We start from the raw sequence: 288,358 nt of genomic DNA on the forward strand, positions 1-288,358 counted from the left end.
TTAGAAAGAAAGAAAGAAAGAAAGAAAGAGAGAGAGAGAGAGAGAGAAAGGAAGGAAGGAAGGAGAAAGAAAGAAAGAGAGAAAGGAAAGAAAGAAGGAAAACAAGAAAAAAGGAAGAAAAAGAATTTTTGAGCTTTTCATTTTGAAGGTTGCCTTTTGTTTTGTTTTGTGTTTTTTAATTTAATTTTATTTTATTTGTGAACATACTGTACAGAGGAGTTACAATTACATGGGCAGGATAATGCGTACGAAGGTTGCCTTTTGTTATCAATTTTTTTTTTTTTTTGGGTCCGGTCATGGGCCTACACTCTGGGCCTGGGCACTGTCCCTCAGCTCTTCAGCTCAAGGCTAGCACTCTACCACTTGAGCCACAGCGCCACTTCTGGCTTTTTTCTTTTTGCTTATGTGGTGCTGAGGAATCGAACCCAGGGCCTCATGCATGCAAGGCAAGCACTCTACCACTGAGCCACCTTCCCAGCCTTGTTATCAATTTTTTGATACAGATTATGTAGCCCAGGAAATCTCTATATAGCCTAAGTTGGCCTCAAACTCCTGTCTCAGCTTCCCAAGTTCTAGGATTGCAAGTGTAAACCACCATAACTACTTCTAAGAATAGTTTCTTTTTCAAAATTTCTGTTTAATAAAGTTCTTATTCATGTCCTTCACTGTCTTCTTTAATTTGATCAACTGTTTATCTATCTACATTCCTCTGGTTCTATTGAGCATTCAAAGTATCACTTTTGAAATTTTTTTTAAATCCTGCATCTTTAAAATTTTGGAATCTATTAGTAGGGAATTATGAACCTTTGGAGGCGTTATATTACCTTTCTTTTTCTCTTTTACATTTATTAGTGCTAGCCTTGAGCAAAAGAAACTCAGGGACAGTACTCACACACTGAAATCAAGCTAGACTGGCACAAAAGAGAACATTGATTGTGTTTCTATGTTGAGATTTGTGCATCTGTTGTGATGGATGTATTTTTCACTCTTATATGAGAGTCTTCTGGGAAAGTCTTTCTCTTGACAATGTGTTTTAGAGTACTGATTATAGAATGTTGAGTTCATTTCCAACTGGATTTATAGTGTACATTAGCTTTTTCAGCTGTGAGTAGTGGTTTTGATCTAGTGTATTCCATATTGGCACGGGGCAGCCCCTTTGCTTGTAGGTTGCACTTAAGCAGGTTCTATCTGGTGATTCGGGTGGGTGTAGTAGATAGTATTGGATGAGCATCCTCTGTGGTTTCCTTTCCAGTGGGAATCGAAGACCTGTGAGGCAGCAGGCAGGCAGTTTCCACACACACTTTTGATACTGGTTGTTTCTTGAAGCCAGCTCTGATAGTGGTTACTCCAATTGTACTTGTTAGGTTTGCCTGGGAAAGGTGTCCATTTTCTCCATGCCAGTCTGCACATAGGCTTCCCCGTCCCGCTTTGTTTTCCATGCAGGACTACACATGCCTGTCCCCAGAAGTCTCCACCCAGCACCTATGTTACCTAGGTGACATGGACACCTGTGGGCCTCCCCTTTCTCTGAGGTCACATCCTGGACCATCATGGGAGGTTCTCAGACTCTGAGGTCATATGTCCACAACCCCCGTGGCCACTCCTAGACCCCTTCTATGTGCACTTCCATTGTATGAGGGCCAGCAGTTCGGAATAAACTTTTCTTTTTCTGCCTGAAGACCACGTGGCAGTTTCCTATTGGCAAATGTTACAGTTACTGACAGGCTTGAAGCTTTTTTTTTTTTTTTTTTTTTTTTGGTGGAGGTGGCGGTGGGGGTGGGGGTGGGTTGAGGGGGAGGTGTCATTCACAGGGCTTGAATTCAGGGTCTGGGTGTGGTCCCTCAGCTTTTCTGCTCAAGGCGAGTGCTCTCTACCACTCTGAGCCACAGTGTCACTTCTGGTTTTCTGGTGGTTAATTGGAGATAAAAGTCTTTTGGACTTTCTTGGCCAAGCTGGCTTTGAACCACGATCTTCAGATTGCAGCCTCCGGTGTAGTTAGGATTACAGGCAGTAGCCATTGGCCCCTGGCTTCAGACAAAAGCTCTTATCTCAGTTCTCTTTCCTTACTTCTCTTTCTTTCTCTTTGACAGTACTGAAGTTTGAACTCAGGGTCTTGTGTTTGCAAGGCCAATCTATCACTTGAGCCATGCCTTCTGACCCTATCTTCTGTTAAAACACCAATGCAGTTGCTTGTGTTTCACGGAGAGGTAGGGAGCCAGCTCCCCTTCGGGGCACTCACATTGCCTTAAGAGTAATGTGTGATCTGACAGTGTGCACCAAAAAGCCAGAAGTAGGGCTGTGGTTTGAGAAGTAGAACACTGGACTTGAGCAAAAATGCTCAGGGACAAAGCCTAGGCCCTGAGTTCAAGTCCCAGGACTGGCATACATATACAAAAAAGCCAGTGAATGATGCCTATAATTCTAGCTGTAATTCTGGATTCCTCAGAAGACTGAAATCTGAGAATCATGGTTTGAAGTCAGCTGGAACTCATGAAAGTCTTTGGAAGTCTAATTTCCAACTTGCCACCAAAAAGCCAGAAGTGGAAGGCTCAAGTGGGAGAGTGCCAGCCTTGAATGAAAAACTTCAGGGACAGCACCAGGGCCTGAGTTCAAGACCCAGTACCAGAACAGAATGCTGGGGGAGGAGGGGAAAGGCCCAAACGAAAGAAGACAAAAGTGATTTTCCATTTCAAAATCTCTCACGGAGATTCAGGGTGCAAAGAACTTTTTTTTTTTTTTTTTTTTTTTGTCTATCGTGGGGCTTGAACTCTGGGCTTGGGCACTGTCCCTCAGCTCTTCAGCTCAAAGTGAGCGCTCTACCACTTGAGCCACAGCGCCACTTCTTGCTTTTTCTGTTTATGTGGTACTGAGGAATGGAACCCAGGGCTTCATGCATCTAGGCAAGCACTCTACCACTAAGCCACATACCCAGCCCAAGAACATTCTATGATCCTTTCAACACAAATTAATGTATTAACTAGATAAGGCCTCATAGAAACTAAACTGTTAAGTTACGTTCTGAGGTTTACAATGGATACATGAAACTACATTTTACTGAATCCTTTTATAAAAGGCTTGTGACACAAGGACAGTTAATATGAAAACAAACTTTGTTTTCCTGGTAACAGAAAACTTTAATTGACTAATGGGTGGATAATAAAGTGCTGAGATTTAAAACACTTGTCTTTTTGGTCTTTCTTCTTGGACTTACAATAGTTTTCTATAGAAAACTATTAAATATGGAAAGCCAAGCTAGCCAGCACTTTGGAAACTGGGATGAGTATATCTCAAGTTTGAGACCAGCCTGGGCTACATGTTAAGATGCTGTCTCAAAAAAGGAAAAAATAAGGAAAACACCAAATCAACAACAAAGATCCTATAAAAGATGAAAGATTGAAACAACCAAATAAAATAATTTAGCACTTGCACATTAAAGCTAAGTGTAAAGAATATGGTTTTAGTCCCAGAATTAGGGAGGTAGAGGAAGAGAGATCCTGTTTGAGGTCAGTCTGGGGTACATAACAAGACTCTTAAAAAAAAAAAAAATCTCTAACAACAAAACAGCAAACCTAATCTCTTGGGCATTAAAAACCAAAGAGGTTGCAGATACAGCTAAAGGTGTAGAATGTAATTAACATGTGCAAAGCCCTGAGTTCCATTCCCAGCATGACAACCAATCAAAGTGATAAAAAATACTTACCATTTATGTAACAGTACAAATAACTTGGACAGAAATGCAAATGGGCTTATGGGAACAAAAAACCTTCTATTAGTAGTAATCAAAGAAATATAAGCTAAAATATAAACTTTTTTTAACTTACCAATCAAGTTTTGTTTTTGTTTTTGTTTAAATCCTAAGTCCCAGTCTCATCAGAGACATGGGAAAGGTAGTTTCATGTGCTCCTGTAATGGAACAAAATAATTTTTACTGCCCTCAAAATTTGAACACATATGCATATATAGTGATATACGTATATGATATATTTATAAACATTTTACATGTTTAAATAGCTCCAAACAGAAATGTCACTGTTCAACAACTAGGTATTAACAAATTATATCTATGATTCTTTTTTTTGGAAGGTTGTGGGGCTTGAACTCTGGGCCTGGGTGCTGTCTTTTTGCTTTTCAGCTCAAGGCAACTGCTGTAGCACTTGAGCCACAGTGTCACTTCTGGTTTTCTAATGGTTAATTGGAGATAAGAATCTCAGGGTCTTTCCTGCCCAAGCTGGCTTTGAACTGCCAATCCTCAGATCTCAGCCTCCTGAGTAGATAGGATTACAGGTGTGAGCCACTGGTACCCAGCTTCTGTGATTCTTTTAATGACATGAAAATATGATAATGAAAGTAGGTGACAAAATAGTATCCAGTATCTCTTCTTATAATATAAATTTGCACATGCAGAGGAAGTGGACAGTTATCTCTGAATGTTAGCATTGTGGGGTTTTACTTCGTGCTTTTTCTCCTAGCCTGATTTAAAAAAAAATAATATGCATCTTTTTTTTTTTTTTAACTAAGAACATTTTTATTTTAAACTCAAGGTATTACTTTTCCTGTCAGTTTGGCAGATTGTTGTTTTTTTTTTAAACAATGCATGGCATTGATAAAGATTTGAGGATAAACAGGCATACACAAATGAATACTGTAGTGGGTAGTAAAATTTATTGCTAATACCTTCAATGTAAAGTTGACAGCTAAAAGAAAAATTCTTAAGAACTGAGAAAGCTGCCAGGTGCAGGTAGCTAACACCTGTAATCCTAGCTAGTCAGAAGGCTGAGGTCTGAGGATCATGTTTGAAAACTATTCTAGGCAAGAAAGTCCCTGAGACCCTTATCTGCAATTAACTACCAAAAAGAACTGGAAATGGTGCTGTGGTCAAGTGTAGAGCACTAGCTTTGAGTAAAAAACCTAGGGACAGTGCCCAGGCCCTGAGTCCAAATCCTAGAAAAGACTAAGTAAATAATACAAACAGAAAGCAGAGTACTGGGTGTGTGGAACTTGGCCTGGCAATCCAGGGTCCTGACTTTAATTCTCAGCCCCTGACTTAAACATTAAAAAAAGTATTTCAGATCTAGAAGTTAAGGGACTAGAGATAGATACAAGGGCATATTTAAATCTAAATGTTCATTTTTTTCTTTAGTATATGAGTAAATTTTCATCTTTATGAGCCAATAGTATCCAAAGCTGCAGGATTTTTGATATAATACATTACGAATCATATAATACTTAAAAACATATTAATTTTCTAGGGCATAACAAATTACCACAACTTAGAGGTGGGAATTTAGCTCAGTGATTATAGTATAGTATAATATGCATGAGAAAGGCCATGGGTTTTATCCCCAACATTGGAAAACAAAAGAAAAAAAAAAAACAAAGAAAAAAACCCCCACAGACTGTGTTGAAACAACAGGAATTTATTCTTTCACAGTTCAGGCCGGAAGTCAAAAATCAAGGCATTAGTAGGTTTCCTGTGGAGACTGAAGGATAATGGTGCCTCTCTCCCAGCTGCAGCTGGTGGCTGCCAATCCTTGGTGTTCCTTAGCTTGGAGCAGCTCCATCACTCAAATCTCTGCCTCCTTTGTCACATGGCCTTCTTCCCTGTGTTTGTGGTTCCTGTCCTCTTCTCATAAGGACACCCGTCGTTGGATTTAGGGTCAGTCTAACCTAGTATGACAATTTAATGATAAACACCACAGGCCCTAAAGTTCAAAATAAGATCACATTCTGAGGTTCCTTGTTGACAAGGTTCTGGACACTACTGAACCCATGATGTGTATACAGCATGCATGTAACAAAAGACTGGCCATATGTACCAGCAGTGTTTATCTCTGGGTGGGTTTATAGATGATTTAAGTATTGTTGTGCTTTTCTGAATTTTAAAATAGCTTATGTACTGGAGTTGCATTTATAGAGAGACTAACTTCTAAATTTATTGTATAAGATGAATATTGTATAGTCAAAAATCAGTCTTCCTTCTTGTAACTCACAAAATACCACATACATCATTTTATATTTACATAAAATATATTTTCTCAAAAACATCCAACATAGTCAATTTTTCCTCCAGCCTTAGAATAGACTAGTGTTTCTCTGGGTGGGTCCTAGATGAAGCAGTTGGCTTGTGTTTATGTGTTGTTGCTGTATTTTTTTTTGTACAAAATATAAAAAAAGGCTTTCTTAGCATAAATGTCTAGTTGAATGTATTCAATGAAATAAAATGTAATGTTTGACATGAAGTAGAGACTAGATTGAGAAATTGGGATTTAACAATTAGGGCTCCATAAAAGAATTTTACTTCTTTACAAACATCTATATTAATGGGCCAAAAATTAAATTGAAAAGTTGGCAACACTGAAAATACTACCGTGCATATCATATCAGTCAATTGCTGTCTCTTAAATTCTTCTGGCAGATAATACACATAAACTGACATGTTGAATTAAAACCCCTTTTTACAACTATCTAAAGATAAAAATAAATTTAAATTAAATAACACTCTGTTTGGGTATGGTGATACATGCCTGTTATCTCTGCTCTTAAGAATCTGAGGCAGGAGGAGCCTGAGTTTGAGCCCAGGATGGGATACAAGACCTTATTTCACAAACAAAAAAACACCTTCTAAAATATACTTTCCTTTGAAAGATTTATGACTATGGTTTCATAAATGGAGTAAGAAGTTATATAAAAAATTCAGTTTAAAAAGTCTTGTCATGTACAGAGGCTGACATCATGGGTAGTCAAAGAATATGTTTAATAAAAAATAATTAAACTTCAATTTGCTCTATAGAACATCATAGAAAGTAATTTAATAAATTACAAATGACTTTAAAGACGTTTGCTCAACTACAGAAAGCAAATTCAGACTACACAAAACACAACTGGTAAATATTGCAAATGTCCAAAAGAAAAATTGGACTAAGACTTAAATCATGAAACCTGAACAAGGGCTATAAATACAAGGCAATAACAGCTATAAGTCTTTTAGTAACTACCAACACATACTTGGATATCCTTTCAACTCACTTTAGTTTTATGTAATTCTATTGATTCTTTTCTCTTTATAACCCTTAACTTTACACAACCTTATCTGCATGTTATTTTTCTTAGCTGATATACCTGAACAACTTTCCCCCCCATCAATACTACAAAGAAATGCCTTGAAACCCAAGAGAATGTTTAAGTTAACATTAGCCTTAATGCTTTGAAAACTGTAATTGCCTTATTACATATAAAGAGAATTACTAGGATGTTAACCAAATTCATTTGATTATAATTAGGAAAATACTTTATCTCATAGATTTGCTATAAATTAGACTTTAGTGATAAGATCTAGGATTTTTTTTCCTTTTTCTTTTTAATTGAGGGAAGAAAGGAATAAAGATCATGTGGGTAGAACTAGAGGAAGAAAGGGAAATATGAATGGTGCTGAAATACTCCATTGGCAAACTAAGTTAACTGGGTTGAAAAACTTTGGCTATCTCATAGGTGTGTTCTAGTTAAATGAAAGTGCAATACTGCAAAGGGAAGATACTAGAATGTAATATATCATTTCCATGATGGATGATTACTACCCACTTCTCCTGGATGGGCATTATAGTGACTATTGCTAAGATGTTGCATAAAGGACTATCAATTCAAATTACTATTTTGGGAAAATACAAAAATCAATACAATCCCAATGGAACTTATATAATTTTGTAAATACATATAACACTGTATCTCTAATAAAGGGCTATTTATTTTACATATAGAAACAAAATTTACTGGTAAAGGTCTTGGAAAACCTAATACAATTGCTTAATTCATGACAAAACAGTTCTATCAAAACATATTGAAGGGTTTTTTGTTTTTCCTGTTTCCTAAAGGAGAGAATTGAGGTATCCCCCTCCTTGCAAACTTCATCACTGACTGATTTGGGTACCAGGAAAATGCGAAAATTCATCTCTCCTTCAATTGTAAATAATTTTTGTTTAATTCAGTTATGATTGCTTTCAATGAAGGTGAGTCTGGACCTCTACCTGTCAGAATAATAGCAGCTTTAGCAGGAAAAATTGTACTGAAATCAAATACCAGACAAATACCAGATTTTACATGGTAAAGGATTCTAAGAAATCGATCAGAAGCTTTGAAGTTCATTTTTGTAGTTTATAGGTATAGCTTTTTGAGATAATTCAAAGTGCATCTTCAAAATGGGTAGCGCAGTATATTAACTATAAACTGATAACCCAACACTGATTCAGGGCAACATTTAATCTGCTTACACCTAGAAACTCAAAATGAATTCAGACTATGCACACTACTTTACCACTATTATCGTTATTTTGGAATATTTCCATGACATTAAAACACAAAATAGAAATCTGCACAAATAAAGTGAACAAACAATTTCTTTTACATGAAGTATGCTGTGTTGAAAGTTCTTATCAGTGGCATTTCATGAGTTTGCCCTTTCTGAACCCTGGAAAAAGACATTTCTCATCTGAGACATAATTATTTTTAATAGGAGGCCAAACTTTGAAAAGTTACATCTATGCCTATAGGGTGCCAAAGTTACATGACACAAGATTATTGTATGACTTAATTTTACTGAGTTTAAATGAAGCTCAGCAAAAAACAAGTCATATTCTTTGCCAGATTAATGATATATGTGTTTAAAAAACCCCTGAAAACAAGTACAGAATTAGAAATGAATGTAAACTTCCTAAACTAACTCAGCTGAGGTAACAGGTAGCCAGTTAAATTGGCTGATTGGGAAACTTATTTCTTCTTTAAAACATACTTGTACCTGAATTGGAAACATCAGCAGTGCATCACAACACTAGAGCATTTTCATGTAATTAAAGCAATGGATGGTGATGTAGATTCTACAGCTTTCATGACATTCATTAGCTGCCCAAATTATTGCTGAGTTTTGATCTGTAAATGATAGGTGTCAAGGAGGCTGTAAAACTATACTCAAAATTAAATCAGTAATATGCATAAAGTATTCTGTGTTCACTGCAAATATATTAAATATACAACTCTTATTGAGCATAATTTTCATAAAATTAACCCCCAACAAAATTATAATGCCTTTTGTTGTAATTTTATACCATTATGTATTTGATAGTACATACGAGTTCAGAAACTTATGAATCTTAAGAAATATTACATGCAAAATGTCTCTGAAAGCAGTTTGCACTTCTAAACAAATAACTGAAATGTTCCATCAGTAACTTATTGATGCACTCAACACTGGGATATTTACAATTAATAATTAAAGAAAAATCTGAAAATCAGTTCATAATTTAAGTGCAGTCTGGAAATCAGTCTTCATTACTAGAATCGGAATCCTCCGAGGACGATGATGTACTATCCGACCCTGATGAAGCATCTGCTTTCTCTGAACCCTCATCTGTGCTGTTTTCATTGAGAGGACTAGGTTCAGGTCCCCCCTTGCCTTCCTGATCTTTAACTCTGGAATCTTCTTCTTTTTCTTCTACAGACTTAGACAAGCCTAAGTCACTGTTTTTGTTTTTCTGTACATCAAAATTATTAGACTGGGACAAGGTTGGAATATGAAGATTAAGGCCTGGAGTGAGAAGCATCCCTGGGTAAAGTATATTAGATAGTAATAGTGGGTTAAGAGCTAAAGGGTTGGTAGCTGCAGCTGTATTTAATGCAGTAGTAGATGACGTTGAAGGAGAACTTGACACAGAGTTTTCTCCACCATTCTCTGGATTTTGGCTCTCTGTCCTTTCTTTTTTTAATTCTAGCTCCTTGGAAACATTTCCCTTTTTTTCTTCTGCCCCAGATTCTGCAGATTTTGTCAGGAGTCCTCCCATGCCCAACAGATTTGGTAATCCAGCCATTCCTGACAGCAGCATGGGGAACATAGCAGCCATGTTTTTACTATCTCCTCCTGAAGAAAGGCCAGCAGGCATTCCCATAAGCCCAGCAGTAACTTGCAGTGACTGCAAGTTTTGCAGGTTTTGTTGTAAGGCCTGAAGAGTTGTTAGATCCACACCTGGGAGTAATCCATTGGTTAACAAAGGATTGCCTGTAACATTGGTGGCAGATACAGCTGCTGCTGCTGCTGCTGCTGCTGCGGTGGCCTTTGCAATTCCACTTTTAGGTCGTCTCCCTCGCCGGCTCACTTCCTCTCTTACAACAGGACCGGTGAGAATGCGTTCATACATACTTTCTGGAAGAAACCCCTAGAGGAAAGAAAAAAAAAAATACACTTATGCACACAAACGAATATATTAATTTTTATTATCTACATGAAAATAAAATCAATATTAGCTTACTGTACCATAAGCCTATTAAAACACATAATTATTTGTAAACATATTCTGTATATCAAATAATTACGAAAGAGATAACTTTATTTCTTTTTTTCCGGCTGGTCATGGGCTGAACTCTGGGCTTAAGCACTGTCCCGCAGCTCTTCAGCTCAAGGATAGCGCTCTACCACTTGAACCACAGCACCACTTCCAGCCTTTTCTGTTTATGTGGTACTGAGGAATCGAACCCAGGGCCTCATGCATGCAAGACAAGCACTCTACCACTAAGTTACCTTCCCAGCTCATAGCTTAATTTTTATTCTACATTGTTACTTGAAACAGTTCATCTACCTCCCATTTCTCATAGGAAAAGATAGTAGAGAGAGAGGCCATATTGTAAAGTCTAAGTTTGTAAAATAGAAAACATAAGGTGTATGATGATTTTTCTTTTCTTTTTTTTTTTTGTCGGTCGTGGGTCTTGAACTCTGGGCCTGGGTGCTGTCCCTCAGCTCTTCAGCTCAAGGCGAGCGCTCTACCACTTGAGCTACTGCGCCACTTCCGGTTTTCTGGTGATTTATTGGAGATAGGAGTCTCACGGTCTTTACTGCCCGGGCTGGCTTTGAACCACGATCCTTAGATCTCAGCCTCCTGAGTAGCTAGGATTACAGGCGTGAGCCACTAGCGCCCGGCTGTATGATGATTTTTCAAAGGTACTTTTATAACCCTTTCATGTTTTATATCACCATTTGTTACAGAAGACAAAAGAAGTGGCCCCTTTAATCTGAAAGAATAGTTTAAAAAAATCATTGAAAGTAAGACTAAAATGGATTCAAAGTTGAAAAAGAGCTGGGTGCCGGTTGCTCAGGCCTGTAATCCTAGGTTGAGATCAGAGGATCATGGTTCAAAGCCAGCCCGGGCAGATCTGTAAGAGTCTAATCTCCAATTAACCACCAGAAAACTGGAAGTGGCATTGTGGCTCAAATGGTAGAGCAATCACCTTGAGCTGAAGAGCCCAGAGTTCAAGCCCCATGACCACCACGACCACCAACAAAAAAGTTGTCTTCTCATTTTTTGCTACTATACCATGATATACCATAAATATTAATTTTTAAAATGATAAAAAGTAGTATTTGTGAAATACTCACAGATTGTCTAACCACATCTCCCCATTCAGGAGCTACTCCATATTCTGAATTTTCTTTTAAGAATCTACATAAATCTTTCAAAGGGGGAGCAAAAGCACCTCCAACCTAAAAAAAAAAAAGATTTAACATATTATTCAATGTGAAATTATTTTTAATTCTGTGCTGTAACAGTTTAAAGTGCATATTTTTGAAGTACCTTCAGCAATATTTACAATTATGTTGGAAAAGACCATTACAATCCATATAGACTACTGGTATAGGATAAAAATATATGTTGTGTAAATTTTTAAGTAAATGTTTTAAGTAGAATAAGTCGACCACTAAGATGAAGAACTATCACTTATTTTGCTGAATGGGCAAGAGAACCTAATTAAGAGTGTGCCATTTAAAGTCAGATTAACTAGCTATGGAAATATGAATAAATCAAAGCCTTGAGCTATCACTTGGCTAATTCATTCCCAGCTGGTGCTCTATTCCACTTCCAGCTTTCCTGCCCAGGCTGACTCAAGCATCAAGTAGCTAGGATCACAGGCATGAGCTGCTGGCACTCAGTTATGTCCTGTTAAATTGATTTAGACATGTAGGCATTATACTACCTATTAGTGTTATCCAATATTCCTTGTATTTCTTACTTGGTCTTGCCAATTTCTATTAGACTCTGCTTTTTATTAGGCTTCAGTTTCAAATTGGTAGGTTGATTATTTTAGCTAGTAACTCATCAATTCAAAGCCTGTATCTTAGAGACTCAAGACAAAACTTCTACAAATCAAAGAAAATGAGCAAGACTCTGAGACAATAAAAAGAAAAAATAAAATTTAGAATAAATGGAACAAAAAAGCCCCAAACTATTCCATTTTCTTAAAACTGGCTAAGACAAATTCAATCCTCATATTAATAATATGAGTTTTGGGTATAAAATGAAGTGCAAAGACTGTAACACAAGAATGTTAGTAAATTCTTTTTTAGCACTGCTGCTTTCACTTTGAAATACTAATAAGAGCTGAATAAACAATATCTATAAAACTGTAAGAAATAAGTTAACTTAAAGGAGCTCATGTAGAAAACTATTTTAAAATATTACTTTAAAAAGTTTTTTTTTTTCTAATTCCAATGCTTCTAATGAGAAACAGGGAAACAGGGGAAAAAGTAATGTATTTTTGTCCTAGCCATGAAAACATTAAGTTCAGAGCCAAACAGAACCAGGGAATAAATACAACTAATGTAAAATAACCAAGCCTGTGTGGGGAAGATCTCTTCTTTATCCTGAAGCCATCTTTCCTTTCTTTAATTTTGTTGCTTGCTTATCAGAATAAATTTATCAAAAGTACATTTTCAAAAGTATAATCACTAAGAAACTAAACCTCACAAAAATCAATAACTCAATAAACAAGCAAAAGAGCTAAATAGAGACTTCTAAAAACTAAAAATGGCCAATACATCCGTACCAATAAAGGAAATGTAAATCAAAACAACACTGAGATTCAATCTCATTCCAGTAAGATTGGCCAATATAAAGAATACAAATAATAACCAGTGCTGGTGGTAATACAGAGAAAAATGAATCCTATTATATTGTTGATGGGAATGTAAACTTCTCTGGAAAGTGGCTTGGAGATTCCTCAAGGAAATAAACATAAGCAGGGTGCTGGTGGCTCTTGCCTATACTCCTAGCTACTCAGGATGCTGAGATCTGAGGATCTGTTTGAAGCCAGTCTGGGCAGAAAAAGTTCCAGTGAGACTCTTATCTCCAATTAACCACTCAAAACCTGGAAGTTGTGCTGTGACTCAAAGAACACTAGAGCTCAGTTATAGTGCCCAGGTCCTGAGTTCAAGCCCCAAAACTGACTAAAAAAAGAAAGAAAATAAACAAGTGATACTACTCTAGGGCATTTACCCAGAATATTACGTATCACAAGTCGGAACACGGTCAACACATACATACTGCACTATTCATGATAGCCAAGTTAAGGAAACAGCCCAAACCTTGAAGGTAGAGATGGGAGGGGGATTTGGTAGAGAACAAAGGAAGGCATGACCTTGATCAAGATACATTCTAGTTAAAACCTGCCAAACAAAATTGTAACCTCTTCAAAAAGCTACTTAATAATAATTTTTGGTCAGTTTTTAAAAGTATATTACAAGTCTTCTATCATTTACTTGATGAGTTCAGAAGAGATGTGAATTGATACATCAAATTATTTGATGAATCAAATACTAAGCCATATTTGATTCAGAATAGGTTTTAGAAAGACCTCCATCAGTAAAACAAAGAAAGAAGCACAGGAGTACTATTAGTATAAACAGTACTTTTGTTTAGATATTTTATTTCCATCTATCAGAAAATTATGTACTATATAGTTTTTGGTAAACAAAACACATTAAGACCATATGACATAATATTGTGCCAATAAAATATAATTTATGTATGGGAATGGTATCCGCTTAAATCAGACTTCCTTTGCACTGTAGATATTTTGGATTGGTAGTGTAGGGGCCATCTTAAATACTGTAGAAAGTTTGGCAGTATCTGTGGCCTCTACTCAAAGTGCAAGTAGTATTCTCCTGGTGTCTACCGACTCTCTGTACTTGCTGGAAACCAAAGTCTTCAGGCATTATTCAAAACTGCAAAGGGAAAACTGGACCTGTATAGAATTGCTGCCTTAGATGTAGGGCCCTTGTGCAGTTCACAACTTTAGGCAATAGCATTACTTGGGCAGTGATGTTGACTGACCTGCCTATTTTTTACTAGCTTATCCAATAGAATAGAATTTTAAATCACACCACAGAAAATTATCCTGCAAAGCTAGGTGCCACTGGTGCATGCCTATAATCCTAGCTACTCAGGAGGCTGATATCTAAGGACTGCTGTTTGAAGTTAGCCCAGGCAGAAAAGTCCTTGAGACTTTTTTTTTTTTGGGTCCGGTCGTGGGGCCTGAACTCTGGGCCTGGGCACTGTCCCTCAGCTCTTCAGCTCAAGGCTAGCGCTCTACCACTTGAACCACAGCACCACTTCCTGCTTTTTTCTTTTTGCTTATGTGGTGCTGAGGAATTGAAACCAGGGCCTCATGCATGCAAGGCAAGCATTCTACCACTGAGCCACCTTCCCAGCCCTCCTTGAGATTCTTATCTCCAATTAACTACCAAAAAGCTGGAAGTAGAGGGGTGTCTCAAGTGAAGAATGCTATCTTTGAGTAAAAAAATCTCAGCAACAGTGTTCGGGCCCTGAGCTCAAGTCTGAGGACTGGCACACACACATCTATTTGTTAGGTTCAACCCCCTTTCTGATTTGTTAGAGTGAAACTGAAATTGTTAGATTTGCAGAGTGAAACTGAGTTCTAGATATTAACAAAAAGTACATAAATACCTTTCTGGCATTTCTTCTGTTAATCAGCTGAACACGTTCTTCTCCAGTGAGGCTATTAATATCAAGTTTATTGGGATTTCTACAACGATGCCTTTTTTGTTTAGGCCTTCCCTCATGTAGTTGCATTTTCTAAAGTATATGAACAAAGAAACAGGTTTAAATTTTTTGCTTATGTAAAACTATTAAAACATCACATGTAAGTTGTTCCAAGTAACTTAATTCAATATGATATATAGTCATTATCCCTTAGTATTCAACCTTTAAAAAAATAAAAAAAAATTATGCTAGGCTTCAGTAGCTCACTCCTATAATTCTAGCTATTCAGGAGGCTAAGATCAGGGGATAGCCATTCAAAGCCAGTCTGGGCAGATAAAACTGACACTCTCCAATTAACCAGCAAAATGCTGGAAGTAAAGGTATGGAGCAAGTGATAGAGTGAAAAAGCCAAGTGAGAGTGAGGGAATGAGTTCAAACTCCAGGACTTGTACAAAAAAAAATACATATACAGTACACACACACACACACACACACACACACACACACACACACACACACACACACTTAATTTTTAACAAAAAGCATTACATGAGTTTTTCTCCAAATTATATATTTGAAAAATTATTCAAGAGCAATGTAAGGATCACTAACTATGGTCTTCTATGAAAGCAGGATCCTTCATATAATGTCTGAGATCTAAGAAATCATTAATATAAAGGATCCTTAGAAAAGGAGATGTTATCTTATTACTACTATTATTTATTTTTATTTATTGCAGTACTAAGGAATGAACTCAAGAACCTCAGATTTACAGGCAATCTACCACTTGAACAATTACTCCAGTTCTTTTTTTTTAAAATTTTGCCAGTACCAGGTCTTGAACTCAGAACCTGGGTGTTCTCCCTGAACTTTTTTAGCTCAAGGCTAGTGCTCCCTCTATCACTTGAACCACAGTACCACTTCCAACTTTTTTTTTGGTAATTTATTGGAGATAAAAGTCTCCACAGATCTTTTGGCTTTGAAACTCAATCCTCAGAGCTCAGCCTCCTGAATAGCTAGGATTACAGGCGTGACCACCAGTGCCTGGCTATACTGAGTATTTTTGAGATATGGTCTTGCTTTATGGCCAGGCCAGTCTAGACTTCAATCATTCTACTTGTGCTTCCTTGTGTTGCTGAGGATGACAGGGACATACCATTGTGCTTCCCCTGTAGGTGGGATAACAGGCATGTGTCACTATTTCTTGCCATTAGTTGAGATGTAGCCTTGTAAACTTTTATGACCTGGCTGGTCTTGAACTGCTGTTAATTCTTGATTTCTGCTTCGCAGGTAGCTAAGATTCAAAGCTTGAGCCATCACATCTAGTATACTTTGCAACAAATGCTAACTTTTAAATGGGATTTTCAAGTCCTAATAAACTTATCTAATAAACTAAATTGTTTATTTGTACTGAAATGATGGATAACAAAAACTTGAAAAATGTCTTTTATAGCCAGGTATTGGGGGTGCATACCTGTAATCCCAGTGCTCAACAGGCTAAGACAGCCTCGGTTATATAGTGAGACCCTGGTTCAACAACAACACAAAAATTCCTTTTGCAGTACTAGGAGGAAAGTTTGAGAATTCCTCACAGACTACAGTATAAATGGCATAAGAGCAAGGACTTAAAGCTGCTCACTACTCTAGCTTCAGCCTCTAAATCATATGGCTTTGGATTATTAAACTGTCAATTGTTTCAATTTCATTATCTGTATAACAGTTCTAACAGTACCATCCTAATAAAGCTTTTAGCAAATGAGATAATGGATGTGAAGTGTTAAGAAATAGTGACAGGTGTATACATTTTTATTTAGCATTTTCTATGATCATTATTTGAAAATAAATGCCTTCAGATAAAACCTTTGAAATTTTGTCCTCCCTCAACCAACATTGGCTCTAACATTATATTCTATGTTATCAATAAATCTTACATTAAATAATTAATTCTGAATTCACTTCCCCAACATGCACTGCTAGGGCTTGCACATGGCTAAGCAAATGCTCTACCAATTGAGTTATAGTCCTAGCCCTATTAAAAGACAGAATGGAAAATGCTACAATGTATCATAGGAAAGATGCAAATAGAAGATAAGTGGATGAGAATTTATGCTTTGTTATTATACATTTGACAGACTATTGAAACAAAATATACAAAGCTTTTTAAGGCATAGCTTACAGGAATAAAAGCTCCTAAATCTTCCACATAACCTGGGTGCTCTTTAAGCCATTTTTCCAAATCCTTTCTCTTCGGTGCATCATCTCCTGCAAGTCTTGTTCCATCTTTAAGATTAATAACAGGAACTGGACTTTCTGTATCTGGAATTCTTTGAGGTTGAGTATAGGATAGGGCTGGATTTAGTCCTGGGGAAATCTGTGAGGTGGTTAAGCTTAAAGTAACCTGTACAAAAAGAGCAAATGATATTCTTATTTCCATGCTTTATCATTTCAATTTTAGTTCAATAGAGTGATCCTGTAAAAAAATTTAAGTGTGACATGATTGTTTACCATTTAATAATACGGTAGCAGTATTTCAATAGCAATGGCCACATATTTACATGATTTTTAACAGCTATGTAGCATTTCATTACTTGGGAATAATCAACTTGTTTAACCAACCTTCCTAATAAAAAACTTTATATAGCTGGGTGCCAGTGGCTCATGCCTGTAAACTTAGCTACTAAGGAGGCTGAGATCTGAGGATTGGCAGTTCAAAGCCAGCCCAGGCAGTGAGACTTTTATCTCCAAAAAACCACCAGAAAACTGGAAGTAGTGCTGTAGCTCAAGTGGGAGAGCGCTAGCCTTGAGCTGAAGAGAGCTCATGGACAGTGCCCAGGCCCAGAGTTCAAACCCCATGGCTGACAAAAACAAAAAACAAAAAAACAAAAACAAAAACAAAGAAAAAAAGAAAAAAAAAACTTTATGTGTGTGTACATATCGTGTAATATTCAGCTAAACTTCAGCCTGGGCGCTGTTCCTGAGCCTCTTTGTGCTCAAGGCTAGTGCTCTACCAGTTGAGCCACAGTGCTACTTCCAGTTTTTGAGTGGTTAACTGAAGATAAGAGTCTCACAGGGACTTTTGTGCCAGTGCTGGCTTCGGTGATCCTTAGATCTCAGCCTACTGAGTAGCTAGAATTACAGGAATGAGCCACTGGTGCACAATTCATTGCTCTTCTTAAAACCCTAAACACCTTGACCAAAAGAAACTCAGGGACAATGACCAGGGACAATGCCCCAAGCCTGGGGCATGAACACACACACACACACACACACACACACACACACACACACATACACACACACACACACACACACACACACACACACACCCCAGTATGATACACACACACACACACACCCCAGTATGATACACACACACACACACACCCCAGTATGATACACACACACACATACACACACCCCAGTATGATACACACACACACGCGCGCGCACACACACAACCCAGTATGATACACACACACATGTGCGCACACACACACACACCCCAGTATGATACACACACACACCCCAGTATGATACACACACACACACACACACAGTATGATTATTTGCTAGAGACTGGGGATCAGTAATTTTTAAGTATTACTTACATGATTAGGTGGTTTGTTCTTGTTAAAAAACATGATGTCGACACCTTCTACATTCTTCCTCCTTCCTCGTCTTTTCTTGACCAGAGGCTGGTTATCTAGTATTATTCCATTGGCACCAGATGTTGACTGAATGGAGGTACCTAATCAAATATTTTAAAATAAGGATTAAAGTTTATTCTTCAGCAAACATTGCTAGGCTATGCCATCCTTAAGCTACTATTTCAGGTATTTTCTGAAATGAGCTGCTTAGATTTGTCTTTATTTATAAGCTATGAAATTTTCCTTTCCTTCATCAAAATATATCATCTTTACCCAACACTTTCAGACAAATTCAAGCATTAATAGCTTAAGAATAAAAACGAACATGTGAAAGAAAAGGAAGAATGTCAATGTAGGCCAATTCTAGATTGTGAACACCTAAGTTTTATTTTTTATTTTTGATTGTTCATGGACCTTGAATCAGGGCATGGGTGCTAACCCTGAGCTTTTGTGCTCAAGGCTATCACTCTACCATGCTGAGCCACAGCTCAATGATTTTTTGGCAGTTGATTAGAGATTAGAGTCTCATGGACTTTCCTGCCCAGGCTGGCTCTGAACTGTGATCCATAGATCTCAGCCTCCTTAGCAGTTAGAATTATGAGGCACCAGTGTCCAGTTTAAATTTTTAATATCTGCTTTAATTTTTAATAACAGAAAATTGAATCAGTTATCAATTCAAGATAACACCTATAATAAAGCCTTATTTTCCCAAATTATAGGAATTCCCCATAAAATGCACATATACAGTAGGCGATTTGAAATGTTTCTAAGAATTTCATGGCAAATCAGACTAAGTTTTTCATTTTATGGATAAAGTATAAAGGAAATTTAATTCATTTATCTGCTTTAATTGAAAACCAGCATTTTGAGGAGAGCATGTTATGTAGTGGTCCACATGGTAGACCCAGTTAAGGTTGAACATCTCTCTCAATACTTTTAGAAGGACATAAAGAATAATTAGACAAAAAATATAAACAATGCTGAACATATTTTTTATGCCTCCAGAGACACAGCACAAATTTGTTATTCAGTAAATATTTGTTGATTCAAATCAATTCATGTTTAGAAGAAATATAGTACCAAAGGAAGATATGTTCTTTGCTTTCAAAAATGTCAAGTTTATTATGCAGCCTTAAGACAAAGTTAATTCTGTACTGTTTTCAAAGGCAGAATGTCAAATGTAGACAATCACATGCAGCATGAAAAATTTACAAACAAGAAAATATCTACCAAACAATGAAAAGGGATATTTGAAATAGGAACTTTGTTCCTATTAGAATTGCATGAAGATGACAGGTGGTTTTGTGTGTGTGTGTGTGTGTGTGTGTGTGTGTGTGTGTGTGTGTGTGTGTGTGTGTGTGTGTGTGTGTGTGTGTGTGTGTGTGTGTGTGTGTGTGTGTGTGTGTGTGTGTGTGTGTGTGTGTGTGTGTGTGTGTGTGTGTGTGTGGTGTGTGCGGTAGTACTGTATTGGGGTTTGAAATAATAGCAAACTTGAGGTTGCTATTACTGGCAGGCAGGCAGGCAGGCAATCTATCACTTGTGTCATGCCACCAGTCCTTTTTATGTTTTAGTTATTTTTCAGATGTGCTTTATTTGGGGCCCTAGAACCATGATCCTCCTATCTTTGGCATCCTGTATGGCTGGGACCACAGGCGCATACCACCAAGCAGCTTGGCTGTTGGCTGAGAAGTGGGGGGAGGGTCTAAACATATTGGCTGAGAAGGAGAGTCTAATTTTTTGCTCAGATTATTTTTGCAACTCTATCGTCCTGGATCACTGCCTCTTGAGTAGTCATAAATAATTCCTATATCCTATAGTTTGCTGAAATATATTACTTTTGTTTTCATACCTTTTTGTGGGGGAAGGGGTAGTAATGGGCTTTGAATTAAGGGTGTTGTTCTTACTTAGGAGGTACTCTACTATTTAAGCCACATCCCTAGTCTTTTTGCTTTTGTTATTTGGTGAGCAAGATCTTGTTTTTTGCCTGGTGGTCTGGATTGTTAATCCTATTATACTTACTCCTACATAGCTGTGATGAAGGTAAGCATCATTAACCCAGCTTTTGATTAACTGAGAAGGGATTTCACATACTTTTTGCCCAGGCCTTGAACCTCAATCCTTTGGAATTCAGTTTCTCAAGTAACTAGGATTATAGGCGTGAGGCACTATATCTGGAATGGAGTACACTATTTCTAAAGTCATTCTGTACTTCCAATTACATAGAAACCAATCACAATTGGCTTTAATTTAGGTGTTTGCTTTTTAAAAAAATTATTTATTCATGAAAGGGATATTCTTTTTTTTTTGTTGTTGTTGGTATCAGTCGTCGTCGCAGGGCTTGAACTCTGGGCCTGGGTGCTGTCCTTCAGCTCTTCAGCTCAAGGCTAGTGCTCTACTACTTGAGCCACAGCACCACTTCTTGCTTTTTCTGTTTATGTGGTGCTTAGCAATCGAACCCAGGATCTCATGCATGCAAAGCAAGCACTCTACCACTGAGCCACCTTCCCAGCCCTAGGTGTTTGCTTTTAAATTCAAATACTTTCATGTTGAAATGCTATCTGAACTTTATATATGTAAAAGATACTTGATAAAAAGATGTCATCACCTAAGTATTCAAGCCCTCCAAACCAAACTGCCCATCATAAGATTTTGAGGTTCCAATAAATATTTATTAATATTTGAAATATTCTTGATTATGAACTTAAAGAGAAGCCTCAATATTAGCTGGCTCAAGCTAGGCACTGGTGTCTCATGCCTGTAATCCTAGCTACTCAGAGGGCTGAGATCTGAGGATCACCATTTGAAAAATTCCGGAAAAAAAGCCAATCAGAAAACAGTGGCACTATGGCTCAAGTGGTAGAGCGCTAGCCTTGAGCTGAAGAGCTTAGGGACAGCGCCCAGGCCCAAAATTCAAGCCCCACGACTACCACCACCACCACCAACAAATTAGCTGGCTCACACCTATAATTCTTGCTATTCAAAAGTTTGGGATCTATAGAACTGTAGTTCAAGACCCTGGGCATATGCTAGATTTTATCTTCAAAATAACCAGCTAAGGGCAGTGCTGGGGATTGAATTCACTACTAAGAGTGCTAGCACTAGCAAGTACAACGCCCTCAGTTCAAACCTCAGTACAAAAATAAAAAAGTCAGACACTGGTGACTCAAATTTGTAACCCTAGCTACTTAGGAAATTGAGGTCTGAGGATGATGGGTCGAAGTCCGGCCAGGCAGACAAATCTGAGAGACTCTTATCTCCAATTTACCAGCAAAATACTGAAAGTAGAGCTGTGGCTCAAGGGTAGAGTTTAGCCTTGAGCAAAAAAGTTAAGTAAGAGCATGAGGCCCTGAGTTCAAGCCCAATATTTTACACACGCACACACACACACACACACAAACGTGTGCGCACACACACGCACATGCAGTTTCATTAGTAAAACAAAATGAATTTTAACCAATGTATATAGAGCAGGATTTAGCACATAGAGAAGTACTTCACAATAAGACAATTATTACTTGCATATTCACCTGACAGAGGCATAGATTTTGGAAAATTGATCAGGCTTGTCTCTGATGCACTTTGAAGCTCCCGCAGTCGGGTGAGGTACTGTTGTTGCCCCAGAGCACCATCTTCACTATCAAATGGTCTTTTCTGAGCAAGCCCCTGCTTCTGAAATGTCAACTTCAAACCACCTTCCTGTTCAAAAGATCATTAAGGCAAAAAAATGTTAACAGTAACTTGTGCAGGACACTGAGAGAATTTTTTCACTTAGAAATGGTGAAGTAAAATCCCCTAAAACATTAATGAAGTTCTTTTTCTTGTTCATAAATCAAGAGAATAAAAGACTTAGTCAATATCTATAATGCATACTAAACATTTAGCTTTAATTAAAAATTTCTAGGTACCATCTACCCTTTTCTGAGTAAAGTTTTCATGTGACTATTGCACTGTAACATTTTCAGCTTCAGATGTATATCTCTAGGTTCATTATTCATATGGTATTTTAAAGGATACTATCTACATTTTAGATACTAATTAACCTTCAAAGATCATATTAAGATAAACAGTAGAGCATGCTAAGTGTTTCAAAGAGAAAGTACACTGACATACCATATAAATGTCAAATACAAGAATGAAAACAGTAAGAAATTGTCACACTTTTTAAGAAAGCAGCTTGGTCAGCAGAAGAACAATTTTCAGAAATGTAAGGAGAGAAACAGTTAATGATGATTCCTCTAGTAGAATATTCAAATGTAATAACCTGGATATCAAAAAAAAAATTAATGCCAATACCAGGAGACAAGTATGTGAAGGAAGAAGAATAAGAGCAGGCAGCCATTTGCAGGAAAAGCATGCTGCACACCGCAATCGCAATCAGGCCCTAGGGCAATAAAAATACACATACGTCTTTGATTTTCACTGTAAACTCCTTTTCTCGTACATGCTTCTTCACCTTTGACATTTGTGTTGACTGGTCTTGTTCTTCTTTGACACCAGCACCTGGGGGAGTGGGAACACTGGGCTCACTATATTCTGTAGCTGCTCCAGGGCTGTCCAGCAGTTTTGTGGTATAGAAAGAAGCCACTGTGTTAGCATCATAACTTCTTCTAGCTGAAGGCCACTTCCCTTTAAGAACTGTTTGACAAATACTGTCCAACCTGTTGATCATTACCCGATCCTAGAAAAGCAAGGAATACCAAAGTATAGTTTTAATAATAAGGCCATACTTTTGGACATTAAATAGCCAAGAGCCTTTGAACCTGGTTTAACAGTGTATAAAATCTCTCACATATACTATAACACAGTCTCTCACTATAATTTTTTATTCAAATATAAATTCCTGTTGAAGTTTGAAAAATATAACATACAGATATTTTTTAAAATTTGGTTTTAGAATAGAGGCTCTTCATCTTAACAATACAAAAATATATGACAAGAACACAGTCTCTTCTATATTTAATATGCCAACCTCATTTCTAAAGAGAAGTATATTAGCATTAATATGTTAGTATTAATATACTAGGTTAGTCACATAGTTGGAGAACTGCATTAATTCTTAGTTGTTCCTACCACTAAATGTACAGGTACTTAAATGGGCTTTTAGTTTTGTTTTTGGTAGATCACAGCTAGCTAACCTAAATTTCTTCAGAGAGACTGAATTGAAAGTACCTATTTCATATAGAAGTACTTGAACATTAACTTGAATATAAAGATTTATTTTTTATTTGAAACAATTTAAGCTTATACATTTAAGTACAACTAATTTAATGGACAGTAATAGTTCATATACTTATACTGTAGCACCAATACATCAGACTACATTCTACTATGTTTTCCCCATAAAAGAATATCTACCACCAAATTACACACACACACACACGCACTAAAAATGATGAGTCCCAACAACCGATTATTCTTTCACCTTTGGCCAATATGAGGCTGCCAGCATGTATCCACCTTGTAAGAGGTAAGCAGACTCTGGAGTCCCGTTGTTAGCTTGGAAACTATCCTGGGTCTCATCCTGTGTAGTGCTCAGTGATGCAACACTTTCTTCATCATAAGCTTTCATGTGAGGAGTACCTTCTGCTAAGAACAATTAGAACCACTTTTAAAAGACCACATAACAATTTATATACACTTCAAATTTATCTGGAAATACATGTTAATGAAAAATTTCACCTAGAATACAATAAAGTAACCATTATTTTATTTTTTAAATTTTATTTATTTATTTTTGTCGGTTGTGGGGCTTGAACTCTGGGTGCTGTCCTTGCGCTCTTCAGCTCAAGGAGAGCACTCTATGGCTTGAGCCACAGCGCCACTTCCGGTTTTCTAGTGGTTTATTGGAGATAAGAGTCTCCCGGACTTTCCTGCCCGGGCTGGCTTTGAACTGTGATCCTCAGACCTCAGCCTCCTGAACAGCTAGGATTACAGGTGTGAGCCACTGGCGCCCGGCTAGTAACCATTATTTTAAAATGAATCCTAGTTGGTACAATTTATCTGAATTAGGAGTAATGTAATACCTGATAGAAGACCATAATACTCTTCATGAAGTAGCTCTTAGAAATGGGCATGTTTTTACTTTGTTCATGTAATTGTAACCCCTCTATACAGTATTTTCACAATTAAAAAAAAAAAGAAAAAAAAAAAAAGAAATGGGCATGTTTATATAGGATGTGGTGGCTCAAATCCATAATCTCAACTAGTAGGAGTTGGAGATTAGGAAGATCACAGCTCAAAGCCACCCCAGGCAAGAAAGATAGCTCAAGTCCTTGCCCAGGCAAAAGCTGGGCTGGGCAAGGTAGTACAACATTGGTCATCCCAGATACATAGAAAATATGAATAAGTAAGAAGAAAGCAATTGAGGCAAGCTGGGCATGAACACAGGACTCTATCCACAAAATAAAAGCAAAAAGAACATGGTTCACGTGGGAGCATGTTAGAAAGAACAAGATCCTTCACCTTGTCCCGGAATCATAAAAAAATAAAACTGGACAACCCTGAAAGTAATGACTTGGGAGTTGTTACAAGAGTTTCTGGCTCTTGTGGGTTATGATGCACCATGCTTGAGGCTTACTTATTTTATTTCCTTATTCCTGAATTGTTGGCCTACTGTAATAATACTTTGGAGAAGACAATTTAACGTACTCTGTGATAAGCTGTACAAGTTCAATCATCTCTTCTTTGAGAAGATAGGTATCAGGTATGGCCTAGGTTACTCTTCCTTATCTATTTAAGAGTCCTGGCAATAACAATATTATCTTTTTTGTCACCTGCAGGGATTGAATTCAGGGCCTGGGTAGTGTCTCTGAGTCTGTCTTCAAGGCTAGTGCTCTACCACTCTGCCACAGTACCACTTATGGTTTTTGAGTGGTTAATTAGAAATAAGAGTCTCACAGGATTTTTCTGCCCAGGTTAGTTTTGAACCTTGATCCTCTGAGTAGCTAGGATTGTAAGTGTGACCTACCAATGCCTAGCAACAATATTATCTTTTATTTGTTCACTAATCAACTTTTTCTAAGGAAAAACAGTACTAGATTTAATACAACCATAAAGAAATAAATCTGTTGAATAAAATTTGAAATTATATTTGGGATTTGACTTACATATTTTGTAAAGCATAGGACCAGAGAATATGTAATTCTAGTTTTTTTTTTTTTTCTGCCGTGGGGCTTGAACTCTGGGCATGGGCACTGTCCCTGTGCTCTTCAGCTCAAGGTGAGCACTCTACCTCTTGAGCTACAGAGCCACTTCCGGTTTTCTAGTGGTTTATTGGAGATAAAGAGTCTCACAGACTTTCCTGCCTGGGCTGGCTTTGAACAGTGGTCCTCAGATCTCAGCCTCCTGAGTAGCTAGGGTTACAGGCATGAGCCACTGGTACCCAGCTTCTAGTATCAATAGTTCTTTGCTAAGAAAATCTGAAGGCATAAAATTTAAATTAACAGTTTTAAGCATGTTTAAGTTATATGAATTAAGTTCTTTTTACTTTCATTTAAAAAGCTGTCATAAAAATAGCAAATTAGGGCTGGGATGTAGCTCAGTGGCAAAGTGCTTGCCTAGCAAGTGCAACATCCTGGGTTCGATCCCCAGTACCAAAAAAAGACAGGACAAAAAAAAATAGCAAATTACTTTAAGCTTATACCTCGCTTTTGGACTTCCTCTTCTTCACTGTCACTTTCTTCTGATGAAGAAGAAGAAGATGATGACGATGATGATGAGGAGGAGGAAGATGAAGATGCTGAAGAACAAGATGAGGATGAAGAAGAACTAGAGCCTGATCGAGAATGGGAACAAGAAGAGGAGGAAGACGAAGAAGATGATGATCTGGAAGAACAGGATGATCTCTCAGACTCAGAGTCAGAATCAGAACTAGACTCTGACCCTCTTTTGTGGATTCTCTGTTTCTTAGAAGCTGGGTTTGGAGTTAGAGGTTCTGTTCTGGCTGAAACCATGCGTCTGTCTGTTTCACCTTTTCCACCAGATTTCTGGTCTTCAGCAGCCTGTGACAAAATTCCATTCTTTGGACTTACAGGCTCAGACTTTATTATTGTCCTGGTATCCACAGAAGACATAGATTCTTCTTCAGAAGAAGGAGGCTCTTCTTTAACGTTTTCATTTTTCACTTTTATATCCTCTAGAATACCTTTAGCATCTAGGAGCCTAGGCAGAGAGGTAAGAGAAGAAGCAGAAAGTGCTACTTGATATTGCTGTAAAAGTGGGGTAGAAGTTCTTGAATGCGCCATCTTACTTTGACTGTAGTTCCTTTGAGCTGCCATAAAGGAGAGTTCAGGATCACGAAGAATGTGATAGTCTGTTCGGCTCACCCCATGTTTAGCAGCACCAATAAGCAAATCCCTATCATGAAGGCCACATTCCCACCAGACTGGTAAATCTGGATTTGGATGGCAGAGCTTCAAGCGTTCAAACAACTGTGGATGTCGAAGGGCTTGTTCCCGTACTTTTCTTAGAAGTTCAATGCGATACAAAGTCCTCGAAGCACGTTCTTCTGTGATTGGTTGGATAAAAATATTTGGATCCACCAATTCTACATTGAAACAAGAACAAAAACATTAACCTCAAAAATATCTTATTAGACTCGGCTAGATGCAAGAATGGCCTTGAGTGCAAACCCTAGAATTGGCCAAATGAAATAAAACAAAAGCCCACCTTTATTAAGGATTTAAAACAATAAAACTTCTAAAATACAGAATCAGAATCATGGTACAATTTCCAGAATTTTCTTTTATTTTTCTTTACAAGTGCTAGACAAACACTACTATCACTGATTTATCCTCACAGCAGAATTTTTTTTAATGTGTTTGCCTGAAAAATGTTTTCTAAAAAAATTACTAAAAATTATGAAATAACACTAATCTCCATAAAATATGTAAAACACATTATCTATGGGTACACTAACAGTTTTCTTAATCAGAGAATACACTTGTTTGAACTCATAAATACAAATTAGAAGAATTAAAAGACACCTAATGAACAATCGTAATTTTGCACATTTCTTATTGTGCAGTTACTTACAGCACTGTAGTAAAATTCATAGGGGCATCTGGGAGTCTCTTAAATTTTGAGAGAAATACAAGATATCTGCCAAATAACACAATTCCTACCAGTTGGAAGTAGTTCAATTTCAACATTAGCTCATGCTACAGTAGTGTGCGTGTGTGTGTGTGTCTGTGTGTGTGTGTGTTCTGGGGCTTGAACTCTGGTCCTGGGTGCTGTTGCTCAGCTCTTCAGATCAAGGCTAATGCTCTACCACTTGACCCACAGCACCACGTCCAGTTTTCTGGTAGTTTACTGGAGATAAGATTCTCACAGACTTTCCTGTCTGGGCTGGCTTTGAATCGTGATCCTCGGATCTCAGCCTCCTGAGTAGCTAGGATAACAGGCGTGAGCCACCAGCACTGGGCTTGGAATTTAGTTTCTTTAGATCTTATTTTAGTAGGAGCATTAAGAAACAAGGGATATTTAAGCATAGTTTATAATTCTTAAAATAGGGAAATTATAAATTTTAGTAACTTTTGTGACTTAAAACTAGGATAAAAAAATTATACATACCATCTTTGGAAGGAAGACGACAAACCCGCCGACACATCGAAACAAATGAGTACAAATATTTTTCCAAACTATCATCAGTTTTCTTGTGTAGTCGGGCCATCGCTCGAAATTTTGTCCAATCAAATCGGCCTCTGTTAGGGTCAAAAACTACTCCAAATGTAGATACAACTCTATAAAAATCAGCTTCTTCTCTTCTTGTCCATCTATTTTGAATCAGATCAAAGAAAAAGCACTTTGGTCACTGATTTATTAAAACATTTCTAGCACCTAACATTTTAAAGAGATAAATCAGGGTTTTGCCTTGTAAATATTATTTTAGAATTCTAGTTGGCTGATCTATCCACTGTAATTTTTTGAGCACATATTTGTTGCACATTTACAGAGAAAATAAGTATAAGATAAAAAGAAGACCCTGCCTTGCAAGGAAAATAATATAATTTTGGGAACATTAATAGTAACATTTCCTGTTGCATGTTTTATAGAAACAAAAAATTTTAGGAAAGTACAGAAGACGGAGGCTCAATTCATACTCTAGTAACAACAAAAACATTACAGTAGCATTTTACAGAGTTAGATGGACAAGGCTAAGATTGGGAAAAAGCTAGGAGAAAGAATGAGCAAAGTATGGGCTGGGAAGGAAGATGGCTCAGTGGTAGAGTGCTTGCCTTGCATGCCTGAGGCCCTGGGTTCGATTCCTCAGCACCACATAAGCAAAATGAAAAAAGCCGGAAGTGGCGCTGTGGCTCAAGTGGTAGAGTGCTAGCCTTGACCTGAAGAACTGAGGGGCAGCACCCAGGCCTAGAGTTCAGGCCCCACAACTGGACCCCCCCCAAAAAAAAAATTTAAATTAAAAAAAAAAAAAAGAATGAGCAAAGTAGTAAGCACTCTGCATTTTGACAGAGGCCAGAGAATATTCCAGCTTGACAAGAATATGGCTCATACTGGGGATAAAGTGATAGCTGGAATCAAATTATGAAATATGTTTGCTAAAAATAATCTCTTTCAAATAAAATCTTATACTATAGTAAAAGTTATAGGCCTCTAAATCATAATATGTTCATTTATAGAACAATTTCTTTGCTCAACTCATTGAATTGCTGTCTTAATGAGTAAAAGTGTAGTGGAAAGACTTTTAAAAATGTTACTTGAGGGCTGGGAAGGTGGCTCAGTGGTAGAGCGCTTGCCTTGCATGCCCTGGGTTCCATTCCTCAGCACCACATAAGCAAAAAGAAAAAAGCCGGAAGTGGCGCTGTGGCTCAAGTGGTAGAGCGCTAGCCTTGAGCTGAAGAGCTGAGGGACAGCGCCCAGGCCCAGAGTTCAGGCCCCATGACCGCACCCAAAAAAAAAAAAAAAAAAAAAAAAAAAGTTACTTGAGGGGCTGAGAAGGTGGCTCAGTGGTAGAGTGTTTGCTTTTCATGCATGAGGCCCTGGGTTTGATTCCTCAGCACCATATAAGCACAAAAAGCCAGAAGTGGCACTTGTGGCACAAGTGGTAGAGCACTAGCCTTGAGCTGAAGAGCTGAGGGACAGCGCCCAGGCTCACAGTTCACAACTGACCAAAAGAAAAAAAAAAAGTATGTAATAAAATAGTGTTTTAAAAAAATGTTACTGGGCCATTTAAATCAGTCCTATATTAAAAGAAGTTTAATGTAATAATGACACAAAAACACCTGAGGAGCCAATCAAGTCATGTGAACTTTAGGCCTGGGTCTAAAAATAGAAATGAAGCTGGTTGCCGGTGGCCTATAATTGTAGCTACTCAGGAGGCTGAGAGCTGAGGATCGCGGTTCAAAGCTAGCCAGGGCACGGGGCTGGGAAAGTGGCTCAGTGTTAGAGTGCTTGCCTTGCATGCATGAGGCCCTGGGTTCGATTCCTCTGCGCCACATAAGCAGAAAAAGCTGGAAGTGGCGCTGTGGCTCAAGCGGTAGAGCGCTAGCCTTGAGCTGAAGAGCTGAGGGACAGCGCCCAGGCCCAGAGTTAAGGCCCGACGACCGGCAAAAACAAAAAACAAAAAACAAAAAAAAACAAAGCTAGCCAGGGCAGGAAAGTCTGTGAGAGTAGTGGCACTGTGGCTCAAGTGGTAGAGTGCTCTACTTGAGCTGAATGGCTCATGGACAGCACCCAGGCCCAGAGTTCAATTCCCATGACTGACAAAAAGAAAACAACAACAACAACAACACAGACTAAATATAAAACAGGACTAGTAACTATAGGGTACAACAATCTTTATCAGCTGTAGCACAATTCTGAATATTTAACTGTATGGATTTATGTGCATATATGTACAAACATTTTGCTTTGATCAATTAGCACAACACTCCTATCTGATGGCTTTTAGAATGAGCAAATACACTTCGATACTTTATATTAAAAGTTAAATGCTATTGTCTTACCTCTGCTGCCTCTCTATCTTGGCTGCCATTTTAGGACTAAGAGTAGTTTCTTCACAAATAGGCTGAGTCACGCTGGCAGGCACTGAGAAGGTTGGTTGTATCTGCTGGATTTGTCTGTTTTTATTAGTTCGCTGATAGGCAGTGATGAGACGTCTCAGTCTTGTGGTTAATGCTGACTGAGTAGGCCAATAAATTTTATCCCCTTCCATCACTTGACCATCTGTATTTAAATAAACTCATGTCAGTAGCAATGATATATAGTACATATGTATTATATACAGATAGATGCTAATAGATACTATACAACATTTTCAAAAGTAGAAAAATTTCTCTACATTTAGAAAAAATTTTTTACCTGGGTATGCTAACTCCCACTGGTAATCTCAGCTACTTAGAAACTGAAAAATCAATAGGATCATATTTCAAAGCCAGCATGGCAAAAAAAGCTAGTGAATCTCTTATTTCAACTAACAAGCTTGGAATGGGTATATCTTGTTCCCTCCTACAGAAGACCACAGTAGTAGAATCCCAGTCCAGGACTGCCCCGAGGGGGGGAAATGAGAATTTTTCTCTACAAAAAACTTACAATAAACTTAGAACCAGTACAAGTGAGCAAATGCAATACAAAAAAAAAAAAAACAAAACAGTATTATCTAAGTTAAGGTTATCTCATATACCCAGGAAATAAAACTCTTTGATTTCAAAATCTAATTTAGCAAACCAGTTTGAAAATATTCAATAGCCTAACTTAAATAAAAGCTGAACTGAAATTCATGAAAAATTGAATACTATAAATTCTTTCAATCCAAGCCTTCTGCATTGAATCTCCACTTAGATAAAATGAAAATACTTTTAGTTATAAGACAATGCTATGGCTTTTAAGTTTTTTTTTTGTTTGTTTGTTTTTTTGGGGTGTGCTGGTCCTGGGGTTTGAACTCAGGGACCAGGTGCTATTGCTCAGTTTGAGGATTATAGCTAGTATTCTACCATTTGAGGCACAGCTCAACTTCTGACTTTCTTGGTGATTAATTGGAGATAAAAGCCTCCTAGACTTTCCTGCTTGGGTTGGAAATCAATCTGCAATCCTGATATCTCAGCCTTCTGAGTAGCTAGGATTCTAAGTGTAAGCCTAGCTATAAGGGGCCTAGCTGGCTTTTAAATTTTTAGTCACCTAATAAAGTGCAAGATCTAACTCTTTGCTTCCAATGTGTACTAAGTACTATAACTACATAAACTAGAATCAAGCTGTCCCTCCTGAGTGTCAGGAAGGGATGCTGTATCCAGCAAGTTTAGTATCAAAAGGAAGTAACAGCAGATCTCATTCAAAAAGCTGTGTACAAAATAAGTCATAGCAAATGGTTCCTAGTGTACATTTGGAAGTAATAAGAATCTGAATATACTGTACTGTTTTAATGATGAAATCTCAGATGTAATTATAAATTAAATCATTAAAGTTATCTAAATCTCTATTATATGAGATTGTAATAGCTGCAAGTATTGTTGAAATTCTTAAGTAGTATGCTCTAAGAGGATTCTAACTATATTCAATTAAAAATACAGTTATATTACAAATACTATAAAAGTATATCATGAGAATATGAATTTAAAAATACAAAAATAATACTTACCTCCATCTGCTATAACGAGATCTCCAGGTGAGGAAACATCATCCTTAAAAAAATATAGAAAGGATGAAATTTGTTACAAGGTAATTGAGATAAAAATAAGGGGAAAAAAAAAAAAGGAAAACCAAATGTCAATATAATAGAGAACTTCTTTAAAAACTGAATTTATTCCCCCTGTACTATGAATCAACCCTAGGGGCTCAATCAGTTAAATATCCAGGCCAGGAATAGAATTTTTAATAATTTTAGCAAAAATAAAACTTGTAATTTTGTTTTCAAGTCTCACTTTAACATTTCCCTACTATAGCTCACACTTAAAACCTGTCACTATTTACTTAAATTATTTTCTTTTCAATAATTACAATAGTCAGTTTGTTTTCCTTACCCCTCTTCTGGTATTGTTTTTTTTCAGTTTCCCATAAAACAAGGCTCAGATAATTGGTAACTTGTGAATCTCTCTCTGTCTTCTCTTTTTGGTATTGGTCCTGGATGTTGAACTCAGGGCCTCAGTGCTGTCCCTGAGCTTTTGTGTTCAAGGCTAGTGCTATACCACTTCAGCCACAGATCCACTTTCATCTTTTTGGTGGTTAATTGAAGAGTCTCATGGACTTTCCTGCCTGGGCTGGATTCAACTATAATCTTCAGATGTCAGCCTTCTAAATAACTCAAAGAATAGGCTTGAGCCATCAGCATCCACTTCCCCTAGTCTTTATTTTTGGTTGGTCGTGGGGCTTGAACTCTGGGCTTGGGCGCTGTCCCTGCACTCTTCAGCTCAAGGTGAGCGCTCTACCGCTTGAGCCACAGTGCCACTTCTGGTTTTCTAGTGGTTTTTATTGGAAATTAGAGTCTCAGGGACTTTCCTGCCTGGGGTGGCTTTGAACCACGATCCTCAGATCTCAGCCTCCTGAGTAGCTAGGATTACAGGTGTGAGCCACTGGTGCCTGGCTTCCCCTAGTTTTTTAAAATAACCTTTTCCTTCTTTCCCGCCCCGCCCTGGTTTTAGCTTAAAATTTTTTAATAATTAAAAATTTATAGTAAATTATCAAAATCTTTAGAATATTTTTTGTTGTATGTTAACAATTATTCATAGTACTTTATCCATACATTTAAAGTTTTTGGATATTCATTTTTATTAAGGGTTTCATTTAAACAAGCTATATAACTAGTCCAGTGTCTCCCTCTTGTTATGGTACAACATATTTTTGGCTTAAGAGATCTTTGAGCATGCATTCAAAAGAATTAAACCATAAGCTCAAGAGAAGTCAATACTGTGGCTAGAATTTCTTTTTCTTTTTCTTTTGGTCGGTTGTGGAGCTTGAACTCTGGGCCTGGGCGCTGTCTCTCAGCTCTTCAGCTCAAGGCGAGCGCTCTACCACTTGAGCTACAGGCTGTGGCTAGAATTTCTCAGGGAGACATTCTTCTTTTCCAGCCAGAGCCCAAACTGAGAAAATATCCTTGCTGTTTTCTATCATTGTCGGAGAATATTGCCCTTTGAATGTACTACTTTCATACTTAAGGCAATTTCATTAGCCAGCCACTGGTGTAAGCCCTGGCTCTTAATGTCACATGTAAGCCCTTAGCTACCCACCTAATTGAAGTATCATCTGAGTCTTATTTGTATAAGTATTTCAAATTTTATTTTGTTGTTAGTCATGGGGCTTAACCTCTGGGCCTAGGCATTGTCACTGAGTTCTTTTACTCAATCACAGTGCCACTTCTGGTTTTCCGGTGGTTAATTGGAGAAAAGAAGAGTCTGGCCTTTCCTGCCTGAGCTAGCTTTGAACTAAAATCCTCAGATCTCAGCCTCTTGAGTAGGTGGGATTACCGGTGTGAGCCACCAGCGCCCCACTCAAAAATTCTTAATTTCGCCGGGCGCTGGTGGCTCACGCCTGTAATCCTAGCTACTCAGGAGGCTGAGATCTGAGGATCGCGGTTCAAAGCCAGCCCGGGCAGGAGAGACCGTGAGACTCCTATCTCCAATAAACCACCAGAAAACCGGAAGTGGCGCTGTAGCTCAAGTGGTAGAGCGCTCGCCTTGAGCTGAAGAGCTGAGGGACAGCGCCCAGGCCCGGAGTTCAAGCCCCATGACCGACAAAAAAAAAAAAAAAAAAAAAAAATTCTTAATTTCTTTAAAGAACCTTTTCCATAGAGATTTTAGGTTTTACCCAATTTTTGTTCTTACTAAAAAGTTTATATAGTACATATATACTATATATACAGTATATTTATACATTCTATAGGGTAGTTATATAAAAAAAATTAAAATAGAGGGAAGAGACCTAGAGGAATTCCAAGCTGCTACACTATAGGTGTAAGTATAGCTGCATTCCCTATAGTTGTATACCTTTACTATTTATTTATCTCTCTGATTGGGAAATTTCTCTAGACACTGTGTTTCTTAGCTTAAGTATAGCATGTGGGCAAATCCAAAATTTATCTACATTTCATCTTGTCTAGGGAAGGGATCAAACTTAGAATGAAATGGTAATTGCTCTGTACAAAACATTAATAACAAACAAAACCCTCGGAATGAACTTGTTGGCTCAAGTTAATCACTGATTTAATCTTTTGAACAGAAAAATTATGTACATGGAAAACAGTTGAAGGAAAACCAGGCAAAGGAAAGCAAACAAGAAATATCTAAAATTCAGTATTTAAATAACCTAATCCAAAACATACCTCTATATCATCTTTAAAGATGGCAGGAGCAGGTTTATATTCTGGATCTTCAACATCTCTGTTAAAATACCAACAAATGCTTTGATTATTGTAATGGAAATAGGAACACATAACAATAAAATAGTAAACAAATAAATGAAATCTCACCAAATAAAAAAATAAAAGCTGAAATCTGCATGAAAGCTACACAGGGTAAATAAAAAGAAAGTTCTAATTTACTCTTATTTCAAGTTCAATTTCAATTGTGCTATTAACACTAAAGGTATTTTGTATTCCTTTTTTTTGTGAGATTACACAAGGCTTTATGACATGTATAATGATACCACGTTTCTCTTAAACTATAATATTGTTGTCTTTCTTTTTCCCTATTATTTTATGGTCTAAATGAAGCAATATACTTCTATTGGAGTAAAAAAATAAGACTGGTTAAAAGAAGAGGTATGAGCCAGGTGCTGGTACTCATGCCTGTAATCCTAGCTACTTAGGAGGCTAAGATCTGAAGATTGAGGTTCAAAGCCAGTTTGGGCAGAAAAGTCCATGAGACTTTATGCCTGAAGTGGCACTGTGGCTTAAATGGTAGAGCATGAGCCTTAAGCAGAAGCAGCTCAGGAATAGCACCAAAGCCTTGTGTTCAAGCCTCAAGACTGGCAAAAGAAAGAAAGAAAGAAGAAAGAAAGAAAGAAAGAAAGAAAGAAAGAAAGAAAGAAAGAAAGAAAGAAAGAAAGAAAGAAAGAAAGAAAGAAAGAAAGAAAGAAGGAAAGAAAGAAGGAAAGAAAGAAGGAAAGAAAGAAAGAAAGAGAAAGAAGGAAAGAAAGAAGGAAAGAAAGAAGGAAAGAAAGAAGGAAAAAAGGAAGGAAGGAAGGAAGGAAGGAAGGAAGGAAGGAAGGAAGGAAGGAAGGAAGAACAGGTATGAGGAAGTGGTGTTTAGGGGCAGATCACATGACTAGCATGCATATGGCCAAGATTCAAACCTCAATATGTAAACACTAACTTCTTAGTGTCTAATCAGATTTTCTATAATGTAAACTAGGTTTCTCTTATTTCTATACCATTTGAAGGTAACTGTCACTTACAAAGACTATTCCCATTCTGAATAGCAAAGATGCAGGAAGAACTTGTAATTGACAGGTACATACCCATCCATATAATCATTTGCTCTCTGTTCTGCAGCCACTGCTTTGTCATCAGGTTTTCCCACTCTTTCCAAGAAGCATAATGCTGGGTCTGCTCGAATAGTGTTATATTTTTCATAACCTGAAAGGATCACCAATTACAGGAGCAAAAGGATAAAAGAAGAAAGGTGTGTAAATTAAGCATTCCTTATATGTATGATATTCTTGGTCTAAAGGAACCACATATTTAAATTTTATAGGTTAGCTGTGTTTTTTAGAAATTATCAGAAACATTACCTGACCTGGTAATATTTATAAAACCTTAGATAAAATGTGTCTGATAGGAAGAAAGAATAAGTAAGTCATATACACATGAATATATTTCATATATATATGAATTTCCTAAGAAGAAATTATATGAGACTTATATCCCAGGAGAGAAGCAGGCAACATAGAACACCCTCTCATCAGGAAATGTAATGAATAACAGACTCTGATATTTTATACTTTTAATACTGTGTATATAACAAGGTATTACTGTAATAAGACTTTAAGTAAATGAACAGAGGAGAAACTGAATTACACTCCACATAAACAGGGATCCAGTCTAACTTACTTCTTACTTACCGTGTTTAAATACTCCGATAAGGAGTGACTTGTCAGCATCAAAGTCCCACCAATCAGCAGGAACTTCTGAATGATCTGGTTCTGGTACCCAAACATCAATGTCACTTTAAAAAACATTATAATATATGACATTATGAATGATTAGAAACAGGTATTTTTAATAAAGAAATTAGAATTTTAATTCATTGATTTTTCCCATTTCCCAGAGATACTATCAATTAAAATTGTGAAACAATGAAACAGTAAAACAACAAGAAACCCATAACTACTACTGTTAGCTCAATAGAGGAAATGAGTTCAACAATTTTAATATAATTAAGTTCCAACAATTTTAATATATAAGAAATCATATATCTCCTGCAAATAATTTATAGGCAAAGGGTTTTATTGTAAAGTTATGTCAGCAAACATGACAAAACTATGTGGTTGAAATATTTTGTTTTCTAGATTAGAAGACTGAGACTCTAAAAAGGTAAATAAATTGCTTTATATCCCAAAACAAGTTATATTTCTACTAGACTACTTTTGCTAATAACACTGAAAGGTTTTAATTTATAATTTGATTAAAACATGAAGTGCTACTTGTAATTTATGTATCAAAAAACATGTTACAAATGATAAGAGTATTAAAAACTGTAATAATAATAAATCCATCATGTTTTGGCAATTTGATTGCTTTCATGAGTAAGAGATGGAGTCTCTTAGGCTATTCTGAATGGAATGGAGATCCTCCACTTGTAGCCTCTTGAGTAGCTAGCTTTACAGGTGTCAGCCACTGATTCCCAGCTTATTTTACTTACTTTTACTTTTTTTTTGTTGTTGTTGGTTGTGGAGCTTGAACTCTGGGCCTGGTGCCATCCCTCAGCTCTTCAGCTCAAGGCTAGCGCTCTACCACTTGAGACACAACGCCATTTCCAGCTTTTTCAGCTTATGTGGTGCTGAGGAATCGAACCCAGGGCCTCATGCATGCAAGGCAAGCACTCTGCCACTGAGCCACCTTCCCAGCCCCATTACTTTTACTTTTCTTTCTTTCTTTTTTTTTTTTTTGGGGGGGGAGTCCGGTCATGGGGCCTGAACTCTGGGCCTGGGTGCTGTCCCTCAGCTCTTCAGCTTTAGGTGTGGTACTGAGGAATCGAACCCAGGGCCTCGAGCATGCAAGGCAAGTGCTCTACCACTGAGCCACCTTCCCAGCCCCTGCTTTTACTTTTAATTCATTTATATGAACATGTTAATTGTATAAATGGATCACTGTTTTTCTACATATGCATATAATATAGTTTATGTTTACTCCTTTGATCACATTCCTATCTTGCCTCATTTTCACATAGTTTCAATGTTTTACTGTCCTATTTTCACACATGTATGTAATGTACTTTGAACATATTCACACTATATCCACTCTCTACTTTCATCTAGCTCCTTCTACAGATATTTAACCCCCTTGCCCCAACAATCCCTTTTGACATCCATGCCAATTTTTTAAAATGTCTACATGTACAATGTGATTTTGTCTGGCAATTTTATTAACACAATAATCCCCAACTCGATTTATTTTACTGTGAACAACATAATGTCTTATTTATGACTGTAATAGTTGTATACATCTACCACATTTTCTTTATCAGTTCATCAGTTTACATTATAGTTAGACTCAATGAGTAACTTGATTATTGTGAATAGTGCTGCTACAAACATGAGTGTAAGGTATTTCAAATACATGCTGATTTAACACTCTTTCAGATGTATGCCCATGAATGGAATAGCTGTATCTTGTGATAGTTCCATTTTCAGCTTTATGGTTGGTCTTTTTTTTAGGTATTTCCATAGTGATTTTCATGGTGGCTGTACACTAACTTACGTTCCCACCAGCAGCATACAAGGGAGGCTCTGCATCTCCTTTTACCCTCACATACTTGCTAGTATTTGTTGTTTTTGGTTTTCTTGATGGCAGCCATTCTGACTGAGGTGAGATGGACTCTCAATGTTATTTTATCTGCACTACCTTTATGGCTAAAGATTTTGAACTAAAAGGTTTATTTCATAACCACAATGATTTAAAACACTTTTACTTTAACCTAATACATAACTAACTAATATTTGACAATGACTAGTAAATGAGTAGTATTAATTAATTGCAGGTGTAAATGACCACACTGACCTAAATTACCACACTGACCTATAGCACTTTCTTTTTTCTTTTTTTGGTCAGGTGTGGGGCTGGATCAGGGTCTGGGCATTGTCCCTGAGCTTTTTCACGCTATGATTTTGCGCCACAGCTCCACTTTTGGTTTTCTGGGGTTAAATTGAAATAACAGTCTCATAGACTTTCTTCCCAGATTGGCTTCAAACTCTGACCCTCAGGCTCCTGAAAGCTAGGATTATAGGCATGAGCCAATAGTGCCTGGCACCTTCGTTACACTCTTCAAGGAATTTGTGAGACTTTAAGTGAATACTCAATTATACAAAACTTTATTTTGAAACAAAGTTGCAAATAAAATTTGTTTTAGCTTAGTATAGAAAAAGAAAAAAATGATTTTCCTGTAATGTGGCAAAAACTGGAAAACAGTGGTACTAAAGGAGATTGCTTTTCCTTATGTGTATTAACTGTATGAGAGATAATGTGATAGTTCAATGTATGTAATAATTTTGAGAATATTCAACCTCTCTAGATACATAGGTGGGGTACGTGTGTATAATTACTAACTTGAATTTCAGGCTTGCAAAGCATGGTAAAGGTACCATTTGAGCAATATCCCTACTCTGGATATTGATGTTTGACAGAGTTCCCAACTGGTTCTAAACAAAATTTTAGGACTAGATGGTAATGGAAATAAGAAAGAACACTAGTATAGGAAATTAAAGTGGAAAAAGTGGGTTGGAAGTTCCCCATGCCAACCATCAGGTGTCACTCTACTCCAGAACTGTGACTATCTGAGGTAGGCAGCTCCTGTTTATAAAGAATCAATCAGTATATATTCAACTGGGAAAAAGGGATTCAAAAGGGAATAAGGAATTCAGTTTGTGAATAGAGTCTTGGAACACAGAGTGTAGATTGAATATTAAGAGAAATTGGACATGAAGATGATAATGGCTAATGGTAAGAGAACACAATGACAAAGTTACAGAACTATGAGAAGTACACACATTATGTTTGAAGAAGTGAATTCCTTCCTATTTAAGAAGCAGCGCTGTGGCTAGTGATGGCAAGATGAATGACTATAACAGACTATGGCTGCAATGAAGAGAAGGAATATGATGGTGGAAAAAGCCAAAAGATAAAGATGATGGGATCCTATGGGATCACTGTAATAGGAGGGGACAAAAAGAATCAATATAAGAATTTAAGTTTTAGATTTCAAGGTAGAAAGCTGAAAGAATTTTTGTGTGTCTGTGTGCGCATGTCCCAGCCCTGGAATTTGAACTCTGGGGCCTCAGCGCTCTTCCTGAGCTTTTGAATTCAAGGCTACCACTCTACCACTTGAGCCACAGCTCTACTTGCAGCTTTTTTTTGGAGTGGGGAGGGGAGGTGGATAGCTGGAGATAAGCATTTCTCGGACTTTCCTTTCCATAATCCTCAGCTATCAGCCTCCTGAGTAGCTAGGATTACAGGTGTGAGCCACAGGTGCCCAGCAAGATAATTTCTTTTTGATAGTTTCATTAGATTTTCTCTGCAAAAAGAGAAGGAATATCACATTCTGAGAATAAACTGTTGAGTACTATGTTAAGTCATGCACAAATAAGAGGTTTAAAATGGATGTTACAGCTGGGCAATCTTGACTCAGGCCTACCTAGGAGGCTGAGATTTGAGGACTGAAGTTCAAGGCCAGGCTAGGCCAGGCCAGGCAGGAAAAACCATGAAACTCATATCCAGAAGTGGAGCTCTGGCTCAACTGCTAAAGTACTAGCCTTGAATAAAAAAAAAAAAAGCTCAAAGACAGAGATCAAGCACCAGGACTGGTATAAAAACAACAACAACAAAAAATAACCTGGAAGCTACAGAGAAAAGAAGATAAATCTGATACAAACTACTTGTGTAAGAACATGACAGAAGATTAACCTGGAAACAGAAAGTTCCTCATGGCTTTGGCCTGGTACCCCTGGCATACAGCGGAGTGTAGTTCTGTTTGCCTATTTCCTATTCATTGTTACTATAAACTCCCTAAGTATAATTGTGTTTGTCTTTCAAACCACTGTTTCACAGAGCCCAGTGCTTAATCAGTACTGTAAACTGTTTCTGGACATGGAGATATAAATCAATAGTAGAATTCTTGCCCTGGGTTAGATCACTAGCACCACCACCCAAAAAAACAAAAAACAAAAAGATAAAGGTAATGGAGAATGGGAGGAAAGTGGTTCAGTTACTGCATTTGTGCCTGCTTTAATGATATTAAGGTTAGACATCCCTCAATTATATGGCACCATTGTAGTTACATCATGACTTTCAGTGATAAAGCCAAAGGCAAGTACAATAGAAGAAGGCAATTAACTGGCCAGGGTAAATTCTCTATAATTGGGAAATTTTCTTTCTTGTCAATTTCACTGAATTAAAGAGCTATTTACTAAACAATTTTTTTTCTGATCATATAGTTGTTGCCTTATCATGTTATTGGAAAATATAAACATTATTTACCTTGCATCAACTCCATCAAATACTTTCTGACACTCACTTCCAATAACTTCTTGCTTCAGATAATATAGCATCCTCACACGAAGCAAAACCCTGAAAGAATAAAGGAGCTGGGAATGTGGCTTATAGGAAGAGTGCTTGCCTTGCATGCATGAAGCCCTGGGTTCAATTCCTCAGTACCACATAAACAGAAAAGGCCAGAAGTGGCACTGTGGCTCAAGCGATAGAGTGCTAAGTGAGCAAAAGAAGCCAGGGACAGTGCCTAAGCCCTGAGTTCAATCCCCAGGACTGGCAAAACAAGAATAAGTATATCATCCCTTAGAAAAAATAAACATGGGGTGAAAATTACGTAGAAATATCTGTACAGATGATTTTTCAGGGGAGGGCAGTAATGGAATATGAACTCAGGCTCTTAAACATGCAAGGTAGGTGCTGTATTATTTGAGCCATGACTCCCACATTTTTTTCTTTTAGTTATTTCTCCCAAAGGCTCTCACTTTTGCATGGACTGGCCTCAAACTTTGATCCTACCTATACCTCTTGCATGGCTAAGATGACAGGTATAACATTTTTACACAATCTTTTTCTCAATCTTCACCATCATCATTAGTTAATAACCAAGGATGATAAAATGAGCTGATATGGAGGCCAGTGTTATTTGTTGGTGAAAATGATAATAGGGAAGCAAGATTGCTGAGAAATATGCTATAAAAATAAGATTGGTATTAGTCTTATATCTCACATGAAGATTAATAAACTCAGAAAGGTGAATCTTAAAACAACTGTGTTAAAAATACTCTACTACCTACTTATTACAGTGGTGTTTTATATGTTTTTTGTAGCCTTCATCTTGAAGTAGTTGCTCAGGATTGTATTTTCGAAGCCAGTCTGCTTTTTGTATGTCAAATGAGCTTGTTTGAGTTTTTACTTTCTTCCCTTTCCGACCCCTGGGCACAGGAGCTGACAGGCCTGTTAAAATGAGAAATGCATGTAAAAGAGGAGTAATTGTATAAAGAGCTGAAATTTGAAAGCTTTTTATAATCCAAGAAATCTATGGAGACTTCTTCGAGTTTGTGCAAATTATAGAGATATCTTTAAAATAGTAATGGTAATGATAAATATTGCAAAAATTCTACAAATACCTAACAGTTCTGTGTCTTAAATAAGAGTAATCATTGTGATTTTGTTTGTAGTCTTATCAAACGTTTCCCCATTTTACTTTTGCTGTCCTTGTTGTTATTATTATTATTTTTGTCGACCGTAGGGTTTGAACTCTGGGCACTGTCCCTCAGCTCTTCAGATCAAGGCTAGTGCTCTACCACTTGAGCCACAGCACCACTTCTGGTTTTCTGAGTGGTTTATTGGAGGTAAGAGTCTCAAGGACTTTCCTGCCTGGGCTGGCTTTGAACAGCAATCTTTAGATCTCAGTCTCCTGAGTAGCTAGGATTACAGGTATAAGCCACTGGCACTGAGCTTCCCCTTGTTATTGAAAGATACAGATCATGTCAACTAAAGTAATTTCATTTCTTTGACATTTTTCTTGTGAAATACTTTAAAAAGTATTCCTTAGCTGGGTGCCAGCTGCTCACATCAGTAATCCTAGCTCCTTAAGAGGCTGAGATCTGAGGATTCTTGCTCAGAGCCAGCCTGGGTAAGAAAGACTACGAGACTCCTATCTCCAAGTAACCACCAAAAAGCCAAAAACAGAGCTGTAGATCAAGTATAGATCACTAGAATAGAACGAAAAGCTCAAGGACAGCACTCAGCCTCTAAGTGCAAACCACAGGACAGGCACACACACACACACACACACACACACACACACACACACACACACACACACACACACACACACACACACACACACACACACACACACACACACACACACACACACACACACACACACACACACACACACACACACACACACACACACACACACACACAATTTTTTTTTGAAACACACACACACACACACACACACACACACACACACACAATTTTTTTTTGAAAATTTCCTGGCTATCCTAGTTATATATCCCATCTTTCTTCAGTTTTTCTGTGAAGTAAAAAGTTACATATCACTGAAGTCCCTGTATAAGTCTCTCAATGTAATTTACTCATTCCATCAGACAGATCTGCACTAAGAAATTTGGTTTCATTCAATACATGACTTTCTACATTATTTTCAGATTTTTACATTACACATGTAATCCTATAATTTATTTATTGGTCTTAATACTTATTGGATTTGTTCATAGCTGACCTGAGGTTTTAGTTCATCCCATTTTCTTGGTGTTACTTTACTGCATGGCTGTTATTTACTTATCTTCATGGTGTTTCAATTGTTTCATTGGTCATTCTTTTTTTTGGGTCCGGTCGTGGGGCCTGAACTCTGGGCCTGGGCACTGTCCCTCAGCTCTTCAGCCTTGAAGCCTCTTCAGGCTCTACCACTTGAGCCACAGCGCCACTTCTGGCTTTTTTCTTTTTGCTTATGTGGTACTGAGGAATTGAACCCAGGGCCTCATGCATGCAAGGCAAGCGCTCTAGCACTGAGCCACCTTCCCAGCCCCTCATTAGTCATTCTTTACAATTACTATTGTCGTTTTGACTACCGCTTCCAATTTTTACTTTGTTTTCCTTACCATATTATAGCATGTGAAATTGATAAATAGAACCAATAAATGGATTATTTTTCCTAATAATTTTGGAAGGTTTATATTGTGTTATCTTTTCATAAATTTTGCTTTTATATTTTAAGACTGTTCAGTTAGACACATGTAAATCTATGTTATGCATTTTCATTTCAATTATTAGGTAATGTCCCTTTTATCCCAACTAATTCTTTCCATTCTAAAGCTGACTTTGTGGTACAATGTTAATATTACTAAAACATTGGTATTTGTAATATTAGATTTTATTGATGTGTAATTGTTACTGAATCTTCTTTAGTGTCTCCTACCATCTCGTTAAAGTATCAAACTATTGATTTTTCTCTTATAATTTTTATTTTTTGGCTCTCGTCCCAGGGCTTGAAGTTAGGGCTTGGCCACTGTCCTAGAGCATTTGTGATTGGTCCATAATTTTTTTTTAACAGATAAAGCTATAATGTGCTTACATACACTTATTCTCATCAAATTTTCCCTCAATCATCCTCTCTGTATTTTTACAATGATATAAATTGTTCTGTATTTAACTTATCTTCACTCTTACTGACTTAGAAACTACATAATACACATTTTAAAATATACAAACTTAATTTTCCTAATAAAATTTCTATTTTATATTTCAAACAATTTTCTCAAATTCATCATTTAATCCTTTTATTTCTTTCTCAGTTCTGCTATAATTATTATGTGTAGGCTTGAGCTTTCTTTTTATAGACTCTTACTCTTTCAAAGTCACAGTATAATGACTTTACAGACATCAAAGCAAATTCAAAGTATTATTTTGCCCATGGTAACATTGTTTCATTGTAATATTGTTCATTTTATTTTACTTGTCCTGTCTTTTAATTATCTTTTTTTGGGGGGCGGGGGAAGGGGTTTGCTGGTCCAGGGAATTGAATAGAACCTGGGTGCTTTTGTGCTTAAGATTAGCATTCTACCACTTGAGTCACAGCTCTATGTCTAGTGTTTTGGTGATAAATTGGAGGTAAGAGTCTCATAGGCTTTCCTGACTGGGCTGGCTTTGAACCTTTATTCTCAGATCTCTAAAACCTTCTGAATAGCTAGATTACAGGCATAAGCCACCAGCATCCAGCTTGAATTATCTTTAAGAAGCTATTTAAAGGTCTTTCAATTATCAAGCTCATTTTAAGAGTTTATTTTATCTTTATCCTGTATTTCATGTTATTTTTCCCAGATGTCTTAAAATCTTTGGTCATGTTTTAAAATAATAATAACAAAGCTAATGGGTAGCCTGCAAAAGACAGGGCCTGTGACTGTGGCATCACTCAAGAATGACTGGATAGGATTTTTTCCCCTATTATTTTTAGGTTTTCAGTAGGTCAGACTTACCAGATAAGATTCCTTAGTTTTCTTCTTTAAATAAATTGACTACACATTTGTTTAACATCCTGTAGTAGCTCTATATCAAACACCAATCGTACAAATAAATCTTCTATTTTAGCCTCTCTCCAGAGAATACACTTTAGACATCGTTCCTGTGAAGAGCTGAAGAGGTATTTAGGGACGTAACCCCTTTTTAAGCAGCTTTTAATTGCAGACCCTAACTTTTCACTTATAGAGGCAAGACTTCTTGAGTCTTTTGAGAAATCTGTGAAGCAAATTAGTGTTGGTTTTTCTTTTTCTTTGCCTTTTCCATAGCTGAACCAAGATTCAGCACTCTCTCAGAACAAACCTGTTAGCTTTCAGCTTCTATAATTCTGTTATTTTCATTCTCAGTCTTCTTGTTTTTGAGGATTTATTTTGAAATTATAGGATATAGAGCTGGGCACTGGTGATTCTCATGCCTGTAACCCTAGTTAGGATCGAGGCTGAAAGCCAGCCTGGGCAGGAAAGTGAGGGCTCTTTTTATTTCCAATTAACCACCAAAAAGCAAGTGGAGCTATGGCTCAACTGGTAGAGTACTAGCCTTCAGCTAAGGTTGGTGCTCAGGCTCTTAGTTCAAACACCAAGACAGGCACAAAAATAAAAAATAAAATAAGCATATACAAAAGTAGATGAAACAGTAGGAATATAACTCTCTGATACAAAATTATCAATCCCATATCCAAAATTATCTACCAACATCAAACTTTGTTTCATCTATACTTTTTTCTCAATTTCCTATTATGTTATGAAATAAATGGAAGACATTAGAAATTTCCTACTAGTTATTTTTAGTTTCTATTTTAGTTTTTACACTCTAAAAAAACTTTTAAAAATGCAATCAGTATTTAAATGCACAGTTTTCTAATGACAACAATGAAAATCTTCCCCCAGGCTGTTTGTTTCAATCAGGATCTAAGTAAAGCCTCAAAAGTGTAGTTGGGGGGCTGGGAAGGTGGCTCAGTGGTAGAGTGCTTGCCTTGCATGCATGAGGCCCTGGGTTTGATTCCTCAGCACCACACAAGCAGAAAAAGCCAGAAGTGGCGCTGTGGCTCAAGTGGTAGAGCACTGGCCTTGAGCTGAAGAGCTCAGGGACAACACCCAGGCCCCAAGTTCTGGCCCTATGACTGGAAAAAAAAAAGTGTAGTTGGTGATGACTCTAAACTCTTCAATGTTACAGCAGGGTTACATTTTTGGTATTATTAAATGTTTTGGGCTAGACAGATCTTTATTATGAGAGACTATATGCACTGTTGCCTCTGCTCACCAGAAGCCAGTATCATGGTAAAAGTTGAGACACACCGTACAGGTTGTAGGATTAAGGTATTAGATAATCTCCACTGGTTTATAGACAGCCTACTCACACAATTCATTTGTTGAAGCCATATCTTTATTTTTTCTATGAGTTATCAAGCTTAATGTCTTCATTTTCTCTTCTATTCTATAAATGGACATTTAACAAAGAATGAAATCGTGTTTGTGCTAATTCTTTTTTCTTTACACAAAAGCCAGTTTGCTATGTTAATTTGTCTCCTATTAAGACACTACCACTGACCACTCATTTAAGATATATGCTTTCTGTTGTGCTTCATCTCAGTATATAACATATAATTATTATCACTTCACAGCATTTGGTTCAATGTGTAATTATTATTATTATTTTTTTGCTTATGTGGTGCTAAGGAATCGAACCCAGGGCCTCAAGTATGCAAGGCAAGCACTCTACCACTGAGCCACCTTCCTAGCCCGTGTGTGTGTAATTATTTTTTACATTCTGTCTACCTGTCTAGAATATAAAGTTTATGAACATGGGAAACTCTTCTGATTTGTTTTTTTCCCAGTGATTGTGCAAGACATACCTAACAGTCACTCACTGAATTTCCTTTATTTAACAAAATGGCAACAAATTTAATGGCATAGCAATAGTTTGTATAGTAAATAAAAGTATACTACAATATAATTATAAAATTCTGTTAACAAAGCTATAGATAAAAATTGCAGGACAGAACTGAAAATGGTATAGTCACTTAGGATAGCAAACTGAAGACATTAGAAAAAGTTAAGATGTATACTGATGTTCCTCAAAGTCTAATATTTTATAATATTTGAGGAACATGTTAAAAGGCAGATTCTGACTCAGTAAGGATGAGGCCTTTCCAGGAATGTTCCAGGAGATAATACTGATTTACCAGCTACATTAAGGTACTAAAAACGTGCACTTACACTTCAATAATTCGATTTTTGGATGAACAGTGAGTTAGTGGCGTTTGAATTCAGGGCCTCAAGATTGCTAGGCAGATGGTCTACTGCTAAGCCATGCTTTCAAGCATTTATTTAGAAATAGGGATGATTTCCTTTCCAGGCACATGCCTGAATCAAGATATTGTTTAAGGTTTCCACCTTGGTTGAATGACAAGTATGTATCACAACTATTCTGCCTAAAGCTGGTCTAAAACCTTGATGGTCTCAATCCCAGCCTCCCAAAGATCTAGGAATATAGATGTGAAGCACTGGGGCTCATCTACCTTTTGAAACATACATTACTGAAAGATTTATTCAATGGACAAGAAGGAATATGCCAAGTTTTTACTCAATCGTAAAAAAATGTGTGTGTGTGCATGCGTGCGTGCGTGCATGTGTTTGTGTGTGCTGGTTCTGGGGCATGAACTCCAGGCTTATGTCCCAGAGCATTTTTTTTTTTTGGTCTTTTCTTTTTTGGTACTGGGGATCGAACCCAGGACGTTGCACTTGCTAGGCAAGCGCTTTGCCACTGAGCTACATCCCAGCCCCCCAGAGCATTTTTGCATAAGGCTAGCACTCTACCATGTAAGACACAGCTCTACTTCTTGCTTTCTGTGGTTAGTTGAACGTAAGGGTCTTATGGACCAGGGGCTGGGAAGGTGGCTCAGTGGTAGAGTGCTTGCCTTGCATGCATGAAGCCCTGGGTTCGATTCTTCAGCACCACATAAACAGAAAAAGCCGGAAGTGGCGCTGTGGCTCAAGTGGTAGAGCACTAGCCTTGAGCTGAAGAGCTGAGGGACAGTGCCCAGGCCCAGAGTTCAGGCCCACACCGACAAAAAAAAAAAAAAAAAAAAAAAAAAAAAAAAGGGTCTTATGGACTTGCCTGCCCTCAGAGCTTAGCCTCCTGAGTAGCTAGGATTTCGGGCATGAGCCACCAGCACCTGGCTTGAATCTTATTTTTAATTGCATAAAATTGGAAACTTAAACACATCATTAAAGAAGATGCTAACTGAATTGCGCTATGGAATAATAAGCACAAGCAAAAGAATGATATCAAGCTATTTTAACATACGTGAAAAGACCTTGAAGGTATACTATAAAAAGAACAATTTGAAAAAATGACACATAAAACCTAATGCACCAAACACAACACTAGTGTGTGTGTGTGTGTGTGTGTAAAATTTTTTTTTTTTCCCTTGACAGGTCAGTCATGGGGCTTGAATTCAGGGCTTGGGCCATAAGCTCTCAGTTCAAGGCTAGTGCTCTATGACTTTGTTCCACAGCACCATTTCTGGTTTGCTGGTGGTTAATTGGAGCTAAGAGCCTCATGGATTTCCTGAATAAGCTGGCTTTGAACCATGAGCCTCAGATCTTAGCCTTCTGAGTAGCTAGGATTACAGACATGAACCACCAGTGCCTAGCTTACACTAGTGTTTTATAAAGCTGAAATTTGAGGATAGAGAAGACTATGTTTAACACCAGCTGAAGTGCTACAACAGTTTATAGAAGAGTAGTATTGCCTACATAATCAAAAAAGTTTATTAAAAGAAAACAAAAGCATGCTCTTACCTAGATGATTTTGTAGCTCACGTGTCTGTCCATCTTCAGTTGGTGTAATGAGATCCCAGATGAAACCTTTAATTTTTTCATCTCCTCGGTAATGAACGAGACAATATGCTAAAAGAGCTCGGCAAATTATTTCTACATCATGCTCATTTAGCTGCCTTTTAAAACGTCCATGAGAAAGAATCTCTCTCCATCGGCCCCATCTGTTTAAGGAAAGTATATTCACATTAATTTTAGGCATGTTTGGGACAAAAAAAAAAGTAACTCATGGACAAAAAACATGAAAAACTAAAAAAAAATTTTATTTGCTAATATTTTCCCGAATATCTGTAAAGATTTTCTAGTATATTTTATTTTATGTACTTTGTACTAGAAAATACCAAAATTTGAGAAGCAAATGATTAACTTTAGTGATACACGATTTAAAAACTAAAAACAGTTTGCCATTCTGTTATTAAATGTATGTTAAACATAGAAATAATAGAATACTTTAAAGTAGATTTAGTAAAGGCTTTCAAATGGTAAAGCACTTGCCTACCTATGCAAAGTGTACAGTTCAAGGTTCCAGTAACAACAAAAAAACAAAAGAACAAAAAAATTTCATTTTGGGCTAGGAAGGTGGCTCAGTGGTAGAGCACTTGCCTTGTATGCATGAGGCCCTGGGTTCTATTCCTCAGCACTACATAAGCAAAAAGAAAAAAGCCGGAAGTGGCGCTGTGGCTCAAGTGGTAAAGCGCTAGCCTTGAGCTGAAGAGCTGAGGGACGGCACCCAGGCTCAGAGTTCAGGCCCCACAACAGGACCCCTCCCCCCAAAAAATTCATTTTATGAAATAGAAGAAACCCCAAAAGTCGTATGAAACAATAAAGACCCCAAATAGCAAAAACAATTCTTAGCAGAAAGAACAGTACTGGAGGAATATCAATACCAAATTTCAAACTCTACTACAAAGCTGTAGTAATCAAAACAGTTTGGTACTGTCACAAAAACAGACCTAAAGACCAAATGGAATAGAACTGAAGACCTGGAATGAACCCACAGACCGTAGCCACCTAATCTTCAATAAGGGAAGAAAGACAGCCTCTTCAGTAAATGGTGCTAGCAAAATTGGTTAAACACCTGTAGAAAACTAAAGTTAGATCCTTAGATATCACCCTGCATCAGAATCAACTCCAAATGGATCAAAGACCTCCGAGTCAAAGCATACCCCTTGAGGAGGGAACAGGACAAACTTTAGGGCTCCTTGGCACAGGCCGAAATTTTCTTAATAAAGACCCAGAAACATAACAAATCAAAGAAAGGTTGGATAAATGGGATTGCATGAAACTGCAGAGCTTCTGCATGGCAAAGGACATAGCTAGCAAGATCAATAGAAAGCCCATGGATTGGGAGAAGATCTTCACTAGCCATACAATGGATAAAGGTCTCATACCTAAAAATACTTAGAACTCAATAAATTAAATCCCTGAACAAAACATCCTCAAAGAAATAACTGCCCAATTACTAAGTGGAATAAATACTTAAAAAGAAACTTCTCTGGGGCTGGGAAGGTGGCTCAGTGGTAGAGCGCTTGCCTTGCATGCTCGAGGCTCTGGGTTCAATTCCTCAGCACCACATAAGAAAAAAGCCGGAAGTGGCGCTGTGGCTCAAGTGGTAGAGCGCTAGCCTTGAGCTGAAGAGCTGAGGGACAGTGCCCAGGCCCAGAGTTCAGGCCCCATGACCGGACCCAAAAAAAAAAAGAAAGAAAAAAAAAGAAACTTCTCTGAAGAGGAAATAAGAATGGCCAATAGACACATGAAGAAGTGCTCAACTTCTCTAGCCATAAAAGAAATGCAAATCAAGACAACATTGAGATTCCACCTCACCCCAGTTAGAATGGCTATAATCAATAACTCTAATAACAACAAATGTTGGAGGGGATGTGGCCAAAAGGGAACCCTACTGCATTGTTGGTGGGAGTGTAAACTTGGTCAACCACTTTGGAAAGTAGTATGGAGGTTCCTCAAAAGACTCCATCTAGAGCTCCCCTATGACCCAGAAATCCTACTTTTGGGCATTTACTCGAATGATCACAAACAAGGCTATACTAAAGCTACCAGTACAACTATGTTTATTGTAGCATTATTCACCATAGTTAAGATATGGAACCAACCCAGAAGCCCCTCAGTAGATGAATGGATCAAGAAAATGTGAGATATATATAATATATATATATGTATATACATACATACATGTGCATATACATACATACATATATATCTATATCTATATGAATTCTATGCCTCCATCAGAAAGGATGACACTACCATGTTAGGAAATGGAAAGAACTGGAAAAATTATATTAAGTGAAGTAAGCCAGGCCCAAAGAAACATAGGTCCCATGATTTCCCTTATTTGCAATAACAACTATGTCTAGGACAAGCAGAAAAGGTCAAAAGCTATGTAAATATGACCCTGTAAGATGATGCTAAGCGAAATGAACCCCAAGATAGAGAAACAAGTGGTTTTATCTTTCTTGCTGTTGTTTATAATGTACCATGTGATTTTTTTTTTCCTTTTCTTTTCTGCCGGTCGTGGGGCCTGAACTCTAGCCCTGGGCACTGTACCTCAGCTCTTCAGCTCAAGGCTAGCACTCGACCACTTGCGCCACAGCGCCACTTCCGGCTTTTTCTGCTTATGTGGTACTGAGGAATTGAACCCAGGGCCTCATGCATGCAAGGCAAGCACTCTACCACTGAGCCACTTTCCCAGACCTTCTTTGTTTCTATTTTATGTTCTTCCCCCCTGGTATAACCCGTTTTCACTGTATTTGATTCTGGTGCCCTGATTTTTGTATATACATTTTTCTAATTTGGGGAACGGAAGGGAAATAACAAAATGCTGAAATAAGGACATAGATTGACCCACTGTAACAATGAGATGTACAAGACACTATGTTGAAAACGAACTTTACAACTTGCAGGGGGGAGAGGAGGAGTTGGGAAGATGGGGAGGGAAGGGATGGTAGGGGAAAAACAAAGGAGGAGTCAACAATGCAATAATGAAATATATTCATTAAATTACTCATGTAACTGTAACTTCTTTGTACAATATTTTTACAATAAAAATATATACAAAAAATTTTATTTTAATAAAGGGGGCAAAAATAATTGAAGTATCTTACATGCATGTATGGAAAACTCACAACAAAACCACTTCCTTTGCACTAGTCATATATGCTAATAAAAATAATTTAGACAACCCAAAAGGTACATTTTGGTGATCCTAATAAGACTAGAAATCATAAAAAAATTGTAATTTCCTATAAATTTGTATACCACACCTTATAATAAAAATAAAAAAGTATTTTACCCATAAACTAGCAGGTTTTTCTCTACTCTAAAGCATTCAGTTCTTCCATAGCCACTGGAGCGATCACAGGGTCTCCGAAGTTTAGGTTTTTCATCTCCTTCACTTTCAGCTTCAGATAATTCAGCCAATTCATCTTTTGTGGCACTAAAGGGTCTTGTTTGCTTCCTAATTCTTGGAGTGTCAATAACCAAGCTATTCTGTAAAATTTGATATTATGCTATTACTTGATGGTCATTTTATAACTTTGCTTACAATAAGTTACATTTTCATCTTTCAAGCCAAACAAATAAAATTAGAGACAAAGTAATAAGAATAAAAATTATTACTAAGTTCTATCACACAAATCAAGTATGTTAAAATTTGTTTCTTTTTTTTTTTCTTTGTGAGTTGTGGTACTTGAACTCTGGGCCTGGGTGCTGTCCCTGAGCTCTTTAGCTAAAGGCTGATGTTCTACCACTTGAGCCACAGCTCCACTTCTGGTTTTCTGGTGGCTAATTGGAAATGAGCCTCACGGACATTCCTGCCCATGCTGGCTTTGAACTGAGATCTTCAGATCCCAGCCTCCTGAGTAATTAGGATTACAGGCACCTGGCTAATATTCCTTTAAACTGGCTAATATTCCTTAAAAGTACTATTACCACAATGTATAATTTTATGTTATATGCCTTCTAATTTATTTTACCCATTTAATTCATATTATAATTTAGACTTTTCAGTTTGAACATTCTGCTCTAAATGAGGTAAGTGATCTAAGTTCATCCTAAAGATAAACACAAAAGGAAAATAACCAGAAAATGAAGCATGGTTAAAAAGTCATGAATTTTATAAATTTAAAAACATATACTAGTTTTCTCCAGGAGTTCACTTGCAGGAGGTATGGCTTAACAATAGAGCACTTGCCTAGTAGATGCAAGGCCTTGAGTTCAAACTTCAGTACCAAGTTTAAATGACTAAAAATAATTTAGGTTAGACTACCTTTTAACTATACTGTGAATCTTTTCTAAGTTAAATCCCATTTTAAGAGCTTTAGACACAAACATGAGTAAGATAGAACCTGCTAAAAAGGAATCCATTCACTGAGAGTCAGGAAAATGTGTATGTGTAAAAGCGAGGGGAAGCAATTCAGTATGAAATATTTTACAATGGAAGAAAGATAGAAAAGAAAAGCAAAGATAACATTAGGTAAACATAAATAACATTAGAAAAATTAGATAACATAGAAAACATTGGAAAAAAATTCTTGAAGTACAATTTAGCTAGGCAGCTGAGGATAAACAGCATCATGAGATAATAAAGGGCGAGGCCAGAAATGTCATTAGATTTTTAGCAATCTTTGAAAGCCTAGAACAAGAGGGAAATCATTTGAAGATCCTGTGGTACCACTGTATGTAACATGCATAATATTAATATGTTTTATTATATGCAAGTAGCCTTTGCCAGATTTCTCTACAGTTAATATATATTTATGTATTTTGAGATGACAGAAATACGTTTCTCCATAAATCTATATAGATATTGGAGGATCTTATATTGTGTGATTACAATGGTGAATTAATGGTATTCTTTATAATTGTTCATTCCTTCTACATTTATTAATTTGAGTTCTTCTATAAGGAAGAGGTGGCCTTTTCCCCATCATAATATCTTTAGCAGTACTGGCATTTGATCTCAGGGTCTTTAGTGCACTATTCTCTGGTACAGTGCTTGCTGGGCTGGTATTCTACCACTTGAGCCATCCTTTCCCAATTTCTTAACTGAAACAAAACAATCAATTCTTTTTTGTGGCTTGAACTCACGGCTTTTTTGCTCAAGACTAGTGCTCTACCACTTTTAACCACAGAGCCACTTCCAGTTTTCTGGCAGTTAACTGGACATTAGAGTCCCACAGACTTTCTTGCCCAATCTGGCTTTGAACCACAATCCTCAGATCTCAGCCTCCTGAGTAGCTAAGATTATAGGCATGAGCCACTGGTACTGAGCTTAACTTATACGTTTTATATTCAACTAATTAACTTTCATATATACATCTGCTATAAATAGTCAAGTATGTTACACTTTCATTTTATGTATTATATAATTCTCAGTTAACTACATAAACATAACATGTACTGCACTTGTGATTTGTTTTCAATAATTTAGAATGTTTCCTCACAAAATAGGTTATCATCAATTGTGATGCTTTGATTAAAAAAATTTGAAACTTTTAATTACAATTTAGTGTTTACTTAGTATATAGTATTATGATGCTCCCCCAATATACCCTTTTGATATTGATCTTTTCTCATTCTTTTTTTTTTTTTTGTCGGTCGTGGGGCTTGAACTCTGGTCCTGGGCGCTGTCCCTCAGCTCTTCAGCTCAAGGCGAGCGCTCTACCACTTGAGCTACAGCGCCACTTCCGGTTTTCTGGTGGTTTATTGGAGATAGGAGTCTCACGGCCTCTCCTGCCCGGGCTGGCTTTGAACCGCGATCCTCAGATCTCAGCCTCCTGAGTAGCTAGGATTACAGGCGTGAGCCACCAGCGCCCGGCTAAACTCTTTTTTTTTTTTGGGGGGGGGGTGTCCGGTCGTGGGGCCTGAACTCTGGGCCCGGGTGCTGTCCCTCAGCTCTTCAGCTCAAGGCTAGCGCTCTACCACTTGAGCCACAGCACCACTTCCGGCTTTTTTCTTTTTGTTTATGTGGTGCTGAGGAATCGAACCCAGGGCCTCAGGCATGCAAGGCAAGCACTCTACCACTGAGCCATCTTCCCAGCCCCTCTTTTCTCATTCTTATCCTATGGTTTGCTCTGTGTCTTTCAAATTACTGTTGACTCAAAGAATTTTCTTTTTGTCTTCATATTGTTCCCTCTCATCATTTAAATCTCAACACAAAGATCTCCTCAGAGCAACCTCTGTGCACTACTTTTATCTGTCATTCTCCATCTCATTATTTCTTTCACTCTCTGAAATTATCTTACCTATTGATTAAATGCTGTCTTTCCCATTGGGATATAAGTCTGTAATACTTTGTCTTCTTACATTAGCTAAAATATGACATTTGGTGCTTGGATCACTTTTTGATGGATCCACAGTATAAATGATTATGAATGTCTTTGTAGACCCAATACATACATGAAAAAACACAGACCACATTATACGTATTGTTTTGTATGCATGCATAACACTGTTGTTATTCCTAATTAAAAGACTTATAGTTTAGGGGGTGGGAAGGTGGCTCAGTACATGCATGAGGCCCTGGTTCGATTTCTCAGCACCACATATGCAGAAAAAGTCACAAGTGGTGTTATGGCTCAAGTGGTAGAGTGCTAGCCTTGAACTGAAGAGCTGAGATACAATGCCCAAGCCTAGAGTTCAGGCCCCACGACACACACACACACACACACACACACACACACACACACACACACACACACACACGCACGCGCGCACGCGCGCACGCGCGCACGCACGCACGCACACACTTTAAAAACTATATGAAGAAAAAGAAAGATCCCATTCATCAATACTTACTAAGCAGTATGAATAATATCATACTAAATAACATTTTGACAGTAAGTGATGATGACAAAAATATTTCTTATAATGTTACTTATCTAGATGTTGTTTTGATAGTAGGTCAAAGTCATAAACATTAATTCCCATAAAGCTCCTAGACAGTCATCCTTGTAAGTGAACAATTATGGTATTATCAAATCTATGAGTTTTGCTTTGGTCCTTTCTTCTTGAGCTCCAATGAAGTTATAAAAGAAACAGTTTAGAAATCTATTTTCTTGATTGCCTTTCATCTTTTTTTGTATTGTACTGGATCATCTTAAATGGGTGCTGACACCATTTAACCTTATTTGTCAACCTGATTAGAATGAGAAGCACCTAGTAGATTATTGAAACACTTCAATGGCTATGTCTATGAGGGTATTTCTGCAGAGAATTAACTAAGGGAGGAAGATTCCCATTTCCTGAATATGAGTGGTATCCATGTAAGTTCTTTAGTGGTATAAAGGGGAAAAAAAAGAGATAGTCCAGTCATTTTCTCTCTTCATTTTCTGACCACCATGATGTGAGATGCACTGTCATACTCTGGTCACCATGATGTACAAAAGCCACAAGTTAAAATAAATAATTCAACTACTTAAGGTGTTTTTTGCAAGTATTTGGTCACAATGATAATACAACTCATTAACAGACACTAATTAAACAACAACAAAAAAAGAACAGGAAAAGAAAAGTAACATACGATTTGAAGACAAGATAAGCTGTTGTAATTATAATAATATAGATTACATACAAAAGTTATAACCTATTGTAACAGACATCAGAAGTATTGAATTGAACAATGGCTAAAACAGAATGTAATTATCCTTCAATCTCATTTCTACATATTTATGTATAAATTAATTTCAAGACTTCCTAATTGAGTATCTTAAACATCGTTAAGAATATTGGTGAAATATCCCCCAAAGCAATTGTTTTAGAGGGAAATACTTACTCTGCCACTGAGGGTATCTATATCAATTTCTGCTTTCTTAGCCCATTTTTGCCAGAAATTGGGATCATCCAAGGAAATATCTGTCCTGTTTCCAGATGCCACAAAACTTGCCTGAAATACAGGAGTTTTCCAAAATGAAAGGGAAAATATAAAAATGTATTTAAAATGTTACCTCTTCATATTTGCTATACTTTTTATCAAATTCAAATTTAGCATACACACAAAAAATGTAAAAATCTAGTTGACTGAAATATAACTCAAATTATGTCAGGTAAAGACTAACTAATGCTCCCAAACAGTCTAGAATTTTAGTGGGGAGTAAATTATTAGTACTGCTGTTTAACTCTCAGGCTTTCTCTCATACTTTCCTTTCAGCAAGGAAACAACACAGGACAGAAACAGACTTTCTAAAAATGACTATATATACATTAAGAAATTAAGGTACAAGCCAGGCACTGGTGGTGCATGTCAGTAATCCTAGCTAATCAAGAGGCTGAGATCTGAGGATCATAGTTTAAAGCCTGCCAGAACAGAAAGCCTCTGAGACTCTTATTTCCAATTAACTACCCAAAAGAAATGGAAGTGAAGCTGTTGCTCAAGTGGTAGAGTGCTATCCTTGAGCAAAAGGAGCTGGACAGTGCCCAGATCCTAAGTTTAAGTCCCAGAAACACACTCCTAAAAAACATAGAAAAAAAGAAACTAACATACAAGAAGATTTTCAAAAGTCTACCTATAGCATACAGCTCATTTTCTAGCATATATCCTACTATATTTCCATTAAATTTTCAGATAGACATGTCACCTGAAGAAAACAATACAGTTTCTAGGAAATGAAAAAAAAAAGAATCATTGTGTGTATAAAATTCTCTTCTTGGAACTAGAGATGTAACTCAGTAGTACAACACTTATTTAGCAAGTACAAGTCCCAAAGTCCTGGGGCTTGAATTCAGGGTCTGGGCACTGTCCCTGAGGTTCTTTTGCTCAAGGCACTCTACCACCACTTGAGCCACAGTGTGTATATATTACTGAGGAACTGAACCCAGCGCTTCATGAATGTAAGGCAAGCACTCTACCACTAAGCCACCTTCCTAGCTCACAATAACCATTTAAAAAAATTTTTCCTTTACAACAAACTTTTTATCTAAAAAATTTAAAAACTGAAGAAAACCTAGAGGAAAAACAGAAGAAAATATGAAGTCTTTTAGCTGAAACTTTTGATATCACACTGACTATATACTTGATGGGCTAATAACCATTATTGACAACTTATGTCACTAATAAGCCATCCCAAAGAAAAGTCATATAAATGCCATATAAAAAGGAAAAAAAAAAACAAGAAAGATAAATAATGCTAAAAAAAAAAAAAAAGACTATCAAGCCTTACTAGTCTTTGAAGGAGAGATAAGCGTAGTGGTACACTTGGGAAGTTCACAGAGGAGAACTTTGGATCTAAAGCCAGCGTGGACCTATGTAGTCTCCAGACCACCTGGGATACAAAAATGATTTTTGCTGGTGCTGGTAGCTCACACCCATAATCGTTGTTATTCAGGAGGCTAAGATCTACAGACCTTGTTTCAAAGCCAGCTGGGGCAGGAAAGTTTGTGATACTCTTATCTCCAATAAACTACTCAGAAAAAGCCAGAAGTGGCATTGTGGCTCAAATGGTTGAGCTCTAACCTTGAGGGAAAAAAAAAAAAAAAAAAAAAAAAAAGCTCAGGGACGGAGCCTAGGCCCTGAGTTCAAGTCCCAGGACCCACGCATCCAACTCCCACTCAACACATGATTTTAAAAAGTACAACTGATACAAGACTTTAGAATAATGCCTATTGAAAATCAAGGTTAAAAAAAAATCTTCATTTAAAGAGCTATCTTGATAGAAAGCAGTGGTGGCTCATACTTGTAATTCTTGCTGCATAAGAGGCAGAGATTATAAGGATCTTGGTTAAAGGCCAGCCCATCCCGATCTCAACCAATAAAAACCTGCATATGGTTCTATACACCTGTAATCTTACTTAGTTCATAGAAAGTATAAATAGGATCACAGTCCAGGTCAGTCCAGGCAAAAATGAGAATCTATTTAAAAAATTAAATATAAACAAAAAAAGCTAAGTGTGTACCAACCTTGCAAATCTAAGAAGTGAAAGGCCCTTAGTTCAAACCTTAGAACCATGAAAAAAACAAAAATTTCATGAAGCCTTAAAACACAGAAAATGACACATTAAAAGAGAATAAAACTGTTAAAAAAACAAACCAATCATTTGTGATATTCAAGGTAACTGAAAACCTAAGCATAGAATAGTAATAAAGAGTTATGTATTATATTATTTGAAATTTGAATATCATATTTTAAGAAACTCTTTAGTGACACTATGGTGTGTTGATATGATAACTGAGATTTACTTTAAAAAAGTATGAAAGATGGCTAGTAATGAAACCAGTTTAGCATGAGTTGATAATATTGAAGCTGGATGATGAGTACCTAAGTTATAGCTTTCTGTCTGTACTTCTAGTTTGAAGCTTATAAAATGTACACAAATCAAAATTCTAAATGTTTCTCCCTGAACTTTAACTTTCTGTTTTCATTGTTGCTAAGTGCAACAACAAATTCATTCATTCAATCTAGATTTCCAGTGAGATTGGGCTTTATAGGTGCTTGTATAAAGCAAGTGGTAAATATTGTATGTTTAAAAATGTGTCTGTGCACAGTAAACCTATAGAACAGAAGTAACAATAATTAACATTTTAATCAAATGAATTTAGACCCCTTTTTCTCTTCTACTACACTCTAGTTTTAATATTAGGAAACCATTCAAAAATTTTATTTCATTCAAACAATGAATTTGACAAGCAAAATTACAACATCATCTCTGGAACCCTACATTGTGTTATGTAGCAAAAAAGGGATTTTGAAAGTATGATTAAGGATGCTCGAATTAGCTTGCATCATCCAAGGAGGCCCTTAGAAGGAGTTTAGTGGGAGATTTGATTATAGAAGAAGCATAGCACATCACAGAACAGAATCAGATATTGGATAAACTGAGGCAAAAAGCCAAGGAATGCAGGGAATGCTAGGAACTGGAACAAGTAAAACATCTTCTCTCCTGGATTCTCCAGAATGGACCATGTTGCAGCACTTTGATCTTAACTGTGTCAGATCCAGGGTTGGAATTCTCATGTTCAAAACTGTGATCGAACAATTTATGTTGTTATAAGCACTAAATTTGTAGAACTTGTTAGAGTACTGAGGTTTGAACTGAAGTGCTTATTTTGTTTGGCAGTCAATCTACAATGTGCCTGGAGCCCCTTTTCAAATGGGGTCTTGTTTTTTTTGTCTGAACTGACCACAAACCCTTTCTGTACCACACCCATTGTTTATTGATTGATATGGAATCCTGTGAACTTCTAATCCCAAACTGGCCAGGAACAGCCATCCTTTTGATATCAACCTCCCATGTAGCTGGATGACAGGCAAATGCTAAGATGCCTAGCTATTGCTTATAGAGGGGGGAGTCTCATGGACTTATTGCACAGGTTGGACTTGAAATTACATCCTCCATCTCTGTCCCCAACACAGCTAGTATCACAGACATGAAGCAGTGGTGCCTAACTCAATAAGACATCTTTTTCACCTATTGCAAAAACTCATATGCAACTTGAAAGAACAAAGGCTAACGTTGATAAAACAAAAATCAGATATCCATTATCTGTAAAAAAATCAAGTTTATCCAAAATACCTGAGACCATTTCTAGTCAGATTTGAAATTTTTTACATTTTCCAATATTTTCCCAGACTTTACTGGGCTAATTATTCCTCATTGAAAATCATAAATTAGAAATCCTTTTAAATTTAGAACTGTTTGGACTGTTCCTGAGTTTCAGATTTTGGAGCACTCCAGATTTCTTATAGTCAAGAGTGGAGAGACTAAACTTCCATATAACATTTCATTAAACAGGTGAGGCACAAACATCTAACAATGAAGAGACTTCATTTTGTTCTCAGAAGTAAACTGTAACAACTAAGGACACATATTTTCAAATCCTCATCAATATTCAAGAACCATGAAAAGGTCATTGAATTAATTTTATAAGTTTATTTTGTAGTTTCCTCTAATATAGATCTTCTGATATTTCACCAACATCCTAAATAACTATTTCATGTGAATTAGAGAACATGTAATATGAAAAGCCACAAACACAAAAGTCATTGCAAGATATTTCATTAGAGTGCACAATCATTATTCTGCTATCACTTAACAGTCCGTAAATGAAATAATATGTGAAGAAATTAAATTTCATGATTAAAATTTTTGCATTCATTAAGAGAATGATAAATCTATGTTCATATATTTGTGGTTTTATTTGAATTTTTTTTTTTGGTATGGTGTATGGGATTGCCTATAGGTAGGACTCTTACCACTTAAACTATACCTCCAGCCCTTTCATTTTTATTTTATTTTGAGAAAAGATCTTGCTAAATTTAATAGGGTTGGCCTTTAAACTCTCAAACTCCTTGCCTCTACTGTTAGTTACTCTTCAGAAGCTAGAATTATAGATGCAAATCACCACCTAGCTTTTTTTTTTATTGGGGAGAGGTCGGGGGGAAGGTTGTTGGATGTCGAGCTTGAATTTAGGTCCTGTATATCTGAGCTATTTTGCTCAATATTAGTGCTCTACCACTTTGAGCCACAGCTCCACTTCCTGTGTTTTGGTAGTTACCGGAAGATAAATGTTTCCTGGACTTTTCTGCCTGGGCTGACTTTGAACTGTGATCCTCAGATTGTAGCCTCCTGAATAGCTAGGTTTACAGGGGTGAGTCACTTGCACCCAGCTGATAAATTTTTTTATAAAATTGAAAAAATTTAAACTTCTAAATAAAGATGCTTTTGTTAACTGACATTAACATTTTTAAGAAGATTTACAAGATTCTGAAGGAATAATGCCTTTTGAAATGAACTGCTGATGGTGTTAAGATATTATCAAGAACAGATTTATCAATTGCTTCTAAACTTTAAATTGTAACATACCAGTTCCTTCTTTTCCCTCTCTATCTTCTGGTTTTTAGGGATTGAAAGTTAGGATCTTCTGCTTGTTTGGCTCACATATTGCCACTTGAGTCACTCCTCCAGTCTTGCTTTTGTTGGTTATTTTGGAGATGGAGTCTTAGGGACTTTTCTGTCCTGGCTGGCTTTAAACTGAAATCCTCTTATTCTTGGTCTCCCAGGTTGCATGAGCCATATGTAATGGGCTCCAAATTATTTTTGCATTTGACCAATAATTAAATGCACTTACTATTCTTTAGAGAAGAGTCTTAAATGAGTTTTAAAAATCCATCATTTTATAACAAAGTAATAGGAACATAATAGATGCCAGAGAAAGAGCTTTCTGAATATGAATTGAAATTCAATAAGGCTTTGTATGATAAATTCAATTCAGCAGTTCAACTCTTATGAGCCCTCCCTCCCTCACTCCCTGGTTATACTGTGTGTTGAACGCAGGGCCTCTAGCTTTCTAGGCAGGTGTTCTATTTTTTTTGGTCAGTCGTGGGGCTTGAACTCTGAGCCTGGGCGCTGTCCCTCAGCTCTTCAGCTCAAGGTGAGCGCTCTACCACTTGAGCTACAGCGCCACTTCCGGTTTTCTGGTGGTTTACTGGAGATAGGAGTCTCACGGTCTCTCCTGCCCGGGCTGGCTTTGAACCACGATCCTCAGATCTCAGCCTCCTGAGTAGCTAGGATTACAGGCATGAGCCACCAGCGCCTGGCTATAGGCAGGTGTTCTATTGAGTCACACACCAAGCTCTTTTTGCTTTGATTATATTTGGGATAGAATCTCACAGTTTAACCCAGGGCCTGTCTAAACCCTTCATTATTCTCCTTTTTATGTTTCCCATGAAGGTAGGAAAAAAGGTAAGTGCCACTCAGTTACTGGATAAGATGGGATCTTACTTAATATTTTACTCAGGCTGGCCTCAACCTGAGACTTCCCTTGATTTCTGCTTTAAGTAGTTATACTTTTTTTTTTTGAGGCAGTGTCTCTCAGTGTACAGCCTTAGCTAGCCTCAAACTCATGATCCCGCTACCTCAGCCTCCTGACTTGTATCTCCAACTAACCAGCAAAGAGAGAGAAGTGGAATTGTGGCTCATGTGGTAGAGTGCTAGCCTTGAGTTTAAAAGCTATTCAAACTAGAATCTTCAACAAGTCATCCTGAGCACTGCACAAATTTCTAAATGTTCAGTGATTCAAGAAGGACTCTACTAGCTGGGTTCAACAATCATTACTTCCTACACATATTTCTTTTTTCTTTTTTCTTTTTTTTTTTTTTTTTTTTTGTCGGTCGTGGGGCTTGAACTCTGGGCCTGGGCGCTGTCCCTCAGCTCTTCAGCTCAAGGCGAGCGCTCTACCACTTGAGCTACAGCGCCACTTCCGGTTTTCTGGTGGTTTATTGGAGATAGGAGTCTCACGGTCTCTCCTGCCCGGGCTGGCTTTGAACCGCGATCCTCAGATCTCAGCCTCCTGAGTAGCTAGGATTACAGGCGTGAGCCACCAGCGCCCGGCCCTACACATATTTCTTTAATAATCTTCCTGAGTCCAGATTTGCATTTTCCAATTTGTTCACCTAATGGCTGCTTAAATTAAATTATGTCACACAATGTCTTTCAAAAACTGGATTACAACTTTCCAAATATTTTTAGTTTCTGGTCTATCTAATTCATCTCACATATTTAACATGTCAATGCCATATTTTAAAATCCTATAGTTTCATAGTATATGATTAATTTATGAAGGCTTGTATTCACTCCACCCCCCCATAATTCCTTTAAGACTTAACTCAACTATTGTTTTCTCTGTAAAAGCTTTCATTACTTTTGTTCTGCTTGGTATGTACTTGATATATTTCCTATTTTTGCTCAGCAGCTATAGCCCTTTAGTTTGAATATTTCTAGCATTTAGTAAAATGTCCAACAAAAATTCATTAGGTTGCTGAATGAGATCAAGACAAAATTTTCTATGTGAAGGCCAATTCCATTACTTTTGTTGTAGCACTTGAACGGTATTACTTTAATACAAGGCTCCTCAAGTAGTAAATAAAGATGTTGAGTGGAAGCTGAAATGGAGATGGGAATGGAAGAAAACTGTAGTAGAAAGTAAGCTCTCCACATTTCTATAAGGAATTTCTGTGAATCAGTGCAGCTATATAAAATATGGCAAGCTGGGCACTGGTGGCTCACACCTGTAATCCTAGCTAATCAGGAGGCTGAGCTCTGAGGATCACAGTTCAAAGCCAGCCTGGGTGGGAAAGTCTGTGAGACTCTTATCTTCAATAAATCACTTGAAAACTGGAAGTGGCGCTGTGGCTCAAGCGATAGAGCGCTCGCCTTGAGCTGAAGAGCGCAAGGACAGCACCCAAGCCCAGAGTTCAAGCCCCACGACCAACCAACCAAATAAATAAATAAAATAAAATAAAATAAAATAAAATAAAATATGGCAATAAAATCTCTTCAGATGAGAAGATACAGGTTTATCATATCTCTACTGAAAATAATACAAAAACATTAAACTCTAATATTTTTCCTCCAAATACATTAATACTTATTCTCCAGACAGAAATTCCATTGTACACTTTCTAAATTATAGTTTAGTATTTCAAATTAAATTGGAAATCCTTTTTCTTCCTTTAGGCTCTTTAAATAATTAAAGATAATGTAAGATGATTTAACCACCCCTACATATTACTTACATTTTCCTCTGCCTCCAGTATATATCCTTTAGTTTCTAAATTCCTTTGATTTCAAATGCTTTACTCTGATTAATATGTAGAGCTATTTCTAGTTATCACATTTATTCCATTTCACTAGGATCAGAAGAGCACATGTGAAATTTCATAAAAGATCAGAAAAAATGAAGGAAAAGAATATATTTTCTATTATTTTTTAGCTAATTTATCATGTTAAAGATAGAAAAAATTAAAAAATTTTAGTAATGAAGATGTGACCTTTACTGCTATAAATTCATAAACTAGTACTCACTGTTACCTTGGCAAATGTTGACCCACGACCTTCTGACTCAATAGTAATAGTTTTTGTACGGCGTAATAAAATCTGATCAATGTCCTCTTCACAGAATTTGGAGCCTTCGTCTTCCTCCTCCATAATGGCACCATAAGCACCTCTTCTAAGCAAATCTTCTATTTCCTTTTTAGAAAGCTGCTGAATCTAAAATCAAAAAATTAATAATAATGATATTAACAATTGTTATTTTCAAAGTTCAGAATGAGAAAGTACCAAAAACATGACATTTCATGTTTACATTACTTTTGGGTTTGAGATGAATTTAAGAGAGAATTTACTGCAATATTACATTGAAATTGATTACTTTTCCTGGATATCTTAAAAATATGAATTACAAATCTGCCTGAAATGGCTTAAATTAAATGATAGCCTAAGGGAGCAGGAAATCTTTTAAATTCTTTAGTATTAAGACTCAATATTAGACAAAATATGATGGGGGAGGAGGGAAACACACAATTCATAATAATACAAAACCAACATATAACATTTTTAAAACTCTGCAAAATGTTTATAAAAATAACGTAGAAAATTTTACAAATTCAGATTTGTTATGCCATGATACAAATGTCCTACAAAGACAGCAAATCGTTTCTGTATTCAAAACATATTCTTAGAATTTATAGCTCTATAGCTCTGAGGTATTCTTAGGAATTAACTAACTAGCTCTATTCTCTAAATGCCTTTTTGAACAAACCAATGTCTTTAGTGTTCCTCTTTGAACAAAATGTAATGATAGAATACTAGAGATAAAACTGAGCATAAAGATAAAAATAACAGAACAAAAAACCCTAAAGTGAAAAGAAGGATACATACACCACCAACATTACTTTCTCTTCCACTCATGCTCTGTAGCACAGCTTTATCAAGGCCAAGTTTCAGACTGGCCCGGTCAAACATCTCTCTCTCATAGGAGTTACGAGTTACTAATCTGTAGACTTTAACTGCTTTGTCCTGACCAATTCTGTGGCAACGAGCTTGGGCCTAGGGATAAAAGAGAAGTTATACAATAATTTTTCCCACAAAAGGTATTTATTAGTGAACTAAATATACATATGTATATATTTATATGTATGCATAATACAACTGTGTGAAAATCTGTACACACATTTGCTAAAGACTTAAAAGCTCTACCACTGGAGACATGCCTCCAGCCCTAATTTTTTTTTTTTTTTTTTGGGTCCGGTTCTGGGGCCTGAACTCTGGGCCTGGGCACTGTCCCTCAGCTCTTCAGCTCAAGGCTAGCACTCCACCACTTGAGTCACAGCACAACTTCCGGCTTTTTTCCTTTTGCTTATATGGTGCTGAGGAATCGAACCCAGGGCCTCATGCATGCAAGGCAAGCACTCTACCACTGAGCCAACTTCCCAGCCCCTCCAGCCCTAATTTTTGTTGGTTAATTATAGGTGGAGTCTTGAGGACTTTTCTGCCTGGGCTGGCTGAAATCCTTGAGGTCAATTTTTTTTTCCCTACAGTAAGGGTCTTGTTGTATAGTCCATGCCAGCCTATGTACCTCAGAATATGTACCCCTTGCTATGTATTTCCAGCTAGCCTCAAACTTGTTATAATAGTCTTCCAAGTGCTAGTACTACAGGCTATCATGCCTGAATATGATCAGCTTTAAAAGTCTTTGAGTCCAAACTTAAATTACCAAGGTTTTCTGTATTTCAGGATCTTTTCAATCTATTTATGTTTCAGCTGGGTACCACTGAAATCGGAACAAAATCAAAGACGACTAACTATGGAGATCTAAGTTTTATTTAAATGGAAAAAAAACATGTCATGTACACATTAGAAGTGGACACATGAGATAATGGAGCTTTATATTTTTCCTACTACATTTAATTCTGAATCACAAGTCGTGTACACATTGTGTATATACTAGGGCTTGAACTCAAGGACTCTTACTCTGTTCAGCTTTTTCTCTGACTAGTACTTCTACCATTTGAGCTCTCCTTCCAACTTTGGCTTTTTCTGGTTAACTTAAGCACTTAAAATTTGTCTTCCTGGACTAGCTTTTCTCTGCTCTCAGCCTCTTAAGTAATTAACATTATAGGTGTGGGTAACTGGCACCCAGCCACATACATTTTCATATTCAACTCTTTGTTGAATACATTTTTATAATAGATGAAAGGTATTATTACCAAATGCCTTAATTGTATACATTAATACATGATGACCAGATAAAATTTTGATAAACAAATACTCATTTTAATGAAATTATAATTCTGGCTGTTTTTGCCAGTTCTGGGGCTTGAACTCAGGGCTTGGACCCTGTCTCTGAGCTTCTTTTGCTCAAGGATAATACTCTACCACTTGAACCACAGTGCTACTTCCAGCTTTTTCCATTTACGTGGTACTAAGGAATCAAATGCAGGACTTTATACATGCTAGGCATTCTACCATTAAACCACATTCTTATCCCCTAATTCTGATTCTTTAATTTCATTTATCAGTAAGTTATTGTAAGACCTTGGGTCTCTCAAGTTTCTATAACTTTTTGAAGGTTTATTTGCAGTGCTGGAGACTGAACCAAATACCTCACATTTTAAAGAATAGAAACACCTACTCAACTATGTATACCATTGTATAAGTTAACATATTTCATGTAGACTTTTTTTTTTTTTTGGGTCAGTCGTGAGGCTTGAACACTGGGCCTGGGTGCAATCCCTGAGCTCTTCAGCTCAAGCTAGCGCTCTACCACTTGAGCCACAATGCCACTTCCAACACATATTTTATTTTATTTTATTTTATTTTCCAACACATATTTTAAAATATATTTTATTATGTATAATAGTCAATGTTAATTTCGCTAGCTTTGGTTGGAATAGATATTTCTAAGGGAAATAAAAGTAAATTTCCAGGGACTGGGAAGGTGGCTCAGTGGTAGAGTGCTTGCCTTGCATGCCTGAGGCCTCAGCACCATATAAGCAAAAAGAAAAAAAGCCGGAAGTGGCGCTGTGGCTCAAGTGGTAGAGCGCTAGCCTTCAGCTGAAGAGCTGAGGGACAACGCCCAGGCCCAGAGTTCAGGCCCCATGACCGGACCCCCCCCCAAAAAAAAAGTAAATTTCCAAAAATAGTTATGTGAACAATTACATTCCTTGTTATACAATGCATTTATTACCTGAAGGTCATTTTGAGGATTCCAATCAGAATCAAAAATTATACATGTATCAGCTGCAGTTAAGTTGATGCCCAGCCCACCAGCTCGGGTACAAAGGAGAAAAACAAATCGATCTGAATCAGGTTTACTAAATCGATCTATTGCAGCTTGTCGGAGATTCCCTCTGACTCTTCCATCAATTCGCTCATATAAATATCTATTGAAATGAGATGAAATAAATTTAAATAGGTGAATATAATGTAAATGAAGACAGAGTTAATCAATGCCAATTTTCTAGCAACATATGGTCAGTATAAAATTAAAAGCATGATTATCCCAATTATTTTCTAAGGTTCTATAATTCTTGGTATTAGTACTAAGGAGGAAACATAAAGTGATATAAATACAAAATATTTGTATTCTTGGCTGAAAAGTAGAATAGCCACTTTGGGAAGTTGGAATGACAACTATCCTGCCAATCTCATCATCTCATCAAGATCCCTGCATTGCTAGATTATATTCCACTCTACCATGCCAGGCTTGTAGGTTCAAATGAGGCTTAAATAACTTTTTGCCTGAACTAGCTTTCAAGTTGCAATCTTCCCTTACAGTCTCCTTCTGAATAGCGGGAATTAGAGGTGTGACTACTGTACCAGACATACCCCAATACACACCTTTTACTGAGGACTGAACACAGGGCCTCTGGCAAGTGAGACAAAGTCCCTATCAGGTCAGTGGTCTCTGCTACTTTTTCTTGTTGAGTTTCCTTGTAAAGGTAGTTCAGATTATCCTGGAATTCATTTGTTAGCCAAAACAGGCCTCAAACTCACAATCTTGCTTCAGCTGCTCAAGTGTGGGGATTACATGTATGAATTACCATGTACAGCTTTATGGAAGACTTTGCATTTTGAAGATGGTTGCCTAAAATATAAGCTCATGCAAGGTCTCACTATGATAGCATTCACAAATCAAGTAGGTCTCATTCCTATAGTGAAACAACATGCATCAAACTTAATAACACACTCAATATAACTGGTAATTCAGTGAGTTGTGGAGACTATATTTACCTTTTATGTATGAGATAGTCTTCCAGGATATCAAGGCAGCGAACCATCTGAGAGAAGATGAGTACTTTATGACCTCCTGCTTTCATTTTGGGAAGCAATTTGTCAATTAAAACCAATTTACCAGCAGATTGGATCATTGCTTGAAGGTGAAAATCAGAAGCAGCTGGATTATATGTATCTCTAAATTCACCAAGTATTTTTTCCTCGGCACCTGTGACAGAAATAAGAGACAATAGGAGCAATGTAACAACTGCAGATGGGGCTGGGAAGTTGGCTCAGTGGTAGAGCGCTTGCTTTGCATGCCTGAGGCCCTGGGTTTGATTCCTCAGCACCACATAAACAAAAAGAGAAAAGCCGGAAGTGGTGCTGTGACTCAAGTGGTAGAGCGCTAGCCTTGAGCTGAAGAGCTGAGGGACTGTGTCCAGGCCTAGAGTTCAGGCTCCACAACTGGACCACTCCCCCCCAAAAAAAACAACAACAAACAACTGCAGATAATTCCCAAATGCTTTAATATATATCAGAGTAAGTATTCCTTATGATACTGATGACAATTTACTGATGACAAATACATTGCTTTTATAGCAATTGAAGACTTAATCTCTACCAACACTAGATTGGTAATTCTACAGAAGACAAATATGATGTTAGAATCTTTTACTTTTCCAGATACCTGAAGTAACATCTGGTATAAATTTCTGTGTGCTAAATGTTTAGGGCATGATAAGAAGGAATTAATAAAATTGTGGTCTTAATATATAGATACAATTATCTAATTAAAATACAAATATCTAATCTCTAAATATCAACCATTAGCACTGATAACTGAAGGCTGCTCATAACTAAGCTTTCAGAAAATCTACATCTGAATTAAGAGCCTCTTAGTGTTCTTTTCCTCAGCCTTTCTATCATACTAGAAATAATGTTAGTTCTAGCTTTTCTAGAATACTAAAATCTAGTAGAAAGGTTCTTGGGTAAAGTGGCTGAGGAGTCCAATAGAGTGAATGGAAAGACCTAAACACTATAAAGACAGAACACTGGCAGAGAACCTGAAATGATCTTAGGAAGTATTACTAGCACAAAACTGCTAATAGGAAGCCAGGCACTGATGGCTTCTACATGTCATTCTACCTATTCAGGAAGCTGAGATATGAGAATCGTTGTTTGAAGCCAGCCTGGCAGGAAAGTCTGTGACACTCTTATTTCCAATAAACTACTTAGAAAAAGTCAGAGAGGCACTGTGGCTCAAGTGGTAGAGCGCTTGCCTTGACACAAAGAAGTTCGGGGACAGTACCTAGCCTTTGGGCTACAGGGAGGGCAAAAAACAAACAACAACAACAAAAACACCCCAAACAAACAACAACTAATATTAATAGGAGGATACTGACAGGAAACAAGGTAATAAGTAAATGTCAAAATTCAAAAAAAAAAAAATGCTTTTGCTACCTTCTTCCCTGAGGAGAATTAAATTAAAGGAGAATTCCACTCTAAGACATTGTAAAACCCTGGTAGTCTTAAAAGAGTAGAATGAAGGTTTTCACAAGCACAACAGTGATGTTTTGATTATTTATTCACATTACTAGTTTAAAGAAAAAAAAATTGTTGCAACTTGTTTTAATTACCTTTAATAAGATATGGATGATTACAGCATTTCCTGAGCTCCATCATGGTATTGACCAAGTTAGGTACATTAGTTTGTCCTACTCCTTTGGATAAAAATGAAAAGTTCTTCTCCAAAATAGCCCTGTAGTATTTCTTTTGTATGTTAGTAAGCTCAACTTCAATGATGGTTTCTTCCTTAGGTGCTAATTTCTTTTCTACATCTTCCTTTAATCGCCTCAACATCATTGGTTTCAGAATGGCCTGAAGTTTCTGCACCTGAAAAAAAAAGGTGATGGAAACATACAGTAATAATATACACATTCCTTGTTCCTTGATGATGACAATGATAATAATAATAACAACAACTACAATGAAGGATTTGATATGCAATAGGATACCTGTTCCTCTGTTTTAAGATCTCCAAATTCTTGCAAAAATGTTGATTCAGAAGGAAACCTTAAAGGTTCAAGAAAATGAAGAAGACTGAATAGTTCTTCAACTGTATTTTGGAGAGGAGTGCCAGTCAAAAGGACCTTGTGTTCCTATAGAAACCAAGAACAATTATATCAAATACAAAGGTACTAAAACTAGATAGAAGCTGATTTAAGTTACCAAATGTTCATTGTTTAAAAATCAAGTATTGCCAGGGGGATAGCTTGAGGCCCTGAGTTCAAGTCCCAGTACCAGAACACAGAAAGTTTTTATAATCTTGTAAAGATCTCAATTTCTATTATATACTTAACCTAGCCAAGCCTGTAAAAATCCCCAATTTTTTATGAAATATATTGTAAATGTTCTTAAAGAAACAAAGGTTTTTAAGAACCAAAAGACACAGAAGTGGAGCAGTGGCTCAAATGGTAGAATGCTAACCTTGAGCAAAAATGCTCAGGGAGCCCGGAACCCATGACTTACACCTGTAATCCCAGCAACTCAGGCTGAGATCTGAAGATCTCGGTTCAAAGACAATCTGGGCAGGAAAGTTGTCAGACTTTTATCTCCAATTAACCACAAGAAAACTACAAGTGGCATTGTGGCGCAAAATGGCAGAGTGCTGGCTTTGAGCAAAAAAGCTCAGGAACAGCATCCAGGCTCTGAGTTCAATCCCCAGAACCAAACAAAAAAGAAAAGCCCAAGGACAGTGCCCTGGTCCTAAGTTCAAGTCCTAGGACAAGAGAGACAAAAAATAGAACGAAAAGAGAGTTTCTCTATTTTGCATTCAAATATTATTACTATGAAAATTTGTGCTCACTCTGCGCAATGCGGATGATCAGACATTTAAGTTTTCAGAGCACAACAAGCTATCAAATGACTAAAGTGATAATCTACAAATATAAAACACTAAACAAAATAGTCTTTTAAAGTAGAACAGACTGAAATTAAACATCCTAAAGGGAAATAAAGAGTATTTTAAGAGTACCACAAATTATCATTTGCAAGTTGGCTTCACAATACATTATGTTCCCAAACTATATAAATACATATTGGTGAATCTGTACATATGCATACAATAGTAAGTAGTACTAGAAAGATAAACACTGAATTTTAAAACGTAGTTAGAATTCAAACTGGGTGTCAATATAGATGATGAGGGATTAAAAGGAACACTTTAATCATTTATTGCATTTATGTATTAAGCTTATTTCTTTGAGTACAAATATAGAAATTACATGATCTTAATTAAAAAATTGAATTTTTATTTACAAAATAAAATTTGTTTAAAAATTGAATTTTAAAAGAATCAAACTAACAAGATGATGACTAAGAAATTTCAAAATCAATCATGGTAAGTGCAGAGCTATTTAGGAACTTTTATTTCTATATCTCTATTTAGACCTAAATAATATCATTTTGATATAAGGACTTTTTATTAAAGAATTTGTAGGATTAAAACTTAAGAAATTATTTACTTTCCAGTAGTACAATTCTACACATTTTTTTGGAAATGTTAGTCAAGGTCTTCTTAGAAAATTATGAATTTTTCCCCTTAATAAAATTTGAAAGATCAATTAACACACTCAATTATATTTATATAGTACTCAAATATATTTATACACTGACTATTCTCATTTTTACAGTACTGGGGTTTTTTTTTGTTTGGTTTTGGGGATTTTTTTGTGCTAGTACTAGGGTATGAACTCAGGGTCAGGACACTTTCTTTTAGCTTTTTAACTCAAGGCTGATGCTCTACCATTTGAGCCATACCTTACTTCTGGCCTTTTGCTGTTTAACTAAAGGTACAAGTCTCACAGATGTTGCTATCCAGGCTGGCTTTGAACTATAATCCTCAGATCTCAGCCTAGGATGATAGGTATGAGCCTCCAGCTCCTGGTTCAGTTCTGGAAACTTTAGGGATTCATGCTTGTTTAGCCAAAAGCTCTCCTACTTAAGATATGTCTCTAGTCTTCTATACTTAAAATTAATATATAATTTATTATTTAGTATAGTTACAAATTTTTACACTTTAAATACTATAAATATAAACTAAATAAATTAGATATGTAAACTAAATTAATTCAAAAATTAGTTACTTACCAGATTCATGAGTTTCAAGCCTTCCAGTAGTTTACAATTTTTATTTTTTAACCTGTGTGCTTCATCAATTATCACACATCGCCATTCAATGGCATTAAGCTCACCACAGCCCCCAAGAATCATTTCAAATGTGGTGATGATAGCTTGGAATCTGTAAGCTCCTCGTATGATACGCCCCTAGAAATAACAACACACAGCTAGAATATACTTGAACTTTTTAGTCCTGCAAAATGACATAAAATGGCATAAAAGCACATTGGCATTTTATATAAATTATTTCCTACTGAAAATTTTACATAAATGTAGACACAATGAAATTTGTTGTATTTTCAGTCATCTTGTCAAAAGAAACATGGATATATCTTTATATTATTGTAAATTATATTCAAATAAATATTATTGGTAAAATGTGTCAGAAAAATATTAAGATTTGGGCTGGGAAGGTGGCTTAGTGGTAGAGTGCTTGTCTGGCATTCATGAAGCCCTGGGTTCAATTTCCTCAGTACCACTTACACAGAAAAAGCTGGAGGTGGCGCTGTGGCTCAAGTGGTAGAGTGCTAGCTTTGAGCAAAAGATCTGGGACAATGCCCAGACTCTGATTTCAAGCCCCAGGGCTGGCCAATAAATAAATAAATAAATAATAATTTACATCAATAAATGGGTATTTAAATACAAATATTTAATACTTCAATCCATGCATTCATACTTCGAATGATAAAAAAGTAATGAATATCAAACTAATGGTCCAAATAATTTGTACAGGTAACATTTTGTAAGTATCTTTATGCCTGACTGTTCTAGTTGCTAGTGACAGAGCAGTTACCAAAAAAAAAAAAAAAAGACACTAGTAATTATCTGTTAAACTAACAATTTGATTACATGGATACAGAATATAGTCAATAAAAAACCAGTTTTGACTTAGTATGGAATAAGAATATGACATCAAATGAAGGTTGAAATAAAAGTATAAGGTCAGATGTGACCATTGCAATGTTACATATGGTGGTTGAAAGAACATTTTTGAGAAGTGACACATGAGCCATGACCTGAAGATGATGGAAACATGGTGATATCCAGAAACTTAGAACACATCTTCTTAGTAAAAGAGGCAAGTAAGAGGGTGCTAAGATAGGAGTATCTTTGATAACATTCAGATTAACATCAAGAATCCAGTGATTGAAACTTAGTGATTGGGGAAGAAAGGATCAGGCAGACAGTATAAGAACTTGAATGCTATATAATAAAGGCTTTTGGCTCTCAATTGATCAAGAAGCTAAAAAAATCTGAAAAGAATCCCTTTGGCTGTTGTGGTGGCACAGTCTGGAAAGGCCAAGGATGTCATAATATTGCAAGCTAAAAGTCATCATGAGCTGTGGCCAATTATAGATATATTTTGAGGTAGTTACATGGTGGGTGTGGAGTGAGAAGACTCAGATTTGACTCTCAAATCTTTAGCCTAAACGATTTAGAGTTACTGTTTACTCACATGAGAAAATTCATGAATTTTGTATATGTTATACTGAAATCTCTAGTAGATATAATTGGAGTAGTTAAGTATGTATTTAGAAACTACTCTGAAATTCAGAAAAAAGTTCAGACTTGGTGATATCTGTGAGTAAATGGGCACAGATACAAGACACTGTTAGGAATGATCCCTGGGTCATGCCATAGTTCAGATGAGTCAAAAATGACAACGATCTGGGAAAGGAAGCTTGACAAGAAAAACATGATAATATAAGAAAACATCAAGTTTATTAACAAATTAGATTATTAAAATGAGAATGACAATATAAACTATGAGGTATTGATAGAAAATGTTAAAAATTGTGTGCTTTGATTTACTTTTTTGTTCTTTAAATTAGTTTATATTGGCTACTTAAGTTCAATACTAGCTCCATTACTAAGAGAGGTATAAAGTATAAATCTATGGCATTTGCAAAACTTAAAATCAGGACTCCAGTGGGGCAGACTTATTAATCTTAGTTTTGCTCTATAATTTTAGGGCAATCTAGATTTTTTTTTTTTGTCGGTTGTGGGGCTTGAACTCTGGGCTGAACGCTGTCCCTCAGCTCTTCAGCTCAAGGCTAGCACTCTGCTACTTGAGCCAAAGCACCCCTCCGGTTTTCTAAGTGGTTTATTGGAGATAAGAGTCTCATGGACTTTCCTGCCTGGACTGGCTTTGAACCACGAACCTCAGATCTTAGCCTCCTGAGTAGCTAGGGTTATAGGCATGAGCTACTGGTGCCTGGCCCAATCTAGATAATTTTATCTCACTGTTCTATCATGTGTAAAGTGGGTATATATCTGTTTTATATTAACATTATAAAGATTAAATGGAAGAACATATGTCAACTATTTAGAAGAATGACTTGAAAATAGTACTCAATAAATGTCTGTCTATTACTGTTATTATTTTTGCTGATTTTCTCCAAGCACCTGGAAAATTTTAGCAGCTGGTTTACTGCTGGTTTTTCCCCACCTGATCATTGGGCTTGAACTCAGGGCCTGGGAGCTGTCCCTGAGATGAATTGCACTCAAAGCTAGCACTTTACCACTTGATCCACATTGCCACCTCCAGCTTTTTCTGAGTAGTGTACTGGAGATAAAAGTCAGAGACATTTCTGCCTGGGCTGGCTTTGAACCGCAATCCTCAGATCTCAGCATCCTGAGTAGCTAGAATTACAGGCATCAGCCATCCGCACCTGTCTATTACTACTGATTTTTGTTTTATTTTATTTATTTTGGCAGTCCTGGGGCTTGAACTTAGGGCCTGAGCACTATCCCTGAGCTTCTATTGCTTAAGGTTAGCACTCTACCATTTGAGCCATAGTGGCACTTCCAGCTTTTTCTGTTTATGTGGTACTTAGGAATCGAACTCAGGGCTTCATGCATGCTAGGCAAGCATTCTAACACTAAGCCACATTTCCAGCCCCTATAACTACTGATTTTTAAGTTGAACAATAACTTGAAAAAGGCAGAAGGAAATATGCAGTTAATTTGCATTAAATTTTATTTGCAAGACAAACCTAAAAATTATGTCTACAATTGCAATGCATATCTATTCTTCTCATTGCATGAAATACCTTATATTTTTGAAATGCAAAACCTCTGCAGTAATATCTTAGAAGCTACAACATATACCATAAAAATACATTTAGGATATATATATATATATATATATATATATATAAAATTATTACTCAGTTCATTACACAAGAGTACATCTGCTTTGAGCTATAATATTTATAAGAAATTATGATATCTATTAAAATAATAATTTTGCTTTAATATTACATACATTTACAATTAAGAATGAAAAACCACTATGGGATCAAATCAAATTGCAACCTTAGATGTCATAAACTCCAATTATGCTAAGATAGTAGTTTTCAATATATCTGAGGAATAATTTAAAGGATTATATAGATGTTTAATTTCATGCACCTGCAGTTGTTCTAGCTTTGGAAGCAGGAGGGAAAATGTGGTCACAGAAACAAAATTAGTTCAATCAAAGTTGGCCTCATATAGGGAGAAAAATGCATTGTAATTCATATGCAAAAGCAGAAAGCCTATGAGATTCTCCAACTTGTTTCTAATGTATCAGATTACCTAGCCATATGCTGCATTATTTTAAAATAGAACAATGAAACAATGAGTCAACACACACACACACACACACACACACACACGCTAATGAGGTAGAATGACAGAAAACAAACCTCATCTAAATAAAAGAGTAAAATTCAGTGTGAATTGGAAGTGGTTTGTTTTTACTTTGTTTCTCATTCTTTTTGATGTTTATCAAAAAATTTTTAACATTCAAGTCTGCAATTTAGACCTTTGTGTTTTCTAGCCTTAAGTTCCTGTAATAGATCAGCTCTTGGATAAATGGAAAAAGCCCCTCTTAAAAGGTTAACTGGCTAACACAAAATAGAAAATGTTCTCCCATAACACAAGAAAATAGAAAACCATCATATCATTAGAGTAGCTAAGCCTAATAGGAACCGCTGAAAGAATGCTAAGATCATTATACAAAACTAAACAAATGATCCCAAAATTAATTAATCGTTTCTTCTTTTTTCAGCACTGGAGACCAGGACATTCTGCAGATTAGGCAATCATTCTATGCTTGAGCTATACCCTCAGCTCACAAACCAAAAAAAAAAAAATCACTGAACACAAAATGCACTAAAAATAAAAAAGAACCTATGTTTTCTCACTTCAATAGCCATTAAAATCCATAGTTTGCTTAAAAACTAAATGTTAAATGTAGGGGTGAAAGAAGCTAGAAATGGTCACAGAGACACATTTCTAGAAATAAAACCAGTGAGTATTTAAAGGCAGCAAAAATTACACTTGCCAAAAATTAAAATTACAATAATAAATCAGCATACTGTTAGAGAACTTCAGCATTAAAATTTACTCACTGTTCTTTTAGCTACTGAAATCTAATGAAATATAAATAAAAGCACATAATCTATCATTTAAGTATGAAGTTAAAAATCTATCTTAAATTTAAAGTAATTGGTATGCAATGCTTATCTTTATCAGCCCTGATCTTTTTTTTTTTTTTTTTTTTTGGGTCCGGTCGTGGGCCTGAAATCTGGGCCTGGGCGCTGTTCCTCAGCTCTTTAGCTCAAGGCTAGCGCTCTACCACTTGAGCCACAGCGCCACTTCCAGGTTTTTCTCCCTGCTTATGTGGTGCTGAGGAATTGAACCCAGGGCCTCATGCATGCAAGGCAAGCACTCTACCACTGAGCCACCTTCCCAGCCCAAGCCTTGATCTTTTAAACAAGTAAAATCATTAATACCATACCTGTGAATCCCTGAAGTACATCTCATATTGCTGTATCATCTGTCTGCTTATCAGGCTCCCGTGATAAACCACAACATTAATATCAGTCCACGTACGAAATTCTCTCTCCCAGTTTGCAATGGTAGAAAGAGGTGCAATAATCAGGAAAGGTCCTTTTAAGCCAGTCAGAAGGATTTCATGGAGGAATGTAATTGATTGAATGGTTTTCCCAAGACCCATTTCATCTGCTAAAATGCAGTTTCGCCTGAAATAAACAAATATCCATGTACACATTGGGTTTTTCTGTAAACTACAATGTTTTTAAAGACATACAAAATAAACAAAGATCCAATTAAAATGTTTGCATTTATAAAACAAAAGTTGCTGAAGTGCAGAGTAAGATAAAACTATAAGTTTATTATGATCCTGTAGAGGGAAAACTAAAGATTTTTGTAGCTCCAAATAAAGATATGGCACATTAAGTATTTGATTTTTTTAAAAAAAAGGGTAAAAAGGCAATGGTAAAATAAATATTATTTATTCAGGAAGCATTTATTAAATACCTTCTATTATCTCAGGACAGTATGAGAAGATGGGATACAAAAGAAATAGAACATGTTCTCTGCCTTCCAGGGGAGCTTGTATCTATTAGAGAAGCAGACATGCAAATACATAAATAAATAATCATGCTTTGTGCTATTGTAGAAGCACAAATACACTATTGGTTTTCTACCTTGGCTGTGCATTAGAAGAGCCTACAGAGCTTGAAAAAAAAAATAGCTAACCAGGTCTCTCCCCTATTTTCTGATTTAATGTGTATGAATTAAGATAAAATAAATTATAATTTTTAAATAAACTTTACAGATGGTTATGATATGTGGCTTGAGAAGAAGAATCATAATGAAATTCATTATGGATATTGAGAGAAGTAAGTAAAAAACTGACTAGAATAAATGAGAGAATAACTCTTCAGTCAAGTTCAGTTATGAGATGGATTCTGCCAAAGGACAAAGCAAAGATGCAAAAGGGTAAAAATCATGTCCAACTGGGGGAACAAAAGCCTGATTAACCTTGTGAGGAGAGAAAGGTGAAGAGAGATGAGATTAACTTAGGAAGTAGGCACGATAAGTTGAAAAGGGTAGATACCATTTTTTTAAGCGCAACTGGAAGCACTGACAAATCTTAAAAATAAATGCAATAAAGTTTGTATGTTAAGCTTTATCCTGTCACTACTATGCAAGGTAAAGGGTGAGATGACTAGATAGAAATGATTAATTGGTAATTAATGATTATACTGAAGGAAAGAGAAGTTGTGGACATTTGGACTGATAGGGAAGGAGTAAAAAGACAGAACTTAAGTCAGAGTTAATCCTGAGTTCGAATGAATTGGCCATAGTCACCGACTTGATGTATGGAGTGGAGGACGACAGATTTCAGTTTGGGTAACTAAATAAACTGTATTATTAACCAGGATGGAAAATATGGAGGAAGGGCAAGTTTGATATAGAAGAAAAGGAAACTGGTAAGATTAATTTCAAATCTTCCATGTTTAAAGAATTGCTAAGGCAGAAATTCAAATACTAAGAGGCAAAATGAAATATGGGCCCAGAGATCAAAAATCTTACTTAGAGATAACAAGTATAGAACCATTTACATATTATTAGGAAGTGAAGGAATGTATGCAGTGTAGACAATATACATGAGGGGAAACAAACATAATCTGAGACCTAAAGGTTAAAACCTGGTGTAAGAAAAAGTGACTTTTAAATAGGATCCTATTTAAAATAGGATCCTACAGATACTGAACAGTCACAAAAGTACTGTAGAGCTTGGAGAATCATAGTGGAAACTGTTAGTAGTTAGAGTAAGGAGGAAGTTTAAAAGAGGAAGGAGGGGTAATTCCTCTCCAATAAAACAGTGTAAATTAGAGCTAAAGAATATAGTAAGGAATGGAAAATTAAGTTTAATATGAGAGAACAAAATTCAGACTGCAACAGGTTCAAAAACAATTAGAGATGAAAAAATGGTGAGAGCTACTACAAGCTACTGTACCTAGAAATTTCCTTAAGAAATTACAAAGAGAACCTGAGGTAACTAGAAGGAAAAGCTGAGGCACAAATTAATTTTCTATTTTCATTTTATAGACAGGTTAACTCCATTTGCTTGCTAACTGAAGAGATAGTAACAATCTTTAATAATGGTTTGAAGACATATAAAAGAGAAGAATGGCTGGAGATGTGGTTCAGCAGTTGAACAACTAACCAGCAAGCATCAGGTCCTGAGTTCAAACACCAGTATTGCCAAAAAAAAAAAAAAAAAAAACCCATAAAAAGAAGACAGGGAGTAAATGAAGAATAAGCAGTAGTAGTGGTAACTGAATTCAGTGAAGCTCTGAAAGACAGAACAAGACGAATATATCAAGAATCCAAGAGACAGTTGGGATCTAGTGATTCATGCTACAATATTAACTACTCAGAAGACTGAGATATAAGGATTGAATTTTGAAGCCAGCCTAAGCAGCAAAGTCCAGGAGACTCTAATCTACAATTAACCATCAAAAGTCAGAAGTGGAGACTTGGCTCAAGTGGTAGAATACAAATAAGAGTGAAAAGGCTGAGTAAGGGTTCAAAATCTACATCACTGAATTCAAGACCCTAAACCAGTACGGGGGGGAAAAAAAAAACACAGACAGAAAGACAAAAAGGAAGGAAGGAAGGAAGCGAGGAATCATGATGAAGCTCATTACATAACACCTAATATATACAAGTCCCTGAATTCAATCCCTATCAGGAAAAAGAAAAAAAAATTAAGGTGGCATGATTAAACTTGGTCCTGAGTAAGAATTATTTTGAATTCTATCATGAGATTAGAAGCAAAGCTATAGATGGAGATATAATTATAGGCTTGGATGTGCAAACAGTGAAGAATTTTTAAATATTTGAAACCTATTTTCCTGTTTCACTATGAAGCAATAAAACAAAATGTGTAAAAAGGACAGGACTATGAAAAACCATTGAAAGTTTAAAACAAACAATGTAGAAAATGGGACATGGTAATGATGAAAAAAAAAGACCAATTTTTAAAGGATTTGTTACTTTACATGGAAGATTCTTTTGGGAAAATGTAAACCAGAGGGAAGAGCACTGTATGGGCTTGTCATCACGTCATCTAATTGGGTCCAACAAATCACCATCACTAAGAAAAATGATTCTGAATAAAACTATAATCAAATTTTGCTATTATTCTAAGTAACAGTGACCTCATTTGCTCTTTCATATATTCTACTACTTTTCTCAATTGAGATACTACTTTTTACTTCTTTTGAAGTTATCTTTTCATCTCAATGAAGAACTTGAGATACAGTCTATAAAGTATTTTTAACAACTTGGAAAATAAATTATAATAAATGGGTTATTATGTTCCTATAATTTTATTTTTTATTCCTTATTACTTACTGACTTCATCAGAGACTTAAATAATAGAAATCTAAGGAGGGTATTGTGGCCCATAGCTATATTCCCTGCACTCAGAAGTCAGAGGCCAGTGGGTCATGAGTTTATAGCCAACACAGGTTAAATAACAAGATTCAATGCAAAAAAGGGAGGGAAAGAGACAGGGACAGACAAAGACAGAGACATTGATATATATCTTCTTTTTACAGATATATAACATGTTCACAGTTTACCAACAGAACCAAATATCAAGTGTTGATAGAAAGTAGTATAAATTTGAATAGATGAAAACCACTTTATAATATAGAGATGTTTTAGATGTTTGAATTTAATTATTAAATCTAAAAACATATTACCAATACACATTTAAAAGAAACAAATATAATTGACCTTCTTACTTGAAATTTATGTATTTGTGCAAAGTAATTTCACTTTAAATAATGAAAATATAGCAACATCTTTACCTACTTTACTAAATACATTGTGGTACATTAAAAAAAAAAAAGACACACTAAAAATGTTCCTGTTAGGATATACCTACATACCTATTGTACCAGTTGAACAAGAGCCAGTTAAGACCTTCTAGTTGATATTCCCTGAGTTGATTCCCATTTTTATAGTCCCTGGATTGATCTATTTTCTTCCAAATATTAGAGGGAGGACGTTCCTTTGAGGAAAAAGGGAAGAATAAAAATTAAAATTAAAAAAAAAGTGAATGATGTACATCATATGTCTAAAATTTCCATACAACTTCCTCAGGGCCAAAAGCTTTCCTTTAACATTTTTCCAAGTACAGCCAAGTGCCAGTGGCTCAATCCTGTAATCCTAACCACTCAGGAGACTGGGATCTAAGGATCAAGGTTCAAAGTTAGTGAGGACAGGAAACTACTGAAGAGTCACACCTACAATTAACCACCAAAAAAACAAAAAAAAAGCCGCCAAAAAACTGGAAGTGGCGCTGTGGCTCAAGTGGTAGAGCGTTAGCCTTGAGCTGAAGAGCTGAGGGACAGCGCCCAGGCCCAGAGTTCAGGCCCTTTGACGGGAACAAAAAAACAAAAAACAAAACAAAAAAACCCAAAAAACAAAAAACAAAAAAAAAGCACCAGGTATGGAGCTGTGGCTTGCGTGGTAGAATGCCTTGAGCTTTTAAAAAGCTCAAGGATAACACCCAGACCCTTCCCAAGCCTCCCCAAATAAATAAAAGCACCAAAAACCAAACAGTTCAAAGCAGAAAAATCAGTGAGACTTTTTTTGGGTGGGGGGGGTCAGTAATGGGGTTTGAACTCTGGACCTGGGCGCTGTCTCTCAGCTCTTCAGCTAAAGGAGAGCACTCTACCACTTGAGCCACAGTGACACTTCTGGCTTTCTGTTGGTTTATTGGAGATAAGAGTCTCACAGACTTTTCTGCCCAGGCTGGCTTTGAACCCTGATCCTCAGATCTTAGCTTCCTGATTAGCTAGGATTACAGGCATGAGCCACCAGTGTCTGGCTCAGTGAGACTCTTATCTACAACACTAACAGCTGTGGAGCAGGGGCACAAATGGTAGAGTGGTAGCCATGAGCAAAAAAACTCAGATACAATGCCCAAGTCCTGAGCTCAAGCTCAAGGACCAGTACCAAAAATAAAAATAAAAGAAATCTTAATGCAAGAGGTGTGGTGCCTAGTGAGCATAAGGCCATGCTTTCTAACTGTATTGCACCAAATATTAAAAAACAAAACAAAACAAAAAATACCCTATATGCCTTTTAGTATACGGTGTAATAAGAAAATTTCTCAAAACTTCTAAAATAAAATTTACTCCCTAATTTTAAAAAAATTGGTGGTAGTGAGTGGCACTGGATTTGGCCTCAGGTCGTTATACTTATTAGGCTTTACTTGAATCACACCTTCAGCCCTTAAAAATTAAAATTAGGGCTGGGAATATGGCTTAGTAGTAGAATGCTTGCATAGCATACATGGAGCCCTGGGTTCCATTCCTTAGTGCCACATAAAATGAAAGAGCTGGAAGTGGCACTGTGGCTCATGTGGTAGAGTACTAGCCTTGAGCAAAAAGAGCTATGGGACACCGGGCACTGGTGGCTCACGCCTGTAATCCTAGCTACTCAGGAGGCTGAGATCTGAGGATCGCAGTTCAAAGCCAGCCTGGGCAAGAGAGACCGTGAGACTCCTATCTCCAATAAACCACCAGAAAACCGGAAGTGGCGCTGTAGCTCAAGTGGTAGAGCGCTCGCCTTGAGCTGAAGAGCTGAGGGACAGCGCCCAGGCCCAGAGTTCAAGCCCCACGACCGACAAAAAAAAAAAAAAAGAGCTATGGGATAGTGCCCAAGCCCTGAGTTCAAAACCCACAACCAGGGTGGGGAAAAAAAAGTGAAAACTAAGACCATATTGAAAATGAAAGACTGAATGTCTCCTCGTAACATCAACAATAAGGCAAGATTTCCACTAGGATACCATTTTCAACATGTTACAGTCAGCTCTAAAAACAATAATCCAACATGTAAAACATTGACGTCACTGAGACTGGGAAGAACTGAAATTATTCTATATTTATCAAAGATATGCCTGTGGAGAATCTATTTTTTAAAAGGTGTTGGAGGCTAAGTGATAAGAGCATCAGCCAATGAGCAAAAGCATCAGATCCCAAGGATGGGTCCCCATCTCAGCCAAAAAAAAAAGAAAGAAAGCAAAAAGAAAAAAGGTAAAATAACTAGTGACTCTGGCAAGGTTGTGTATGTATAAAAGTCATTGATAAACCTCTATAAAAGTAACTTATAAACTTGGTGGTTCTCACATATAATCCAAGCTACTGAGAAGGATGAGATCCAGGGAACTGCAGTTAGAAGCCAGCGAGAGCAGAAAAGTCTATGAGATTCTGTCTCCAAAAAATCGACACAAAACAAAAATAGCAAAAGCCATGGCTAAAGTGGCAGAACTATATCTAGTAAGCTTGAGGCCCTGAGTTCAAACTCCATAAATGGAGAAAAAAAAAAGCAGAACAATCATAAATAAAGTAAAAAAAATAACTATAACACATTTAGGAATAACCAATAAGTGGGATTAAAACTATGGTGAAAAAAATGAGGTAAATGAATAGAAATATACAGAGATATATCTCATTTGTGACCTGAAAGAACACTGCTAATTATTCCCAAATTGAAGAACTAAGTGCTGTTCCAAGGAGATATATATATACTCCATCCCATGAAATAATTTAAAGTATTTGAAAATAAAGCCAGTCATAATGACTCATACCTGTAATCCTAGCTACTCAGGAGACTGAAAGTTGAGGATAGCAGTTCAAAGCCAATATAGGCAGGAATGTCCATGAGAATCTGATCTCCAATTAAACACACAACACATAACACACATACACACACAAAATGAAAGTGGAGCTGTGGCTCAAGTGGTATAACTAGTCTTCAGCACAAAAGCTCAGGGATATACCCAGGTCCTGAGTTCAAATATGAGGACTAGCACATAAACAATCACACATGCATCACACACATACATACACACACACACAAACTTAAGAGTACTTCCTCAGTAAACTATACTCTTTAGAGAGTTCTTTTCAGTAAAACAAGTACAATTAGTTTGGGTCACAGACTAATTTACAGAATCTCAAAAATATGTTATTTAATTTACATGCTATTGTATTTAACAAAAGTAGATGACAAAAATCAAAATCACAAGTCAGGTGTTGGTGGCTCATGCCTATAATCCTAGCTACTCAGGAGGCTGAGATCTGAGGATGAAAGTTGAAAGACAGCTCAAGGGCTGCGAATATGGCTCAGTGGTAGAGTGCTTACATGAAGCCCTGGGTTCCCTTCCTCAGTACCCCATAAACAGAAAAGGCTGGGAGTAGAACTGTGGCTCAAGTGATAGAGCACTAGCTGTGAGCACAGAAGGCTCAGGAACAGAGCCTAAACCCTGAGTTCAAGCACCAGGTCTGGCAAAAATGAGGAGGGAGGGAGGGAGGGAGGGAAGGAGGGAGGGAGGGAGGGAGGGAGAGAGAGAGAGAGAGAGAACCATAGCTACTCAAAAAGCTGACAAAGAATCTCTTTTCCAAGCCATCCTGGGAAGAAAAGTCTGCAAGCTTCCAGGAGGGAGAAAGGGGAGAGAGAAGGAGAGAGGGAGAGTAGGAGGGATGGAGGGAGAGAGAGATATGGTCAAGGCAGCTAGTCTGTGAAACTCTTGATATCAATTAACTATCACAGAACTAGAAATGGAGCTGTGGCTGAAAATGCTAGAGCATTATCCTTGAGTGAGGAAGCTCAGGACAATACCCAGGTCCTTAGTTCAAGACCTATAACCTGTCAGTATAACTTGTGGAGGAGATGGGGAAAAACCAGTTGTTTAAGGATACAGTTGTTTAAGGATAAGGACCTGTTGCAACAATAAGAAGTACAAGTTGTCATGTCCAAAACGAGCTTTATGTCAGTGCGGGGGGAGGGGGGGGAAGGGGGAGGAAGGAGAAGGACTGGGATTGGGGGGGAGGGGGGAGGCTGGGAAGGGATGTGAAGGGTAAACAAAGGAGGAGGCTGCAATGCTTGGTAAGAAATGTACGCATTATCCTGCCCATGTAATTGTAACTCCTCTGTACAGTATGTTCACAAATAAAATTAAATTAAAAAAAAAAAAGACCTATAACCTACCAAAAACTAAAGTAGACAGCCAGCCAGACAGACAGACAGACAGACAGACAGACAGAAAATACCCACACAGACAAGTGCAAAAGAGTGTAACTTGAGGGGCTGGGAAAGTGGCTCAGTGGTAGAGCGCTTGCCTTGCATGCCTCAGGCCCTGGGTTTGATTCCTCAGCACCACATAAACAAAAAGAAAAAAGCTGGAAGTGGCGCTGTGCCTCTAGTGGTAGAGCGCTAGCCTTGAGCTGAAGAGCTCAGGCCCAGAGTTCAGGCCCCATGACCGGACCCCCCCCCCCCCGGCAAAAAAAGAATGTAAGTTGATATTAAGCGACTAAAATATAGCACTAAGATTTATAAAGCTGACTAAAGCTCTTACCAAATGTCTTGTGTCAGGCCTTGCAGCTTGCAATTGTTCAAACTCTTCTATTTTTGCAAGATCTACATCTTCTTTTAATTCCCATGTACTATCTTCATATGGCAATGAGCACCACTTGACCAAATAGTAAATGACAGGCTAAAAAGAAATTTATTTTACCATTTTGAAAAAGAGAATATAGATTAAATAGATGTCAGTTAAAATACTTTAAATATAACAATATAGATCGAAAACAAATTTTAACATCTTAAGACTTAACTGTTTTTTAAAGAGTACTATATTTTAATAGTTTTTTTTCTTTAACTTTATGTATATTTTTACCAAATATTTACCTCACCAGTATCTTTATCTTCACAAAAAGAGACTTCTAATACTCTGTCTACTTCAACGTAGTCTGGATTAAATGGTTCTTCTTCCATCTAAATAAAATTAAAAAGTAACTTAATTGAAATATACAAAGATGTGAAAAGATAGCAATAAAGATACATTTACTGGTGTTTTAGTACAGAATATACAACCAGTTTAATTCCAATGAAATTTTAAAAAAAAATTTTTTTTCAGTTTAATTTCTAAAAGATATTTCAACCCAACTCATTTGCTCCTCCACCTATTCTTCTTCTTGTATTTTCTTACTTGATAATGGAAATATAGTGCATTTCCATGTTCCACAGTGAATTACCTAAGACAATAATCTTAGATTCTATCTCTTTCTTTAATCCCCCACATCTAATAAATCACCAACTTGTGATTTATCTATTTTTATTTTTTTGGGTAAGACTGGCTTTCCTCATGTTGCCCAGGCTGGACTCAAACTCATGATCTGAAGCCTCAGACTAACTGAGTTACAAACATCTGCTACTGTGTTCGACTTTGTAGATTCTCCTGTTCCTTTTTCTTTTTTGTTGTTACTGCGTATCAAACCCAAGCACTTATACAGGAATAACAAATGGTCTAACCCTAAGCTCCATTTCCAACACAAACTCTACTTTTAACTACAATTGGAAATCATTTCTTCTTCCCTGTTCTCATTGCTGCACCACTTTGTATATGGACCTTAAAGTACTAATGTCATCCTATAATTACTCCCTTGTCTTTAATATGTTTTCATATTGTCCCCAGAGCAATTCTTCTCAAATGCAAATTTTATATAATGCTCCCTTGCTTGAAACCCTTCACTGATTCTCCCTTTTGAAGGACTAAAATGAAAGCAGTATTCGTGGAAACAAACAGAACCTTTCTTTTCTCCAGCTTCATCTCCTATTGCTTTCAACAACTTTACCCAGTTTCTATGCACCCAAGAAACAAGAACATGTTTTATGTTTTTTATGTCCAAGAATATGTTTTTCATGTTCTACCACAGCTTAGTTTTATCCTAATTTTTCTCTCTTCTGACTAAACTGCTTTTCCTTCTCTTGTCTGGTTGGGCATTTTATACTCATTCTTGAGAGTCTTACTTTCAACAGCTATCTTTCTTGGCTATATTTGTTGGCCTCTTCTACTAGTGTGCACTCCATAGCTCTGTCTTTACTTCTCTTCACAATCTTAAACTTCCCCTTGAATAATCTAATATGTCCACAGTTTTATATAAGACAGGCTGATAACAAGGCGTAGCCCAACATGAGGGTAAGAATATTGTACCTTAAGAATCAAAAAAGATCAAGCATAGGGGGCTCACGCTTGTGATCTCAGCTAATTAGGAAATGGAGAACAGAAGGCCATTTTGATGCCAGTCGGGGCAAAAAGTTAGTAAGACCCCCATCTCAACAAAGTAGGCATTGTGGTATGTGCATGTTGGCCCTTCTTAAAAAGAAAAAAAAAAATCCTAAAAGATCCTATCTAAAAAATAGGCTAAAATGAAAAGAGCTGAAAACACCAGCACTGACCCCTGCCACGCCACAATAATAAATAAATGAATAAGTCCATGTACAGAGGCACATGTGGTAATCCTAGCAAGTCTGAAGCAGGAAAGCACAGGGTTTCCAAATTAATCTGAGTTAAATTACATAATGGAACTGTTTTAAACAACAAAAAGAAACTAATAGCTCTATTAAGTGATAATAGTTTGTGGTTGGTTTATAACAAGTATGTATATATTCAAAGTGCACACTTAATTATAAGCATTCTATCAAGTACAACTCAATAAAAAATAAAATTTAAAGATTTCCATAGTTTAAAAATGAAATCTAGGGCTGGCAATGTAGCTTAGTGGTAGAGTACATGCCAAGCAGCATGCATGAAGCACTGGGTTTCATTCTTTAGTATCACATAAACAGTAAAAGCCACAAGTGGCAGGGTGGCTCAAGTGGTAGAGTGCTAGCCTTGAACAAAAGAAGCTCAGTGAAAGTACTCAGGTTCTGAGTTCAAACCCCAGATAAGGAAAAAAAAAATCTACATGGTAACTATTTATGCTGTACCTGAGTCAGGCAAGAAAAATTAAGTCTTCATAAAAACTTACATGTTATTAAGCACTTCTAAGATCTTTAGCTTATTAAGGATATTCATATGATAGTAGGACAAAGATTCATGAGGATCTCTCAACATGGATGAACTGCTAGGACATTAGAATAATCACTTTTTTTTTTTTTTGAGGATTTTAATAAGTACAAAGGGACTTAAGAGTAGTTTTGTAGAAAAATTTGACAGGCACCATCTTAATCCAGTGATCAAAGTTAAGATATATCCTGGTTAGGGTTTTAAACTACTGGGCAAATAGATATCTGATATGATTCACAAAGTTAAACTGTTGTTTTTGTGGCATTCTTTTTTAAAATATGCATGCCAACCATGAGAAAGCAAAAACTAGAAAAAAATCTATGAAGTATATTTTTAAATGTTTAAGAAATCAAAATCAAAGATTAACAAAAGATAAAATATAAAACATAAGCTATGGCACTAAATGATTGAACAGATATACATACATTCTTTTTAACTATGAAAAAATGGTAGAAAAGTCAGTGAACTATGAATAACTTCTATAGACAAAATATTTTAGATCAATGCTAATTCTATTACTTTTACGTAAGTAATGTATTATGTTTTTTTTACAAAATAAATTGAGTGGCTCAAGCATACAACTGTGAGCACTATGTCCAGAGACAGATACCCTAAGTCAGATTAAAAAAAAAAAAAGTTACCCATAATGGGGTGGGTCATACTAGCTACTCAAACAGATTAAAAAGGAGAATCATGGTCCATGCCACCCAAGTAAAAGACCTCATTTGGAAATTACCAAAACTGGGCCAAGCACCAGTAGCTGGTTCCTATATAATCCTGCTATTAAGATGGTTGAAAACAGAGGACTTCAGTTTGAAGCCACCCCAGGCAGGAAAGTCCTTGAAAACTTTATCTCAAATTAACTTCAAAAAAGCTGGAACTGAAGGTATATTGCTCAAGTGGTAGAGTCTTATCTCTGAGCAAAAAAAATCAGGGACAGCAGCACCCAGGTCCTGAATGTAAGCCGTAGGAGCAGGAGCACACCAGCATGCACATGCACACACATACACAGCAAAAATAAAAAGGTTAGGACTATGGCTAAAGCAGTAAATCACGTGCCTAGCAAGTGCAGTGGAGGCCCTGAGTTAAAACTCTAGTAACTCTAAAGGAGAAAAATGAAAGACAGAAAAGAAAAAGGATGGAAATACAAAGCATTCGTAAATGTTTTTAAAAATTGGAAAGTATAGTTAAAATGTATGTGGGAATTTGTTTGACTATTTTTAAAACTGTTTTGTGAAAATAAAGTTTAAAAGTTTTCAACTGAAAAATTTACATGGGGGAAAGTACCAGTGGCTCACGCCTATAATCCTAGCTAGTCAAAAAGTTGAGAACTGAGGAGCAAAATTCAAAGCCAGTCCAGGCAGAAAGGTCTTTTAGACTCAAATTGAGCAGTAAAATCCTGAAATAGAGCTTTGACTCAAGTGGAAGAGCACTAATTTTAAGCAAAAGATCAGGGACAATGCCTGGGCCCTAATTTCAAGCTCCAGGATGAGCACACACACACAAAAAAGGGGGGGGGAGGGGCTGGTAATGTGGCTTATAGGTAGAATGTTTGCCTAGCATGCATGAAGCACTGTGTTCAATTCCTCAGTACCACATAAACAGAAAAGGCCAGAAGTGGCACTGTGGCTCAAGTGGTAGGGTGCTAGCCTTAAGCAAAAGAAGCTCAGGTATAGTGCCCAGGCCCTGAGTGCAAGCCCCAGGACTGGCAAAAAAAAAAAAAAAAAAAAGCCAGAGGCTCATGACTAGGATTACCTAGTTACTCAGGAGGCTGAGATTTGAGGATCTTGGTTCAGAGCCAGCTCGGGCAGCAAATTAACCACCAGAAAACTGGAAATGGAGCTGTGGCTCAAGTGGTAGAACACTTGCCTTGAGCAGAAGAGCTCAGGAACAGCACCCGGGCCCAGATTTCAAATCCCACAACTAACACAACAACAACAACAAACCACCAAAACTGCCTTAATAAAGGCTATATCAGAGAAAGGTAAATAAATATTTTTCAATGATGTCCTATATACGCACGTTCTAAACGTTGATGAAAAATATGGAATATATTTCATATATAATAAAAATCATTTTTTCATTTATTTGCTATTTATCTAGCTCAGAAATTGTGCCTTTAAGACCAGTATTAAAACATGCTAATTTAAAAACAAAAGCATTATGTATTATTATGACTTATTAGTGCCCTTATCTCAGCTAGTTTCCAAGCTAATACTAGGAGGTGAAAACCTATATGCAAATAGCAGTTATTTTCAAATATCAGCCTTGGAATCTAAGAAAGTTACATTAAATTAGATAAATAATACTACAAGTATTCTGAGTCCAACACATAGAAGTCCACATTCTTACATCTGCAAAAAAATGTGCTCTTTGTGCTTGTCTCAATTTGAATCGTTTGATTTTCTGCTGAATCCTTTTATCTTTCAACAGTTGCTGTTCTGTGGCCCATTCACAGTGAAGATAGGAGCTAAAATTTTATGAAAGTTACATATTAGAATACAGAAAATGTTTCATAAGATGTACATTAATTATTATAACATTCAGAATATACTTTCACCTTTAGAAATAGGTAGTTCAATAAATCATTTAATTTCAGGAGATTTCATGTAAATTTTTAACATATAGACTATGATAGCTGTATCCTAAGAATATTGTACTCTGAAAGTCTACAATTTGCAATAGAGAAGCAGAATGATGAATAGACCAAAAGCATAAGGGCAAAATACAATTTAAGTTTTGTTTTAACATCATAATGATTTTTGTCATATTCAGAAAGCTAACTTACTTCAAATACAAGGTAATTATATATAAAAACATACACCAAATTATATAGCAAAACTAGAAAACGTATTAAGATATAAGTAATTTCCTTATAAGTAGCAACTCATGTAAATTTACCTATGTCCAAGAAGGAAATGCAGATTCAAAAGTTAAATCATCACATTGTATACAGCTGATAAAATACTCTAAAACTTGTAGATATTTAACAAAAAAAGATGAATAAAATCTAACATTCAAAATGCAAATGCAACGAGTAATGCTTATTATTTCTAAAATTTTTTTTTAATAAAGATTTCCTTCATTTTGACAGTTTTTGTTAAAAACCATTAAAACCACTGGTCAAATCAGGTCTTTGTACCTTTTAACTATTTTAGAAATTATAATTGTTAGAAATAAACTTCTAAAATGAAAATTAATTAATTTTAACTGACATGTTTACATATTAAATATATTAACTTATTTTTAACTGAACATCATCCTTTAATTTTTTAACTGAATTACTTACTAGTTTTTATATTTCACAAAATATTCTTCTGTATCAATCGTCACTCCAGGTGATATCTAGGAATATAAAATTAGTAATTATTATCTCAAACATGACACAAAAAATAAAGTATAAAGTATAAGGTACCATTACTTACTTCCTTTTTTACAATTCTAGAAGATAGTATTTTATCTACAATTGCAGCATCTTCTTCACTTGGATTTTCCTAGAAAAGGGGGAAAAATGTATGATAGAACACATTCTGAAATATTTTAGTTACTACTCTGTTTATGAATAAACTAAATAAAATTAATTTAGCACATGTGCTGAGCACTACACTAAAGATTAGGAATATTTTTAAAATGGAAAAATATGTGTCATTTTTGTTACCATCATCACTATACTTGACACATTCTGTCTTGTAATGTACTACGTATTAGTATAAGCACTATATTAACTAATTTAATCCATTACCACTTCCATTATTGCCTCTACTATTATCATCACTGTACAAAGTAGAATACTCAAACATAGACAGAATAAGTACTTCCTAAGATTTCGGCTAATGAATGAGTGCTTAGCTCAAAATGTAGACAGGAAAAAACTAAAAGAATTATAGAAAAATACATTTTAAAAGGCATACAAGTAAAAAAATATAGCACACAGCAACTATTTTCATGATGCAAAAGACTGAATACTTTCAGAGAAATGGCAGGAGATGGGACTCAGAAAATCTATTTATTTATTTTAATTTTTTCTTTTTGGGTCTGGTTGTGGGGCCTGAACTCTGGGCCTGGGCGCTGTCCCTCAGCTCTTCAGCTCAAGGCTAGCACTCTACCACTTGAGCCACAGCGCCACTTCTGGCTTTTTTCTTTTTGCTTATGTGGTGCTAAGGAATCGAACCCAGGGCCTAAGGCATGCAAGGCAAGTGCTCTACCACTGAGCCACCTTCCCAGTCCTGGACTCAGAAAATACAAAGGGCATTCTTAACATACCTGCTTAAAAATTGCATTAATAGTTGGGTACTGGTGGCTCACATCTATAATCCTAGCTACTCAAAAGGCTTAGATTTTAGGATCTCAGTTCCAAGTCAGCCCAAGAAGAGTCTGTGAGATTCTTATGTCCATTTAGCCACCATAAAAACCTGTGATTAAAGTGGTACTTAAGACTGCGAGTCTTAAGCAAAAAAGCTCAGCAACAGTGTAGGCCAAGTTGAAGCCACAGGACACACACACACACACACACACACACACACACACACACACACACACACACACACACACACACACACACACACACACACACACACACACACACACACACACACACACACACACACACACACACACACAGAGTATTAACAGTGTAGGCCAAGTTGAAGCCACAGGACACACACACACACACACACACACACACACACACACACACACACACACACACACACACACACACACACACACACACACACACACACACACACACACACACACACACACACACACACACACACACACACACACACTGTATTAATAGTGGAGATGCAGGACAGTTTTTCCATTAGACTAATAGTATGACTAGATTTATAATTTAAAAATATAGTGCAATGGAAGGACAATTTAGAAGAGTTTCAGAAATATATTTTTAGGAGTTAAAAAAAAATTGGTGAGGACTAGGACTGTGGTTTAGTGGTAGAATGCTTGCCCTGGGTTCAATTCCTTAGTACTACATAAACAGAAAAGGCAAGAAGTAGCACTGTGGCTCAAGTGGTAGAGCGCTAGCCTTCAGCACAGAGAAGCTCAAGGACAATGCACAGACCTTGAATTCAAGCCCAGGACTGGCCAAAAAAAAAAAAAAAGGTGAAAAACGGGATGAGGAAATCAAGACAAACAGGAAAAGTATCCTTTAAGATACTTCATGACTGGCAAAAAATAAAAATAAAAATTTATATAACTTGTATATTTACTATATTTAAAATTTTATGTAACTTGTAACCCCTCTGTGCATCATCTTGACAATACAAAACAAAACAAAAAGAAAAAGGCAAGCTGGGCGCCAGTGGCTCACGCCTATAATCCTAGCTACTCAGGAGGCTGAGATCTGAGGATAACTGTTCAAAACCAGCCTGGGGAGAAAAGTCTGTGAGACTCTTATCTCCAATTAATCACCCGAAAACCAGAAGTGGTGCTGTGGCTCAAGTGGTAGAGCGCTTGCCTTGAACTAAAGAGCGCAGGGATAGCGCCCAAGTCCAGAGTTCAAGCCCCATGACCGACCAAAAAAAAAAAGAAAGAAAGAAAAAAAAAGAAAAAGGCAAAAACAAAACAAAACAACAAAAATTTATATTGGCTGAAGTGTTTGTAACTATAATCCTGGATATGTCTTACCACAAATAATTGTAAAGGCTGTTCACCAGGTAAAGGAGCTGAATTCTTTTTTATTTTCATAGCACCTTTAACCTCTTCTTCAGATTGTTTTCCTTCTGTATCTTCTGCATACTTTTTTCTTTTAATTTGTCGATTAGACCTTCTTTTCTGTAATAAAAAACAAGGATCAGATTTATATAATTCATTTAAAAATCTAAATAACAAAGATTATTCCTAACCTTGATGGTCATTACATTTTCAAAATTTAACACTCATCTTTGCTTGGTTTTCTTTTAAATTAAAGAAAATTGTCATTTGCCCATGGCCACAAGTTTAATTCCTAAGGTTTTTCCTGCAATTACAAATATAAAATATTTAAAATATCAATGTTATTGTTCTTTAGAAGCTTATGAATAAATGATCTAGTGATTTAAAAAAGAAACCATTTAACAGCTTGAGTAAAATATATTTTATTTATGTATTTCCAACTGAAAAAAGTATAATCAGATGACTACTGGTAGAATAATTAATTGGGATCATAACCCCTAAGAAATGAAAGAACATTTGGCAAGATATTTGAAAGTTTGTTTTAGGTACAATAAAAAGACTAGTGTTTAAAAATGATTATTAAATCTACCACATAACTAAATTTAAGAGATTAATTTTCTTCAATTTTCACTAATTTTATGAGCTTTCTTATAAGAAAATATTACTCTAATAAAACTAATTATTACTCTAATAAAAAACTATTACATGTAGAACATATATGGCTTTACTTACCTCCCTAAATATCTAGTTTATTTTTAAAGTATTTCAAGAATTTTTAAAAGGAAAGTTACATATTGTTTTATATTCTCACAAAAAAATCAAAAGCTCCAGTTGGCTTGCAAAGCCCTAATGACTTAGGTTTATCAGGTTGTTTTTTTTTTTAGTACTTCTGTAAAATTTCATTGGGTTAAAGCATCTTAGTCAACTACTCTATTGCTCAATATTTTGTAAATCCATGTCTTCTTCCATTTTCTATTCCATTTTCTTCCATATGTTGAATAAATCCCATGATACTCCCATAAAGGGAACCAGCATATGTTTTCCTTTGGGTTTCTGACAATGTTTCTCTGTGGGGTCTTTTATTACTTCCACAGCCATAATAAAATTGGTTTTGTCTCTGCAGTAGTATGAGGGAACACTGTTATTTATATCTAGTGAGTAAGGTTTAGTGGCCTTTGTAAAATACTTTTGCCCCTTATGAGAAGTGCAATGGTGGGAAAAAGAAAGGGAATATGTGGTCAGCCAAATGCAGCAGACAACATTTGCCTCTGAAGTAGTTTCCTTTTTAGTTATATCCTTTCAGTATGCATGGGAGGAAGAGGAAGGGGCAAAATGGAGTGGTGGAGTTGTGGGTCAGAGGTAGCAAGGTAGGGTACTGGCATGCAAAGTAAGTACTCTACAATGGAGTCGCACTTCCAGCACCTCTATTATCTATCTATCTATACCTCTATTATCTATCTATCTATACCTCTATTATCTATCTATCTATCTATCTATTGGTGAGTGATCATCTGTTGGCCATAAATATATTTAAATATTCAAACACCAAAATAAATGTTTGTTAATACTAACATATATAGGATTTATAGTAATATAATTATATATTATGATATAATATAAAATTATAATAAAAAGACTACAAGTAACTAATATGTGGTTTAAAAAAATAACATTAAATATTTATGATGAGAAGGGAATCAAATGGATCCAGGCTAAAAAATATTTAAAACTCTATTACAGGATGATGTAGATATTCAAGCATAGTTTAAAATAATAATAAACTATGGCATTTGTTATTATAACAATATTATATATTACCAATGTCTTATTATGTATACTTTCTAACTAATGATGTTTCAGAATAATTCACCCCAGTTTTAGAAGATTTCATTATGTGTGGTAAGCTGTATTTTAGTTTCCTTTCTGATCACTAAGGCACCCACTGATACTTTGAAATAACTCACATGGTCTTTAAAAAATTGTGTTAAAAATCCTTCAGACTTATGAAAGTTAATGTTCAGATAACAATTGCCACTCACTATAAACTGCTTTCTTAGCTTATTAAGGATAATTAATACTAAGTAGCCTAATTGATTAATTTATAAGTCCATGGGTTACAAGACTTTAGTTGACTAATTATATTCCACTTGAATATGTAGTAACACAGTAGGCAAAGCCAAATAAATATCATTCTCACAAATTATCTCAAACAACATCTCTACTAGGTTAAAAATGTAAAACAAGAGCCAGGCACTGATAGCTCTCACCTGTAATCCAAACTACTCAAGAAGCTAAGATCTGAGGATCAAAATTTCAAGCCAGCCTAGGTAGAAAAGTCAATGAGACTCTTTTCTCCATTAACCAGCAAAAAAATGAAGTAGAGTTGTGGCTTATGAGGCAGAATGCCAACCTTGTGCAAAAAAAAATCTAAGTAAGAGCACTGAATTCAAGCCCCATCACAAAATAAAAATGTAAGTAAATAAGATCTGAATGCTGGGTGATGGTGGCTCATGCCTGTAATCCTAGCTACTCAGGAAGTTGAAATCTGAGGATTGCAGTTCAAAGCCAGCCTGAGAAGGAAAGTCTGTGAGACTTTTATCTCCAGAAAAACTGTAAGTGGTGCTGTGGCTTAAAGTGGTAGAGCACTATCCTGAGCTGAAGAGCTCAGGGACAGTGTCCAGGTCCAGGGTTCAAGCCCCATGAAGACAAAAAAAAAAAGAAAATCTGATGTCCTCCTACTTGAGTAATGACCATTTATTCTTAAGTTTTTTCTTCATATTGTTTTAGAAAATATAATTTAAAAATAGTGATGTCAAGAGTTGGTGGCTCACGCCGGTAATCTTAGCTATTCAGGAGTCGGAGATCTGAGGATCTCAGTTCAAAGCCAGGCCAAGCAGGAAGGTCTGTGAGGCTCTTATCTCCAATAAACTACTCAGAAAAAGCTGATAGTGGCACTGTGGCTCAAAGTGGTAGAGTGCTAGCCTTGAGCATAAAGAGGCTCATAGTAGCGCCCAGGCCCTGAGTTCAAGCCCCAGGATAAGCCAAAACAAAGAACAAAAAATCCCAAAAAAGTGACAAGTGGACTCTCAGTTTATTTCTATGTTTTTGCTTCTTACGTTTGAAAGGCTTCAACAGATTAGCTAATAGCCCTCAGCATAAAGAAGTAATTATGCTTTTTAATGACTAATACTTTACTGTTCCCTACAATAATTTTACTATAATCTGCCACAGAGGCATTTAAAGAAAGTTGGTCTCCAATATAGTCTAACTACTCAAAACAATTAAAGTCAAAGTAAAAGAATAAATACCATATTCAAAATTCTAATTTGTCCCTTATTCTAAAGCTGTTATTTTCAAGAGTTTTAAGCCCATTGTTTCAGAAAGCTACAAGGATCTTTACCATCATTTTATTATGACACAGTTATATTGTTGTAGGTTTGTAATTACTAGAAAATACAGCCCTGTTTTATTAAAGGAACAGATGTGTCAAAGGAACCTAATATCATACTGAAAATATGGAAGAAATGTACAAGTTGTTGGCCTATACTACCATTTCATTGTCTGATAATTGTATAATGTAAAAATGGCCTGCATTAGTCTTGGAAAAATCAAACTAAAGTTTCTCAAACTGTTAAATGAAGTTTGCCTAAGTCAAGGATAACATATGACAAAAAAGCCAGGCCATATAATATTAGGAGCTTCAGTCACTGCCCTTACCTCAACTCTTGCAGCAGCCCAGGAGCCTTGAGCCACTACTCTCCAATTGGATAAGAAGCTGCATAAGGAAGAAGAAAGGCTATTCAGGGGCTTCCTGGCCCCATATTTCAACAACTGCCACCACCCCTATGGCCTACAGTAGTATTTAAAAATATTAGAAAGCAGAGGGTGGCCTGAGTTATTATGACCTTCACTAAATAGATAAAAAAATTTAACTTTACAGGTTATTTTTAATATCCAACTATTTTAAAAGGCAAACTGTATAAGATTTATGTCTACGCTAGGGGATTTTTAATATCAGCAGTCTCCTACATCAACAGAAGCAGACCAAAAGAACTGTCTCTAGGAATGATTCAATCCATTTGTTTTGTCATTTCTATGATTTTTAAAAATCAGTATCTTTATAATTAAATTTATTTAAAAGCACTCCACAAATGTAGGATAATATCATTAGGTACTTTTCTATGTTCAAATCCATCAAGGACTCTGTATTGTTACTTAACCTCTCAAGGTTTCAGTTTTATTACCTGAAAAATAAGGGGCAAGTAGAGCATACACGTTTCCTCCCACATCTAATATTCTATGGTAAAACTACTAGGAACATATCATACTAATACTGTCTTGTAAGTTCTACTATACAATAAACTTTATGCTTACTACTAAACTACAGTGTAAACATTCACAAGAAAACATTATGCCTAGCTAAATAGTTTTGTTTTGGTTCACAAAAAAAATGTAATACTTACTTGAGAGTCTTGATCTTTCAATGTGTGTTGTGGCATCTGCTCTGCATCAGATATTTCATCTGAAGACTCAGTCTTTCTTTTTTGTTTCTTACCCAATGAAATAATGAGTTTGCTATTTCAAATGGAAAAGAATAATCATTAAATACTTTTTTTTCATTTGGTCAAAGACTGGCATAAATTTTCTTTTATTTTGTATTACTTCCATGCTTAAATGAAAATGATAATTATCCTGAAATTTACTGACATTTTTCAAAACACAAACTCTAATATTATTTGTGTGTGTGCCAGTACTGGGTCGTGAACTGATGGCCTCATGCTCTTACTCAAAATTTTTTCTCATGGCTAACACTATACACTTGAGCCACAAGTCATGACTCTAGTTCTAGTTCTTTTTTACTGGTTAACTGGAGCTAAGAGTCTCTTGGATGTGGGTTTGTCTGCCTGGACTAGATCCAAACACTGATGCTCAGATCTCAGCTCCTGAGTAGCTAAGATTACAGACATGAACAACCTACATCCAGCTCATGAACTATAATTGAATACAAACCAATAGTTCATAGGAAGGAAGTCTAATCCTATTACATTAAGGTCAAATGTACTTTTTTAAGGGAAAAGTTTCAACTGACATAACTGCTAAACAATAAAAAAACCCTCAGATTTTAAATGAAGGATTTTTTTTTTCTTGCCAGTCCTGAGGCTTGAACTCAGAGTTTCTTTTGCTCAAGGCTATTGCTCTAACATCCAAACTATAGTTCCACTTCAGGGCTTTTTGCTTTTTTTGTAGTTTGTCTCACCGACTTTCCTAGCCCAGCTGGCTTCAAACACAATCCTCAGATCTGACTCCCGGTTAGCTAGGATTATAGATGAGAGGCCAGCTGCACCTGGCTCCTTCTACTTCTTAATTACTTAACATCTTACTTCTTCTTGTGAGAAGGCAAATGACAATTCAGATGAGGGATGAAGAGTATGATCTAAGGCTAAGGCACTGTGGATGAAAAGTGAAGAGAGGTATTTTGTTGTAGAAACAAAACTGGTAAGACTTTGCCAATTACTAGATGACTAGATTTCAAAGGGGGATGGAAGTTGTAGGAAAATGTTCTCCTAAGTTATTCTTCTATTGGCCATGATCAACAAGATAATGGAATTCTTACTTGGTATTTGCACAGTTCTGAATATGTAAAAAAAGAATAAATAAAGAGGAGTACATAGCCTATGCTAGAAGAAGGAAATCAGAAAATCTTAAAAAGATTCTAATGAAACAAAATGAAGGAGCCAGTCACATTACACTCTTTGCACCATGTTAATGCTTATTTCCATCCTTGTTCATTCTCCTTACTGTAGTTTCCCTCCTAAAATAAAAGTCTCTCTTGAGAGCATATCTACTGTAGATACCATGTCATCCTTCCTCTTCCTTAGCTATACCTTTCCAAAGTCAATGCACTGTAATCTGAACCCTTGGAAATACATTTCAAATTCATAGTTTCCATCTGTTCAGTGTTGGCTATGAGTGAACTTTTGTGCCGACTTGATATGCTACCTTTCACTTTATGTTCAAACAACTTTGAGAGACAAATACTATTATTTTATAAGGAGAGCAAGCTAAACTTTGAGATGTTAAATAGCTCATTCAAAGGCTCAAAAAGTAAGATATTTAATGAAAAATATTAAATATATCATTAGATTTAATATTAAATGATAGATATCTAATATATCTCACTCTAAAGCCTGAACTCATAAGTTTAGAGCCACAAATGCCCTTTACAATGCCAAATCCAGTGGAAAACATTAAACTCTTATTTTCAAACATATTACTAAATTACCATCTTTCCTGTTCTGTTGGCGCTGTGATACAACAGTCAAATTTCTTCTCTGTAACCTTTGATTTTTGGTAAAATTAATCTCTGAAAATTCTTTTCTGCTAATCCCTTAGGTTTCAATATTTCTCCAAATTCTATCTTTATACCCTTTCCTATATGCAGTAACAGCAAAGTGTCCAATATAACAATGTTTTTGTCAATGACAGTGTTTTAAGATTACAGAGGACTTGAAATAAACTTATTGCCTAGTAGACATCTTAAATTGTCTTAGAGTCATATACTGTTAAATGTCTTTGTAGTGATGGTACACATTTGGCTTTATATGGAACACAGTATTTGATGCTGATAAGAAACAACTGCTATTGATTTGTACACTTGCTATGGCACCATTATTTTATCATTGCTTTTATTTTGTATACTCCCTCTACTATCATTTACATATTAGCATTAAATGCACTTACTTAAAATCAATCACTTAAAAAAAAGTTATAAGGTGCTGGTGGCTCACGCCTATAATCCTAGCTACTTAGGAGGCTGAGATCTGAGGATCATCGTTCAAAGCCAGGCCAGGCAAGAAACTCTGTCTGTGAGACTCTTTTTTTTTTTTTGGTCGGTCATGGGGTTTGAACTCTGGGCCTGGGTGCTGTCCCTCAGCTCTTCAGCTCAAGACAAGTGCTCTACCGTTTGAGCCACAGCACCACTACCAGTTTTCTAGTGGTTTATTGGAGATAAGAGTCTCACAGACTTTTCTGCCTGGGCTGGTTTTGAACCATGATTCTCAGATCTAAGCCTCCTGAGTAGCTAGGATTACAGGCATAAGCCTTGGGCACCTGGCTTCTGTGAGACTCTTATCTCCAATAAACCACTCAGAAAACTAGAAGTGGCACTGTGGCTCAAGTGGTAGAGCACTAGTCTTGAGCTGAAGAGCTGAGAGACAGTGCCTAGACCCAGAGTTCAAGGCCCATCACCGACCAAAAAAAAAAAAAAAAAGTTACATAGCAGCAGCATCCTTACACATCTCAAATTCACTGAGTTTCCTGATCAAAATGTCAATAGGCCATGTTGAATGGATGACCTATACTCTTTAACTTTATACTAAGTACACACTAAAATATTAACACAATGTGAAAATCATCTAACAAAGTGGGAGGGGTAACCAACTTGCAGCACACATGCTTAGTATGCTCCAGACTGGACGTTGTACAATATACCCCCATTATTACAAAATGACTAGTGGAACTGGAGAGAGAGGGAAAAAGAGGGAGAGAAGGAGAGAGGGAGAGGGAAGGAGGGAGGCAGGGAGAGAGGGAGAGAGGGAGAGCATGCGCTGGTATTGTGGCTTCAGCACAGGACTTTATCCATTCATTTGGCTTTCTACTCACAGCTGGCATTCTACCATTTGAACCATACTTCCAATCCATCTATTTTTGCTGGTTAATTGGAGGTAAGAGTCACTCGATTTTTTTCTATTTAGGATGCCTCTGAACTTAAACCTTCACATTTCAGCCTCCTGAGTAGCTAGGATTATAGGTATGAGCGACCAGCATCCAGCTAGTAAATTATTTTTAGAATTTTATAAGCAACTGTCTATTAGACATAAGTGCATGTATCTCTTACTGGTAACACAATCTTAAAATGCCTCCAATTCCTCACTTTCTATAAACCTAAGAAAGCAACAATCTGCTAATAAATTCAGAGAAGCACATATGTCATAGAACAGACAAGTGTGTGACATGTTTTCTAGACAGCTATCTTGATCTTCCTTGTTCTGGAAGTCACCTTTTCCTAAGGATAACCCTTATGATCATGATTATCCCATGCAATCTAAGGCATCTATGCAGGAGATTTTTCAATGGCATGGTTGTTAATAAGTTTATTTGATACTCTTTCCCATGTTATCTACCCCCATCCTTAATAAGTACTGTACACTAGTTTGTAGATGGGAATGATAATAATAAAGGGAGAGTTTTACTGCCTAAGAAAAAGTTCCCTATGATTTGTGAATCAAACTCTATGATAGTGTCCTTTAACATACTGCTTTAAAAGGTATTTTCGCTAGGTACTGGTGTGGTAGATCACGCATGTAACCCTAGCTACTCAGGAAGTTGAGATCTGAGGATCATGGTTTGAAGCCAGCCTAGCCAGTAAAGTCCATAAGACTTGTATATCCAATTAACTCCCAGAAAACCAGAAGTGGCTCTGTGGCTCAAAGGCAGAGCATTAGCATTGAGCAAAAAAGCTCAAGGCAGCACCGAGGCCCTGAGTTCAAGCATGACAATCTATCTCCCCCCACATCATGCCCCTGCAAAAAAAGAATTTTCTCTATGCTTGGTATACTGAATGAATTATTCATAAATGACTATGAAGTAGTCAGCCATTCCTTTACAATAACGTAAGAGGAAGAGTCTCAAGAATGAGCTGGTAAAATAAAATAATATTATTATAATATTATCTATAGTCCCTAGAAAAACATATCAATTAATAAGTATTATAAAATCTTAAGTTTCAGTCTATTAGGCAGTAGAAATAGGTTAGATAAAAGTATTTCCCAACAAGATCAAAAGTACAACTAGACATAAAAATGTATACAAGGTCCTACACATTTACACACAAACATTTACCTCTTAAACTAGGTATACTAAGGGAAGGAATTCAAAGGACTACCTTCTCTAAATATCTAAATATTATTTATCAAAACAAACTCCAGGAAATGGAAACCTGTTGTTTGGGGGGTTTTTTTGGAGGGGTATATGGTACAGTGGAAGGGGTCACAAGAATAAAGGTGAGCAAATGTAGTCGTTATATTCAATATACACTATGTAAAAACATGAATGATGTAACTTGTGAGTAGGGACAGGAGGAAGAAAATGAGGGAAAGTAAAGAAAGGGGACATTTCTTGGATACTGCCCACGAAACATTGTACTCAAAACCTGACTTATCAAATTGTAACCCCTCTGTACAACTCCTTAAGAGTAACAGTCTAGAAGAAAAATGTTGCCCAGGGGCCAGGCACTCATGGCTCGTGCCTGTAACCTAGCTACTCAGGAGGCTGATACCTGAGAATTGCAGTTCAAAGACAGCCTGGGCAGGAAAGTCCAGGAGACTCATCTCCTAATAACCACTAAAAAACTAGAAAAGGAAATATGGTTCAAGTAGTAGAGTGCTACCCTTGAGCAAAAAAGTTCAGAGCCAGTACCCAGGCCCTGAGTTCAAGCCCTAAGACTCTCTCTCTCTCTCTCTCTCTCTCTCTCTCTCTCTCTCTCTCTCTCTCTCTCTCTCTCTCTCTCTCTCTCTCTCTCTCTAAGATCTGGGTAGTGCTAGTGGCTCATGTCTATACTCCTACTACCCACAAGGTACAAAGTCACTTGAAGCAGAAAAGTTCACTAGATTGCATCTCTAAAAGAACCACAGACTGGGGTATGTGGCTGAAGTGGTATAGAGCCAGCCTACCAAGAATGAAGAAGCTAAAAGTATAAACTGCACCCATCAAAAAATTTTATTACTTGAAAGTTTCACTTAAAAAGAAAAAAGTAATTTTTATTTTATTTTCCACAAGTGCCATTTTTCTTCCAGTATTGCTCCATAGGCCTAGAATGACATCTTATTTCATAAACTAATAATATTTTACCAATCCACAAAAAATGTAAAATGTTTTACAACTATATGTAATTATTTTTTTATTGCTGGAGATAGCAATAGTAAGCAATAGTAAGTCTCCCACTTATACCTCTATACCTATACACTAAGTATTTGAAAGCATTATTTTGGATATTAACCACATCCTGCTAAACCTTTTTAAGTCCAAAAAGTATATTCCATTTAAAAAGTTGGATTTCTGTTCCTTGATATCATTCATTCTTTTTGTTTCTTTCTTACTTTCCCCCTTCCCTCCAATCCTTCTTTTTTATTGCAGTAAAGAGTTGAATTCAGGGCCTCACAATTGCCAGGCAAGTATTTTGTTTATTTTTAAACCGGGGTACTTACATGAACTTTATTGGAAAGTGTAAAAGTATATCAAATTACTGTAAGTTCTAAAATGGTATCTAGGTAATACTACTTTAGGGGAACAATTATGTTGGTATCAGATCAATATGGGACAGGCTTCATTAAAAAACTGCCTATTTAATAGACATTTTTATTCTGATGTTGGGGACCTAACCCAGTTCCTTAAGCATAGCAGGCAAGCACTCTATCACTGCACCATCTATCACCAGCCCCAAGTCTGTCAGTTTAACAATACAGATTCCTAGCACTGTGACAGTGGCTCATGCCTATAACCCTACTCAGATGGCTGATATCTAAGGATCAAAGTTCAAAGCCAGCCTTAACTCCAATTAGCCAGCAAAATGGCAGAGGTAGAACTGTAGCTCAAGTGGCAGAAGCACTGGCCTTGAACAGAACAGCTCAGGGACAATGTGTAGGCCCTGACTTTATGCCCCAGGACCAACGATAGATAGATAGATAGATAGATAGATAGATAGATAGATAGACAAATAAATCCTCATGAATAATCATCCTATAAAGTCTAAAGGAGAATCAATCAACAAAGTAATTGTCATACTACTACAAAAATGAAAATTAGTCTATAATAATCCTGAGTTTGAGGCCAGTTTGGGTTACATAACAATTAGCCAGCAAAACACTCAATGAAATACACAAAGGCAAGGAACTATCCCCAAAGTAGAGGTGAAGGAGAGATGCAACAAAATGAAACGTGAGGGCTGGGAAGGTGGCTCAGTGGTAGAGCGCTTGCCTTGCATGCTCGAGGCCCTGTGTTCGATTCCTCAGCACCACATAAGAAAAAAGAAAAAAGCTGGAAGTGGTGCTGTGGCTCAAGTGGTAGAATGCTAGTCTTGAGCTGAAGAGCTGAGGGAAAGCGCCCAGGCCCAGAGTTCAGGGCCCACGACCTGACCCCCAAAAAAACCCAAAAACCAAAAAAAAAAAAAAAAAATGAAATGTGAAGTACTGAATTTGACTCTGACTAAAAAAGGAAGAGCCAGTGTGGGGGCATATATCTGCAATCCCAGTACGCAAAAGGCTGAGACCTTAAGGAGGATCTGCAGACAAGTGTGGACCACACAAATGAGACCTTATATTTAAAAAGAGGTTTAGGGTGAGACTGACAATGTGCATGAGGCCTAGGGATTAGTTAATAGGACTGCATAAATATTTATTTCCTGGTTTTGATAATGATGCTATGGTTACATAAAAACATCAGCATTTGAGGAAACAGAGAGGAAAGCCTAAGGAAACTCTGACCTATCTTTGTAAGTCAGAAATTATTTCAAAATAAGAAAAACCAAACATACAAAGAAAAAGAAACAAAGCAAAACAAAAACAAACCTACTAGATTTCTAAGTCCCAACCCTAGGATAATAATATAGTAAGTGGATCCTAACATATTGGGATTGATCACACATGCTAGATAAGCACTCTACATCAATGATTTATTTTCCCAGCCCCTTTAAAAAGATTTTGGTTTGAAATATTGTGTCCCTGTATAGCCCAGGGTAGCCTTCAATTTTTGATCTTCCTGCCTCAGTCTCAGCTAAGGCTTTTAAAAGCTTTTTTGGTGCTTGAACAGGTTTGGGAGCTACTGGATCAAAAATAATTAGATTCTGCAGAAAATTCTAGGAATATTCAATATAATGTAAAACTATTCCGTATTTGTAGAACAGTTAAACTTTCAAATGACTTTTGCCTATATTAAGTTATCTCAGTTGATTCTAAGAGAAACTCTAGACACTGACCTCAGCATACATTATCAGTTAGCCAATTGTAGCAATATTTTATTTTATGTATTTATTTATTTGTCAGTTGTGGGGCCTGAACTCTGGGCCTGGGTGCTGTCCCTCAACTCTTCAGCTCAAGACTAGTACTCTACCACTTGAGCCACAGCGCTACTTCCTACTTTTTCTGCTTATGTGATGCTGAGGAATCAAACCCAGGGTCTCATGCATGCAAGGCAAGCACGCTACCACTGAGCCACCTTCCCAACACTGTAGCAATATTTTTAAAGCAAGAAAAAACAAAACAAAAAACTTTGTTTCTGGAAGTAGTCCTGTGGCTCAAGTGATAGAGTTCTCGCCTTGAGCTGAAGAGCACAGGGACAGCTCCCAGGTCCACAGTTCAAGTCCCACAACTGACAAAAAGAAAAAAGAAAAAAAACAAAAAACTTTGTTTCTGTCAGAAAAAAAGAATTTGAAACTAAGGTATGAATTTGAAATGTTAATTCCTTTAGTAAGTATAGACTAGAAAATCCCAGTGTTTATACTTGACATATCCATATTTGATTTGTACATGCAATTTATGCATTCATCTAAAACCTGCCCACTCTTTATTAGTACATTCTGTGTAACAAGCTGCATACAACACAGTCAATCAGTAATTGCCCCCTGTTGATTTTCTGACTGCAATAATTGGACAATGAATCTTACTCAATTAGTCCATTTATTGTAATTAATATAAGCAATTTACACTGAGCCTTGAAGCACAACCCTGCAATCGCAGCACTTGAGAGGCTGAGGCAGGAGAATTTCAAGTTTAAGAACAGCCTGAGAAAACCAAAAAAAAAAAAAGCTTTAAAATTGATAAAAAAAAAAAATATAAATGCAGTCATAGTACTCAGTAGACACCATGTGGAAATGAACTATGAAACTTGTAGGCAGGGATGGGAGGGGGAAAGTGAAGCATAAAATGACATTGTCTAAGAAGAAATATACTCTTTACCTCACTTAGTTAACTGTAACCACTCTGTACATCTTTATAATAACAATTGAAAAAAAGTGAAAATTTTCAAGAGAAATCAGAAATACATACTGGATTTTTTAATGTCTTTTTTTTTTTTGGTTTGTTTTGGTTTTGAAATCCAAGTGTCCCCAAGCAGCCCCAACTAGACTTAGACTTAGGATCCTCCTTCTACCTTTGGAGAGCTGGGATTGATTACAGGTATGCATTGCATCACCAGTCCTTGCAACCTTTTCCTTTTAATAAAAGCATTTTACTCAGTAAAATGACTCAAGATACCAGCTTAAGCCAGGTGCCTATAGTTCAGGAGGCTGATCTAAAGGATAAAGGTTCAAAACCAGCTGAAGTAGAAAAGTTCAAGAGACTCATCGGCGAATTAGCAAAATGCCAAGCTGAAGGCATGGCTCCTGTGGTAGAGTGCCAGCTGTGAGCAAAGAAGCCAAGTGAGAGCTAGAGGACCCTGAGGTTCAAGACCTTGAGACCAATTCCTGAATTGGGAAAAAAGAAAAACCACAGGTACCAGGTTAAACTCATCCTGGAAAAGTAAGCAAGTTTTAAAAAGGACTTTTAATTATAGTTGAAATACTAATCTATAAATGTCTAAGGAAACTTTGGACAACTTATAATTTTTATTTACTATTTAAAATAAGACACCATTTCCCCCCAGAAGATTGAAGTCAATAAGCTATTTAATATGAATCATCAGCAAAGACCCAAATAGTTGAGTACTGATCAGTCAATGTATTTGTCACAGGTTAATTTTAATTCTTTCCCCCCCCTCAATCCCCAGTCCTGGGGCTTAAATTCAGGGCCTAAGGGCTCTGTCCTTGAGCCTCTCTGTGCTCAAGGCTAGCCATCTACCACAGCACCACCTCTGAATTTTTCTGTTTATGTTAATTTTTTTAAAAAATACTTTTTCATATACTAAAATTTCTGTAATCAAGACTCATTGAGTAATATGTTATTATGTCTATACCACGCTATCAAATTTGCTATATAGTTCAAGATAGCCTTGAACTCATGATCCTCTTACCTCATCCTCCTGAATACGTAATTTGCACCACCACATAAGACTTTAACATGCCATAGTTTTAAATGGCAACATTTTTTTTTCTTTTATTAGGGGACACATAAAATTAATAGTATGTCTTCTAACTAATAATGTTAAGTTCAAAAGAATTACACTTCGGGAAGATAGGTTAGCAGTAGAGTGCTTGCCTTACATGCATGAGGCCCTGGGTTCGATTCCTCAGCACTTCATAAGCAGAAAAAGTAAGAAGTGGTGCTGTGGCTCAAGTGGTAGAGCGCTAGCCTTGAGCTGAAGTGCTGAGGGACAGCACCCAGGCCCAGAGTTCAGGCCTCATGACAAACCAAAAAAAAAAAAAAAAGAATTACACCTGGTTTTGCAATAAACTTTACTAGCCTAATATGAAGATCTAATTCCTAATTCTTCAAAATGGAAGAATAAATCTTAACATAAATTCCTACTAAGGAACATGTATGTTCACTCTCTCTGCAGAAAAATACTTATTCTTCATTGAAGTTTGTAACTGAGCTGTAAGCAGTAAAATCAATAAAGCATTTTATCTGCAACTTGAGGGTGGGATTGGTATGGATCAGGAGAAGAATGATGGAAGTGGTTACAGTGATCAATATATACTGTATTCATAAATTACTTGTTCAATTGAAACTCCTTTGTACAATTTTAAAGATAATTAAAATATTTTTAGTTATTGAACTTAAAGACTAGTAAGAGAATATATATATAAATTGAAACCAAAAATTTATAACTGTTTTACTTGATACACCAAGAAATAAAGTATTTACCATTTTTGAAACAGACATTTTCAAAACGTCTATCCTTTTGAAGAATTACAAACATAAAGTCAGCTTTATTAATAAAGAATAAACTAATAATTTCTGATAATTCCTTATTATTCCCTTAGACTTTAATACAGATAGAACTGTCTCTCTAAAGACATGTATGTTACGTTTGCTTAAAGAAGATAACACACATACTGGCCACAGATAACTCATGCATGTCTGTAATCCTAGCTCCTTAGGAGGCTGAGATCAGAGGACTGTGATTAAAAGCCAGCCTGGAGAAGAAAGTATGTCAGAATCTTATTTCTAATAAGTCATCAAAATGCTGGAAGTAGAGCTGTGGCTTAAGTGGTAAAGCACCAGCTTTGAGGGGGAAAAGCTAATAAGGTAATATTAACCAATGTTATTTTTCCTTCTTTTGTGGATGTTGCAAAGACTATAGTAGAGAGTGAGGCCAAGTATCTCAGTGGTAGAACACTTTCTGAGCTATTAATAGGAACTATTATTATTCCTGTAACAAATAAAAGAATTATGAAAAATACAAAACAAAAAAGTAATCATAAAGGATTGTAACTGTTTAAACTTAAATAACTATGAGAATACATTAAACACTAAAAGCATTATACTGATATTACTAAAATATATAACATATAAATAACATATATAACATAAATAATATATATATATAACATATAAAATATATATAACAGGGAGAAGTAAATATTAACTGACAACATAGATCCTAATTTAAATGTTACAAATCATCAAACCATGTGACATCCCATTACACGATCAAACAACAAAGCAAGTCCTAAGAAAATTCTATTGTAGGTCTTGAACTTGAAATAAATTTTAGTATTTTAGAGTCTAACACTCCAAGCCAGATGCTGGTAGCCCAGCCTATGCCTATAATCCTAGCTACTCAGGAGAACTGAGATCTCTGCATTGTAGTTCAAAGTCAGTGGAACAACAAAGTCTACGACATTCTTATCTCTTATCTTAACCACCAGAATACTGGAAAAAGAGGTATTAGCCTTAAACAAAAAAGCTCAGAGAAACACCCAGACCCTGAGTTCAAGTCCTACAACCAAAATTAAGAAAAGAAAGAAGAGAAGAGAAAAAGAAAGAGAGGGAGAGAAAGAAAGAAACAAAGAAAGAAAGAGAGAAGGAAAGAAAGAGAGAAGGAAAGAAAAAGAGAGGGAGGGAGGAAGGGAGAGGAGGAAGGAAAAGAAAAGAAGAAAAGAAAAGAAAAGGAGGAAGAATCTAACTCTTCAGTATTTCCAGTATTGGGAACTCACTATCTCCCCCTCCTCTTCCACTCACCTGTAAGTGCTCTATCACTTGAGCCACACCACCAGAGATTTTTTTAAACAAATTCAATCATTGGTGTCACCTTCATTCTATTTATTCATTCCATTGGGGAAAAAAACAACTATTTTGTATTCAGTATTACTGAAATAATTTCTTCATGAAAATGGCTTTTTATAATCTAATCTGGCTGTCAAGATCATGAAAAATGTCAATGTAATAAAACTGAGTTCCAGTCCAACATTAAAATCCTTCATTTTGTTCCTGGCATTTCCATTTCAACTCATACCCTTCCATATGACACAGAAAACTCACTCAAATTCCCTATCCACTTCCAACAAAACTTACCCTAATTTTCCCAAATGCAATTTTTGTTAATGGATAAGCAGACATGTAAAAATACGTATTAATAAATTAATCTGCTATATTGGAAAAGCAAGCTAGTTTTCAAAGGATGCTTTATTTTAGCTAATGCAGTAATTCTTAAATATGTCAAAGGCACATAAGATTTTGGTTAGTAAGTAACAATTGTTGGACTTAAGAGGTACAGCCCAGAGAGAACGTGCTTGCTGAATATGCAGGCATAGATGAGGTTCTAGTTCCCATCCCCCAAATCATAAAAAGACCACCACCACCAAATCAGCAGCAGGAACACCAGACCACCAACACACACACACACACACACACACACACACACACACACACACACACACACACACACACACACACACACACACACACACACACACACACACACACACACACACACACACACACACACACACACACACACACACACACACACACACACACACACACACACACACACACACACACACCTGCGCTGGTGGCTCATGCCTATAATCCTTACTGCTCAGGAGATCTGAGGATAGCTGTTCAAAGCCAGACTGCAGCAAAGTCCATGAGACTCTTAGTTCAACTAACCAGCAGAAAATCTGAAGTAGGCTGTGGCGTAAAGTGGTAGATTGCTAGCTTTGAGCAAAGGGAGTAAGGGACAGCACAGCATGTAGGCCAAGAGATCAAGCCCCAAAACTGACCAAACAAAACAAAGCCAAAAAAAAAACAAAAAAACAAAAGAAAAAACTGTGCATGGCTTCTGGTTTTATCTGTTTCCTTAAATAGCTAGATGCTACTTATTTTCTCAAAACTGACACTTTCTGAACAATTCCAGGTATTGTCTTATCTGTTTTGTTTTGAATGCTATTAACTCAGCAAAGCTCCCATGCTTTATGTCTATAATAATAGCTACTCAGGAGGCTGAGCTAGAAGAAAGGTGCTTTGAAGTCAGCCTGAGAAAGAAAGTCCATGAACCTCTATATACAATTAACCTTCCAAAAGCGGGAAGTGAAGCTATGGCTCAAATGGTAGAGTGTTAGCCTTGAGTGAAAAAAGCTAGGCATACCTCAGGCCCTGATTCACAAGCCCCAGCATGGCAAAAATAAATACGTAAAAAAACAATTAAAAAAACAACAACAGTAAATTCAAAATTACAAAGTATAATTATTAATACTTTACTAGCAAGCAGTTACTAGCTCAGTAATGAAATATTTAAATTAACTGACATTGGAACTTTGCAATTCACAAAAATTTTGCCTATACTAACTCTTTTTGTCTCCAGCATGATAATTCTTGTTCTTGGCTGAAGATGATCAAGATTGCTTTCCTCCAATTTTACTTACCGCAGCTTACAAATTCCTCTAATAAAAAGGCTTACAGCTGGGGATATTTCTGAGGTAGAATACTTTACTAGCATATACAAAATACCCACCGCCACAAGCCCCTCCTATACTCTTATGTTTTTGTTTATAGCAAACTACCCTGTATCTTTCCATGTATTTAACCAAAACAACTAAACATATTTTAAGCAATGTACAGGTATCTCATGCCCATAATCCTCGGTACTCAGGAGGCTAAGATTTGAGAACTGTGGTTTGAACCCAGTCTAGGCAGGAAAGCTTATTAGATTCTCATCTCCAATTAACCATCAAAAAAGTTTGAAGTGCAGCTGTGGGCTCAAGTAGTGTGCTGGACTTGAGCAAAAAAAAAAAAAAAAAAGCTAAGAAGCAGCACCCAGAACTCTCAAGCCCCAAGTACCAGAACAAAACAAAACAAAATTTCTAGTACAATGTTCTCTAAAAATAATTTTTCTTGCCAGGTGCTGGTGGCTCACGCCTGTAATCCTAGCTACTCAGGAGGCTGAGATCTGAGGATTACGGTTCAAAGCCAGCCCAGGCAGGAAAGTCCATGAGACTCTTATCTCCAATAAGCCACTAGAAAACCGGAAGTGGCACTGTGGCTCAAGCGGTAGAGGGCTCACCTTGAGCTGAAGCGTGCAGGGACAGTGCCCAGGCCCAGAATTCAAGCCCCACGACTGACCGAAAAAAAAAATTTTTTTTTCTTGGCATTGACACCTTTTAAAAAACAACAACAAAGCCTAAACTGATCAGTGCTGTGTAATATTAAAACTTATTATAGCTGTATTCCCAGTACTCAGGAACCTGAAACAGGAGGATCCTGGATTTGAGATCAGCCAGGACTGCCTACCTAGACTTTATCTGGGAAAAAAAAGTAAATAATGTACTTCAACAAAAATATAACTTAAAAAATTAGTCAATATTCACTGCAATGCTACTATTCCCATTCATATTACTTCACATTTTTAGAAAGAAAAATCTATGTTTCTATCTAATTTAATTTATAATTTTTCCCTTTGTACATTTATTAAACCAGATTTGCTGCTGGTATTGTTTGACTTTAGCTGCTTGTCAGTCCTCTTCTCACTCAAACTTAGAGTAAGCTACTATAATTTTGATGTTTCTCCAACTTTTCTTATTTGCACTGTTCAAAGTATTATCCTCTTAAATTATACTAAACTCTGCCTTCTCTGAACAAATTAAAATTGGAAAACATTTACTATATTTAACTTTTAATAGAGCAAAAGATTAAATGTTTCCTAAATTAAAACTACATATAATTTTGCAAAAATACTTTCATACAAAATCCTTTCCAAAATAAATGTGAATGGGAGGGTAAAAACTAGGAGAAGTGAAGAGAGGGGTGAGATTGTCCCAAAAGAAATGTACTCATTACCTGACCTATGAAAATGTAACCCCTCTGTATATCATCTTTATAATAACAATTTCAAAAAATGTAAAAAAAAATGTAGTGACATCTAACTTTCAAATTTTGCTTTAGCTTCTGCAAATAAAGTGCAAAATCAACTATAGTATTACTTACTGTTTTTTTTTTATAACAATAGAGACCATACCATTTAATGGTTTGGATAAAATGTAAGCAAACTAAATAATTAAATTTGATAATAATTTTTTGAACAAATAAAAATTATCTTAACAAGGATGCTCTTTGTTGTATGCTTTTTGTGGCAACAGAAAACTTAGATTAGCTTTATATTAAATTATAAAATTTGTTTTGTATAATTATATAAAATTTAACAAAGACCTTCAACTGACTACGTAATAACTGCAAAAATAATTCTAAACTATTCTAAATTCAGCTATGTTGGTCTTAGGTTATGCAAAACAAATATACATAAAAAGCAAAGAATTCTTACTATATTTTATACTTTGAAACTATGTTAAACAAGCAAATGAAAACACATAGGATTGGACTGGTGGTGTGGCTCAGGTAGAGAATTTGCCTAGCATTCACAAGGCTTCGCATTTGATCCTTGAAAAACAAAAACAAACAAACAAATAAAAAGCAAAAAGAATGTGTTCGCGTGGAACAAATCCTTGACCTTGTAATTCTCTTGGAGCATTAATCCTAACCTGGCCTCTTTATTACATAAAGGAAATTAGAGATTGTAGGGTAGTAAATAGGTAAATGCCAAGAGCTACTTAGTCTTATTGTTGAACTATTCAATAATTGTTGATTTGCTGGGTTTAGAAAATACTGTATTTTATGTTCCTAAACAATTAGATGCTCTGGTAGGTACAGTATGACTAAAAAGTAAAGAAATGTTATAAAGAATTTCAATGTATGTCTTATAAAGAAAGTAAATTTGGAACTGGTGTAACATTTTTTTTGTTTTACTTTTTCTGCTTTGTATTCTTTTTTAATACTAAAGTCCTAAACTATGAATTCACAGAATAGTAAAATTTAGGAAATTTTGGAAAAGAAAATAAGGTATACATGGTAATCTACCTATGTAAAACTCTAATGTTGAAGAAAATATTACACTCAAATCATAAGTAGGTTATACAAGTTGCACTTAAAAATTAATAGAAAATTTAAATTTAATAAACAACTTACCCAATTTTTGTCTTCTCTTTTAACTTAGAACAAGTTTTTGTTTTTCTGCTGTCTTTGTCCTTTGGTTTAGATTTCATCCTTCTACCTTTCTTTTCCTCTTTTCCTTCAACTGAAGCACTAGGAAAGTTTTCAGGACTCATTACCCGTGGAATATTGCGCTCCCCACGTTCCTTTGCTCTTGCTATGGCCTCTGATATAATACGATTAGCCTTTTCTTGCTTGCTTTCTGATTCCACTTTTTTTCTCTGCTTCTTCTCAGACATGACCCTCACCTGGGTATTCTGCAACTTAGTATATGTCCCAGAACCATCACTCTTCTTGGAAGATGGAGGCTAGGAAAATCAAAATATTTTTTTATAGAATCCACAAAAGTACATTGAAAAAAACCTGAAATAAATATCTACAAATTTAAGATTCAGCCTCAAGAAGTAAAATTGCATGTGTAAATATGTGAGTACTACAAATACATTTAAAGACATTTTGCTTATGTAGAAAGTAGTATTAAATATAAACATCTCAACTGCCATGTTGAAAATGAAGAAAGATATAGATTCAATGCTAATTTTCATAACATTCTTGGTTAGTTGATTCAGACTGTGTCTTGAAAATACAGTTGTTTTAAATTTTATTATATAGATATTTTGGAATAAGTATTTTGTTTCCTCTTCACTCCAAAACTCTAAAAACCATTAGTAAATTTGAAATAGCAACTTTAGCTTGGAATCACTATTCCTAAACAGTTATTATGGATTTTAGGAAAATAAAGCTTCTACTCTAAGACAAGGAAGGGAATTTAAATCATTTTAATGCACCAACGTAGTTAGTAAACAGACACTCTCATACTTAAAATTAGACAAAGTTTTAGTTTCCCCATGAAAGAGTTAAATGTGAATTTTTTTTGTTTTCTATATCACAATTATTTTGTACAAGCAATTTGGAAAAGAAATACTCTTTTTGTTTCATATTATTACAATTATTAATACTTTAGCATATCACAGGAAGCAGATCAAGACCATTTAAAAAAGAATTTCCTCTTCAAACACACATTCATCCACATATACTTAGATCACAGTTTTGTTATGTTCTTACCCGTAAACATGCCTCTGACTATAGCAAAGAAAAAAAACATCAGGAATTTCCAAACACATTTTCATGCTGATTCCAGTGTGCTTTACTGGATACCTTTTCTATACCTGCTTCATTAAAGGTTTCATAGCAGTGCTGCAGCACTGGGAAAGGACGGAGGGCTTAGAATCGCTCGCTAAAATGCCACCTCAAGGCCTATAGGCTATAACAAATAACCAAGACTCGAGAAAACAGCAACAAGCTCAAGATGGCGATGCAGTACGACTCCCGCAGCAGCAGCCAGTAATAAGGAAGGTTATTCAATCCCATTAGCCTTTTAGCCCAAAGAACCCCTCCTCCTCCCACTCATTCAGGCTTTCACTTACCCTTCCTCTTGGCCTCTTCACTGAAGACATTTTTGGCGTCAGACAAAGGCTTGCCCTCTGCTTTTTCACCACCCCAGGCAGTGCTCAAGAAAAAAGCATTGAAAGAAGATTCCTAAATGGCCTATTTTGCAAGCTGCAACCAAGAGATGCACAACCCTCCACAAATACACATTTTGATTTATCAACACATTCCTGGCTTGGCAAGTTTATATCTACTGTTCATCCTGTTTAGGTATGATAAAGGCTGTAAACGCTCCTAAAAAGCCGAGTTTCCTCAATAGCTGTAAGCAGATAGCCAGATTCCAACAAAGCACAGAAAGAAATGAATGCACAAAGCATCAAAATGCATCAGCATGAATATTAGAGATGTCGTTAAAAATACTGACTCCTTCTGCGGAAGTAGGCCAGCAGATGGTGCTACCAGTTATTATTCCATTAGACTCTGCAATTTAACCCCCAATGGACTGCTCTTCCCTTCATATAACACATTAACTCTCACTTTGCCATTTTCTGTATAAAGTTTTTGAAAAATATGTATAAAAATCTAATTTTAGAAAATCTGGAAACTGAAAAAGTGATTAAATGACTTCAATGTGGCTATCACTACTATAAAATAAATCTGATGCAATAATTACTTAAGAAAAATGCTTCTCCACCAAATTGTACATAAAAATATTTAAAATGCTGAATTAGCTGATAAACAGAACTTCAAATGAAAAATTAAAAAGTGTGCTTCTAAGAAACTGGATGAAGTCTTATGATTTTCATAACAAAAAGCTGTTATTTCAAAAATAGAAAAATGAGAAAAAAACAGAAATGAAACTTCCTTGTGTGTATTTATATGAAAACATTTATTTTCATAATATAAAAAACTCAAAAAATCTTTCTCATTTTTACACTTTGTATTATTTTAATTGCTAAGCTTTTCAGATAAAATTTTAGGTTTTTTTTTTTTACTAGAAACAAATGGCTATCCAGCCAATTTGACTACTGCTACAACTTTTTTCCTATAAAAAAATGAAATCATTTTAATGAGCAATACCTTTATAGTTAACTGAAACAAAATTTAACTGCATCAAAAATCATGTTTGTCTTTTTCATTAATGCCATTTTTTCCAAGTGTCCCTAGCTACTTCTCTGATAGCAGCATCAAAGCTCACTGTTTTTTTGTTTTTGTTTTTCTTTTGGGCACAAAAGGTCACAAGATAGAAAAACACTATGTGAACAGTATTCTAGAAAAATCCGTTTGAGATATTAAATGCAAAGGGCCATTAAGGACAAGAAACAGATGGTACTGATAAAAAATAAATAAATAGTAGCCAGGCGCCCAAGGCTCCTGCCTGTAATCCTAGCAACTCAGGAGGTTGAGATCTGAGGATCGAGGTTCAAAGCTAGCCCAGGCAGGAAAGTCCATGAAACTCTTATCTCCAACAAACCACCAGAAAACCAGAAGTGGAGCTGTAGCTCAAGTGGTAGAGCGATAGCCTTGAGCTGAAATGCTGAGGAGCAGAGCTCAGGCAGGCCCAGAGTTCAAGTTTCACGATCGACAAAATAAATAAATAAATAAATAAATAATCACTAGTGGAAAATTGTACCATTAATAAAAGATAACATATAATTAGTACTTCCTAGGTGTCAGACATTATTCTAAGTATTTAAAGTGTACTAACTAATTTAATCTTGAATAATAATGATAATAGCCAAGCAAGGTGCTCACCTCTGTAATCCTAGCTATTTTAGGAGGCTGAGATCTGAGGATCTCTGTTCAAAGCCAAGCTGGGCAGGAAAGTCTATGAGACTCATATGTAACTATTCAAAAATAAAAGGAAATCAGAATGTATCACAAGTGATATCGGAGAGCAACTATGAGAAATATATGGAAATCTTTACATACTATATTTCAGTATTGGGCAAACTTAAGAATTTATACTATTAATGAATTCTCTAATCAAAGGTCATATTCTATAGCAAGCTGTGATGTTACTGGGTCCAGACTAGCAACTAAAAAGTGAAATAAAGCAAATTGGAAAAAGATATGGTATATAACCTTATGAATGCACTTCACACATTTTAAGGAATTAGAAAGTTTTAATACCATCACTCCCATTTTCCTTAATGAGGCAAACAGGAAAGAGATCTGGGCTAAAAATAAGATGCTTTAAAACAGAAATGGGGAGTCAGTTTCTTCTCTAGGTGAAATAATTTTTCCAATTATTCATTCAACCACATTGGGGAATTTATTTCAAAACGTTAACTGCACATAAGCATATTTATTGTATTACTAGTTTGTGGACATGAGTAGAAATGATCATTTCCAAAATAGGAGGAGAGAAGGATAACCTGGCTACTACACATCTCTTAGATAGTAAAGAGTAGAGTTTCTCTACCGAGAGTAATGTTTTAAAAATAGTATAAAGGGATAAAAAATGTCTCATACTAAACAGATGTAATTCCTCAAAAAGCAAAACATGGAACAATTTTCAAAAACATACATATAATGGCATTGTGGCTACATGATCTCCAAATTTTTTTTTTTTTTTTTTGGTCCGGTCGTGGGGCCTGAACTCTGGGCCTGGGCACTATCCCTCAGCTCTTCAGCTCAAGGCTAGCGCTCTACCACTTGAGCCACAGTGCCACTTCCGGCTTTTTTCTTTTTGCTTATGTGGTGCTGAGGAATCGAACCCAGGGCCTTGAGCATGCAAGGCAAGTGCTCTACCACTGAGCCACCTTCCCAGCCCCGATCTCCAAATTTTTTGAGGAGACTCTCAGGTTTCAAGCACAAGAGACCCTGTGAACAGAGGTTCCAAAGAAAGAGAATATAAAATAGAAGACATAAGCAAGCTTGAGGGCTGAGAATATAACTCAGTGGTAGGGCTCCTGCCTATGCAAGGCTCTGAGTTTGGGTTTAATCCCCACATCTATGGGAAAACATGGGGAAGGGAAGGGTGAGGAGGGAAGGAAATACTGTACAGTTTGGCTGAGAATATAGCTCACTGGTACAGTTTATGAGTAAAAAGCCTGACATCCTGGGTTCCAACACTAATAACACAAAAATAAAATGTATTTCAATGTAAAAAAAAAGGCTATATAGACAAAAGGAAAATAAATACATAGTTGTTTCATAATAATTTGTTTCTGCTGACTAGAGGCATAGTTCAAGTAGTACAGCCTTAAGTGAAAAAGCCAACAATGCAAAGTCCTGGGTTCAAGCTGCAGTATGGCAGGCATGTAGGCATGTGTACACACGTGTGCACACACACACACAGAAATAATTCCACAAAAGATAATTCACTATACATTTCAGTTCTCTTAAACTTTTGTCTTTTTTCTTTTCTTTTCCAGGGCTGAGGACCGAACCCAGGGCCTTGTGCGCGCCGGGCGGGCGCCCTTCCGCTGGGTTAAACCTCTAGCCCCTCTCCTAAACTTTCTTTTTAAACAATGTTTTTTTTTATTTGGGGGGGGGGGGTCCGGTCATGGGGCCTGAACTCTGAGCCTGGGCGCTGTCCCTCAGCTCTTCAGCTCCAGGCTAACACTCTACCACTTGAGCCACAGCGCCAGCTTTTTTCTTTTTGCTTATGTGCTGAGGAATTGAACCCAGGGACTCTGGCATGCAAGGCAAGCGCTCCACCACTGAGCCACCTTCCCAGCCCCTCTCCTAAACTTTCTAATAAACATGTATGCTACTTTTAAATTTCCATGTTTGAAAAACAGAAACAAACTAGCTGTATAATTTTGTAATATGTGTAAAACATTAGTGATTTCTTTTTATTTTTGGTTAATACATTTTTTTTCTCCAACTGATATTGCTTTTAGCCGGGTGCCAGTGGTTCATAATCCTAAGTACTCAGGAGGCTGAGATCTGAGGATCAAGGTTCAATGCCAGCCCTAGCAGGAAAGTCCATGCAACTCTTTTTTTTTTGGGGGGGGGGTCCACTTGTGGGGCCTAAACTCTGGGCCTGGGCACTGTCCCTCAGCTCTTCAGCTCAAGGTTAGCACTCTACCACTTAAGCCACAGCGCCACTTCTGGCTTTTTTCTTTTTGCTTATGTGGTACTGAGGAATCAAACCCAGGCATGCAAGGCAAGCACTCTACCACTGAGCCACCTTCCCAGCCCTCCATGCAACTCTTATCTCCAATTAACCACCAGAAAACTGGAAGTGGCACTGTGGCTCAAGTGGTAAAGTGCTCACCTTGACTAAAGAGCACAGGGACAGTGCCCAGGCCCAGAGTTCAAGCCCCCTGACAAACCAAAAACAAACAAAAAAATCAAACAAACAACAAGAAAAAAAATTTGCTTTTGAAGAGGGAAGGAATAAAATGAACTAGGAGCATATTAGGTAACTTTTTGGGGGGAGTTTTGCCCTTACATTTGTTTTCAGTTTTTGCTTGAAGTGATTGTTTCACTTCACCTTCTTCACATGTGTAAAGGATTGGTTTCCTCTTACAACTTGAAGAAGTTAATATTACACTGTTTATGTTACCTAAAAAATAGCAGTGGTCACCAGTGAGTTACACCTGTAACTCTAGCTACTCAGGAGGCTGAGATATGAGGATCACAGTTCAAAGCCAGCCTGGGCAGGAAAGTCCATGAGACTCTTATCTCCAATAAACTACTCAGAAAAAGCTGGAAGTGGTTTTGTGACTCAAACCATAGCCTTGAGCACAGAGAGTCTTAGGGACAGCATCTAAGCCCTGAGTTCAAGTAAACAAACAATAGCAAGCTTTTCTGTAAGCATTATAATCTATTTTTTTCTTGGCATGAGAGTTTCCATTGGAGTTGCATATGCTAGCCACTCTACCACTTGAGCCACACCTTTGCCCTTTTTGCTCTGGTTATTTTGGAGACAGGGTCTCCTTTTTTAACCAGACCAGCCTGAACCGCCATCCTCCTAATTTTAGACTCCAATGCAGCTGGAGTGGCAGGTGAGTACAGCCTCACCCAGCTACTTATTGAGATGGAGTCTCTGGAACATTTCTGCCCATGTTCCCTTGATCCTCCCAATCTCTGCCTCTCAAGTATCTAGGATTACAGGTGTGAAGCACCTGTCCCTACCTACATATTAGAATCTTGATTTTTTTCATAGGTACAGTAATTAATACTTTTTAAGTACTGTCTCTAAATTAATCATCAACACACAATCCAGATTAGATGGTCTAAATAGATATCCAAATAGATATTCTAAAATGTTGTTTTTGAAAATATAAAAATTTATCATCTAATTTACAAGAAACAAGGAGAAAAGGACATGCTGTATTCAATCAGCAAAATTCAGATGCAATCAACAAAATAAGGATATAATTAACAAAATCCAGAATGTGGGAAAATGTACAGGACAAATGATTCAATTTCTTCATCAAGAAAATTGTTAGAAACAAAACAAAGAAAGAGCCATAGATTGGAAGATATTTTAAGTCTCATATTAATAACAAAATTTAAAAAGGAAAAAAGGAAGAGAAATTTATAATACTTATGAACCCAAATGTAATGTGTGGTCTTGTTTCTATAAAGACCTGAACATGTCAACTATAACTTTTTGTCATATTATTACAGTAGTTTGTATCACTTTTCAATGTTTCCTTAGAAGTTAAAAATAAATTTCTAAAACATCAAATAGTAAGACCAACTTCACTACTTTCTGATAAAATTAAATTAAATATGTTAAATTCAGTCTATTATTTACCTCTGATACAAGAGGCTATATTTCTTCAAGCATTACTGTACATATTTCCATACTATGTTCAAAAAATATTAATAGCAACTCCAATGGTAGGTCTGAACTGCGGGAACTAAGCTGTTTCTCTTAAGAGTAGAAAGAAATGTAAGCATGTCAACTAACCCCTTCCAAAATTTATCTATCAGATCCTTTCCCAGCTTGCCCTAAGCCTCTCTAGTTATATAGTCCCAGTTTAAATTTGTGAACTGGTGCCATCTGGTCTATCTTCTGGCTTCTTACTAGTGTTTTATTTCAGCTTAGTATCTCTTTAGCAACTCCGTAATCAATTCTTAAATTAGCCTCATTCTTAATTGATAATATGCAAAAAAATGTTGATGGCAAAAGAAAATCTTACAAGATTCAATCTAAAAACAGACATGCATGCACACATAATATTATTTAAATGTTAAATAAATGGTACATGCATTAACAGCAGTTCAGATAAAAATACCAGGAAACTTTATCTCCTTGCAGGGAAAAGCAAACAGAATCTTAAGCAAATAGGGTAGGAAGTTGTAGTTGGGTGTGCTGGTGGTGCACACTTAAGAGAGGTAGGAGGACTGAGTTCAAATCCTGGTTGAAGTGAGGGCTTATTTAAAAAAAAAATAAAAAATAAAAAAAGCTGAGCACTCACCAGTGGCTCTTGACTGTAATCCTAACTACTCAGGATACTGATGAGTTCTGCGGGTCACAGTTGAAAGCCTACAAACAGCCAGAAATGGAGCTGTGGCTTGAGTGGTAGAGTGCTAGTATTGACAGAAAAAAAAACTCAGGGACAGCACCCAGGCCCTGAGTTCAAGCCCCAGAACCTGCAACAAAAAATCCAATACACCCCAGTCTAGACTTTCTTTCACAGGCAGGCTTTGACCCTCAACCCTCAGATCTTACTATAAGAATCTCACAGATTTTCTTGCCTGGGCTGGCTTTCAGATCTTAGCCTCCAGAGAAGGTAGGATTATAGGTATGTGCCACAGGCACCTGGATATAAACATTCTTAAAATGCCAAAACTAGTAGAGATTATCAGATTAGTGGTTGCCAAAACTCAAGAGGTAGGAGAGTAGAGTGGGAGGTTATGGCTATTATAGCACATTGCCAGGAACCTTGATGATGATGACATTAAGCTACATCTTGATTACAATGGAACTGAAAGATGATAAATACATAAACCTAAAGTTGATAAAATTCCATAGAAATGCATGAGCCCTGGTTTCAGTTTTAAAAAAGAATACAAATGGGCTGGGAATGTGGCTTAGTGATAGAGTGCTTGCTTAGCATGTATGAAGCCCTGGGTTCAATTCCTTAGTACCACAAACACAGAAAAAGCCACAAGTGGCCCTGTGGCTTAAGTGGTAGAGTGCTAGCCTTGTGCAAAAGAAGTTTAGAGCAGATCCCAGGTCCTGAGTTCAAGCTCCAGGATTGGCAATAAATAAATAAAAATTTAAAAATATTTCTGGATATACAACCAATATAAATACAACATGCTAAGATTCAAACATGTAAAACTTTTCTGTAACTTGTAAGTCAGAATGGTGGTTACACTTGGGGTAATGATGGCTAGGCAAAAGGCCACATGACACTCCTGGAAGTGTCATAAAGGTGTGTATATGATCCATACCTCAGAAAGTTTGCAAACTGATCGCTTATATATTTTCTATATGTACATTATACTCAAAAGTTTACAAGATTGTAACTTGATGAGCACAGTGGTATAATCCCAGCACCAAGAAGGCTGAGAGAGAAAGATCAGCCTAAACTACATAGCTGAGACCTTATTTTTAAAAAAAGAAAAGAAACAGGCCTGATGCTGGTGGCTCAGGCCTGTAATCCTAGCTACTCAGGAGGCTGAAATCTGAGGATTCCAGTTCAAAGCCGTCCTGGCAGGAAAGTCTGTGAGATTCTTATCTCCAATTAACCAACAGAAAACTAGAAGTGGTACTGTGGCTCAAAGTGGAAAAGCATTAGTCTAGTCTTGAGCAAAAGAGCTCAAGGACAGGGCCCAAGCCCAGAATGCAAGCCCATGACTATCACCACCAATGACAACAACAAAACAGAGGTTATAACTCAAAACAAAGACTATTATTGAATTTTATTAGCATTGGTATAATGTAAGTAACTTAATTAGTGTAATGGTAGAAAGAGGTGATACAAAAGGAAGAAAAAAATTTAAACCCACAATCAAACGAGAATAAGACTGAAAGAGAATGTTTAATCTGTATTCATTTTAGGTCTTTGTTTCTGAATAACATGGTCATCATGACCTCTCTCAAGTTTAATTTCCTATTCTCAAATACTTATTTACTTTTGATTTTATTTTTGGTGTCAGTACTGGGGCTTAAACTCAGGGTCCAAGCACCCTGAGCTTTTTTTGCTCCAGGATAGGGCTGTTCCACTTGACCCCCAGCTGTGTTTTACTTTTTATTCCAGCAGGACTAAACTACTTTCAATGTTTCAGATATACTCTACTGAAAACTTTACTGCTCTACTTGTCTAGAATTTTTGCTATAGTTCAAGTCTGTCACCCAAACTTCATGTAGTAGAAAATTAATCCCTAGAGTCATATATTAGTGACATTTGATAAGTCAGACATTTGGAAGATGACTGAGTTATTGAAGAATGAATGCTTCATAGATGCATGGGTTCTCATAGGATTAGTTTTATTATGAAAACAAGTTCTTTGTGGCATGCTTGCTCTGTCTCACTCTCTGCTATATTATGATGAAGCAAAATGCCTTCTCTCATCAGATGCCAAAAAGATACCAGCACCCTGTCCTTGGACCTCCTCCAGTACTGTGAGCTATCTAAGCCACTATCTTTTGTAAATTACTAGGTGTCAAGGGTCTCTTATAACACAAAAGTGATGCAACATTGTCCTTTCTCCAAAGTAGCCTACTAGCTGTCTACTCAGGCAATTAAAAAAAAAAATCAGCCATTTGAGGCCAACCTGAGATAAAGAGTGAGTAAAATACTGACTGAAACAAAACTCTTGGGCTCAATCTCAGCATAAACAGATAAACAACATGGATCTCTAAATCCAGGTTTGTATCTTGATATCCTTTCCCCTAATCTCAAACAGGCTTTGAAGTCCTGTCTTATGACTGTGTAAATTTCTAAACAAGTCTATTCCCAGATTTCTGGATGCTATACTCTCATTCATCTACTTTCAAGAGTCCATGAAATAAACTGACACGCTGAATTGAAACCCCTTTGTAAAATTTTCTTTAGTTAAAAAAATTCCATGTAATATGTGCCTAGGTCTCCTTAATCCCACAAAATTGCCTAATTGGCATATTTCTGTGTGATTGATAGATATTTCCACCTCCCACATCAACTTTTCTTCCTTATTTTAAAGGAACATTAAGCCCATGCAAAGATGTTAAACATCATTATCCATCAGGAAAACACAAAATTAAAACAATGAAATATCAATAAGCATTTGATCAAGTAGCTAAAATTTAAAAGCCTCACAAGGTGTTATGCATGGTGTGTACACAAATCACCTCAGCACTCAAGAGACAAGAGGTAAGAGAACAGGATTCAAAGCATGAGTGAGGTACAGAGCTAGATCCTATCTCAAAAACAAAACAACAGCCCTGCACAGGTGGCTGATGCCTGTAATCCAAGCAACTCAGGAGGCTGAGATCTGAGGGTGGTGGTTCAAGGGCGGGTGGGGGTGGGGGGGTGAATGAGATGCTTATCTCCAATTAATTAACCACCAGAAAACAGGAAGTGGCACTGTGGCTCAAGTGGTAGAACACTAGCCTTGAGCTGAATAGCTCAGCTAAGGCACCCAGGCCAAGAGTTCAAAAGACAATCAACCAAAAAAAAAAAAAAGAAAAGAAAAGAAAAAAGGAGGGGAATGAAGCTTAAGACCCTAGGCTTGATCCACCTTTCTTCCCTCCCCCCCTCCCCACTCCATCCCAACACTAAATAAAAATGATTTTTATTTTTTTTAATATTTTTTATTTAACGACCTTTTTTTTGTTTATGTGGTATTGAGGAATTGAACCCATGGACTTATGCATGGTAGGAAGTACTCTACCACAAAGCCACAATCACAGTCCAAGAAATACTTTTTAAAAGATTGAGAATCTCAAGGATTGAGGGACACATGGAATTCTCATATACTGCTGATAGGAACAAACAACTATAAGCATGTTACTACTGCCTTGATTAGTGCAAGCAGTTGTTTGTATACATTTGTCAGCACTACACACTTTAAAAGGCTGGTTTGGGGGCTTTTTTGGTTGTTGTTGTTTTTTGTTTGTTTTTCCAAGTCCTGGAACTTGAACTCAGGGCCTGGGCACTGTTCCTGAGCTTCATATGCTCAAGGCTAGCACTCTACCACTTCAGCAACAGCACCACTTCTGGCTTTTGTTCATGCGGTGCTGAGAAACTGAACCCGGGACTTCATGCATGGTAGGCAAGCACTCTACCACTAAACCACATTGGGCTTGGAATGTAATCCAGTGGTAGAGTACCTGCCTGATATGTGAGGTCCTAGGTTTGATTCCTAGTACCTGAATAAAAAGAAAGAAAAGCCTGGTGCCAATAGCTCATGCCTATAATCCTAGCCACTCAGGTGGCTGACATCTGAGGATTGCAGTTCAAAGCTAGCCCAGGCAGGAAAGTCTGTCAGACTCTCATCTCCAATTAACTACCAGAAAACTGGAAGTGGCCCTGTGGCTCAAGTTGTAGGTACTAGCCTTGAGCTGAAGAGTTCAGAGACAGCGCCCAGACCCAGAGATAAGACCCATGACCAACAAAACAAAACAAAACAAAATTTAATTGATTTTTCAAATAGTTACCAAGTAGATGTATATGTAACCAGATTAATTTTACCCTCACTAACCTATTGATAACAGTAATTAGCTATAATTATTTAACTATAAATTAAATCATACTACCTAGTTTCCATAATTTGTTAATTGAGAAAGTATTTGTTAAGAACTTACTACCTGTAGCTACAACAACACTCTAGTTAATGAAGAATATAAGATTGAATGCTACCCACAAAAAAGCTAACCTTCTTACTACAGAAATAAGACTATATATGATATGCTTAATCTATGAGAAAAGGAAACAAAACAATCAGTGATCATATATTTGAAGGAAACATATATCAATATAAATCAGACAAGACAAGTAATACCTAGAACTGTGTTCTCAAAGTTTACTCATTTTTATAATGCAGAAAAGAAAATATTCAAAGCAGGAATATAAACATAAGCAAAGGCTTAAGAAGTGAAATAAAATCTGTGTGCAGCAGATTTTACAAGCTATATTTAAAAAGGTTGTAAGACGATAAAATATTCACATTCACAGAAAATTCTGAGATGTTTCCTTGTATTTCCCACTTCTGAAAGCATAATGATAAAGTTAAACACACTCAAAACTTATTGTAAGAGCTTCAGTAGACTAGAGAAATAGAAAATGAAACTAAATAAACTGAATTGGGCAAAATTATAAGCACTTAGGTCATTTTGTTTCCCTGATAGTACAAAATAATTTTGTAGATTGAATAAGAAATTACATTATTGCCTACCTATCTCCACTACTCCAGACAGAAAACAATATTGTAAATGGCTATAATCAGTAATCAGCAATTTATCCATCAATGTCTCAGAAGGCTCTAAGAATAAGTTTGAGGACCAAGGTGGACTAGAAGTTTGGTTCTGTGGTAACTTGTTCTAATTATGGAGATAGGATGAGGAGGAAAACACAATTCAACATGGAAACTTTTAGAATACATAAGAGTATTTTAATAAGATGTTAATATAATAAATACAACATTCAAGTATATCCTTGTAACACATACAAAAAACAAACATTAGACATAAGCATTTATCGCCTGTCATCCTGTAAGAGGTGGAATAATAGTCAACAAATGATTTAATGCCTCTGACAAAAGCCTATCAAAAATTTCACTACTTTAGCATTACTTAGTTTAATATAACCATCCAGGACAATATATTAAAACCAAATAAATAAAGCAAATACTGGTACAAATAATGACTTGAAATTACTGAATAAAAACAGAACAAAATACGATATTGTTGGTTGTGGGGCTTGAACTCTGGGGCCTGGGCACTGTCCCTGAGTTCGTTAGCTCAAGGTAAGTGCTCCAGCACTTGAGCCACAGTGCCATTTCCAGTCTTCTGGTGGTTAGCTGGAGATAAGAGTCTCAAGAACTTTGCTGCCCAGGCTGGCTTTGAACCACAATCCTCAGATCTCAGCCTCCTAGGTAGCTAGGATTACAGGTATGAGCCACCCGGCACCCTGCCCAAATTATCTTTTTAATACTGAAAAATAGCTTCAACAAAATAATAGCTGATCTAGTTGGGTGCTGGTGGCCCACGCCTGAGGTCCTAGCTACTCAGGTGAATGAGATCTGAGGATCCCAGTTCAAAGCCAGGCCAGGCAGAAAAGTGCCTGTGAGACTCCTATCTCCAATTAAGTACTCAAAAAAGGAACAAAACTGGAAGTGGAGCTGTGGATCAAAGTGATAGAGCACTAGCATTCAGCAAAGAGCTCAAGGACAGCACACATGCCCTGAGTTCAAGCCTCAATACCAACAAAAAAAATTTTTTGAGAGGAGGTCAGTCATGGGGCTTGAACTCTGGGCCTGGGCACTGTCCCTCAGTTGTTTAGCTCAAGGCTAGCGCTCTACCACTTGTGCCACAGCGCCACTTCGTTTTTCTGGTGGTATATTGGAGATAATTTTGTAACTTGAATAAGAAATTACATTATTGTCTACCTATCTCCACTACTCCAGACAGAAAGCTTCCTGAGTAGCTAGGATTACAGGTGTGATTCACTGATGCCTGGCTCCAAAAATAAATAAATAAAAATTTTTAAAAAATTTAATTCTAGAGCATCATTATTCCACAATACTGTGAATTTCCGGAAATTAAGTAATCACTTAATCACGATCAAAAAAAAAAAAAAAAAAAAGAACCTTGGGGAAGGGAGGGAGGGAGGGGATGGTAGGGGGAAAACAATGGAGGGGGTAACAATGTTCAAGAGGAAGTGTACTCATTACCTCACTCATGTAACTGTAACCCTCTGTATAGTATCTCTACAATAAAAAAAATTTAAAAAAAAAAAAAAAATAAAGCAGACCTTGACGCGAAAAAAAAAAAAAATAAAAAAATAAAAAAATAAAATAAATAAAAATAAAATAAAAAAAAAAAAACAGGAATGATGGCCTGTCCACGCAGAAAAAAAAAAAAAAAAAAAAATTTAATTCTAGGGCTGGGATGTAGCTCAGTGGCAAAGTGCTTGCCTAGCAAGTGCAACGTCCTGGGTTCGATCCCCAGTACCAAAAAAGAAAAGACAAAAAAAAAATTTAATTCTAAAGAAAACAATTACAAACCAATTGTCTAATAAAAGACTCATATCTAGAATGTATAAAGAATTCCTCTTGATGCCAGTGGCTCACACCTGTAATTCTAGCTACTCAGAAGGCTAAGATTTCAGGATCATGGTTCAAAGCCAGCCCTGGCAGGAAAGTCCCTGAGACTCTTATCCCCAGTTACCTACCAGAGAACCAGATGTGTAGCTGTGGCTCAAAGTGGTATAATGCTAGTCTTGAGCAAAAGAGCTCAGTGGCAATACCTAGGCCCTGAGTTAAAGTTCCATAACCAACAACAACAATAAAAAAAAAAGAATTCCTATAACTCAGTTATAAAAAGACAATCCAATTTAAAAATGGCAAAAGAGGACTGACTGGAGATTTAACTCTGGGGTAGAGCATTTATTTGGCATACATAAGGCTCAGGGTTTGGTCCCCAGCACCAAAATAAATAAAAGAATAGATATCTCCCAAAGTGAAGCTATATATGGTTACCACGCCCATGAGAAGATTCTTGGCATCATTAGCTATCAAGGAAATGAGAATAAAGCTACAATACTGCAACTCATAAGATGGCTACAATAAATAAGGTATATGTAAGAACAAATGTTGGCCAGGTGTTGGTGGCTCATGCTTGCAATCCTAGCTAATCAGGAGGCTGAGATCGAAGTATCAAGGTTCAAAGCCAGCTCAGGCAGGAAGGTCTATGATACTTTTATCTCCAATTAACCACCAAAACACCAGAAGTGGCACTGGGGCTCCAGTGGTAGAGGACTAGCCTTGAGCAAAACAAACTCAGAGACAGTGCACAGACACTTAGCTCAAGCCACAGGAGAAGGAAAAAAGGGGGGGGGGGCAAGAATGGTGAAACTGGAAGGAACTCTTCACTTATAGTAAAATGGTGGAATAAACTGGAAGGTTAAAAAAGAATTAGTATGACCTAGTAATCCTAGTCCTAGGTATAAACTCAAGAGAAATGAAAGCTGGGCACCAGTGGCTCATGCTTATAAAATCCTAGCTACTCAGGAGGCTGAGATCTGAGGATTGCCATCCAAAGCCAGCCAAGGCAGGCAAAGTCCGTGAGACTCTTATCTCCAATAAACCACCAGAAAACCAGATGTGGTGCTGTGGCTCAAGTGGTAGAGCGCTCGCCTTTAGCTGAAGAGCTGAGGGACAGAGCCTGGGCCCAGAATTCAAGCCCCATGACCAATGAGAGAGAGAGAGAGAGAAATGAAAATCTGTTTACAAATATTACACATATCATTCATAACAACCACAAAGTAGAAAAGATATACATAAACCATATAATATACACATACATATATACACACATATCCATACATACATACATATCCATACATTTCCATACAATAGAATTATATCTGACAATCAAAAATGAAATGCCATTACATGTTACAACATAAATGAGCCCTGAAAACATTATGCTAAGTGAAAGAAACCCATCATAAAAGACTACATACTGTAGGATTCTATTTATTTATACAGAATCAGCAAACTAATCAAGAAAAAGTAGACTGTTGATTGTCTAGAGTTTTGTGGTGACAGGAGAAAAAGAGTGACTGTTAATAGGAATAGGATTTCTTTGGGAGTAATGACAATGTCAAAATTGATACTGATGATAGCTGCACAACAGTGAAAATATGGAAAACAATTGAATTTTGTAAGGTGGTAAAGTGTACAGTGTGTGAATTACATCTACACACTGTTATTATAAAGAATAACGAATCTAGGGGCTGGGAAGGTGGCTCAGTGGTAGAGCACTTGCCTTGCATGCATGAGGCCCTGGGTTCAATTCCTCAGCACTACATAAGCAAAAAGAAAAAAGCCAGAAGTGGCGCTGTGGCTCAAGTGGTAGAGTGCTAACCTTGAGCTGAAGAGCTGAGGGACAGTGCCCAGGCCCAGAGTTCAGGCCCCACGACCTGACCCCCCCAAAAAAATTATTAAAGAATAATGAATCTAATGCAAGTGAAACAATTTTGTTCTGTTTCTCTGAGGATTACACAATTGAAATGAGTTTACTCAATTATTATTATAAAATATTGTTATGGGAAATTAAAAAAATGGTGTCATTTTATTCTTTTAATACATTCTTTACTCATGTAAATACCAAGTAATTATTTGATGTCGGTATAATTTGTGGAGGGGAAGGGGAAAAAGAAGTTTAAATAAGGATACAGGTGGACCCGTTGCAACAATGAGAAGTACAAGTTGTCATGTCGAAAACAAACTTTACAACTTTGGTGGGGGGGGGGGGGGATGGGGTGAGGGGGCGGGGGAAGGCTGGGAAGGGATGGGAAGGGGAAACAAAGGAGGAGGCTACAATGCTTGATAAGAAATGTACTCATTATCTTGCCCATCTAATTGTAAACCCTCTGTACAGTATTTTCACAATAAAAAACAAATAAAAATTAAAAAAATAAATAAATACCAAGTAATTTCCTTGTTAATGAAAAACCCATGACTTTTGTACTTAATCTTGAGATCCAACCAAAACTTATAACTTTAAGTTACCTAATTATATGGTAAAAATAAAACTGTATAAAACACCAAGATTAATTTCTTGGTGCTTGGTCCTAAGATCATAACATATTTCTTTTTCTTTTTTGTCAGTTGTGGGGCTTGAACGCAGGGCCTGGGCACTGTCCCTGAGCTCTTTTGCTCAAAGCTAGCACTCCACCACTTTGAGCTACAACTTCAATTCCACTTTTCTGGTGGTTAATTGGAGATAAGAGTCTCATGGACTTTCTAGCCTGGGATGGCTTTACTCAATCCTGAGATCTCACTCTTCTGAGCAGTATTACACATGTGAGCCACTGAATCATGACATTTTTTCTTTCTAAGTTTGCTAAATAGAACCAGAAAGCATTGTTTATAGTATATTCCTGTTATATATCAATCCTGAAAGCCCTAGCATATATGTTAACATGTAATATATTCATTTATGTTTCAGTTCATTTTTCTTTTCATAATAACTAGATAACCATAATCTCAGATGCAGATAAATAGACTATAGAAGGGACCCTGCCTATTATTTTTTTTTGGTGTGTGTGTGGGAGGGGGGGAAAGATTGCTGGGATTTGAACTGAAGGTCCTGAATTGACTAGGAAAGTGCTCTACCATTAAGCCACATTTCCAACCCTATTTTTGCTTTAGCATTTTTTTGAGATAGGGTCTGAACTTTTTACCAGGCTGGCCTCAGATGGTGATCTGTCCATATATGTTGCCCTCGTAGCAAAATGCTGGACAAGTGGCCTAGCTCAAATGATAGAGCACTAGCTGTGAGCAAGAAAGCCAAGAGAAAACCCTGAGTTCAAGCACTAGTACCAACACACACACACACACACACACACACACACACACACACACACACACACACACACACACACACACACACACGCATACACACACACAGCAAAGGATGGAGATAGAAATTGGAGAGACACTGATGACAAATCTTGCTGGACATATTCGCAGATATTTGAACAGCACAGTTGTTGTAAAGTAATACATTTTTAAAACCAAAAGAAATATACAACACACAAACTGTTAAATTCCTGCATGTGCATTATGAAGCTCATTTGATGCAGAGGTACACAGTCATGTTATCAGTTGTGTTTAAATCATTGTGTCATCTGAGTATTTCCTTGACCTTAGTTTTATGAAAAATGCCTCAAAACAAGCAAAATAAATGTGCTTTTCTTAAAAAAAAATTGAAGGGAAATTTTAGATTTGCTGCAAGGCAGCACATCTTTAGCACAACTTGGGTGGTGTTATAGGAAATGCAGACATATACCATCACACCCAGCTTCAATAGTTATCTTTTGGTTATCTTTTTCTTTTTCACTTTGTCTTTTGCGAGAGAATCTCACTGTATTAACTCAGGCTATGTCATACAGACCAGTGACCTGAGATCTTTGCTTCCTGATTACTGAGATAACAGGTGTGTGCCATCATGCAGTAACTTATTTTCCATGCTTGTTTTCTATAAATCCATTGATTGTAACAATTACCTACTATATTTAACAGAAGAAAAATTATTACCATAAAGTATGATTTTTGTTGTTGTTGATGGTAGTTATAGGGCTTGAACTCAGGGCCTGGGTGCTGTCCTCGAGCCTCTTTTGTGCTCAAGGCTGGAACTTTACTACTTGAGCCACAGCACCACTTCTGGCTTTTTCTGAGGAGTTTATAACAGATAAGAGTCTGGCAGGCTGGCTTTGAACCATGATCCTCAGATCTCAGCCTCCTGAGTAGCAAGGATTATAGGAGTGAGCCACCGGCACCCAGCTTAAAGTACAACTTTTACATGGGCTTCATAAACCTGTCTTAAAGGTTTCTTTTTAATTTACAAGTAATTAGTATCTTTACATTCAATAAATCAAAATTTAAGTTATTTTAAAAAGTAAGAGTTAGGCATCTATGGCTATGTACAGAATCCTAGCTACTCAAGAGGCTGAGACCTAAGTGTCAAGGTTCAAAGTCAGTCCAGGTAGACAAATCTGAGATACTTACCTACAATTACCTAGCACAAAAGCCAAAAGGAGGTGTATGTCAAATAGTAGAACACCAGCTTTGAGTGGAAAAGCTAAGCAAGATCATGAGAGCCTGAGTTCAAGCCCCAGTACTGAGGGGGTTGGGGGAAAGAGAAGTGTCACACAGTACCCCATATACGTTATTTCCACTTTATAACTAAAACAAACACAAAAGATTTGGTGATACAGAACAGCAGAAAATATTTGTCTGTCATAAAGGGTGTAGCTTAGGATGTTTTATTCTCCCAAAATTTCTTTGCTCTAAAAATTAGATGAAGAAAGCTAACATTTTCTGTGTATGCAATTTAATTTTATTTATTTATTATTGTCGGTCATGGGGCCTGAACTCTGGGCCTGGGTGCTGTCCCTCAGCTCTTCAACTCAAGGCTAGAGCTCTACCACTTGAGCCACAGAGCCACTTCCTGCTTTTTCTGCTTATGTGGTGCTGAGGAATTGAACCCAGGGCCTCATGCATGCAAAGCAAACACTCTACTACTGAACCACTTTCCTAGCCCCTGCGAATGTTGTTTTATACATACTAACAATTAGAAATATCTACAATAGCTTCCTCCCCTACCATACGCCCTTCAAGATGCTTCTCTCAGCAACCAGGTTCTTTTCTTCTCTTATTTTTAAAAGTGGCAAAATTCTAGAGTCAAATATAGAAGTGATCTCAGCAATAATCACTATTTTTAACAATTGAGCCAGACATCAGGATAATCTAAGATGTTTGAAATTATATCTATAATCACCCCACTTGTGAAAAAAGATAAGGCAATGTTTCAAAATACTCTTTAAACATCTGATGGCTCACTGTAGTTTTCTAAAACTGAGTGATTTTTCATCCAGTAGATTAAAGAAAAGCATCTATTTAGATAAAAAGCATATGCCATTCTATTATTATTATTTTTGGGGGGAGGGGTTCCGGTCGTGGGGCCTGAACTCTGGGCCTGGGCGCTGTCCCTCAGCTCTTCAGCTCAAGGCTAGCGCTCTAACACTTAAGCCACAGCGCCACTTCTGGCTTTTTTTTCTTTTTGTTTATGTGGTGCTGAGGAATCGAACTCAGAGCCTTATGCATGCAAGGCAAGCACTCTACCACTGAGTCACCTTCCCAGCCCCTCTATTATTTTTTTAATCTTTCAATTTCTATATGTAATAATGCTATTTCAAGTAAGAGAGCTAAAGAAACTTAACCAAAATAAGAACAACAACAATAAACACCGAGTTTTCATTCTGTTGATTCTAAGAAAGCAACATAATAATCTAAGAACATAATGTAACATTTCAGGTGTAGAATATTCATAATAACCATCAGAACGTGCCAGAAATTACATAGGTAAAATTTTTAATTCCTCTACTTGAATTTGCCATAAATTTCACTATTAAATCATCTGAACTTCATATATTTAGGATATATGATATCAGTACCTATTTAGGATATATGATCTCATGACAATAATCACCATTATAATCCTAACATCCAATCTCTCTCTTTACTGCCACAATCAATGAAATCCAGTATCATTTTTAATGCTAAGAAATAATAGGAGGGCTGGGAAGTTGGCTCAGTGGTAGAGTGCTTGCTTCCCATGCATGAGGCCCTGGGTTTAATTCCTCAGCACCATATAAGCAGAAAAAGCCGGAAGTGGTGCTATGGCTCAAGTGGTAGATCACTAGCCTTGAGCTGAAGAGCTGAGGGACAGTGCCCAGGCCCAGAGTTCAGGCCCCACTACCGGACACCCCCCCCCCAAAAAAGAAAAGAAATAATAGGAAAGTTGGTTATCAGACTTTGTTTCAAAGGTCAAGAAGATATTTCAAACAGGCTACTCCAGAAATTTAGGGCATGTTTACTTTTTTTTAAGGACAAAGAAAATAAAGTTATAAAAGGTTTCTTATGATGGGTCTGAAAACAATTTTTCTTATGAGTTATATAGCTACATACTAGCAAGACACTATATTATCCTTCATTCCAATCTTAGGACAGTTCTTTTACTTCTTTAAGCCAAGAAAACACATTAAAAACATGATGTAAAAATAATGACAGGAAAACAAAATTAAAAATTACAGTTCATAAGGTTTATGCTTTGCAATGTCAATTCACAAAAAAGTGATTAATCAAACTATTCAGACATCTACATAGAAAGTTGGATAAATAACTTTCAAGTTCAACTAGTGGAGATTTTTTTCCTATGGTCCTTCTGATTAACATGCTTGATCTTCCAGTAGAGGGAGCAAAATCCCATACTTAAAGTCACAAGGGATGGGTTTAAGTGCCTTTTAAGTACACCTAAGTACACCTTTAATACATCTACCTAGACATTTCAAAAAAAAAAGTATGTTTAAACTAGTACCTGAAATAGAATTGAAATAAACCTAATGGGAAAATCATAGACTTTATTTTTTTGAAATATCTTAAGCTTTCAAATAAAAAACTGGTCCTTAAATACTTCAAGAATCATGGTTCAGCCGCGCGCTGGTGGCTCATGCCTGTAATCCTAGCTACTCAGGAGGCTGAGATCTGAGGATCGAGGTTCAAAGCCAGCCCGGGCAGGAGAGACTGTGAGACTCCTATCTCCAATAAACCACCAGAAAACCGGAAGTGGCGCTGTAGCTCAAGTGGTAGAGCGCTCACCTTGAGCTGAAGAGCTGAGGGACAGCGCCCAAGCCCAGAGTTCAAGCCCCACGACCGACAAAAAAAAAAAAAAAAAAGAATCATGGTTCAAGAACACTGTCTACTTATTCTCACATATAACTAAGGTATTAAAGCATTTATTAAACAATGTAACAAAATTCCAGAGAAATATAAAATATCACATAAGATTTTATTATAAAACTAATGACACATTTATAGATTGCTTTATAGATTTGCTTTACAATAACATACACAATAGATTGTAACTAAAACACATCCATGCAGTTCCATGCTGATTTATAGATTGGATTATTCTTTTTGCTAAAAAGAAAAAAAAGAAGAAAAGACAACTAATGACACAGCCTGGCACCAGTTGCTCATGCCTGTAATCCTACCAACTCAGGAGGCTAAGATCTGAGGATCACGGTTCAAAGCCAGCCTGGGTAGGAAAAGACCATGCGACTCTTATCACCAATAAAACCACTAGAAAACCGAAGTGCCGCTGTGGCTCAAGCAGTAGAGTGCTCACCTTGAGCTGAAGAGTGTAGGGACAGTGCCCAAGCCCAGAGTTCAAGCCCCACGACCGACAAAAAACAAAACAAAACAAAAACAACTAATGACACAATACAGAAAACTAAAGCATAACTGTACTATATCTGTTTTTTTCCATTTATATGCTACTTTTTCTTTTAAAAGTATTATATAAATATTTACTAAGTACTTACCTATAAACTAGGTATAATCCTAAGCACTTTTATATGTTGTAACTGTTAATTCTTCCCAAATCCCTATTAGATTCTACACCTATTTCATATTTTAGAAATAAAGAATAAGAAACACATAGAAATTGTGTGATTAGCTCAATGTCATGCAGCTAGTATGAGGAGCCAAAGTCGTACCTACATGGTCTAATACCAGAATCTGAACTGTTATCCTAATTTTAAATTGTGATTTTTCCCCATATCATTAGCCAAAATTTTCTCAGTGTTAACCTTCAGTTTTTTCAATATTTAAAATAATCCATCAAACACAGAAATAATAAACTATGCTGTTTCTAGCTGGCCCTTATATACATAGGAAGATAAATATCTTTGAGTATATATATTTGCTATGTTTAGGATTCCATTAAGTTGCTTTTAAAAATATTTTTACAGGGGCTGGGAAGGTGGCTCAGTGGTAGAGCACTTGCCTTGCATGCCTGAGGCCCTGGGTTCGATTCCTCAGCACCACATAAGCAAAAAAGAAAAAAGCCGGAAGTGGCGCTGTGGCTCAAGTGGTAAAGTGCTAGCCTTGAGCTGAAGAGCTGAAGGACAGCGCCCAGGCCCAGAGTTCAGGCCCCACGACCAGACACCCCCCCCCCAAAAAAAATTTTACAAATTATAAGAAACCCATGAAACTACCAATTTTACCAAAACTTTGACAGCACTGGCATTAAAATTAAAATTTTTTATTAAAGTTGTATATTGTATGAGTTTTGTTGAGGCTTTTTTCTTCTTTTGAATTTCATCCTATGTGCTTTAGCTAGTTATCAAATGAGATTGTATGCTAGTTAATTTATATGCGCCTTTATGGGGATATTAATACTATGTCCATTATATTTATAAAAATTTTCACCTATTTCCCAATTATTAAGGTTTTATTTATTTTTTTGTCCATTGTGGGGCTTGAACGCTGAGCCTGGGCACTATCCCTCAGCTCTTCAACACAAGGCTAGCACTTCACTACTTGAGCCACAGTGCCTCTTCCAGTTTACTGGTGGTTAATTGGAGATAGAACTTTCCTGCCGGGGCTGGTTTTGAACCATGATCCTCAGATCTCAGGCTCCTGAGTAGCTAGGACTACAGGTGTGAACCACTGGCAAACCACTTTAAGGTTTTATTTTTTATAAAACCTGTTAAAAGTAAATACAGTTGGGCACTGGTGGGCTCACACCTGTAATCCCAGCTTCTCTTGAGGCTGAGATGTGAGGATCAGGGCTTGAAGCCAACCCAGCCAGGAAAGTCTATGCGACTCTTTTCTCCAATAAACTATTCAGAAAAAGCCAGAACTGACACTGTGGCTCAAGTGGTAGAACACTAGCCTTGAGCAAAAGAAGTTCAGGGACAGTGTCCAGGCTCAGAGTTCAAGCCCCAGGACCAGCAAAAGCAATAAAATAAGTCTTAAAAACTTGTAATTTTCTAAACATAAAAGTTAATTTACTGCATTGAATACATCAATAAATCACTTTCATCAACTTAAAAAAAAATAATATTGGAGAGCAAATCTAGGGCCTTCCACATGCTATAGGCAAACATTGAGCTATACATCCACAGCCCCTCAACATTTTTAAAGCAAGATACAATACATATACTAATACAACGCTGAGACTAGGAAATCTTAACCAGGTTTTATATAAAATTAACTCAATGAGTAAAAGCACATTTTAGCCCAAATTGATAAATTTAAAAAAAAAAAAAAGACTACATACCTGTCGCTGTAAACACAGGCGATTTCTGTCATGTAAATGCTGATGATTAGGAAATGATGAATGCCAACTCCGAGCCTGATATTGCAACTGAGTATGAGCCATATCAGAAGGTCGTGCTATAAGATGGGAAGTAAAGTGTCGATCAAGGTCATGATCCAAAACATGATTTGAATTATCTTGTCCAAATGTTGTCTCATCAAATTGGGGAAGAAGACCCTCCTGAAGAAGTTCCTCTGGGTCAAGTCCTGTAAATGGCTCAGTATGAGATCCCATTTGATGAAGTAAATTCTCTTCTAAAGTTGAAAAACCATTGGTTTCTACATGATCACTGAAATGGCTCATTTGAGCTCCTGAGTCAACAGGATCTTGGAAGTTCATGTGCACAGGAGATAATTTTGAACTGCTATAATTACCCTGAGGATGTGATGAATGCAACATTTGGAAATTATTTGAATTCAGTGATGCACTGGGGTTTAGGATATGCTGAGTGGATTCTTGCTTGATTCTCCTATGAGGCGAAAAGGAATTACTTCCAGTAAAATCAGATAAAGTCTGATTTGCATGATTAGGTGCAAGAACTGCAGAGGATTGAAGGAGACTGTTGGGTGATACATGATTACTGGGAAAGGAATAATGTGAAGAAAACTGCTGTGAATTGCTGACAGAACAAGAAGTCATATTTGGAGATGATCCATTAAAATTTCCGTCTTGATGACTGTTACACTTAAGGAAGTGTACTGAAGGGTTTGATGTTTGAGAAAAATGAATTGAATGAGATGGTTGTGAAGCAGATGCATTAGTAATATGAGATGGGTGATTAACATTGACTCTATGTGGACCAGAAACATTAACATCTATAAAATTTTTAGATTGGCTAAGAGAGTTTTGCCCTGGATTAAGATTATTTCTGTTCTGTTGTGAGCGTAATGAAGTACACTGTGTTTGTTGTTCATTGGCCTGAAATAAGGCAAAGTCAGGGTGTGCCACAAAGCTTTTATTTTGATGCATAGAGTGTGAATGTCCTTGTTGGTGAAAAGGAGATCCATTTTGATTAGAAATGCTAGGAGCTGTCTGATGGCCCCACATTGGACTGCCATCTGCTACATCTGGAAACAAACCATTGGGTTGGTTTGGGGGGTGGATAGGAGAACAATTAAATTGAGAATGTGGAGATAACATATGTTCAGCTGGGCTTCCAAAAGATTGATTAACTTGGTGAAATTTCATTGAGTCAAACTGATTTAACTGTTCAAAATCAGTCATCTTCTGATGTGTTGGAGTACTTTGAACATGGTTCAATGAGTCTATGTGCAAAGGTTCAAATTCTGCACCCAAGTTCAATTCATCAACTAGTGAGACAGGTCCTGGTTGTACAAATGTATCATCTGACAATCCTTCTAAAGTCTCACCAAAAAGATTGGCATCATCAAAGAAGTCCATGATTGGATCTGTCATCTTCAAAATTAAGTAACAATTTGGGCTCTTAACTCCAAATGGAGTTTTTTTAGCTTGTCTGTAGTAGGTATTACTGGATCATTTCCAAAGGTCATCCGCTAACCCAAAACAGGCCAATGTTCATTATTGCTCTCCATAATGACATGTGGTGAAGTGTCAAAATCCTGGGGAAAAAAAGAAATGTAAACTTACTAATAAGTATTCATTAAACTTACATTTAAAAAACCTTAGGTACAGAATTTTTAATGAAATAATTAACTGCTAATAGCTCATTAATATTCTCTTCAAGGAAACAAAGGCTCCTGTAGTAGACAGAAATATACAGACTTAAAAGCAAAGGTGTAGGGGCTGGGAATGTGGCTCAGTGGTAAAGTGCTTGCCTAGCATGCATGAAGCCCTGGATTCAATTCCTCAGTACCACATAAACAGAAAAAGCCAGAAGTGGTGCAGTAGCTCAAGTGGTAGAGTATTAGCCTTGAGCCAAAGAAGCTCAGGGACAGTGCCCAGGCCCTCAAGCCCCAGGACTGGCAGGAAAAAAAAAAAAAGGCAATAATGTAGCCAGCAGCTGGTGGCTCAGCCCTGTAATCTTAGCTACTAGGAGGCTGATATCTGAGGATCACGGTTTGAAGCCAGCTGGGTCAAGAAAGTCAGTGAAACTCTTATCTCCAATAAACTACTCAGAGAGAGTCGGAAAAGGTGCTGTGGCTCAAGTGGTAGAGCACTAGCTTTGAGGCTCAGGGACAGTACCCATGCCCAGAGTTCAAGCCCTGAGATCAGACAAAAAAAAAAACAACAAAAATACCCCACATAATAATATAGATACTTCATTCCAAGTATATATAGTGAGAAAAGAATATAAAATAAGCCTAGGAATAATATGCCATATGCTATATGCCCATGGAATAGTCATCGTCCCCAGGATGATACTAGGATGATAAAAAATAACTGATCTAAGCCACACACCTTTGGCTCACATCTGTAATCCTATATACTCAGGAGGTTGAGATCTAAGGATGGTGGTTCAAAGCCAGTATGGGCAGCAAAGTTGATGAGACTCTTATTTCCAATAAACTGCTCGAAAAAAAGGTCCTAAGTGGATCTGTAGCTCAACTAGTAGAGTGCTATCCTCAAGCAAAAAAAAGCTCAAGGACAGTGCTCAGGCCGTGAGTTCAAGTCCCAGGACAGATACATATGTGTACACACACACACACACACACACACACACACATACACACACACCCCTCTGAAAGAGAATATGAACAATTAAATACTCCACGGATTATAATAAACTATATATGTACTTTGATAAAAGTAAGCAACAGAGGAAAAGTATATAATGGAAAGAAAAAGAAAACAGACACCAATGCCTCATTATAATAAGATACACATTGCAATAAGCCTTAGTTATGAAACTAAGTACTAAATGTGAACTGTGAGAAATGCCCATAAAACATCGAGTCAGTGTAAGTTATGTATTTTTGTTTGTAATATTTTGAAATAACTATGTAACCCAAACTGGCCTTCAGCTCTCAATTCCCCTACCTCAGCCTCTAGAGTGCCAGAATTATAGGCTTGTACCACAACATCTGGCATGAGTGTAATTTTAACTTATTACTTAATTAATCAAATGCTCCTGGACAACATCATCATATCCAAAACATCTACACATAAACTGTAAAAATTCCTTGCCCCCAGAATGAAGCTTTAAGTAGATGAGACTCTGAGTAGGGAAGGGAGTCTGCAATGAGAAAACATGTATTATATTAAAGAAAATATGGTAAATGTGCCTTAAGAGAGCTATAAACTCATTTATAAAGTGAATTATGAAGTAAGAGAGCATATTTTGCCGATTTTTTTATTTTGTAATTATTTTATTTATTATTATTTTTGCCAGTACTGGGGCTTGAATTAAGGGCCTGGGCACTGTCCCTGAGCTTCTTTTTCTCAAGACTAGCACTCTACCACACTGAGCCACAGCTCCACTTCTGGCCTTTTCTGCTTATTTGGTACTGAGGAATCAAACCCAGAGATTCATGCATGCCAGAAAAGCACTCTATCACTAAACCACATTCCCAGCCCCAGAAAATGATTCTTTGAATAGGTAACATTTGGAAGAATCCTTATAAAAGGTTTAGAAGAGTAGACAATGAGTTCAGAAATAAAATCTGGCAGGAGTTAAGTACTGTGTAGGAAACAGTACTTCTCCCACTGGAAAAGGTACACAAAGGGAAGAAAGTAGAAAGTAAATCAATGAAAATAAGTGCAGATACAGAAACTGGAATAATGATATAGAAGAGCTTATTAATGTTGCCCATTAAAATACTATATCTGGCTAGGTGCTGGTAGCTCACATCTCTAATCCTAGTGACTCAGGAGGCTGGGATCTGAGGACTGTGGTTCAAAGCCAGCCCAGGCAGGAAAGGGTATGAGACTCTTATCTACAATTAACCCCCAGAAAACCAGAAGTGGAGCTGTGGCTCAAAGTGGCAGAGCACTAGCCTTGAACGAAAGAGCTCAAGGGCAGCACCCAGGCTCTAAATTCAAAACCCATGATGGAGGGAAAAAAAAGTTCTAGGGATTAGGAAGGTAGTTTAAAGATAGAAGATTGGCCTGTTACACTGGGTTGGATCCCAGCATCAAACAGAAAGAAAAAAAAAAAAAGTTCTTTACCTTAAATCAATTTTCATCTTTGCCTTAAAAAGAAAGTATCCCCTTTGATAGTCAGGTGCCAGTGGCTCATGCCTAGAATCCTATAATCCTAGCTACTCGAGCCGCTGAGATCTGAGGATTGAGGTTCAAAGCTCAGGCAGGAAAGTCCATGAGTTTCTTATCTCCAAAGGGCTACCAAAAAGCCAGAAGCAGAGCTGTGTGTAGATCAAGTGGTGGAGCATTAGCCTTGAGCACAAAAACTCAGGGACAGCACCCAGGCCCTCAGCTAAAGCTCCATGAGTGGCAAAAAAAGAAGTATCCACTTTGAGTCAGGTATTAGTCGCTAGAATGGAGGTTCAAAGTTAGAACATTTCTAACTGAAGTCTCAGTTACTTGAGTTTCTTTTCAGCCTTTGTATCAAACCAAAACATTATGAGATAAATAAAAAATAAGTATAGCTATTATAAAACAAATGCTGGGGAGGGGAGGATTGGTAGTTCATTTCTATAATCCCAGCACTAAAAAGGCTGAGGCAGAAGAATCATGAGTTTGCAGCCAGTTTTGCTCTACATAGGAAAATCTTGCCTACTTAAAAAAAAAAAATGTATATGAGAATACAGCCAGGGCTGGGAAGGTGGCTCAGTGGTAGAGCGCTTGCCTTGCATGCATGAGGCCCTGGGTTCCATTCCTCCACACCACATAAGCAAAAAGAAAAAAGCCGGAAGTGGTGCTGTGGCTCAAGTGGTAGAGCGCTAGCCTTGAGCTGAAGAGCTGAGGGACATCATCCAGGCCCAGAGTTCAGGCCCCACGACTGGACCCCCCCCCCAAAAAAAAAGGAATACAGCCATCTCTTCAAATGGATTAATGCCCACACATATTCCATCACTTTCTAAGGTCTTTAACCATTCTCTTGTAATTGCTTCTCTTCTTAACTTTGAGCATCAGCAGGTCTTCTCTACCTTAAGAAAACCATACAGACCAAATCATCCTATTTAGATCCTTATATTCAATGTTAAATATTGAAAACAAGTGATTTACTGCCTCCATTTTCTAACTACACATTAGCTTATAAACCTCTTACACTTGGTAGTTTCTGCATCTATCTATCAATGGCAATTTCCTAGACAGGGACTACCCAGAATATCCACATTACAAGAGCACATGGATGCTCTCATAATTCCGGTCTTTGACCACTAAGAAAACACTTGCCATCAGTAATGGACATGACAATAAAGGATAAATACAAATGCTATTTTTCATATGAAATCCAGCAGTCTATGTATGACCATTCATCATATACCAATTAGGTTCTCAGTCTTTTTAGAATAAAAATTATGGTCAGGTGTGATGGCGGCATCTTGTAATTCCAGAACTCACACATGTAATCTCAGAAATTAGGTGTTTAGGTGGAATCACTTGAGATGAGCCTTTTGAAAACAACCTGGGCAATACAGTGACTCCTCATCTCAAAAGAAAAAGAAAAAGGAATGAAGGAGAGAGAAAGAAGAGAAGAGAAAGAGAAGAGAGAAGAGAGGAGAAGAGAAAGAAGAAAAAAGAGAAGAGGGAAGAGGGAAGAGTTGGAAGAGGACAGAGGGAAGAGAAGGGAGACTGATTTACTCAGCTACCACTCTACTTGGATTATAAGAAAAGCAATTTAAATGTTTCTAAATGGTTTCTGGAAATTCTTAGGCCCTATGATACTACACTCACTTGGATTTTCTTTACTGCAACTTGTCCTCTATGTCCGATTGGTATAAAATAGTTTACTGCATATAAGATTATAGGTGTGACTTCATATGTACCAAATTCAGTTACTTAACACTTCAAATTCAATCAAATCTTAATATATCTTCAATATATCCTCTAAAATGTAAATTCATGAACAATTCAATTCCACTTTTTTTTTTCTGTTGGTTTTGGTGCTTGAACTCTGGGCCTGGGCACTGTCCCTCATTTCAGCTCAAGGCAAGCGCTCTACCACTTGAGTCACAGCATCACTTCCAGTTTTCTGGTGGTTAATTGGAGATGAATCTCACAGATTTTCTTGCCCAGGCTGGCTTTGAACAGTGATCCTCAGATCTCAGCCTCCTGAGTAGGTAGGATTATAGGCATGAGCCCCCAGCGGCGGGCTTAATTCCACTTTTTAAAATGATGTGAATGCTGTAAAATGTTTTTCTACTATTGGTATAAATAAATATATAAAACTCAGTTCTATGACTTTAAGGAAATCGTCTTAGTGCCATTCTGGAAGTTTCTGACTTAAGATACAGTATTTGATTATAAGAGATAGTAACACTATCAGTAGCGCTAGGAATTCTGGTCATGTATGCACATTTTCGTTAGCTTGAGGAATAACTTACATCTTTGTAATATTGTTCCCCTTTTTAATTAGGACCTTATTTCAAAGCATACTACATATTTTACCTAATAGTTGTCAAATTCACCTTAGCAAAATACTTTTCTCTCTCTTTCAGGAATGTTCTTTGATTATGCCACAGATAAGCATTTTTTCATTCTTCACAAACATCAAATACCCTAGAATTATGGTAGATACAGTTCGATCTAGTTTAAAACTTAAAGATCAAGAAAAAAGTTATCTCTTACCATCTCACTATTATGTGTTCTGTTAGAATACAACAGGTATAACATAGTTACTTTTTTTTGTCACTGTTTGGAGACCAAGTGTTGCTCAGCCTAGAACACAACTTGCTATGTAGCATAGACTGGCCTCAGACTCACAATCCTCCTTTCCTGCGGCCTCATGAGTACTAGGATTACAATGGATCACTGCATAGAGCTCGGTCCTCATTTTTGAACTTAAAAATTTCTATTTGTTATCTCATATCTTTGCCTTACAGCTCAGATTATCTACCAAATATCACCAAATATCTACCTTTGGAGGCAAGAAGAAAAGAACACAAAACATCAAATATAGTAGTGTGCTAAACCATATAATTAAATAGGGGATAACTATCCATTCATATACCACTAAATGAAAGCATGAATAAAACAATAAGTTTAGGAAACTATAGGGCATTATTACTATAGTATGTATGAGCAGCTTTTATTTTATATTATTTGGTGCTGGTCCTGCAGCTTGAAGTCATGGCCTTGGAGCTGCCCGAAGCTTTTTTCCCTCAAGGTTAGGGCTCTACCATTGGCCATAGCTGCAGTTCCAGCTTCTGGGTAGTTATAACTAGTATATGTCTGGGACAAGTAGAAAAGGTCAAAAGCTATGTACATATGGCCAGATAAGATGAAATTAAGTGAAATGAACTCCAAGATAGGGACATAAGTGTTTTTTTTTTCTTTCTTGCTATTGTGTCTAATGTATTTATAAGGTACCATGTGATTTTTTTTGTTGCTTTGTATGTTCTTCCCCCACGATGTAACCCGTTTTCACTGTATTTGATGTGGGTATAATTTGGGGAGGGAAAGGGAAAAAACAAAATGTTTAAATAGGGATACAGGTTAACCCACTGTTAACAATGATATGTACAAAAGACTATGTTGAAAAACAAACTTTACAAGTTGTGGGGGGGAGGTAGTATAGTTGTGGAAGTGGGAAAGAAGGGATGGTAGGGGAAAAACAAAGGAGGAGGCAACAATGCTTGATAAGAAATGTACTCATTACCTTGCTCATATAACTGCAACCCCTCTGTACAGTAGTTCCACAATAAAAAAAAAACAACAACACTTTTTTTTTTAAAGAATCTCATGGCCATTGGAAGCTGGTGGTGGCTCATGCCTATAATCATAACTGCTCAGGAGGCTGAGATCTGAGGATTGCTATTCATTGCCAGCAGGGGCAGGAAAGTCTGTAAGACTCTGATCTCCAATTAACCACAGTAAACTGGGAGTGGCACAAAGTGGTAGATCGCTACCCTTGAGCAAAAAAGCTCAAGGATAGTGCCCAGGCTCTGAGTTCAAGCTCTATGACCAACAAATAAAAAAAATTTTTTTTTAAGAATCTCATGGACTTTGATGTCCAGGCTGGCTCCAAACCACCATTTAATAAAGTTCAAAAACAAACAAAATAATCTATGGTTTTAGAAGTAAGTCAGGATAATGGTCCCCTCTAGGAAGGAAGGAAAGGAGTGATAATTAGAAAAGCATATGGAGTTCTGAGCTGCTGATAATGATAACGTTCTATTTTTTTTAACCTGGGTGGTAGTTTCAGAGATGTATTTACTTTGTAATAAACCAGACTGTGCATATCTGTTGTAGCCTAACAAAAAGTGTTGTTTTCCTACTTTTTTTTTTTTTTTTTTTTTTTTGTGGTTTTGGGGATTTAACTCAAAGCCTCAGGTTCTGGTTAAGCTTGCTTGCTCAACTGGTGCTCTCCCTATCACCTGAGCCTGGCCTCTAATTCTTACCTTTTTTTCTGCTTTCTTTCTTTCCCTTCCTCCCTCCTTCCCTCCTTCCCCCCACTTCTCTTTCTTTTTCTAGTTAATTGGAGATAAGAGTCTCATGGATTTTTCTGCTTGAGTGGGCTTTAAATCCTAGTTTTCAAATCTAAGCCTCTTTTGAGTATGATTCCCAGATCCCAGTATCCTGACAGCTAGGATTACAGGCATGAGCAACAGTGCCCCACTGCTTCTTTTTTCTTCTTTTTCTGGAAGTGCTGGGATGGAGCCCAGTGCCTTATACATGGCTACACAAGCACCAAACCACTGAGGTATACCCTCATCCCTAATTGCTTTTTAAAAGCAAATATATAAAAAACATTTTAAAGCTCCATACAGTGGCCCTTATCTCCTAGCTACTCTGAAGGTGCACAGTGGTTCAAGCCGGCCCTGGAAAAAGCCTATTGAGACCCTATCACAATTAAAAGTTGGGTACAATGGCACATATCAGTCATCCCAGTATTTAGGATATACAAACAGGACTGCAGTTCATGCCAGCCAAGGTAAAAAAAAAAAAAAGCTAGGCCCTATTTTAAAAAATGACAGCAAAGAAGAGTGGAGACGTGGCTTATAATTTAAGATAATGTAAAAATAAAATAAAATAATGTAAACCTACATGACCTGTGATACAGCATAAAATTCTAAGATAAACAATGCAAAGTATGAATTTTAACCATTACATAAATCATTCTTTTTCTTTCTCTGACAAAATATAAAGTTATATATCTGAAGAATAGTCCCTGAATTCTAATAGAATAAAATGTTATATACTGCATAGTGCTCCTGAAATGACCACTGGAGGAGAAAAATCTTTTCTTCAGATTTCAAATCATCTGGGAGGTCAAAACAAAAACAAAGCTGGGCACCCGTGGCTCACGCCTGTAATCCTAGCTTCTCAGGAGGCTCAGATCTGAGGCTCAGATCTGAGGATCACCGTTCAAAGCCAGCCCAGGCAGGAAAGTCCAAGAGACTCTTATCTACTATTAAACCACTAGAAAACCGGAAGTGGTGCTGTGGCTCAAGAGATAGAGTGCTTGCCTTGAGCTGAAGAGCGCAGGGACAGCGCCCAAGCCCAAAGTTCAAGCCCCACAACTGACCAAAAAAATAAAAAAAACAAAAACAAAGCTTACTTGAGTATCTTTACTTATAATGCCATATTGTAATAGAAGAAACATCACTGTCTGACAACCTATTAGTAATCAGTAATGACTTGAGCTGCAGTTTTAACTAATAAGCACCATTAAATGAGAAGTCTCACTTAAAATTACAAATTTACCATTAGCCTAACAACTGTTGTTCAAAGAATATCAAGACCATAACTTTTATATTCTACACCATCATCTAACTATTCTAAGCCCGCCAAATATTATGCATGTTAAGTGCTATTATCTGGAATGCTTAGGACTAGAAGCATTATAGATTTATGAACATTAGTATATACATGAGATATTCTGCAAGAGCCCAAATCGAAAGATAAAATGTATTTGCTTTATTACAGCTCTACACATAGACTGAAGTAATTCTATGCAATGTTTTCACTGTACCTCCAATTTCATTGTAACTATCACATGAGGTCAATATGGAATTTTCTATTTATAGCATTCTATCAGTCAAAAAAATTGCAGGTTTGGGGCTGGGAAGTTGGCTCTGTGGTAGAGCGCTTGCCTTGCATGCCTGAGGCCCTGGGTTTGATTCCTCAAGCACCACATAAGCAAAAAAGAAAAAACCCGGAAGTGGCGCTGTGACTCAAGTGGTAGAGCGCTAGCCTTGAGCTGAAGAGCTGAGGGACAGTGCTGAGGCCCAGAGTTCAGGTCCCACGACCGGACCCAAAAAAAAAAAAAGAAAAGAAAAGAAAAGAAATAAAGAGTGCTTGCCTTGCATGCCGGAGGCCCTGGGTTCGATTCCTTAGCACCACATAAGCAAAAAGAAAAAGCCAGATGTGGTGCTGTGGTTCAAGTGGTAGAGCGCTAGCCTTGAGCTGAAGAGCTGAGGGACAGCGCCCAGACCCCATGACCAGACCCCCCCGCAAAAAAAAATTGCAGGTTTTTAATTTCCTACTTTCAGATCGAGGATGCCCTATTTACAAAAGGCTTGTCAAATAAATACATTAGAGTATGTGAATCAAACTACCTAACTAACTGAATGTGAGATGACTACCCCTTTCATACATTGCTGAAAATGTGAATTGAAACAAATTTAGAAAATTATAATGCATCACTGCTAAAATTCGAATATGGGTATATCTATGACCAGCTTTTCTACCCCCTAAAAATACATACCTGTAGCTGAACTATTTGTTCAAAACTTCCTATACAAACTGGATAATGAGAATATTCACTCAAAAACTGAAACTGTTAGAACACCATATCATCCACTAATTTTTTAACATAAATACAAAGTTTACTTCTTACTCTAAAAAGATACTCTATGAAGATGATTTAGTAGTGTGATGTCACAGATATGGTTAACACTGTGCTGAGGTTCCTTCCATTCACATAAAGGCAGACTCAATCTTCTGAAGTACTTGTCTGGGAATAGAGTTCAAAAATTGACTTTCTGGGGGCTGGGAAAGTGGCTCAGTGGTAGAGCGCTTGCCTTGCATGCATGAGGCCCTGGGTTCGATTCCCCAGCACCACATAAGCAAAAGGAAAAAAACCCAGAAGTGGCACTGTGGCTCAAGTGGTAGAGCACTAACCTTGAGCCGAAGAGCTGAGGGACAGCACCCAGGCCCAGAGTTCAGGCCCCATGACCGGACCCCCCCCCCAAAAAAAAAAAACTGACTTTCTGCTGGGTGCCAGTGTGGCTCATGCCTGTAATCCTAGCTACTCATGAGGCTGAGATCTGATGATCATGGTTCAAAGCCAGCCTGGGCAACAAAAAGTCCAAGAGACTCTTACCTCCAATTAACCACCAGAAAACTGGAAGTGGTGCTATGGCTCAGGGACAGCACACAGGCCCAGAGTTCAAGCCCCATGACCACCAACAACAACAAAAAAAAAATGTTGACTTTTTGTCAAAGTTTTTCTATCCTTCATATCTTTAACTCACTAAATTACATACCATTATCCATCTACTCCCTTAAGCCAGGAACTATCAATGAAATAATTTTTGACACCTTTCCTCTAAAAACCACTCTATTATAAAGCTGTCCCAATTTTACCATCTCCTTACCATCTGTTTTCTCTGTCTCTCAAATATAGTATTTGGGGAGAAAAGGTAAATGGTACCTATGTAGCATATGTACAAAGTATATTATTACATAAATCTCCGCCCTTCATCCCTTATAGTTGCTGTCCTAGTACCAACTACCATCCTATCTTATCTTGGCAACTGCAGTATTACAGAATGGTTGCTTTCACTCTTGCCTTTCTCCAATCCATTTCATAAAGATATTTTTAAAATATGAACTTTTGGCTGGGTAGGTAGCTCAGTGGTAGAGTGCTTGCCTTGCATGCATGAGGTCCTGGGTTCGATTCCTCAGTCCCACATAAGCAGAAAAAGCCGGAAGTGGCACTGTGGCTCAAGTGGTAGAGCGCTAGCCTGGAGCTGAAGAGCTGAGGGACAGTGCCCAGGCCCAGAGTTCAGGCCCCACAACCGGCCAAAAATAAAATTTTTTTTTCTTTTCTTCATGGTCTTAAAACATGTTTTTCTCTTTTCCAGGAAAATGGTTTTCCTCTATTGGCTATATGATTTTTTTGGGGGGTGCTGTTCTTGAGACTCTAACACAGAGCCTGGCACTGTCCCTGAGTTTTTTTGCTCAAGGCTGGTTCTCAACCACTTGAGCCACAGCCCTACTTCGAGCTTTTTGGGTAGTTAACTGAAGATAAGAGTCTCATGACTTTCCTAGGCTGCTTGGAACCACAATATTCGGACCTCAGCTCCAAGTAGCTACAATGGAATGCATGAACCACCAGTGCCCAGCCTGTTTGATATTTTAATGCCTCAAACAGCACAACCTGAGACAGGACTTCTCTGATCACAGAATCTAAAAATGTCTCCACATTTGTCTCTCATAGCAATGTTCTTTTCTTCCATTAAATTCACTATAAATTGTCATTTCCTATTTGTCTAGTTGTTCATTATCTCCTCTATTACACTGTAGGGTTCCATGAAAGCAGGAATCATTTACACACTCAACATATTTACATAATATATAACAAAATAAATGAGGGGGGTGCTTAATAAATCTGTTTAATAAATGAATGAACACAAATGATCTGGAGTCCAAAGAATAAATTGCAGCTGAGGTAGCATCCCCCTTCTCTGGGCATCCCAGTGTCACTTGATCAGTTATCCAACTGTTTCTTTAAAAAAAAAAGCCAGGCGCCGGTGGCTCACGCCTGTAATCCTAGCTACTCAGGAGGCTGAGATCTGAGGATCACGGTTCAAAGCCAACCCCGGTAGAAAAGTCTGTGAGACTCTTATCTCCAATAAACCACTCGAAAACAAGAAGTGGCGCTGTGGCTCAGGCGGTACAGCGTTCGCCTTGAGCTGAAGAGCACCCAAGCCCAGAGTTCAAGCCCCGCGAATGACAAAAACAAAACAAACAAACAAAAAAAAAAACAGAGCAAAAATGTCCCTGAAATTTCTCATCACACAATTAAATAGAGTAAATGTCAGAAAAGTATATATGATATGCCAAATAAGACAAATAAAGATGCTTTATCAGATGAGAAATCCTAAAGGGTCATAACAGGAGGTGATTTTCTTCACAAGGCAGAATAAGACCTAAGTCTTCAGACTGGTGAAATTTCAGGAAGTAGGAAGGGAATAAAACACAATAAAGAAGTAAACAGAGGCACAAATTGCTAAAAGATAGTTCTATCTCCATTTATAAGTGAAAACTTATATATATATATATTTTGGGGGGGGGTCCGGTCGTGGGGCCTGAACTCTGGGCGTGGGCGCTGTTCCTCAGCTCTTCAGCTCAAGGCTAGCGCTCTACTAATTGAGCCACAGCACCACTTCCGGCTTTTTTCTTTTTGCTTATGTGGTGCTGAGGAATCGAACCCAAGGCCTCAGGCATCCAAGGCAAGCACTCTACCACTGAGCCAACTTCCCAGCCCCAAAAACTTATATTTTAAAAGCAGGTAAGTAAACCTTGCATCATATAAGAAATGTAGGGCGGGGAATGTGACTTATTGGTAGAGTGCTTGCCTAGCATGCATGAAGCCCTGGATTTGATTCTCAGTACCACATAAAAGTGGTGCTGTGGCTCAAGTGGACAAGTGCTAGCCTTGAGCACAGAGAGGCTCAGGGACAGAGCCCAGGCCTGAATTCAAGCCCAGAACTGGCAAAAATGGAGAGAGGTCAGGGAAAGAAGGAGGAAAGAAAGGAGAGAGAAGAGAAAAGGTAAAGGGAAAAGAAGGAAGGAAGGGGAGATAAGAATAGAGGGGAGGGCTAAGAAGGTGGCTCAGTGGTAGAGTGCTTGCCTTGCATACATGAGGACCTGGAGGTGGCTTGAGTGGTAGAGCCTTGAGCTCAAGAGCTGAGGGACAGTGCCCAGGCCCAGAGTTCAACCCCCAACAACAACAACAAAGAATAGAGGGGGATGGGAGACAGGGAGAGTGGGAGAGGGAAGAAGAGAGGGGGAGAGAGAAGAATAGAGGTAGATAGCTGGGGGGGGGAAGGAGAAGATGAGAGAGAGAGAGAGAGAGAGAGAGAGAGAGAGAGAGAGAGAGAGAGAGAGAGAGAGAGAGAGAGAGAGAGAAACCACAACTATTTAAAAGGCTAAAAATAAAATTGTTTTATCTTGTGTCTATAATTTTTTTTCTGACTCCCAATTTCTGGCTTTTAGTTTGCCAAACCCAGAAACATGCTTTCATTAGTTTTTACTCTGTCCAACTTTATCTATTCTCGTACTTATGCTCTTTACTCATTGCCCTGAAATTTCCCTGGTACACCTATTATTTCAGTCATGTTTTTGTTTTATAGAATCTGACCTCTCTAGGATTTTATTGTTCGAATCCTGTAGCTAGTTGTTTTTTTCCTCGTATATTTACATAAATGATAGAAACACATTTAACTCTGCAGAATATTTAAATTTTGACAAATTAAGTCTTTTTGGTCTTATTTGTGTGTGGTGGTACCAGGCCTTGAGCTCTCACTTGGCTTTTTCCTCATCGCTAGTGCTCCACCACTTGCATCATACCTCCAGTCAGCATTTTTGCTGAGTAATTAGAGATGGCATGTCTCTCAACTTTTCTATCTGGGCTGGCTTTGAACCAAGATCCTCAGATCTCAATCTTCTGAGTAAAGATTACAGACATGAGCCACAAGTTATAGGAGGTTTAGAAGTTATTCACAGCATTTGCAAATTGAAAATCTATGATTTAATGAATCTCAACCTTGTCCTAAGCTTCTGTCATTGAAAACATTCCTTTCTTTACTCATACCTATCTGTTCAGGGGATTTTGTTTATTGTGCCAGTACTGAGGCTTGAACTCAGGCTCTAGGCACCGTCCCTTAGCTTTCTCACTCAAGGCTAACACTCTACCCCTTGAGCCACACTTCCACTTTCAGCTTTTCGGTAGTTCACTAAAGATGTTTGGGCTGGCTTCAAACTGGAATTCTTAGATCTCAGCATGAGTAGCTAAGATTACAGGTGTGAGCAACCAGTGCCTAGCAAGGGTTTCCTTTTAAAAAAAAAATGCCTTTTGGAAAAGGTCAACTATACTCTTACTTGTTTCTTGCTTTAGCTTTGTGTTTGTGACATTATTGAGGCTTGAAAACAGAGCCTTATACACTTACCAGGCTTTTCCACTCCAGGCTGGTACTCTACCACTTGAGCCATGTCTCCAGTTCCACGTTTTTTTTTTGGTTAACTAGAGATGATTTATTTACCTGGTATGACTTTAAACCATCACCTTAGAGCTCAGCCTCCATAATAGCTAAGATATAGTTATGGGCCCCAGTGCCCTATGTGCTATTTGTTTTTAAACTGTTCCTTAACATCTGAAATCCAAATACAGTATCTGTATTTCAGAGAACAGACTTCATAAAATAGAATCCTAAAAGTGTCAAACTGGAATGTAGATGAAAATTTTAATGGGAGAAATCTATGGCAGACAGTGGAAAAGAAACTTGACTGTATAACTATATATCTAGTTAAGTGACAAAATCCTGATTTATTCTCTTCAACTTGTTTTCTTTCAAAATCAAGAGGTTTTTAGAGGATTTTACAAGTGATACTAGCACAAGGGTTTTTGTTATTGTTACTGCTGCTGTTATTTCCCTTGCCTTTTGGACATCATCTACTATTGTCAATTGACCACAAGTTACTGTGACTGAAAGGTATTTTGAACTACAATACCTATTTCCCTGAAGTTGTTTAAGGATGACAGTTGCCCTTAACCAAATCTAGGAGGCATCAATCCCTCAATCCCCAGTGCATTTCATGTCCATGTTACATGGTTTGTTGTTTATAGGAAACTAACACTGTAAGAACTGAGACCTGCAAATACTTTTGTAGTACACTAGCTATTTAATGCCAACTATCAAAGCTAAAAGTCTCTTAATTTGGGCTAGCAATGTGGCTTACCGGTAGAGTGTTTGACTAGCATGCATGAGGCCCTGAGTTCAATTCCTCAGTACCACATACACAGAAAAGGCTAGAAGTTGCACTGTGGCTCAAGTGGTAGAGTGATAGCCTTGAGCTACAGTGCCCTGTCCCTGAGTTCAAGCCCCAGGACTGGCCAAAAAAAAAAGTCACTGAAGAAACAAGTCTCCCCAAATATATAGAGAGGTTTGGCATATTCAAGCAACAGATAGATATTTTAACAAATATCCTATATATAAGGGTCTATGCTGTCTGCAATTAACAAAAAAGCTGCAAACTCAATGTTCTGCAACTCCAGGCCAACAGAAAACACTGTTTTGAGTCGAAATGAAAAATTAAAACTTCCTCCATTTGCAATGTGAGTTCCTGTCAAGTTCAACTTTCTGCATATATGTTGTAGACCTAGTTTTTTAAAAAACCACCTGTATTGTTATGCACAGTTAATTTATAGATTCTCTACCTAAACCCTCTTTAGGTAGAGAATAACAGTACTCAAAGTAAGCACTCTTTTTTCTGCTGGTACAGTTGGTTTAGTAGAATTGGACATTATGAAGTCCGAGAAAAGGAAACGGTGAACCTAAATTGTGCCAGTGACTTTTATTAATGAAAATGAACTTTACTTAAATAGGGGAAATTTCTGAAGATATGCCCCATAAACGAATAAAAGTTACAGCAAGGTCACATCCAACCCTTACAGTAAAGGAACTGTGCAGCGATGTTGATCACAACTCTAATTCTTGTCTACTTTGTTTTTAAAAGTTTTTTTTTTTTTAAAGGCAAAACAAAACCAAAAAAGGAACAAACAGAAACTAGTCTCCGAGCTGACAGGCCAACCCATAAGACACTGGCTTTCCGGGTCAGGCTAGGCTTTGGGATGGATCTGAGAGATCGTGGAACCACCCATCATGTCCCACACCCAGATAAGATGCCCCAAAGTGCGGCAGCACTGACCCCGACACACTGAGAGGATACTGGAGGGATCGAGGCCACTCTGCAGACAGAGAGCAAAGAAGCCTTCGAGGCTGCCCTCTGGGGCAAAGGATTCCAGGAAAGGCAGGGTGATAGGAAGGGAGAGACAAGGCCTGGGAAAGTGCCGGGGGCGTCTGGAGCTCCAGGACACCCAGCACTCGCGCGGGACGCCCTGTCATGAGTCACAGGGGCCAGACGGGAGGGGGCGGGGGGGGGGAGAAGCAGAGGCAGGATGGAGGGAAGCCCGACCCTTGCCTGGGAACCCAGCCCAGGGGGAGGCCCCAACCTCGCACGGGGCGGGGAAGAGGGGCCCGCCTGCCCCACGCCCTGCCCACCCAGTCCGCACCTCCACCCGACGCAACAGGCGCGGCGGCGGTCGTGTCCCGACCCCAGGGTCTCCGGGCTTGGGGGGCCAGGGCAGCAGCCCGCAGCCATGACAGGCGCGGGGCGGGCCGCAGGCGGGCTGGGCCGCACGTGCGGGCAGCGCCCGCTCCCCCGCCCCCCGTGCGCCCGCCCCGCCCCGGGCGCGGGTCCCTCACCTCGGGGGGCGCTGCCTGGCCGGCCCCGACCCCCGCCCGCCCCTCCCCGGCCGGGCGGCGGCGGCGGCGGCGGCACGTACTCACCCCCGCTCGCCAGCTCTAGGGCTGCGCCATGACTGAGGCGCCCCCGCCGCCCCCCGCCTAGACCGAGACTGACACGCACGACTGGCCGGGCGGGGGCGGCCCCCAGGCGACCACCCGGCTGACAGAACCCGCCTCCACCTCTCCCCACCAGTTGAACGGCGGCTGCACCGCGGGGTCCCCGGGTTTCCTCCCCACGCCTGAGACGGCGGGTGGCAGAGGCGAGCGGTGGCACTTACCGGCGGCACGGCCAGGCCCCCCTGTCAGCGAGGGGCCGGGAGGGAGAGGAGGAGTGGAAGGGGCACCGCCCCCCCGCGCCGCCACGCACCCACCTGATTGGCCCAGTCCACTCCCCCAGCACGACCCCACCAGCCCCTGCGAGCGGTACTCCGGCAGCACCGGCGCGTCATTTGCATTTTTGTGCCCGCGCCGCTGATTGGCCCTGGCGCGGAGGGACGGCTGTGACCGCCGCAGCTCCGGTCGCGACTTGGGCCCGCGTAGGGCGACCCAGGACGGAGGACGCTCTCGCCGCTCCCCTACCCTCAACGCCTGACCGGACCTAGGGCGGAGGGCGGCGGAAGGCGAGGTCGCCACCGTGGTCCAACATGGCCCCGCCTGGCCGACAACCCAATCGCCGACGCGGTTACTCCCGGAGCCCTCCGGCGGCCTCGAGGCCGGCGGGGAAGGCTTGGAACCGGGCGCCCTCTGGCCGGAGCGCGGAGCAGTGCAGTGGCCCGGGCTCCCCTGGCCGCCCCACCGCGACCGCCACGTCAGGCCGCGCCCTCGCGCCGCCCGCCCCGAGGCTTCGCCGCCACGTCAGGCACCGGCAGGCACGCCCGGCCGCGGGCTGGCCAGCGGCGGGGTCGGCGCCGGAGTCGCTCACACTCTATCTCCAGGCTCGCCGAGTCTACCCAGGTGCCGAGATGGTTTCCATCCGACCCACGTTCTCCGGTCGCGCTGCTCCCCCGGTGACACTCGCCTGTGCTGTAAGATCGGGAACACTGCCAGTGCCACCGCGATGATGCAGCGGATCGGGCCAGGTGCTGAGTGCTGAGCACCTGCTGGCGAAAGACTGGCCCGGCGAAGGGCAGCCCAGCCCCAAGTCCTGACCCAGAGCCAGAATGAACGCACACCTAGGATAGTGCAGAGCCCACGGTGCTCGCTATCAGGCTTTGGAGGGAGAGGAAGGAGACAGAGAGGCTGGGGGTGGGGAGCAGGGAACAGAGAAGGTTTAGGAGTAGGGAGACTTCTTCCCAACCCCTGTCCTATCCCAAGCTGTGGGGTGCCTAGGGTTTCCCCTCACTCCAGGGCCTTCGGTAAAATGAAGAAGCGAGGAAGGTGGCTCAGTGGAAGAGTGCATGCCTACCATGCATGAAGCCCTGGGTTCGATTCCTTAGTGCCACATAACAGAAAAGTCCAGAAGTGGAGCTGTGGCTCAAGTGGTAGAGTGTTAGCCTTGAGCCAAAGAAGCTCAGGGACAGTGCCCAGGCCAAAAAAAAAAAAAAAAAAGCTGAACAACTTTTCAAAAACCCTCCCAACTCAAATTCTGTGGAACTTTACTTTCAAGCTCCAACTATTAAGCCCTCAGGCCTTAATTAAATTTTTCTATCCATATTGAGATAAGGGCCAGGTGCTGGTGGCTCACGCCTGTAATTCTAGCTACCCAGGAGGCTGAGATCTGAGGATAGCAGTTCAAAGTCAACTTGGGCAAGGAACTTTTTTTTTTTGGGGGGGGGTCCAGTCGTGGGGCACGAACTCTGGGCCTGGGCGCTGTCCCTGAGCTCTTCAGCTCAAGGCTAGTGCTCTACCACTTGAGCCACAGCGCCACTTCAGCTTTTTTCTTTTTGCTTATGTGGTGCTGAGGAATTGAACCCAGGGCCTCATGCATGCAAGGCAAGTGCTCTACCACTGAGCCACCTTCCCAGCGCATCCGTGAGACTCTTACCTCCAATAAGCCACCAGAAAACCAGAAGTGATGCTATGGCTCAAGTGGTAGAGTACTCACCTTGAGCTGAATAGCCCAGGGACAGTGCCCAGGCCCAGAGTTCAAGCCCCACAACCGACGAGAGAGACAGAGAGAGAGAGCACACACTAGAGAGATAAAGGGCAGGGAGTGTAGCTTAGTGGTAGAATGCTTGCCTAGCATGCATGAAGCCCTCCTCAATACCACATAAACAGAAAAGGCCAGAAGTGGCACTTGGCTCAAGTGGAAGAATGCTAGCCTTGAACACAGAGAGGCTCAGGGACAGAGCCCAGGCCCTGAGTTCAAGCCCCAGGATGGGCAAAAAAAAAAAAAAAAAAGATAAGGGCCAGGTGCCAGTGGTTCATACCTATAATCCTAGCTACTCAAGAGGCTAAGCCATGAGGATCACAGTTCAAAACCAACCCCATGAGACTCTTATCTCCACATTGCCACCAAAAAGTCAGAAGAGTGCTAGCTAGCCTTGGGTAAAACAGCCAAAGTGACAGTGCCTAGGCTCTCTGAATTCAAGCCCTGGTACCAACACAGATAAAAGAACTGAGTGTTTGAATGTCACTTAACCTACCTGTAATTGTTGGAAACTTTATGATTTTCAAATATTACTTGTTTTGAGTTGGATGGAAATCTCAATTAAAACCTCTAGGAAGAAGTGTTATTATCCTTGCTTGTGTTGACCAGAATAGAATGAGTATAGTATACACAGTGCTAGTATACTCACAGAGAGCTGTACAGGTTTACTAGTCAGGCTCTCTTATCACTTAAGCCACACTCTAGCCCAATAACTATTTACTGCAGTATGGAAGTATTGAAGTATTGAAGTATTGAAGTATTGCTCTAGTTTGCAAATTAAGCCTGACTGAAATTTAAGGCCAATAACTTAAGATTAAGATGCCCCAGGAGAATGAAAGTATCTGGCTACTTTAAAAGAACTTCCTAGCCAGGCGCTGGTGGCTCACGCCTGTAATCCTAGCCACTCAGGAGCCTGAGCTCTGAGGATAGTGGTTCAAAGCCAGCTGGGGCAGCAAAGGTCCATTAGACTCTTATCTCCAATAAACCACTCAGAAAACCAGAAGTGGTGCTGTGGCTCAAGTGGTAGAGTGCTAGCCGTGAGCTGAAGAGTTGAGTGACAGTACCTAGGCCCAGAGTTCAAGCCCCACACTAACATAAAAATAAATAAATAAAACCTTCCTTCTTCATCAGATAGATTACAAACAAATCCCAAAATTTCATCTCCAGCTAACCATCAAAAGGCCAGAATTGGGATGTGACTCAAGGGGTAAAGTGCCAGCCAACAGGATCAAAGGTCAGTGTTTATGTAGATGAGGTGCTATGTTGGCTACAGATATAATACAATATCTTTTTTGGCACAGGTTGAAGCACTAAAGAATATATTCATTCATAGACCAATGGTAGATGTTTATAAATGATAAAGAATTTTTAAAATATTTTAGGTATTTAATGTAGATTCTTTTTTTTTTTTTTTTTTGGTCGGTCGTGGGGCTTGAACTCTGGGCCTGGGCGCTGTCCCTCAGCTCTTCAGCTCAAGGCGAGTGCTCTACCACTTGAGCTACAGTGCCACTTCCGGTTTTCTGGTGGTTTATTGGAGATAGGAGTCTCACGGTCTCTCTTGCCCGGGCTGGCTTTGAACTGCGATCCTCAGATCTCAGCCTCCTGAGTAGCTAGGATTACAGGCGTGAGCCACCAGCACCCAGCTTTAATGTAGATTCTTAACCTGAAGATTTTATGCCCCATTTATGTCATAGAATTTAACATGATTTCTGTCTCTCTTCAGTAATCAACGGTGGCTGAACAGCTCACTTTTCCGCTCTAGGAAAACAAACTGAACTCTAAGTTAATTCATCAGTGATTTAAAAACAATGTTCACGGGGGTGGGAAGGTGGCTCAGTGGTAGAGCACTTGCCTTGCATGCCTGAGGCCCTGGATTCAATTCCTCAGTACCACATAAGCAAAATTAAAAAAAAAGCCGGAAGTGGCGCTGTGGCTCAAGTGGTAGAGCGCTAGCCTTGAGCTGAAGAGCTGAGGGACAGCGCCCAGGCCCAGAGTTCAGGCCCCACAACCGGACCCCCAAAAAAAACAATGTTCACTTTAGCCCTTAGGAGTTACGGATTTTCCTTAGCACAGTGAAGAATAAGGTCCTTTTCCAGATAGGGAAAGCTTTGAAGACTTTTCTCCCAAGCTCTTATTCTAGCAAACAGAAAGGAGAGCTAGATGTGCTTTACCTATAGCTCGAGGCATCTCAAAGACCATTTAGCCAGCATTGATTAGTAATGTGTTCAAATCTAGAAACTGCTATAAGCACGAGGCTCCAAAGGATGTGTCCAGCCTGGGGGCCATTCTTCAGATTCTTACTCCAAGGCCTATTTGATGAAAGACAGATCTCAGCAACTTTGTTTTATCTACTGGACTGATTGCTTATTGCTCTTTAGCTAGAAATCCCTTTCGAAGCGTGGTCCTCTTGGACAGTTCACATCTCACACATGAGCTTTTATAAACAGTTGCTTATCCTAATCTTAAAAGGTCTTCAGAAAAAATAAGATTTGCTGTTCCTCTTGATAACAGCATTCAATGTCTCTCTCCCATCTGCTTCTCTTTGGATAACGTAAGCACTGCTGGAAAAGTTGCTTCTGATTCAAGATTGAAAGCTTACATGCATGAAATTGGGGCTGCTGGGTACAAAACTAAGTGACTGAAGAGTACCAGATGATACAGAGGCACAATGCGGAGATGCTGGGTATTAATAACGGTAAACAGAGTGGACTTGTCCTCTGGCCTCATAGTAAACTATTTAATAATGTAAATAAAACCAACTCAATAATTTTTTTTATTAATTTTAGTAACAGCCTTCATTCATAGGTGTGGTAATTGGTGTGCTTAAAAAAACACCAGCTGGATGCTGGTGGTATATGACTATAATCCTAGCTACTTAGGAAGCTAAGTTCTGAAGATCATGGTTTGATGCCACCCAAGACAGATAAATCTGGGAGACTCATCTCCAATTAACCGGCAAAGGTAGAAAGGTGTGGCTCAAGTGGTAGAGTACCAGTCTTAAGCAAAAAAGCTACCTGATAGCACCTAGGCACTGAGTTTAAGACCCAGCATTGGTTTAAACACTCTCTCTCTCTCATACACACACACACACACACACACACACACACACACACACACACACACACACACACACACACACACACACACACACACACACACACACACACACACACACACGAACAGCATATAGTATAATCTAAACTAAGATATGGTGGAAACTGCAAATACGTTTTTTCTTAATCAATTGGTTTGCTTTTGTACGCATTTTATTTTCAGAAGAAATTCATCTGGATGGATTTGATTTGAGGGAGGGGGAAAGGAGTGCTGAGATTGAAGCCAAGGCCTTTCAGATGCTAGACAAGCACTCAACTGAGCTATGTTCCCCAACCTGTATTTATCTTATTATTAACAAGTATGTGTGAATTTTGAAAGTTCTTCCCAAGACATAGTTGGGCTGGGATTGTAGTCCAGTAGTAGAATACTTGCTTAGCATGTACAATGCCCCAGGATTGACTACCCTTGCCCCACCACAAGCACCACTACAAAACAAAACAAAAAACACCAAACTTCCATTTAAGGTTATCCTATCTGGTTCTAAACAAGAAGTTTTCAAAGCTAGGGTGAGAATGTGTCCCTCAAAATGTCATGTGATGAAAACTTAATTTTCAACTTCATATGTTGATGGTATCTGGAGGTAGGGCCTTTAAGAAGTTAGTTGGGATTAAAAGAGATCAGGAAGGTGAAGCCTCTCCCTACCTCCATGATAGTATTAGTAGCTTTATAAAATGAAGTATGATGTGAGTTAACATCTTTCTGTCTCACCATGTGATATGTTGTGCCATGTTATGATTCTGTAACAGGCAGGTCTTCAACCAATGTCCAAAAGATGCCAGAATCATGTTGTTAGTTTCCAGAACCATGGATGGGCTAAATCATCCTCTACTCTATAGATTATCCAGTGTCCACTGTTTAGTCATAGAACAGAAAATGGACTAAGGCACTGCACATTAGAATCACTAAAGAGTCTTGGAAACTTTTGTGCAGTTCCTGCTCACATCTAAGGGTGAAGGGACTGGGCATCTAAGGATGAAGGGCCTGGGCATCAGTATGCCATAAATCTCTTTATTTAATGACTGATGCAGGTGTGATAGAAAAGCTTTGCTGGGTCTGGGGGTGTAGTTTAATGTTTAGTTGGTAGTATAGCTGCCTAGCATGTTCAAGACCTTGGTTTGATACCTACCCCACCCCTCCACCGCTCTCCCCCACACACATCAGAGAAAAGAAATAGCAAAGCACTGCTGTAGGGCTTGGAGCTCACTGGTAGAGCACTTGCCTTGCATGTGTGAAGTTCTGGTTCTAAGTTCACACTAAAAGAGAACTAAAACCTACTTTTCTTCTCCAATAAGGAAGGCTAAATGATTATAGTAAAATGGAAAGAGGGAACAGGATCAAAAGGGAAACCTGAGCTGTAGTCCAGGTCCTCCCTTAGCCAATTAAATATTGATCAGCAATTTTTTCTCATACCAGCACTACAGCTTGAACTCAGGGCCTAGACACTTCCCTTTAGCTTATTTGCTCAAAACTGGTGATCTACCACTTGAGCCACAGCTCCACTTCTAGTTTCCTGTTGTTTAATTGGAGACAAGAGTCTCACAGATTTTCTTGCCCAGGGTGGCTGGCTTTGAACTGTGATCCTCAGATCAGGTGTGAGCCACCAGCACCTGACCCCTGACCAGCAAATTTTCTTGCCCATGAAATAAGAATCATAACAATTATACTACCTACTTTCCTTACACTGTTGTTTTTGATAAACAATGTTCATAAACATTCTCTGAGAACACTACATAGTACAAATGAAAATCACTGTTCTTGGGGCTGGGAAGGTGGCTCAGTGGCAGAGCGCTTGCCTTGCATGCATGAGGCCCTGGGTTCGATTCAGCACCACATAAGCAAAAAGAACAAAGCCAGAAGTGTCGCTGTGGTTCAAGTGGTAGAGCGCTAGCCTTGAGCTGAAGAGCTGAGGGACAGAGCCCAGGCCGAGTTCAGGCCCCACAACTGGACCCCCCCAAAAAAAGAAAATCACTGTTCTTCTGTTTTGTAGATGAATTCCAAGAAATTACTAATTATTGTAGTTACAATAATTAGAAATGTTGATCTACCACATATTATGTGCCCAGCAAAGGGTTAAATTTAATAATGGCTTTGTGACACTATCTCAGCATATACCTACCACCAGAGAAACAACCCATTTAGATGAGAACAATAGATAAATCATCATACAGGGAAAGCAAGTTTCTCTAGCTTAGCTAAGTGCAGGAATAATAGTAACAGGTCCATTTATCCACTCTTAAAAGTTTATTTCCACCCACAGATCTAAAGTTCTTTCCATTGAAGAAATCCAGCCTGTGGGACTATTTTAATTCTGGGGTCTTCTTATCAGTCAAGATTAGGACAACAAACTTGAACAGCTGTGTGTTCATGGGGTTCCATTCAAGGCATTTTCAGAAGATAAGAGGATCTAGACAGCTAAAGTTGAAAGCAGTCTGGCAGGTGATCCTAGGACAGCTTATAACAAGGAACCTCCTACCATGTGCCTAATCAAAGTTAGAAGCAATCTTAGAAGGGATTGGGGAGGGGTCTGGTTGAAAATATTCTAGGATAGGTAAAGGTTGAAATCCTGTGTATTCAGTACCAGTCTGTAACCCTGCATAGCCTTCATTTGCTTATTAGTAAGATGTATATTAAATGATCAATGAATTATAGCTAACTTTTTTTTTTTTTTTTTTTTTTTTTTTTGTCGGTCGTGGGGCTTGAACTCTGGGCCTGGGCGCTGTCCTTCAGCTCTTCAGCTCAAGGCAAGCGCTCTACCACTTGAGCTACAGCGCCACTTCCGGTTTTCTGGTGGTTTATTGGAGATAGGAGTCTCACGGTCTCTCCTGCCCGGGCTGGCTTTGAACCGCGATCCTCAGATCTCAGCCTCCTGAGTAGCTAGGATTACAGGCGTGAGCCACCAGCGCCCGGCTATAGCTAACTTTTTAAAGCCAGATGAATAAGCTTAACAACTGTTCGAGTGGAAGAATACCTGAAAGATCACTGTGAAATGTTGATATATTTTTATCAAATTATATACATATCAACCAGGGAGGATTTTGTGTGTGTGTGTGTGTGTGTGTGTGTGTGTGTGTGTGTGTGTGTGTGTGTGTGTGTGCGCGCGCGCGTGTGCGTGCATGGGTGCCAGTGTGCCAGACCTGGGATTTGAACTCCAGGCCTGGGCACTGTCCCTGAGCTTTTTTTTTTCCTTTTAATCTCAAGGCTAGAGCTCTACCGCTTGAGAACAAACCTCCACTTCTAGCTTTTTTTTTCCCTTGTGACTAAATGTAGGTAAGAGTCTCATAGACCTTCTTGCCCAGGCTGGTTTCAAACCAGAATCTTCAGATCTCAGCCTCCTGAGTAGCTAGGATTACAGCCATAAGCCACTGGCACCAGCTTGTATTTGTTTTGAGACAGGATTATGTTTTATTGCCCAGTATGGACTCAAATTTCTGAACTTAAGTGATCCTGCTGCTTCAGTCTTCCAAGTAGGTGGGATGTGTACCACCATACTTGGCTAGGAAAAAAAAAAATTAGTAGCAAAGATGACTACATGGTGTATAACAATATAATGCCAGAAATAAGAACATTGTTAACTAAAACCAAAAGAAAGAAAAATCCTTCAACATAATCTATAGGGTAAAGAGAAAAGAAATTTCTATATTTGTGTGTGTACTTTCATAAAGAAAGAAAATAAGGGAGGGAGGGAGAGAGGGAGGAACAAAAGGAGGGACAAAGGGAGGGAGGGAAGAAGGAAGGAAGGAAGGAAAGGGGAGGGAGGGAGGGAAGAAGGAAGGAAGGGAAGGAAGCAACTGATTAGACAAGCAGCAAGAGACAGGTGGAGAAAACCTTCTAAGACCTTACACTAGAGCTGATCAACTAACCCAGAGGTTTTCAAACTTTGTTGAAAGTGAGGGAACTTTCTTCAAAAAGATTTTATTTTTAAATTTTTGGCAGAAATTCAAGATGTCAAACAGAAAGGCAGAAGCCCCAAAGAAGAAAGAGAACAAAGGCTGAGCTGTCCTCTGTAAGCCCTCTGTAAGAAGTGGAGTCCCCCACTCCTCCCCCAGCTCAGGTAGCCATCTCTATAAAAATAGACCTCCTCAGCTTAGAGGGGCACAGTTTTGAAAAGTCTTAGTCCAGCTCTCTCATTGTACAGAAGAGGAAATTAAAGCTCTATTGGCCTAGGGATTTACCTAAGGTTGCACACTCTTCTTCCAAACCACCAATGACTGAGATGTTGCTATTTTCCCCCAAATTACCAATTGATTAAAATAAGATGAAATGGACCCTTGGCAAAGGGGTTAGCTTGGTAAGAGCCAAACCCTAAAAAATTTACCTTCTTATTAGCAGGGTACTGGTGGCTCACTCCTGTAATCCTAGCTATTCAGGAGTCTGAGATCTGAGGATGGAGGTTCAAGGCCACCCTAGGTATGAAAAGTCTGTGAGACTGTTAGCTGCAAGAGCTGTGGCTCAAGTGGTAGAGCTCTAGTTTTAAGCACAAAAGCTCAGGACAGAGCCCAGGACCAGAGTTCAAGTACCAGGACTGGCACAAGAAAAATAAAAATTTACCTTCTCCAACTACCAGTTAGATCAAATATTTGTCTTTTTCCCTTCCCCACATTTCCTCTGTGAGAGTCTCGCCACACAGCCCAGGTTGACCTTGAATTCTTGATTCCTCTGCCTCAAGACACTCCAATCATGGAATTACAGGTGTGACCTACCAGCCTACTTTTCTTTTGTTTCTTGCAAATTATGTTATGTCATAAATTGTCCCACACAGTATATTTAAGTCTTGACTTAATGACAAAAATTTTAAAAAGCAAAAAGATTTGCCTATAGATTTGTATATCCAGCTCCTTAGAAACTCTACCTATAGGCTGGGAAGGTGGCTCAGTAGTAGAGTGCTTGTCTTGCATGCATGAGGCCCTGGGTTCGATTCCTCAGCACCACATAAGCAGAAAAAGCCGGAAGTGGCGCTATGACTCAAGTGGTAGAGCGCTAGCCTTGGGCTGAAGGGCTGAGGGAGAGCGCCCAGGCCCAGAGTTCAGGCCTCACAACGGACAGAAAAAAAGAAAGAAAAAAAAGAAACTACCTACGCTCCAGTTTTCATAGTCCCCACTATATTGCTTTGTTTTGATCAATCATGGCACTTGAACTCACGGCCTGGCTGCTGTCCCTGAGCAATTTTGCTCAAGGCTAGTGCTCTACCTCTTTGAGTCACAGTTCCACTTCCGGTTTTCTGGTGGTTATGGAGGTAACAACCTCATGGACTTTTATGCCCAGGCTGGCTTTGAACTATGATTCTCAGATCTCAGTCTCCTGAGTAGCACCTAGCTTCTCTATTGCTTTATACCTGCTTATATGATTACTGTCTTCTCCATGTAAGCATTTGATTTTGTGACCATGGTCTAAAGATTATGGATATAGAAGTATTTTGGAGAACTGAACTTATAGAAACAAAGTAAAATCTAGACTACAAATAGAACAACCTGGTTTCAAAGGAGGAGAGAAATGTTAAAATTTTAGGGAAAATACCATGTTTCTACATTGATTAAGAAAGAAGCTTTCAGGATTCTCACCTTGTTTATTTTTTTGAGGACCATTCAATTTAGCATAGACTAGTAGAGCCTAAACACAGAGACACACAGGTCTCTAAGTCTCCATTTAGATCATTATCTGCAGCCCAATTCTAAACACTGCCCTTCCTAACTCCTTAGAGATGCAACAGGAAACCACACAGCAGGAGAATAAAGTTGTAGCTTGTTGGATGAGAGCTTGCTTAGCATGTAAAAGGCCCTGGGTTAGAGCCTCTACCTCCCCACCACCACACACCTTGCCTCAACCTCCACCCCCCACCCCCACCCTCCCTCCACCCCTTGTCCTTCACCCCATCCGGGCCAGGTAGGAGCTTCTGGCCTTAGCACTTAGCATGAGGAGGACCAAATGGAAACCTCAGAGCTGGGTAGTGAGTGTGGTATAAGAAATAAAGAAGACCCAGACACTGTAGTTCATGCCTGAGTTCAAGACCCAGAACCAAAGCAGGTGTGCAAAGGCTGCAGTACTTTTTTTTTTGGGGGGGGGGTAAAGCTAGGGATTGAACCCAGGGCCTCATATATGCTAACAAACATTCCACCACTGACTGCTTTTCTTGTTGGTGTTTACTTGTTTTGTTTCAGACAGGTTCTCACTAGTTCCAGGCTACCCTGGAACTTGTAGCCCTTCCACCTTAGCTGGGATTGCAGACGTGCTTCACCATACCCCGCTGATACCTGCATATTTTTACTTTAGCTTTTCTTTCTTTCTCCCCACCCCCCTCTCTTTCTTTCTTTCTTTCTTTCTTTTTTTTTTTTTTTTTTTGGCTGGTCATGGGGCCTGAACTCTGGGCCTGGGTGCTGTCCCTCAGCTCTTCAGCTCAAAGCTAGCACTCTACCACCTGAGCCATAGCACCACTTCTGGCTTTTGAACTGAGGGCCTCATGCATACAAGGCAAAGCACTCTACCACTGAGCCACCTTCCCAGCCCTACTTTACCATTTTAATCTAAAAGTGCATATCTCTAAATTGTATTTTAATCAAGATTCACTAATAAGAACATTTGGGCTGGGTGCTGTGGCTCATGCCTGTAATCCTAGCTACTCAGGAGGCGGAGATCTGAGGATCTCAGTTCAAAGCCAGATGGGCAAGACAGTTCATTATAGTCTTACCTTCGATTAACTACCAGAAAACTGGAAGTGGAGCTGTGGCCCAAAATAGTAGAGTGCTAGCCATTAGCAAAAGAGCTCAAAGACAGCACACCCAGGGCACTGAATTCAAGCTCCAGGCCCAAGTTTTAAAAAAAAAATGAGGGATAAAAAGGCCTTATTCTCTATACCACAGAAGAGGTTTATTACTTTATCTGAAGGGCCACTATAATATCATCTGCACTCCAGGTTTTAGTCCAAATGCTGCTCTCTGAAGGAAAGTTGGCCTCCTCTAGTCACCACAAATTAAAATTGTGGCATTTCCCCCCCAACCCACATTCCCTATGGCATGCTTTGCATTGTTTTTGTCCCTGTCACTTAGCACTATGCAATATACAATGTTGTACAATCTTTGTTCTCTGTCTCTCTCTGTCTCAGTCTCTCTCTCTCTCTGGAATAGATTTTTGTTTGTTCAGTCCTTTGACATTACCTTACCCATAGTAGGTACTCATAAAGGCACTCCATAAAAGTGTATTTAATGAAAAAATGCATCTGTCTTATGTTCGAGTCCAGTAAACAAGGTGAAAGCTATTTCAATAGTTAACAATCAGTACAGGTGGACCCATTGCAACAATGAGACTTACAAGTCATTATGACGAAAACGAACTTTACAACTTTGGTAAGGGGGAGAGGAGGATTGGGTGGGGATGGGGGGGTTGGGGGGAGGATGGGATGGGAAAGGGAAACAAAGGAGGAGGCTACAATGCTTGATAAGAAATGGGCTCATCCTGCCCATGTAATTGTAACCCCTCTGTACAGTATTTTCACAATTAAAAAATTAAAAAAACAATAAAAAAAATTAGTTAACAATCAGGCACATAATATGGAGAACTTCTGGATGAGGACAATGGCCACATACTGGAAAGCTGAAATGCAAGTCCAGCACTGGTGGTTCACTCTTGCAGTTCCAGCAGAAAAAAATTTCAGACTCTATCTCCAATTAATTAGAAAAATGTCTGACTGGAAGTGTGGTTGGATGGGTAGAACATGAGCCATAAGCAATGAAGCAGAGCAAGAGATCCAGGCAGGACCTAAGTTCAAGCCCCAGAATGGGGATAGATATGGAACCAGGTTCAGAATTTGATTCTGTGTACCTGTTACTTGCAATGAGTATACAATTATTTTCCTACACATTTTCAAGGATGAAACCCAACACAATAAGTCTGTGGGAGAACCAACATTACCACTCAGGCCTCTGACTTCAGTCCAATCTCTTTTCCCCCACAGCTGTTCAGCCACTACTAATTTCTCCAAAACAACCTAGTGGTTAAATAGATGCAGAAGAACCTTGCCAAAGGGTCAATCTGGGAAAACCCTGAAAATTTGATCTTTTTAAAATTCTAAAAGAGATGTAGGATAGTCTATTCATGAAGCAGAAATATGAATGATACCCTTTCCTTTTTTCCCCCTTCTTTCCATCTTCCTTCTCTCCCTCTCTCCCTCCCTCCCTTTTCCAAATTGCTACATTGTATCCCTAGCACTGGAAAAGCCACCAAAATCAATAATATCCTGCAGTATAACTACACCACACACATGGTGTGATTTGTATGTGTGTGGATTGTACATTGCTCTTCTTCACTTGCGCTGAGCTCAGAGCGAAGGAATGGTATTCAGTTTTCTCGGAACACGTGCTAGGAAATGCAGGTAAGAAGACATTTGAAGAAACAGGATTCTCCTGGTTACTTAACCAACAGCACTGCCTTCCAGATGTCCTTTGGGAAGTAATTGTTAATCACTGTATTTTGTTGGTATGTTTATGTCTTTCTATTACGTTTTCTTTGGGGGGAGGGACTGTCCTGAGGTTTGAACTCAGAAGTCGGGTGCTTTCCTTTCCTTTTTTTTTTTTTTGCCAGTCCTGGGGCTTGAACTCAAGGCCTGGGTACTGTTCCTGAGTCTCTCTGTGCTCAAGGCTAGTGTTCTACCATTTCAGCCACCGCACCACTCCTGGCCTTTTCTGTTTATGTGGTGCCGAGGAATTGAACCCAGGGCTTCATGCATGCTAGGCAAGCACTCTACCACTAAGCCACATTCCCAGACTGTCCCTTAACTTCTTTTGCACAAGACTCAACCACTTGAAGTGGAGCTACAGCTCCACTTCAGCGTTTTTTGTTTTTTTGTTTGTTTGGTTTTTTTTTTTTTTTTTTTTTTTTTTGCCAGTCATGGTTCCTGAACTCTGGGCCTGGGCACTGTCCTTCAGCTCTTCAGCTCAAGGCTAGTGCTCTACCACTTGAGCCACAGCACCACTTCCAGCTTTTTCTGCTTATGTGGTGCTGAGGAATTGAACCCAGGGCTTCATGCATGCAAGGCAAGCGCTCTACCACTGAGCCACCTTCCCAGCCCCACTTCAACTTTTTTTTGTATTTTATTGGATCAAAGGTTTCATGGACTTCCTGTCCCAGCTGGCTTCAAATCATCATCCTCAGATCTCAGCCTCCTGAGTAGCTAGCAAAACAGATGCGAGCCATCAGCACAAGGTTATTATGCTCTTTGAGTCACCTCAAAGCATGCTCAGGGAACTTTGGTTCATTTCCCAGTTATAAATATCACAAAGCCTGTGTACTAAACTGGAAGCAAATGAGGTCAAAACACAAAGTTATTGATCTTGGACCAGGTTAGATGAATAGCAACCATATAATGTGCCATTGGTATCAAACTGACTAATGTGGGTGGGTAGAAATGAGACACAAGAAAACACTAAGAAACAGGTCATTTCAGTAAACACACATACAACAGCAGCAACAATGAGAGTAACAATCTATTCAGAAAAGCTCTTATCCCTGTTTGTGGACAGGGAATGATCACTACCAGGGAAAATTTCACACCTAGAACATGTAAGATTGGATTGCCAACACCAAATCAGAGATCAAAGGAGGGTAAAACAAGGAATGGTCCTCCTCTTAGCTCTTGGAGAGCCCTATTTAACTAGTTAGATGGTTAGCCATTCATTCATTCATTCATTCATTCATTCTTGCTGGGACTCCTAGGAGTGCTAAGCAATCTCTTGTCAGTGAACAGCAGATGCTGTACTGTCTCAGGTGATGGGACAAGTCCTTCTAGGTACAAGTTGCTGAAGAAGAGAAAGGATGCAAGATAGTTTAGTTTGCTTGCTTCAGAACAAATGTATCTAATGTATCTATTTATTTTACCCTGTGAGAGTGAAGAGCAGAAAGGACATTCCTTCTTAGCTACAGAAAAAGTGGGCTTCAGGCTGGGAATGTGACTTAGTGGCAGAGTGCTTGCCTAGCATGCATGAGGCTCTGGGTTCGTTTCCTTGGTACCACATAGATAAATAAATTTTTAAAAAAAGTGGGCTTAGGGGCTGGGAAGGTGGCTCAGTGGTAGAGTGCTTGCCTTGCATGCATGAGGCCCTGGGTTCAATTCTTCAGTACCACATAAGCAGAAAAAGCCGGAAGTGGTGCTGTGGCTTAAGTGGTAGAGCGCTAGCCTTGAGCTGAAGAGCTTAGGGATAGCACCCAGGCCCAGAGTTCAGGCCTTACGACTGGACTCCCCCCCCCCAAAAAAAAGAAAGAAAAAAGAAAAAGAAAAAGTGGGCTTGCTACATGGGCAATGTAGACTCTGATGGTGCCAATTGAAAATGGTTAACTCTTCACAATGATTAAAAAGGCAGGGGAGGGATACAATGTCAATGTTCCCTTCATACTTTTCCTATAGAAATTTAAGAAATATGTAAGATGTCTGAGGAGTTGGTTGCTCATACCTGTAATACTGACTGGTAACTCAAGGCTGAGATCTGGGCAGAAAAGTCAGAAAAGTCCATAAGAGCTTTGGTGGGTTTTGTTTTGTTTTGGTTTTTTTTGGCCAGTCATAGGGTTTTAACTCAGGGCCTAGACACTGTCCCTGAGCTCTTTCACTCTGCCAATTGAGCCATAATGCCATTTCTGGCTTTTTCTGAGATTAATTTGGAGATAAGAGTCTCATGAACTTTCTTGCCTGGGCAGTCCTCAGATTTCAGCCTCCAGAGTACATAGGATTACAGACGTGAGCACCTGGCTTTCCATGAGTCTCTTATCTCCAATTAATCACCAAAAGAAAGCCAGAAGTGGAGCTTGCTCAAGTGGTACAGTACCATCTTTGAGCAAAAGAGATCAGGGACAGTGCCCATGCCCTGAGTTCAAGCCCTAGGACAGGCAAAATTAGAAAAAAGAAAAAAAAAAAAAAAGGAAGAAATATGTTAAAAAGTCAGAACTTGGACCTTGTCCAGGATTTGATGGTTGAAACTGCTTGTTTGCTTTTGGGGGTTTGTTGTTGTTGTTCTTGTTGTTTTGAGACAATGTCTCATTATATAGCCTATCCTGTCTTGAAACTATGTAGTCCAGTGGCCTCTATTGGCCTCAAATTCATGATATTCCTGCCTCAGCTTTCCAGGAGCTGAGATTACAAGTACACCACCATGCCCAGCAATAAAACTATATATGTCTCTGTAAACACTTGAATTTTGTAAATCTTTCCTTGGCTGGTTCCTGGGAAGACTGGCTTCTTGAAGATTCACAGAAAACAAGTTATTTCTCTGTGCAAGTTAAGAATCCAGTACAACAAAGCAGTTTATTACAGCAAGTACTGGTGAGACGGAAGGCAGGGATATAGAAAAAAACTGTATCTCTATTCTGGCTCTATTCCTATCACAACATCTTAACTTTTCAGGCCTAAGTTAGCATTGTAAAGCAGAATCATAACACTTGCCTCATCTGCTATCCAGAGTTGTTGCAATAGTCAAGAGTGCAAAAGCAGAACTGGGCGCCCATCCCTCATGCCTAGAATCCTAGTTTCTCTGAAACTAGGCTTACATCTCATGATTGTGGTTCAAAGCTTGCCCGGCATAAGAGTCCATTAGACTCTAATTTCCAATTAACCAGCAAAAAAGCTGGAAGTGGCGCTGTGGCGCAAGTGGTAGAGCCTTAACCTTGAGCAAAAAGCTAAGGGACAGTACCCTTTTTCACTCAAGGCTGGCACTCTACCATTTGAGCCATGGCTCAATTTCTAGCTTTTTGCTGGTAATGTGATAGTAAGAGTCATTTGGACTTTCCTAGCTGGCTTTGAACTGAGATCCTCAGATCACAGCATTTGGGGAGCTGGGATGACAGGCATGAGCCAGCCACCAGTGCCCAGCACCACTACTTTCTTAATGAAATAAGAATTAAGTGAAGAAGGCTGTATGCTAGCCCCACAGAGATCACACAAGCAGGAGTTCCTTTTCCTTATGCCATGAGTCAAGTCATCTTTCACTCCAGGGACATTTCACCGATTTGTCCATTCATCACACTCTATACTATCTGCTCAACTTTGGGGCAAAGTAAAACTATCGTAAAAATAAAGCCTAGTTGTTAATAAACATTTATAGAAGTATGGAGTGCCACAGTTCAGACAAGAGACCGGAGATAGACTATTTAGGTCTCAATCAATTCTGCTACTAACTAGCTGAGCAGCATAAGGGAATGTATAAACCTCTGCACTTCATTTTCCTCATCTCTAAGTATGATGTAAAGTTTTGCTTTACTACAACGATTATTGCCATTAGACATTCGACAATGGGAATATAGTAGAAAAAGAGAGTTTTGATCCCTGCCTTCATGAAGCTGAAGTAAAAAGGACTATAAACTCCTGGAACTTATCCTGACTGTAGCAAAATGAAGGCCCAAACAGACGACACCACCAAGCACACACAACTAGTTAGTGATAAGCAGCTAGTTAGCACTAATGAAGACCAACTAAGACGAATGAGAGTTCCAGGTTACCAGCCACTGTTTCCTTGTTGCTCTGTGCAACCAGCATCACCCAGATTCACAACTTCTGGAGGCCTAAGAGACTCAGAATTTCAAAGATTCTGGAAGCCCATTGGAATTGGTCCAGTAATTCCACACATTCCTGAACTCCACCCTTTTTCAACCTCCCATTCCTAATGATGTTGTTCCTTCCCAGGCCTTTATGTGGATCTTGCTTCAAATTCAGATTTTCAGCTCATAGTGGAAACTACAAAGAAATCATGACCCCTACAATGCATGCGTTGTCATCGATGCTTAAATTGTTTTTAAGTAGTCATACAAAGGGGTTCAATCAATATGACAGTTTGTGAGTTCAATGCCTCTTGATCTGTGTAACCTCTTTCACCATTCTCCTCCTTTCTCCCAATCTCACCTGTCCCCTCAGTTTACCTGCCTCCATTTTTACATATGTAGGTGGAATATTATGACTGCATTCACCTTGAGGGCTAGGAATGCAGCTTAGTGGTAGAGTGCTTACCGAGTATTCATGAAGCCCTGGGTTCGATTCCTCAATACCACATAAACAGAAAAAGCTGGAAGTGGCGCTGTGGCTCAAGTGGGCAGAGTGCTAGCCTTGAGCAACAGAAGCTCAGGTATAGTGCCCAGGCACTGAGTGCAAGCCCCAGGACTGGCAGGTGGAAAAAAAAACAATAAAGGTTGGGTTTATACATTTTCTCATGCTGCTCAGCTAATAAGTGGCAGAACTGATTCAAACCTAATGCTGAGAACTCTCATTAGGAAAAGAATGAATAATTATGAATTAAAAGGATTAGGGTGGAATGCTGGTGGCTCATGCCAACAGTATTAAATACTCAACAGGATGAGATCTGGGATGATGGTTCGAAGCCAGGCTAGGCAGTAAAATCTGTGAGACTCATCTCCAATTAACTACAAAAAGCTAGAAGTAAAGCTGTTGATCAAGTGGTAGAACACTATCCTTGAGCAAAGAAAAACTCAAGGACAGTATCCAGGCTCAGAGTTTAAGCCTTAAAAACCTCACAACCAACATTAATAAAAAAAAGTTAGGGTTGAGGGTATAAGTTTAGTTGGCAGAGCACTTGTCTAACTTGTGTGAAATCTTGGGTTAGATCCCTGTCCTACAGAAAATGAATCTTACCTGGGTATAGTGGTGCATACCTCTGCCTCACTTAAGAAACAGAGGCAGAAGGATCTCAAATTCAAAGCTAGTCTGCTATGTATCAAGACCCTGTCTCAAAAAACACACACACACACACACACACACACACACACACACACACACACACACACACACACACACACACAATATTAAGTACAAAAACCTTGGAAGGGATTCTTGTGGGGCCCTGAACTTTAATTAGCTTATTAATAAATCCATTGGGCTGAGAATGTGGCTTAGTGGTAGTGCTGGCCTATCATGCATGAAACCCTGGGTTCAGTTCCTCAGTACCACATAAACAGAAAAAGCTGAAGTGGTGTGGGTATTAACCTCAAGCAAAAGAAGCTCAGGGACAGTCCAGCCCCTGAGTTCAAGCCCCAGGACTGGCAAAAAACAGTAACTATGGAACTAGGTACCAGTGGCTCAAGCCTGTAATCCTAGTTACTCAGGAAGCTAAGATCTGAGGATGGAGGTTTAAAGCCACTTTGGGCAGGAAGTCACGAGACTCTTATCTCCAAACCAAAAAGCTGAAAGTAGAGCTGTGGCTCAAGTGGTACAACACTAGCCTTGAGTACAAAAGCTCAGGGACAGCACCCAGGCCCTCAATTCAAGCCCCAGGACCAATATAAAAATATAAAATCAAATAAATATATGGTTCCTAGCTACTCAGGAAGCTGAGATCTGAGGATGGCAGTTCAACGCCAGCCCAGGCAGGAAAATCTGTGAGACTTTTATCTCCAATTAACCACCAGAAAACTGGAAGTGGAGCTGTGGCTCGAAGTGGTGGTTAGACTTGAGCAAAAAAGCTCAGGGACAAGGCCTGAGTTCAAGCCCCACAACACACCAACACACCAACACACATACACACACACACACACACACACAAAACAACAACAACAACAACAACCAAAAACTCACCAAGTTGCCTAATTGTCTTTCTTTTTCCTTTTTCTTTTGTATCCAGGCATATTGCACCTACCCTACCCTCTACCTTCCACTATGCACTAGGCAGCGATTTCCTGTGTTTACATCCTGATTTAAAAACTGAGCTTGGGACCTGAAGGTGATGGCTCATGCCTGAAAACTTAGCTACTCAAGAGGCTGAGATCGGAAGTGGCGCTGTAGCTCAAGCGGTAGAGCGCTCGCCTTGAGCTGAAGAGCTGAGGGACAACACCCAGGCCCAGAGTTCAAGCCCCACGACCGACAGAAAAAAAAGAGGCTGAGATCTGAAGATCCTTGTTCAAAACCAGATAGGCAGAAAAATCTGTGAGACTCTTATCTCCAATTAACCAAAAAAGCCAGAAGTGGAGCTGTGGCTCAAATGGTAGAGTACCAGCCATGAGCAAAAAAGCTAGGGGCACTGAGTTCAAGCTCCAGTACTGGAACAAAAAGAAAAAAAAAATAGAGCTTGGGCTGGAGATGTAGTTCAATGGATGAGCACTTGCCTGGCATGCACAAGGCCTTGGTTTGATCTTCATTCAACATGCTAAAAGCATAACACAAAATTAAATTTAAAATTGTGTTTTTCTCCAAACTGCAGATTTTTACTCAAACTATAATAAACACAAAGCTTTTGATATAAAAAAAAATAAAACAACATACGATATAGCCAGGGGTGGGATGTAAATATGCAATGTGGGGCTGTTGTCTGACACAGTAGATCATACTATAGCCAGAGGCTGCAGCTTCCCATTTACACTGGGAAAGACAGTGGAGGGTTCTTCTATGATGTGCACATTCAACAATAAAACAATCCTCTCCGATGAGTAACTTAACTGTCTACAGAAAATACTACATAGTTATACATCATTATACCCAATGTATTTTATGTATGTCATTTGATTTAATTTAGACACTGTCAGATAGTAGTAAAAGGATTCTATTATAATGCCCCTATTGATGTGCTGATGTAATCCTAGCTACTTGGAAGGCTGAGATCTGAAGATCTTGATTTGAAGCCAGCAGGGAAGTTCATGAGACTCTTATCTCCAAGTCATCACCAAAAAGTCAGAAGTGAAGGAAGTGGTGGAGTGCTAGCCTTCAGAGAAAGAGCCAAGAAAGAGCTGGAGGCTCTAAGTTCAAGCCCTTGTACTGTACACATGCATACACAGACAAGCATGCGTGTGTGTACACACACACACACACACACACACACACACACACACAGGGTAAAATAACATAAAATAAAATGTATATGTCTATATTCCAGATTGGAGAATGAGGCTCTGTAATGACTTTGAAAGGCCACAGTGATTGCTCCTAACTGGTAGAACAGTTTTGAAGAATGACTATGGAAGCAGGTGCCAGTGGTTTACCCTGTAATCCTAGTTACTCAGGAGGCTGAGATTTGAGGATCTTGGTTTGAAGCCAGCCCAGGCAAGTCTTATCTCCAATTAACTAATAAAAAGCTGGAAGTGGACCTGTGGCTTAAGTGATAGGCCACCAGCCTTGTCCAAAAAAGCTAGGAACAGCACTCAGACCCTGAGTTCAACCCCCAGGAGGACACACCAACCCCCACCCCACTCCCTACCACCCCCCCACACCCTACCACCCCTCCACACAAACACGGATGACCGTAGATTCAGAGACTTTACAGCACAAAAGGGACTGATCTTTGCTCGCCTAGCACTGCCTTTTGAGGCTTGATGCTCAGAGAAGAGGCTTGAAGTTTGACTCTGAACACTTCTATTTTTAGCTACCTTCCCCGCTGCACCCCCATCCTCCTCTCAATTCAGAGGACACGGACTGCATGGGACTGCACAAAGAACCATCCACACTTGACAAGGAGAGGCCATTTTGTGGGAAATCTGGAGATGTAAACTTGTTCCTGTGGATGTCGGGGTGCAATTTCCTTAGGCTAACTCCCCAGAGGAGTCACCTAGGTTGATCCCATTATTTTGCATGGCTTCTCACCTCTACCAGTCCCCGTGAGCAGCAACAAAACCCAGTCACCGTGACATCTGTCCTTCACCAACGCCCCCAGCCCCAACCCCAGCAGCACGGCCTGGCTGCGAGCTGGCTGTGCCCAGAGATCAGGGCAGGGAGGGAGGGAGGGAGGGAGGGGGCCTGTGGCTCCTGGTGGCTGTCAGCTTTCCCAGCTGACTCAACTCGCCACCCGCCCGCACCGCCTCCCCGCCTCCTAACTTTCCATTTCCAGGCCTGGCGGCCGGTGGCTCCCGGCGTGGGAGCGCCCCTCCCGCTGCCCCCGGGCGCCCGTCTGCGGCCGCGGCTTGCCAGGGCACCGTGCCCGCTGCCTGCAGGGCCCTCTCGCAGGACAATTAGAATCTGCTGTCACCGAGAGTTCGGAATATAGGTCAAGGTGCTCTCAGAAGGGCCCAGGGGAGGATCACCTGACCTGGAGGTGTGTGACTCAGCGGGCAGAGAAGGGAGGAGGGTAGAGCTGGAATCTCCAGGCTGGCTGGGCCTGGAAGGGAGGAGGAGGGAGGGAGGAGAGGGAAGGAGGGAAGAGAAGGGGGAAGAAGATGAGGCAGAAGAGGGGAGGATGGAGGAGGGGGGAGGAGAGGGGGAGGAGGAGGAGGAGGAGGGAGGGGGAGGTGGTAATGGTGGTACAAGGAGGAAGAGGAGGTCGAGTTGACTGGCTTGAGCAGGAAGAAGCTGCTGGGAACGGAAGGATAGGATGACCTCTGGTAACCTATCTAAGGTGGCATCCAGATCCTCTGCAGAGCCCGCTGTCACCGCCCCCCACCCCAGCAACTTGAAACCACTCCCAGCGCAAACTGCCACTGCGGCTGTGAACACCTAATTAGCCATCACCCAGCCAAAGCGAGAAACCGAATTAACAGACTGCTCTGCACCTCCAGACTCTCCATCCACCCAGGCCCCAGGAAGAAACCAAGCCCGGGGTACTTCATACAAAGGCAGCCACCTCAACTAGAGGCAATCCGATCGTTTCCCCCAATTCTCGATATGAAAACTACTAACCTATTTCATTCCACGTGTCCACAGGGGCAGTCGCCTTCTCTCTGGACTGAAGCGGTGGCTGCTGTGTAGCTGGGCCAGCCATCCGCAGCAGCTGTCTAAGCCTCACTTCCTCTGGGTCCAGCTGCAGGTTCCTCCCAGCCAAGCAGGGAGTTTCCTCATTCTCAGGGCCCTGTCTTTCCAGCCCCAGGCCTCCCTCCCTGCCACCCTCACCTCCCACCCCCCAGCTGTTCACCACCCTCTGTGGCTAGGCTTCTGGGACTCCCTGGTTCCATGAGTCAGAGCCAGGCTGGAGACAGACAGCAGGCTTCCTTTATTAAATCAGCCTCCTGCCCTGCACACCACCAAGGGAAGCTATAATTACTCGTTTGGCCCAGCTCTGAGAACTGAGCCACAGACGCTTGACTGGGAGCAATGCTTCCTGATTTCTGCATCCATCTAGTGCACCCTGCTTTGCAGCCGGGGGGTTAAGGGTCTGTTACACAAATATCAGATGTTTTGCATATGTAAGGAGGTGCATTAGGCCTGGATAGCAGTGTAGATTGGCTAGGGGGAAAAATCCCTATGTTCAAGCAGCCAAGAGTCGCTTTTTGTTTTATTTTGAAGGCCTCCTGCTTCATTGCCAGAGTCAATACTTTAGGCAGGCTGTTCACTGTGGGTTTATAAGAGATAAAGGAAAAGACAACAAAATATTGTTTTGGATTTCCAGGTGAGGACTCTTTAATCCTTTAGGCCTTATAGATACAAAGTCTCAAGCCTTTTAGTTTCTCTGCCAACCTACAAAAGCGTTTGAAACCTAAAAGACTAGTTGGCTCCAAAATAAAACAAAATAAATGGAAGCACAAAATCAAAATGATACAGTCAGTCTTCATTAATGTTCAATATAACATTCACTGGTTCATTCATTCATTCCATGCATTCAGTCACTCAGGCAAGCATACATTTATCTATTCATTTCACAAATATGTTTCTGTTTGCCTGTGGTAGGAACAGTTATAGCCATCAGGGTACATAAGTGGTAAGTGATAAATCAATAAGAAACAGAGCTAGGTAGGCAAATATTCCTGCCCTTGTCTGTCAATAATAGACACAATAACAAGTAAATGAGATAATATATTAGAGATAACAATGTGACTAATAAGAGAAAAAATAAAATATTGCTAGGAAATTTATTGGCAAAGGAAAAATTCATGAACATCTCATGATATCTGAGAATAATTCGGAGTCTAGATTTTTCACAAGCCCACATGTTGACTGCTGAGAAATACTAACTGATCCTGTGTTAAATGAATTACATTTGACTCATTTAACATTTACAGTAAAATTAATTGGGTGAGTCAGTCATGGGGCTTGAACTCAGGGCCTGGGCACTATCCCTGAGCTCTTTCACTCAAGGTTAGCACTGTACTACTTTGAGCCATAGCTCCATTTCCAGTTTTCTGGTAGTTAATTGTATACAAGATTTTCCTGCCCAGGCTGGCTTTGAACAGTAATCCTCAGATCTCAGCCTCCTGAGTAGCCAGGATTACAAACATGAGCTACCAGAACCCAACAAAAATTTAAATTCGTTAAGCTTTTTGTTATTATTAATCATTTTGTTGGTTTTTGGTGGTACTGGGGCTTGAACTCAGGGCCTCCAATCCTCTAGCAAGCACTCTATTACTTGAACCACACCTGCAAGCTAAGCTTTGCTCAAAATAAAAAGGTGAATATATCTTAAACACATTTAATCAGGCAAAAAGTAAAAATGTCATGGCATTTGACCTTGCCTGTAGGTACAAGAAGATATTTCATTCAAGAATTTATTGGGGGCTGGGAAGTTGGCTCAGTGGTAGAGTGCTTGCCTCTCATACATGAGGCCCTGGGTTCAATTCCTCAGCAACACATAAGCAAAACAAACAAACAAACAAAAACAAGCCGGAAGTGGTGCTGTGGCTCAAGAGGTTAGAGAGCTTGCCTTGAGCTGAAGAGCTGGCCCCACAACTGTCAAAAAAATAAATATATAAACTTAAAAAAAAAAAAAAGAATTTATTGGGAGCCCAAGCGCCGATGGCTCACGCCTGTAATCCTAGCTATTCAGGAGGCTGAGATCTGAGGACCACAGTTCAAAGCCAGCCCAGGCAGGAAAGTCCGTAGATTCTTTTTTTTTTTTTTTTTTTGCCAGTCATGGTGCCTGAACTCTGGGCCTGGGCACTGTCCCTCAGCTCTTCAGCTCAAGGCTAGTGCTCTACCACTTGAGCCACAACACCACTTGCAGCTTTTTCTGCTTATGTGGTGCTGAGGAATCGAACCCAGGGCCTCATGAATGCAAGGCAAGCACTCTACCACTGAGCCACCATCCCAGCCCAGTCCGTAGATTCTTATCTCCAATAAACCACCACAAAAACCAGAAGTGGCACTGTGGCTCAAGCAGTAGAGCGCTCGCCTTGAGCTGAAGAGTTGAGGGATAGCCCCCAAGCCCAGAGTTCAAGTCCAATGACCAACAAAAAAAAAGAATTTATTGGGCAACTATAATATAGTAGTTAGGAACTTAGATGTCAGAGTTCAGACTCTGGTTCCACCCTTTACTATATTTTTGATTCTGGGAAAGATACTTAATTTCAGTTCCCCATCTACAAAATGAGTTAATATGGGACCTGCCATTATAAGGTTTCTGGAATGGTTAAATATGATAATAAAAGTAAGGGTGTTATTTAACATAGCACCTGCCACCTTAATAAACACTTGACAAATGCTATCTGTAATTATCATGGTATTGTTTTTATGAAGATGGTAATGATGAAGTACAGGTCATGTATCGGGGGCTGGGGAGTTATGGTTAAGAAAGTGATATGTAACCGAGCGCCAGTGGCTCATGCCTGTAATCCTAGCTACTCAGGAGGCTTAGATCTGAGGACTGCTGTTCAAAGCCAGACAGGGCAAGAAAGTCCATGAGACTCTTATCTCCAGAAAACCAGAAGTGGTGCTGTGGCTCAAGTGGTAGAGCCTTGCCTTGGCTGAAGAGTGTAGAGACAGTGCCCAAGCCCAGAGTTCAAGGCCCATGACCGACAAAAAAAGAAAGAAAGAAAGAAAGAAAGAGGTATGTTCTCATCTAGAGACAGACTTACAAGCACATTGTGCCTCATTAAATCTTTATGATTCTTTTATGGGGTTATCCCCAATGAACCCCTACCCGTTGTAAACCATATATGGAAAGTCAACACAAAATGACCGCAATAGGGTACCCCTTAGTACCCTTCCAGTTGGAAAAAAAATTAGTAAGTCTGATAATACCAACTGTTGGAGGGGATACAGATCAATAGGGTCTTTATAGCTTTGTGTTGGGATTGCAAGTTGGTAAATTCACATTATTTTCCAATAGATACATCTAAAGCTATTTAACTCAATATGTCCAATGCAGCGGAAAACCGGAAACAACCTGAATGTCCATTGACAGAAGAAATGCACATGGAACAGAATGCAGAAAACTATAATATATAGCAGTAAAGACAAATATACAAATATACTTACATGAAATTTTAGCCTCATAATATTATGAGAGAGAAAAAATAGTATATCCTAAGCCTAGCACAGTGGCACAAGCCTGTCATCCTAGCTACTCAGGAGGCTGAAATGTAAGCATTAACTAGGGTTAAAGGCCCACGTGGGAAAGGAAGTCCAATAAGACTCTTTTCTCCAATTAACTACGAAAGAGCCAGAAATAGAGCTGTGGATCAAGTGTTAGAGATCCAGTCTTGAGTGGAAAATGATAAGGGATAGCCTCCCAGGCAGAGGTCAAATCCCAGTACTGGCGTATGCATATGTGTGTGTGTGTGTGTGCATGCATGCACACATACGCAAACACACACACACACACACACACACACACACACACACACACCCCAATTCACAAAGGGGCTGGAGGCATGGCAAGTCATTCCAGAAGGCTACATCCAGCAAAATGTTCTTTGACGCAAGAAACAACAGCAGCAAATCTAAACAATATGTCTTTTTATGAAAACACATGAAATAAAAGCAAAGCAAAGATAAACCCAAGATTCAGGATGGGACGGGAAAGCAACATAACAGGCACAGAAGGAAAAGCTCTACAGAGGGTTCACTAGAGTTGAAGCACATAAACAATCAAGCTGTATGTCAATGGCTCACGCCTATAATCACTGCTACTCAGGAGGCTGAGAGTTGAAAAGCAGTGGGGGGGGGGAATGGGGACAGGACGAGACAAATCTGACTTTTATTGCCAGTTAATGAGCAAAAAGCTGCAACTATAAGTATGGCTCAAATGTTTGAACACTAACCTCAAGCAGAAAAAGCCAAGTGAGAGCATAAGGCACCAGGGTCCAAGCCCCAGTACAGGTATAATAAACATACAGCTATATAACCAGACACAGTTTGCACAAGGGCCAACTGAAGGATGTGCCATAAACTAAAGATTATAAGGAATTAAGAAAGGAAAAGGCAAGCTTCTCATGAGATGGACATGAATGACCAGGAGAGGTGTTCGAAGCTGGTGGTAAGGGATGCCTAAGAAGGAGACTGACTCTACAAGAGGCAGGGGAAACTCTCTGGCCCTTCATGACTCACAGTGTTGTACAGCTTCAGAACTGTCAACTGGGGTCAGAGGGTAGGGTTGATTGGTTGCTGTACTAAGGTCAGCCAACACCTTTGGCCCTGCCATGTTTGGGACATCTGCATGATGGTTGATCCTCAGTGTGGTCTCTTCCTGGTCATTGCCAGGCCTGCTCCTGCCCAGCTCCCTGGAGATAGACTTCCAGTTCCTATATGTGGTTGGCCTCAGCTAGGACCAGCCCTGCCCCTCCAGGCAGGGCCTATGGGGATCCTGCGTGGGTGCAGTGAGCCTCTCTCTAACTAGAGCCCTGAGGTCTATGTGGTTTGGTCACAGAGCTTACTGTCCTAGTCACCTCTCCTGCTTGTGGGGAGCTCAGGGGAAGTGCTATAGGACAATTGTCCTGCCTACTGTCATTGCATTGCTCCATGGGCCGCAGCCTAGAGCAAATACTTTCCCCCCCCCCATGTTAAGTCCCCTCTAGGTCTCTGAAATTGACATCAGGCAGAAGAACAATTGTTAGAACTACTGGATGGGCAGAATGAACTGGAAGAGCAGGCCCTGCCTCTCTTGCATTTCTGCTGATGGGTCAGGATGCTCAGAGCTGCTTCCGTGCTTTCTCTCCTGTACCTCAAAACATTCATCAGTGTCTATCTGGAGACAAGAGAGCACTAGAGTCAGACAGCTTCAGATGAAGAAGCCTCTGGATGGGTTCTAGCAGTTTTTACTAGTGTAATTGTCTAAATCCCAACTTTCTCTGTAGAGAAGGAATAACCATACCTTTGCTTGAGTAAAGAGCAAAGTAAGAAGCCATGACACAAGGAGGCACAAAATGCTTATCAAAAAGAAAGGTGCAGGCTCGTTGCTAGTGGCTCACGTCTGTAATACTAGCTCCTCAGGAAGTTGAGATCTGAGGATTGTGGTTCAAAGCCAGCCTTGTCTGAAAAGCTTCTGAGACTCTTACCTCTAATTAACTATGAAAAAGCTGGAAGTGGATCTAAGACTCAAGTGGTACAGTGCTAGCCTTGAGCAAAAAAGCTCAGGGACAATGCCAGGCCCTGACCCCTAGGGACGCTACAATACAGAGAGAAAGTACTGGACATTTGCTCTAGAGAAAGGTAAACCTACCAAAGTCCTCTTCTGACTGCTATACTTCTTTACTCTCAGGGCCATGAAAAGTGTCTGGTACCTATTTATTGAGGGGAAATTCAAGAAATAGTTCCTGAATAATTAAACTGGGTTATTACAGATCAAAATAAACAGCATGATGATGATGGTGATGATGATGATGATGGTGATGATGATGATGATGATGATGATGATGATAATTACTAACATTAACTGTAACTTGACCATGTGCCAAGTACTGTGCTCAGGGCTTTTTTCCATGGATAATCCTAGTGAAACTTTACAAGTCAATGAAGGCACTGTTATGGTTATTTCTCTTCTAAAGCTGAGTTAAAGTGATTAAGAAAAAGGCTACAACCCAATTGATAGGAATCACTGGATTCAGGACCGGGCATGGCATGGTCCATCTGTAATCTTTCCTACAAGGGAGGCAGAGTTTGGGAGGGTAGGGATTCCAGATCAGCCACGGAGAAAAGATAGAGAGACCTCATTTCAACAAAAAGATAGACAAGGTGGTACATGTAACTGAAATCCCAGTTCTGATGCTGGTGTAGAAAGGAGTAACTTATTCCAAGACTGGTTCTGAAGCAAACATTTCAGAACCCTGCTTAATAAAGGCTATAGGGTGTGGCTCAAATGGTAGAGCCCTTGTTCAAATCCCAGTGCCACCAAAAAAAAGGGAGGAGGGACTGAGGAAGGGATGAAGAAGGGATGAAGGCTCCTCTGAATTCAGTGATGCCTAACACCCGAAAGTAGGAAAGTAGAACACAGGTGGCTCTGGGGCCCTGGCCCTAATAACCTTTCCAACTTCAAGACTCCAAAATGAAAGTATACCTATACTTTCATTGGGCAAGCAGCTTAACACAAATTGGGAAGCCAGGAGTAATCTAGTTTGCCTGCTGGCTTATTATATATGGCTTAATTAGGGCATTTTGCAAAAATGGGGTTCAAGCCAGGGCAAGTGGCTCAAATCTGTAATCCTTCCTATTCAGAAGTCTGAAACCTGGAGAACTGTGATTTGAAGCCAGCTCGGGCAAGTCTAAGAGACTTTGTTTCCAAAAGCAGCAAAAAGCAGTGCTGGAGGCATGATTCAAGTGGTAGAATACTAGCCAAAGAAGCAGACCCCAGTACTGGCAAAAAAAAAAAAAAAAAAAAAAAAAGAGATCCCAGGTGGGTGTAGAGTTTACTCATAGTACACATGGGGCTTGCACCTACGAAAGCTGAGCGAACTAAGATGTCATTCTGCTTAGAACTAGCCTAGGACATCAGGAGGACAAATGGTGCTTTGAGTCCCAAATCACCTTATGGGGTGGGGGAGACAATCACACAACAGCCTAAGGCTCCAGGAAGTTAAACAGCTTTATGACCCAGCTGGGTGTTGGTGGCTCATGTCTATAATCCTAGCGACTGAGGAGGCTGAGATCTGAGGATCACTTTGAAGCCAGCCTGAGCAGTAAAGCCTATGAGACTCTCATCTCCACTTAACTATCAACAAAAGCTAGAAGTGGAGCTGTGGCTCAAGTGATAGAACACCAGCCTTGAGCAAAAGAAACTCAAGGACAATGCCCAAGTCCTGAGTTCAAATTCCAGGACCAGCACCAAAAACAAACAAACAAACAAAAAAAGAAACAACTTTATAATCACAAGGGGGATAGCAGCACTGAAGAGTTACCAAAAGGGACTTTCAGTTATTTAAAAAAAAAAAATTTAATGGAGAAACCATTCTCACAGCACCAAAACAATGTCCACAGAAACAATGTATCCATATATGACATCTACAAGCTCAATATATACTTAAACAAATGAAAAGCTAAGTGAAGTGGGGGCAGGGGGTATGATGGAGGAAGGTTGAGAAAAGGTCACGGGTTAGACTCTCCACAGCAACACAGCTTCCAAGACTCCAGCCTGTGTCAGGCTGCAGCTCTCCAGGGCTTGGCTGATTTACTGGAGATGAACGGCAGCCCCAGCCTTCCCAGGGCATGGCAGCCAATGAGCCTGATCCACAGCTGGGGGGGAAGTATTTGCCTTTGCAGTTGGCAGCACCTCCCAGCCTCTGAGCCTTCCTCCAGAGAGAATCATTATGCAGTTTGGTCACATGCCCTATGCATTTTAATGAATGAGTCAGGGGACAGACTCAATTTGAAAGAGGAATAGCTGCTCTCTGGGCTGGGTGAAGGGCTCTCCAGGGATGCTAGAGCAGTTCAGATTTTACAAAAGGAAAATAGGAAGCTCTTCCCATTTAGCAAAAAGAAAAAGAGGTCTGAAGAAGGAAGCTGAAAGGGAAGGACAGGAGGGAAAAAGGAGAGGAGGGAAGAAGGAAAAGAGGGTGGGAGGGAGAAGAGGGGGAGCTGTAGATGGGGGCAGGGTGGGAATAACTGTCTAAACCAGGTGCCAGTGGCTGAGCAGCCTGTAAACCTAGCTACTCAAGAGGCTGAGATCTGAGGATCCCCGCTTGAAGGTAGCCTGGGTAGGAAGTCCATAATACTCCTATCTCCAATTAAGCACAAAAAAACAAGCCACCAATGGAGCTGTGGCTCAAGTGATAGAGTACTAGCCTTGAGGAGGAAAAAAAAACATAGTTTGGGGGCCAGCACCCAAGCCCCAAGTTCAAACCCCCAGGACTGGCACAAAAAATCAAAAACAACAAAACAAAATAATAATAAGCACTTTCCTGGGAAGGCAGTATGGTGGTGTCTTCTGAGGATGAAGGGTTTCTATTTCTCAAGTATTTCCCACTTCCCAGGCGTAGAAGTGGGGGGAGGGGATGTCACTCAACATCTCTCTCTGTCTCTGTCTCTATCTCTCTCTCTCCCTCCCTTCCCCCTCCCTGAGTCCTAACCATTATCTCAGGAGGCAGGTCCTGTTACTGTCACATTTTTTACAGATGAGGAAACTGAAGTGGAGAGAGCAGCTTGTCCAAGGTCACTCAGGGATTTGAACTCAGGTCTGTTTGACTCCAGAGTTCTTGGCAGCTCAGTGTTATGCTGTCAGCCAGCCTCTGGATAGGGAGCACTAGGGAAGGCCTTTCCCTTCCCAGGCTTCCTTCCAAGAACACACTGAACCCCCAGGAGGAAGAGGTTGGTGTGAGTCCAGATGCAGTCCGCGCCAACCAGCCTGGGAGCGGATCTGAAACCTACCAAGTGGGGCTGTGTGGGAGACCCAGAGCCCAGGGGCAGCAGGGAAAAGGAAGGAAGCCAGCCCCACCGCGGTCAGCTGGGGCCGTGTGCCTGTTCCAGCCTCCACACCACAAAACACAGGGCAACAGATGCTCAGCAAATGGGTGTGTGGGAGGGACTTACCCTTACATGGCAGAGGGCAGGCAGTGTCACTGAATTACTCAACAAAGCCACCTGGGCTTTGAACTTTGAGCCAGCCCCTGCTGGAATAAGGCAAGGGGGTTGGGGTCAGGTGGCACTTACCACTGTAAAAAGGATGTCTGCCATCCCCTTACCCTTCATCCCCCACCCCCCCACCCCCAACCCCTCCAATTGAGAGAACACAGCCTGGGAAGCAGCCAAGAAACTAGAAAACATTCTCCTGAATTTTTACAGCTGGAGAGAAAGAGCCATACACAAACACAGCAGGACTCTGGGGCCCTGGGCTTCTTGCCTGAGAAAAGCAAGGCCACCTGCCACGAACCTGGACTGTACACAAAAACAGCAAGCCTTTCTTGAGCCCTGACTGCCTGCCAGGAACCGTGGTACACAGGATCTCATTGAACCCTCCATGTGAGGGAGGTACTGTTACTGTCCCCATTTTGCCGAAGAAGGGATGGATGGGCAGAGAGATTAATAATTTGCAATAGACAATTGTTTTCACGGCTTCTGGTTTCTGGAAGGAGCCTCCATCACTACCCCTTCCCCCTCAACCATACTTTTTGTCTCCACTTTTGTTGTAAATGGCAGTGGAATGGCTTCTCTGATTGGAGAACTTGGGAAGACTCTCTGGAATGATCTCCATGCGCTCAAGCTCAATCACGGAGCTCATTTTGTTCTTACAACATCCTCCATTCTCCATGCAGGCTTTGTAGTTATTAAGGTGGTACTTTGGCTCTCTGCCATTCCTTTGTCTTTCGCAGTGTGGTAGGAACCTGGATACAGAGGAGGATGCTGGGGGTTTTTTGTTTTTTGTTTTTGTTTTTTTTAAGATTCTTTGGGAAATCTCAACCACATTTAAGAGGATGCTCTTGGTCAAACCATCTTCATCTGACCAGGGGATTCTGCTCTCCCTCTACATCCTGGAAAAGGATGCTCTTGGCTCCACACTCCAGTTCCCTTGGAAGAAGTCAGTTCTGCCTGTCCCTACCCTTTTTTTGGTTTTGTTTTGATTGGCATTTTTTTTTTCTTTTCCCGGAGACAAGAAAAACCAAGTCTTGTACCCAGCTGCTCAAAGGGAGTCACAAATGGGTGTTCCTGGGGTGATAGTGTTCTGTCTATGTACCAGTTCTTTCCCTTGCCACCTGCCAGGACATCAACAATAGATCCTTGATATGCTGGCCTGCTGCTAGTCCAGACAGTTTACTCAGGAACAAATCCTGGTGGCTGATCCAAACCCCATGTCAGGCCTTGATTAATCCATACCCTGTATATTCCAGTTTCCAGTCCTTGTAAGTCTGCCAGGGAATTCTGAACCAGTTATAGCTCTGTGTGGCTGAAAGCAAAGTCATATTACCCTGTGGTAGGTCAGCTCTATGCTTCTCTTTCCTCTTCTACAAAACAGAAAGATAACGCTTTTCTGTCTCCTAGTACTGTTATGCACATCAATGAGATCAGATATGGAGAACTTCTTTTAAAAGGAGTAATAAGTGCTCCAAGAATGTGAGAGATATCTAGACTGTCAACTGGAATAAATATACAGATGCCTAGGAGGTTAGTACAACTAATCTGCATATGTCTGTGAAGGAAATCCCAGAGATCACTACGTCAAAAGGGATCTGACATAATCAATGGCATAACCCATTGATGAGCTGGAGTCTTGAACAGGCTGACTATGGGGAGTTGGTAAAACTGTGGAAGGTAAGGACCTGGTTTCAGGAACTACTAGGTCATTGGGAACATGAGTTTCAAGAGAGTATCTTTTTTTTTGGGGGGGGGGGAGGGTCCGGTCGTGGGGCCTGAACTCTGGGCCTGGGCGCTGTCCCTCAGCTCTTCAGCTCAAGGCTAGCGCTCTACCACTTGAGCCACAGCACCACTTCTGGCTTTTTTCTTTTTGCTTATGTGGTGCTGAGGAATGGAACCCAGGGCCTCATGCATGCAAGGCAAGCGCTCTACCACTGAGCCACCTCCCAGCCCTCAAGAGAGTATCTTGACACTGGCTTCTTATTGTCTCTCTGTTTCTTGGTAGCCATGAATGAGGTGAGTAGCCTCCCACACCATGCATTACTGCTAGGATGCTGTCCTTCTCCAAGGCCCACAGCAGTGGAGACAGCTGACCTTGGCCTGAAGCGCCCTGAAGCTGTAAATTAAAACAAGTCTTTCCTCCTGTGAAATTGTTCCTGTCAGACATTTGTACCGAAAGTGACTAACACAATGAGATAGGTAAAGGGGATGATCACTTTATGAGCTTTGCTAATCTACCTGAAGACCTACTAAGTACTTCCAGTAAACATCTTCAGTTTTGCCACCTGTGCCCAGTCACCTTCATTTTGATAACTTAGGTCATTTGGTGTTCTAGGGCATTAAGTTTTTAATAATATAGGTCATTTGCTGCTGTAACAGAATGCCACAGGCTGGGTAATTGATAAACAACAGTTGATTTGGCTTAAGAGGCTGGGGAGATTTGGAGGCTGGGAAGTCAAAGAACAAGGCAGAGACATCTGTTAAGAGTTTCTGTGCTGGGGCTGGGAAGGTGGCTCAGTGGTAGAGCGCTTGCCTTGCATGCATGAGGCCCTGGGTTCGATTCCTCAGCACCACATAAGCAAAAAGAAAAAAGCCGGAAGTGGCGCTGTGGCTCAAGTGGTAGAGCGCTAGCCTTGAGCTGAAGAGCTGAGGGACAGCGCCCAGGCCCAGAGTTCAGGCCCCACGACCGGACCCAAAAAAAAAAAAAAAGAGTTTCTGTGCTGATGGGCTGAGAATGTAGCCTAGTGGTAGAGTGCTTGCTTAGCATGCACTAAGCCCTAGGTTTCATTCCTCAGTACCACATACACAGAAAAAGCTGGGAGTGGCACTGTGGCTCAAGTGGTAGAGTGCTAGCCTTGAGCAAAAGAAGCTTCAGGGACAGTGGCCGGACCCTGAGCTCAAGCCTTAAGCCTGGCATTTAAAAAAAAAAAGTTTCTGAGCTGGGTCATAATGTTACCAAAAAGCAGGTGAGCACAGGTGACCAAGAAAGAAGAACCCATCTAAACTTATTCTTTTTTTTTCACTTCTTTAAATATTATTTTTTAACATTTTTTATTGTGAATATACTGTACAGAGGGGTTACAATTACATGGGCAAGATAATGAGTACATTTCTTATCAAGCATTGTAGCCTCCTCCCTTTGTTTCCCCTTCCCATCCCATCCTCCCCCGCCCCCCCCCCCCCATAAACTTATTCTTTTAGGAGAAGCCTTCTCTCTCAATAACTAACTCTCTCCTCTGAAATATCATTAATTGATTCAAGAAGGCAGAGCCTTCATCTCCTAAATCATCTCCTCAAGGGCCTACCTCTCAAAACTGCTACAAGTACAACTAAATTTCAGCATGTAGGGGCAGGACTAGTATGGCTCAGCATAGACTGATTGCCAATGATGCAGGAAGCCTGGGTTGGATTCCTAGCACTAAAAATTAAAAATAAATAAATTGGCTGGCTGTCAGTGGCTCTAGCCTGTAATCCCAGCTACTCAGGAGGCTGATTTCTGAGGATCAGTGTTTCAAAGCCATCTTTGTCAGAAAAGTCAGTAAGGCTGGGGCTGGGAAGGTAGCTCAGCGGTAGAGTGCATGCCTTGCGAACATGAGGCCCTGGGTTCGATTCCTCAGCACCACATAAACAGAAAAAGCCGGAAGTGGCGCTGTGGCTCCAGTGGTAGAGCGCTAGCCTTGAGCTGAAGAGCTGAGGGACAGCACCCAAGCCCAGAGTTCAGGCCCCATGACTGGCAAAAAAAAAAAAAAAAAAAAGAAAAGTCAGTAAGGCTCTTATTTCCAAATAACCACCAAAAAGCCAGATGTAGAACTCTGTCTCAAGTGGTAGCCTTGAGCACAAAAGCTCAAGCATAGTATCCAGGCATCAAAAAAGTAAAATCAAGGTGAGTTTTTTGTTTGTTTGTTTGGTTGTGGGGCTTGAACTTTGGACCTGGGCACTGTCCCTCAGCTCTTCAGCTCAAGGTGAGCGCCCTACCACTTGAGACACAGTGCCACTGCCAGTTTTCTGATGGATAATTGGAGATAAGATTCTCACAGACTTTCCTGCCCAAGCTGCCCAAGGGTAAGTACTGTAACCATTCACTTTATAGATGAGGAAGAGAAATTAAGGCACAGAGAAGCTATGTGATGTAAGTAATAAAGATAAGATTTGAATCTGGTCTTTTATTTTGAAGCCTGCATTCTATCCACTTCACAAGAACTTGGGAAGAGACTCATCTCACACTTAAACTCAGTTACATACTTGGGTCAGTGGTAATACAACTGCTAGAAGAGAGCCCTGATTTTGCTCTAGTCATTGGCTAAGATAGGATGTAAATTCCCGTGTTCTCTGTCCTATATGCCCTTTCCCTGGAAGAAAAACACCAACCAGAGGCCTTCAGTCAATTCCTGTAAGTTGGGTTTTTGTTGTTTGTGTTTGTTTTCTTGTCGATCTGGAACTCAGGGCCTGGCTGCTGTCCCTCAGCTTTTTCACTTAAAGGCTAGTGCCCTACCACTTTAAGCCATGGCTCTACTTCCAGTTTTCTGCTGGGCAATTGGAGATAAGAGTCTCATGGACTTTCCTGTCCAGACTGGCTTTAAACCACAATCCTCAGATCTCAGCCTACTGAGTAGGTAAGATTATAGGTGTGAGCCACGGGCACCTGGCTTTCCTGTAGGGTTTTTGCTTGATGTCAAGGACTCAGAGGGTTCTCCATGGCCTAATACCTCTTGCTCCTTTCAGGGATATCTGCTTTAGAGACATTTATTAGAGTAGCACTTCTTTCACAGAAGAGGTTGGGGCCTGATAAAATGCAAAGACATCTCTGGCTTCCCAAGGCTTATGATCTGAGTAACTATTGGTCAGGACAGTCTTACAGGAATAACAGACATGTGAGGGAGGGTTTAGGCCTCCTGGTGCATGGTGAGGATAGGAGTGATGGCAGGAAAAGAGGAAAAGAAAGGCTTAGAAAGTAATGCTGGAGCAGTGGGTGAGTTTCAGTTGGTTGAGCATGCAAGTCAACCATATGAGTTTGACTGTGGGATGAAACAATATATATTGGTGATTTGCTTCAAAATTATATAGGCAAAGGGAGCTGGGAAATGGCTCAGTAGTAAAGTGCTTGCCTCACATCATGAGGCTCTGGGTTCTATTCCTCAGCACCACATAAACAGAAAAGGCCAGAAGTGGTGCTGTGGCTCACGTGGTAGAGCGCTAGCCTTGAGCTGAAGAGCTGAGGGACAGTGCCCAGGCCCAGAGTTCAAACCCCATGACTGAACAAAAATAAATAAATAAACAAACTATTCTTTAAAAGAAATTATAGGGCTAGGAAGATGGCTCAGTGGTAGAGTACTTGCCTTGCAGGCCTGAGGCCCTGGGTTTGATTCCTCAGCACCACATAAGCAAAAAAAGCTGGAAGTGGCACTGTAACTCAAGTGGTAGAGTGCTCGCCTTGAGCTGAAGAGCTGAGGGACAGTGCCCAGGCCCAGAGTTCAAGCCCCAGGACTGACAAAAAAAAAAATAGAAAGAAAGAAAGAAAGAAAGAAAGAAAGAAAGAAAGAAAGAAAGAAAGAAAGAAAGAAAGAAAGAAAGAAGGAAAGAAAGAAGGAAAGAAAGAAAGAAATTATACAGGCAAAGGGAAAATGGGGTGGGGGAAATATTGATGAATACTATTGGACATGAGTAGATAATTGCTCTAGGTACATTATAAGTGCATAAGGCTTTCATCTGCCAACTTGAGCATGTTTGAAATTTTTCACTGTAATTTTTGTGTGCGTGTGCTGGTACAGGGCTTGAACTCAGGGTCTGGGCACTGTCACTTAGCTTGTTGCTTAAAGTTGGTGCTCTACTATTTGAGCCACAGCTGCACTTCTGGCTTTTTGGTAGTTAATTGGAGAGAAGAGTCTTGGACTTTCCTGCCTAGGCTGGCTTTGAAGCAGGGTCCATATACTTCCATTAGTGTGGAAGTTGGGTACTGGTAGCTAGCTCATGACTATAATCTTAAGCTACTCAGGAGTCTAAGATCAGAGGATCCCCGTTCAAAACTAAACTCATGCCCAGGTCCTGAGGTCAAGCCCCAGGAGTGACACAAAACAACAACAAAAAACAACAACAAAGCAGTTGGAGGTTCCTCAAAAGACTACACATAGAAGTCCCCTATGACCCAGCAATCCCACTTTTTGGCATTTACCCAAAGGATCACAAACAAGGACATACTAAAGCTACCAGCACAACTATGTTTATCACAGCATTAGTCACCATAGCTAAGATATGGAACAAACCCAAATGCCCCTCAGTAGATGAATGGATCAAGAAAATTGTATTATATATATATATATATATATATATATATATATATATATATATATATATATATATATATAAATTCTATGCCTCCATCAGAAAGAATGATATTGCCCCATTTGTTAGGAAATGGAAAGACTTGGAAAAAATTATATTAAGTGAAGTAAGCTAGGCCCAAAGAAATATAGGTCCCATGGTTTCCCTTATTTGCAATAACTAGTATATATCTAGGACAAGCAGAAAAGGTCAAAAGCTACTTACATATGAGCATGTAAGGTGATGTTAAGCGAAATGAACCCCAAGATAGGGACACAAGAGGTTTTATCTTTCTTGCTGTTGTTCTTAATGTACTTACAATGTATTATGTGACTTTTTTGTTTCTTTTGTATGTTCTTCTCCCATGGTATGACCCCTGTTGTCACTGTATTTGATTCTGGTGCCCTGCATCTTGTATATACATTTTTCTAATTTGGGGAGGGGAAGAGATATAAGAAAATGTTGGTAGGGCTGGGAAGGTGGCTCAGTGGTAGAGCGCTTGCCTTGCATGCATGAGGCCCTGGGTTCAATTCCCCAGCACCATTTAAGCAAAAAGAAAACAAGCCGGAAGTGGCACTGTGGCTCAAGTGGTAGAGCGCTAGCCTTGAGCTGAAGAGCTGAGGGACAGCGCCCAGGCCCAGAGTTCAGGCCCCACAACCAGACCCCCCCCCAAAAAAAAAAAATTCTGATAGCCAGGCACTGGTGGCTCACGCCTGTAATCCTAGCTATTCAACAGGCTGAGATCTGAAAACAGTGGTTCAAAGCCAGCCCAGGTGGGAAACTCCGTGAGACTCTTATCTCCAATAAGCCACTCAGAAAACTAGAAGTGGCACTGTGGCTCATGTGGTAGTATGCTCAACTTGAGCTGAAGAGCTAAGGGATAGCACCCAGGCCCAGTGTACAGTACCTTTACAATAAAAAATATATATGAAAAAACAACAAAAATTATAAAGAATAATTTATTTCACTTTTGGACAGCAGATCACTGTTGCCTGGCCTACACTGGCTTGAACTGCTAGGCTGAATGATCCTCTTTCTTCAGTTTCCCAAATAGCTGCAACTACAGAAAAATAACACTGTACTATAATGAATATTTTCAATACCATATTCTGTGCTTTATTATTTTCTTTTTGCCAGTACTGGGGTTTAAACTTAGAATCTTGTGCTTGCCCAGGTTCCTTGCTCAGCTGGTTGCCTTGTGCTAACCTAGTTTCCTTTTTTTTTTTTTTTTTGTCGGTCGTGGGGCTTGAACTCTGGGCCTGGGCGCTGTCCCTCAGCTCTTCAGCTCAACTCGAGCGCTCTACCACTTGAGCTACAGCGCCACTTCCAGGTTTCTGGTGGTTTATTGGAGATAGGAGTCTCATGGTCTCTCCTGCCCGGGCTGGCTTTGAACCGCGATCCTCAGATCTCAGCCTCCTGAGTAGCTAGGATTACAGGCGTGAGCCACCAGCGCCCGGCTAACCTAGTTTTCTTGTTTAGCAGGCATTCTACCACTTGAGCCACAGTATCAGCCTGACTTTTGTCCTGGTTATTTTGGAGATGGACTCTCTTGAACTTTTCTGCCTGGGTTAGCTTCAAATTGACTCTGCCATAGGCTGACTTTGAACTGCTATCCTCAGATGTCATTTTCCTGGAGTGGCTAGGATTACAGGCATGAGTCACCAGCACCTGGCTCCACACCACTTTAACAACAGCAAAACTGAGGCTCACGGAGGCTAAGTCAGTTATGCAACATGGAATTGAAGCTGAACCCGGGGCTTCCAACTCCGGAATTCCAAAGTTAGTCTGGGGTAGGGCTAGCCAACAACAGAGGCAAGAGAAGCAAGAATGACAGCCTCTGGTTGGCGGGGGCTGAGGGGTTATTCTGTGAGCCAATCTCATCCACTTCCAAGTCCTGCCCAGAGGCAGCCTGGCCTGTGCATAATTGGTGTGGCACAGACCCCAGCAGGGCCCCAGGGAGCCATTGAGTGCACTGAGGAAAGCTCCCAGCCACTGATTTCACGTGCTTCTTGGTAGTTAAGAAAACACTGAGTCTAGCCCAGCAGGCTCTGGACCCTTTCACGGGCATCTTGAGAATGGCTGCACGAACATCTGGGTCTGATAAAAGGAGCCCCACGTGGGCTTCCCTGCCCCCTTTCCCATAACTGTTTCCGCACGTACCCTTGAAGCTCTGTGCGTGTGGCTGTTCTTTTCTTGTCTTTCCTCTCAAACATATGGATCCCCAGCTCCTATTTCAAACTTAAATGCTCCTCTGCTACATACTCCCCCAAAGATCTCAATTTCCTTTTTCCATTGCTCATTCTTTCCTAAAGTGCACGGGAAAAAAAAAATCTCTTAGGTCTATTCCAATTTCCTTGTTTGTGAAAGGGCAAGGGAGAGCAGGGATTTCAATCATCAAGGTGAAGGCACAGCCTGATTCCTTCCACAGGACACCTCAATGACGGAGAGATCAAAGCTGCCCAGGTAGGAGAAAAGCATCACAGAAAATCCCTAACTCCTCCAAAAGAGATTCATCCTACAGGAGGCCTGATACAGAGCCATCTGCTCCCTTCTGGCTGCAACTTCCTCTTTGAAAATCACTAATGGAACAGAAGAAAAAGCTCAGGCATGATTCCCAGAAGATTAGGGCTGAAGAGGGTGTGTGTCATCTGGGAAGCATGGTACAGGTCTTTGCCTGCTTAGCCTGTGGCTTTGTACTTCTTCAGGTAATGGTGACTTAATTCTCTCCCAGGGGAGAGGGCCAGCTCTCAGCTCTGCAATGTGAGGCACTCAGCAGCAATGGGGCAGGAGGGCAGGATGTTAAATGCATCAAAGGGCATCCAGGACAGAAGATGGGCCCACACACAGAGGTCAGGAAGTCCCAGAAACTAGCAGGCAATATAAAGGTCCTAAGGGAAAAGAGATGCTAAAAGATTAGAGTAATGGGGACTAGGAACAGCAAAATCCTCTCTGCTAGGGCAGCTACTCACCGATGGCCCACTGTGGTGAAGAATATGGGCATTGTGCTGCCAGATCCAACACTGTTCCAAAAGCGGCCAGGAAGCCAAGTGCCTGGGTCATGTCTATAATCCTAACCACTCAGAAGGTTGTGATCTTAGGATCATGATTTGTAAGTAGCCAGGGGTAGACAAATATTGGAGACTCTTCTTTTCCAATTAACCAGCAGAAAGCCAAAAAAAGCCAGGACTAGACGCATGGCTAGAGGCAAAGAGCACCAGCCATAAGTGAAAAAACTGAATGAGAGTACAAGGCCTTGAGTACAGTTCTGTTAAATACAAAATAGGACTGTGCATGATTGCTCATGCCTGCAATCCCAGATACTGGGAAACAGAAATTGGGAGGATCTCAGTTGGAGGTTGGTAGGACAGGGAAGTTAGCAACATCCAATGTTAACAAGCCACTCATGGTGATCCACACTTATGATCCTGTCAGCAGCACAATATCCTAGCTACTCAGGAGGCTACCATCTGAGGATCACTGTTCAGGTAGACAAATCTGAGAGAATCTTACCTTATAACTAGCAAAAAGACATAAGTAGGCTCAAGTAGTAGAGCCTCAACCTTAAAATCTTAGGCCTTTTAAAGGAGTAATCTTTAGATTACCTGTCTGTTACCAGGTAGATCCGTTTAGCCTTGCAATTTCCTTGGTACTGGAAGAAAGACAGAGGAGTGTGAGATGACCAGAAGAGGACTTTCAGAGCAAGGGAAAATGTGTGGTGCAAAGGCAGGGTGTATGCAGGAATGTGTATGTAGGTGCATTTGCATAGTTCATTTGCAGCCCATTTTGGTAGAAGGATCTTGTTTTCTCAGATGTCAGTAAATACAGTGCCCTTCTAACAGGACCTTCAGGACTCCAATCTACCCTTCTCCCACTTCCCACCTCCACATTGCTATTCACTTAACAAGTAGATATTTATGGAGTACCTTCTTGATTATCTGGTTCTGGGGTTGCACCAAAGAAAAAGAAAGACAGTCCTTCTTCTTAGGGGCCCATGACGTAAAGGGAAGACAAACATCAAGTGGGAAGCTACAAGTGAGAGGAGTATGCAGGCACTCTGAGAACCAAGTAGAATGGGAAGGAGGAAGGCAAAAAGATTAGCTTGGGAAGGTGTCTCAGCCGGATCTGAAGGATGAGCATGAGGCTAGAATGAGTCAGGTAGAAGGGAAGGAGAGTGCTTCAGGCAGAGGAAGCAGCCTGGGCAACATCTGGAGGTTGGATTTTCCCCAGTTCTTGATGAATGTCTATTGTTGGAGCTAAGGCCAACTTCTTCTTGGGAGGGGTTTCAGGGGGCTTTGGAAGGCAAGTATGGGACCCACGTGGCAGTGGCACAAAGCCAGGGCTAAGAAGCTTAAAAAAAATATGGTGTAGGGATTCAAAAAGCTTAGATAATAGCATTGAAAGAGTCTTCTGAGCAAGGTGTGGTAATATATGCCTGTTATCCCAGCACTCAGGAGGTACAAAAAGGAGGGTCAAAAATTATATTTAAGACCAGCCTGGGCTGTATAACAAGACCCAATCTCAAACAAACAAGCAAACCAACAAAATGGAAAAAAAAAAAAGCAGAGCCTAAGACAAAGTGACCTTAAAATTTCTTTAATTTGGACTCTTTAAAGATTGCTCTCTCTTTCTCTCATTTGGTAAGCCAGGCAGAGTAGAAGTAGGAGTTAGTTATTATACTTGTTTTTTGTATTGTTAGTGGTGGTGGTAGTGGGGTTTAAACTCAGGGCCTGGGAGCTATCCCTGAGCTTTTCTGCTCAAGGCTAACACACTACTACTTTGAGCCACAGCTCCACTTCTGATTTTCTGGTGATTAGAGCTAAGAGTCTCATGGACTTTACTCCCTGGGCTGGCTTTGAACCTTGATCCTCAGATCTCAGCCTCCTGAGCAGCCAGGATTATAGGCATGAGCCACCAGCGCCCAGCCTACATTATTTTTTTTAATAGAGCAGAAAACTGAAGTTCCCAGAGAAAAAGTATCCAAGTTTATATGTTCAACACTCACTTATTAATTGACTCATAAATATGAATGGATGCATACTGTGGGCAGATTTATGCTAAGTGTCTATCTGAGGTGGTGCACAGAGCTATGGATAGGTCACAGACACATCTCACCCAAAGAAGCCAAGGTTCAACCAACTGAAATTCTGATTCCAGTTCTGTTGCCTCTCAAATACACTAAATGGCAGGGTTGCTATGCTTTCACTTGTGGCTTATGAAGGTGCCTCTGAACATCAAGGCTTTGTCAGTACCACCACCCTCACAACATACCAGGTGAGAAAGCAGCATAATCCTTATGTAAATGTGCTGTCAAGGCAAAGTTCTAACCCTGATTCTCTTCCATGTAGAAACTATGAGTGAAGGGGTTGGGAAGGTGGCTCAGTGGTAGAGCGCTTGCCTTGCATGCCTGAGGCCCTGGGTTCCATTCCTCAGCACCACATAAGCAAAAAGAAAAAAGCTGGAAGTGGTGCTGTGGCTCAAGTGGTAGAGCGCTAGCCTTGAGCTGAAGAGCTGAGGGACAGCACCCAGGCCCAGAGTTCAGGCTCCACGACTGGACCCAAAAAAAAAAAAAAAAGGAAACTATGAATAAATCAAAGGTATGGGACCATACTGGGATATGGTAAATTATACAGGACTCTAGGCATTCACACAGAGAGACCAAAGAAGGATTCTCTTAGATGAGGAACAGAAGGATGCAAGGCCTATTTGCTTCTGATTATATAAAATAATATTAATCAAAATGGACTCCAGGAAATGGAAACAAGTTCTTTTCTTTGTTTTTTTTTCTTTTTGTCTTGTTTGTTTATGTCTTTGAGAGGATGGGGGCACAGAAATGGAGAGACAAAGAGTGAACAAATGCAGCAATGGTCAGCCGGATGCTGGTGGCTCACGCCTGTAATCCTAGCTGCTCAGGAGGCTGAGATCTGAGGATCTCAGTTCAAAGCCAGCCTGGGCAGGAAATCTGTGAGATTCTTATCTCCAATTAACCACCAGAAAACTGGAAGTAGCGCGGTGGCTCAAGTGGTAGAGCACTCGCATTGAGCTGGAGAGCTCAGGCTCAGAGTTCAAGCCCCACAACCGACAAATAAACAAACAAAAAAAAGCAGCAGCAACAGTGGTACTCACTAGACATTGTGTGGAAAATGAACTGTACAACTTGTGGGTAAGAATGGGAATGTAGAACTGGGAAAGAGTGAGGGAAGGGGGTAACACTGTCCAAAAAGGAAATGTACTCATAGCAGGGAGCCAGTGGTCCTGTCCTTAATCCTAGCTTACTCAAGATGCTGAGATCTGAGAACTGCAGTTCGAAGCCAGCCTGGACAAGAAACTCTGTGAGACTCTTTTGTATTTTTTTTGGGTCCGGTCGTGGGGCCTGAACTCTGGGCCTGGGCGCTGTCCCTCAGCTCTTCAGCTCAAGGCTAGCGCTCTACCACTTGAGCCACAGCGCCACTTCTGGCTTTTTTCTTTTTGCTTATGTGGTGCTGGGAATCGAACCCAGGGCCTCAGGCATGCAAGGCAAGCGCTCTACCACTGAGCCAACTTCCCAGCCCCTCTGTGAGACTCTTTTTTTTTTTTTTTTTGTCGGTCGTGGGGCTTGAACTCTGAGCCTGGGCGTTGTCCCTCAGCTCTTCAGCTCAAGGCGAGCGCTCTACCACTTGAGCTACAGCGCCACTTCCAGTTTTCTGGTGGTTTATTGGAGATAGGAGTCTTTCATGCCCGGGCTGGCTTTGAACCGCGATCCTCAGATCTCAGCCTCCTGAGTAGCTAGGATTACAGGAGTGAGCCACCAGCGCCCGGCTCTCTGTGAGACTATGTCCAATTAACCACCAGAAAAACCAGAAGTAGCACTGTGGCTCAAAGTGGTAGAGAGCTAGCCTTGAGGAAAAAAGCTCATTGACAGTGCCCAGGCCCTGAATTCAAGCCCCATGACTGACAAAAAGAAAAGAAAAGAAAAGAAAAGAAGCGCACTCATTACCTGACTTATGAAACTGCAATCCCTGTGTACATCGCCTTTATAATAAATAACAACAGAAAATTGAGTCCCAGCTGGGTACCTTTAAGAGTCTTTGGAGCCAGGCACTGGTGACTCACACCTGTAATCCTAGCTACTGAGGAGGCTGAAATCTGAGGATCACAGTTCAAAGCCAGCCCAGGCAGAAAAATCCGTGAGACTCTTATCTCCAATAAACCACTACAAAACCAGAAATGGTGCTGTGGCTCAAGTGGTAGAGCACTTGCCTTGAGCTGAAGAGCACAGGGATAGCGCCCAGGCCCAGAGTTCAAGCCCCACAACCGACCAAAAAAAAAAAAAAAAGTCCTTGGATGTTTGTTGTCCCACCTCCATCCTGGTTTTATCCAGAGCAAAAACTTTCCTCTGTTCTCTTTTGTGTGCTGGCAAACGGGCTTGAAATCAGGGCCTCCGATTCTCACTAGACTTTTTCTGCTGAAGGCTGGCATTTTACTACTTCAGCCACACTTCCTCTTCTGGCTTTTTGCTGGTTAAATGGAGATAAGAATCTCATGCTTGTTTCTACTTTGGCTGGCTTTGAACAGTGATCCTCAGATCTCAGCTTCCTGAGGAGCTAGGAGTACAGAGGTGAGCTACCAGCATGCCAACTGAGCAAAAGCATTTCAGAGCTCACCTTTGCAAGCCTTCGTTCTTTCTAAACACCATCTGTAGAAGCAGAAAAAAGGTTATTTCAAACCAAAAGGAAATTGAGAGTGTAAAAGAGAGCAAGGAAAGATACCAGAACTACTCTGCCTGTGGCACAGCTATGTAGTAAGTCCACTCGCAAAGGTCAGCTATGACTGACACAACCCAACCAGACAGACATCCCGAAAAGATGGTTTGGGAGTGGTTAGTGGATCTCCCCAGAGCCTGGGCAGTGTTATTTCCTAAGGCAACTGCAAGTCACAGAGGATGAAAGCTATGACTGAATGTCTGGGGCCTGGTTGGGAGGCTTTTTGCCAGGAGGTGGGGGTGGAGAGGTAGAGAGGGTGGAGGGGTGGAGACTTGGCTGGTTTTGCACAGACAAATCTCTTCATTTTTCCAGACTGGAAAAAGCTGTTTGGGTTGTGCACATTTGCAGAGAGTCACGGTATTTACTACGCTTCCTAGGCTCAACAGATTTCTTTTTGTCATTCAGTCAAATGCAGCTTGTATTTTTCAGCGCCAGAGCTGAACAGACGGTGGGGGTTCTTCCCCCAGAGTTGTGTTCAAAAAACACATCACAAGTGACTCAAAAAGCCCAGCTCCCTTGGGCAGCAGGGGTGGGTGGGGTGACATGTTGGAGAGACAAAGAATGGTGTTTAGACAAACATTTTCTCCCCCTTGGAGGTGTACGGTGACACTGGTTATTTACCCAGCACATATGATTTTAAGCAATTGTATCAACAGACTGCTAGACTAGCACCCCATGCATTCATTTTGCATGTGCTTCTCAGTTATCCACAGCATAAAGGTAAAATTAAGGTGTATTGGATGAATAATCATTTAAAAAGAGGTTCATAAACCAGGTGCCTGTGGCTCATGCCTACAATCCTGAACTATTCAGGAGACGGAGATCTGAGGATGACAGTTTGGAGCCAGGTCAGGCAGGAAAGTCCAAGAGACTCCCATCTCCAATTAAGCACCAATTAAGCTAGCTGGAGGGCTGGTCTTAAGAAAAAAACAAAAGAATGCGAGACAACACCCAGGACCTGAGTTCTAGCCCTAGGACTCTCCCCCTCCCCACTCTCCCAACCAAAAAAAAAAAAAAAAGCTAATAAAAATAAATCCTTTCTAGGCTAAGTCCTGGTGGCTCAGCCCTGTTATCCTAGCTGTAGTCAGGGAGGCTAAGATCACAGGATCAAGGTTCAAAGTGAGCAGGGCAGACAAATCTGAGAGACTCTTATCACCAATTAACCTTTAAGAAGCCAGAAGTGGAGCTGTGGTTCAAATAGTAGAGAAATGCTTGGCATCTCTGCCTCCATTTTGGATGCATCTTTGCTTTAAGCCATTCTCCCTGCAGTTATTTTGCAGTCACCTTGAGTTCCTGGAAGGACAGGTATAATAACAACTTTATGACAAGGGACTGAAACTACCCCTGAGAAAACAATAGAGCCTCTGCAGGACCGGCTACCACCCAGTAAGGAAGCCTTGTTTACTCCAATCTCTAATAAACCTCTCCCAATATAAGGCTGAAATAAAGACCTCTGGAACTCACCATGCAGAACTCTCTTCTCTTGCCCCAAACTCTTTGACTATTTAAACCTATAGCTCATTCCTGTACCTAGAAGGTGGCTGGAAACATACAGAAATGCTGTTTTCCTGGGCATGCCTGGTCCACATAGTAAATCTCCTTTCTCTTCCCTCTACCATGTAATTAGACACATAAGAACCAGTGGTCAGACATGACACGTGGAACTCCTGAACTCGGCTTCTGTTCGAGTAGTTGCTTTCAGGGCCCCACACATGCTATGTAAGTGCTCTATTACTGAACTATTTTAGTCTTGCACTTTGCTTTTTTTGTGTGTGCCAGTCTTGGGACTTAAACTCAGGGCCTGGATGTTGTCCTTGAGTTTTTTTTTTGTTCAAAGCTAGAGTTTACCATTTGAGCCACAGCTCTCCTCCTAACTTTTTAGTGGTCAATTGGAGATAAGAGTGTCACAGAGAGCTGGGAATGTAGCTTAGTGGTAGAGTGCTTGCCTAAATGCATAAGACCCTGTGTTCAATTCCTCAGCACCACATAAGTAGAAAATAAAAAAAAATTAGGGCTGGGAAGGTGGCTCAGTGGTAGAGCGCTTGCCTTGCATGCCTGAGGCCCTGGGTTCGATTCCTCAGCACCACATAAGCAAAAAGAAAAAAGCCGGAAGTGGTGCTGTGGCTCAAGTGGTAGAGCGCTAGCCTTGAGCTGAAGAGCTGAGGGACAGCGCCCAGGCCCAGAGTTCAGGCCCCACGACTGGACCCAAAAAAAAAAAAAAAAAAGAAAGAAAAGAAAAAAGAAAGAAAAAAAGAAAAAAATTATTTTATTAAGTTAAAAAAAAATGTCACAGACTTTTCTGTCCAGGCTAGCTTGGATCTCAAATCTCAGCCTCCTGAGTGAGGAGATTGAGGCACAGATAATGCCTAGCTACACTTTGCATTTTTTGAGGGGGGGTCTGGGGCCTGAAAAGAAAAAAGAAAAGAAAAACACCATTTCACCAAGTGTTGGTGGTTCTGGCCAGTAATCCTAGTTATTCAGAGGCTGAGATGTGAGAATCACAGTTCGAAGTCAACCTGGGAAAGAATGAGACACTAATCTCCAATTAACTACCAGAAGACTGAAAGTGGAGCTGTGGCTGAAAACGGTAGAGCACTAGCCTTGAGAAAAACCAAACAGAATAAACAAAACCAACAACAACAAAACCAACTCAAGGGACATTGCCCAGGCTCTGAATTCAAGCCATACCACCAGCAACAACAACAAAAAACCATTTCATTTAAAATGAGACTTTCAAAGACATTTCTCCAAAGTAGATATATGCAAGGGTCAGGAAACATGAAAAAGTGTTCATCACTGTAAGGTCAGCCCTGGGAAGGCAGAGCAGACTCCCCCCATCTTTTGGCTAAGTCTCCACCCAACACCTGTGTCACCCAGGTAACTGGCACACCTGGAGGGAGTCACCTCCCCCTCCTCTGAGGTCACATCCTGGCCAGCCAGGTCACACCTCCCATCAGACTGTGGGAGGGTCCCAGGCTCTGAGGTCACATCCACATCCTGTGGTACCACACCTTCCCTTACCTGATCACCTTCTGCCTGTCCCTTCCCTAGTGAAGGCAGGGCAAAACAGCCCTCCAGCCCTTTTTGGCCATGCTTTTCCACCATGCATGGCAGGGCAGCAGTTTGGTAAAACAATCTTCTCTTCCTGCCTGAACACCGCACAGTGTTCTCTTTATCGGCTACCTAATTAAACCTACCTATTTACCTTACAAGCACTGCTAATCTGAAGAGATGCAAAGCAAAACTATAAGTTGGAGCCAGGTGACTATCACCTAGCTACTCAGGAGGCTGAGATCTGAGAACTGCAGTTTGAAGCCAGGTGGGGCAGGAAAGTCCCTGAGATTCTTATCTCCAGTAACCCACCAGAAAACTGGAAGTGGCGCTGTGTCTCAAAGTGGTAGAGCTCTAACTTTGAGTGAAAAATCTTAGGGACAGAACCCAGGCCCTAAGTTCAAGCCTCATGACTGACAAACAAACAAAACTATAAATTGGTACTACCTCATTTTCATTAGATGGCTATTGTCAGAAAAACAGACAAATGTGGTCCACATTTGTTAAGACATTGAAACTTGTATTTCTGCTGATGGACATGTACAGATACACTTACTGGAAGATACAGCTATTAGAAAAAACTGTATGTTGGTTCTTCGAAAATTTCAAAACTTGGGCTAGGAAGGTGGCTCAGTGGCAGAGCGCTTGCCTTGCATGCAGGAGGCCCTGGGTTCGATTCCTCAGCACCACATAAGCAAAAAGAAAAAAGCCAGAAGTGGTGCTGTGGCTCAAGTGGTAGAGAGCTAGCCTTGAGCTGAAGAGCTGAGGGATAGCGCCCAGGCCCAGAGTTCAGGCCCCACGATCAGACCAAAAAAAAAAAATTTTTTTTTTCAAAACTCCTTTATGTCCCAACAATTCCACTCATGGGTAAGAATCCCCAAGAGAAATCCAAACATCTTGAAGAAATATTTGTACACTCATGTTCACAGTAGCATTGCCCACAACTGTCAAGAAGTAAAAGTAACCCAACTATCCCCCAAGAGATGAAAGCCAAGTGTGGTTTACCTAAAATGGAAAAGCGGCCAACCTTAAAAGAATTTCTTTCTGATCTATGCTTCAGCATGGTTGAAACTTGAGGATATTATGCTAAGGGACATAAGCTAGCCACAAAAAGACAAATACTGCATGTTTTCCCTGATATACTCCACTTTCTCTCATCTACTCTATTAGGAGGGTTGAGTCACCAAGGACTGGAAAGAAGGAAGGCGGGTTGTGTTTAATGGGTACAGAGCTTCAGTTTTACAAAATGGAAGGAGTTCTCGAAACCAGATGGTGGTGATGGTGATGAGCGTTGTTGATGAATGTAGTGCATGGCTGTGATCCAAGCACTGGGGATGTTGAGGCAGTAAGAGTATGACTTGAGCCTGGAGTTGGTGGCTCACAAGTGTAATCCTAGGTACTTTGGAGGATCATGGTTCCAAGGCAGCACAGGCAGGAAAGTCTGTGAGACTCTCACCTCCAATTAACTACCAAAAAAACAAAGAAAGAAAGAAAAGAGAGAGAGAGAGAGAGAGAGAGAGAGAGAGAGAGAGAGAGAGAGAGAGAGAGAGAGAGAGAGAGAGAGAGAGAGAGAGAGAGAAAGTAAGTTGGAAGTGAACCTGTGGCTCAAGTGTAGAGCACTATCCTTGAATAAAAGAGCTCAGGCCCTGAGTTCAAGTCCCATGTCTGGCTACCCCCGCCCCCTCCACCCCCAAAAGCAACAACAAATCTTGTATAGAGCCTAGGGATAAAAGTTAGAGGTAGAGCAACTAGGTACATAAGACAGTCCCATACAGTCCTTAGCACTGCAACAAAACAACAAAGAAAGTGGGGGTGGGGGAGGAGACCAGAGAAAGAGCAGACAGGACTTGAGAGAAGGGAAAAGAACAGGAAAACAACAACAAACCTGTTCCAGGTTTCTTTTCCAAAGTAGAAAGGCAGGGATGGGAAACGAGTTTCGGTTGCTATGGAAATGGATTGGCAGGGTCTTACAGGAGCAGCAGCTCGAGTGGAACTAGTGTCCTGGATGCTGGCCCTGTGACAGACACAGCTTCTGTCTGGGGATAAGACAAAAGGCTTATCAGGGAAGAGGAAGATGAGTCAGTGAGAGGAAGAGGGGAGGAGAAAGGGGAGGAGGGGGAAAGGAGGAGAAGCAGAGACAGTGATGTCCCTTCACGGAGGAGGCCTAAGAATTCTGCAGACTTTGGAGTAGAATAGGAGGTGGTGCATGAGCCTGTCTGTGCCGCAGATGTATTCCACTAGCCTACAAAACAAACAGCAAAATAAACCCAACTGTAGAAAAAGAATGAAGAGTCTAGTCTTTCCAGGAAGCTTCCAGCTGCTGAATGACGAGAGGCCCACCACTTAGAAGCCCTCCAGGGGGCTTGGGGGGGGCAGGAAATGCAGAAGCCAGGATTGGCTAGCATTCACAATTCCTACACATTCTGTCCTCAGCAGAAGTCTCCAAATTGAAAGTGATGCTGGCAGGGAAAGGAGGCAGGGAAATCCCCCAGGGGGAGGACTGGGGTGAGGGAGTGACTGCTTTCTTCCTCTTCACACCTGGGGAGCCTTTTGGCTTCAGGCTGGGAGTCTACATAAGGCCCCCGGCTCTGGGGTTTTGTTCTTAGCATCACCTTCAGGGGGCTTGTGTTGATTAGGCCTACGGCCTTTCTATGTCTTTGCTGAGCCCACCTGAGGGATTTATGTGGCTATTCCTATGTCTCCCTTAGTATGAGAAAGTCCCAGACCTTTTCTTCCAGTCATAGTGGGAGTGACAGCTGGAGTTTGTGAAGGGACCCAAACTTGGGCTTCTTTGGGTGGTTGGATGTGTAGCTCAGTGGGATCACATTGCAAAGCTCTGGACTAGATCAGAGAGAGAGAGAGACCAAGAGAAACAAAAATGTTGCCAGGAGACTCTTATCTCCAATTAACCACTCAAAACCTGGAAGTGGCGCTGTGGCTCAAATGGTAGAGCCCTAGCCTTAAGTGCAAAGAAGCTCAAGGACAGAATCCAGGCCTTGAGCTGAATCCTCACAACAGATCCCCCCCCCCCAAAAAAAAGAATCTAGAAGCACCCAGACCCTTTGTTCAAGCCCCAAGCACACAGCACACACACACACACACACACACACACACACACACACACACACACACACACACACACACACACACAGAAGGAACAGGGAAAAACAGATACAGAAATACACACACACACACACACACACACACACACACACACACACAGAGGGAGAGAGGAAAGACAGAAGGAGAGATAAGACCTGTCCAGGTAGTTTTGAACTCCTTGTACCTTAGATTTGAGTGGGCTAGGATCAGCACCATTTTGCAAACTGCTTTTGACACATTGAGCCTGTCATTGTCAGTATATGTGGTCAGTGACAGGGTCAAACAGTTCCACTACCTTATGGTATCCTGTTTCACACTTCTTCATTTCTCACTATCCACGGCCTCAAAAAGTGGAAGTAAGCATCATGGAGAATAAGAACAGGAATAAACTTAATTAAGGAGGTAAAAATCTTGTACACTGAAAACCTCAAACACTGCTGAAAGAAGTTAAAAACGACACAAAGGAACTGAAAAAAGACCCCAGAGAGCTTTGGAGAATAAATGTAGGGATACCAATACTACTTTGTGCAATCTTCCTAAAAATTCCAATGCTTTGCATTTTGTTTTGTTTTTGTGTGGTTTTGTTTTGCAGTTTCAAGGGTGGTATCTAGGGCCTCACACATGCTAGACAAATGTTCTACCACTGAGCTACCCCCACACTCCTTTTCATTTTCTTTCTTTCTTTTTTTTTTGTGCGTGCAAGTCTTTTGGGCTTGAACTCTGGGCCTGGGAGCTATCCTAGAACTTTGGTGCTCAAGGACAGTGTTCTACCACTTAAGCCACAGCTCCATTTCCAGCTTTTTGGTAGTTAATTAGAGATGAAAGTCTCATGGAATTTCTTGCCTGGGCTGGCTTTGAAACCCGTTCCTTAGATCTCAGACTCCTGAATAGCTAGGATGACAGGCCTGGCTTTTTGTTGTTGTTGTTATTGGTTGTGGGGCCTGAACTCTAGGCCTGGGCGCTGTCCCTCAGCTCTTCAGCTCAAGGTTAGCACTCAACCACTTGAGCCACAGTGTCATTTACAACTTTTTCTGCTTATGTGGTGCTGAGGAATTAAACCCAGGGCCTCATGCATGCAAGGCAAGCACTCCACCTTCCCAGCCCTGGCTTTATTTTTATTTTGAGACAGCATCTTGTTAAGTTGCTCAGGTTCATAAACCTCAATCTTCTTCTGAGTACTGGAATTATAGGTATGTATCACCAGACTGTAAGGTCCGCTCCTGGATGGCTAGCAGACTCCACCCTCCTCGCAGCAAAGTCTCCACCCAGTACCTGCGTTACCTGGAAGAGGTCACATCTGCATCCGCTGAGGTCACATCTGAATTTGATGTGGCCACACCTTTCTCCCGCCTATACTCTAGATAAGGCCTAGCCCAGGCCCAGAGGCTCTCTCTCGCTGCTCTTTTCTAGCTCTCTCTCTGCTCTCGCTGCTCTTTTCTAGCTCTTTCCTCTCTTTCCCAGCTCTCTCTCATTCCCAGGCCTTTCCCAGCCACATGGAGTGCCAACCTTGCCTGGTCCCAGCAGGTCTACTGAATAAACCTACCCCTTACCTGAATACCACGTGCGTGCTGGTGCTGTTCTTAACTCGGCTACCTCTTTTTAAAAACCTAACACAGACCAGCCTCAATTATGTTTCTACAGAAATGGAAAACTATATACTAAATGATGGAATCTCAGGGAACCCCAAATAACAAAGATATTCATGGAAAAGAGTTGGAAGGCTCACTATTATTTTAAAAAAAATTATGAGTCTTTTTTTTTTTTTTTTCCTAAGCTGGTTGCTTATTCTTGTAAGCCTAGTTACTCAAGAGGCAGAGACTGGAAGGATCATAGTTTGAGAACAGCCTTACCAACAAGGCCTTCTAGACTCCATCTCAAACAATTTCTGGGCACAGTAGCGCGCATATTGTTTCCCAGACACATGGGAGGCTATGATTTAGTAGAGTCAAGGTTTCAGGTTAGCTAGGGCAAAAAGTTGGATATAGTGGTGTACACTTGTCATCCCAAGCTAAGCTAAGGAGGATCACCATCCAGGATGGCCAGGGCAAAAACTGAGATCCTACCTTAAAAATAAACAGCACAAAGGCTCAATGATAGAGCCCCTGCCTAGCAAGCATGATGTTTGCTTCATGGTTTTGATACTCAAACGAAAACAAAAACAAAATTCAAAACAAAACAAAAAATGATCTAGACCAGAGGCCCTAGAATGTTTGGTCAAATGATTTTCAACATGGTACTCAGGGTACTCAATGGGTCAAAGACAGTCATTTCAACATATGATGATAGGAAAAATGGATAGCCACCTACAAACGAACAAAGTTGTCCAGGGGCTGGTGGCTCATGCCACCAGTTATGTAATCATAGCTACTGAGGAGGCTGAGATCTGAGGATCACAGTTAAAAGCCAGCCCAGACAAGAAAGTCAATGAGACTCCAGTTAACCACCAGAAAACCAGGAGTTGTGCTGTGGCTCAGAGTGGTAAAGGGCTAGCCATGAGTGAATAAGCTCAGAGACAGTGCCCAGGCCAGAATTCAAACCCTATGATCAAAAACAACAAAAAAACAAAAAAATACCAAAAAGAATAAAGTTGTACCCATATCTTACATCATGTACAAAAATTAACTCAAAATGGGATAAAGACCAAAACAGAAGAGCTAACACTATAAAACTTGTAGACAAGCCGGGCGCTGGTGGCTCACGCCTGTAATCCTAGTTACTCAGGAGGCTGAGATCTGAGGATCGAGGTTCAAGGCCAGCCCAGGCAGGAGAGACCATGAGACTCCTATCTCCAATAAACCACCAGAAAACCGGAAGTGGCGCTGTAGCTCAAGTGGTAGAGCGCTCACCTTGAGCTGAAGAGCTGAGGGACAGCGCCCAGGCCCAGAGTTCAAGCCCCACGACCGACCAAAAACAAAACAAAAAAACAAAACAAAAAAAAAACTTGTAGACAAAAACATATGAAAGAAACCTTTCTACTCTTCATTTAGCAATAATTTCTTGAATACCACACTAAAGCACAGGACACAAAAGGAAAAGCAGATAAATTGAACATCAAAATTTAAAACTTCTGAAATAAACCATTGTGAACCCTTGGCATCATACACATTTAAAAAAACAGAAGGCAACTTGCAGATAGAAGATATCTGTATTCATTTATCTGAAGAGAGAATATGCAGAACACACAGAGACCACTCACAACTCAATAACAACAATGCAGCTCAAATAAGGGCTAAGGACTTGAATGTATAACACTTCGGCAATGATGCACAAATGGCCAACAAGCATATTGAAATTCTCCTCAACACCACTAATCACTAGGAAAATTAAAATTAAAACCTCAATGAGTGTCTAGGGGTGTTGATGAACAGCATAGCACATGTATAGTATGTGGGAGTCTCTGAGTTTGTCCCCACTCATAACAATAATATCAACAAATATATTAAAATAGGGGTCTGGAAAGTTGGCTCAGTGGTAGAGTGCTTGCCTCGCATGCATGAGGCCCTGGGTTCAATTCCTTGGCACCACATAAGCAGAAAAAAGCTGGAAGTGGCACTGTGGCTCAAGTGGTAGGGTGCTAACCTTGAGCTGAAGAGCTGAGGGACAGTGCCCAGGCCCAGAGTTCAGCCCCCAAGACCACCACCACCACTACCACCAACAAAACAGATAGATAGATAGATAGATAGATAGATAGATAGATAGATATGGTAATTTGTGTGTGTGTGTGTGTGTGTGTGTGTGTGTGTGTGTGTGTGTGTGTGTGTGTATGATGATACTAGTCTTTTCTACTCAGAATCTGGGCTCTATCCCTTAGCTTTTTCACTCAAGGCTAGCACTCTACTACTAGAACCACAGCTCCACTTCTGGCTTTTTTGGTAGCTAACTGGAGATAGTGTCTCATGGATTTTTCATTCTGGGCTGGTTTCAAATCTCCAGCCTCAGATCTCAGCCTATTGAGTAACTAGATTACAGGCATGTGCCACCAGCACCCGACTTAAAACAGCAAACATTATGCCATATGTATTTTACCACCATAAAATTTATAGATTCATATAGACAAAAATCAGTGAAAGTGGCTTTGTGGTCAACCACTGGACATCTGATAAGTTCTGCTTTCCCAGGCTGCCAAGTGAGGCCCAGTCAGTAGCCCATCTTGGTCTTTCCTCTGCTTCTTTTGTTTTGCCACAGCTCACCAGAGGTGCAAAGGAGATTACAGGGCTGTATAGGAGATAGGTGTGGGCAGGTGAGTGAGAAAGATGAGCACTAAGGGCCCATAGTGCAGCACCTTGCTTTGACACAGAATCTTAAGTGATGGGGGCTTAAAGGTAAGAGTAGGGGTGCAGCAAGGGTACAGGGGATACTCTGGAATGTTTTGAAGGGTGGAAAGAGCTTGATGCTTGGCTCTGGATGGTATCATGGGGGAAATGGTGGCCCAGGTGGTTTGAAGGGATGAAGGGGTGCAAATGTATGAACTGGTGGGGGAGCACATGGAGGACATGGTGTTTGCTGGAGTATGATGGGACTTGGAGGCAGGAGGGCCAACAGAGAGGGGTGGTGACCCCAAGAGCCTTCCATTTTCTAACCTTTGATGGAAATCCAGAAGGGATCTGAACGTCAGTGACAACTACTGTTGAAACAGACGTAGTATGTGCATTGCCTTCAATAATCTTAGGCAGCAGGTGACCATTTCAGCTCTATTTTTCAGCTGAGAAAACTAAGGTTTAAGGAGTTAAGAAAGCCAGCAAGGGGTGGGGCAAGGGTAGGGACCCAGCTCCACCTAGCTCTCCAAATTTAATCATGTAAAAAATACTTCAAAGGGCTGGGGATGTACTTACTGATGGAACACTTGCCCAGCATGAACAAGGTCCTGAGTTTGATACCCAGCACTACGCCCCCTGGCCCCCTCCCCCCACAAAGCAGAGCATTAGTGGCTCACACTTGCCATCCTAGTTACTCTGGATGCTGAAATCTGAGGATCATGGTTCAAATTTAGCCCAGGCAGGAAAGTCTCTGAGTCTCCCATTAAAAGCCAGAAGTGGAACAGTGGCTCAAGTGGTAAAGTGCTAATCTTGAGATAAAAAACTCAAGGACAGCAAGTTTAAGCCCTAGGACTAGTATAATACATACATGCATACACACACACACACACACACACACACACACACACACACACACACACACACACACAACAAATCCCTCTATAAATCCCATTACCAATGGCCAAAGCTAGACTATATTCAATAATAAAACGTAAAATGATTATAATCCATTTTATGAAATAAATATCCACAAATCTACACTAATACAAAATAAAACTAATTAATAGAAAAGCCAAAAAATCTCACACATAATTCTAAATGCACTGGGGAGAGTCTCTATCCTAAAGAGTTCTCTACCCTAAAGAATTCTCCCTTAAGCATAGACTGAATGTCTCTACTTCTTGCCCATAGTATAGAATGAAAAGGGAAAGAAAGAACACCTCTGCAGTGGACAGACCTGAAAAACACTACCTCAGCCAGGAAATTACAAGGCTGTAGAGGCCTCTAATCCCAGCTACTTGGGATGGGGAAGTAGGAGGACCTTAAATTCCTGGGCAGCTTAAGGCCCTGTCATAATATAAAAACAAAAAAGCCAGGTGCTGATGGCTCAGGCCTGTAATCCTAGCTACTCAGGAGACAGATCTGAAGACTGACATACAAAGACAGCCTGGAAAGGAAAAAAGTCCATGAGATTTATCTCCAATTAATCACTAAAAAGCCAGAAGTAGTAAACTCAAGTGGTAGAGCACTAGCCTTGAGCAGAAAAAGCTCAAAAACAGCACTTAGGCCCTGAGTTCAAGCTCTAGGACCAGCACACATACAAAAAGAGGTGGGAAGCAAGTATAGGGAATGTAGGAACTCTCTGGACTATTGTCTCAATTTTTCTATTCATGTAAACTGTTCTAAAAATACATAAACTTGATTAAAAGCAAGCACAGAAATTCCTAGGTGGCACCCTAGCAGCTGGTCTCCTGGGATGCATTCACCGAGGTAAAATGGAGCTCTGCATTAAGGGACTAAAGATACAGATACAGCAACAGCAGACAGGAGGGAAAATAGGTCACATTGCGGAAAATGTGTGCCTGTCCTCCATCAGACTCTCCAGAGTGCTTCTCCCATTAGGCTGTCAGCTTTGAACATAAATATTGGGGAATGATTTTTAATAGCCAATCTAGCCTCCTCCTCTAAGGCTAGCCCCAGCTTCGTGTCCTCATAAGAGAGCCCAAAGTGTCAGCTTTGTGGAGACTCAGTTCTCACCCAGACACATTGGGCTGTCCCTAAGAGCAAGGGACACTTTTCTTCTTAAGGGACAGAAGAGGGCCTTTTTCCTGGGGCTACAAATGTATATGCATTTTATTTTTTCTTCTGGGCCAAATCATGGTTCTCTATACTGAGGCCCTATGTTGGGGGTTGACCCCAGGACCTTAAACAGGCTAGGCAAGCCTTCTACCACTAAGTTGCATCTCTAATTATTGTATATTTTATCAAGACTAACAAAATATCTGCCTGTTCCAAAATAATAAAAACCGTAATTCTCTAGTTAAGCATGACCAATGTTTAAAAGCTGCAAACTTGGCAAAGCAGAGACTCTTATGTATGATCTCCAACATAGCCACATAAAGAAAAAAGCAAACTCAATGGCTGTTGGGTTGAAGGGTTAGGCATCTCTCCTGTCTCATGGCTCTCTGGTAGTCCCTTGTATCTCGGTCACAGCTCAGTGGTAACAGCTAAATACTGTGACGTGCCAGTGCCATAATTGGAAGAAAACCCACATCCCAGCAAACTGCTTCCTGATTGTAAGAAGTTGCTTGCTGTGTGAAAGTCACCCTGAAAATTCCAGGCGAGCATAATTTATCAGTGCAATGTGCACACAATGTCTATGATTACTGATCTGCAAAAGTCCTTAAGACCAGGACAGGATATGTCTCTGGACAAAGCTGGAAGATTGAGACCTGGAAATTAAATCAAGTCTTAACAATGAAAAATAAATAAGTAAGAAACAGGCCAATTATATTATTGTAAGTTGTAGAAATAACAGGCAGACTGAAGAGATGTGGTAGAAGCTCAGATAAGAGACTAGCAGAGAGAGAGAGAGAGAGAGAGAGAGAGAGAGAGAGAGAGAGAGAGAGAGAGAGTAGCAAAGAGCTCATCTCAGAGAATCTGTCTTCTCCCACATTGTCCAGGCAAGAGGGAACTCTGAAAGTCTACTGAAGCATTACAGGCAGCCAGTTCTCAAGGAATACTCCCCTTGATAAGGATCTTAAGGCTTGTCTAGAAAGCAATGGGGAGGAAAAGGGCTGGTAATTGATTAGTCATGTCTACCATGGGCATAGGAATGGGGTAACACAACAGATGCCACTCTAGGCACTCCCATAAACATCCAGATATATTAGGCTAGCCAGGCTATTAAATGTCACTCATCTTGCTCACCTTACTACTTGGATTCCATGAATACCAACCTTTTAACTAGAATTTGATTTTCCATATGGTCTTTCCCACTGAGGAAAGAATGTGCTGACAAGTTGACATAAGGGTTTCAGGCTGCTTAGCAGTTCTCTCTCCCTTTGTGATTTAATATAGCTGTGGTCTGGCTTCCTCACCAGGCTCCTGTGAATTGGGTTAGTCAAGCCTTTTCAGCCTGATTAGCTCCAAGTGCACTAAACAGTCTCCATCTCCAGCCTGCAAAGAATCTGGACTACCAGTTGAGGCTGGCCCTGAGGGCTTTCTCCTTGACTGACGAGCAAGTCTCCTTTTTTTCCCTCTTTGCTTTTTAATTTAAGGGCTGGGAATTGAACACAAGGCCTCCAGAATGATAGACAAGGGCGCTACTATGTCAGCATTTGCCTCCCTCCCTGGCTTCACTACACAGCTGCCCTTTGTCGCTATTTTATCAACCACCTAAGGTATAAATCACCTCAACCACAGCCAGCAACCCTGAGCCCAGAGTGAGCAGGAGGACAGCTGAGAAAAGAAACACATGGCAACAAAACCAATTTCCTGTTTTACTGAATATAAATAAATAAATAAATAAATAAGGGAAAGTAGAAGTGTGGCTTAAGTGGTAGAACATCAGCCTTGAGTAGAAAAAGGCAAAGAAGATGGTGAGACAGAGTACAAACCCTAATACCAGCAGAGACACACAAAGCCTGGAACAACAGAAACTCCACAAACAAAGAAACAAAATCTGACAGAAATAACCAAAAAAAAAGAAGCCCTGTGCTCAAGAGAGGATGCCATGGACACATGAATGACAGAATGGCCAGGAGGAACTGGGAATATTTCAACATTTAGACTAGTAAAGGGAAGATCCAGCAGTGCCCATCAGTTCAATGAACTATCGGAAGGATGTAGTGATGAGAAGGTCTGGGGGGCTGGGAATGTGGTTTCGCATGCATGAAGCCCTGGGTTCGATTCCTCAATACTACATACACAGAAAAAGCCAGAGGTGGCGCTGTGGCTCAAATGGTAGAGTGCTAGCCTTGAGCAACAGGTCATGGACAGTGCCCAGGCCCTGAGTTCAAGTCCCAGCATGGAAGGAAGGAAGGAAGAAAGGAAGGAAGGAAGAGAAGCAAGGGAGGGAGGGAGAGAGGGAAGGGAATGGGGTGAGAGAGGGGAAGGGAGGGGAGGGGAGACAGCATGAACTCCCAAGTTCATTTTCCAGCTCAGCTGCTTATTAGCTTTCTAACTTCAGGCAGGACATGTCACTTAGTCCCTTGTGCCTATGTTCTTAGAAGTGAAGTACATATCTAATCATAGTATCGACTTCAAATAGTACTTAATTCATATAGTTGTGAAGATTAATTGAATTATACATGTAAAGTGCTAAAAGAGTGGCCAGCAGGGGGCTGGGAAGGTGGCTCAGTGGTAGAGGGCTTGCCTTGCATGCATGAGGCCCTGGGTTTGATTCCTCAGCACTACATAAGCAAAAAGAAAAAAGCCGGAAGTGGCGCTGTAGCTCAAGTGGTAGAGCACTAGCCTTGAGCTGAAGAGCTGAGGGACAGCGCCCAGGCCCAGAGTTCAGGCTCCACGACCCGACCCGATTGGCCAGGAGGGGGTGGGGGAGTGGGTGAAGAAAGAGGAGATCTCCAACACCTTGGACAGGAATGCAAATTAAGACAGCCATTATGGAAAACAGTGTGGAGGCTCCTTAAAACAACTAGAACTAGAACCACCATGTGACCTTGCAATCCTGTTCCTGAGTATATTTCCAAAGCAACTGTTGTCAGTACATGGAAGAACCATCTGCACTCACATGGTTATCACCAAACTTTTCATGATGGCCCAGCTACAGCAGTACCAACCGAGGTATCCATGGATAGACACAATGGAATATTATTCAGTCACAAAAAAGCAAGCCTAGATGACATAATGTTAATGAATCATCAATCTTATAAAAGTAGAGAGTAGAAGAGTGGTTACCAGAGGCTGGGAAGGGAGGAAGGGTGGAAGGGGAGGCAGAGATAGAGAAGATAGTGAACAAGTACAGAGGTTAGTTTATAGAAGAAATAACTTCTTATATTCTATAGCACAGTAAAGTAATGGAGATTGACAACTGTATTTCAAAACTACAAGTTGGAAGGATTTTGTGTGTTCCCAACACACAGAAATGTTGTTCACAGTGGCAGATGTGTCAGCCACTCAGAGCTTACCATTATACGTTATCCATGTATACTGAAATATGACACCAGATCCCATAAATACATACAACTATTATGTCAGTAAAAAAACAGTTCAGCCTGGGGCTGGTGGCTCATGCCTATAATCCCAGCTACTCAAGAAGCTGAGTAGCTAAGGGTTATGATTTGAAGACAGCTTGGGCAAGAAAGTCCATGAGATTCCTATCTCCAATTCATTCCTAAAACGGAAATGGAGCTGTGGCTCCAAGTGGTAGAGTACTAGCGTTTTGCAAAATGGCTCAAGTACAGCACCCAGGCCCTGAGTTCAAGCCCTGAGACCAAAAAAAAAGAAAGAAAGAAAAAGTACAAAGCACATAGTAAGTGCCTCATAAATGGTGGCTATTATTACATCTCATATCACTTATTAGATTATCTATTTAATATTTTTCCTTAAATGGACACATGATTTCACTATTTTAAAGGAAACTTACTTCTGTACATATAAAATCAATAAAACACCATTTATAGGTGGAAACTATAAAGATAAACATAAATCAATATTATTAAATTGTTACTTTTTTTTCTTTTCATGGCGGTGTTGTTCTAAGACATGGTCCCCCTGTTTATTGCACTTATCCCAGGCTGGGGTGTGTGTGTGTGTGTGTGTGTGTGTGTGTGTGTGTGTGTGTGTGTGTGTGTGTGTGTGTGTGTGTGTGTGTGTGTGTGTGTGTGTGTGTGTGTGTGTGTGTGTGTGTGTGTGTGTGTGTGTGTGTGTGTGTGTGTGTGTGTGTGAGTGTGTACTGGGGTTTGAACTCAGGACTTCACGTTCTTGCTTGGCTTTTTCATTCAAAGCTGGTGCTCTACCACTTGATTCACAGCTCCATTTTGGGCTTTTTGCTGCTTAATTAGAGATAAGAGTCTCATGGATGTTCTGGCCTGGGCTACCTTGAACCGTGTTCCTGCTCAGATCTCAGCTTCCTAAGTAGCTAGGATTACAGGCATGCGCCAGCAGCATCGGGCACTTTTGAAATTTCTCTCTAAGGGTTCCAGAGGGTCTGAGCCCCATCACTGCCCAGTGGTAACTTACTACCCCACACTTTTACGGGCTTTCTTCTCTTCCTCAGTTCACCATTCTCACTGGGAATTCTGGGATCACTTCCCAGATAAATTTCAGACACATGAATCTTTGCCTCATTATATATGCTTTTAGGGAAACCCCAACTATGTCACAATTTTAAATTATCTGTTCTTTTGCAGGATCAAATTCTAGGGCCTCATGAATACTAGGCAAGGGCTCTACCACTTGTGCTATGCCCCCATGCTTTTTGTGTGTATTTTCTTTTTGAGATACAGTCTCATTAAGTTTGCCTTGGCTGGCCTCAAACAGGTTATTTTCCAGCCTCTGCCTCCAAGTAAGCTGGGATTATAGAAGTGAACCACCAAACCCAGGTGGTTTTAAATTTCTCATGATAGGATGAGTTATCATCAGGAGGGTACATTCCAGTTTATTGGAGCTATCAAGAAATGGCTGAAAGGGCTGGGAAGGTGGCTCAGTGGTACAGTGCTTGCCTTGCATGCATGAGGCCCTGGGTTCGATTCCTCAGTACCACATAAGCAGAAAAAGCCGAAAGTGGCGCTGTAGCTCAAGTGGTAGAGTGCTAGCCTTGAGCTGAAGAGCTGAAGGACAACGCCTAGGCCCAGAGTTCAGGCCCCACAACTGGCAAAAAAAAAAAAAAAAGAAATGGCTGAGTCTGAGGCTGGTGGCTCATAACTATAATCCTAGCGACTCAGAGAGGCTGAGATCTGAGAATCAAGGTTCAAAGCCAGCCAGGGCAGACAAATGCAAGAGATTCTTTTCTTTTCTTTTTTTTTTTTTTTTTGGATCCAGTCGTGGGGCCTGAACTCTGGCCCTGGGCGCTGTCCCTCAGCTCTTCAGCTCAAGGCTAGCGCTCTACCACTTGAGCCACAGCACCACTTCCGGCTTTTTTCTTTTTGCTTATGTGGTGCTGAGGAATCGAACCCAGGGCCTCATGCATGCAAGGCAAGCACTCTACCACTGAGCCACCTTCCCAGCCCATGCAAGAGATTCTTATCTCCCGTTAAGCAGCAAAAAGCTGCAAGAGGTGTGTTTCAAGTGGTAGAGTGCCAGCCTTGAGCAAAAAAACAAAAAAGCTTAGGGACACTGCCTAGGCCCTGAGTTCAAGCCCTAGAACCAGCAAAAGAAAAGAATAAAAGGTTGAGAATGTCTAATGGAGATTTATGAGTCAGGGAAAGACTCCAGTATATGGACATTTTGTATTTATCCTTTTGACTTCAGGTCCTTTTAGATTCTGTATCAAACCCCAATCCATGGCTCACATCTGGCTCACTGTCTATTCCTATATTGTCTGAGACCTAGAAGGAATTTTAGATTTCTTAAACACTTGAGAAGTAAGTTAGAACCACAGTTTGAAACATGTAAAAAATAATTACATGAAACTGGTGGATATGTTGGTGTATGCTAATAGTCCCTGCTTCCTGAAAAGCTGAGGGAGATGGCTAGACCCTAAAAGTTCCAGAAGACCTTGTTAACATAGTGACACTTCAACTCAGGTAAGTAATCTAAGTTTGGGGCTGCAGGCATAGCTTAGTGGTAGAATGTCTGCTCAGCATGGAGAAGGACCTGAATTCAATCCCTAGAATGGCAAAAAACCATTTTAAGCCCTTCTTCTAATGATATGAAACAGACTATGGTTAACATGTCCTATGGCTGTTGATACGCTACAACGGCAGAGTTGAATAGTCACAACTGAAACCACATCATCTTGAAGTCGAAAATATTTACTGCTGAGTCCTCTATGAGAGAGATAGAGAGAAAAAGAGAGACAGAGAGAGACAGAGACAGAGACAGAGAGACAGAATGAAGACAGAGTATTGGTTCTGCGGTTTGAACTCAGGGCTTTACACTTTCACTTGGCTTTTTCATTCTAGGATGGTACTGAACAACTTGAGCCACTCTTCCACTTCTGCCTTTTTGCTGGTTAATTGGAGTTAAGTGTGTATGAATCTTTCGGCCTAGGTTGGCTTAGAACCACAATCCTCAGATTTCAGCCCCCTAAGTAGCTTGAATTACAGGTGTGAGCCACCAGAACCCAGTTATACCAAGTTTTTTAGTTTACTGCTTCCTGTTCAAGCTCATTCTCCTGAAGAGACAAGCAGTCCATTCAGGCCTGGTTGTTCTGGGGGAGGGGCAGGGAGGATGACAATTCCAGCAAGAGCTTTCCATTTCCTTCTTTTACCCTGACCATATAATGACTTCGGTAGGTGTCTTGGGCTCTTCCATTGAGACTGCATCTCCTGCCATCTACACCAGGAAGAGAGATCCTTTCTTGGCACTAGGACTAGTATTTCTTCAATATAATTTTTTGCTATTATTAAGGTGTTGATCTGGGGGTTACAATTTCCTAAGTCAGGTAATGGCTACATTTCTTTTGAGGGGGGACAATGTCAGTGCTTCCTTCACTTTATTATTACTTTAGAAAGAATATAAATTCCCCCCATTCCCCCATGGTCCACTGCTGTCCCAAGTTTTCTTCTCAGATTCAATCCTCAGATCTCAACCTCCTGAGAAGCTAGGATTTCAGATGTGAGCCACCAGTGCCTGCCTTGTTCCAACTGTGCAGTCATGCTCAATGCATCTGCCAGTGTTTGTTTACCAAGTATTCATACACCCAAACCAAACCTCCATGTAAGCCCATGTCCTGAGATCTGACCCAAATGTCTGCTCAATATTAGATTAACATGGCCGGTGGGGTTATAGCAGTGTAACTTTGAGCAAGTTGATTAGTGGCATGGGGCATCATTTTCATCATCTGTTAAAGGCAGAAACAAGCAGCCTGCCAGGATCACTGTGCAATCAGGTGAAATGAGAGGGGCCCACAAAACACACCCTGCCCCAGCATGAGGTCAAAGGTATATGACTGCACCTTTGATCTCTACACTAGCTCACCAAGAGTTCCCTGATCTTGCCACATTCTGGTCTACTTCCATGCCTTCGCACTGCAGCACCACTATATTCTTACCCCTGCCTCTCACCTGGTAGACCAACATACAGCCTTGTTCTATGTGTGTCTCAGTTTAAAGACTTTCTTCTGAAGCCTGGTGCCAGTGGCTCATGCCTGTAATCCTAGCTAATCAGGATGCTGAGATCTGAGGATCATAGTTCAATGCTAGTCTGGGCAGAAAAGTCCCTGTGAGATTTATATCTCCACATTAACCACTCAACAACAACAGAATGCTGAAGTAGCACTGTGGCTCAAAGTGGTAGAGCTCTAGCCTTGAGCAAAAGAGCTCAGCAACACTGCCCAGGCTCTGAGTTCAAGCCTAATGACTGATTAAACAACAAACAAAAAATAACAAAAAAAAAACTTTCTTCTGTTGCTGGAATCAAGCCCAGGGCCTTGCACATGCTAAGCAAGCACGCTACCACTAAGCCACACTCCCAGCCCTAAAGACATCTTCATCCATATGTATTATTTTCTTACCACTCAGCCAATGGCAGTATCACTGGTGTCTGAATGAAGCTTATTTAACACATGCCTTTTCCTTAAGACACACCATTACTTTCTTGTGCTGAGGAATTTCAAATGGCACTGTAGCACCAGGCTTGGATGCCAAGGCACGGGGGGGGGGGGGGGGCCAGATCATGAATAGTAGTTTTGTTTATACACGTGCTTCTAGACCTGCAATGGGTTACAGCCCAATAATCCCATTGTAAACTGAAAACATTGTAAATTCATCTAACACATCCAACCTAGGCATCCCAGCTCAGCCACACAGAACTCTATGGAGAATCATGGTGTCCGTCTCATCTGCTGGGCTCACTAGGAGCTACAGCTTCCTGCCAATCCCCACACCACACAAAGATATCCCATTGCAAACTACCAACCTAGAAAGGATCAAAATTCAAAACTTGCTGGAGATGTGTGTGGCTCAAGTGGTAGAGCATCTACTTAGCAAACACAGGGCTCTGAGTTCACATCCTAGAAGCAGCACAGAAATTTTAAAATCCAATGTAATGCTGGGCACTGGTGGCTCACACCTGTAATTCTAGCTAGTCAGGAGGCTGAGATCTGAGGACCATGGTTCAAAGCCAGCCCAGGCAGAAACGCCCTTAAGAAATGCATATCTCCAATTAACCACTCAAAAACTGGAAGTGGCACTGTGGCTCAGATGGGTAGAACCCTAGCCTTGAGCAAAAAGAGTTCAAGGACAGTGCCAGGCCCTGACAAGCCCCACAATTGACAAAGAAAAAAAAAAATAAAAAATTTTAAATCCACCATGTGTCTGAGCTGAGTGCACATGATTTTTATTGTTATTGTTCACAGGGCTTTTATACTCAAGGCTAGCACTCTACACTTTGAGCCACAGTTCTACTTCTGGTTTTTTAGTGGTTAACTGGAGATAAGAGTCTCATGGCCTTTCCTGCCTGGAGTGGCTTCAAACTGTAATCCTCAGATCTCAGCCTCCTGAGTAGCTAGGATTACAGATGTGAGCCACTAGTGCCTAGCTATACATCACTTTTGTATCCATCACAAAGTCAGAACATGGTTAAATTAAGCCATAAGCCAGGGACTGTCTGTAGAATGAGAGTTAAAATAAGGTAGACCATTCTTGTTTGACCTCAGCTGAGAATGTATATGTTGGGTGAGAAGATTTTTTTTGTTGGTCTGCAAAGCCTCTAAATGACTACTAAAGTATGAGACATTGAGTTGGGGAATCACAAACATATTTGAGCAAATCAGTGAGATTACAAGCAGAGAACTTGGAGCTGGGTCACTGGTGGCTCATGCCTTTAATTATTCAGGAAGCTGAGAAATGAAATCACAGTTCAAAGCCAGCCCAAACAGGAAAGTCCATGAGACCCTGATTTAAACAGCAAAAATCTGGAAATGGATGTATGGCTCAAGTGGTGGAGCACCAGTCTTAAGCAAAAAATCTGTGGGGCAATGTCCAGAACCTGAGTTCAAGCCACAGTACTAACACGAGTGTGTGTGTGTGTGTGTGTGTGTGTGTGTGTGTGTGTGTGTGTGTGTGTGTGTGTGTGTGTGTGTGTGTGTGTGTGTGTGTGTGTGGTGTCTTGGAAATAATAACTACTTTCTCTTATCCTCTCTCATTCATTAGAATGTGAGTTCCAACCCTACTGCATTGTTGGTGGGAGTGTAAACTTGTTCAACGACCTTGTAAAGTAGTATGGAGGTTCCTTGAAAGACTAAAAATAGAGCTCCCCTATGACCCAGCAATCCCACTTTTGGGCATTTACCCAAATGATCACAAACAAGGACATACTAAAGCTACCAGCACAACTATGTTTATCACAGCATTATTCACCATAGCTAAGATATGGAACCAACCCAGATGCCCCTCAGTAGATGAATGGATCAAGAAAATGTGGTATCTATACACAATGGAATTCTAGGCCTCCATCAGAAAGAATGACATTGCCCCATTTGTTAGGAAATGGAAAGGTGAAGTAAGCCAGGCGTAAAGAAACATAGGTCCCATGGTGTCCCTTATTTGCAATAACTAGTATATGTCTAAGGCAATCAGAAAATGTCAAAAGCTATGTACATATAACCATTTAAGATGATGCTAAGAGAAATGAACCTCAAGATAGGGACACAAGAGTTTTTATCTTTTTTGTTGTTGTTTTTAATGTACTTATAATGTACGGTGTGATTTTTTTGTTGTTGCTGCTTTTGAATGTTCTTCCCTTATGGCATAACCCCTGTTTTCACTGTATTTGATTCTGGTGTCCTGCATCTTATATATACATTTTTCTAATTTGGGGAGGGGAAGAGAAATAACAAAATGCTGAAATAAGGATACAGTTTGACCCATTGTAACAATGAGATATACAACACACTATGTAGAAAAGGAATTTTATAACTTTGCGGGGGGGGGAAGGGGGGAGAAGTTGGGGAAGGGGGGAGTGGAGGGATGGTAGGGGAAAAATAAAGGAGGGGGTAACAATGCTTAATAGGAAGTATACTCATCACCTTACTCATGTAACTGTAACCCCTTTGTACAGTATCATTACAATACAAAATAAAAAAAAAAAAAAAGAATTTGAGTTCCCAGAGGCTGCAGCATGTACTTCTGTCTTAAGCACCATTTTCTCTCACAGTAAGTCCTCAATAATAAACATATTTCCAAGAGAGGGAAGTAAAATGTTTCCAATCAGTGGAAATCAGTGTGTGTTCATGACCATGACAGCTAGTCTTAGAGAGAGACACATGACAGAGGGGTTCAGATATGGGATCTGCCTATTATTAGATAATCCTCATCAAGTTCCTTCTTCACCTCCCAAAAGGTGAAAACATAGAACTACTAGCACTTAAGTTATTAGATGGGGTACTTAGATAAACTACTCATAATCTTGTAGGTTTTGCTGCCAGCCACCTAAAGTGGCAATTAATGGAAAGCATTTAGTACTAGTGTTCATTTTGCATACTTCCTGAAGCAATTCTTTTTTTTTTTTTTTTTTTTTTTGGGTCTGGTCGTGGGGCCTGAACTCTGGGCGCTGTCCCTCAGCTCTTCAGCTCAAGGATAGCGCTCTACCACTTGAGCCACAGTGCCACTTCCGGCTTTTCTGCTTATGTGGTGCTGAGGAATCGAACCCAGGGCCTCGTGCATGCAAGGCAAGTGCTCTACCACTGAGCCATCTTCCCAGCCCCCTAAAGCAATTCTTTTTTTTTTTTTTTGGTCGGTCGTGGGGCTTGAACTCTGGGCCTGGGCGCTGTCCCTCAGCTCTTCAGCTCAAGGTGAGCGTTCTACCACTTGAGCTACAGCGCCACTTCCGGTTTTCTGGTGGTTTATTGGAGATAGGAGTCTCACGGTCTTTCCTGCCCGGGCTGGCTTTGAACCGCGATCCTCAGATCTCAGCCTCCTGAGTAGCTAGGATTACAGGCATGAGCCACCAGCGCCCGGCCCTAAAGCAATTCTTATAGAGATTTTTTTTTTTTTTTTTAAAACAAAGCTGGGCTCCTGTGGCTCATACCTGTAATCCCAGCTGGAGAAGTTTAAGATCTGAAAATCAGGGCTGGGAAGTTGGCTCAGTGGTAGAGTGCTTGCCTTGCATGCCTGAGGCCCTGGGTTCAATTCCTCAGCACCACATAAGCAAAAAGAAAAAAGCCGGAAGTGGCGCTGTGGCTCAAGTGGTAGAGCACTAGCCTTAAGCTGAAGAGCTGAAGGACAGCGCTCAGGCCCAGAGTTCAGGCCCCACGACCGGACCCAAAAATAAAAAATAAAAAAAAAAAAAAAAAAGATCTGAAAATCATGGTTCAAAGTCAGCCAGGCAGGAAAGTCCATGAGTCCGTGATCTCCAATTAACTACCAAACCCCAGAAGTGGACCCATGACTCAAGTGGAGTGCCAGCCTTGAGCAAAAAAGCTAAGGGATAACACCCAGGCCCTGAGTTCAAACCTCAGTATGGACACACACACACACACACACACACACACACACACACACACACACACACACACACACACACACACACACACACACACACACACACACACACACACAGAGAGTTTTTACAAGATCACAGTCATTTTGCTGATGAGGAAAACTCATCTGAGGGTGGTCCAGTAAGTTGTCCAAGGCTGTGAATCAGAAAGGGTTGAGTCTGGGGCTTCCAGCCCAGAAAGTCACACTCTGCTATTATACAAAATTGGAGGGATCAACTGGGACCTGGGGGGCTCACATCTGTAATCCTAGCTACTCAGGAGGCTGAGATGTGAGGCTTGAATACAGCCCAGGCAGGAAAATCCCTGAGACTCTTGTTTCCAATAAACTACCAAAAATGGGGAGTTGGGGGGGGGGGGAGAAGGAAGTAGACACAGCTCAAGTGGTAGAGAGCTAGCCTTGAGCAAAAAAGCCCAGGAACAGTCCCTAGGCCCTGAGTTCAAGCTCCAAGACCAACACAAATTGCAAGAGTAATAGTCCAGGTCCTAAACTCTGAACTTCTCTGGGATGTGGGTGAGGCAGAAAGCCCTCCGTTCTCCAATGCATCCAAGAATGTGTCAGGGCTGGGAAGGTGGGTTAGTGGTAGAGTGCTCACTTAGCATGCATGAAGCCCTGGGTTGGATTCCTCAGTACCACATACACAGAAAAAGCCAGAAGTGGTGCTGTGGCTCAAGTGGTAGAGCAAAAAGAAGCTCTGGAACAATGCCCAGGCCCTAAGTTCAAGTCCCAGGACTACCCCTCGACCCTTTACCCCCCAAAATAGGTGTCCCATTCCACCCTTCCTTTTGTCCCCTCCACGCTGGAGTTCCACCATTCAGAACCAACCTGCGTGGGGTGCTGGCTGGTCACCTGGGTTTGACAGCTCAAAGGCAGAAGTCTGGCTTGGTTAAGAGAGGCAGCAGCAGCTACTGCATACTGGATTGCATCGAACATCTGCTTTTCTTTTTTCAAGGGTCCTCAGATTATGACACGAGCCGGATTCCCCCGATAAGTTTCAGTCTCCCGCACACCCCCCAATCCAGAACAATTGTATATCCGAGTCTCTGGAGAAGGGGGAACCCCCATATCTGCATGCCTTGGTGTCCCGCACCTCCCCCACCTCTCCCCAAGCAATGCCACTGCACACCCAAGTTTGCGAAGTTGTGCTGCAGACCTGGCGGGACTCTGACCACAGGCCAAGCATGGGGGTGGGGGTGAGGCGCTTTCGACCCCAGGAACTCCATCCTGCTCTGGGGGACCTGCTGTGCGGAGTTTGGGGCGTTGCTTTCCCGAGGCCGAGCTCCTGGAGAATGTCTGCCCCTAGGCCCAGCTCTCTGGAACCTCAGGCAACACCACGTGTGACCGCACCGACTCCTCTGGCTTCCTCTGCAGATCGCAAGCAATGCCTCGCCCGCCTCTCCCCCCCAGCCCCTCCCCCGGCCGCCACGCTGCCCACCCTAATCTCAGAGATTGCCGGGACACGCCCGGGGCGCAGGAATCCTACCTTGGCTGCGAGCGCTGCCCTCTCTCTCCCCAGCTCCGTGGGTGTCTGGCCTGCGCCCGGGGAGCCGCCCGCTAGTGCGCAGGCGCCACCTAGTGGACACGGGGCGGCCACGCGGGGACCCGGGGCCGGGGAGGTGGGAAGCGCGCGGGGCGGAAATGCGAACCACGGGCTCCCCACGTGGGCGGCTTTCCAACCCGCCGCCAGCCCGGGGGGCGCAGATCCGGACTGGGAGGGCCCCCCTTCACCTCTAGGGGGCACTGGGACCCGAGCTAGCTCGACTTTCCCTCCTGGGCGTGTAGGAGCAGCCAGGCCTTGGCCCCTGGCCTGGAAATCCACCCTGGGATTTCATCTTAATTGTATGTGCTTTTGATTTTCCTGGCTGGGGTCCGGGGTCTTTTCTTCCACCCAGCAACCTCCGAGACAGCCCGATCTGGCACGGCTTCCCGTTTGAAGATGCCAGGGGCACCGGAGCAGGCTCGGTGCTGTCCCTTCCCCAGCCCTGGGAATCTTTCCCCCAGCAGCAGCGCTTTCTTCGGGCCACTTCCCCCCTTTGCCCTCCTACCTCATTTCCTGCGTTCTCTGGGGCTGAACTTCGGCACACACCTGGCGGTGTGCGTGCCGGAGCAGGGCCCGGGAGACACAAAGCGGAGCTGCAGGGGGTGGCCGTCCCGGGGTCGGTTCCCACTGGGGCATTAGCATTGCTTTGGACGGGGCTTTCCGGGTCCCGGAGGTCATTTAGCATCTCTGACTCCGAGGAACCCACTGCCGGGGGGCCCCTCCCAAACCCCGGCCATCTCCAGCGTCCCCCAGCTTCAGGAACAAGGTCGGAGGCTGACACCTTATTAGCTGATAATTAAGATCAGATGAAGCTTGAAGTGTCACGCCCGCCCAAGTTCCATTGCCAGACTGGGTTTTTTTGTTTTTTTGTTTTTTTGCTTCGTTTTTGTTTTCTCCCTTGTGGGTCATGGGGCTTGAACTCAGGACCTGGGTGCTGTCCTTGAGTATTTTCTCTCTAGGCTAGCTCTCCACCACGTTGAGCCACAGTGCCACTGCCGGTTTTCTGGGTGATTAATTGGAGATAAGATCTCAGGGACTTTCCTGCCACCAAAAGGCTGGAAGCTGAGCTGTGGTTCAAGGGGAAGAAGCTAAGGGACAGCCACGCCCTGAGTTCAAGTCCCAGTACTGGATGGTGCACGTAAGCGCCCCCCCCCCCACAATGGTGGTGTCTTTAATATGTTCACTTTTCATTTATTCATTGGACAAGTACTACTATATGCTGGACAGTTTTTTTTTTACTCAATAGTGTAGTATATGAACACATTCCCTTCCCTTGAGACCTAACCCAGATCCCAGTCAAATTCTACCTCAGAGTTAAATCTCAGCCCAGGATTAACAATTACCTCCTCCCACCTCCCCCACTCCCCCAAATATTCTGCAATTGAATTCTATAGGGTTCTGTACAGAATCTGAAAGAAAGACCTGGGGAGGGCTGCTTGTGGTGCAAAGTTGTTTGCAGGAATCTCTGCTCTGGATCCAGCAGTTGATTTCATGTCGTTGGGGGAGGGGAGTATGGGGCACAGTTGCCAATGGAAATTTGAGATCCTTTGTGAAAGGGCAGCCTGGGCCATCTAGCCATCACCCCAAAGCCAGAAGCTGATAGTCTGCGATCTCCAGCTCCCCATACCGTGTGCCTACTGAATCTCTGCACTCTCTCCTGGCCTAACCTGGCCAAAGTGAACGTCAAGGTCAGAGAAGGGACAGGAAGACAGATATGTCCCCTAGAAGGGCAAGGGGCATAGTGGACAGAGTAAGGGTGTCACTAATACCCTGCCACTCTGTCAGTGACAGAGGCCAGTCTCGGCTCACCCCTTGCTGGCTGGTGCCAGGTGAAGGTGAATAGGTCAGGGAAGTGCTGACAGCTCCTGGCAAGTACCAGCTGGCTCACAACTTCCCATTCTTTTACTTTTAAGTTCTTCTGAGTCACTTCCACACACACACACACACACACACACACACACCCTGGCTCAGTCCAAGAAATAGCTTCTTCCCCAAACCATCAGGAACCAAAGCAAGCCTGGACAAAGTCGGAGATTATAATCTCCTCCCTCAGCAGGGATTCTGATGCATGGTGGAATGAGGTCAGTGGCTTCCTACTGACTTTGTCCAGGTTCTTTCCCAGCATTTTGCCCATTCTACTATCTACAGTATTGGGGAAACTGCAGAGTTCTCAAGTCTATTTTTCCCTGTTGGTTGGTTCTTTGAAGGACAGTTCAGTATTGTATAGGTAAAAGTAGTGACCAGAATAATTTAAAAAAAAAATTGTTGTTGTTGTTGGTTGAAGAGCTTGAGGTTGGGGCCTGAGTGCTGTCTTTGAGCTCAATTGTTCAGGGCTTAGTCCTCTACCACTTTAAGCACAGCACTACTTCCCGTCTTCTGGTAGTTAATTGGAGAGAAGGGTCTCACAGACTTTCTGGGCTAACTTTGATCTGAAATCCTCAGATCTCAGCCTCCTGAGAAGCTAGGATTATAGGTATGAGCCACCAGCACCCCGCCAAGATGAAATCTTTATGCCGTCTTAGACACTGAGAATTTTAGATGATTGACTATTGAATCCTCACAACAGTAACAACAATTATTTTCCTCAATTCACCAGTGGGAAAAAAAAAACTTATAACCAGACAATGGTGATTTATTCCTATAATTCTAGCTACTGTGGAGGATTCTGGTTCAAAGCCAACCTGAGCAGAAAGTCCATTCATATTTATCTCCAATTAAGCACCAAAAAAGCAGGAAGTAGGCTGAAGTGGTAGAGTACCAGCCTGAGGTAAAAAAGCTAAGGGACAGAGCTCAGGCCCTGAGTTCAAGCCCCAGTATCAACATAAACTCTCTCACACACAGAAACTGACATGACATTTAAGCAACTTGGCTGAGGTACAGGGGGGAAATAGTGACTGGAATCTGCATCACTGGATCCCAGAGCACATGCCTAGACAAGGCTCTCCTACTTACTGAGCATCTACTTAGTGGCTCCCACTTTGTATGTGTGGGATATGTTGGACCATGCACTCTCGTTTTTATCTCTTTTGCTTTCTTATTCTACCCTTGTTTCTGAGTTTCTTTCTTTTTTTTTTATGGTACTTTTATGTTTATTGATTTGTTTTTTGGTGCAGTTACTGGGACTTGAACTTAGAGCCTTGAACTCTTGCTTCAATTTTTGCTCAAGGCTGATGTGCTACCATGTGAGCCACACCTTCACTTCTGGTTTTGTGTTGGTTAATTGGAGATAAGAGTCTCATGATGGGGGGGGGGGAGATGGGAAGGGATGGGAAGGGGAAACAAAGGAGGAGGCTACAATGCTAGATAAGAAATGTACTCATTGTTAGGTTTTTTAAAAAGAGGTAGCCAAGTAAGAACAGCAGCACGCACGTGGTATTCAGGTAAGGGGTAGGTTTATTCAGTAGACCTGCTGGGACCAGGCAAGGTTGGCATTCCACGTGGCTGGGAAAGGCCTGGGAAAGAGAGAGAGCTGGGAAAGAGAGGAAAGAGCTAGAAAAGAGCAGAGAGAGCTAGAAAAGAACAGAGAGAGCCCGTCTGGGCCTGCACTAGGCCTTATGTAGGGTATGGGTGGAGAAAGGTGTGGCCACATCAAATTCAGATGTGACCTCTTCCAGGTGTCCCAGTTTCCTAGGTAACACAGGTACTGGGTGGAGACTTTGCTGTGAGGAGGGTGGAGTCTGCTAGCCATCCAGGAGCTGACTTTACACATTATCTTGCCCATGTAATTGTAACCCCTCTGTACAGTATTTTCACAATAAAAAAAAATAAAATAAAAATAAAAAAGAGTCTCATGAGTACTTTTCTGCCCCTGCTGGCTTTGAACCTAATTTCCTAGCTATATTCTCAAAGGTGACCTATTTTTTTCAGTAAGAAATGGTGTATGTCTTGTAGAGTGATGCTCCATTTAAAAGGTGAGATTACTTCATTGTCCAAAGTGGATGGTGCTAGAAATGGGGGGCATAGGCAGAATGATATGAGGACCTGAGTCAAAAGAGGTTTAGACAAGGAAGGAGTCAAAGAGACCAAGGGGAAGGGGGCCTGGTGCCCATCCCAGGCAGTGCATTGGGTCCTGGGGGCCTGGCCCTGAGGATTGAATGACAACTTGACTTTGCTTTGGGGTGGTGGTGGGTGGTCATAGTGTATCTAAGATTGACTGAAGCCCTACTCACTACCTGGTCTGGGACTGTGCCTACAAACTCTCTCAGATATTAGGAGCTACAATGGCAGGACAACACTGATGCTGAAGCATGTTCCATGTACTCAGTGGAAAAGTTCCAGGAAGCCTGGTGCTAGTGGCTCACGCCTGCAAGTCGAGCTACTCAGGAGGCTGAGATCTGAGGATCACAGTTCAAAGCCAGCATGAGCAGAAAAGTACCCATGAGACTCTATCTCCAATTAACCACTGGAAAACTAAAAGTGGAGTTGTCACTCTAAATGGTAGAGTGCTAGCCTTGAGCAAAAGAGCTCAGGGACAGGGCCCAGGCCCTAAGTTCAAGTCCCACAACTGATGTTAAACAAAAAAAAAGTCCCAAGAGACAACTATTATTATGAGTGTGTTTTCCAGATGGAAAAACCGCCTCAGAGCTGCTGAGCCTGAAACTGAAGCCGCAGGGCAGGCTCAGTATGGAGTCGCATTTAATCCCATACCTCTTTCATGCTGAATGTAACAATGACTGTACTGTCCACCACAATTGACTGGCAGAATAGCTCGAACCCCCAGACAGAAATTGATATTTCTTCATTTTTCTCCCTGTTGTTCTTTTTGCCAGTCCTGGGGCTTGAACTCAGGGCCTGAGCACCTTCCTTGAGCTTCTTTTTGCTCAAGGCTAGCACTCTACCACTTGAGCCACAAAACTACTTCCGGCTTTTCTGTGTATGTGGTACTGAGGTATTGAACCCAGGGCTTCCTGCATTCTAGGCAAGCCCCCTACAAATAAGCCATATCCTTTCTTTCTCTAGCTGTGAATACTCTGCCTCTCCCTTCCAGGAAACCACAACTTGGGCTCTGTTTAGCTTTTGTTTTCTTTGTTTTGTTGCGCCTGTTCTAGGGCTTGAATATATAGAGTCCAGCACTCACCCGCAGCTTTTTATTTACTTACTGTTTTCCCCCTGCCAGTCCTGGGCTTGAACTCAGGGTACATGCTCTGTCTCTGAGCTTCTTTTGCTCAAGGCTAGTGCTTTACCACTTGAGCCATAGCTCTACTTGGTAGTTTATTAGAGATAAGAGTCTCAAGGTCTTTCCCGCCTAGCCTGGCTTCTAACTGCTATCCTCAGCTCTGAGCCTCCTAAGTAGCTAAGATTACAGACTTGAGCCACTGGCACTGAGCCTCCTTCAGCTTTTTGTTTGCTTGTTCTTGCTTGATTCCAGCTTTTTGCTGATTAACTGGAATGAACAGTCTCATGGACTTCCTCCCTACGTTGGCTTTGAACCTCGATCCTCAGGTCTCAGTCTCCTAAGTCGCTAGAATAAATAGATGTGAACCACAGATTCCCAGCACACGTCTTCTATTTTCATTGTAATGGTTCTCCATGAAAAAGCATCCTGCCATAGCACAATTTATTGCAAGGTTTTGCCTGTCTCAACAGTTTCTATGTGCCTCATTTTTTTCAGAACTGGGGCTTAAACCCAGGATTCATGCATGCTAAGCAAGTGCTGTACCTCTCAAGCCAGGCCCCCAGCCCCAATCTTGTGCCCTTAGAGAGCAGGATCTGTGTGGTTTGTGCTAGAGGACTCTGTTCCTCTCTTTTTTTTTTGGGGGGGGGGTCCAGTCGTGGGATCTGAACTCTGGGCCTGAGCGCTGTCCCTCAGCTCTTCAGCTCAAGGCTAGCACTCTACCACTTGAGCCACAGCGTCACTTCTGGCTTTTTTCTTTTTGCTTATGTGGTGCTGAGGAATCGAACCCAGGGCCTCATGCATGCAAGGCAAGCACTCTACTACTGAGCCACCTTCCCAGCCCGTCTGTTCCTCTCTTGTCAGCTGTACTCTACTCTGCTTTGTGTCCTCAAAGCTGACCTAAATGAACAACTTTCAGGTGTTACTTCTACTGTGTCCACTAGCTTCAAGTTGGGTTTAGCTAAGAGAGGCAGCCAGGAGGGAACAGAGGGATAGAGGAGCAAGCTTGGGGTGTTTATGTGTGCCATCTCTCCTCCTGGGGTACCTTGGGTCGACTGCTCACCTGACTTTCAGTCATGGTTGCAGGGTAATGGAGCTCTCTCTGGTTCTCAGCCTGGGACACTTCACTGGGAAAGTTATGATCCTATAAACTGTGATATGGGGCTTTTTGTACAATGCTGAAGATCTAAAGTAGAGACTAAGTGTTAGGAAAATGGAGGAGAATGGGACAGGAATATACTGACTCGATAGTAAACAGGCTAGGACTGCTATTGCCAGTGAAGGGACACAGACCCTACAGATTTGGAGGTTGTGCAAGGGACTAGATTTGGGGCCAGGTTTATATAGGTCTTAACAAGGAAGCAGAACATAAAAAATAGGCTGTGGCCTCTTGGAGACAAGGACAGTGTCTTTGGCCAGGCCCAGAGTGAAATGCTCCACCTGGGGTGAAGGGGCTTTCAGCTAGGGACCTGCCTGTGGACAAGCATGTAAGTGGGCACCTGGTGTTTTGTTTGATCTAAGGGAGTAAGGCAGGAGTCAATCCTTCATATTCCATCTTTAGATACATAAAAAGATTGGGCTGAGCTGGGTGCCAGTGACTCATGCCTGTAATCCTAGCTACTGAGGAGGCTGAGATCTAAGGATCCAGATTCAAAGTCAGCCCGGGCAGGAACGTCCATGAGACTCTGATCTTCAATAAACCACCAGAAAACCAGAAGAGGCGCTGTGGCTCAAGTGGTAGAGCACTAGCCTTGAGCTGAGGGGCTCAGGGACAGGGTCTAGGCCCAGAGTTCAAGCCCTATGACTGACAAAAACAAAAACAAAAAAGATTGGGCCTAGAGGGAAGAGGTAAATCCCTACATGAGAACAAAACAGATTCTCATCATTCGAAACCCTGAAGGGGTTTACAAGGTTGAGGGACACATGGTCTTTTCTGGCTACCTCCTGCTGGCATGGGGGCATTGAGGAGTCGCTGGGGTCAAGGTCTTCAGGGTCCAGGTCTGCGCTGGGTAGGGCAGGGCAGTGTAGTGAAGCCTCTGGTTCTCTGCAGTGATAGGATGGCCTTGCCTTGCTCAAAGAAAAACCTTTGAAAAAGGTTAAGATCAGGCAAAAGGTTGACTAGGTGGCAAGACTGGTTGATATGAATGACACAGGAAAACATACCCCGGGCACAAGCCAGAAAAGTTGATTCGGAGCATAAGCCCAGTTGTATGTAGCCCGTTACAGGGAAGGAGGATTTTCCATGCAACTAGACTGGGGGCAGGAGAGGAGTGTATAGGGTTTCTGATGATTATTAGATAGGGGCGAGCATGGTAGACTAGTAAAGAATAAGCAGTCAGAAGCTAGGGCTGGATTGCAGTGGTTAAGGGCTCAGTGAGAGGCCTTGATCATTTCCTGTAACTGGACTATACAGTATGGGTGGGACATCCATCCATCCTTAAGGTGCTAAGGCAAACTATCCTGAGTCCAAGACTCACTATACACAGAAGTAGCAGGTAACAAAGGCAAGAATGTAAGTTACTCTCCCATTAGGAGATAGACAGGTATGGACATTATTTTATTCTGATCTCCTGGCTCTGGTTAATTTTGAAAGGGTGAGCACTAAGTGACTTCATTTAGGACATGACACCATTCCCTCTTACTCCAGGACTAGTTTTGTTGTGGGGGGGGGTAGGGGGGGTCTAGGTGCTTGTTTCTGGGCTGGCTTGTCCCAGTTAGCATTTTTTTTTTTTGCTAGTCCTGGGGTTTGAACTCCAGGCACTGTCCCTGAGCTTCTTTTGCCACAGCACCACTTCCCAGCCTTTCTGTTTATATGGTACTGAGGAATCGAACCCACGGCTTCATGCATGCTAGGCAAGCACTCTACTACTAAGCTACATTCCTTGAGCACTTTTACTCAAGGCTAGTACTTTGTCACTTTGAGCCACAGCACCACTTCCAGAATTCTTCCGGTTATTTAGAGATGAGAGTCTCACAGGGATTTTTGTTTGTTTGTTTTTTTGTCAGTTGTGGGGCTTGAACTCTGGGCCTGGGCGCTGTCCCTCAGCTCTTCAGCTCAAGGCTAGCACTCTACCACTTAAGCACAGCACCATTTCCAGTTTTCTGGTGGTTTATTGTAGATAAGAGTCTCATGGAGTTTCCTGCCCAGGCTAGCTTTAAATCATGATCCTCAGATCTCAGCCTCCTGAGTAGCTCGGATTACAGGTGTGAGCCACCAGCAGCTGGGATTTTTCTGCCCAGGTTGACTTTGAACTGTGGTCCCCAGATTGCCCCCTTATTGAAGTTTGTCTACTGAAATCTGGCCGCACTATTATGTAAACAACGGCCACCATTGGCCTAAATTTGGAACCCTGGATTTTACTATTAGTGACTTAAACAATTCTCCAATCTAATGATGAGGGGTCTGAGGTCCCCTACACTCAAGCCCTCCTCTACCTCTGTTCCAGAGACCCCCCCACCCTCTCTGCTCATCCTGTTCTGCCCAAGTCCTTCACCAGCCTCTTCCTCTAGAAAGCTCTTTTCCTTGTCTTGTAGCAAGCTCCACCTCTCTCTCTCTCTCCCTCTCTCTCTCTCTCTCTGACAACCTCCAGACTGGAGGTCATTTGCCATTACATTGCCTCCCTTCTCCTAACATATGGTGCTGAAACCTGGGAGAGGAAAAGCACAAGGAGTAACGGGGTTCCCTCCCTGAGGGGCTACCTGCCTCCTTGCGGCCTTTCATGGAGCCTTTCTGCTACCCGCCCTCTCTTTCTGAGGCCTTTCTCTGTGGGGAGTGCAGAGCCCTCCGAGCTTACTTTGGGCTAAACAGCTTCATGAAAGACCTTGTGGCCTTTGCCTGCCTAACTGGTGCACGCCTCCTGGATGGCCACCCTCATGGCTTGAGGTATTATTAGCCCCGTACATAAACCCAGAAAAGGCCTTATCTCTCCCCTATTCTCTCTCCCTCACCCTGTCTCTGGACCCTTGCTCTCCAGGCAGGAGGCTCACTAGTTTCCATCTACCACCTAAAAGCCTTCAAGAAAAGGTAACCAGACACATTTTGTGGCAGAGGTTCCCTGACCTGATCTGGGGACTCCAAGAGTTCCTCCCTCCCTTCCTGTCTGTGGGGTCCCAAGAGACTTCAGGAGTCTCTCTCTCTCTCTCCCCCTGACACCCTTTTTTTTTTTTGGTCAGTCATGGGGCTTGAACTCTGGGCCTGGGCGCTGTCCCTCAGCTCTTCAGCTCAAGGCGAGCGCTCTACCACTTGAGCTACAGCGCCACTTCCGGTTTTCTGGTGGTTTATTGGAGATAGGAGTCTCACGGTCTCTTCTGCCCGGGCTGGCTTTGAACCGAGATCCTCAGATCTCAGCCTCCTGAGTAGCTAGGATTACAGGCGTGAGCCACCATCGCCCGGCCTGACACCCTTTAATTAGGACCTTTGGGGACCCTCTCTCCTAATGATTGGGATCCAATCATTTGCCTTCCCCAAACCTTGGGGACACCTGAGTCGTGGAACAGGTCCTGTAGTTCTACCAAAAGTTTCCAAATTGCCTCCCAGAGACATATCATTGACTTGCCCACAGCCTATTATTATTATTGTTGTTGTTGTTGTTATTTTGTTGTTGTCGGTCGTGGGACTTGAACTCTGGGCCTGGGCACTGTCCCTCACATCTTCAGCTCAAGGCTAGCGCTCTACCACTTGAGCCACAGGCCACTTCTGTTTTTCTGGTGGTTCATTGGAGATAAGAATCTTACTGTAACCCTAGCTACTCAGGAGATCTGAGATCTGAAGATCATGGTTCAAAGCCAGCCCGGGTAGGAAAGTCCCTGAGACTCTTATCTCCAAACCACTAGAAAACTGGAAGTGGCACTGTAGCTCAAGCCTTAGAGTGCTCCCTTTGAGCTAACGCGTGCAAGGACAGCTCCCAAGCCCAGAGTTCAAGCCCCAGGACCCACAAAAAACAACAACAACAAAAAGAATCTCACTGACTTCCCTGCCTGGGCTGGCTTCAAACTGTGATCCTCAGATCTCAGCTTCCTGAATGGCTAGGATTCCAGGTGTGAACCACCAGGGCCCAGCTATCTTTTCATTCTTCTTTTTTTTTTTTTTTTTTTTTGGTCGGCCGTGGGGCTTGAACTCTGGGCCTGGGCTCTGTCCTTCAGCTCTTCAGCTCAAGGCGAGCGCTCTACCACTTGAGCTACAGCGCCACTTCCTATCTTTTCATTCTTTTCCTTTTCCCTTTTCTTTCCTTTCTTTTTCTCTCCTTTCCTTTCCTTTTGTGCTAGAACTTGTGCTTGAGCTCAGGGCTAGCACTCTACCACTTGAGGTACATCTCCAGTCTGCCATTTTGCTGGTTAATTGGGAATGGAGTCTCACAGACTTTTCAACTTGGGATGTCTTCAAACCTCTATTTTCCAGGTCTCAGCTTCCTGAACCACCAGTAACTGGCTTCTTTTTTTTTTTTGAGACGAGGCCTTGCTACATAGCCCAGAGTGACCTCAAACTTTTGATCTTCTGGCTTTCATCTCTTGAGTGCTGATCCCAGGTATGTGCCACTATGTCCTACTCCTCCTATATAGGATCTTTGGGGGACACAGATTTTAATTTCTTTTCTTTTCTTTTTTTTTTTTTTTTGGGTCCGGTCGTGGGGCCTGAACTCTGGGCCTGAGCGCTGTCCCTCAGCTCTTCAGCCCAAGGCTAGCGCTCTACCACTTGAGCCACAGCGCCACTTCCGGCTTTTTTCTTTTTGCTTATGTGGTGCTGAGGAATCGAACCCAGGGCCTCAGGCATGCAAGGCAAGCGCTCTACCACTGAGCCAACTTCCCAGCCCCACAGATTTTAATTTCTTTCAAGTAATGTTACAGTCTGGATTACGACCTTTTCTTAATTGCCAAGGTAACTGTAACTGGAGATAGGAGTTTATGAAAGTAATAAGGAAGTAAATAAAATGGAACTTTCTAATCTGATAGGACTGGTGTCTTTATGTCCTTCAGTATTGAGTGTTGAACCTATGTTTTTATGCCTGCTACACCAGGGATGTACCACTGAGCTATATCCTCTGCCCCTAGACTGATGTCTTTGTAAGAAGAGGAAGGAAGCTGGGTATAGTAAGAAATGCTTATAAATCACAGCACTCTTCTAGGGAGGATTATTTTGAGTTGAAGGAAAGAAAGAAAGAAGCCAGAGAGAGAGGGAAATAAAGAGATGAGAAAGGGAGAAGAGAAGAAAAGGGAAGGGAAGAAGAAGGGCAAGGAATCGAAGGAAGAAGGAAATAAGGGAAGGAAGAAGGAAAGAAAGGGAAGGAAGGAAAAAGTAAGGAAAGAAAGAGAGAAGAAAGAAAAGAAAGAAAAAAGAGAAAAGGAATGGATGCCAGAATTCTTGATTTCTGAGATTGGAAGGACGTCTACATGAGGACAAGTGAGAATTTGCTGGAGTCGTGATTAGGGAGGTTTAGCCTCTAAAACTGTGAGAAAAGAAATGTTTGCTGTGTGAAGCATTTTGGTATGGCTGCCCCAGCCCACGACTATAGGTGAACACCAAACACTAAGTATAATTGTTTTTTTTTGTTTGTTTGTTTTTCCCTTCCAGTGCTGGGAATCGAACCTAGGGCCTTGAGCACACACAGCAAACACTCTCCCACTCTCCCCTTGGCTTATGTGTTTAATTTGATAAGAAACTGTTTCTCCAAAACCTGGATCATTTTACATCCCCACCAGCCACATAGGAACATTCTACTTGTCCCATGATCTTACCCACACATGGTATGGTCAATTGCTGCAATCTTATCCGTGTGTGTATTTTTATGTTGATGTGCATGTGTGTGTGTGTGTGTGTGTGTGTGTGTTTGTGTGTGTGTGTGTATTTGTGTGTGTGTGTGTGTGTGTGTTGTATCAGTACTGGGAATTGAACTCAGGGCCAGGGTAATCTCTCTTAGATTTTTCTCTCAAGGCTAGCTCTACCACTTGAGCTATAGCTTTCTTTTGCTTGTTAATCAGAGATAAGAGACTCTTAGACTTTCACTTTCCTGCCCCAGCTGGCTCCAAACCGCTATCCTCAGATCTTAGCCGACTTAGTAACTAGGATTACGAGTGTGAGTCATTGGTGCCTGGCTTAAAATTTTTTTTTTATTATTACCTTCAACACACACATACACATACACACTCACACACACACACACACACACACACACACACACACACACACACAAGCTGAGTGCTAACTCAAACCTGTAATCCTAGGTACTCAGGAGGTTGAGATCTGAGGATCAAGGTTCAAAGCCAGCCCAGGCAGGAAAGTCCCTGAGACTCTTATCTCCAATTAACCACCAAGAAACTGGAAGTGGTATTGTGGCTCAAAGTGCTAGAGCACTAGCCTTGAGTGAACAAACTCAGGGACAGTGCCCAGGCCCTGAGTTCAAGCCCTACAATCATCAACAACAACAAAAAAAAAGAAAAGAAAAGAAAAATGTGATATCTTAAATTTAATTCCAAAAGGGGAAGCAGATAAGGGAAGTTAAATCAGTTAACAGCTGCAATGGGCAAAAAACCATATGCCAGCACACCCAACCACTGGGCTACCACACCCTGTTTACCTATAACCTTTTCCTGCTGTTAACCTCAACCAGTCCAGAAGAAGCAACTTTTGTGGACTTTCTCAGTTCCCAAACTTTTCTGCTTTATACAATCGCCCCCCACCCCAATCTCTTTTCTATCCCCAATGTAAGGGCAATGCGATTACGCCTTTCTTCCCCAGATTTTCATTACTTAAAAAATGTTGAGTTGTGATCCAATGAATTTTTTTTATTAGCTTATATGGGAGGGGGGAGAATTTCACTGTTAAAATTCTCACACGTGGGGCTGGGAAGGTGGCCCAGTGGTAGAGTGCTTGCCTTGCATGCATGAGGCCCTGGGTTCGATTCCTCAGCACCACATAAGCAAAAAGCCGGAAGTGGCTTTGTGGCTCAAGTGGTAGAGCGCTAGCCTTGAGCTGAGGGACAGCGCCCAGGCCCAGAGTTCAGGCCCCACAACCGGACCCCCCAAAAAATAAAATAAAATAAAATAAAATTCTCACACGTTTCTAATGTAATCTAATCAATCTCATCCCCTCTGTTTTTCTCCTGGTCCCCCTTCCTACCTTCCCCAAACAATTTCAACAGTTTTCATTGTTGTATTTACCTAGTTGCAAATAATCTGTTTTGACAGTATTCAATCTCCTTCACCCTCCCTGTTAGACCAATGCTTCCTGCTAGGACCCCATAGAGTCCATTTCTCTTCCTCTGCCCCCATTCTCCTATTGACCCACAGCTTTCCTTAAGCTTTTCTATGCTATTCTCATAGAGACTTACCATGTATTACAAAATTATTCATTCTCTGTCTTTATTCCATCCCCTCTACCCTTCTCCTCCTATGTAGTCCTTTAGTATGGCTCATGTTCTATATTCATCCATATAAATAATTATATGTGTATGGATATATATGTATGTACATGCTATCTATACTTGAACTTAGGAACTGGGCGCTGTCCCTGAGGTTTTGTGCTCAAGGCTACTGCTCTACCACTTGAGTCACAGTTCCACTTTGAGTTTTTTGGTGGATAATTGGAGATCAGAGTCCTATGGAGGGCCAGGCACTGGTGGCTCACGCCTGAAATCCTAGCTACTCAGGAGGCAGGAAAGTCAGTGAGACTCTTATCTTCAATTAACCACCAGAAAACTGGAAGTGGCACTGTAGCTCAAGTGGTAGAGCACTAGCCTTAAGCTGAAGAGCTCAGGGACAACACCCAGGCCCCCAGAGTTCAAGCCCCACTACTGACAAAAGAAAAAAAAAAACAGTCCCATGGACTTTCCTGTCTGGGAAAGCTTTGAGTCATCACCCTCAGATCTCTGCCTCCTGAGCAGCTAGGATTATAGGTATGAGCCACCAGTGCCCAGCTTAGAAGCCACCCATTCCTGGAAGCTGAGCAAGGGATTAAGATGTGGCCTATGAAGCTGGCCACTGCCATCTTCTCCATTTAAAGTTCTACTGTCAGAAACCTGAGGGATCTTCTGATGAAAAATATTATTATTAGTAGTGGTATTTTGCTGGTCCTGGGGCTTGAACTCTTGGCCCAGGTGCTGTTCCTGAGCTTCTTTTACTCAAAGCTAGTTCTCTACCACTTGAGCCAAAGCACCACGTCCAGCATTTTCTGAGTGGTTTATTGGGGATAAAAGTGTCATGGACTTTCTTGCCCAGACTGGTTTCAAACCACGATCCTCAGATCTCAGTCTCCTGAAGAGCTAGGATTACAGGTGTGAGCAACTGGTGTCCAGCAATAGTATTTCTATTATTAATAAAAGTAATCATTTAGAATATGCAATCCACCTGCATGCAAATTATAATTAGGTTTCCTTATCAAATAAAAGTACAGATTGTCCAGTTAAATTTGAATTCCCATGATCAAAAAATGTCAGTAGAAGCAGGCCTCATACATTATTTGTGACTTATCTTTTTGAAAAGATAATTTGACTTTTAGCTACAATTCAAACTTTAATAAATGTGCTGTTCATATGTTCAGTCAAGATCTGAATTTCAATTAATATTTTAATTCCAAATGCCCTAACGCAGAGCATGGGTTACCATCATATTTTTCCCTCTAGAACTATCCTGACACTTTAGTTATTGCTGTATGATTGTGTTAAAGTACAGTTGGGTCAAGAAATCATTACAAGTGCTCACCTTCCATACAACTCAAACACAACGAACACAGACTTAAAGTATCAGTTCCAAAATACTACAAATTTCTATCTCTTAAAAAACTTACACTAGGGCTGGGAAGGTGGCTCAGTGGTAAAGCGCTTGCCTTGCATGCATGAGGCCCTGGGTTCGATTCCTCAGCACCACATAAACAAAAAAAGAAAAAAGCCAGAAGTGGTGCTGTGGCTCAAGTGGTAGAGCACTAGCCTTGAGCTGAAGAGCTGAGGGACAGCACCCAGGCCCAGAGTTCAGGCCTCATGACTGGACCAAAAAAAACAAAAACAAAAACAAAAAACCTTACACTAGTCTGTTACTGGTGGCTCATACCTATAATCCTAACTACTCAGAAGGGTGAGATCAGAGGGTTATGGTTCAAAGCCAGCCTGGATAGGAAAGTCTGTCAGACTCTTATCTCCAATAAATCACAGAAAAAGCTGGAAGTAGAGCTGTGGCTCAAGTGGTAGAGGGCGAGCCTTGAGCCAAACAAACAAACAAAAAAATGGTAAGGGACAGTGCCTTGTCCCCAAGTTTAAGCCCCAAGACTAGTAAAATAAATAAATCAATAAATAAATGAGGTAAAAGTGGAGCTGTGACTCAAATGGTAGAACACTAGCCTTGAGGAAAAAAAAACAAAAGTTAAGGGACAACGCCTTGTCCCTGAATTTTAAGTCTTAGTACTGGCACCCAGAACACAGACACATAGACATAGACACAAACACAGACACACAGACACAGACACAGACACACATATACACATAGACACAGACACAGACACAGACACAGACACACACACACACACACACACACACACACACACACACATACACACACACAGAAATTACACTAAAGCAGGTGCTGGTGACTCATGCCTATAATCCTAGCTACTCAGGAGGCTGAGATCCGAGGATCACAGTTTGAAGCCAGCCCAAGCAGGAAAGTTGATGGAGACTCTTTTTTTTTTTTTTTTTTTTTTTTTGCCAGTCGTGGGGCCTGAACTCTGGGCCTGGGTACTGTCCCTCAGCTCTTCAGCTCAAGGCTAGTACTCTACCACTTGAGCCACAGCGCCACTTCTGGCTTTTTTGCTTATGTGGTGCTGAGGAATCGAACTCAGGGCCTCATGCATGCGAGGCAAGTGCTCTACCACTGAGCTACCTTCCCAGCCCACTTGATGGAGACTCTTATCTCCAGTTAACCATCAGAGGATTGGGAAAGTGGCCTAGTGATACAGTGCTTGCCTAGCAAGCATGAAGTCCTGGGTTTCATTCCTCAATACCACACAAACAGAAAAAGCTGGGAGTGGGGGTAGCGCTGTGGTTCAGCTAGTCTTGAGCAAAATAAGCTCAAAGACAGTGCCAGGCACTGAGTTCAAGCCCCAGGACTAGCAAATGAACCAAACACAACAAACAAATTAAAAAAACAAGACAAACAAACAAACAAAAACACCAGAAAACTGAAAGTAGAGCCTTGGCTCAAAGTGGTAGAGCCAAAAAGCTCAGGGACAGTGCCTAACCCCTGAGTTCAAGCCCCATGACCAACCAAAAAATAAAAATAAAAAAGAAATTACACCAAAAATATAAGCAGGATAGAGTTCTAAAGTGTATAAAATAAAATGTCTCTGTTTTCAAAAATAGATACATTGATTAATAAAGTTCTACAGTCATGGTCTTGATATTCTCAAGAATCTTTGGAAAATAAAAAAGGTTCACATTTTAATTTTATACTGAGCCTCGCAGATTATATAACCAGACCTGAGAATCTAGGCCAGCCAAGATTTCTGGCCCTGATCACTTGGCCAAGGGCGCTTGGTCTGTTCCTGCTGACCCGCCTCTCACTGGTCCAAGGCCTATCTGAGCATTTCTCACCTGGCTCCAGTGCTCCTGCTGATTTTCTCTTGGGCTGAACATAATTAATATGGAGGCTTCACCAGAGGGCTGTTGGTCTAAGATGCCAATTTCCGAGTGAGGGTTTGCCTTAATTATGGCCTCTGAGCTGGAGGTAAATGATGCCTCTCTCTACCACCCAGTCAATCCCCCAAAGTGTACTTTAGCATTTGTGTGACAGATGCACACAAGTAGCACTCTATTATTTCCCTAATTGTCACTCTGCTAAGCCTAGTTGGCAAGAGGCTGGCTCAAACAAAGGTGATTTATAGGGGAATGTTTATCACATTCTTTTCTCGTGTGTGTGTGTGTGTGTGTGTGTGTGTGTGTGTGTGCGCGTGCGTGCATGTGCATGCATGTTGGGATTTGAACTCAGGGCTTGGGCACAGGCTGCCCCTTATTTAGTTTTTGCTCAAAGTTGACACTCTACCACTTCCAGCTTGTTGGTAGTTATCTGGAATAAGAATCATATGGTTTTGTCTAGGCTGGGGCTGGCTTTGAATTTATGATCCTCAGGTCTCCGCCTCCTGACTAGCAAGAATTTTGGGCCTGAGCCACTGGTGTCGGATTTGCAGAACAGATCCCTGAATGCGCAGGTTCAGGGTGTGGGGTGATCATAAGCTCTGGGGGCAACAACTTGGGTTGGCTGCTGACCCTGGCTGATTACTAGGTTCATGACCTTAAACCCTAAGCAGCTAATCTAACCACTCTGGGTTTGATGATTTCAACTCTAAAGAGAGATTACATGTCCTTCCCAGTATAAGGGAGAGGAGTAGCCAAGAGGCTTTGTGTGAGTTATCTGAGGATGTATATGAACCAGAGCCCAGGTCACCCTTGACTGTTGTGCACATGCTTAAGCGGAAGCGTGGGGGAGGTGGGGGGGGGGGTCAGGCAAGAATCAGAAGACTTTGTTCTCTATCTTCACAAACCTACTTGGTCGGACTAACGGCTTCTCAGGAGCTGGGGCCAGTCAGGATTATCTGCCCCTAGTAAGAGTTAGGAAAAGGAAAGCAGTAGCTCACCCCTGTGATCCCTAGTGATGTGGGGAAACGCAAAGAGGAAGATTGCAGCCCAGGCTAGAAAATAAGTCAGGCACAAAGGAGCTCAAAGTGTGGCTCAGATAATAAGAGTGACTGCCTGGGAGTCATGAGTTCAATCCTCAGTACCTAAACATTTTGAAAGAGGGAAAAGAAAGTGGAAGCTGACATCTTGAGTTCAAATCCTAGATCTGCTATTTCCTGGTCGTTCAAAACCATATTATTATTATTATTACTATTATTTTGCCAGTACTAGGGCTTGAACTCAGGCCTGGTACTGTCCCTGAGCTCTTTTGCTCAAGGCTAGTGTTTTATCACTTGAGTTACAGCCCACTCCCTGCTTTTTGATGCTTAATTGGAGATAAGAATCTCACATTTTCCTGTCTGCGCTGGCTTTGAACCTTGATTCTCAAATCTCAGCCTCCTGAGTAGCTAGGATTACCCGTGTGAGCCACCAGAGCCCAGCTTGCTCACAGCTACTTCAGATAAATTAGTATCTCTGTCTCAATGTCTGCATTTTTGAAATGATGATTAAATAGTTCCAACTACCTCTCTGGGTTGTGAGCCATTTAAAGAAGGCTTTGTATTGGGCAGGGAATATCACCTGGTGTGTTAATTCTTTCAATTCCTTGTTTGGGTAACCAGGGGAGCCAATTGTCTTAGAACTCTCTATTGTTTGGTTCTGGGTGGAGCTGGCATTCTAGGGTAGCTTGAGTGGCCTCCAAGCAGAGGGGGCGGTGAGTTCCCCCACTGGATGTGACTGTGGGACACAGGAGTGCCCCACGTTAGATTGTATAGTAACACCTTTTCATTGGGGAAAGTGCTAGCTGGTGTTTACAGGTAACTAGGTGGGGATGTTGGCAGGGGAAGGGCAACCTGTGAGGAAGTTAAAAAGGCCAAACAAAAGGGAATTCCTCCAGTGGAAAGAATGGGGCACAGAGCCTAGAAGGAGCCAGGTTAGCTGGAAAGGGAGCAGGCCAACCCTGCCAACCCCACAGTGCTTCCGTGTGTGTGTGTGTGTGTGTGTGTGTGTGTGTGTGTGTGTGTGTGTGTGTGTGTGTGTGTGTGTGTGTGTGTGTGTGTGTGTGTGGTGGGATGGGGCTTGTTTTCTTGTTGCCATAGAAACCAGCTGTTTTCAACAGTGATCTAGGGAAGGGTTATTTACCTCTGATGTCTGAAGATCTATCACACAGATCTTCTTCCTTTCAGAAGGTTGGAGGGCATCTGGCCCTCCACGTCTTGCTGAGATGGGCTGTCACTCCAGCAAGAGCACCGAGGTGGTAGAAGAGTATCAGAAGCCTGGAGACCAGCCTGAGGAAGAAGAACCCAAGCCAGAGGCTGGCATAGAGGCTGCAGATCACAAGGATACTTCACTGAAGGAGGGAGCCCCGGAGCAGAAGAGCTGAGCTGCTTTTCCCAGAACCCACTCATCCCTGGAACCGTCTTTGACCTGTGAAACCTGACACAGTCTTCCTCCTGATTTGCTCTGAAGAGAAATCCTTCAGGCTGAGATTTGGGCTCTGGGACTGACCTTCCACAGACCTTGAACTTTGGCATTGTGCAGAAGGTACCCTGTTTCCCCCAGCATCCGGCAGAGAAGACAAAAGATGTTGTCACTATATTGGGCTTTTCCCACAGCATGTAAAAAGGGACAAGCTTGCAAGTAGCATCTTCCGGTCCAGTAACTGGCCACAGAGCCTCACCTGCCCCAATTTCCTCAGTTCTGGAGGTTCTGGGCCTGTGACATTGTTACCTGGGAAATCTTGGTTTAGTCTCTTTCTTAATCTCTCTCTTTTTTTTCTCCCAACAGCTGGCTGCATAGCCAATATCCTCGAGAGGAAGGCTTTGTATTTGTATGAATAATTTAATATTTAACTGCAGTCTTGTTAATGAATTATGAAAATGATCAGGATCAGATGGAGCTCTCGTAGATGCAAGCAGCAGGCTATGGTCAGCCGGCAAGTTGGGAGGATTGAAGAGGGATTGAAGTTCCTGGTTAAAACTCTAGAGCAAAATCCCTCAGCGAAAATTCTGGTGTCTCCTCCTATCACAAGTGTCAATTTGGACCTTCTAACATCTGAGCTATCTGCATGCAGCCTTCAAAAAAGATTTTTCTGTTTACTAATGTATCTGTCAGCCTTTCTTCCCCGGCCCCCAATGTGTTTTGTTTTTAATGCAATCCCAAAGCATTTTCTTTGAAATCAAATAGACATGTTTGCAAATAAATGATGACAGTACACATTTGAAAGACAGTGTGGGGATGTGTGATTAAAGGATTGGCAGGGAAGGGTGGGTGCAATTCTGTGGAAACAGGAGTAAGCTTTTCTGCCTGTGCCAGGGATGGCTTGCTGTAACTGGCACAATCTCTGTGATACAGTCTAGGGGAATGGATTCATTCATTTTTTCATTAAAGAATTAAAAGAAGCTGGGTGCCAGTGACTCATGCCTGTAATCCTAGCTAGTCAGGAGGCTGAGATCTGAGGATCAGGGTTCAAAGCTAGCTTGGGCAGGAAAGTCCAAGAGAATCTTCACTCTGATAAACTACTCAGGAAAATCCTAAAGTGGCACTGTGGCTCAAGTGGTAGAACGCTAGCTGTGAGCACCAAGAAGCTCAGGGACAGTGCCCAGGCCCTGAGTTCAAACCCTAGGACCAGCAATAAATAATTAAATAAAAAAGCAGGAATATGTTTAAGGTAAACTAAGTTTATTTAAAAGTGAAAGGAAAGCATCAGGACTCTCCATTTGGAGAGGGGCAGCAAAGAGGAGTCCAATGAAATCCTCTGGAGGGTGTTTTTTTTTGGTCCGGTCGTGGGGCCTGAACTCTGGGCCTGGGCACTGTCCCTCAGCTCTTCAGCTCAAGGCTAGCGCTCTCCCACTTGAGCCACAGCACCACTTTGGGCTTTTTTCTTTTTGCTTATGTGGTGCTGAGGAATTGAACCCAGGGCCTCAGGCATGCAAGGCAAGCGCTCTACCACTGAGCTACCTTCTCAGCCCCACTAAGTTTATTTGAAAGTGAAAGGAAAGCATCAGGACTCTCCATTTGGAGAGTGACAGCAAAGAGGAGTCCAATGAAATCCTCTGGAGGGTGGTTTTTATGATATGGAGTTCCTCCTGTGATCTCTAGTCTTTGTGGCTGATTGCTCAATGGCTCCTGCATGGGCTTCCTTGGCTCTTTTCATTGGTTGAGTTAGGGGACCTAGGGCTTTATGGGAAGAAGCATTAGGCTGGGAATGTGGCTTAATGGTAGAGTGCTTGCCCAGCATGCATGGAGTCCTGGGTTTGATTCCTCAGTATCATATAACAGAAAAAAACTGGAAGTGGCACTATGGCTCAAGTGGTATAGTGCTTGCCTTGAACAAAAGAAGCTCAGGGACTGTGCGCATGTCTTGAGTTCAAGCCCTAGGACTTGCCAAAAAAAGTAATGTCATGATAGGACACATTTTATTAGCCATGTGTTGTGCTACCACATTTTATCCATATCCACCTCTCTCAACTGTCTTATCCAGGTGAGGAAACCAAATAACTGACCACAGAGCAGGACCCAGATGTGCATTTTTGTTTTTCCAAGACAAGATTTCACTGGGTAACTCGGGCTATACAGATTTGAACTCCAGCTGTTTAGCCTATGAATTTGTGAACTTACAGAGTGGTCTTTAAAAAATCAGTATTTATTGAATGCTTACAATCAGTCATGCAAATGTCTTAGGATTTGCGGATACAATGGTTAACAAGAAAAAAAATATTTTAGGCTTAGAGCTGACTTCTGTAATTATAGCTAATCAGGAGGCTGAGATCTAAGGATCATGGTTCGAAGCCAACCAGGTCAGGAAATGTGAGACTCATCTCCCATTAACCACCAAAAAAAAGTCGAGCTGTGGATCAAGTGATAGAACGCCAGCCTTGAGGAAAAAAGCCAAACAAGAGAGTGAGCCCCTGATTTCAAGCCTCAGTAAGTAGTAAAAGATTTTAAGAACTTGATATTTCCTCTCAATCTTCAAGTAATTTCTTCTGTCTTATAGTGCTTCAAAACAATTTCATTTTATTAATCTTTAAACCAGAAGAGAGATCTCACTTATGTTAAAAAGAAAGACTGATTCTGTCTATCTGTCTGTCTATATTACCATATATTTGTAACATTCCCATACATGTATGCAATGTATTTCTACTACTTTTACCTCCTCTTTACCAGAGGTTTTTTTGTTGTTGTTGTTCAAGTCCTGGGGCTTGAACTCGGGGCCTGGGCACTGTCACTGAGCCTCTCTGTGCTCAAGGCTAGAACTCTACCACTTGAGTTATAGCACCACTTCTGGCTTTTTCTGGGTATGTGGAACTGAGGAATTGAACCCAGGGCTTCACGCATGCTAGGCAAGCACTCTACCACTAAGCCACATTCTTAGCCCCTGCCAGAGTACTCTTAGGAGGGTATTCTTCATGAATAAACAGCAGAAATCCAAGTTTCTTTAGAGCCTAGGCTTTAAAGTAGGGATTTTTCCCCCCTCTAGTAATAGCGTTTGAATTCAGGGCCTTGGAACTTGCTCACTTGCTTGTTCAGCTAGTGGTGTACCATTTGAGCCATGCTTCCAGTCTGGCTTTTTGCTGGTTATTCTGGAGATAGAGTCTCTCAAACTTTTCTGGCCAGGGTGGCCTCAAATGAAGTCTCCAGACCTCAGCCTCTTGAGTACCTAGGATTACAGGTATGAGTCAATGGTTCCCACCTAGTAGCATTTTTATTTATTCATACCTATCTATTAGGGGAGATGTAGACAACCAGTTTGTCAGGTTGACAGCTGACAAAGTGGGCAGGTTGAAGTCATCCATAGTAGCATGGCTGAAGGATTTTTAGTTTTCACTTTGATGGAAGGAGGGAGGAGAAAAAAAGACAGGAGGAAGTGAGAAAAGAAAAAAAGAGGGAAGGAAGGAAGGAAGAGGGAGTAGGGAAGAGAAAACCAATAAACAACTAGAAGAGGTTCTTGCATCATTAAAAAAAAAAAACAACCCAGGAAAATGAATAGGACTTTAATTCTTGCTGTGTAGTTCAGATTGGTCTCAAATTTGAGGTCTTTCTATCTGTGCTGAGATTACAGGCATGTCCTACCATATGTTCTCTGGTTCAATAGAATTTTTTTTGTTTTGAGACCCATCATAGGTGATTGTTGTAGAACAGAAAGGAAGAAGTAAAGCAGCTCAGCCTGAAGCTTAACTCTAAAATGTTCCATTTGCTTCTGGCATCTTCCAAGAAAAGAAACAGTACAGGCCTCATTGGCTGGCTCAGAGCCCTGTTCAGTCCCTGGGGTGCCCAGATTTCTGTGTGTCAGGAAACAGGCCTGGGCTTGCAGCTGGGGATGGGGAAGTTGGAGCCTCTTTCTACAGTTTACTGGGGCTAGGCCAAGCTCTGGGAACTGCCTTCTTTTTTATTGACACTTCTCTTATTCCTCCTAATGATAATTCACTCAGCAAAACAGGACTCTGCTTGGTGGGAGATTCTTACAATGTCTACACTCAGGACTGTGGGAAGAGTTCTCAGGCAGGTGAGGCAGGGTGGGGCTTTGTTTCTCTGGCTCCTGAGTGGCTAAGCTTTCCAGCTTCTTACCAAAGGAAGGATGATCTAGGGCCTTAGAGGGTCAGAAACTAGGTGGTTGGTTTTGCTACTTACTGTAATGGAGGAAAATACTTCTTCAATTAAATTCAACCTCTCAGGGCTTTTAAGAACAAAATTTCTGCCAGGTGCCAGTGCCTTACTTCTTCTTCTTTTTTTTTTTTTTTTTTTTGGGTTGGGTCGTGGGGCCTGAACTCTGGGCCTGGGCGCTGTCCCTCAGCTCTTCAGCTCAAGGCGAGCACTCTACCACTTGAGCCACAGCGCCACTTCCGGCTTTTTCTGCTTATGTGGTGCTGAGGAATCAAACCCAGGGCCTCATGCATGCAAGGCAAGCGCTCTACCACTGAGCCACCTTCCCAGCCCCAGTGCCTCACTTCTATAATCCTAGCTACTCAGGAAGCTGAGCTCTGAGGATCAGGATTCAAAACCAGCCTGGGCAGGAAAGTCCCTGAGACTATTATCTCCAATTAACCACCAGAAAACTGGAAATGGCTCTGTGACCCAAAGTGCTAGAGTGCTAACCTTGAGCAAAAGAGCTCAGGGACAGCACAAAAGCCCTGAGTTCAAGTCCTAGGACTGACCAAAAACAACAACAACAAAATTCCTTACTCACCTCCAGCTATGGTAGACATGCTACCATGTGGCATGCTACGTGCCAGGAAGTTAATAGGAAAAAGCAATGTATTTTTTTTTTTTTTTGTACTGGGGTTTTAACTTAGGACTTTGCACTTGCAAAGCAGGCAAGTGCTTTACTGCTTGAGCCATGCCTCCAGCCCTTTTCTATTTGGTTATTTTTTATTTTATTTTATTTTTTTATTGTAAAGATACTATACAGAGGGTTACAGTTACATGAGTGAGGTAATGAGTACACTTCCTCTTGAACATTGTTACCCCCTCCATTGTTTTCCCCCTACCATCCCTTCCCTCCCTCCCTTCCCCAGGTTCTTTTTTTTTTTATTGTGATTAAGTGATTACATAATTTCCGGAATTTCACAGTATTGTGGAATAATGATGCTCATTTAAAGTCACAAGTTCATTCTAACTTTCCTGGAGCAAATTGTCTATCACAGTCTGTAACATATAACGGTGTTCACATGTTATATACCATATATGTGATCAGCAGCATGGGGATATTTAGTAGTGGTTCAACCGATGAGTGGGAGTTCTTTGTTTCTTAAGTCCTGTTAGTTTTGTCCTATCACCTAACATTTTGGATTTAGCATCCACTTATCAGGGAGACCATGTACCGTTTGTCTCTTCGTTCTTGGCTTACCTCGCTCAACATGATTCCTTCTAGCTCCATCCATTTCCCTGCAAATGCCATTATTTTGTCATTTCTAATGGCAAAGCAATGTATTTTTAAGGATATTCTAGATGTATCAGTGGGGCCCAGTATCATTCATCTTTCCCCGAGATTCAGAAATACCTCAAGTGCCAGGTAAAAGTCAGGATTATGTCCCTTCAAAATGGCTTCCACCTCTGGAATGAGGCTACAAAGATTGTTTTTGGAGTCATTTCTCTAGTTTACTTGAAGAATGCCTGTTTATTAGATAATGTATGTATCCATCATCCATCCATCCATCCATCCATCCTTTCAGCACTTAACTTGGATTTTTTCAGTTACAAGGGTCAACAAATATGTATATTGTGTTTGTGTATACACACTGGCATTAATTATTAATTTTTTTGGTAAAGCCAAGTCAGAAGGCCTATTTAATTCCTTACTTCCTAGCCAATGCATCAAATGTATTACTAGAAATTTAGGGCAGCTAAGTTGACTTTGGTTCTTATATCTGGTAATAAAAGAATTTGACTTAGGTAATGATGATACTAATGTTCATTAGGAAAGGAATATTTCAGAGAAAGAACACATGGCATAGATGTACCACAAGAAGATGCCCAACTTAGCTGGCTTTTGCTGTCGTCTTCCTTACAGAGCTTGGCCTTGGGTTAAATGGTGGAGAATTGGATGGCTTTCCAATTGGTGGACCTCCTTTCTGTTTCCTGTAATATAATAAGGAGACTGGATCTAACTGGCACCATCTTGGCCACATGGTGGATAGGGAATTGGGTTTAATTAGCACCATCTTGTCTTCATGGTGGAGGAAGGTGATGTGTGTACCTGAATTCCTAGAGGTAGGGGCAGGGACTTGGGCGATAGGTTACCAGTCCTGTCAGTCCTGTGCTTGACACTTTAGTTTCCTGACATCCTTCCCCTGGACCTTGACTCTATTTAGACCTAGATCATTTCAGGCACCATTACGCCAGGCCTCCTGTTCCCATGTCTCCTGTCTCCTGTCTCTCCTCTGGTCACATGGAATCTCACTTCAGCTCCCCATTGGAGTTGATCTGGTTGGTTGGTATTGTTTTTCTGCTCTTTCTTTCCTCTCCTGCTCTCCTGGCTCAGTTTTCTGACAGTGTTAAGTATATTCACAGGGCTGTAGGTCTTTATGACAAGAGTAACTGGGGCTTTCCAATAAAGACCCCCAATTCAACCTCTCAAAATGTGGCTTCCCTATTTCTCCAACTGTTACCTTACAACAATAAAATTGTGAAACCATAAATTTACTGTCCCAGCTGGGTGCTGGTGGCTCACTCCTGTAATCCTAGCTACTTAGGAAGCTGAGATCTGAGGATTACGATTTCAAGTCATCCTGAGCAGAAAAGTCTTTGAGATTCTTACCTCCAATTCACCACCACTTCTGAGTGGAGCTGTGGCTCAAGTGGTAGCAAACTAGCCTTGGACAGGGACATCCTTATTTCCTGACTGCTGTCCTCCTTACTTTTTTGTTCTTTTGTCCTCCCTACTCCATTTTGTTGTCAGGCAGGTTTTGGGTTATCAACTTACTTTGCCATTTGCATGTTGTTAAGAGCCAAATTCCCTGACTGCCTACTTTTCTAACTATCCGCTATGAGTAAGGAGGCTTGAACTCAGGGCCTCATGTTTGCTTGGTTTTCATGTTTCATGGATAAGCCATTCTTTCAGTTTGGCTTTTTGCTGGGTAGTTGGAGATGGAATGTTATGGACTTTGCTGCTTTGGCTGGCTTTGAACTATGAGCCTCCAGGTGTCAGTCTAAGATGATAGATATGGCTATGTGCTGGTGGTTCACGCCTGTAATCCTAGGTACTCAGGAGGCTGAGATTTGAGGATCATGGTTCGAAGTCAACCTGAGAAGGAAAGTCCATGAGACTCTTAACTCCAATTAATGACCAGAAAACCAGAAGTGGGTTGTGGATCAAAGTGTAGAGTGCTAGCCTTGAACGAAAAAGCTCAGAGACAAGGCCCAGGCTCTGAATTCAAGCCCCAGGACTGACAAAAAAGAAAAAAAGATTATAGATGTGAGCTATTGGCACATGACCAGATTTATATTTTTACATTAATTCATAAGCCAACAAATACTACATTTCTACTCTACTGCTTGTCCTTCCTCCCTCCCTCTCTCTCCCTCCCTCTATCCCTCTCCCTCCTTCCCTCCCTCCCTGTCCTCCTTTGCTTGCTTGCTTGCTTGCTTGCTTGCTTCCTTCCTTCCTCCCTTCCTCCCTCCCTCCCTCCCTCCCTCTCTTCCTTCCTTCCTTCCTTCCTTCCTTCCTTCCTTCCTTCCTTCCTTCCTTCCTTCCTTCCTTCCTTCCTTCCTTCCTTCCTTCTTTTCTTGCTTCCTTCCTTGCTTCCTTTCTTTCTTCCTTCCTTCCTTCCATTTATCTTTGCCAGTTGTGGGGCTTGACCTCAGGCCCTGGGCACTGTCCTTTAGCTCTTTTGCTTAAGGCTAGCTTTCTACCACTTCGAGCCGCAGTTCTGCTTGTTTTTGAGTGGTTAATTGGAAATAAGAGTCTTATAGTGAATTTAATGTCCAAGTTGGCTTTAAATGATGATCCTTAGATCTCAGCCTCCTGAGTAGCTAGGATTGGGGGCATGAACCACCTGTGTGGCTATTCATCTAGTAACTCAGCAGTTGCTGGGTTACTACTCTGTGCCAAACTTAATAAACTTTAATAAAACATTGCAACATAGGAACAGGGTAGTGCAGAAAGATCTTTTTGGGCTAAAGAAGACCCAAATTCAGCAGTCTAGAATCCTTTTATTAAAACAACAACAACAACAACAACAACAACAAACTCTCAGGTACTGGTGGCTCAGGCCAGTAATCCTACCTACTTAAGGAGGCTAAGATCCGAGGATCTCAGTTTAAAGCCAGGCTGTGCAGGAAAGACTGTGAGACTCTTATCTAAACTACCAAAAAACCCAAAATTCATAGAGCTCTAGCCTTGAGTACAAAAGCTCTGGGACAGTGCCTAGGCACTGAGTTCAAGTCCCAGGAACAGCATACACATATACAAAACTCAAAGCTTTGTTTATTTATTTTTTGTTGGTTGTACAGCTGAACTCTGGCCTGGGTGCTGTCCCTCAGCTCTTCAGCTCAAGGCTAGCGCCCTACCACTTGAGCCACAGTGCCACTTCAGGCTATTTTCTGTTTATGTAGTGCTGAGGAATCGAACCCAGGACCTCATGCATGCAAGGAAAGCACTCTACCACTGAGCCAACTTCCCAGCCCCCAAAGCTTTTTTTTACAAGGTACAATTCTGGGGATTAAACTCCAGGCCTATCACATGCTAGGTAAAATAGGCTGAGCTGCACTCTGAGACCTGGAGTATGTGTACATCAGAAGGATAGTGTGTGACCCAAAGGTACATGTAAGAGCACTGACTAACTATTGGGCTGGTGAATTAACTCATGGTAATAGAAAAGCTTGCTATTTCTGCCTCTGTTTTTGGTGTCTCTCTGTTCTAAGCCATTTGATTCTGTAGTCATTTTGCAAGCTCCTTGGGTTTCAGGTAGGTCAGGGCTAATAACATCTTTATGACAAAGGATTGAAATTACCCCTAAGAGCTGCCTGGGGATAGACTACACACCGGGCAAGGAAGACTAATGTTTATTCTGACCTGTAACAAAAGGATAACTTCTCATGGATCCTTCTCTATTAAAAGACTGACATAGAGCCAAGTGCTGGGGGATCATGCCTGTAATACTAGCTATTCAGGGAGCTGAGATCTGAGAATAGTAGTTTGAAGCCAACTTGGGCAGGAAAGTCCATGAGACACATATCTCCAATTAACCACCAGAAAACCGAAAGTGGAACTGTGGCTTAAAGTGAGAAAGTGCTCAGGACCTGAGTTCAAGACCCATGATCAAAACAAAAACAAAGAATAAAAACATCTGAAATAATGATCAACCAGGCCATATTTTGACTTGGTCAATCAGTATATATACCTCTCTCCCCTGATACCAATTATTTCTCTATTTAAACCTATAGTTTGCTGGCTGATGGCTCTTGCCTGTAATCCTAGTTCATAGGAGGCTAAAATCTGAGGATGGAGGTTCAAAACCAGCCCAGGCAGGAAAGTTTATGTGATTCTTATCTCCAATTAACTAACAAAAATGCCAGAAATGGAGCTGTGGCTCAAGCAGTAGAGTGCTAGCCTTGAGCATAAAAGCTCTAGGAGAGCACCCTGGCCCTGAGTTCAAGTCCCAGGGACAGCACATTCCAAACCAAATCAAAAACCCAACAATAGCAACTGAAAGCACCCATTCTGGAAGACCATACAGTAACAGTCATATACAGGAAAAGGAGTTTATTGCCAGCCAAGGCTGACAAGGCCACCTCCCTCACGGGAGAGGGAGAAATGGCTCCTGTTTCCTGGAGGCATCCTTATACCATTAGACTAGAGGTGGGAAGTACTCTGCATGTACAGCTGTTCACTGAACATAGGCAGGGCAGAGCTTAGGTCTTGGTGGAGAGTGGTAATGCTGACTGATCCCTGAGAAACTAAGGGGAGCCCCAGGGAGAGTTCTCTTTTCTTTGTGAAGGGCAGGATAGAGTTCAAGTCTGGGTGCCGAGGGCGTTCAGCTCATGTAGCTGGGGCCTAGAGATACATGCTGAGGGCCAGTCAAGCTCCAAATGGAAGAGGACGCACTAATAACAACAACAACCACTTTCCCCTTTAAGTCTGTCTTTTTCTTATGCCTGTCCTGGGGCTTGAACTTAGGGCCTAGGCACTGTCACTGAACTTCTTTGCTCATGGCTAGGCTCTACCACTCGAGCCACAGTTCCACATTTGGCTTTTTTGGTGGTTATATAAGAGTCTCATGGGCTTTCCTACCCAGGCTGGTCTTGAACTGTGATCCTCAGATCTCAGCTTCCTGAGTAGCTATGGTTACAGGTGTGAGGTACCAGTGCTTGGTTTCCTCAAATTTTCATTGAATTAATTACAAATATATGTCTTTAGGATTAGTGAAATTCTGGTCTGTAGCCAATCATTTCTTTTCTTTTCTTTTTAAATAAGCTTTTAATTGCAAAAATACTGTACAGAGGAGTTACAATCTCATGAGCACGGAAATGAGTACATTTCTTTTTTATTTTTATTTTAATTAATTAATTAATTTTTTTTGTCGGTCGTGGGTCTTGAACTCTGGGCCTGAACACTGTCCCTCAGCTCTTCAGCTCAAGGCCAATGCTCTACCACTTAAGCTACAGTGCCACTTCTGGTTTTCTAGTCGTTTATTGGAGATAAGAGTTTCAGGGACTTTCTTGCCTGGGCTGGCTTTGAACCACGATCCTCAGATCACAGCCTTCTGGGTAGCTAGGATTACAGGCATGAGCCCCGGTACCCCGCTTTACTTTTATTTTTTATGAATACATTTCTTATCAAGCATTGTTGCCTCCTCCTTTGTTTTTCCCCTACTATCCCTTCCCTCCCATCTCCACAACTACATCCCCCTCCCCCTGCCTAAATTGTAGAGTTTGTTTTTCCACGTAGTGTCTTGTACATTTCATTGCTGCAATGGGTAAATCTATATCCCTATTTAAACAATTTTGTTTTTTCTCTTCCACTCCCCAAATTATACCAACATCAAATACAGTGAAAGCAGGGGTTATACTGTGGGGGAGGGACATACAAAGCAACAAAAAAAATCACGTGGTATCTTATAAATATGTTAGAAACAATAGCAAGAAAGAAAAAAAAAACACTTGTGTCCTTATCTTGGGGTTCATTTCACTTAACATTATCTTATCTGACCTTTTCTGCTTGTCTTAGATATATACTAGTTATTGCAAATAAGGGAAACCATGGGGCCTATGTTTCTTTGGGCCTGGCTTACTTCATTTAATATAATTTTTTCTAAGTTTTTCATTTCCTAACAAATGGGGCAATGTCATTCTTTCTGATGGAGGCATAGAATTCCATTGTGTATATATACCATATTTTCTTGATCCATTCATCTACTAAGGGGCATCTTGGTTGGTTCCATATCTTAGCTATGGTAAATAATGCTGCAGTAAACATAGTTGTGCTGGTAGCTTTAGTATGGTCTCATTTGTGATCATTTGGGTAAATGCCCAAAAGTGGGATTGCTGGGTCATAGGGGAGCTCTATGTGGAGTCTTTTGAGGAACCTCCATACTACTTTCCAAAGTGGATGAACAAATTTACACTTCTACCAACAATGCAGTAGTGTTCCCTTCTGTCCATATCCCCTCCAGCACCTGTTGTTATTAGAGTTATTGATTATAGCCATTCTAACTGGGGTAAGGTGGTATCTCAATGTTGTTTTGATTTGCATTTCTTATATGGCTAGAGAGGTTGAACATTTCTTCATGTGTCTATTGGCCATTCTTATTTCCTCTTCAGAGAAGTTTCTCTTTAAGTCTTTAGCCCACTTATTTATTGGGCAGTTGTTTCCTTGAGGATTTGTTGTTGGGGGATTTAATTTTTTGTGTTCCAGGTATATTTTAGAGATGAAGCCCTTGTCTGTTGTATGGCTAGGGAAGATCTTCTCCCAATCCGTGTGCTTTCTATTGATCTTGCTAGCTATGTTCTTTGCCATGCAGAAGCTCTGCAACTTCATGCAATTCCATTTGTCCAACCTTTCTTTGATTTGTTGTGTTTCTGGGTCTCTTTTAAGAAAATTTTGTCCTGTGCCAAGGAGACCTAGGGTTTCTCCTATTCTGTCCTGTAATGTTTTCAGGGTGTCTGCTGTTTTCAGGGTGACTCTGAGGTCTTTGATCCATTTGGAGTTGATTCTGGTGCAGGGTGATATATAAGGATCTAGCTTTAGGGCTGGGAAGGTGGCTCAGTGGTAGAGCACTTGCCTTGCATGCATGAGACCCTGGGTTCGATTCCTCAGCACCACATAAGCAAAAAGAAAAAAGCCAGAAGTGGCGCTGTGGCTCAAGTGGTAGAGTGCTAGCCTTGAGCTGAAGAGCTGAGGGACAGCGCCCAGGCTCAGAGTTCAGGCCCCACGACCAGACCCCCCCCCCAAAAAAAAAGGATCTAGCTTTAGTTTTCTACGAGTGATTAACCAATTTTGCCAGCACCATTTACTAAAGAGGCTGTCTTTCTTCCATTCTTTTTTTTTTTTTTTTTTTTTAGCTCCCTTATCGAAGATTAGGTGGCTATCGGTCTGTGGGTTCATTTCTGGGTTTTAAATTCTATTCCATTGGTCCTGAGGTCTGTTCTTGTGCCAGTACCAAGCTGTTTTGATTACTATGGCTTTGTAATAGTTTAAAATTTGGTCCAATCTTTTCTTTCTATCCTGTTCTCTGGCAATCATTCATCTTCTTTGTATTATTATATCTACTTTTTTCCTTCCTTCCTTCTTTCCTTCCTTCTTTCTTCCTTTTTCTTTCTTTCCTTGTTTTTTTTTTTGGGGGGAGGGGTTGGTCATGGTGCTTGAACTTGGCTTGGGTGCTGTTCCTAAGTTCTTCAGTTCAAGGGGAATGCTTTACCACTTGAGCCACAGCGCCACTTCTGGTTTTCTGGTGGGTAATTGGAGATAAGAGTCTCACGGACTTTCCTGTCTGGGCTGGCTTTGAATTGAGATCCTCAGATCTCAGCCACCTGAGTAGTTAGGATGACAGGTGTGAGCCACCAGCACCCAGATTTCTTTCCTTGTTTTGTGCTAGTCTTGGGGCTTAGACTCAAGGCTTCAATGCTGTCACTGAGCTTCTTTTGTTAAAGGCTAGAGCTCTACCACTTGAGCCACAGCTTCATTTCCAGCTTTTTTTTTTTTTTTTTTTTTTGTAGTTCATTAGAGGTAATAGACTCACAGGCTTTCCTGCCTGGGCTGGCTTTGATCTGTGATCTTCAGATTTCAGCCTCCTGAGTAGCTAGGATTACAGGGTGTGTGGGGACCCACCAGCACCTGGCTTAGCTTTACCTTTTCTAGAATCTTATATAAGTAAAACCATACATCAACAAACAAACAATTGTAGGATTTTTATTATTATTATCTTTAAGTCATTGTATAAGGAAGTTCCCATTCTATAAAACAGTATTGAATACAAGGTGTCTGACAACATTGCTCCTAGCCCATCCCTTCTCTCACTTGAAAAAAAAATTGACATTAGGTGATTACATAAATCTCACATATTTCACAGTATTGTGGAATAGTGATACTTAGTTAAAGTCACAAACACATTTTAACTTTCACAAGGCACATTGTCATTATCACGGTCTAAACAGTTTATGAATCTATGAGCTTTGACAATACAAATTATTTTTTCCACATCAGGTGATGTTTATATTTCTTTCCTTTTGTTTAGTTTAGGCTGTTCCTTCTTTCCCTCTCATTCCTCCCTTCCCATCGCTGTCTTTACAATTGTAGGATTTAAACCTGGAACCCTTTATTGGCAATTTGTCCACCTCTGAGGAGGGCCTGTTTGAGAATAAAGCCACAGAGGAGAGTGGTGCTGAGAGAAGAGATATGCTCTACATGAACTGAGTCCAGCCATGCCAGCAGCCAACACTACCCTTAGACCAGAAAAGTCTTACTTTTCTGCTTGAATGGTTTGAATTTTGTTCTGAGTGCATTCACTTGGATTTGTATGTAACAACCTAAACTTGTATAGATCAACTTAGATTTGTATATTGGGAAGCTATTGGGAGGATAGACTCGGGAGGAATATAGATGGGTAGGAATGACTTGCAAGGGAAGGACTGGTGTTCATGCTAGAGCAGAAGTATCAACTAAGAGACCATTGCCTGATGTAGGAAATATGAGGGGTTGAATTTTGGAGGCATGGAGTTAGAGGTGCTCCTGGCATACAATAAAATTGAGGCCAGGCTTGGTGGTACATCCCTGTAATCCCAGCCACTGAAGAGACTGAGGCAGGAATATCACACCTTTGAGCCTTGCTTGGTCAGTATAGTAAGACTCCTATTCCAAAAGTAGAGTGAATAAGTAGAAAACTACAATAAGGATGAAACCGAAGTTTTAGGGTCCAGATCCAAACTCCTGGTATTCCATGCATCATCCATCCCTATATGTCACATACATAGATGGTTGTGTTGAAGAGCAGAAAAATATTTTTTTTTACATGGTAAGTGTTGTCATCTTCAGTGTACAAGCAAGACCATTAGGTAGAAGAATTACGGGCAGGGGTAAAATAACCAGATGCATCTCTGTCTCTTTGTGGTTCTGTATCTAAGGTTCTTACACCCTGAGCTATACTCTGATTTGTGTCCCCTATTATAATTAGGCATCTTGGAAGGTAACCGTTTATTGGTTGGGACCCACAACATTCTGATTACTTGTGCAAATCCTCTCCCCAGGGTCACCAACAGTTTATGAAGACTTGAAGGGGCTAGGCAGAGGCAGAGAGGCACGGTGTCTCAAAACAATGTCTCTTTTGCATCTATTTTCAGCTTGCTAGGCCAAGATGCTGTCCAGGGGCCCTGGGTCCTAACTAATTTACTCTTTCAGTGGGACCTAGTTGGTTATTATCTCTGCTTTGGTTCTCTGAGGCTCCAGAGCCTCAGTGATCACTGTGATCACTGTCATCACTTGAGGGGAACAACGTGGTCTCCCTGAGATGGCCACCTTGTTGTACGATGCAGCCTCATCATTATAGGTAATTGTACTTATTTTGGGGATTGGGAGAGGTGGCAGTCTGATCTGCGAGGTTGTGCTGCTCTTTAGAGGTAGTTTTGATCCCTTGTCATAACGATAGTACCGATCGGTTCTTTTCTTCTCTGGAATCCAAGGTGACTGCAAAGTGAATGTCTTAGAACAAGGACATATACAAAGTGGAGGTTGGATGGCCATCTATTCTCCTGCCTTTAGTTAATTCATGGACCCAAGTAAGGGTCCTGTTACATTGATAGCTAATATTTCTATCACTCCTTCCCTCCCTCCCTCCCTCCCTCCCTTCCTTCCTTCCTTCTTTCCTTCCTTTTTCTTTCTTTTTTCCTTCCTTCCATCCTGTAGGGTTCACTGGAAAGGAAACCACCACATGGTTCAGGCAAAAAAGAGTTTATTGTGGGTAGAACATGCCAACCTGGAGACAGAGGGGAAAGAAAAAGAGAAAAAGAGAGGAGGGGACTTGTGTTGAATTGTATTATATAGGGAAAGGTGGGAGGCAGGACCACAGTGGATGTGGAAGTGATCTCAGAGCCTGGGGAACCTCTCACTGGCTGAGGGAGCATGACTAGGGAGGTTCAGGAAATGACCTCAGCAGATGAGGAAGTGACTTCAGAGTCTAGGCTCCTTTGCTGACTCGCAGTCAGGTGATTGACAGGTGATTACTGTTTTCAGGCAGGTGAAGAGGAAGGAGGAGGGGCTGTTCTCTCAGGCAAACCTAACATTTCCTTCCTTTTTTTTTTTTTTTATTTTGTTGTTGGTCATGGATCTTGAACTCAGAGCATGGGCGCTGTCCCTGAGCTTTTCCCACTAAAGGTTAACACTTGGAGCCACAGCTACGCTTCAGTTTCCTGGTGGTTAACTGGTGATAAGAGTCTCACATACTTTCCTGCTTGGTCTGGCTTCAAACCATGATCCTCAGATCTCAGTCTCCAAAGTAGCTAAGATAACAGGTGTGAGCCACCAAGGCCTGGTTCTTTCTTTCTTTCTTTCTTTCTTTCTTTCTTTCTTTCTTTCTTTCTTTCTTTCTTTCTCTCTTTCTTTCTCTCTTTCTTTCTTTCTTTCTTTCTTTCTTTCTTTCTTTCTTTCTTTCTTTCTTTCCTTCTTTCCTTCTTTCTTTCTTTCTTTCTTTCTTTCTTTCTTTCTTTCTTTCTTTTTCTTTCTTCCTTTCTCTCTCCTTCCTTCCTTCCTTCCTTCCTTAATTTCTTCCTTCCTTCTTTCTTTTTTCCTTCCTTCCTTCCTTCCTTCCTTCCTTCCTTCCTTCTTTCCTTCCTTTCCTTTCCTTTCCCCTCCCTTCCTCCCTCTCTCTTCTTCCTTCCTTCCTTCCTTTTCCTTCCTTCCTTCTTTCCTTCCTTTCCCCTCCCTTCCTCCCTCTCTCTTCTTCCTTCCTTCCTTCCTTTTCCTTCCTTCCTTCCTTTCTCTCTTTCCTTCCTTCCTTTCTCTCTTTCCTTCCTTCCTTCCTTCCTTCCTTTCTTCCTTCCTTCCTTCCTTCCTTCCTTTCCTTTCCTTTCCCCTCTCTCTCTCAATCTCTCTCTCTTTCTTTCTTTCTTTCTCCCTTCCTTCCTTCCTTCCTTCCTTCCCTCCCTCCCTCTCATCCTTCCTTCCTCTTCTCTCATTCCCTCTCTTTTCTCTTTTCTTTCAACTAAAGCAGATCTTCACAAACGTACTATATCATTAATCCTCCTCCAACACAGTATCACGTGAATTCTACAGCCCACAAGATGGATTGCCCACCATTTGACTCAAAAAGTTCAATAGAAGGCTGGCAATGTAACACCTGGCAATTGGTGTGAAGACCAGGTTCCATCCTGGTAATGGAAAAAAAGAAGAAAGGCTTAACAGAAAGGCTTAACCCGAGTTGCCACTGAAGCCTTATATTGCCACCTTTTGTTAAGCTGGAATTTTATTTTAGACTATTCTCTGAGGTTTCCACTACTGGATATTCTTGTATGTAAATATTAAAAAAAGTTTTCTTAGGGCTTGTGTTATAGTTCAGTGGGACAACTAACTAGCATGTGCAAAGCTCTGGGTTTAATCCTCAGTGCGCGCACCCGTGTGCGCGCGCGCACACACACACACACACACACACACACACACACACACACACAAAATGAGACAACACCTCCCACTCCAACAACAAACAAGAATATACCAAAGCCATACACCAGTGGCTTAGGCTAGTCATCCTAGCTACTCAGGAGGCTGAGACCTAGAGGATCGAGTTTCATAAGCGAGTCTAGTCAGAAAGGCCAGGGACATTCCTTCTCCAATTAATTAGCCAAAAAAGCCAGCCAAGAGGCATAGCTGAAGTATGGTATGAGGAAGAAATCTGAGCAAGAACACAAGCCTTGGAAGAAGCAATACTTATAAAAATCCTCTCCAATATGGAACCAACCCAGATGCCCCTCACTAGATGAATGGATCAAGAAAATGTGGTATATGTACACAGTGGAATTCTATGCCTCCATCAGAAAGAATGACATTGCCCCATTTGTTAGGAAATGGAAAGACTTGAAAAAAATTATATTAAGTGAAGTAAGCCAAGCCCAAAGAAACATAGGTCCCATGGTTTCTCTTATTTGCAATATCTAGTATATGTATGAGTCAAGCAGAAAAGGTCAGATAAAGTGATGTTAGGCGAAATGAACCCCAAGATAAGTATTCAAATGTTTTTTCTTTCATGTGATTGTTTCTAACATATTTATAGGATGGTTTCTTTGTTGCTTTGTATGTCCCTCCTCCACAGTATAACCCCTGCTTTCACTGTATTTGATGTTGGTATAATTTATGGAGGGGAAGGGAAAAAACAAATAGTTTAAATAGGGATACAGGTGGACCCATTACAACAATGAGATGTACAAGTCATTATGTTGAAAAATGAACTTTACAACTTTGGCCGGGGGTGTGGGGGGGAGATGGGGAGGCGGGGGGGGGCAGGGGGAAGAGATGGGAAGAGGAAACAAAGGAGAAGGCAACAATGCTTGATAAGAAATGTATTCATTATCTTGCCCATGTAATTATAACTCCTCTGTTCGGTAGTTTCACAATAAAAAAAAAATCCTCGGGACTGGGACTGTGGCTCAGTGGTAGAGTGCTTGCCTCGCATTCATGAGGCCCTGGGTTCGATTCCTCAGCACCACATAAACAGAAAAGGTCTGAAGTGGTGCTGTGGTTCAAGTGGTAGGGAGCTAGACTTGAGCTGAAAAGCTCAGGGATAGCACCCAGGCCCAGAGTTCAGGCCCCATGATCGACCAAAAAAAAAAAAAATCCTCTCCAAACCTTGTCAGTTGGATTTCGGGGGGGGGGGGGGAGGTCAGTTGTGGGGCTTGGGCAGGGTCTGAGTATTGTCCCTGAGCTATTTTTTTTTTTTTTTTTTGTCAAGGCTAATGCTCTACCACTTTGAGCCACAGCTCCACTTCCGGTTTTTTGGTGATTAATTGAAGAGTCTTGTGGACTTTCCTGTCTGAGCTGGCTTTGAACCATGATCATTAGATCTTAACCTTCTGTAATCCTGTAATCCTAGCTACCTAGGAGGCTGAGATCTGAAGATTGCAGTTTGAAGTTAGCCTGGGAAGGAAATTCTTCGGGACTCTTACCTCCAATTTATCACCAAAAAGCTGGAAGTGGAGCTGTGGCTCAAGTGGTAGAGTACCAGCTTTGAGCAAAAATAGCTGAGGGAAAGCACAAGGCACTGAGTTCAAGCCCGTATTGACACAACCCCTTCTCCCAGTTTTCTTTATGCAATTGTGGACGTTAAGGAAACTTCTAAAAACAATTTGATTAGACAAAATATTCAGAAGATCTAGTCTATATACCTACTGCAGCTCATTTCTAAACACGTGATGATCATTTGGTTATTTTACTGAAGATAGACAAAATAGTTGTCTTCAAATATTTGAATTATGTCCCTGTGGAAACACATTAGGCTGAGCGTCTATCATAGAGGAAGTGAAGCCCAGGATAATGAATGGAAGGCACACAAAGGCAGATTTCAATTAAATATAAAGAACGTGCTAAATATTTAAAGGTATTCAATAATGAAATGTGTGGTTTTGAGATCTAGTAAGTTTCCTATCTTTAGGATGTTTAAATATCCTGAGATTGGACAATTCTTCACCAAGTTAGTCAGGACCTAGTCCAGCACGGGAGAGGACTGGTTAATGGACTAGGGGCTGTTCAGAGGAATGGTTAAGCAGGGTCTGATCCCAGCAGATCTTCCAAAAGGCTTAATGAGAAGATTAGCAGGAGAGAAACACATTTCATAGCATAAAAGTCTCTGTATACCTGGGAGGTATCCAAGGAAATCTCTGAGAGTAACTAGAGTAAACTTTGAAGCTTAAATTTCAAGGTTAAATGCCATTGTTTGGCCCAATGGCTCATGCCTACAATCCTAGTTACCCATGTGGCTGAGATCTGACAATCATGTTTCTTTTTTGTTTTTTTGTTTTGGGTCTGGTCGTGGGGCCAGAACTCTGGGCCTGCGCGCTATCCCTCAGCTCTTCAGCTCAAGGCTAGTGCTCTACCACTGGAGCCACAGCGCCACTTCCAGCTTTTTTCTTTTGTTTATGTGGTGCTGAGGAATCGAACCTAGGGCCTCATGCATGCAAGGCAAGCGCTCTACCACTGAGCCATCTTCCCAGCCCCCTGACAATCATGGTTCAAAGCCAGTCCAGGCAGAAAAGTTTGTGAGATAATTATCACCAATAAACCACACACACACACACACACACACACACACACACACACACACACACACACACACACACACACACACAGCAGCAGCAGCAGCAGCAGTAGCAGCAACAACTGCATTGTTTGGTGAAACAAAGGGAAGGTGTGAAGGAGAGGCTGGTTATGGGGAGATGGTTAGGAAAAAACAGAGTAAAGAAGAACAAAGTTGGCTCCATAGGTTTCAGCCAAAACTTCTTTCATTGTGCAGTGAATCTAGTAACCAGGTACCTTTTTTTCTTGGTACAGAAAGGGAGACACTCATTCTATTTGTGTGTGTGTGTGTGTGTGTGTGTGTGTGTGTGTGTGTGTGTGTGTGTGTGTGTGTGTGTGTGTGTGTAGGTTGTAGGGCTTGAACTCAGGGCCTGGGTGCTGTCCCTGAGCTCTTTCACTCAAGGCTAGTGCTCTACCACGTGAGCCACAGCACTACTTCTGGCTTTTTCTGAGTAGTTTATTGGAGATAAGAGTCTTTCAGACTTTTCTGCCCCAGAACTATGATCATCAGATCTCAGCCTCCTACATAGCTAGGATCACTGCATAAACCACTAGCGCCTGGTGAACCATGCTTTTCTTATTCCTGACCCCTGCAATCGGTTCCTCTAACTGTTCTTGGTCCTAGGAAATGACACCACTGTTCATCCTGAAGTTCAAAGCAGAATCCCAAATTACCTTCTTCCTCCTGGATATGCGATGTCCAGTCTACCACTGTGCTCTTGTCCTCTAGACAGCTTTTAATTTCACCTCTTTAGTCCACTTCTGCCACCATCACAGGGGTGAAGTCACCGTCATCTCTCACCAGATCATCGTGGCCATTAATCTCTTCTTTGAAGTGGTTCAACTTCAATTCATCCATCTCTAGGGACCTCCCTCTCCCCCACCCAGCCCCAGTTCCAGGATGGAATAGAACAGAGGCAGATGGGAAGAGGGGAAAAGGAACGGTAAGTGGGACTGGGAGTGCCCCCCAGACACAGGGAAGGAGGAAGAAGAGGTTGTGTTTGGGTTTCTTTGGACTGGAGATGGGGAAGTATGCCTTCCTGCCCTGCTCCCTCCATCTTCCAGCTTATTTTTGCTTCTGCAGGGAGTCTTTCCTGACCTCACTAATAAGGGGCTTTCTGGGACACTGCCTCACTGTCATTGTACTTTTTTTTTTCCTTTTTAACTGATTCTAGGGCTTGAACCCAGAGCCTGGAGCTGTCCTTTTGCTCAAGGCTAGCACTCTGCCACTTGAGCCACAGCGCCACTTCTGGCTTTTTCTATGATTAATTTGAGTCTCATGGACTTTCTTCTTCTGACTGGCTTTGAACCACAGTCCTCAGATCTTTTTTTAAAATAAGTTTCTTATTGTGAAAATACTGTACAGAGGGGTTACAGTTACATGAACAAGGTAATGAGTACATTTCTTATCCAGCATTGTTGCCTCCTCCTTTGTTTTTCCCCTACCATCCCTTCCCTCTCACATCCTCAGCTACACTCAGTCCTCAGATCTTAACTTAACAGAATAGCTAGGATTACAAGCATGAGCCACCAACACTGAGCTTTGGTGTATTTTTGTTTATGATAGTTACTGTTATTTCTCCAGCTGGCCTTAAAAAAGGCAAGAATGTATTCTCTACTACCTAAAAGAGGGCCAGCCTTGTGATAGGCACTCAAATATTTTACAGACAAATGCATGAATAGGCTTTGATTTAATTAACCTTTTTTGAATTAGGATCTTGCTAGGTAATCAGAGCTGGTCTTGAACTTGTCTTCTTGTCTCAGCCTTATGAGTGTTGGCATTACAGATATGTACCACCAGACATTATTTTTTTTTATTTAATTTTATTTTATTTGTGAACATACTGTACAGAGGAGTTACAAATACATGGGCAGGATAATGCGTACATTTCTTACCAAGCATTGCAGCCTCCTCCTTTGTTTACCCTTCACATCCCTTCCCAGCCTCCCCCCTTCCCCCCAATCCCAATCCCAATCCTTCTCCTTCCCCCCTTCCCCCCCCCCTGCACCGACGTTGTAAAGCTCGTTTTGGACATGACAACTTGTACTTCTCATTGTTGCAACAGGTCCACCTGTATCCTTAAACAACTGGTTTTTTCCCACAGACATTATTTTTTAAAGCTGTAAAAATGACAGGATTTAAAAATATAACATCATCATTATTATTAATTATTATTATTATTGGTGGCCGTGGGGAGGAATTCTGAGCTAGAGGGCTGGGGATGAAACCTAGGACACTGTGCATGCTAAGCAAGCATTCCACCACCTGAACTGCTTCTCCAGCCCTAACATAATTTCAACTAAAATTTAGTATCTATACAAAAGTGCTAACATATTATATGTGTACAGCCTGACAAATTTTCAGGAAGTGATGGATGAACTTAAAGGAAGTTTTGGAGTTTAAAATCTGCAGCAAAAAAGAAATGGTGTCTAAAGCGCAGTATGGGAAGTGACCACTAGAGGGAAGTAGAGGCAAAGGAATGTGAAGCAGCTCCTGTGGTCCAGGCAAACAGTCGATGCCCCACAGGTTCTCAAAGAATTCTGGGAAACTCCTAAACCATTTTATCTTTATGGAGGCCAGAGACCAAAGACGTCTGCTTTGAGGCAGTCTGTGAGCTGGGACATGTCTTGCTATTGGCATCCCTTAAGTGTGCTATCCAGGTACAAGGAGCACATGAGTGGTCATCTCAGAAATACTCAGGGATATGAAAGAGACAGAAAGCTATCCAAGAAGTCACTCAGACTGAGTCTCATGACATGGAAAAAATTGAGGATTCAAACCAGTAATAGTAACCTAGCCATCTTATTGCTCCTTATAATAAGGGAATCTGCTACCTCTAAACTAGCTGCACAGTTGCACTTAAGTCCTTTTCTGTCTTCTGTTTTCAGTGACAGTCTATTTTTGATTTCCAGCTCTTCACTTCTGGTACTCTTCCTGAGTCTGACACCCCCAGGTAACCTCTAGGGGTGCAGAGTCCTGAGGCCTGATCTCAGGGCCTGGCTACTATTCCTGAGCTTCTTTTGTTCAAGGGTAGTACTCTACTTGAGCCACAGCTCTACTTCTTGCTTTTTGGTAGTTAATTGGAGATAAGAGTCTCATGAACTTTCCTGCCTGGGCTGGTTTTGAACTGCAATCCTCAGATTTCAGGCTCCTGAGTAGCTAAGTTTACACAAGGTGGTGTCTGGCTGATTTTTTTTTTAACATGGTACTGGGGTTTGAACTCAGGATGCAGACTCATCTGTCCCAGTTCTGTCAAGAAATTAGGCAGGCTCTCATAGGTAAAGAGAATTCTGGAAAGCTCTGAAACCATCCAAAACCTAGTTGGTAAGCCAAAGTAGGATGACGGGGTGAATCCCAAGAGCCACCAACTTGTCCTTTCCAATGACCTGCCCATGAACACACAGATTAGACAAAAATCAATTGTAATTTAAATGCATTCCACCCTTTCCTATGATAGTTGTTGAGCTAATTACTCCTTACTGTCATATGCTGTAGGGGAGAAAGCATTATTAAAGCACTAAAAATTCTTTCCATGAAATGGATTTAGGTCAGAGAGAGAATGCCACTGATGTGTTTTTCTTTGGTGAGTTTAGACATGGATTTTATAAAAGGGTATCTTGGTGTAAATTCTTTTTGTTTTCATTTTTAGGAGAAACAGGGCCTTTCTTTCCTCCCTCCCTCCCTCCCTCCCTCCCTCCCTCCCTCCCTCCCTCCCTCCCTCCCTTCCTCCCTTCCTTCCTTTCTTCCTTCCTTCCTTCCTTCCTTCCTTCCTTCCTTCCTTCCTTCCTTCCTTCCTTCCTTTCTTCCTTCCTTCCTTCCTTCCTTCCTTCCTTCCTTCCTTCCTTCCTTCCTTCCTTCCTTCTTTTCTTCCTTCCTTCCTCCCTTCCATCTTTCTTTTTGGTGCCAGTCCTGGGGCTTGAACTTATGTCCCGGGTGTTGTCCCTGAGCTGCTTTTGCTCAAGGATAGTGCTCTTAACACTTTAAGCCACTGCTCCACTTCTGATTTTCAGATGGTTAATTGGAGATAAGAGTCTCACAGCCTTTCCTGCTCTGGCTGGCTTTGAACTTTGGTCCTCCATATCTCAGCCTTCTTAGAAGCTAAGATTACAGGCATGAGCCATTGGCACCTGGTCCCTCACTGTTTTTTTTTTTTCAAACATGTATTTACTGTAGACCATGCCTTATGTGAATGTATGTTGCTTTCCTATTAAGCTTAAGGGACTGACTGCCCAGGAGTCTCTATCAGCCTCTCCATTCTTGATGAAGAATGAGAAAAGAACACATTTGTTTTGTTTTGTTGTGTTTTATTGTTCAATATGTGGGAATTGAAGCCAGGGCATCATACAGGCTAGGTTAGTGCTTGACCATTTGAGCTATAGCCTCAACTCTCAGCCCAATTAGGCATTTTTGGGGGGCAATTTTATTGGCTTTTGCAGTTTAAAACTGGTTTTTTTTTTCAGAGCTGAGGACCAAACTCAGGGCCTTGCACTTGCCAGGCAAGTGTTCTTCCACTGAGCCAAATTCCCAACTCCCAGTTTAAAACATTTTTATTTGAAGATTCTGAAAATATCCCAGTGAATGCATGCCCAAGTATTTGGAGAACAGTCAGAATTCATGATCTAGGCAGAATACAGCAGATATTTGCTTATTCCTCTCCCAAGTAAGGGTGTATTTGCACACTAAAATTCACCTAAGAGGAAGTACTGGTAAAAAGTCAGGAATGGGATGTGATTGGCTATACTTGACAATGTAATCCATACCAAAGCACCCGAGACTTCCAGAGAATGTTCAAGTACTGGGAAGCTTGAAGAAGGAAAAAATTTAATGGTAGGAGACATTCAAAGCAGATCACAATGGTGATCTTTTCATGAAAGCAGAATTATCTTTCTGTCCATTTATTTCTCTTTTTTGTTATTTATTTATTTAATTTATTTTTTTATTGTGAAAATATTATACAGAGGGGTTACAATTACATGGGCAAGACAGTGAGTGCATTTCTTATCAAGCATTGTAGCTTCCTCCTTTGTTTACCCTTCCCATCCCTTCCCAGCCTCCCCCCGCCCCCCCCCCCACTGTTCATTTATTTCTTATCTAGCAATTTCTCTATCCACCCATCCACCCACCTGTTAGTCTGGCCATTTGCCCTCTTGTCATCCATCCATCCATCCATCCATTTATCCATCCATCCATCCATCCATCCATTTCCTCCTCAACAAGCATCATTTATCTTCTATGTGGCTAAACAGATTAACTATGTAGCCTGGGCTAGCCATGAACACAAACCTTTCATGTTTTCATTTCCTAACTGCTAGGATTACAGGCATATACCACCACACTTGGCTTGATAATCTCTTGACTCCATGCAACATCTGTTTGCATACTGAGTGTGAATACAGGTGCAGAGAAGTGACAGAGAGGGTGGGTGTGGGAGTGTAACTCTCCAACAGCAGCCCTGGATTCTGCAATACTTCTCCCCTCACGCATTCAGAATATAGTTTCCTTTCATGGCTGCTTAATTATTATGGCTTCGAAGACCATAATGCTAAATTAAAGTGAAATGTAATTGCTCTGCCAGCTTCCACACTGCCAGAATTCAGCTGATAGCAACAGGATTCTGTGAGCTTCTCCAAGTACTCCTTTGCTACTGGTGACAAGGGGAGGGAAGAAAAAAATAGCTCTTCTTTCTGCCTTCACCCTCCAGCCAGGCTGACACAACAAAAATGGCAAACAGTTGGCACAGGCATAAAATTCCATGACAGAGGGAAACTGGTGAAATCAGAAAAATGGATTTCTTGAGGGGAAACACAACTCCTTCTGACCATACTGTATGTAGGAAAAGAATTCTGCAGTATACGAATAGCAAGGTCATTAAAAGCAGCAGTTTTCTTTTTCTTCTTTTGTGGAGAATGGAGGCTGTTAAGGCCCTGTTCTGTCCTTACCCCCAACCATTTCCCCCTTTCAAATCCATATTAAAGTTAATCATCAATTGGAAGGCAGAAATGATATTGGAAAACCATTCTTTCACAAACGGAAACTATTATAATTTAAAAGGGTGCAAATGAAACCATACATTTGCAGAAGGAGATCAATGAGAAGCACTTTATTAGAAAATATAAATCACTTTTTAATTTCAAATGCAACAAGAAAAGAACTCATTTTTTTTCTGTTTCATGGAAATTGATTGGTGCACCTACAGAGAAAAGCAGCTTTATCATCTTGTTATCAGCCAATTAATATGCAGGTCTAAATGTGAATACTATTCCAGTTAACTAGAAACAGACGATTTTATTGAAGTCTTAATAGACTAGGAGAAACTGCCTTCCACCCTGCTGAATGAGGTCAGCGGAAGAACAAAAAATCAGAGTGCATAACTTAGGATAGGTACAATTTAAAATAATTTCTTGAACTCTTCAGACAATAGAGATATGGGAGCCAAGTGACGTGTCTCAGAGCAGAGAGAACTGTTAAATGGAAGAGAAATTCACAATATTGAGTTTTCTTTTCATTAAAAAGGAGAATCAAGTAGGGTGCTGGTAGCTCATGCCTGTAGTCCTAACTGCTCAGGAGGCTGAGATCTGAGGATCATGGTTTGAAGTAGACCCATGAAGAAAAGTCCATGAGAATCTTATCTCCAATTAACCAGCAAAAAGCCAGAAGTGGAATTGTGGATTAAGTGGTTGAGTGCCAGCCTTGAGTGCAAAAGCTAAGGGAGCAGTACTCAAGCCCTGAGTTCTGGCACATGAGTGTGTATGGGTGTGCAACACATGCATGCACATATACTTGTGCACACACACACACAACTACTTGGGTTTGATTTTGAAACTAAACCATTTTTTTCTTTTTGTAAAAAATTAGTAGATATTCATTGTACATGTCCTGGAGTTTCTTTGTGACATTTCTGTACATGCATGCAATGAATCTAGACGAAACTGACACCTGTCACTTTCTCCGACCTCATAAATCTGACATTCTTGCTATTGAAACCATGATGGAAAGCAGGCTCCCATGGCTCACGCCTGTAATCCTAGCTATTTTGAAGGCTGAAATCTGAGGATGTGGTCTGAAGTTAGACCAGGCAGGAATGTCTGTGAGACTCTTATCTCAAGTGAACTACCAAAAAACAAAAAGCAAAAATGAAGCCCAACAAAACAAAACAAAACAAAACTGGAAGTGGAGCTGTGGCTCAAGTGGTAGAGTTAGAAAGCTCAGGGACAGCACCCAGGCTCTGAGTTCAAGTCCCAGGACCAGCACCAAAAAAAAAATAGTATTTAGTTTTTAACCTCATCTCCATGATCACAGTTCAAACAGAATGCATAAAAATGAAGCCTATTGGCTACTCTTCTATTTTCTTTTTTCCATTTTCCATTTTCTGCCCTGTCCTATGAACCCCTAATATTCCCAAATTCCCTTCATACTTTTGATGCTCCAAAAAGATACATCTAACAGGCTGGAAGTGTTGGGAAAGAAGAAGAAAGAAGAAGAAGAAGAAGAAGAAGAAGAAGAAGAAGAAGAAGAAGAAGAAGAAGAAGAAGAAGAAGAAGAAGAAGAAGAAGAAGAAGAAGAAGAAGAAGAAGAAGGAGGACAAGGACAAGGAAAAGGACAAGGACAAGGACAAGGACATGGACAAGGACAAGGACAAGGACAAGAAGAAGAAGAAGAAGAAGAAGAAGAAGAAGAAGAAGAAGAAGAAGAAGAAGAAGAAGAAGAAGAAGAAGAAGAAGAAGAAGAAGCCAAGGAGACTTGAAACTTGTATGAGAAGCAGTGATTACTGAGTATCGTCCAGATACTCAGGGGACTGAGCCATGAGGATATCCTGAGTCCACGAGTCCAAGGTTCTAGTGTGTTTTCAGTAAGCACCAGTACTGGGCTTGTGCCTGTTAATGCTCTCTATGTTGCAGCCCTGGCAATGTGCGAAACTGGAGTTTGAACTCAGGGCTTCATATTCTCATCTTGTTTGCTTAGCTGATGCTCTATCACTTGAGCCATGCCTCCAGCCTGGCTTTTTGTTGATTACTTCAACATGAAGTCTCATGAACTTTTCTGCTAGGACTGGCTTTGAACTGCAATCCTCCAGATCTCAGCCTCCTCAGTAGCCAGGACTTGTAAAGCACGAGCCACTGGAGCTGGGCTAGTAACTGGCATGTTTTATATAGCAATATGCCTGACCCACCATTTGCGGAGAACTGTTTCATTTCCAGTAGATTGTCTATGAAAGGGAGCTTGGTGGTCTTTTAACTGTTTGGGATTTCCCTTTCCCCTGTACTTTTCTCTTTTGTAATTTGTATTTTTTATTGGCATGTTTAATGAATGATAAAAATGCCTACATGTTTGGGTGCGTTGGTGTGTGGAAGTGCGTGTGTTGCAATGTCGTCTGCTCTGGTGGACTTGAGTCAGCAAAGGCACAGATTAGAGACAGCTTCTGACGTCACTCTGTTCTCAAGTAGTCATGATGTCACTCTGTCCTCTGGGAGTCATTCAAAGGGTAGGTGGTAGATATAACATTACAAAGATGTTCCCCTTTACTATACAGGATTGGATTGAATCATCTGGAGTAGTTAGTTCCTTGTTCCTGGTGGCATTCAAGCAGGGCCTGGTCGACTACTTTGTATAGATGTTGCAGTATACTCTGACAAAAATCCTTGTCTAAGTCCAAATGTTGATCATGCACTTGATTTCCCCTGACCTTCCTTGCAAACCTTTCAACCCAGCCCACTGGGTTAGAGCCCGTGGTATAATATTATGTAATATAATTATTTTTAAACTCCTTGTTGCATTAGCTTCTATGGTTCCCCTTTTGCAACATGTCCTTTTTGAGAGGGTAGTATTGAACTTCCAAGTGGGTGTGGCTGTAGGAAGATCTTGAATGGGAATTGTAATCACTCAGGTTTCCTCTACTCTGCTTCTACAGATCTGTGGTGGACGTCTTTATGTTCAAAGAATTAACAGTGCGTGGAGGCCCTGGGGCTGGCCAGACACATGCATTCTAGATGAACAGATGCTGTCTCTTACCACCGTGCTTACACAAGTGACTAGGTCTCATATGGAGAGTTACACTGAAGACCTTTTAAATGCCTTGACTGAACAATTTGGCCTAACCCCACTTTTCCATTTGAAAACATTTTAGATTCTTTTTGCTCTGTGAAATGCATGAAAGCTGCTTTGGACCACAGAGACTAAAATGCTGTCTTCTTTCTTTCCAACGTGGGGACAATTGGTTCCAGGGAAAATGCTTTCCCCAAATTTGCCTGCCAGGAGTAATTGGCTTATATGTGACCCATCCACTTTGACATGCCCCGTAGAGCCCATGCACAAGTCTCTTGATTTGCTAGCAGGCAGCTGGACAGACATAGCATGGACTAGATGATGTTGATGGAGTTGAGAAGCCCATCTGTGTCCTCATGTCCTGTTGGATGAAGGCATCCAGTGGAGAAAGTACTCTTTTTTTTGCCGGGTGTGGAGGTTCAACTCAGGCCTGGGTGCTGTCCCTGAGCTCTTTCACTCAAACCAATTGCTCTACCACTGTGAGCCACACCACTACTTCTGGGTTCTAGTGGTTAATTGGAGATAAAAAGTCTCATGGACTTTGCTGCCCAGCCTGGCTTTGAACCACATTCCTCAGAGCTCAGCCTTCTGAGTAGCTAGGATTACAGGTGTGAGCCACTGATGTCTGGCTTTTGTTTTTAAAACCTGTGTCAGGGTTTGAACTCAGGTCTTGGGTTCTGTCCCTTAGATATTTTGCTCAAGGCTACTGCTTGAGCCATAGCTCCACTTCTGGCTTTTTGGTCTTTATTGGAGATAGAAACTCATGGAGTTTCCTTCCCAGTCTGACTTCAAACCTCCATCTTCAGATCTCAGTCTCTTGAATAGTGAGGATTATGGGCATGGTACCTGGCATGGCTGGCTTTTTTTTTTTTGCCAGTCCTGGGGCTTGAACTCAGGTCTGGGCACTGTCACTGAGCTTCTTTTGCTCAAGGCTAACATTCTACCACTTGAGCCAGAGCACTACGTCTAGCTTTTTCTGTTTGGGTGATACTGAGGAATCAAACCCAGGACTTTATGCATGCTAGGCAAGCACTTTACTGCTAAGCCACATTCCCAGCTCCATGGCTGGTCTTTTGAAACAGTGTGCTATAGAACCCTGCATTCCTCAGAGCAGACCAAATTGTTGTTTCTGATCTGCTTCTCTTACTTCAGAGGCTTTGCTCTGTTGTCAGTTTTATGTACTGAAAAGTGCCCTATGATTTTATTTAAAGAAAGGATTCTACAGTTAAAACATATTTGAAACCACTGGCGTGGATGATCTGTAGAGCCTCAGCGAGTTCTAAAGTATGTGATTTTTATACACTTCAGCAAATTCATCAGCCATAGGAGGAAGTCACTTGCTCTTTATTTTCTGGATTTTTATTTGGCCCAGAATCTTCTGTTAATAAAAATGTCTGAACAGTAGATTCACAGCACAATAACCTCTGTTCACAGCAATGTAGTGTTTGACCTTGGAAAGTTTTGTCAGTATCTTTTATTGTTTCTAAGACATTTTCTTAGACCTGCAATTATTTAATGGAAGGGATGAATATCTATATCTAAACACCATGGGGTATACCTAGCCACCCTCCATCTTTCCTTCTTTCCTGCCCAAGCAATTGTCCCATGTACATATAGTATGGGCCATCCCTTTGTATCTACAAGTTTGATTCAATTATGGATTTAATCATAGAACAAAAATATATTTTTGCTTGCCACTATTTCTTGAACAATACAATGTAACAGCTATTTACTTAGCATTTACATTGATTAGGCATTATAAGTCATATAGTGACTAAAGTATACAGGAGGCTCCAGGTACTGGTGGCTCATGCTTATAATCTTAGCTACTCAGGAGGCTGAGATCTGAGGATCGTGGGTCAAAGCCAACCCAGGCAGGGAAGTCCATGACACTCTTATCTACAATTAACCACCAAAAAAGTGGGAAGTGGAGCTGTGGCTCAAGTGGTAGAGCACTAGCCTTGAGCACAAAAAAAAAACAAAAAACAAAAAAAAACCCTCAAGGACATTGCCCAAACCCTGAGTTTAAGCTCCAGGATTGGTACAAAAAGAAAAAGAATGATATAATAATATATGGTCATGTGTAAAAATTGGGAAAATACAAAGTAATATCAGAAGATAATAAGCCAGGATTGGTAGAGCATTCCTATAATCTCAACATTGCTACCTAGTGAGACACTGTTGGAAGAAACAAAGAAAGAAATAAAAGAAAGAAAGAAAGAAGGAGAGGTCACTAATAACTTCTGAATGAATTTTAAAACATCACATTCACAATGTGTATCGAAATTATTAGTGCAAAATAATGGATATGCCATGGTTTTAATTTAATTTCAAATATTTATTGTTCATGTATTACCCAATAAGCATTATCTTATCTTTTTAATTAAAAATGATTTTAGTGACTCCATAAGATTTAATTTCTTTACCAGTTTCCCTACACTGGACATTTGAAATGTCCATAGAAAAATCTTCATAAGCTGGGCCCTGGTGGCTTACCCCTGTAATCCTAGGATGAGATCTGAGGATCACAGTTCAAAGCCAGCATGGGAAGACAAATCTGAGAGACTTTTATGTCCAATTAACCACCAGAAAACCAGAAGTGGAGCTGTGGCTCAAAGTGGTAGAGTGCTTGCCTTGAGCAAAAGAGCTCAGGGACAGTCACTCATTACTGACAACAACATAATAAAATCGTGTGTGTGTGTGTGTGTGTGTGTGTGTGTGTGTGTGTGTGTGTATGCACACATCCTCAAATCTCAGCCTCCTGAGCAGCTAAGGTTACAGGTGTGAGCTGCCAGCCCCCAGCCCCTCCCCACTCCCTGTTTTAAAGACAAGGTCATGGCCAGGCTGTTCTCAAACTCTGGATCCTTCTGCTTCAGCCTTTCCGGTGCTGCAATTTTAGGATACGTCATCATATCTGACCAGAAATCTTTACTTGACTTCTCCAGATAGTTCTTGAGGTAGATTCAGAGATATGGATTGATGAATCAAAGAATATTAACATTGTTGCTAAATGCCCTCCCTCCCACCTTTATTTGAGGTATTAGGGTCTAAATTCTGGGCCTTGCACCTGCTAAGCAAGCAAGCTTTCTACCCTTTATTCCCCACTCCAGCCCCTTACCCACTTGAGTTATTTTTCAGACAGCGTCTTGTACTTTTTGCTGGAAACAATCTCAAACTATGATCCTCTTAACTATACCTTCCACATAGCTGGGATTACAGACTTGTAAAACTATGTTAGACTTTATTGTGAGGGACTTTCATTAGCTTTGCCCAGGATCACCTCCAACTATGATCCTCCCCATCTCTCCTTTCTAAGTAGGGATTGCAGGCATGCACCACCATGCCTAGCCCCACCCAAACCTCTATATACGTATTTCTAAAGTACCTTCGCCCAAATTTTTACTACGTTACACTTTCATCAGTTCTGTGTCTTGGTCTCACTATTTGTTTTTTTTTTTTTTGTCAGTTGTGGGGCTTGAACTCTGGGCCTCAGCTCTTCAGCTCAAGGCCAGCATTCTACCACTTGAGCCACAGCACCACTTCCGGCTTTTTCTGCTTATGTGGTGCTGAGGAATCGAACCCAGGGCCTCATGCATGCAAGGCAAGCACTCTATCACTGAGCCATCTTCCCAGTCCCTTGGTGTCACTATTAATGATATCATTAAAATGCTGTTAATAGTTATGTGAAATGTGTTACTAATAGTTATGCGAAAGGTTAAGACTTCAGTGCCATCTGTAATTAATTAGATTCTCATACTTTAAAAAATAACTATCTTTGTAGCCTTTATTTTTTAAATACTTTTTTATTGAGAAAATACAGCACAGAGGGTTTACAATTCCACGAACAAGGTAATGAGTACATTTCTTATCAAGCATTGATGCCTCCTCCTTTGTTTTTCCCCTACCTTACCTTCTCTCCAATCTCTACAAATACACTCCCCACCCCCAGCCTATATTGTAGTTTGTTTTTCGACATAGCATCTTGTACATCTCATTGTTGCAATGGGTCCACCTGTATCTCTATTTAAACAATTTGTTTTATCCCTTCCCCTTCCCAAATTATACCAACATCAAATACAGTGAAAACAGGGGTTATACCATGGGGGAGGGACATAAAAAGCAACAAAAAATTACATGGTGCCTTATAAAAACGTTAGAAACAATAGCAAGAAAGAAAAAAAACACTTGTGTCCTTATCTTGGGGTTTATTTCACTTTACATCATCTTATCTGACCTTTTCTGCTTGTCTCAGACATATACTAGTTATTGGAAATAAGGGAAACCATGGGACCTATGTTTCTTTGAGCCTGGCTTGTTACTATCTTTGTACCCTTTAAATTGTAGGCTAGCCTACATTTTGAGCAGATGTGGAAATAAAAAGAGAAAAATAAACCAGAGTATTTACTTTTTTTTTTTTTTAGAAGAAATTGGGATAAAAGAAGTCTTGCAGTTCTGCTGTGACCTATTGCTATAATTGAATGTGTTTGCCCAAACTCATGTGTTGAAAACATAATCACCAGTGTGATGATGTTAAGAGGGGAGTCTTTAGGGAGTGATCATGTTTTGAAGGCATGGATGGCACGAGGGTCCTTATAAAGGCCCGAGGAAGGGAGTTTGCTTTCTTCTGCTCCTCTGTTCCCTCAGGACACAGCTTCCTCTTCTCATGTTGTAACAGCGGTACCATCTTGGAGGCTGAGACACTGGACCCTTGCTAGGCCCTGTTCCTGCGAGTGCCTCCATTTTAGACTTTCCTGGCATCCACATGTGTGAAGAAAAGGAAGCATGTTTTTGTTCTTTATAAGCAACATAGTCTGCAGTGTTTTGTTACAGCAGCACCAATGGAAAGAGACATTTACCTTCCATTTGTCTCTGTTCTTTGAGCCTAGGCTAAGGCACCTATGTTTAGAATATAGCCTCATGATTTCATGCATCAGTTCAGGCACTGACTAACAGGATTACAAGCTACATCTTCCCTCAACACTATGGCAAGACAGTCTCCAATGTCATAAGATATGAGTAGGTAGAGGCCCAAAGGTTCACTTCCAAACTTCTCTTAGGTTTTGGATTCCTCAAGAAGCTACAGGGACTATTTTCCCTCTTCTGCCATTACAACTTGATAATCTTAGATTTCAAGATTAGGGTTGATACTGGGGCTTCTGCTCTCTACCTAGATTTTCTCTATGCTAATAGATATTCTTCCCTGTGTGTTACAATGTTTGTAAATTCCTTTAAAGTGCATCAGTATAATTACTAGGAGAGTCTTGACCTGCCAGTTAATTTACCTGGTGTTCAGGCATGCTAGGAACATGCACAGACTGGGGTGAACCACTACAGTTCTGTGTAGTGGTTCGGAGTCGGTACTTGTTCGGAGTCGGGACTTGGGATAGAGGTGGCTACTGCCAACTTGTATCCTTTCATTCTAGATCACGATTGACACTTTGCTAATTAGCACAACACCATCAAAAATGGATTTTTTTTTTTGTCGGTCGTGGGGCTTGAACTCTGGGCTTGGGCATTCTCCCTGTGCTCTTCAGCTCAAGGCAAGCACTCTACCGCTTGAGCCATAGCTCCACTTCCGGTTTTCTGGCAGTTAATTGGAGATAAGAGTCCCATGGACTTTCCTGCCCCGGCTGGCTTTGAACCGTGATTCTCAGATCTCAGTCTCCTGAGTAGCTAGGATTACAGGCGTGAGCCACCGGCGCCCGGCAAATGGATGTTTTTGTTGGTCGTGGGACTTGAACTCAAGGCCTGGGTACTGAGCTTCTTTTGCTCAAGGCTAGCACTCTACCACTTGAGTCACAGTGCTACTTCTGGCCTTTTCTGTTTATATGGTACTGAGGAATCAAACCCAGGGCTTCAGGCATGCTAGGCAAGCACTCTGCCACTAAACTACTAAGCTACATTCCCAGACCCCCAAAATGGATTCTTATTTGCAGATTTAGTGACAGTTTGGTGAGTGTTCAAAATGAGTTTCTGTCTAGACATTCACACAGTGAGACCAAAAGAGGATATTCTTTTTTTTTTGGTTGGTTTGTGGGGCTTGAACTCTGGGTCTGGGCACTGTCCCTGAGCTTTTCAGCTCAAAGGGAGTGCTCATTACTTGAGCCACAGGGTCACTTCTGGTTTTCTGGTGGTTAATTGGTGATAAAAGTCTCATGGACTTTCCTGCTCAGGCTGGCTTTGAACCCTGATCCTCAGATCTCAGTCTATTAAGTCGAAAGGATTACCGGCATGAGCCATTTGCACCCAGTGAAAGGAAGATATTCTTAGGAGAGATCACAAAGGCTCAATAGCTATGTTCATATGACCATATAAAATGATGTTTATTGAGATGAATGCCAAGAAATTGAAACAAGCAATTTTTTTTTAATTTTGCTCTTTGTTTTGTTTTCTCCTATTTTTTTTTTTATTTCTGGACCTCTTGTTTTTTATGTAAGTTTGTCTGTTTCGGTGAGGGTAAGGAGGAACACAGAAATGATAGGAAAAGGTGAACAAATTCAGCAGTCATACTCAGTGGACACTATGTTGAAAATGAACTATACTACTTGTTGGGGAGTGGGGTTGGGAGGGAAAAATGGAGAAAATGAGGGAAGAGGTGACACTGTTCAAAAAGTAACCCCCCCCCATGTCACCTTTACAAAAACAGTGAAAAGAACAACAACAGAAAAACCCTTTCAGATATGCAGATTGGGTGAAAAATATATAGCTTGGAGCCATTTATCTCCTTGGCATCAACCTAGCAAGTCCTGTAGCCTGTACTTTTAATGACAATGAAAGACAGAAAGGACTTCTGTTAGGTCGATAGGGATAGACATTGGAGGACATAGCCAGGTGCCAGTAATCCTAGCTTCATAGGAGGCTGAGATCTAAGGATCACAGTTTAAAGCTGGCCTAGACTGAGACTATCTCCAATTAACCACCATAAAAGTGAAAGTGGTGCTGTGGGACAAAGTAATAGAGCACTAGCTTTAAGTGAAAAGGTTTGGGGACAGTGCCCAGGCTCTGAGTTCATGCCCCATTATCAAGAAAGAAAGGAAAGAAAGAAAGGAAGGAAGGAAGGAAGGAAGGAAGGAAGGAAGGAAGGAAGGAAGGAAGGAAGGAAGGAAGGAAAGAAAATGGAGGACATACCATGTAGCAGACAATATGTGGCTCATTTTGGTATATCTTGTTCCCATAACGCTTGGGGTTCCTCTTCAAACATTTTGTTCCATAATGCTCTGGGTCCCCACTCTGAATCCTGTCAGAAGTAGTAATTTTATTAATAAAAAATTTAAACAACAGCACATACTACTAGAGAAGGTAAAGACTAGTAATTAAAACTGCCTTGAAGGTGATTTTGATGTTAGTCCAATCTTTTACTGAAGCCTTCAGGGAAAATACAGTTGGGAGTTTGCAGAACTTCTTCCATGTTCTTTTTTTTTTGGGGGGGGTCCAGTTGTGGGGCCTGAACTCTGGCCTGGGCGCTGTCCCTCAGCTCTTCAGCTCAAGACTAGCATTCTACCACTTGTGAGCCACATTGCCACTTCTGGCTTTTTTCCCCCCCTGCTTATGTGGTGCTGAGGAATTGAACTCAGGGCCTCATGCATGCAAGGCAAGAGCTCTACCACTGAGCCACCTTCCCAGCCCTTCCATGTTCTTATAACTGTCACAAAGAACATATACAAAATGCTCATATACAAAGTAAAGCATTTGGAAGGACAATAGTATTTTGTATCCAATTGTACATAAAGTCATTTAAAACACAAAATAAGTTTTTCAGAAATTTGTTTTAAAGATTTTTGTGGTTTGCCATTTTTCAAAATTGTAAAAAAAAATTCACTAAAACTAATGTCACAGTGGCAAGCCTATTTTAGATAAATATAAATAATTTTAAATGAAAAATAAATAGAAATAAAAATAAAACACATCAAATATAAACAAACATAAATATAAAATAAAAATAAAATATAAGACAAATAAAAATGACTAAATAATAAATATATAAATATGTTTTAATAATACATAAGTATAAAATAAAAAAATTAAAAAAGAAAAAAAGAAAATTTAAATATAAAAATATGAAAACTAAAAATGTAAAGATATAAATGTAAAAAATAAAAATAAACAGATAATTTTAAATATACATATATTAATATGAAAATTAGAATGAAATATAAGGAAAAAGAAAAATGCAATGAGATATATGTGTAAATAAGCAGTAAATATAAATTAAATATAAGTAATAAATATAAAAGTGTAGAGATAAATGTAACTAAAGAAAAAATAAAGCAAAATATAAATAATTTTAAATATGAATATTTGAACACAACTAAAATATAAACAAAAACAAATAAAAAGATACTAATAAAAATAAAATATGAACAAATAAATAATCTTAAAACATAATTTTGACAACATAAGCATAAACATGAATAAAAATAATAATACATAATTTTAAATATAAATGCATTATATTAAATATAAATATAAAAACTATAAAAGAAAAAATAGTATAAATAAAAACTTAAATTTACATTTTAACATAAATAATTTACTAATAAATAGGAACACAAATAAAAGTAAAAAATACAAAACATAAATAACATTAAACATAAATTAGTTTAAATGATGTTAGCTAAAAATAAACAAAATGGAAACTTACATTTGGACCTTTTCATCACTAACAATTCTGGGACACATAAAATTGAGTATACTTTCCTATGCAGGAGCATGGCTGCGGCATTGGCTCCTATTCCAAGGCTAGGGTTCACAGCCCCACAAATAACTGGTCCTCAACTCCCACTCTGTCAAGAATGACAGAAATAGACTTGATCAGTCATTAGTAGAACTGTAGCCACTTGACAAATTTTCCTGTTACTGGAAAAAGAGTAAAATTTATCAATCAAATTGTGAAGAGAATTTTCAAATAAAATGTTGACAAGTTTTCCATTTTCTAAGATGTGCTTCAGAGTGTAGTAAGATTCTAGACACTTGAATGGAGTTCCTGTTTGTGAAAACACGATCAATGCTGTATAGATAAATCATTGGTTAGAAAAACTTCAAAAGGATGATCCATGGTAGTAATACTCCATTATCTTCTAGAGACATTTATGTGTGTCTCTTCCAGTTATTTGTTTATGTGTAGTCATTGGAACCATGTTGGATTTACTCTTGACCTCTTCTGGATGGTTCTTTGTGGTGCTTGGAGCATCTTCTATTGGGTATTCATTATGTTCATATCAGATTTTTTTGTCACTTTTCTCTCTTGTGAACACTCTCTTCCTTATTGTTGTAATTTTTTTTCTCCTTCATTTTCTACCTATGCCTTATCTATCTTGCTTCTGATTAGAATCCTGCAGTTTTTCTTTGTCTATGTTGACAAAACTTTCGTAAGATCTGTTGACAATGGCGGTTTTTGTCTTCTTCTTTCTGTTTGGTAGTCTCTCAGGTGGATAGTATGTAGTTCATTCACTTTATTTTGTCAACTGTTTCTCTGTTGAAGTCATTGCTGAGGTATGTTCCATTACTGAGGAGGTGTAGCATCTTTGTTTTTTTCATGCCTTGCCTCTGTATGTTGGTACCTCCACTACTTGAAAGTGTGAAGGTGTTTTGCTACTGGTTGTCTTCAGCTGTGAGCTTTAATAATTTTTAACTGTTGTTCTTTAAAGTATGTGTTTGTCTCCTTATATCTATATGTAAGAATTCTTTTTCTTTTCTTCTGTCATTTCATGTTCTGGAAGATCTCCTTTTGGTGGCTGGTCAGAATTTTTCCTACATGGCTCATTACTTGTGACTGAATGTTCAGTAAAGGATGTGTTATACTTGTAGTAAAATTTCTTCTTAGCTGCTTTTTGTTTCGTTGCAACTGGTTTTGAAGTAGAATTTCTTTTTCTAGTACAGACATTTTCCTTAATGCATCCAATCTCTTCTGTGATAAATGGTCTTCAGTTGAGGAAATTTGTGTGGTTTGCAGGCTTGATTGGTGACTTTCCGGTTGGGTGGCTCGGTCTGATTTATGGGGCAGTTGATGAAGAAGTACTTAGAATACACCTACTCACTGTGATTCAGTTGTTCACTTGAGATGGAGTGTGAACTGGGGGGAAGGGCTGGGCACCCACTCAGATTGCACTGAGATTTCATTAGTTTTTATAACGAGGCTGACGTACATCTTGTGGTTTTTCTCTTGGTTTAGTTGCATCTTGAGGTCTCATTGGTTCTTGTGATTTCTTCTTTGGGGCATGAATGGTGCTGCCTTTGATGTTAACAGTGCACTCATGTGCTGGCTTAAACATGATAGGCATGTTTTACTCGACTGATGTGCATGCAGGGTTTGGTTGTTGAGTCATGCTGGGGTTGTGTAGTTTTTTTTGGTTTCAGATGATATTTGGCAGCCAAAAGTTCATTGGCTCATCCCTGGGAACTTCTGGTACTAGCTTCACTATGTTCACTGTGGACACTGAGTGGGGCTAATTCCTTAGCCTGAAGAGATTGAAGATGAGTGAGTTTGCCTGCTAACTTTGTGGGGCTGGCCTTTAGATCTGGGATCTTGGTGCTTCCAGGGGCCTTGTCCACTGAAGTGTCCTGGGCTGTTGAATGAGTTCCAGAAGCCTGGATATCAGCAGATATAGCCACAGCTGCTGGGGGGGGGGCGGGGAGGAGCTCTCAGTTTCTTGCGTGCTCTTCCTTAGCAAGGCTTGGTGCTCAGCTCTGTTGGGGCTAATGTCAAAGGACACCTTCTTAGTGATCTTCGGGGAGGACCTGTCCAACTGAACAGCATCTGCTGCTGATATGGAGTTATTTCCAACAGATTAGCCCTCAACAGTTGGAGAGCTGGCAGGTGTTTTTGTTAGTAGGGCATTTGAATCTTGTCCCTTATGGATTTGTAGTCAGCCTTAGGGACATCTTGCACTGTTTTCCCTGGTGCCCTGTCTTGGTGTGTGAGTGGGTCAGGAGCAGTGGATCTTCCTTCTCTGTGGCTTTATGCCTGGTGGCAGGAGGGCTGGAGCCTCTGTGGCGGCTCCGGTCAGATCACATTGTCTCGGGCATCTCTGAGGAGACCACCTTGCCCTTGCTTGAGTCTCTCTGGCTGCTGAATATTTCCTGGCAGCCAGGTTCCCAATGCCTCCTCCTTTAATGAAAAGTATAGGGGATGCAGGTGATGACTGGGTGTCCACAGTGGTCATGCTGTCTTCATCTCTACTCCCTGGAGAGTGGAGCTACTACTCCTCAAAGTATGGACTTGTGCTAGGTCTGGCTGCCACCTGGTGTGTGTGTGTGTGTGTGTGTGTGTGTGTGTGTGTGTGTGTGTGTGTGTTACACTAGGTCCTTCCACTTGGGGTCCAAAATCCAATAGGATCTTGGTGGATGATCCTCCTGGGTGGCCACAACAAGAGCCCCTGTGGAAGGTTTATGGGGTGCTCCAGCCATTTTGTGGAGAATGGACCACAATGGGTAGTTCTTCTTGAGCCAAGATAGTCTGTGCAGACCTTTGTCCTGAGTGGCCACAAGAGGAGCCTCTGGAGATTTTTTTGGGGTGCTCTGTTCTCTCTGTAGACTCAAGGGGGCTGGATATGTTTCACCAACCCAGGAGACTCTGCGCACATGATGCTCTGGCGGCCAGCTCAGGAGCCCCAGTTGGTGTTTTATCAGGTGCTTTGTCCCCTACATGGGGAGCAGTGCACACTGGGCATGTATCAAAACCAGTGAAAGGTCTGCACCGATGATGGTCCTGTCTCCCATCATTCTTAACCAACATGGGCTGGCGGGGATGATCCTCTGGGGTGGCCAATAGAGCAGCCCCAAGGGATCCTTGTGC

General features: G+C 40.4%; 1 protein-coding gene and 1 long non-coding RNA gene across 12 annotated transcripts; one reads left to right on the plus strand and one right to left on the minus strand.

Moving 5' to 3' along the window:
* Window positions 1-5,396: 5,396 nt before the first annotated feature.
* On the minus strand, window positions 5,397-179,646 carry LOC138807200 (chromodomain-helicase-DNA-binding protein 9). Of its 9 annotated transcripts, none has more exons than XM_069992774.1 (39): window positions 179,611-179,646; window positions 139,212-140,830; window positions 115,043-115,374; window positions 99,053-99,164; window positions 94,563-94,709; window positions 92,339-92,407; window positions 92,203-92,258; window positions 91,266-91,383; window positions 86,753-86,839; window positions 86,421-86,558; window positions 81,943-82,064; window positions 77,967-78,210; window positions 73,151-73,327; window positions 71,017-71,160; window positions 70,639-70,894; window positions 69,020-69,230; window positions 67,974-68,169; window positions 65,666-65,833; window positions 64,817-64,996; window positions 56,787-56,897; window positions 52,305-52,501; window positions 48,959-49,158; window positions 41,903-42,062; window positions 41,097-41,186; window positions 36,467-36,570; window positions 35,864-35,981; window positions 34,728-34,785; window positions 32,052-32,094; window positions 30,424-30,643; window positions 28,031-28,233; window positions 26,103-27,005; window positions 23,883-24,046; window positions 22,866-23,138; window positions 21,988-22,156; window positions 18,422-18,561; window positions 16,990-17,211; window positions 14,778-14,906; window positions 11,414-11,518; window positions 5,397-10,199 (listed from the first exon to the last, which is right to left on the minus strand). In XM_069992774.1, the coding sequence occupies exons 2-39, from the start codon at window positions 140,664-140,666 to the stop codon at window positions 9,309-9,311; spliced, it is 8,712 nt and encodes a 2,903-aa protein (XP_069848875.1). In that variant the 5' UTR covers window positions 140,667-140,830; window positions 179,611-179,646; the 3' UTR covers window positions 5,397-9,308. The 9 variants fall into 9 exon arrangements, with proteins under 9 accessions (XP_069848875.1, XP_069848876.1, XP_069848879.1 ...); XM_069992775.1 differs by lacking the exon at window positions 179,611-179,646 and adding an exon at window positions 157,201-157,213; XM_069992778.1 differs by lacking the exon at window positions 179,611-179,646 and adding an exon at window positions 157,108-157,171 and having other exon boundaries at window positions 22,914-23,138; window positions 23,883-24,043.
* A 67,357-nt stretch (window positions 179,647-247,003) lies between these two features.
* LOC138807203 (uncharacterized) lies at window positions 247,004-248,536 on the plus strand. 3 transcript variants are annotated; one of them, XR_011366086.1, is made up of 3 exons: window positions 247,004-247,128; window positions 247,498-247,855; window positions 248,099-248,536. It is a non-coding gene; the product is annotated as an uncharacterized lncRNA (long non-coding RNA). The 3 variants fall into 3 exon arrangements; XR_011366085.1 differs by having other exon boundaries at window positions 247,498-248,536; XR_011366087.1 differs by lacking the exon at window positions 247,004-247,128 and adding an exon at window positions 247,159-247,244 and having other exon boundaries at window positions 247,498-248,536.
* The last annotated feature ends 39,822 nt before the right edge of the window (window positions 248,537-288,358 follow it).

The sequence above is a fragment of the Dipodomys merriami genome, unplaced genomic scaffold (assembly GCF_024711535.1).
Source record: "Dipodomys merriami isolate MVZ:Mamm:240054 unplaced genomic scaffold, mDipMer1.0.p SCAF_415, whole genome shotgun sequence".
Taxonomy (NCBI): domain Eukaryota; kingdom Metazoa; phylum Chordata; class Mammalia; order Rodentia; family Heteromyidae; genus Dipodomys; species Dipodomys merriami.

What these genes read in the sequence shown, in the direction of transcription:
- LOC138807200 (XM_069992774.1), bottom strand. Translation starts at nt 140,666, where the DNA reads ATGACAGATCCAATCATGGACTTCTTTGATGATGCCAATCTTTTTGGT. An exon ending in TCGTCTTCCTTCCAAAGATG is followed by an intron (nt 27,006 to 28,030) that starts GTATGTATAATT and finishes GTTTCAATGTAG; the next exon opens with AATTGGTGGATCCAAATATT. An exon ending in TTACAGTGAAAATCAAAGAC is followed by an intron (nt 22,157 to 22,865) that starts GTATGTGTATTT and finishes TCTTTTGAACAG; the next exon opens with GAAGGTGGTTTGAAGTTGAC.